Source organism: Rhinolophus sinicus, chromosome 7 (genome assembly GCF_057876585.1).
Source record: "Rhinolophus sinicus isolate RSI-liver-muscle chromosome 7, RSI-T2T, whole genome shotgun sequence".
Taxonomy (NCBI): domain Eukaryota; kingdom Metazoa; phylum Chordata; class Mammalia; order Chiroptera; family Rhinolophidae; genus Rhinolophus; species Rhinolophus sinicus.
In genome coordinates, this window is record NC_142507.1 from 38,048,249 (window position 1) to 38,336,606 (window position 288,358).

At 34.9% G+C, this 288,358-nt stretch overlaps 1 protein-coding gene across 3 annotated transcripts; it reads right to left on the bottom strand.

The window, feature by feature from the left end:
- Positions 1 to 41,256: 41,256 nt before the first annotated feature.
- On the bottom strand, positions 41,257 to 222,378 carry OLFM3 (olfactomedin 3). Of its 3 annotated transcripts, none has more exons than XM_019753730.3 (6): positions 221,872 to 222,378; positions 75,773 to 75,919; positions 69,775 to 69,930; positions 65,015 to 65,234; positions 45,269 to 45,375; positions 41,257 to 44,152 (listed from the first exon to the last, which is right to left on the bottom strand). In XM_019753730.3, the coding sequence occupies exons 1-6, from the start codon at positions 221,938 to 221,940 to the stop codon at positions 43,475 to 43,477; spliced, it is 1,377 nt and encodes a 458-aa protein (XP_019609289.1). In that variant the 5' UTR covers positions 221,941 to 222,378; the 3' UTR covers positions 41,257 to 43,474. The 3 variants fall into 3 exon arrangements, with proteins under 3 accessions (XP_019609289.1, XP_019609288.2, XP_074174787.1); XM_019753729.3 differs by lacking the exon at positions 221,872 to 222,378 and adding an exon at positions 84,835 to 84,979; XM_074318686.2 differs by lacking the exon at positions 221,872 to 222,378 and adding an exon at positions 77,324 to 77,424.
- Positions 222,379 to 288,358: the final 65,980 nt, after the last annotated feature.

Here is a 288,358-nt window from a genome sequence, read left to right on the forward strand (position 1 = left end):
TTTCTTGGGTCTGGTGCTCTTCCTACCTCTCTGGCTATTTTCTGTCTACTTTTCAAGCTCATCTTCCTCTAACTAACACAGTTCTTCTAGGCTTCATTCTAGGCTCTCTTCTCTTTTCACTAAATGTTTCCCTGGGCATCTCATTTATGTGTGTGACTTTAGTTATTACAGGTGGGCAGAAGAGTTACAAATATGAATCTCCTGTTCCTCCGCTTCTAACTTTTGCTGATGAATTTGTCCGCTTCTTTTCAATTCCAGCCCTATCATAGTTGTCCAAGGTATCATGAACTCTCACATGGATCATGCAGCTGGTTTTGGATTGTTCTCCTACACTTATTCTTGCCCACTTTCCAGTTCAAAACATGGAAGCCAGAGTAATGTTTTTGAGCTGCACATCTGATTTCTTCTCACCCAGTCCCATAAAATCACTTTTTTTAAAAAGCTTTCCATAACTGTTAGAATGAAGAACAGAATACTGAACACATTTTACACAGCCTTGCACGATACTCGTATGTCATCCGAGTACTTCGTCAGACCGTATTGGTACCAGATTTCCTCCCCTTATATTTGGAACAGCTACGCCGGCCTTAAAAAAATATTTTTTCAAGTGCAGATTTTCTCCTTCTACAGGCTATTTCTTCCATCTGGTATACTTACTTGCCTTGCCATACTTTGCCTTAGCTTAGCTAACTTCTTTCTTCAGTTCTTTATTTTTTTAAATTTATTTTCTAAATTTATTGGGGTGACAATTGTTAGTAAAATTACATAGATTTCAGTTCTTTAGAGCAGTCGTCCCTGACCTGCTTGGCCAGATCACTTGTCCCTGTTGGAAGTTCTTGAAGTACCATGTACATCTCTGTCACAACATTGACGCCTGTTGTAAACCAATAGTTATAAAAGTAGTTTCTCTCTGGGAGCTGGGAAGTTGCAGAAGAACAGGAACCTTGCTTGTTTTTTCATTCACTGGTTAACTCCAGCACCTAGCACAGTGTCTAGCACAAAGTAGACAGCAATATATACTTTTACATGAATGACTGAATTCATTGTGACCACATTTCAGATTCTATGCCTCAGTTTCTAGAAGTATGAGCTCCAAGACTCCCTTTATGTCCAAAAGCACATTAAAGAACAGAAGTGTTGAAAGAAAGTATTAAAAGGAAAACAATGTCTGGGCTAGATGTTAAGTGATACAAATTTGGGCATTGAATCTTCAGTTTAATACTTGTGCCACTTTTTAAGCAAGACTCTGCCTTAATGTCATCTTTAAAATGGAAATAATAATAATAATGATAGTAATGATGGAAATAACAAAGCTAAGCTTTATGAAGAATTTACTTTATATGCCATATGACTGATTAAATGATGTAAAAGCATCATCTCAATTCATCCTCACAATCCCTGTGAGATACAGATTAATATGAAAACAAAAACTATGGTCACTGTGCTGTGTACCTGGAACTAGTGTGGAATAATACTAAATGTCAACTATAATTAAATATATATATATATATATATATATATATATATATATATATATATATATAGTCATGGGATGTATATATAATCACGAGATGTAACATACAGCATAGAGAATATAGTCAATGGTGTGGTAATAGCTATGTATGATGTCAGAGGGGTAGTAGACTTGTTGGGATTATCACTTTGTGAGGGGTGTAAATGTCTAATCATTATGTTGTTTTGTACACTTGAAACTATAAATTAAAAAAATAAAAAAAGCAAAAGGTTGGGAGGAGCTGCATCCTAAAAAAAAAACACTATAGCATCTAACATTTATATAGTACTATGTGCTCAGCTCTCTTTTAAGTATGTTACATATATTATTTTATTCAATCTTAACAATGTTAGGAGGATCCGATGAAATAGTCATGAGAAACTCTGTGTAGAATGTACATCAGAATACAGGTGTCAGATAAATAATTATGTCTGTAAAATCTAATTACAAAGTACATTGCTATACAATATGCAAATTAGTTATGCTATTTTATGGCCAGTATTGTACTCTTTGCTTCTTTTGATTTTAGTACATAAAATTTGTTCTAAATTCTTAAAAGTTTCTTGGCCAGGACTATTTTTCTTTCATTCTCTCTTTTAGAATAATCCATTGCTACCTAATTTTCACTTGTGAGAATTTTGGCGTATTTGACATTGCATATTTAATATTCGCTACTCTTTAATGCTGCGTGGCTAAAGGAAAATAGTGTTTTACTTTCTTGTAGTGTGAGACAATTGCAGAGTTTTGACAAATTATTTTTATACACTTGATATCTATAAAATTGTATTTTAAATATGTTTGTAGATTTTAAAATCAGAGCTATTGACATATCATAAACAGGTTTGTCTTACACGTATTCTTAAAATATTTCATTAAATTAAAAATAATTCATTTCACAAAACTGACCATAAAATAGACAGATGACCTATGGTCATTTTTAGCTATTGCAGAAAATAATTGAAGTAGTGGCATCTTTTCTTAGACTACATAGAATATTACATTTACATTGAATATATTTTCCTATTATGAACTAAATAACAATCTCTATAAAACCTTATGGGAAATAAGGAGAATGGAGGAGAAGTATTAAAATGTTAAATTATTTATTACATAAAGACTGTTTTTCTATTTTTGTTTAAGTTAGAGGTATAAAATATAGAGCTTTCTTCAAGGCACAGGTTCTTTATTTACCATATTTGTGCTGGTCAATCAACCTGTTGGTGAACTCCAAATGTTTCTCCGCTGTTGTCTGTTAAAATTTATTTTCCTACTAAGTTTTTCATACTCCCAAATAGCCAGCTGCAGTAATAGTGTGTAAAATTATACTGAGTTTACTTCCCAAGTAAGGACAATCCGGGAACAGAAAGACCTAGGTTTTAGTTCAGCTGTATGCATAATTGGTCATTTATATTTTATCATGTGTAAAGCAAGGAATTTGTACTAGAATTTTTTTTATTCATTTGTTTAAACAAACAAATAATTAGTGAGTGTTATGTTGTGCGATGCACTAATCTAAATGCTGGGGAAAGACACAGTTCCTTATAAAGGTTACATTCTAGTGGAAAGATAGATGATGAGGAGGATGATGCTGATGATAATAACGACAGTCTGTTACAGAATGGCATTCTGTTATTTCCTGTCTTTTACAGAAATATTTTTCACCTTCTTGATTTGAATAGTACTTTGTGTTTACATTTATAATTTCATGTAAGTTGTGTCATAATTACTTGTTTATAAGGAGAGTTACTCTTTATGACTTTCAAAACATTGGAATCATGTTTTAGCTTTTTTTAAAATTGCAGTACTTAGTAGCTACTGGACTATTAATACATACGGTTAGGTTGGTGCAAAAGTAATTGTGGTATAAATGATTAAAATTGCAAAAACTGCAATTACTTTTGCACTAAACTAATAAATATAGTTTTCTAAGTAGATGAATGCATGGATAAATAAGTTGTTTAATGGAAGCAGGAGGGAATAAGTAAAATTCTTTGGAATGATCTCTGTTTGAGACATAATCTCTGTGTGTGGAGTCTTCATCAGTTTGTGAAGTCAAAGATACATCCCACACCTTATTCCCTTAAGAAAGTGAAATAGTGCATGCCACAGATTTTCTCCTTTCCTTAGTATTTTACTAACATTCTCAATTTTTGGTGAGCAATGAGGATATATATAAATTTTAATTTAGACAGTTTCTGAAAATAAATAAGTCCTTAGCCATAACATTTTTAAATTTCAGGTGCGTCTTAATTTTTCTCCTTATTGTAAAATAATTCATCTCTATATGCTATGTGTTTCCTCAAAATCTCACAAACCACCATTTTTCACATGGCTAAGTTACTTATTCTATTTTTACCATATTCACTGATCATAATCACTTTTTTGGCAATATGATAACTTTGAAAGACTAAAATATTGTATAACTAGGATAAATACAATTATGGGACATTCAAAAGTCTGTGCTTTAGGCGTGGGCTTGAAGAACTTGTTTGTGAACAGATATAACCAGCATTATTAATAGACATTCCCTTTATCTGGTACAATAGGAATTGAAAACTGGCAGCATGTGTCAGATTCGCTGCCATGGTGGTGGTCCCATGGCAAGAGAATGGACTGCAATAAGGAAACATCACATAAGATGCCACAAGGCCTTGCAACCCTGTCCAATGGACAGTTAGTCCTAAAATATTTCATAGGAGCTCTATTAGACATGGCCCTCTCACATACAGGAAGACTACCTCTCTCTCATTCACACAGTAGTCAATGCTGCCTAAGAGTAAATAGGTTAATATCTCAATAGCATTAAATATTGTAAGAGGAAAGCAAAAACAAAAGTAATTATGTTAGTCTTACAAGTATATCTTTCATTATTTTTAAAATAGGTATTACTCATCTGTTAAATGCATTTGGATCAATAATTATATAAGACACCTATTTTGGTATGAAACATTTTACTCCAGTTATCTTTTATGTGTATACAGATGTGTGTTTTCATATACATAAAACTTTTAATGTATATATTTGCTTCAAAGAAGTAATAGAAAGATATACAACAGCTAATACATTCCTAAATATTCAGAATTAATTAAATGTTTTCTAAAGCAGAGAAATTTAATTTGCATATTTTGTATAACCTTTCAGACTGTGATAATCATTTTATTAAAACATCTGGTAACATTAAATTCTTATAGAAAAATATAGCTACATATCTAAATATGAGTTCCTCTTCATAAAGTTTTAGCTTTTCTGTATTTACAAACTATCTTTAAAGGTAAAGGAGGATTAAAAAAATTTTCTGTGTTCTAGCATTGTTTAAATTTTGGCATGAATACCTTCCCTGAAATATAGACTTTGGTTTTATCTAAAAGTGAAATCAATAAATCACTTGGGCATTGGTAGGATCATTCTCATAGAAGTAAGTTGAAGTGTCCGATTTGAATGGCATTATCTACGAGTCATTATGGGACATTTGTGCTTTGCTGGTGCTGCAGAATGGGGTTTTATGTGAGGGATTTAGTTATATAACAAATCAAAATACTAAATGGTAAAATCTAAGGTTCATTTACAATGAACTTGGGTTTGATTCAAGTCATGAGGAATAACTTAGGGGATTTATCTAGTTGAAGGGTATGACAGCAAGAGATTCCAAGCAAAGACGGTAATCACTTGGGCAAACTTCTGGTTTTCAGACCCTTTTGGCATAGGACTTTTGTAGGCAGTTAGGATTATGGTAAATAATGGTCTATTACCCTTGCAACGCGAGCCATCAACAGCTATTCAGACATCCTGGGTCAATCAAGTGAACTGGGTATCTTTCTTAGATTATTGATTCATATTGCCAATATCAATTTACATTTATATACACATTTACTCATTCCGTTACTCTATTCCTTTTGATGTCTCCAGGTTTCCATCTTGGATTATTTTGATACTGTTGTAGTAAAGTCCCCTTTCATATTCTTTTCTGTGCAGGTCTACTGGTGACATTTCTCTCAATTTCTCTTGATTGTTTTGATACATTTGGAAATATATTTAACCTTTATATTTGAAGGACATTTCATATTTGAAGGATATATATTTACACAAATATAAGCTGGTAAATATTTCTTGGTACTTTAAAGATTTTGTTCTATTGTTTATCACTTTCCATTACTTCTGTTGGGACATCATCTGTAAAATCTATTTTTGTTCCTTTGAATAATATATCTTAAATTTTTCTGCCCTATTTTTTGATTTTCCCATTTGGTTTTATCAGTTTTCCCTGACAAGGCTATGTATGGTTTTCTTTGTTTTTATTGTACTTAAATTTTGCAGTGCTTCTTCAATATGTGGATTGCTGTCTTTCCTAAATTCTGGAAAATTCTCACCCATTATCTCTTCAAATTTGACTTCTGCTTCATTTTCATTTTGATTTTTTTTTGGGGGTCATCTAACTGCATTTATGTCCTCATTCCACATGTCTCCTATTTTTTAAATCAATTTTTAAATGTATATTTTTATTTGTATATTTTGACTCTGCTTTAAATTGTTTAAAGTCTTACTATTTCTTTTCTCATCAGATTTTCCTTTTGAGATCACTTTCTTTTTCTTAAGACAAATTTTAGAAAGACATTTAGTAATTTCTTTGATGATGAACATTTATAGTTTTGGTTGGTTGAAAAATAGTATGTTAAAATTTATGTGTATTCTTAAGATGATTGTATTTGGTGTAAAATTATAGATTGGCAATTATCTTCTCTCAGTACATCTAAAATATTATTTTACTGTTTTTTGCTTTACTTTGCTGCTGTTTGCTGAGTTTTTAAAAAATCTAATTGACATTCCTTTACATGTAATCTGTCTTTGTTTCTTTCTCTCTGGATGCTTTTTAAGGTCTTCTCTTTATCTTTTTCTTTTGCAGTTTTTAAATGATGCTTCTTGATGAAAATTATACTTCCTTGACCTGATGATTTTTATATAATTAATTCTGTAAAACCCTAAACCCTTTAAAAACATTCTATTGAAGTATAATATGCATGCAGAAAAGTGCTGTTAGGTATAGTTTGATGACTTTACAGACCACAAATATTGATTTAGCCAGCCTACAAATCAAGAAATACAATATTTATATAATTCCAGATGTTCTCTTCAGGTTCCCTTTCAGTCACTACCTATCTCCAAATATTAGCACTGTCTGGAATTCGTTCTATCATCAAAGATGAGTTTTGTCAGTTTTTGGAGTTTACATAAATGGAATTGCATAGAACATATTCTTTTGTGTCTGATTTATTTTACCCAATATTTATGAGTAGCAGTCCATTGAGAAAAGCCATTATCTTTTCAAGTATCTTGCCCTCTTTCTCATTTTCTTTTCAAAATCCAATTATATACAGGTATATGTTAGACTTTCTCATTTAGGCTTCCATATCTTTTATATTACAGCTTATTGTTTTTCTGTCCTGTATTATTAGTAATGTTTTCATATAGATCTTTCAATTCATTAACTTTTCTTTGACTACTTAAAATGTAATGTTTAATTAGAACATTTATTTTAACTATATCTTTAATTTTAGCCAAAACGTTTTTATTTCTAAATTTATTTTTCACTTATTTTAAAATATGTCTTATCTTTTTAAAAACAATTATCTCATTGCTCTGTTATTCTATTTTAGTATACTTAAATATTTAAAAATATTTTTACATTCTGAATCTTATAATTACATGAATGATGCTATAAGATGCCTAATTCTGCTATTGATTGTTTTTGCTGACTTTCACTGATGGTATTATATTTTCCTAAATTGTTTGTAGTCTTATGTGTTAATTCATATGTAGCCCGGATATTTTTCCTCTGAGAATCTAAAGAGTCCTAGGTTTTTGCTTTTATCCTGAGAAAATTTGCCTTTGTTTCTTCAGAATGCTACTACTTTAGGTTAATTTTCTCTTGGACCTTGCAGATAGTATGAATAAGAAATCCAGACTTAGATATGACTTGAAGACATTTCCAGGATTTCTTTTTTCTTTTTCTTTTTTTTCCTACCTGGATTCTACATAAAAGCTAAATTTTCCTTCTTTTCCCTCCTTTCTGACAATAATTTCCCCCCTCACCTACCGTTTTACTCAGACTATAGACCTCTGAGGTTTTTTTATCTTTATGTAAGGATCTCATTTCTAACACTTCACCTTATGTGAGACCCAGGTTTTGCCATTTGTACCATAAATGTCCTGAGATCAGTAAATCATCTCTAGCTATATTTTACTTTGTAGTAAGTATATATTCTTATTTTCAGTTCCTCCTTTATTTTGCTCCTGGGATTGCTCTTATTTTCTTTAAGAATTCACCTATGTCTTTAACATGGTGTTTGTTATACTTTATAGATCGTTTCTAAATATTTTGTGTTGAGAGTTTTTAAATATATCTATTTTACTACGTATATATCTAAATAAGAACATTTTCCATATTCTTTAGAATATTCCATTTTACTGGGTTGCTCCTCCAGTATTAACTGTATGATCTTGGGGAAATTACTAGACTTTTTGTATCTTGTTGTTTTTCATCAGTAAAATCAAGATGATAAATTTATCTATTTCTTATGATGTTTTCAGGTTCAAGTGATAGAATATATAGTGCCAGGTACATACTAAGTTGTCGGCAATTGTTAGGTATTACTACTACTATCTTACTATTGCTGTTACTGACCATTTGAAGAGATTGGTTTCCAAGTATTCAATTACTATATTGACAATAGTATTTGATAATAAATAGATAATCGTTGATAATAAGTATTGAATCTTTTCTATGCTACGCCTTTTATGAGCACTTCAATTCATACTGCCAGCTTTTCCTTGAATAGTGTTTTTTCAGAGTTTGAAGTTATCCAAAATGCCTTTTATTCCGAATTCCAACTAATTAGACTAATGGCAGACAGATTGCCATCCAGTCTTTCTTGACACATTCAGGGGTATGGAACTCAAGAGGTATATCTGATTTGTAGTTATCTCTTTCTTATAATTTACCATCAACTATCTTTCTTTGTCTGGCTTATGGAAGTGATACACACCCTAATATAATGAGCCACATATAAAGTAAAAGGATGTGATTTCTAATATTACCATTGAAGCCTGACCCATCCTTCCCTAGGAGAAGGGAGAAGAGAGCTTGGTGAAGAAAAACTAGCTAGCTGGTTCAACAGGATGTGTTGTTTCTCTTATTTATCTTTGGGCTCTTCCAGGGAGCAGTTCAGAATGGTTTCTAGATCCACTGAGACTATGCCTACAGCTCATGGGCTTATAAAAGGTCAAACAAGAAAAAAAATTACGTTCAGGAGTGTTTCTGTTGATTCATTTAAGACTCTTTTTTGATTCAATGCTGTGGAGACCAGGATTAAATATCCTTTGGGATTATGCTTATATAGTTATGGCATGTTTTATTGATTTATACTTCCCAGGCTAACCCAGTAAAACAGATGTAGTTTTAAGCCTGTTAAGTGTAGGCCAGGTATAAAATCTGATATTTTTGCTTTTTGTTGTGTTACCCTTACAGTGGCATTTTCACAATTTTATTTGAGAACATGAGAATGAGGAGTACAGATTCTATTTTATTTCTATGCTTCTGGCAGTTTAAAAACCCTCATAAACTAATCGGGGAAATTGCCTCCATGAACAATTATGAAAAAAGCTATTCAAGCTAAATGCCTTTAATTGAGGCTTCAAGAATGATGTTAATTAGTTGTAAGATACATTTATGATGAGAATTATTATAAGTGAAGAAAGAAAGACATAACAGAATTCTAGAAGCTCTAAAGAGGTAGAAAAGCACTCATATAACTATTTCTTAATTCTTTCCCTCCTTCAAAATTTTGAATGGAAAACATATAAGGAGTCTCATTGTCATCTATTACGTTTGAAATGGGTATTCTCACATGAAGCCTGGCTCTTTTAAACTACAAGCCCTCCCTTTAACCATTGCATCAGAGATGAAGCCTGCCACTTTTCCTCCAATTTCAGCACATGGAGAGAATCTAAGTTTTTCATATCAGCACTTAAAAGTTTCTATTTCCTGGTATAACATTATATAATTTTTCAAGGACTGCCAACACTGTTGGTGGTGTTAAAAATATATATATTTTTTCCTACAAGGAGCACATCTCTTGTTGTAACCATTTTCTTCTTGAGAAATCACATTGATTACCATTTACTCACAAATCATTTAATAATCTATAATTTTGGAACTGCAAACCTGTATATATAATGACCTATCTTCATATGCAAGTTCCACAAATGACATGTCTAAATTTGAACTCCTCTTTCCACAAATTCTGCTCCTCTTCTCATATTGAATGAATATTTCAAAGCTGGACACACTCCCACCAGCCTCATCTAGTGAATAATCTTCTCTGCTTTCTACCTTAAACGTAGATCTTACTCTCTCTCCATGCTGACTTACTTTCAATTTCTTCTACAGATCACGTGGCTTCATACTTCACTACTTATCACATCCTACTCCCTTTGGTTGGATTACAAGCTTTCATCTGGGCCCTTTTATGTCTACTGCTCATCCTTTTGGATTCCTAACTTCCTTAGGAAATGATGCTAATTTAAGAAGCTCTCAGTCCAGGAGGAGAGACAGGCAGATAAAATAGTTTAATATAGAGATGTTAGAAACTTTATGACAATAATCTGTGTATATGTCTCTTTACCCTTTGTATTGTAAACTTTTTGAGGTTATGGGCTGTGCCTATTTTGTTTTTGTATTTTTAAGAGTTTAGCCTAATAATAAATAGCATTGTATATTTATTGCTGAATAAGTGTTTACTGAAGGAGTGTAGTTCTCATGGCCTACAATTACAAAAATACCAGTGTTACATATAGAAGTATTGGTACTATTTCTCAGATAAGCTCTAGTCGACATCTCACTGACAAGATTCAGATTTACATGCAATCATAAATTCTGAATCAGAATCTCAGGTGTTTTCCAATATTAGCATAATTTATTACAAAAATTCCACCACAGACTGTGCTTTTGAAATGCAAAGGTACAGCAGTAGACTAAGAGAAATATGAGTTCTTAGAAGGAGTTTTGTGTGAAAGAATTATTTTCTATTTTGCTATTTGTCAAAGGATCAAGAGACCTGTTTTATTGTTCTGGCTCCTCTGTGTCCTAGCTTATACTGTATAAAATTTGCTTTGGAGCCTTAATTTTCTTATTTACAAATGTGGACGATAATATCTGCCATGATTATCTTACATAGATATGGTGAAGCTGAAGTGAACCAGTGCATATGAAAGAACTTTGAAATATATAAGTTGTGTAAGTGTAATAAAGTATTAGATTAGGCAAAAAGTATTTTGTTGTGAAGATCAAAATAGAGGAAAGTAAATATTTTAGTGTAAAAATAGATAACATTACTGAATTTATTTGATAAAATATTTCTTATTAATACTACATCAATATTAGTATTACCATTCATACTAGTTTATTTATTGAATATTTACAATGTGCTAGAACTCATGGGAATTACATCATTTATTTCTAATCACAAATCCATACAGTAAGGATGATTATAGCCATCCTCTTACAGATAAGGAAGCCGAGATTACAGATACAAAATGATAAATTTATACCATTGCCAAATTGTAGCATCCAAACTAATTTTACTCTGATTTTTAAGGTGGTCATTGTAAAGAAAAAATAAGAGCTCCAAAATGCAAGAGTATGTTCTTGCTAGTCAGTGAATTGTTTACTTTTTCTCATAACTTTTGCAAGTATTATTCTAAAATGAATAGCACATAAAATTACTTTGAGCATATTTACATCCAGCTGATTTTTTAAAAAAAGTATTTCAGTTACCTAAGAATAGCAATTGTATTCTAGGAGAGGAAGAAAAAAATGGTGTTAGAGAAAATCTGTAAGGGATGCTATACTTGTCCTCTAAGCATCCATATTCCTTTGAGGCATTTCTTTCTGTATGTTTCCTAAATTAGGATATAACATCAATTATCTACCATTACTCAAACTAGAAACATTGGGATTCTTCTTTCATCTTTCTCTTTCTCATCCCTACTTCTTGTCCTCATTCCGTTCCATCAATTATCATGTCCTGATCTTTTACTTTGTACATATTTCTTTGTTCCCTTTTCTTCCCTCAATCTCTTTTCCACCATTTTAGTTCAAGCCAAATGGTACTTTGCCTGTAATAGAGCAAACATTTCTGAATTGGTCCCATTGAATCTACTTTTTATTCCTTTTAATTCATTCTCTAACAGCTAGATTGAACTTTTTATATTGCAATTCGATCATGCTATACCTTTGCTTCAAATAGCCTATGAATTCCAATTGTTCTTTCAATAAAGTTCAAAAGCCTTAGCATAGGTTTTGAGTCTCTGTATGATCTGGTTTACCTAATCTCGTTCCACCCTGTTCTCCTCCTATGGTATGCCTTCTAGTCATACTGGCTTTCTTTCAGTTTAGCCAGTGCCCATGCTTTTTCCAGCATTGGAAACCTCTGCATAAAAATTCTTCTGCTTGAAATGCTTTGTCACCCCCATCCTGGCATTCAGTGGTACTTCTGGCTTCACTTTACATGTCACTATATGACGGAGGCATTCCTTGATCACCCCTAGATTTAGTCAGACCCTCCTATTAATTGCTCTGCCAGCATGCTGTGTTTTTTTTAAAACAACCTGTATCATAGCTTTTTATTATTGAAGGAAATATTTGTATAACACAAGTAAAATATGGACATTTTTATTCTTACAGGTGAGCAGAGTAAAAAAGAATGGATTCCCCTTGTAAGGTGAAATGGCAAAAGATCATAAATAACTGTGCTCTAAAATTTCCTGTCATACATGTTTAATATCTGTTTGAAGGCAGGATTTCTATTTTGTTCATTGCTGTGTTGTGTGACTAGCATGGTACCTGGCACAGAATGGGGGCACGGTGACTCCTTGTGAATACATGAAGTTTCTCTGTCAGTCATCTAGAACTCTAGAATTCAACCTAAAATAGAATAAAATATAATGTAGTTCTTCCTACTGAGATGAATGAAAACAACCCCTTATTAATTTCTTCTAAGAATCAAGGGCTCATTTAGGCATGCTAGCTAAATTTTTGTATTTTTTACTTTCTGTTATCCTTATCTGTTGATATTTATTATTTAATTCTATAGATAGTCTGAGATGGATATTGTTATTCTTGTTTTTACAATTGAAAAAATTAAGTATGGCAGAGCTATCCCTGTCCTTTCTCTTCCTTCATAAAAATAGAATTTTAGTTGGCACATGGCTAGAGTACATTTCTTTGACTCTCCTGCATTGATGTGTGGCTACTTCTTTCCAATGTCTTGTAAGAGAAGAAATGTGTGCCACTGCGCCTGGAACTTTTCAGAGAGTGGTGTGCGTCCTGCATCCCTGTAAGCAAGAAATAAACTCCCAGTATGTCTGAGATACCACAGTTTGGGGTCTAGTTTTTCAGCAGTTTGCTATATAACCATGGTAGACTCAGAAGAGTAAGTTACTTACTAAGGCCACTAGGTGGCAACCAGTCTCAAGGTTGTTTGGCTCAATGACCATCCATCTCTTCTAAGGACCTCTCTGCCGTGGACATAATTTGGAAATGTCTCTTTAATTTGTGCACCTGTTTAACCCTGGCGATCTATCCTAGTTCTTATGTGATTTCCCCCCATTGATTTCACTTTTTAGGTGTTAGCATGCTTTAATTATTCATTCAGTCATTTCTTCCATTAACTTTTAATGAATGCCTACACTTTTGGAGTAGATACAAAGACTAAGTTAAATAAAGTCCCTACTCTCCAGGAGCTCATAGCCTGTTGGTGGCCAGGAGGAAGGGTAAGGATTGTTAAATAAGTAATGAGAATACAAGTTAAAATGTGGTACATATAATAGAAATGTGAATACAAGGTTTAAATGCCACAAGGAAGAAGTGCCTGTCATGTTTCCAATAATATTAGCTAATGATTAATTAGCCCATATCCTGCTTAATTTATTTCCACCTGACAACTCAGTAAGGTCAGAGCACTTCTGACATCTCTATTTGGAGTATAGCAGACTTCAGCTTGAAAGAGGAGGCGGCCTCTGATGAGATTCTATCCCTTCATCTCTTTGTAACAGTCCTTATACATTGAGCTGTATAGTCTACTAATGAGATCTAAATTGTGTCATTAACAGGTAGTTTGGTTTCATTATCACCAATTCTTTCAATGTGGCACTGATAATCTTTCCAATTAGCCGAGGAAAATAGACTGTCAACCAAACGAATAACTGGGATCATGAAAATGGTTACTCAGAAATGATTGGTTTAAATAACTGTTCAAAAAAAGAAAAAAAAAGAAAAACTTTAGAGGAAATAGCAGTTCCAAGGGGCATGCATGGACATTGGTAGTTTTGAAAAATAGGTCTGAATGTTGGGTTAGTCTTTGAAAGTTCAAAAATAAAATATTTTCAGAGGTTTGATAAATTCTCTTATTCCTTAAATACTTTCATCTTACATAGGAATTCTGTACCATACTCTGTACCAGTCTGACACCTTCTCACACACATTCACTTCACATGCTCACAACACACTTTCATTTTATAATGTCTCTATCGTCAAAAGAGCATTAGTCCAGGCAAGCCAAGTTTCAAATACATTAGTTTTCATTTATTGACATAATTTTTTTAAATTAAAACTAAATTTTGTTTCATTAGAAAAATAATAGGTTTCATTTGTTTTGTTTTTTTATCAATTGCTTATGGTGCAGTTCCATTTCGTATTATTTTTCACAGGAGAGCATATCAATTTTTAATCAATAGAAATCTTTATACATTCTACTTAAAGTTAACTCCAGATATAAATATAGACATGGCCTTTGATGCATCAGGTTATAGAGGCATCTAAGGATAATGGCTCACGGAACAGCTCTTATTTCATGATTCTGACTTCAGTAAAACCAATGGTTAATCATTGCAAGTAACAGAAGTCCAGTTCTTACAATAGACTACCATTTCTCTTGCTATAAAAATGAATACCTTGTATTATTTCAGCATTTATGTATGGCAGGAAACCATTGAATAGCAAGAATAATTTATTACTTTAGCACTAGTTTTCAATTTTACTGGATGTTTTATAAATACAAAAACGAATTTTAGATTTTGATTCCTTTGCACACGGAATTTGAGAGAAACAAGTTTCTGACTTGAAATGCTCTCTTTTTTTGTTTGTTTATTTATGGTATATAAGTAGGGTGAAAAATGATGACAAATGCTATCACCCATCCCATATCATCCATTCTCCACTTTATTTTGGTTTACTTAATTCCTTAAATCTTCTTCTTCATTACAATTTTTAATGATTTTTTTATATAATTCTCATTTTCCACATGTTGTATTGCTGTTACAGGATATTATAATAATGGTGGTAAACTACATCTTATATGTCTATATGGTGTTAAATTTATTTTCTCTAGAAAGAGGAAGGTCTTCCTCATTTTAGAGGAAGGTCTTCAATACCACCTTAGACTCATTTGATACTAACTTTCTGAGAGTCAACAATTATCATTATTATTATTTTTGGAGCAGAACAGACCAAAGGGCATGGATTCCTTACCTGTATTATGTAAATACAATCCCTCTGCCTTAGCTATCTGTTTGTGCAAAGATTCTACCTGTCCTATACATCTATGCAGAGAGTTAGCGATGACTGAGAGAAAATGGAATTTAATGGTCTTAAGTGACAATTTCAAGAAGAAGTCTAAGTCAAACCAAGAGATCTGATGGGAATTCCTTCCAAGAGATACTTTAAATTGGGATTTGAAGATGTTTTAAAAGCTGAGATAAATAATTCTCCTAGGAAAAATGCACTAATAAATAAAATTACTAATTGAACTGTAATGCTAACCTTTAAAATAACACACACGATTAAATGCATATCATCAGAGTAGCTTTTCTGTCTATATGTAAGGCTTTTATATGTTTCATTCCTCTCTGTTTATTGACTTTGGTTAATATATTCTGTGGATTTACACTTGATATATTTAGGAAAGTAGAAAATAATTAACCACTACTTAGGTTACTGTCAGGAATGATGAAGTATCAGAGACCTATAGGCTTCCATGGACTGCTGGCCTCACAACATTTTAAATCTGTGGGATCTCATCAGTAATACCTCCAGTACAGCATCTTTGAGAATGAGTCTTCTTTCTACCTTAGACAGGGACACATGATGTCTTGTAAATTTAACATAGGAATAATTTCAACAAAAATGGGATTTGATTGACAGGTATCAGCTAAAAACTTGGGAAATACAAGCTATTAAACTCTAAGAAGTGAATGATTCGTAGGAAACTGCAATTTTGGAAAACCAATGGATGTGGGAAGGGAGAAAGAGAGTCTCGTTATTCTTCTGTGGAAAGTGAATTGACTAATGATATTTGTAATGATGTGTTATATACCAGGGATATACATTTGGCAAGTAGAATTCTCATAACAACCTATAAAGTAGCAACTGTTTTCAAATTTGACAGATATAGATTCCTTGTCTTGCTGGGTGAGGTTAAATAACTTCCCCAAAGTCACAATGCTGGAAATCAAACACAGGTCTGTGTAGCTCCAAACTGACACTCAGTTCAAGATTATTTCATTTAAACTTTATTTATGGTGGCCAAGACAAGGAAACAACCAAAGTGTCCTTCGATAGATGATTGGATAAAGAAGATGTGGTATATATACACAATGGAATACTATTCTGCCATAAGATGAAACAGTGCCATTTGAGACAACATGGATGGATCTTGAGATTATTATGCTAAGCCGAATAAATCAGACAGAAAAAAATCGAGAACCATATGATTTCACGGATACGTGGTATATAAAACTGAAGACAACAAAGGAACAAGACAAACAAAAAAACAAAAACACATTGACACAGACAATAGTTTAGTGGTTACCAGAGGTTAAGAGGGGAGGGGAATGGTACATGAGGGTAAAAGGAATCAAATATATGGTGAGGGAAGGAGAACTGACTCTGGGTGGTAAACACACAATATGATATATAGATGATGTATTACAGAATTGTACACCTGAAACCTATGTAACTTTGCTAACAATTGTCACCCCAATAAACTTTAATTAATTGTTTGGCAAACGAGGCAATAAATTTTAATGGGTGAAAAAGAACAGGGTTGTCACATGATGAACAGAAATCATGGGAATTAAAGGGATGTTGAAAAGGAACAACTTTTACAGTGAAGCAGGAAGGCTTCATCACTTGAGATGCTTTGAGGCTCAAAAAGAGTGAGGGCTGTTATTAAAAGAACCAAAGACACACACTTCACAGTTTCAGCTATGCCCCATTTAAAAAATGTAAAAATATTTGAATAGCTGCTTTCATTTTCTACTTAATGTTCTAATAAGGGACACACTTAAAGTGAAGTATCAAGTCATATATGAATCAGTCTCTAATTGTTTTATATATTTTGTTTAAAGTTTTTAAAGTCGTTTCCTACTCATTGCATGATTTAGCATGTCTCCTTTTTATATAATTAAAATAGATTCACTATGGAGTTCGTACAACTACGATCTTCGGCTATTAAAAAGTCATTCAGGAGAGAATAGGAAGATTTTGATGCTAAGTCATTTCTCATTTTTGAAGCCATAAAGCAAATAGTGTCCTATTTCAAGTGGGTGTGTAATAAAACTACTTCGAATATAATGACAATTTGATGTTTCAGTTCAGACCATTCCCACTCATGTCCTGAGAACTGGTTTGGGTGTGACAATAGCATTTCACATGGCACTCTCTGGTGGCTTGAACATCAGAACAATTTGCCACCAATTTGTAATTTCTTTCCTCTTGATTCTTATTGTTTAAAAGTAGAACAAATAGAGGTGGTCAGTTAGCTCAGTTGGTTAGAGCATGGTGCTAACACCAAGGTTGCCAGTTCGATCCCTGCATGAGCCACTGTGAGCTGTGCCCTCCTTAAAATAAATAAATAAATAAATAAATAAGTAAATAAATAAATAAATATAGAACAGATAACTGTGAGCTTTTATTCATGAGCTCTCAATTTACTCATATTTGGAGAGAGTATGAGCAAAAGAAATAGATGAGAAAATAAAATTTCCTGTTTATTTTCACTTAGATCAGAGAACAGCAAACTTTCTTGTGAAAGGGCAGATAGTAAATATTTTCAACTTTCCCATGATTGGTCTCTGTCACAACCTCTGGACTCTGTCATTGGGGGAAGCAGCCATAGATAAGATATAAATGAATGGGTGTAGCTATGCTTCAATAAAGTTTATTTACAAAAACAGGTGGAAGGAGCATTTGGCCTTGCCAATCCTTAACTTAGATCAACAGCCTATCTACTACAAAGATGTGTTTAATAGAAATCAGAATATTAGAAATTATAAGGAATTTTAGAGGATTTTCTGTCATTACCCATTCATTTTTAAATGAGAAAACTAAGCCTTGCAAAGAAGCGATCAATCGCCTAGAGCAGCACAGGTCACAAAAAGAGAAGGCCACACTGGTTCCTGCCTCATTCCTGCCCTGGTTGCCCAGACAGCCACAGAGGAAAACGACTTACCTGAGAGAGTGGAAGGACAGCTTTTGGTAGTCTGGAAGTACATTTTTCTGTATGTCAACAAATGGAAATATATGCTAATTGAAATGGGATATTTGGCAGGCCTTAGGGAACCCCATTTGGCTGCTACTAAGGAAGTTATCCCTAAAGAATACAAACTAAGAAAAAACTGTTCCAAAACCTGATTAACTTTTTGTGGTCTGTATAGAGCTGCCTACTCACTTATCCAATTCCCTGAGGTGGGTCTCCTCTGTGATCGTGGCTTCATTTTTGCAAAGCTCACACAGCAATCACGCTTAGACTCATCCCTTTTATTCAAGCCTGCAGCCACAACTGCTCACTCAGGCTTTGTGGTCCCGGGTGTGGAGGCAGATGCTGGAGCTCCTTTCAAGCTGAAACTTTTCATGTTTGGTGATAGATTGGAGTTAAGTGATTTTTAATGGGGAATGAGTTCTGGGAATTAAAGCGGGCGGCTGACTTTAGAACTAGACTTACTTTAGAGTAGGAGACTAAAAATGGATGCAGTTTTCTCGCAATCTGTTTTTGCAGAGTAAATGCCTTGAAAATACTAAAGGCAAACTCAATGTTTTGGACATTTGAATATGAACATAAATCAGTACATGAAGCAGAAATTCTTATAAAAGGAACAATAAACATGGCTGTCATAAAGATGATGATAATAACTATTATAGAGGAATTATTATATGACAGACACAGTTCTAAGTGTTTTAATATGCATGAAATAATTTGTTATATATTCTTGTTAACCTAAAAATAAAAAGCCCAAATGAGAGGCAACAAGTGTTTGGGATCAAAAAGAATTACAATTCTGAAAGCACAGATTGAGACAGAAACCCAAATAAGTGTCCCGATTATAGTGTGAGGGCAAGGGGATTTTATGAGAAAAGGAAGGGAATAATTACATGAATAGAAGCAAATTTCTATTGGTGCTAACAAGCTGAGTTCCTTTTTGGTTATACCTGGCTGGTTACTGATTCTATCTTCAGAGAGTTAATAAGTATTGGTCCTTGTGGTCAGGATGTCCTTTGTAAACAGTTGTTTGTAAGACGGTGTTGATTTGGCCCAGTTCAAACAGTACAAAGGTTCAAGGAATGACTGTCAGTGTCAACTTTGCACATTATGTTCTGCACAAAACCCCTCAAAGAATGCTCTATTGCATACAGAATAAATCCAAAATTCTTATAATGTAGATCAATATTGCCTCACGTACATTTTTAGTACGGTTTTTATTTCCCTGCACATACCATATGCTTTAGACATTTGGAGTACTTGCTATTTTAAAAAAGCTTTTCATTATCTCCTCTGGGCCAGACACTGCTTAGGTGCTGTGACTACAAAAGAAAAAAAAAGAAAAAAAAGTCACTTAGAAGCTACTTTTTACCTTTACTTTTGAGGAACTTACAGTCTAGATGGGGAAATAGCTCTCAGCTGTTTTCTAGACTCTGTAAACTTAACTGGAAGAAATGGAGGTTGATAAGGCCTATACTATATTGTATCCTCTAATGGTTAACTAGTTAATCAGAGCAACTATATTTATTGCACATTTTAATCCTCCTATTTAAATCTTAGAGTCCCCTTATTATTTGAATGCTTTCCCAGGTACTATTAAATAGAAGAATACGTGTTAGGAAGATATTAGCTTCTTTAAGCTTATCCACATTTAGAGAAAAGGGAAATAAGCACATATGGTGAAGCTATTCTAAATGTAGATGGAAACCAGGATTATTTACATAAAAGAAAGGAGAACTATCAGAATAAAATATGTATTACAAAACATAGATTATTGTAAAGGATCAAGAAAAATGAGGACAGAAAAAAGACTTTAATTTATCAAGAAAGCATGTTTAGTAGATTGGTAGTAATAAAAGACAAATTTCTAGTGATCACAGCGGAAGTGAGTGAATGAGCAGGGTCTCCGAAGGAGCCATTTAAGTAATTTGCATGGAATGAAATTAGCCCAGTAGTGACTTTAAGAGCAATACCATGTTTCCCCAAAAAATAAGACCTAGCCAGACTACAGCTCTAATGTGTCTTTTGGAGCAAAAATTAATATATGTATTATATTAGACTGGGTCTTATATTAATTTTTGCTCCAAAAGATGCATTAGAGCTGATGGTCTGGCTAGGTCTTATTTTAGGGACACACTTATTTTAGGGTAGAGTGTTGTGGTGTCCAGACTTTCAGAGTCTCCATCAGTTACCTGTGTTTTCCTGTTTACATTAGTGTTTCTCTATGAAACATTTATATTTTTAAAATTTCTTATTTTTGTGTCGTGAAGTTGCTATTTTCAACAGATACAGTGTATATTTTAAGGAAATGAACCCTACTGGACCTTACAAATCATTTTGAAATTTTGGTTGATGATGCAAAGCCAACCATCTTTGAGAGATATTCAAGAGCTTGAAGCAGAAAACAAAGCAGAAATGGTGGGATTGTTTTTAAAGTAACCCTGGCTCTTTTTTCAAGGTTTTATATACCAATAAATTCTTTGCACTCATTTGGGTGTTCTTACCCCTTTCTTAAAGAGCATCATAACTCTAACACTTTTTTACTTACCAAACAGAGACAACATGAAGGTTTCAAACAATACCAGGTCTCTAACTGGAACCTCTTTGCTTGGCTTGAGCACAGTCTGACTTAGGAGTATAGCTAGCATGATGGCTGACTATTTCTCATCCGTTATTCTCTCAGTTTTGTTGTGAGTAAATTAGAATTTAGCTCATAACAGTATTTTTAATAGCTGGGATGCCTTTGTGTTTCAGAATTTTGGGAGGGAGGGTTTAATGGACATGTTTGGCTATTACTGAGGAAATGTTGGATTTTGAGCTGTCTAAACAGCGGAGAAGAAAGCAGGCACTACACTTTTTGCTGCTTAGAATTCCAGAGATTTTTGTGTGACTACTTAGTAGGCATCATGAAAAGTTACTCACTGTTAGAACATAAATACAGCAGTGTCTAACTCTGGGGATTTGAGGGAGTTATAACACTTTTCTTTTTAAGTTGGGAAACTGATATAGCGTTGTCAAGGCATTATTTTTTCAAGACTAGTGTATAGCCAATGTTTTTGCTTAACTCAAAATTGTTCACTTTCTGTGTTAACAGCATCCTGATTTTTTTTTTTTTAGGGGCTCAGCTTCTCCTCATGATTACTTCATTTTGATCATGAGAGTCTGACTCTACCTTGGGCTTAATAGATGGACAATTAGAACATTGTATCATCTGGCTACAATGATTGGTTCAGGGTTGTGACTTAACCATGCTCAGACTTTTCTGGAGCTAGTCAGGAGAGAATTTTCTCCCCAATGACAGGGTTAGCAGTAAGGATGATGTAAACTTGAATCTTCTAAGGCCATCATGTGAAATCTGAGAATAAAGCCTTTAAAACACAAAGTAGAGTTTTTACAATATTATTGACTATTCCTCATACTGAATAATATTATAAAAACTATAGTGTTAGATGGGTACTAGACTCATCAGGGGGATCACTTCATAAATTATATAAATGCCTAACCATTATCTGTACACCTGAAACTAATACAAAATAATATTGAATGTCAACTATAATTTAAAAAATAATCATAGGGATATATTATACAGCATAGGGAATATAGTCAATAATATTTGAATAATTATGTACAGTATCAGATGGGTAATAGACTTATTTCGGCTATTACTTTGTGAGGTATATAAATGTCTAATCACTGTGTTGTTTTGCACACCTGAAACTAATAAAGCAAAGCAAAACAAAACAAACCCAAAACAGAGTCAAGAGATGGAGAGAGACCAAGTCTTGAAAACATCGTTTGAATCTTGGATTCAGCAACATCTGAACCTATGACCATGGATTTTTTCTTTTTAATTCTGTGAGCCAATAAGTTATCTTTTTAGGTTAACCTAGCTTGAGTTAGGTTTTACATATGTGCAACAGAGGAAGTTCAGACTGGTATACCAAGAAGGACCATTTAGAAATACAAACAGCTACCACTTTTATCACCATCATTTAATTTTAATAAAGAACATTTTCACAGAAAATGGGATGAATAAAAGACAATCCTGTAAAATAGAAATAATTTACTTTTATAAAATCTATGCCCATAATGTTCTCATTTCTTAGAAGGAGAGTATAAACCCTATCACAGGGCACCTAGGAATGGATGGCTCAATAGGACAGTAACAGAACTGAGACTCAAGAGACAAAGATTTAAGTATTACTTCTATGAGAAAGTAGTGTAGATTATCAGGGAGTTACTTAAATTGTCTGTATCTGTAGCCCTCAGTTCTTAACTGGAACAAATGATTCCTGTATAGCCCACCCCATATGCTGTTTATGAGGAGAAAAGTAACCTAGTTTGTATAATTATGTTCAAAAGTTTCAAGTCATCATAATTCACATTTATTTCTTCCTTATGATTATGATTTGAGGGCTGATGAAGTTTTAATTTAATATTTAGTGACTATGGCAAACTAAGCTCTGCCTCTGCATTCATGCAGAATCTTTCAAGATCATTAAAACATTTGTAGCAGTCACTACAATATATGGTTCCAAATTTTTGCTAACATTTTGGGTGCAATTTTATTTCAATGTTATAAAATACACATCCATTGAGTATGTTAGAGTTAAATGGAATAGTGATTTTTTTTTCAAGAATGCTCACATTGTGTGAAGAAATGAACATCTGTTTTATAGGCTAATTATGTGATGTGTAGAAAGCTTTTGTTGTTGTTCATAGCTATGTTCTGAAGGATTGGTCAACGAGCCATATCATAAACACTGTTAACATGGGATTTTGGTGCAGGAATAAATCAAGTTCTTTTCTATACTCTCAGCAGATTTTTTTTTTAAAGACAGACTGGTTTGTAAATGAATTTTATAACCAGAATAAAACAATTGACTTTAAATAGTTTCAACAGACAAAAAAGTATGATTCAGTGAAGTTCAGTGCTTTTTTTTTTACCAGGAGACTGTTCTTTTTGGTTTTGTTATTTTCAAAGTTCTGGACACTAAACTGACTTTCTGTGAATTTGGAGCCAAAGGAGAGAGATGCGGGTGTGTTTCTGTGAAAGAGAATCTGATTCATAGTGAAGGGTTTGTATCACATCCAATCACATTTGGCAGAACAAAGAGGAAAAGTAGGAAAGCAGATAAAGCAATTGCTCGGAGTGCCCTTGAGGCCATGAAGCCCCATCGTTCCCTAGTCCTGCAGGTGTCTCAATTTACATTGTCTGTTTACTGGCAGCTTGCTATTCAGATGAGTGTTTCTCTTTTCTCCTCTCAGTTTGCCTTTGAAGTTTCCTGTTACAGGGACCAGAGGTAATGGGCCATTTTGCACAATTTATAGGAAGCAAGTGAAAGCAGCAATTTCTCTTTCAGAAAGCTACTGAAATGTCACTGTCAGTGAACATGTGTTTTGCAACAAGAAGGTCATGTACTTGGCCGCGTAAACAATCTGATCAAAACCAAAGGGCCCCAGGTTTTTGGAAGGGCTACAGCTTTACTGGGGGGTATTATGATTTAGCCCAAATATGTCAGTGTTTGTTTGTTTGTTTGTTTGTTTGGCTGGCAGCTGTCATTTAGGTGTGCATGATTTTATTTTAATACTTCCCTGAGTTGAGCTGATCCACGAATTCTATGTCTGCTAAATGTCTTCCATAGCTGTGGCTGTGCTAGATGGCACAGGCTTCTGTGATTAATAGTGTGGTAAATGAAGCACACAGACCTTGGAGCCAGACTGTCTTGAGATTCAAATCCTCGTCTTTCACTGATCTGCTGTGTGACTGGGAAATTTACTGAATCTCTCTGTGCTTCAGTTTCCTTACATGTAAAATGGGGACAAAGGTTGGTTGTGAGGGTTAAATAAATCAACATAAGTGTAAATGCCTGACATATTGTAAGCACTCCATCAGTGTAAATTATTATTATTATTATTATCATTATCAGTTATGGTTAAACTTTGATACTTCACTCAATCTTTTTTTTTATTGATCTAGAAAAATTAATGATATTATCACACATGGATTCTGGGATATTTACTGACTATATATACTATGTCCATATCACTATGATAAGTGCCGTTGAAGATAATAAACCAGATTATTAGCTCTTGAATATCTATTGATGTCCTTACATCCATAGATACTTGTGACACAGAATAAACATTGGCAGCTTTTAAGAGTCTTTTGCCATTTTTAAAATTTTTTTTTATTTTGACTGAATCAGTTAAATAAGCTAGAAAACACGATGCTATACTGAAGATACTGGACAAGGCGCTGAGAGGTCAAAGAAATAAGTTGAGTCTTTTCAGGTTGACTGAAGCACATTGAACCTTAGTGTCTCATCTCTGTGCATTTACGTTTAACGTGAGAATACCACCTGGCTTCTAAGACAGTGCCTGACACATTTGTTGAATTACTATCCTTTTAATTTACAAAGGAATTTTACATATACCGTTTAATCCAGAGTTTCTCACTGTTGACTATTCTAGGCCAGATAATTCTTTGTCGTAGAGACTGGACTGTGCATGTAAGATGTTTAGCAGCATCCGTGGTTTCTATCCATTAGATCTGCCCTCCACCTCAGCTGTGATAACCAAATATGTCTCCAGACATTATAAAATGTCATTTGGGGTTGGGGGTAGGGGGAGTCAAAATTACCTTCATTTGGGAACTACTCATTCAAATTTTATCCTCAGAATTCCTGTGGGAGGGATGACCATGTCAGGTTTCCAGTTTACAGATGAAAGAACTAAATTTCAGCATTTAAGTGGTTTATGCAGTGTCCTCTGGCTAGTGACCTGTAGCTTGAATGTGAATCCTATTCCCTTCTGACTCACATGACCATGCAGTGCCATAAAGGTAAACACAATTGAAGCATGCAGAGTTTACATGGCTCAGTGGTATGCAAGGGCAGTCTGGCTGATTCAGTTGGTTTTTCTGGAGCCCAGACCACACAGCAACTCTTCAGCTATGTTTCTGTTCTCAGGGTCATTTTTGGAAAGAATAAATAATGGCCATAGTGATAATTTCTGGGGATACTCCCAAAGGGAAGATTCTGTCTCCTTGTCTTATAGGTCTACAAAGTGTCTGTCCTACTTACAGAGATGGAAAGAGTAGCTTGCTTTTCCTGGTGATGAACATAGCTGCTTGATATGGAAGGACATTCTGATTTTGTTTATATTTGTGATAGTCCAATTTCATTTCTTTTCCTTTTCCTTAGAGAACAAAATGTTTAAGAAATATTTCCTGGGGGAAAAAGGTAAGGAAAAGAGAGCCTACTGTCTAGAGTCTGGTCTAAATCATTTGTGTAGACCAGCCTGTGAAATACAATTGCTGCTGCTTCCAGGCAGTGTTATATACACAAGAGATCTAAATTCTATATAACTGTGAAAGTAAATTAGGGACTTCTCCAGAAGATGTTCCCTGAACTATAAATCTCCTTTGCAGTTTCCAATTCTATCTAAACAACTTGGCATTAAAATTCATTCACTAAGATAAGCTGTGCTAGAGCCTGTGTAAGCAATGATCACGATTAATATAAAGAGGCCAGAGTGAGAGAGAGATAAAATGGAAACAATGGAAGCAGAATAAAGAAGCTGGAGAGAGATAGAGTATACCATGAAAATAAATGCAGGAGAATGATTTATATGACGTATTGGGTTAAGAAAAGAGAGATGAGAACTCTTGACTTTAAATCAGATCTCTTTATACACAAAACAGTGAACATAAAGGCATGTAAGAGAGATTTTTAGCTAAGAAAGTAGATACTGACAAAAGAGAGTTTCACAGAGGTTTGTCATTTCCAAAGTTATTAGCATCATCAATAAAACACTCATTTATTGCATCAACAGCTAGAGGTACTTGAAACAAAGATGAGACTGATAGAGTTGAAATCAAGGCTTTACTATCAACTCACTGTGTGAGTTTTGACCATTGATTCTCACATTTTAGCCTAAATTGAAACATAGGGAAGACCTGTAAAAACACAGATTACAAGGTCTCAACCAAGAACTTCTGATTCAGTACGTCTGGGGTAAGTGTGCAAGGATTTGTCTTTATGACAAGTTCTCATATGATCCTGATGACAGGAGGCCATACTCTGTGAACCATGGGTTAGGTCATTATTGGGACCTATGTGAGTCTCATTTTCCTTAGGCTTAGAATGTGACTGAAGACTATCTACCAACATAGTATTTATGGCGAGAGTCTTTTAAAAATATAATTACAAAAATTCTTTTTGTAAAGAATCTACAAAGTCTGACAATTAAGTTTGCGAACTGATCCTAGAAAAAGTGCTACATACCTCATTGCTGAATATTACTAGTCACCTTCAAAGTACTCCCTTTGGGAAGCTATGCACTGACGCCAGACCCTAGTCCAGCCTTCAAAGCAATTTTTAGCTCTTTTTCTGGAATGGCCATCAGAGCTGTATTACCCTTGAGGTCCTGAATGTCATCATAATGTCTTCCTTTCAATATCTCCTTTATCTCAGGTAAAGAAAGAAGTCATTAGGGGCCAGATTAGGTGAGTAGGGAGGGTGTTCCAATACAGTTATTTGTTTACTGGCTAAAAACTCTCTCACAGACAGTGCCATGTGAGCTGGTGCATTGTCGTGATGCAAAAGCCATTAATCGTTGGTGAAAAGTTCAGGTTGTCTAACTTTTTCACGCAGCCTTTTCAGCACTTTCAAATAGTAAACTTGGTTAAGTGTTTGTCCAGTTGGTACAAATTCATAATGAATAATCCCTCTGAAGTCAAAAAGACTTAGCAACATCGTTGCAACAAGTTCGCGAACTTAATTGTCAGACTGTAGACCTATTCTACTGATTTGACCTGCTTTATTGGGAACATAATCTGACTATTCTAACTCACCAAAACTGTCAGTGGTAAATTCTAGTGTTCTCCTGAATGTTTTGTTTTATCAAAAAATAGACATAAATTTTATTTTTTGGAGGAAAAATATTAACTCTCATGCCTTTTAGGATGACCCTTCTCGGGCTATGCTTTCTGATAGCTTTAGACCATTAGGAAAATATGAAACACTCTTGTAAAAGACAAATTCTGGAAATAGCACTTCCACAGATCATTGATAATCCATTTTTCAACTTCTCAGAATTCCTGACCATCAAATAAGTACAACCCTTCTATATAATGTTATATTTTATACACATATACTAATTTGTAAGCCCAAATACTACAAATGACCCATGGAGACCTGTAATTTAGAAAGTAACTAACCTGAATTATAAGGATTTCTAAAAGACAAAGATATTAGTAATTAAAAAGTAGTAGTGATTTGAATATTTTATAATCCATTCCTCAATACTCTATGTATTTACATAAACAAGAAGAAACACTTCAGACATCTGGTGAAATCATATTATTATTTGCTATTTTGGAGGAATCTTCTACATGTTTAAACAAACATATTGAGTCATACGTTGTTCTAGGCACTATGCCAAATTGCTGGGGAAACACATTTAAATGAATAATTGATCCCAGTTTTTAATTAGCTTACAATATATGAAGAAGACAACTTACAAATAACTAATTATGTATAATACAATCAGAAATCTGCTGCAATGGGATTATGTATAAAATAGTATGAGAATGGATAAAAGGGAATAAAAAATAAGTATAAATGGGAAACCGTTTCTAGAAAGGCACATCTCATAAATTACCAAATAGTCTTCTAAAATTTTTTAGGCTATTCAGAACCATAAAGATTATTATCGTTGGTGGGGCTAGGCAGCAGAATTAAGAAACTGCCAGAAACTTCTAAGGGATTCTTATTTTCTACATTATTTGGTCCTAAAAAAGGATGTCTTTTCATCCACCCTTCTAAATGATTCTAAATGGTTTACTGCATTTGAAATACTGGCCATTTTTGCTGATAAGTAAAAGAAGGATTTCCTGATGCAAACTATAATTTACCATTATAATTTACCACTATTTCTTAGATACGTATACTGAAGTTCTCAGAATCTTTTAATAATAGAGACTTTTGAATCTGGATAATAATAAAAATTGAAGTTGGAGGAAAAAGAGGTTCAATGTAGTTCTTGAGATTTTAATGTCTTTGAATGTCAGAGCCAAGACTAAATTTCAGATCTTTTAATTTATAGTATGAAGGAAATTTCTGCTGTATTGTATTGCTTCTTTTTGAAAGTTGAAATGGAGCTGAGTTTTGAGTATACTCTAAGAGAAGTAGGCTTCAGAGGAGGAGTTTCCTAGGCCTGTATTTGCAGTTGTATTTGTAAATGGGTTTGGGTTAGGGAGTAAATTGTTTGAAAAGTGGAACTTGAATTAAAGGTTAGCAGTAAACCATGGAATTAGCTTCTTTTTAAGGAAGTAAAGACTTTTTTTTTTTTGAATACACATACATATATACACAAACCCATGTACATATATATGTATTTATACATATTTAAATTCTGTCCTTCCGGCTCAGGGTTATCCCTGTGTGTGTGTGGGCGGGGGGGTGGGGGTGGGGGATGGGGGTTCTTGGACATGGCAATGAGTCTTTTTCTTCTGCTTCATTGACTAACATGAAATTACTTGTTATGGACTGAATTTTGCCCCAAAGTGGTCCTAATCTGATAAGACTGGTGTCCTTATAAGAAAAGGAAGAGATCTCTCTCTTTTCCCATGTGTGCACCGAAGAAAGGCCATGTGAGAACATAGCAAGAAGGCAGCCATCTGTAAGCCAAGGAGAGAGGCCTCACCAGAAACCAACGCTTGATCTTGGACTTTCCTCCTCCAGAATTATGAAACAATGAATTTCTGTTATTTAAGCCCTCCGGTTTGTGGTATTCTATTATGGTATATCACGATGACTAATGCATTACTTAACAGTAAGAAATAGCATATCTTGATTTCATCCATTGGACCTTATTGGTCTCAACATCTATATATGAAGGACTGACAATTAAGTTTGCAAACTTGTTGCAACGATGCTGCTAACCTTTTTTAAGGGATTATTCATTATGAATTTATACCAATTGGACAAATAGTTAACCAAGTTCACTATTTGGAAGTGCTGAAAAGGCTGCATGAAAAAGTTAAACAACCTAAACTTTTCATCACCAATTCATGACTCTTGCATAACGACAATGCACCAGCTCACACAGCACTGTCTGTGAGGAAGTTTTTAGCCAGTAAACAAATATTTGTATTGGAACACCCTCCCTACTCACCTGGTCTGGCTCCAGTGACTTTCTTTACCCAAAGATAAAGGAAATATTGAAAGGAAGATATTTTGACGACATTCAGGACATCAAAGGTAATATGATGACAGCTCTGGTGGCCATTCCATAAAAAGAGTTCCAAAATTCCTTTGAAGGGTAGACTAGGTGCTGACATTGGTGCATAGCTTCCCAAGGGGAGAACTTCGAAGGTGAGTGTAGTAATTCGGCAATGAGGTATGTACCACTTTTTCTAGGATGAGTTCGCAAACTTGTTTGACCTTGTATAATGTGACTAGATAAGACTAGACATTACTTTTTTCTATGTGAAATTTTCTAAAAAAAAATATTAGTTTTTGAGAGGGCTTATAGGCCCTTTGGTTCAAAGTTTAGAAAACAATGGCAAGGAACTGCCTCTGACAAAGATGGGATGATTTTATATGGTAATTTAATATGAGGATGGACTTTTAGCCCTTGAAAATGTCTAAATATTCATCCCCTGGATAATGACTACTTCCTGGTATATTTTAACTTCATTTGCTCAATACTCTTCTTAAATCATGTACGGCACGCACTGTGACTAATGCAAACAGAGCAGCCATCAGATTCATTTCATTTAGAAAAGATTAGATAAAGATTCTGAAAATTTCCCATGAAACTTTGATGTACAATTCATTCCTTAATTAAATGCAAACAGCTTTGCTTTCTGAGATTAGACCACCTAATTATGTAAAAAGATAGAGAGAATATTTTGAAAAAGAGTGTTTGAGTAAAAAGGGAAGGGAATACACCAGGATTTGCCTCAAATGAATGCCATCCCAGAAAGTGGGATAAAAAATGAAAATTAGAAGCATTTGTGAATAGTCTGTGCTGTGGATTCCCCCAATGAGGAATTAAAATCGCTAATGCTCCACCTATAGGCAGGAGTCAAGATGAAGAGACATTGTAAAATAGTGCACATACTGAGAGATTATTGATCTAGACTATAGAGAACAATCTGCCTGAGATTTCAGGGTTTATTCTGACCTCTGCTTCTAACTCATTGGGTAACCACAAGCAAGTGAGTTAATCTTTCTGTGACTTCATTTATGCCTTTGTCAGATGGAAATAATAACACCTACTTCATTGGGAGTATTTGCGGGCTTAATTAAATTAGTGTTTTGAGCTTTTTAGATGAAAGTTGCCATAGAAATGCAGATTGCAATTATTGAAGTCATTTTTCCTTTTCCTGCATGGAACATGATGATTGAAACACATTTGAATTGGAAAATTGACTAATTGCCTTCCTCATGGCATGTGATACATGGCAGGTTTCAGATCAAGAATGTGAAGGGGACACTGAGAGTGGAGGTTAGAAAGGTAGGAGATTGTGCTTATGACAGATTCTGAGCTCTAGAGGAAAGTCTGAATGGGAGTCAGAAGTCTGACTGTAGATTTGCAACATTATAGTGCATTAGAGTGACCTATGGTCCTAGGCTTCTTGGAGCAGAAAGAGATGAGACTCGGTGACCTTAAGCTGGGAATATTGGACAATGGGGCGAGCAGACAGGGAGTACTTTCCAGGGGGCACTCAGATTACTCTGGCTTCCCTTTCACTCTTTACCATTGGACACAAGGAGTATAGGGGAGTGAAGAACTTTTTCTTATCAAGCAAGGCCCCTTTTGACCCTTGCCAATGGAGAGTAATAATGAGTATAAACTAAAATCCAGATATTTTTTGTTTGCTTTCTTTCTTTCTATTTTTTTGATAGATATGTAACATAAGCCTTGTTGTGTATTTTTTAATAGAATTGATTAATACCCCTTATAAAGGATTGTGAATTCTTGTTGCATGGTCATTCTTATGCTTAGAAAACCTGTATGCATCTCACTCAGGTGAACACCTTTTGAGGACTAGCTGGTTCATAGATGGCTTTCAATAAAAGTAAAATCATCCTGACACAGCCTGCCCATTAGTAACAGGAAACGTAGAAGGCGGTCTTTCTGCCAGGGAGGAACACTCAGCATGATTCTTCTGAGGATTAAATTCTGCAGTGTGGCCTTTTGAAGATCTGTAAGTTGCTGGAAAAATGAGACTTTACAGTTCCTCTGGATCTGAAGAGCCAAGTTATAGAAAAGAAAAATCTACAGTGCCCACAAGAATTGAAAACTAAGAATTTAAGAATTTGGGAAGTCAATAAAGTGAACATAGCATTTATATGTAAAGGGTAGCTTTTTGGAACTTAACCTTTTTTTTGGTATGCTCTTTTAATGCTATAGAACTTCTGTGTCATTTAGGGAAAACAGGACTTAACGAGGAATGGGAACATCAGCAAATGACTCAATATGCCTATTTAATCAGAATTAATGAATATGTCATAGACAGCACTGTAAGCCTGTGCCTTCTTCATTCAACTGTGTTCTGCTCCCTTAGACCATTATATCACTCTCACAAAGCATTTATTTTTCTGGGTGAAGCAGTGGGTGTAGGCAGAGCTCTGCAGGATGTTCTGAGGAGACTCCAAAGGCAAGTTACTTGTGACTGCAACAGATGTGGATGGTTTTTAGGGAAACGCTGACTTTATATTGTGAATCTCTATCTCTCTTAGGGAAAAATAAGGAATTTCCAATTGCCTGCTAGCTGTAAGAACAGAGGGCTAAACAGCCTACTATAAAAGTGGAACATTAAAGTTCTGACAAGGAAAGAAAAAATAATGAAGACATTTCAGTTCTTGTTAGAAAGCAGATTTCTCTCTCAGTAGTTCATTATTTGGTTATGGCTCCACAGACATATTTAAAGGAAGACATAGAAAATTTCACCTTAAATCCCCAAATACTTGTCTCTGTTATCTTACTTTAAAAAAAGGCTGACCACAGAAGTGCAAACAGACACAATTAATATTCCTTGCTGTTGTTAGTGTAGCATTGCTATTATTATTACTACTAGTAGTAGTAGCAGTAGTTATAGAAACTCTTATAATAAGCATACTCTTTGTTACCTCTTGACAGGTAAAAAAACTGAATTATTTGATTTGTGTTATTACAGACTCAAGATATGGAATTTATATTAACCAGCTACTTAATCATTGTTTAAAAAATTATTTAATAATTTTGTGACTATAAATATAAAAAACACCTAAAGCAATTTAAAAGCTAATGAGGATATTAAAAAAAAAAACTATATAGCATCAGATATTGAGATACATAGTCTGGAATTCTGACAGATAATTGTTGATTTTTTAAATGATTCATTCATTCATTTATTCATTCATTCATTCATTCAACAGTTATTTATTGGGAAACTGTTATATTCCAGGCACTAATTTAGGCACTGCAGATAAAAACATGAGTAAGACAACCCTGATCCCGGCCATGATGGAGCTTACTTGCTGTATGGTAGTGTATGAAAATTAGAGAAAATTAGCAGATTCAATGACATGAAATTGACTCTCGCATCTGAATCTGACCAAGAAGAATTTAACAAAGGAGTCAGTCAGTGTCTTCTTCCTGTTCTTGCGAAATTCAAAGCACACATAGTCAAGTACTATGGACTGTCAAGTTCATAGTAGTCCTTGAAGTTGCCTTTAATTAATTTCTGTGTCTCCAGTGACTGCTACCTAGTTTATATAATAGATACGCTTGGTGTTTCAGACACACCATAAATATTTGCCAAATGAAGGAATGGATTGTCTCAGCTTGGAATCAACTTGTGCACAACCTAAACTCCTTGTTTTCCTACTGAAAGCTTTATGTTATTTTCTCTCATTGCCTGGTTTGTTTTGTTCCCTTTCTCCATTCCACATTGTGATCTGTACTGGCTTCCCTTGTTTTGGTGGAACTGAAATACTAGATTTTCTAGAAGCTTTCAGTGGACATGAGTTTTAAAATCAGCCTAAAGGAAGCGCCGGGGAGGTTAAGGGCCCCAGAGAGAAGTTTCAGTATACATTAGTACCTTGGTTTTCGCACGTCTCTGTTGACGAACATTTCGGGTTACAAACGCTGTAAACCCCGAAGTAAATGCTTCGGTTTTTCGAACACGCCTTGGAAGTCAAACATGTCACGTGGCTTCCTCTGAGTGCAAGATCCTGAGGCCTAGCTGTCAGCTCTTTTCAAACATTTCAGAACTCGAATTGGTTTCCGAAACAGATTACATTCGAAAACTGAGGTACTACTGTAGTCTAAACCTGTTTATACTATAATAAATATGACAGTTTCCTTTGGGATAAATTATAGGAGGCTTTCCCTCTATTTCTCAGGACCTCTAGGAATTATATCATTCCTCCAGAGTAACATATTCAATGTGAGTTGATGCAGTGAAATGTTGATTCAAATATGGAGTCTATTTGATGAGATTTTATAACATCATTAGTTAGCTTTTGACAGATGTTGTTCTGACAAAACAGCTCACACATGTTTTGGAAAGTAATTAATTGGACTGTAAGGTGAAGAGCAAGGTTTTCTGTCTTAACAATGTGTGAACTAGTCCTTCCCTGAAAATAATTTCATCAGTATCACTATATACTTATACTGAGTCAAAAACCACGTATTCTCTTGCAAATTTCTCTGCCTCCTGCTCTTCTTTATTTTTTAATGTTGATGCTCCTTATAAAATTATTTGCACTGAGTGGGTTTTACATTGGGCCAAGAAGCATAAGTAAAGATTTGCTAATAAGAGAGGAAAAAGATATTCAAAATGTAGACATAAACTTAGAGGAAAGAAGGATTGTATTCTGCATGTTGACAAGGAAGAGAACTTTATGACTGGACTAGAAAAGTATGTTGGGTAATAATGGAAAATAAAGATGTAAATGGTAGGTGGATTCAGTCAGAGCAACCTGAAATTGATGGACTGGGAAACAAAAAGCTATGGTTTGTTAATGCACAGGGTGTATTGTAATGCTTTATCTAGACGAACCTGATAGAAAAACGTAGGTTAGATTTTGCGAGGAGAGTTGGAGACAGAGATAATCTGCCAGAAATATTTTATAGTATGTTTGGCAGATAGAAGATTGTGAGAAGATGGTGAGAAGAGGATGGCATTGGAGAGTCAGTAAGATGGAGGGAAAAATCTTTGGAAAGAAGATACAACAGATTTTTGTGTTTTAGTGAGGCTTTGGACATCAGGAATGAAGGTGATGAAAGAGTTAAATATGTCTAAAAGAGTAATGATAGTGATGAAATAGGATGGTTTGGCTCATCTAGCCAGCAACATAGGAACCTACAGTTTACCATAGAATACTATGCTAATATCATGACCCTAGGAGACTCATAGTTCAGGTTGGGAGGCAGACAAGTAAACAAATACTTGTTTTGAGTAAAAGTGCTATGATTGAAGCAAGTACAAGGTAATATAACAGCACAAAAGGGGGGCAAATAACATGGCAATGGGACTACTTAGCAAAGCTTTCCAGAAGAAGCAATATCTAAGCTCATCTTTGAAACATGGGCAAGAATTAACCAGATAAGGGAGACACTACGGATAGTGCTATAGGTATAAGAATAACCGGGGAAGAATGAGGAGTAAAACCTAAGTATTGTTGAGAATGGTGGAGGGTTGTGTATATTGTGTTAAGGAGATTAGACTTTATTCCCTAGGGAAGCCAGTATAAGAAAGATTCGTTCATTTATAGGTATGCTACCTTTACAGTGATGGAGTATTTGCATATAGAGCATCACTTAGATAATTAGAAATTCTGAACTTGGAGATATGAAATTGATTGGGAAGTCATTCAGCAATAGTTGAAGCCATTGAGAGGATGAGTTCTTAAAAGGAGAGTAAAGAGGAAAGAACCATGGAGTTTGGACTAAATTATATGAGGGGAATATCTCTAATGGGGTAATAAGTCTTACTCAAGTAATAGAGAACAATATGAAATGTTTGTCTTAGTGTTAACATAACATAGGTAATTCTCTAGAAATTACTTGAAAACTTTTGGAAACTGAATTATTAGACTTTCACTTTTACCTCTTCTTTCCCTGTGGTATATTTTTCCTTTCAATCTGAGCTATACAAGCACCTGAGTCCCAATTCATGCACAGCCTTTATTGATCTTTTAGAATAATAGATTAGGAGAAGGTTAGAGCTGAAAGGAACCTTGGGGACCATCTAGTTAAGTGGTTTTGATACTTTTTAAAAAAACAACAAAAATTCTTTTTGCCAATAAAAGCATTACATAGAAGCATTTTAAAAAGTGCTTTTATCGGAGGTGGTAGGGGAGAGCTTGTGGTTCATTTTCCCACATCAATTAAGTTCCTCTATTCCTTTGTGGTGGACTCTGAGGGACCCCTATAGAAATGTAAAACTCTAAAGGGAAGCTTTTGAAATCTACTCATCAAGCCAATGCTTTTATTTACAGAAACCAAGAAAATTTGCTAAGTATATATAGTTAGAGCTAATTTTAGAAAAGATATTCTGCCTTCTGGAAGAGTTGTTTCCACTATATGAAGAGCTGATCTTCACTAAGCTTACTTAGAAAGTGTTACGAGATGCATTTACTTAGAATCACTGACTGATAGATTAACAAATATCAGATTTCTTGTTGGTTGCACCCCTTAAAAACACAGGATAAGGAAGGAGGGTAATACTTGAGGGGGAGGAATGGCTCCTTTTCTTTTCCCTGGCATGGTAGCACATATCCCTGCGATAAAACCCTGTTTGTTCTACCAAAGAGAAAGTATATTTCTAAGAGGAGTCTTTACTTACAGGAGTAAAAAAGGAATATTAGGAACCAAAAATGTAAATGCTCTTTCCTTTTAAAAATAGGGGTTAAGGAGAGAAATAATGCAAACAACCGTGGTAGCCCTTTTAAGCTGCATTGTCCTGAAATAAAATTTTGTCATAGAATAAGTCACCCAAAAGAGAAAATTAAGCCCATTTTTATCTTCTAGATACTTTCAATATTTAGAATCTTACCTTAGTAAAAAAGTGGAAATTTATTTTAAATAAAATAAATTTAGAAAAGTTAATTTCTCATGTTGTTCGCAGAACAGAATAACATCTTCAGTGTTTTTAAATATGGGAAGGTGGCTACCTTACCTCTCTCACTCTCACACTTCTTTGGTTATTAATGTTTACTGTGGGATTATTCTATGTCAGACACTGTTCCAAGATACATGAGAGTAAGGAAAATAACTCATCACCCCAATTCTTGAGGAGTCCACTCTAACGTGGAGGAAAGAAGTAATTACACTGTGATGTGATAAGTTTGACAATACAAGATCAATACTTTGGGAACACAAAAAAGTGACTTTTTATAGGATTCAAAAATAAGGTGATATTTTAAGTGAATTCTGAATGATAAATAGGAATTTAATGAAAGCGAATAAGAGGTCAGTCTTGAACGTGAATTATGAAGGAAGGTATAACCCCACCCTTAATCTGACTTGGAAAGTGGAGGTCTTGCTTGGTCAGGGAGCTTTCCATAAAGCCATAGTTGATGGAAGTAGACCTGGGCCAAAGCAAAAGGTAAAACTGATTATATAGGAAAGGAATGAGAAGTCAGTAAATACAAGAAGCGTTCCCAAACAAGGCGCCTGATTCTGAGCATGGAGATGGAGATCAGAAGGTCCACTGAATGAGAACAGGAAACAGTGAGTGAACTAAATGAACTGGAAGATAATCACTGAGAACAAATATCTGGAGTCGATATGATTTAGATTTTTAAATGATTAGATTTTATTTATCATAGAAATATGATAGTGGGATAGGCAGGTACATTTCAAGAGCCAAAGATGTGGTAGAAACCAAAACTGCAGATGGGCTGTTATTAATGTTAGCTGAGGTAGGAAGGAAAAATAGAGCAGGGGTTCAGGTGAGAGAAAGGTAAGGATTTGGGTTTGGAACATACTGAGTGTAAGGTGCCTGTGGAATAGTTATGGAGAAATATAAACACTGAAACATACATATTCAGTTTTCTTGTTTATAAAATGGGGATGATAATGTTTGCTCTCCCTATTACATGGGCTGTTGTAAGGACTGATGTGAAAGAATAGAAATGAAATAGCCTTGAAAAATAGAAAGCAATGTAAAGTGGATAGCATTCTTTCAGTTATTTTCGTCTAGTGCACATTTTCTAAGGGAGAATGGCAAGAAAAGCTAATCATAAATTAATTATGCATTTTAACCACTTTGTCGGGCCAAACTTTACCTGAGGGGCAAGAATGTCATTTGAACATAAGAACTTATTACTTGTATAAGGATGTAGTCAACTTCTTTTTCAATGCCTACTTCATATCCCAAGAGTAGTTTCTAATGGAGTTTAATAAAGACACTGGAGAGAGAACGAAAATACTTATTTTTATTATTTGTGATTCACATTGGAGTGGAAGCTAGTGGATATCTTCTCAAATCCTTTGGGGGAAAAAAACAAAATATCACTGACAAAAATGGCCTCAGTTCTCTCCTCAGCATGACTTTTCTTTGTGTAAACATGACTGGAGTTATATTTTGTAATAAAACTTTTATTTATTTTCTGTAGCTGTAGATTACATGCATATCAACTACAGTAGTTTCTAAACCAAGGCAAATGTTATAACCTTTCTTTTTACTGTTTATGTGTTGCCACGTTAGCTAATTTCAGAAGAGGAGTTTGCAGTTAAATTTGATGAAGCACACCGCATCTGCTCAATTCCAGTCCGATTCTATTGGTGCTGCCAAAAGGCTGCTTTAGAATTATAACTGAATGTTCTCCAGATTCAAATAGATGTAGGACAGGCTTCCTAATAGAGATACTCGATCATTGAATATGTCATGAATATGCCTCAAAGACCTGATCATCGAAAAATAATTGAATTTGGCCCTCTCCAAAAATAAATCCCTTTAGAGTTTTTATAGGGAATGACTTAATCTTGAGTTCTTTTAAAGAAAATAATTACTGATAGGACTAGAATGTTGATTTCTGTCCTCTCTGAAGCAAGCTGAAATTCTTGAGGATGGGAAGACATATTGCGGGTTTTCAGTGCTCATTATAGAGGTGTTGAATACATTTGGGATTAAATTAGATTGCATTGACACAGTGGTGATCTTTTGTGTTATGGTTTTCTTTGAGAGTGTGATGAATGCTATACATCCCCTACATGAAAGAATGTACGACCACCTGTACACACTAAATTTAGCATATGTTTTCAGGGTTCAGCCATCCCCAAAAGTGTATCCTTGAGATCTTAGTTAAAAACAAAAACACACGCACAACAAACAAAAAACTAATGCAGTGGAGAAATATTAAGAACTATTTGATCCAAGGATTTATAGGAACAGGAAAGAAGAGGTCAAAATTTTATGTGGATCAGATAGTGATATTCCATTCCTTGACCGAGTTTACCATGGCAGGCTACTTCCTAGAGAGACTTCCCTTCATTATTCCCTCTTAACATCACTTCCTATCCCAACCTGCCCCTAGCAAATACTCAGTCACTCTTTATGACGTAGATTTATTTCCTTCACATCAATTAGTACAATCAGAACTTATTTTTCATTAATATTTTTGTTACAGCCTGTTCTCACTAGAATATAGGCACATGAAATTTTTACTTATCTGTTGAGAGCTATACCCCTAGCATCAAGAAATTGGCACATAGTTTAGCTCAAGGATTATATTTCAAATAAATGAATAAATAATGTGGTATTATCTAATTGGAAAGGTCATAAACTACACATGGGTAACATATGTGAATTCATGTGAAGTCAAGAATGGTATAAAGAGCTGGCTGGATATGTACTATCAACATTAGCAGTATGATAAATTTCTATAACATACTTAAATTTAAAATGGCTTTTTTTTGGTGAGCTAATTTCTTGCTCTATTTTCAAGACCCTTGTCACATAAAATATATGTTTTGGAAATTTCTGCTAACATGTAATAATATGTCCAAGTCTCAATTGGGGTAGGGAATGATATATTATGGTAATATTTTAGTTGTTTTTTTTTTTTTTTTTAAGGGTGCAAATGCCTCTGAGAAGACTGTAGCTTTGGTAGGGATGCACTTGATCATGAATTGTGTGTGTGTGTGTGTGTGTGTGTGTGTGTGTGTGTGTGGTTTACCAGCTAACTTCTTGCAACATTAAGATGGTCCCGAGAATTCTTCCATTTTCACCATATTGCTTCACATCTCTAATCAGGAATAATGTTTTAAGATGGTTATACTTTTGGAAAGTACTAGGTACTCTTGGCAATATAAAATTTTATATTCTTTTATATTATTCTCAAGTCATATTTAATAATAATTTATACTTGTCAAAGTTATTTGGCAATTGATAAACTGAGCTTCAAAGAGGATAACTGTTCTGCCCACCAGTTTGACATTTTGGACACAAGGCAGACTCCAAACAAGATTAAAATTCCTCTAAGCCTGGGAATAGTTCAAAAGGGATTAATTGTATAACATAATTTTAGGATGTGAGTCAGAAAAATCATCTTGGTAAAGTGTATTGGGGAGGATTTATTTTTGATTGGTTAAACTGTGGAGCAGTTTTCTAATTTAAGGGATTGTCATCAGCTGAATTCACTATTTCATGGAAAAATAAAATATTTTGGTGAAGTTGATTTTTCTTCCAACTTGAGTTCCTATGACATAAAAGAATGGGTATCTACAGGCAAAGTGTACTTCTATTTTTTCAAGTACAAGTTCAACAATTCAACAGAACATATTTTATTAATCTGTAGACCTTCTCTGAAGAGTCACTGATTATGACAAATTGTTAGCTAAAAGATTTATGCTGAGCTTACCTAATTTTAGAAACAGAAACCATTTCATGATCTTGATTTCAGTATGGATATAGCCTACTGAACTGAATGATAGTGCCTCTGAGCCTTTCTAGAAATGACTGTTTCTAGCTATGAGTCATGAGAGATTAAGGTTTTGTGTCATTCTATAGCATCTGAATTTTAATTAACGCTCCCTGTGTATAGTGCTAGGTAGACCACTTTATGGTTGCTCTCCTCATGGTCCACTTATCATGTGATGATGGAGAAAGTGAAGTACGCTTTGTCTGTAGATACCCATTCTTTTATGTCATAGGAACTCAAGTTGTATGTTTAGTGAAAGCTGTAATCATGCCTACTTCGTCAAGTCAGCAAGATGCCATTTTACATTCTGTTTTCAAAAGCATTCATATTTCTAGAAGGCTTGGCTTTTAGAAACTCCGCAGTGTCTACATTTTTCATATTTGCTGTAACTTGAAGGAACACTTTTAATGTTGCTATCAATTGTATTCAAATTTAGCATTTGCAGAAAAAAGTTGGTAATCCTGAGAGCTAAGGAGACCAGATAGTTTTTGTTTTGAAAATCTATTCCTTAAGGATAATAAAGTTAAAAGATTATTATATGTAAAGCTTCATTTGTAAAGCTTACCTTAATGGAAAAATAACTGTTTTTTGAGGGTTATTTTTAGTTGAACATCAATACAATTTTATATAGTTATGAGGTACGTTTTAAAAATACACGTAATTCTTCTGTTTGAAAAATTTGTACTTGTAAGCTTGGTAGTGATTTTCAGACATAGAGACCATTTTCTTATTAGTAAAAAGAGTCAAGGTAACATTTCTTCAGAGAGACTAGTATGGATTATAAATACGAAATGACTTTGAGTATGGTAATAGGAACCAGAGATTCTGAGTTTATGGTAAATCTTATCTAATCACTTGTGATGCTGCATTTAGGCATCTGTCATTATTTTCTCTTTCATCTCTACATATCGGTAATGTACTGCAATATTATCAGTTTCCTACCTCATAGGTATAAGTATAGTAGCAAGGAATGGGTGTTGTGATTCAAGTGCCACAAATACAAATTGCCAGGCAAACACAATCAGACCATGATTATATTATTATTTGAACGACCCAGAAGTGTGTTAATGATGAGGCTATTTCAGAAAATAACAATTACACATTTCACGTGAGATTAGAACTTTCTGAGCTTGGAATTCTTTACCAATTATATTATGTGGATGATTTAAAAATACTCATTTCCCTCATAAAATTTATTTATTTGAGATTAAAAAAACAGTGATTAGAGTAAGTTCTTATTTATTTCAGGCACAAAACTGATAATAATTTATTAAGAAAAATGCTTTTAAACTGTAAATGTTTAATGCAAATCACATTTTTAAACTCATGTTACCCCACTTCTAGTGACAGTAATAAAATCTGTGCTTGCTCTAGCAGCACACACACTATAAATTGGAGATGGTGATGAAAACTCACACAGAAAACAGTAAAGTGCTTTACAAGCTGCACATCTCACAAAAAAGCTGTGATAGTCCAGGTTTTGAATATACATGATACCATATTACATCCTTTTTCAAAAACAAGAAATGAAGACCCAGTTATTCATCAGAGGCCATCTACGTAAAAATGCATTCATTTCTGAAGTTGACTTTCTTTCTCCAAAGAAACTCAATATACAAACTCTTGATATTGGCTGATTATTTTTGTGGTGTGTGTACAATGACAAGTAACCCCCCTAAAGTTTTCTAATTCTCCAAAGCAGAGGAGAACTTATAGAAATATTTTCAAAGACAAGACAACATTGCAAAAGAACCCTGTAGGCAAAAGAAAAAAAAATATTTGTTAAATTTCAACAATTCCAAGATTGGGTTATTTAATCCTACGATTTTGACAGTGAGCTATTTGAGAATGAAGTTTTACTTGGGACAATTGAAATGAATTACTCTTAAGTATTAATATTTCTTTACATAATGCTTTATCTGAATTGTTATATCCTTGCTCTACAAAGGAAATTACAGTATTATGTATGTGTGAAACTAAACATTTACAACTTAAGTTATATATTGTTTATTATAGAATATATTTTTTAAATTATAAAACCAACCAATACTAGTTTCTTTAAAACTGCCTTAGGTAAGTATTTTTAATATATGGAAAGTATATCCAAACTTTATATGTGTTTGATATATATTGATTATATGTTTTCGGAGTTACTAACAAAATATTATTAAAGCTTTCTTTTTTGGTTACAGTGTTTCTGTACACACAGTGAATCAGGGTAGCAGGGGGTTGCCTTCCCGTCATGTTTCTGGATTGGTTATTTACACATTTAAACCACGCAGACAACTCCCAAGTCTTCCCATCATTTCCTGTTTCATAAATCTTGCCAATAACTCTCCAGAGTTTATAATGTGAATCTAGATGATATTAAAGAAATTTTCTTTTTAAGAGTTTTTATATGTGCTTCATGTACTTTTAGAGTCCTGACACAAGGAATTACATTATTGCAAGTTTGTGTTCAAAATATAAGTTAAAACACTAATATATTTAATTATGAACAATAAAATTTGGTTGTACAATAAATGAGTATAGTCAACTGAAATCCAATTTTTGTGACTTAGCTGCATCTTTGCAGGCCACTATAAGGGTTTCTTTCCGTGGAGTGAACAGAGTAACTTATCCGTACTGAATCCATTTAGCATTCAGTGGTAGTGGTCCAATGAACTTGGGGTAAAAGAAAGACTCTATGTAAGGGTTTGATTTTCTTTTCAGCTTATGTAAAGGGGTAAGTCGAGAAGATACTTCCTTCTTGACCACACTTGAAAATTGATCCATAATAATTACTGAGATTAAACTTCAGTGTATTTTATAAAAAAATATTACTTACTTTCACAGAAGTGAAGAGATACAATTGCACAATGGTGGTTACAATGCTAGAAATACATATTGCCAATAAAATGTTAGCAAGAGATTTAAAAATGACTGTACAGCACCGCATTGGAGAATTATAGAACAGCAAAATGATTAATATTCTTTTCCCATATTCATAAAATCCTTAAATCTTTTTTAGAAATAAATTGGGGGAAGTACTTTTATTTTTTTCCGATTCCTACCAAAATGAATCCTGATGTGGAGCTAAAGACAGTAAAAAATGACAGTTAAAAAAAAAAAGAGAGAGACATTCATGCATTTAAGCTACCATTAGTCTCTGACTTTAATATAAGGCAGATCATTAATCTTTTGCAAAACTATGACTTTAGCCACTTAAGTTCTTTTTAGTGCTTTTCATGACAAGGACATGATAGGCCTTGTAAATTTAGGAGTTAAGATGTATTTCCAACAGGTTAATTTATACAGGCTCAGCTGTTTTTTGAAACACCAACTTTATAATAGAAAATGCTTTGGAGAAATGGTGAAAAGTTTTAATAAAGAAAAGAAGGGTCCTATAGAGTTTATCACAAATGACACTGTTTAGATCAATGGAAACAAATTACATTTACTTATGTATCATCCTCAGTCTTAATGATGTGGAAAAGGGTGACATTGAACAGGACCTGGTGACCATTGTTCCAGGCATAAAGAGCTCTATCTCTGGCATTGTAGTCAAGCATGGATATGTGAAAGTATTGGTTATGAAAGGGAATGTCTATGTACTCATATGTGGAGGTTTTGGTGGAATAGGAATAATACACCTTGGCTCCAGTTAAGTGGGAGTTGGTGACATACAGTGTCCCACAGATCATGAAAGATTCCCCTGCACTTCTCTTGGGATAGCCGGTGTTCCAGCTCTTCATCACCTCCAAGGTATCTTGGTTAAGTTGACTGATGACAATATTGCCTGCATTCTGGTTAGTTGCATACACAGCCCACAGCCCGATTTCATCAGCCATTAGGTCGATGTCAGAGAATCCACCCCATGTGTAGGGGTAAACGTTGTGGAAGCCAGCATACTCCAGGCTTCGTTGGGCAAGCACTCTCCCCATATCAAAGCTGTATTTGATGATTATGTTACTCTGATACTTGTTAAAATAGAGTGAGCCATTGTAGACAACATGGTTAGTTCCTGCCCATTTGAAAGGGAGGTTGTATGTTCTTGATTCAGCCCCACTGACAAAGTCTGCAATTGATTTGTACTCACGGACAATTTTGTTGTTAGTATAACTGTCCATGTACCAGACCTGTGAAGAAGGAAAAAAAATAAATGAAGTAAGTAAATTCATACTTTTCTGAGAATTCCAAAATAAAGACAGTGAGAGTCAACACATATTAACATCACTGTTCTCAGGCTCTGGAAGCCACATTATCTTACCGCTGACCTGTTGCCATGTGATAGTACTGCGGGCTTTTGCAAAAATAATGACATGGTCTGTGTGCAAAGGAAAACAACTGAATTTACTGCCGTGAGGTTGGTTTGGTTTTTTGTGCTTTTTGTTTGTTTGTTTGTTTTGACCATTCAGTGCATACTACTGAGTGAACCAAACATGTATTAGTGCAAACACATCACTTTGTTTAGTTACCTGATAGATCAATGCTATCAATGATAACTGTGAAAATACCACCTTCTGCAAATATATTTATTCTACAACTTGCTCTGAAAAATGTATAAATGTATGGTCTATTTTTACACATTCAACTCATTTCTCCTTGATGGATGCCACAGGACCTTCTAGTAACACTTGTTCTTTGAATCAACTGATGGGTACAACTAACTTTTAATGCAACCATTTTGCTAATCAACTACTAATCTTGTTTGGATATAACCTTTGAGAATCTTAATGCATACTGAGTTCTGTAATAGAACATAAATTGAACTGTGGAAAGTTTCCAGTATATTTATTTACATAATTCAGGCATTGCTAATTTATGAAAATACTTCCCCCCTCAAAATTTCAGTGCTTTTACCTTGAAAATTAGCCTTAGCCTCGAGAGACATTTTTGCTTGTTTAGTGAATTGGTTAGCTCTTGAGGTTTTCACTTATTTAGTGTTTTGTTTTTTTTTTCACATTAAGGACCAGGTTTTAGAAGGAGTATATAGAAAAGTCTACATTTTTGTAATACCTTTTTCAAGTGTAAAACGATGAAAACCAATAAAAATTAGACTAAACTATACTGGTAATTATAGGAGATAACATTTTACTGAAATAAATTTGCCATATGTCTGTAGCTACATTAACATTATGGTGTTAATACTTTTCAAGTGGAAACTAATATCCATAAAAAAATGAATAGTTCAGTAGATAAAAAGTGTAAATAAAACATAATTCTAAGCGAAGGCATTTGTGGAAGAAACATACTCTGTTATTTTTTTCAGATGCTAAAGGATCTGTCATCCAAGCACCAAATCGGGTTCCAGATGTCTTGACTGTCATTGGGCCTGTGATTTTCATTAATTTGCCACATGCTGAAATTAGAGAAACATAAACATGTTAGGTTAACATGGCCAATGATTCCAACACACACTCATACCAAGAGCAAAGAAAGGGCTCCTAAAACAGAGCAAATTCATGGGATTCAGTTTGGGTACTGTGCTTTTAACTATAATTTGCTTTTTCAATTCTCTAAATCTAAAATATGGATTTTAAAAATAGGAAATGATTTGTACAATCTGGAATGGAATACGTGAGGAAATCCATTATCATTATACCAGTTCACCAGCAGTGTCTCTTAAGAAGTCAGAAAAATTAAACATATTGTTCATCGACCTGTTTACCTGTCCCCACCCCTCTCCTGCCCCCATGTTTTGAGTGTTTGGACAACTTTTTCAAGTCAGAAAGAATTCTGTAAGCAGATTTTCAGTTTGTATTGATGAATGAGCAGCTTCCACGAATGATATCATTTTAGAATATAACAATAAAAATTCAATCACAGTCTACCTGAAAGAGGTAGAGTTTTAAAGTATAAATGCCTTGTGTGGATAGCAGGGCCTGATAGAACAGCCATGGAGGTGCAAGGAAAAAAAGCCCCCAAAACTCAAGCCTTTGGACCTCGTAGTCACGTGCTGTGAAAGATATAGAGTATCAATCAATATAATACATATGATGAAAAATTAATGATTGTTAAAAAATTGTAAAACTTTTACAAATAAGATTTTAGGAAAGTCCTGGACTTCATAAATGTCAAAACCTAAACCAAATAGAAACCCAGGCATTTTGTGAGATTTTTAAACAGCAAAATTAAAAAGTGATTTATTATACCCATTGTGAAAGGCAGTGTGAGTGCCTATAACTGTTGACCTTTGTTCTAAACAAAATAATATTCTTTCTTATCCATTTATACCCTTTTCCCCCTTTTCTGTTCTTTTTTTATTTAACTTTTTTTGGTCCTATTCCATGTTTTTTCCATCTTCCTTTGCCTATCCTTAGAATTGATAATTTTCTAGTTCCTATTGGTTCCTGTGTGTTTGGAGGGGGAAGAACAGATCCTCAAAGCAAATCAAGGACATAACTAACTCTAGCATAGAGCTTGTTTTGGCTCATTTTTTTCTACATACGTTTCTCATTAGAATAATTTGTAACTGGCAGAATACTAAGTTGTGCAGTTAGGAAGATGATGAAAGATATAATTATATTTTGTACTATCACTTCAGTGAGTGCTATAAATTTCAATGATAACTACAAAGATTGTATATTCTCTGAATATAGAAGTGAAAGTCATATGATCTTTAATGATGACGAAACATAAATGTTTCTAAATTCACAGATGGTATGTGCATGGAAATTCAAATATATTGAAATAAGAAGACAATCTGACCCATGAAAAACATCAAAAAACAAAAATTTTCCCTAGGCATGAATAATTAATTCAACAAAATATAAAGAGCAATTTAGTCAGGTAAGATATGAAAAGTAACTCTGGCTTATGACAATGGACTAATACATGCTTTTATCTCATTTCTTTCCAAAGTTCTCATTAAAATGGTAGTAAAGAAGTAAAACATGGGATGTGGGGGATAAAAAACCCAAAGCAAAGAAAATGATATGAGTCATTAGCGGAGAAGAAACTTTAACAGATTATGTCACAGAAATGGTGGTGTGAGGAGTACTTCTTGAAATCTCCCCTGGAAGTTACAACAAATTGAACAGCAATAAGTCAACAAAGGATAACTTAAGTAACATACAAGCACATCTGAGAGATCCACGCATCGAATCACCTGAAGGTGGACAAATCTGGTGAACAGGGGAGGAGGGAAGTGCAGAAATGCTGGCTGCGGGCCACAGGATGCAGTCCATAGATCACTGCAGTCTCAGGAGAGGGAAGAATTCAGACTGTAGGCCACAACCCTGTGGCCCACAGTCCTGACTATGGGATCAGCATATAATACAGCTGAATCCAGTGTATGGGGCAGAGACCTTGGGTGAAAACTGGTTTTGCCCTTACAGCTAGGCAGAAAACAGAAAACAAAGACATGGAGCCTGGCCGACTCACCCCCCCACCCTCCCAGGGCTCTCCTATCCCACCCTCCCAGTGTTAGAAGCAGGCTCCAGAAGAAATGGTAGCAGTGTCAGATTAAAGAACAGAATATCTACAGACCTGAGAATTGGAGTAACATTCTCACAGCCATGGACGCACAGCACGTGATGAATTCCAGTGATAGGGAAAGAGCTATAGGGGCAAGAAAGCTGTGGGCGGGTAGTCGCCATTGCTCAGAGCCATAAAAACACCAGCCTCCTTTCACTGCTCACCCTGCCCCCTTCCTGGATGGATCCCTGGGGGGCAACCAGAGCTGCTGAGACACACAAGCTCTGCATTGGGCTACAGTGGCAGCAGTGGAATTACAGAAGCTCAGAACTCTGTCACCATCCATATCCTTCCACAGAGGCAGTGCTCTGAGACCCAGGTGACATGCTCACATGGAGAAGCCCACATTCTATTGTGTGAGAAACTGGAACAGTGCAAGAGAAAATAAAATGCTACAGCATGAGAGAAAATAAAAGCTTGCAGTGGGAGAGAAAAATAAAAGATTCCAGCAACACCTACTGGAAAGCAAAAGAAATGCCTCTTAATATCAACCTGCTGTAGAACCCACTCCTGTAGATGCCAAGGAAGAGATATAATGATTCATTAATTGTCATGACTAGCCAAAGTAACAAGGCAGCTCAGAAAGAAAATGAAAAGTCTCCAGAAAATGAACTTAAAAACAGGGAAATATGACTTAAATGACAGAGAATTCAAGATTGCTGTTCTGAAAAAAACTCAACAAGATGTAAGAAAACAGATAAGCAGTTTAATGAACTCAGAAACACAATCAAAGAAGAAAATTAGTATGTTGACAAAGAGATTGAAACTTTTAAAAAAGAACTACATATAAATTCTGGAGATGAAGAACTCAATAAAGAAATAAAGAATGAAATGGCCAGCTTGGGTAATAGAGCTGATCAGATGGAGGAAAGAATTAGTGATATTGAAGATAGAAATCTGCAAATGACACAGATGGAAGAAGAGAGGGACTTGAAAATTAAAAGAAATGAAAGAACTGTACAAGAACTTTCTGACTCCATTAGAAAGAGCAACATAAGAACAATGGGTGGAGAAGGAGAAGAGAAGGAGAAGGGAACAGACAGAAAATTCAAATAGTCAATGAGAACTTCCCAAACTTGTGGAAAGAACTGGATCCTCAAATCCAAGAAGCAAACAGAACACCTCATTACCTCAATCCCAACAGGTCTTCTTCAAGACACATTATATTGAAACTGTCAAAAATTAATAACAAAGAAAGAATTCTCAAGGCAGCTGGGGGGGCGGGGTAGGCAGGGGGAAGGGAAGCAGTAACTTATAGTGGAAAGTCCATTAGACTATCATCAAACTTTTCAGCAGAAACTCTACAAGCTAGGAGGGAGTGAAATCAAATAAACTATAGAAAGAGAGAAATGATGAGCCAAGAATAATATATCCAGCAAAAATATCCTTTAGATATGAAGGACAACACAGAAGCTGAGGGAACTTTCTAACACATGACCTGCATTACAGGAAATATTGAAGGAGGCTATTAAACCTGACACAAAAAAACAAAAGAATACAAAACCATGAGCAACATTACAAACAGACAGACAGAAGCAGGGAATGGCAATCCCTACACAAAATAGGGCACTATATACTTAAACAACATAAATGGCAAAGAAGATAAAAACATTAAGGGAAAAAAAAGGGAAAAGAGAAGAAAAAGATAACTTGCTAGTGCAACTCAGAAATCAAATCACAGCATAAGTTGGGATAACTTGTGACAACAAAAACATAACGGGAGAGACTAAAGGTCTGAATCTGCAAAGGGACATGGAGATACGCACAATGAAGAAAAGGACTACTATATATATGAAACTTTCTTTCACATAAATTTAATGGTAATAACTCAGAAATATCCAGAACGGAGAAATATATCATAAAAAAAGAAGAAACAGAGGGGAAAATATAGAATACTACACACTGAAATAACAGCAGCAAAAAGGCAAAGGAACAATGGAGACACCGAGATACCACAAAACAAAAGACAAAATGGATATAGAAAAGCCTCATATATCAATAACCACCCTAAATGTAAATGGACGGAACTCACCAGTAAAAAGGCACAGATTAACAGATTGAATCAAAAAACAAAACCCAACCATATGCTACCTACAAGTGATGCATCTCAGCTACAAGGGCAAATACATAATCAAAGTGAAAGGGTGGAAATTGATACTTCAAGCAAATGATATTCAAAGAAAAGTGGGTGTAGCCATGCTGATGTCAGATGAAATAGAACTCAGGATCAAAAAGGTAATAAGAGACAAAGATGGACATTTCATAATGATATAGGGGATTATACAACAAGAAGACTTAACAGTCATCAATATTTATGCCCCCAATCAGGGAGCACCAAAATATACCAAGCAACTACTAATAGAACTAAAGGGAGAAATTGACCAAAAGACAATTATACTAGGGGACCTAAATACATCATTGACAGCTATGGAATCATCATCCAAACAGAAAATAAGTAAGGAAATATCAGCCCTAAATGCCACATTAGACCAAATGGAAATAATTGACATTTATAGAGCACTTCATCCTACATCACCAGACTATACATTCTTTTCTAGTGTACATGGAACATTCTCAAGGATAGACCATATGATGGGACATAAAACCAACCTCAGCAAATTTAAGAAGATTGAAATTATACCAAGCATATTCTCTGATCACAGGCTTTGAAATTGGAAATCAACTGCAAAAAGAAAGCAGGAAAAACCACAAATATGTGACGATTAAATAATATGCTTTTAAAGAATGACTCGGTCAAAGAAGAAATAGGAGGAGAGATCAAAAGATACATAGAAACAAATGAGAATGAAAATACATACTATCAAAATTATTGTGATGCAGCAAAAGCAGTAATCAGAGGGAAATTTGTATCATTACAGGCCTAGCTCAAGAAAGAAGGAAAATCCCAGATAGACAACCTAAATACACCTTAAAGAACTAGAAAAAGAGGAAAAAATGAAACCCAAAGTCAGCAGAAGGAAGGAAGTAATAAAAACCAGAGCAGAACTAAATAAAATAGAGAACAAAAAGACAACAGAAAAAATTAATGCAACAAAGTGCTTGTTCTTTGAAAAGGTTAATAAAATCGACAACCCCTTGGCTTCACTCACTAAGATAAAAAGAGAAAAGACACAAATAAACAAAATCAGAAATGACAGAGGAGAAGTTACCAGGGATACCAAAGAAATACAGACATTTTTAAAAGAAATTAAAGAAGACACAAAGAAATGGAAAAACATTCTGTGTTCATAGGTTGGAAGAATTAACATAGTTAAAATGGCCATATTACCCAAAGCAATATACAGATTTAATGCAATCCCCATCAAAAATCCCAATAGCATTTTTTTAAAGAAATAGAACAAAAACATCATCAGATTTGTATGGAATCACACAAGTCCCTGAATAGCCAAAGCAATCCTAATAAAAAAGAATAAAGCTGGAGGTATCACACTCCCTGACTGCAGTTTGTACTACAGGTCAACAATAATCAAAACAGCATAGTATTGGCAGAAAAACATACACACAGACCAATAGAATAGATTGAGAACCCAGAAATAAACCCGCATATATATGGACAGATAATTTTTGACAAACAAGTCAAAAATATACAATGGAGAAACAGCAGCCTCTTCAATAAATGGTGCTGCAAAAATTGGAAAGCCATGTGCAAAAGAATGAACCTAGACTGCTATCTGTCACCATGTACCAAAATTAACTCAACATCAATCAAAGACCTAAACATAAGACCTGAAACAATAAACTGTATAGAATAAATCATAGGTATTAAACTTATGGACCTTCGGTTCAAAGAGGATTTTATGAATTTGACCTCAAAGGCAAGGGAAGTAATAGCTAAAATAAATGAATAGGACTATATCAAACTAAACATTTTCTGCACAGCAAAAGAAACCATCAACAAAACAAAGACACAGCAACCAACCGGACGGGAGAAGGTATTTGCAAACAATAAGGGGCTAATATCGAAAATATATAAGAAACTCATACAACTCAATGACGAAAAGATGGGCAATCCAATTAAAAAATGGGCAGAGGACCTGAACAGACACTTCTCCCATAAAGACAAACAAACGGCCAACAGATATATGAAAAAATGCTCAACTTCACTAGCTATTAGGGAAATGCAAATTAAAACCACAATGAGAAATCACCTCACACCTTTTAGAATGGCTATCATCATCAAGACAAATAATAACAAGTGTTGGAGAGGCCATGGAGGAAAAGGAACCCTCATACACTACTGGTGGGAATGCAGACTGGTGCAGCCATTATGGAAAGTAGAGTGAAGGTTCCTCAAGAAATTATGGATAGAATTACCATATGACCCAGAAATCCCTCTCCTGGGTATCTACCCAAAAAATCTGAAAACATTTGACTGTAAAGATACGAGGTCTGACAATTAAGTTCACGAATGCGTCCTAGAAAAAGTGCTACATACCTCATTGCTGAATATCACTATGGTCACCTTTGAAGCACTCCCCTTGGGAAGCTATGCACAGATGCCAGTGCCTTGTCCACCCTTCAAAGCAATTTTGGAACTCTTTTTCTGGAATAGCCATCAGAGATGTCATCTTGTTATCCCTGATGTCCTGAATTTCATCAAAATCTCTTCCTTTCAATATTTCCTTTATCTTTGGGTAAAGAAAGAAGTCACTGGGGGCCAGATCAGGTGAGTAGGGAGGGTGTTCCAATACAGTTATTTGTTTACTGCTAAAAACTGCCTCACAGACAGTGCCATGTGAGCTGGTACATTGTCATGATGCAAGAGCCATGAATTGTTGGCGAAAAGTTAAAGTTGTCTAACTTTTTCATGCAGCCTTTTCAGTAATTCCAAATAGTAAACTTGGTTAACTGTTTGTCCAATTGGTACAAATTCATAATAATCCCTCTGATGTCAAAAAAGATTAGCAACATTGTTGCAACAAATTCATGAACTCAATTGTCAGACCTTGTATATGTATTCCGATGTTCACTGCAACTTTATTTATGGTGGCCAAGACATGGAAACAACAAAGCGTCCTTTGATAGATGACTGGATAAAGAAGATGTGGTATATATACACAATGGAATACTACTGTGCCATTAGAAAAGATGAAATACTGCCATGTGCGACTACATGGATGGATCTTGAGATTATTATACTAAGTGAAATAAGTCAGACAAAAAAAGTCGAGAACTGTATGACTTCACTGATATGTGAGATATAAAACTGAAAGCAAGAAAGGAATAAGACAAACAAATAAAAAAACAAAAACTCATAGACACAGACAACAGTTTAGTGGTTACCAGAGGGTAACGGGGGATGGGCAATGGTAGAAGAACGTAAAGGGAGTGAAATATATGGTGACGGAAGGAGAACTGACTCAGGGTGGTGAGCACACAATGTGATATATAGATGATGTATTACAGATTTGTACACTTGAAACCTATGTAATTTCACTAACCATTGTCACCTCAATAAATTTAATTTAAAAAACTGACCTTTATTTGCATGTTAAAGAAATGTATAAGTACCTTTATTTACCTGCTAAATAAATTTAGAGTTTATCAGTCTAAAAAAAAAGAAAAGAGAAAGAAACTTTAATTCTCTAAAGGCAGAAGGTGAAGGAGAGTGGTAATTAAAGATATAGGATGAAATAAGATGCATCAGTATCTATGCAGAGGAGGCAGGAGTTACAGGAGGGGGCTGCTCTACCTTGAAGAAGAGACTCAGAAACATAGGTGTAAAAGATGTTGGGAGTGAGATAAGGCTCTGAAAACAGGGTCACCACTGAGAGTATGCCTGAATAGTAGTTGATCCCATTTTCAATCATAGGTGCAGAACCACAGAAGCCAGGTTTTAAAAAAACAAGTCTAAAAAAAAAGTCTACAAAACTGTGTCAAGTACCTTAAAAGATATAGGATAACTAATGTAGGCATTGGAGCTTCAGAACAAAGGCTTCTGCCTTGTGATGACATTAGTAGTCTCCTTCCGTCCTCACTATGGCATGAAGCGTCAAACCCTACTTACACTCACTATGGCATGAAGTGTCAAACCCTACTTTCATACACAGAGTTTCCAAGCACAGTTATTGTTCAAATCTTCAAAAATGAATGGATAATGAAGGGTTAGCATATATATATATATTTATTTAAAGCTGCTTACAATAAGGATGACCAAGGTAAATATGTAGAAAAACCAGACCCCCCCATAAAAGAGAGGTAACTTACAGAGCAGAAGAGATCCTTGTATGTTTAGAAAGATTTGTATATTGTAGACTGTATACTGTGAAAATAAACACAAAAGATCTACTAGACATTAAAAATATGATTACATTTTTAAAAATCAGTAGGCTGGAAAATAAGAATCATCCCCAAAATTAAAACAAAAAGACAAAAATGAAAATAAGACGACAAATATGGATACATACAGGATCAATCCAGAAGCCCTATATCTGAAGAGCAAGTTTCTAAAGGGAGAGCTGAGAGAAAAAAGAGTAGAGAAAATTATCGAAGAAATTATGCAGGAATTTCCCCAGTTTCAAAACCTAAATATTTAGATTAAAAGGGCACACCATAATGAATGAAAAAAAGATTTACTCTTAAAAATTACTGTGAAATTTTAGAAGATTAAGAATAAAGAGAAGAAATTGGAATTTTTCAGAGAAAAAGTGTGAGCCGGTTACATGCAAATGAATAAGAATTAGATTTGCATTTGTCTTTTCATCATCATCACTGGAATGTAGTAATCAGTGCCTGATTAAATATAAATATTTAGGGATAAAAAATTAGAGAAATGTAGAATAATGTTATTTTCTGACATGCAAACTTTCCAGAGTTTACCTGCAATGCATGCTTTTGTAAGAAGTTACTTGAGGATACATTGTAGCAAAATAAGCAAGTAAACCAAGACAGGGGCAGACATTAGATCAGGACAATGAGATCAGGACAGCAGTGACTCCTTGTCTCAGAACGACAGCTGCGCAGCAGTTCTTGAGAGCAGTTAGTCTGGAGTGAATAGACATCTCCAGGATGGAAGTCTCAGAAATAAGATGGATTGATCTATAAATATACTGTATGAGACCCTATGGGAAAGACTGGGTATGGTGCAGGCAATTACTGAAGTACATAAAAAGAGAATGAATTCAGTTGAACTTAAAACTCTAGTAATATCTTCCTTGGTGTGGCACAGATGTTGTGACGTTGGTCTTAAGAGAGGAAAGGAAAACATCAGTCCACCACTTAACTCCAAAGGAACAATGTAAGCAGTGTCATAATAATGTAAACTCTCATCTTTAACTGGTAGAGTCTGCCCACAAGCTAATTACAGAATACTTAACACATGTTTCATCTGCTCTGTGATTATATAAAAGACAAACTGTTTCCAACCATGATATCATACAATAGGTAAAGGTCACAGAATGTGAGAGAATTAAAAACTGGGAGAAGAGATGAAAGAAAGATGCGACTGTAACTAAGTTCATTTTTAAAAATATGGTGTGAAGAGTTTCCCTACAGTTGATGAAAAAATAATAAAGATTTAAATCTGAGGCTTGAAGTTACAAAGTTGATAAGGGTTGAACTATGAATAGTCGTAAGCATATTAGGAAGAGACAAGAAAGAAACTGGCTTTGGTTAAGTGACCTAAGTCCTCATTTTGTAGAGAAGAAAGTCAGTAAATAGTGGCCAAAACTGATTTAAAAAACAGTGGGAAAATAAGCAAATTACAGATAATATTTAACCACCTAAAATGCTAAAATTAAACGAAATGTTTAAGTTCTGGAGAGCAGGGCTAGAGGAGGAGACAGTTGCTTTTTATTCTGAGTCTTTTTATTCCAAGCATATAATTTTCTAGCCATTTGGATACAATATTTATAATTTTAAAATTTAAAATAGCTGCAAAAACTTAATATCAGCCATTCAATTTAAAAAAGCCAAAATTACATTTGTCTATTACCTATTGAAAAAATCATTTCTAGGTGTTTAGATGCCAGGCTTCCTTGCAGGGCTAGAAAGTAGGTGAAAATTGAAGATGTAAATAGTCTCCAGAAATAGAAGCTGTGAATAGTCTGCATTTTAATTTGGTTTCAGTCTTGCAAGGACTACATTGAAATTTTGTTCATGAAAGTTCCACCTCTAACTTATGGTTGATATGGCAATCTCTCTTTCTACCTTAAAAAAATTGAAATCCTTACAATGAATTATAACATTTATCAGTTACTTCATATAGATGTTAAGAAAAGCTAATAGGTGATTACATTGGTTAGTACATGTGCAAGAACTGTTCTAAAAGATATTATGTATGTGATTCAAGTAGAAATGTTGTGCATTTTATTCCAAAGTAATAAGTGATTATGACCTTGGAAAAATATGTTCCTGTTGAAGACCCACTTTCCATAGAAGGAAAAATTAGTCTAAACTTTCTTGAAAAATATCCTTTAAAGATGAATGATCTTTCATCGTCATTTGAAAAAAACAGATACATGGAATCTCACAAGTCAATTTAAATTTGTTCTGGAGATAGATCAATATAATGTCCCAAATATGAGACATAAACATAATGAAATGTTTATCCTCACAACACTTTATGCCCAGAGGAAATGACCAAATGGAAACAATCAGTAAGAAATTATGGTGACCTCAGGTTGTTTTGATACTGAGAGTGAACAGAGATTTTGTAGTTGCTGAGTTTGACTTAACATTTTAGATGCTGAAAACTACAATTAAACCTCAAAGTGAAGGATTAAACCTGCCTTTCAGCAATAGCAGCCCCTCTGTAGCCTCTGTTGCCTGAAGACTGAAGCCTAGTTTAGACAAAGTGAGAAGACACAGAGTTCATATTTTTCTCAGATGTATGCACATTTCAGATGTTGATTTGTTTTCTGGGTTTAAATGATCTTCTGGACTCAGTTTATGTAGACATTAATAAGAATGAAGTTGGATGGATTAGTTAAACCCTGCTTAAGAACTATCTTTGAGACTAGGAATCATGCCATGGACCTTATGTAATCAACATTTCCAAAAACTAACAGCACTTCAGTGGCTTGGGGTATCTTGACTTTGTGGTGTTTGGATCTAACTCAGCATTGTTGCTGAGCCTTAGATTGTTGAGACCAGGAATTGAGACAGAAATTATACCAGGGGTTAAAGGCTTCTGACACCGAAACTAAAAACGACTTTGCTTTCCTCTTGCAGCAATGGGCATTTTCTCTGGCATACGTTCAAGGTAAAATCAATAGTTACTATTTAAATATAAAATAATGAATTTAACCATCAGTAACAATCATCTACTGAGAACTTATTATGTACCAGGACTCTGATAGGTGCTGGGGTATATAAGGTGAAGAGGGAGACAAAAATAGGTCCATATGTTGTAGCTTCTCAAAATACCATTGCGTATGCTCATCCTTTCCATTTCTTTTCTTTTTTTTCTTCTTCTTTTTCTTTTTGAATCAACTGGCAAGGAATGTTAAGTAAGAAAGTTATTTCCGACTAAATCTATATAAGAAAAGGATGTCGCATTGAGTGCACTCAATATCTGTTGCTATTAAATAAAAATTACAGAAATTCAGCTGTTAGTATTATAATCTATAATAGCATCTCTTCCATTAAGATAGTCTCCTTAATAACTTGAAATTTATCTTAAGCCACATTTACCTCTACTCTTCTACAAAACATATCCACAAACTGTCAAAAAGACAGAAACAAGCAAATTCAATTAATCTTCCATGTTTAGTATTCTATAAAAAAATGAATGTGAAGGCCTAGAAAGGATAAGCTTAATGCAGTTATGTTTCTCATCAGGTATCACTGATTTGGTCCTTCATATGTATCTGAACAGTACTTACCTCTCTGTGAGAAGGATACTTATCTCTATAATCTAGTAAATCAATGTAATTTTGCAAACTTTATCTCTGTGAGAGTGCAGTGAATGGGCTTTTAAGTTAGACGGAAACCTTTCAAAATATGCATGTGAAACTATGTGTGCTCTGGTTCCAAATAAATCTATTTCATATCTAGTCTCTGGCCAAGAAGATTCTGTCATCATTTATGAACTCTGTGTTTTGCATTCTTTGGTTCTCCTACATGTATTTCTGTCTCCCTCATTTTCCTCTATGTCTGTCACCCATCAGCTACTATCTCCTGTCTGCCCAGTGACTCACAACGTGCAATGTCAGCCTTTGTCTTCCTGTTACTACCCTGGATTTGACTTCAGTCCACAACTTTTCATCCCAAAGTCATGTCCTTTGTGTAAGTAAATGTTTGTAGTATTAATCTAAGAAGCACACTTGAAGTGACTTATTAGTAATTCAAAATATTAACAATTTTAAAATAATATCTATATCTTAAATAAGTTCCTGTGTTTCTTAATCTGAAATAGTATATTGAGAATTTTGAACTACATAGCAATAAAATTGCTTGAAACCCAAAATGGATCTACGGTAATTATTTGTGGAAATGTCCTTTACTCTTCACTGAGTGACTCACCGCTAAGGTGCTTTACATACGATTCCTCCACACTGGGTTATCATGGTGGGATCTATTGGCTAAATAACCTCTTTTACTGTCTACCTTGTTTGTTGGGAGTAATTGATTCTTATTCCAGTCAATTCTACCTCAGAAAGCACACCCTCAGGTGTTAAAGAAGGGCTTTTGTATGTTGTCTTCAGATAGGGAAGTTCCATTCACTAATTCATCCAGCTAAAATGTAATGAGCATCAAGCACTGTTCTAGGTACTGGAATTACAGGTGAACAAGACATGACACCTCTGTTCTGGAAGCTTGCATTTTGATGGAAAGAGAGAGGGAATAAACAAATATGCAAACAAAGTAAATATGTCAGGTAGGAATAAATTTAATGCAGATATTTAAATAGGGCAATTCGATAAAGAGTGAATAAGGAGCTGCTTTAGATTGGGTGAGTAGGGAAGACCGCTCAGAGAGGGCGATATTTAACCTGAGGTCCAACTGACAAAGAGTCAGCCATGGACCCATACTGAAAGGAAGGACATTCAGGACAGAAAGGCAGCATTTTCACATTGTTGGAGGCATGGGTTAAGGAGTCTGACTGCCTGGATTTTGATCCTGATTCTATCACTTACTCTTTGGCAGCCTTGAACAATATTTAACCTCTCAGAGTCTCATGGGTAACCACAATAAGACTATCCATCTCACAGGGTGATTGGGAAAATTAAATAAGAAATATATGCTAAGTGTTTAGAATAGTGTTAGGTACACAGTTAAGGATTTAGCAAATGTTAGCTATTATTATTGTTCTTACAAAGGCCCTAAATCTGGATATTCTTGGTGAGTTAAGATAAATAAAAATGGACAGTGTGTCTAGAACACTCTTGGACAAGTAGAAAATGAGGTTGGAGAAGTGAACAGGATGGATAATGAAGCTTTGTAAAATCAGAGAGTATTTGGATTTTATTTTAGGTATGGTGGAAAGCTATTGTAGGTTATTAATAAGAGGAGGGGCAGTGACAGAGTGAGCTATATTTTTAAATGATCACTCTAGCTACTATGTAGAAAATTAATTGTAGAGGAGATAGCGTGTAGGCAGAGACCAGTTGAAAGGTTATCATATTGGTCCAGGTGAGAGACGATGGTAGTGGTGATGGAGATGGAGACAACTAGATGGATTTGGATTATGTTTCTTTTTGGATAACGTTGATAGATTAGATGTTAGAATGGAAAATAAGAAAGAGGAATTAAAAGAAAATCTTAAATTAGAATCTCAGATAACTTCCAGATTTTTGGCTTACTCAGCTGGACAGATTGTAGTATTATTTACTCAGATGAAATGACTGAGGAATGAATGGATTAGGGGGGAAAAGTTAAAAAATTCAATGTGGGTTATTTTAAGTTGTTCATGACTATTATACATGGCAGTGGAGATGTAGAGAAGATAGTATACAATTCTCAGTAGCAGACACCCCTTTGAAACATAGCTTTGACAGTCTTCAACACATTGATAATTGTGGAAATCAGAGGCTAAGTATTGCCTTAGAGAGGCGACACACCCAGAGAAGAGAAAGCCACAAAGAACATAACTCTGGGGCATCACAATGTTTATAGAACACAGCAAAAGAGCTCATTAAGACACTATAAATGGTATAGAAAAAATAGTGCAGTGTTAAAAAATCTAAAAGAAGAAAGCATTTTGAGAAGGATGAAGTACTGACTTGTAGGACATACCAATGTGATAGAATAAAGATAAATCTAGATAAAATAGATGGATAAAAGATAAAAATCAAAGAAATGACCATGGAATTTGGCAGCCAGAAGTCATTGGAGATCACAAAATCAAATGAGAGTGTTGAGATTAGAAGCTGGGTTGGAGTAGGTTTTGAAGAGTGTACGCTAAAGCAACAGCTAGAAGATTCTTTCAAGAAGGAAGCAGCGAGATGGGGTGGCAAAATATGGGGTTATGGGACATTTTTATTGTGCTGATCTCATTGTTTAAGAAAAGTCTGTTTGCCTTTAGGAATAATCTAGTAGAGAGGGAGAAACTGATGATGTTAAAGAGAGAATAATCAAATAAATGAACCCACGAGTGCATGGTAATTTAATCTATTTAGTATCCATGAATAACTGCCTCTTTTTTTATGTGATTTTTTTTTGTCTCTGTTCTTACTTCCACAATTTCCCAGGGAATTTCCTAGGAAATATTCTTTGTGTAGTGTATTTCATCAAGGGTAGAATGCTGAGGTGGGTGTTAGGAGATCTGGTTTCTGATCTACTAAGCCATGATATTAAGTCATCATATAATATTGGATAGTGTACTTATTCTGTGATAGTTTCCTCATCTATAAGATAGATGGTCTGAAGATGGACATTTTTGTTATTCTAAGAAAACATTGAATGGATAGGGGATCAATATACTTTTATGTGCTGATGGGGAGAAGGTGATATTTGTGGTTGTGGTAAAACAAAAACACACACTGTCAGGATGACATATATGATCATGGTCATCATCATTATCTACCCTTATTCTCAGGAAGCAAAAAACAGGAAAAGGCTCTCAATGTTAATTTCATGCCAGTAGAAGTTTCTCTTGTAAGTAGTTCTTGGATTCCTAAGCTAAAATTCATCTTGTCAAATGAAATCAGTAAAATTAAAGTTGCAGGAATTTACAAAAACTGTGGGCTTTTCTAGTTTTAATTTTATGAATCTTGTGTGAAGTAAACTCAGATTCTGATGGAGTGCAAAAATTGTAAATATAACATAAAATGATAAAAATCATTTCTATTTCTTACTCCCCCAAAACTAGCTTTTGCTCAAATAAATAATTATCTTTCTCACTTCACTCTGACTTTCTGTAAGGACAAAGGAAATCAGACAGAAAGGATAATTTTCCCAAATGCCTGGAAGACAAATGTTTCTGTAAGAGTAGATGGCAAAGAACGAAATTAAGAGTTTTGCTTCATTGATTTTCTCCTGCTATGCTCTTCTGTCTGCAGAAAGACACATGAAAATATTAGCATTTTATAATATATTGCATCTGTATATTCAGAAAATATACTGAATAGGTAGTTGAGGAATGTGACCATTTTATTTCTCTGATGCCTTTTAGACATTAAATTTTGTAAGATCAGCTACAATCCATATTTATCAATTTGTAGCTCAGGAAAAGATGTCATTTGGAATTCATCAGGAAAATCAGTTGTTTGGATCAATGAAGCATAACAAAATCTGTCTTTTGTTTATTTCTTTAATATATAATTGTACTTTGTAATGGCCCAGACTAACAGCTTCTGGTTTGAGTCCTAAGGCCATTCACATATAAGTAAATTAAATGGAGTACTAAATATGTTTATGACAGAATGTCATTCCTTTTTACTTAAGGCCATTGGAGAACTCATGTAGCAGGAAGTAGATACGATTTCATCTTTAAAGTCTGTTAAGGCTACTTAAAATAAGTTTATCTCTACCACACATTTGATAGTAATATCTATTTCTATTATTTAAACTTTTATTTGCACAGCTAATCTTACCAACTATAGTACTGAGGGAAACATGGTGAGAAGGATGAACATAATAGATGCTATACTGGATGGGGCACTAGAATGAGTTTTCAGTGGGTATTTGGTAAATGGGATCAAGAATAATATGTGTGTAAATACTATTTTCCATAATTATCACAACTTTACCCTTAATTTATTTTAAAAACTGCCTCAAATTTTTTTGAGATAAAGTTTATATTATGAATATATCTTCAAGGACAAGCCTATTTAACATCCAGACTGAAAGAAGCAGAATTATATTATGAAATCCCAAATAATTTGCCCATTTATGCTTGCCTCTATAAACATAGGGTTTATATCCTTAAAAGGCTTATTCTTTAATTGTAATCTAGGAAAATGTAGGACATAAAAAAGATAAATGATAAATCAATTTATAGTAAAATATATAATTACCCATAAATGTGCTAAAATAACTAGGGTTCCAGGGTTCCAGAAAAATGAGTCATCATCAAGTACATGGACATTAGAGAAACTGTGTATTCTCTAATGTAGATTCTATATTACAATCTAGTATTTTAGGGAGAATGGAACTGTCTTTGGTAAATGACTCATTTGAAGATCTTTTCAAATCAATTTGAGGCAGTGTTCTTGTAAATTTCCCCTATTATATTTCCAAGTTAAATCTCGTGTCTCTCCACCTCAGGCACACAGTTTGACTTTTCTGTGAATTCCACTAACACTGAGACTTTCAGTGTTTCTTTATTTGAGTGCTAAATAGAACCAAATACCAGGTGTTTTGGAATAAAATACTGTCTTGTCATTGAAGATAGAACAGATAGCAACAAAAATAAAGGTGACAAATCTTTCCCGAAAGATTTTTGGTTTTGTAAAAAATATAGGTGTTTTATATTTGACATACACTGATTTATTTCTTGAAAGCAACATAAAACATTTTAATTTAAAAATATTTGCTCTCTCAAAGACTCTGTAGACATTAATTTTTACTTATTATGTTTCAGATCTTTTATGATTGTCTAAAAAGATTCAGCTGGAACAAGAAACTGGTGGTCCTTGACCTCTCAGAGCAAGGACAACTTGTCTGTAAGGGGTTGGTAAAGATGAGAAAAAAAGGCAAATTGGCATGTTCAATGTTTGGGAGACCATGCAAGGGAGTCCAACCATGTTAAGGAACAATCAGAGAAGGTCTGCGGGAAAGTTGGTATATGGTATGTAACAAGAAAAATAGTTAGAATTTGGATAGCTGAAGTGGGAGGAAGAGTGTTCTATGAAAAGGGAGAGGCATTTCAAAGTCCAGGAGGTAAAGAAAGCATACACACAATGGAGGAACTGAAAGATTAGAATGGCTAAAGTTTAGAGAGAGTGAGAATGACAGAAAATGGCTAGAGAATTAGTGAGAATCCATGTCATCAAGACAAACCATGTAAGCCTATTTGGATTTAATTTTAAAGGAAAATCACTTAAATACAAGTGTAATATGCTTAGATTTGCATTTGGAAAAGATTACTCTAAATATTTAGTGTGGTGGAGAGGAAATTACTTCAGGTAAAGAGAGTGGTTAGGAGGCCATTGCAGTAATTCAATTGAGAGATGATGAAATGTGCTCTGGATTAGGGTGGTGGATATAAGAAGGCAGAAAAGGTGGTTTTGAGAGCTTGGTGAAGGGTGGGGGCGATGTGGTGATTGCATGTGAGCAAAGTTCAGGGAAGAATTAAAAATGACTTTCTGGATTCTTTTTACAGCAATTGGGTTCCGTTTACTGAATTAAACTTATTGAGTAAAGTTTAATGGCTACCTCAATCAGTTTAATTCAGTAAAAGACATTCCTCTCTTATTGTATGTCCCCAACAAAAGACATCATTTGTGGGAAAGAAATGTCAGTCTTTGAACTCAGAAGGACTTGGGTTTAAAGTTGTTGCCTCCAACATGTACCTTTGGCAAATTACTTTAAACTGTCTGAGCAATCTGTCTTTGATAAATTGCCGATGATAATGCCTAACTCAGAGTTCTTGCAGGGATGAGAACACATGTAGAAGAGCTGGCCTAGTGCTTGCGGAGCAGTAAGGCTGTCGACATTGCTGTAGTTATCTACATATGTGTTTGTTGTCCTCACCAAAATGCAAGCTTCTTGACAGTAGAAGGAGACTGTCTACTACTCAACTTTGTATCCTCAAATACCTGGCAAAGTGCCAGCATACACTGGTGGCCTCATTAAATACATAGTATTTGTTGAATGTGCAAATATGACTATTAGCACATAGACAATTTGTTTTCCCTTTTAAAACGAATTTGGCATAAACATGGTAAAGACAAGTTTCATTAGTTGTGACCTCAAGTTTTGAATGCTACTGATACTTGTGTTAAATGTGAAGCCTCAAAACTGTGCTAATGGAGAGATTCATCCTGTACTTCACTATATGGCACCAAACCATTACCCTAAGGTAGAAGCAAGAAGAGGCACTGGGGGATAGAGAACTGGAAAATTGGAAAGTCTGATTAGAATCTCCATTAATATCTATTGGTAATCTCAGGGGGTGTCCAAGAGCTTTAACCGTGCTTTTTTCAGTCAAATTCTCACATGCATATAATTATATTTTGCATGTCTAGGAATATGATATGATTTAATTAAGCACAGGGGACTTTATTCTATTCGGTCTCTCATAAGAGAAAACTAAGCACTTAGTAAAGAGCATTACTGTATCTGGTTCAGGCCACTGAGGTGCATTGCTGTTGAAGCATTTTTTTTCTAATTTCTATTTTCTCCAAAACATTCCCTCGTAGAAATGAACTGAACGGTGCCCTAGTAGTCTCAATGACTTGTGATTCCTTCAGCACCTTCTCTGCTATGTGGGAGTAACTTAGACCTTGCAGGCAAAGGGGCTAGTTTGTCTTTTAATATCTTAAAATTCATGTGAGGTACACTGTGACATTTTCCCTAAAAGCTAATCCACTGAAAAGGTGCCTGGAAATGCATTCATCATTGTTGCAATTTTATTTTCTTTCCCCAATCCATTTCTACTGTCTGTTAATTGGTTGTGTGTATTGAGAGGCTTTTATGAAGAGTGAAGATGTCACTGATGAATGAGCCTTCTTGCTCCTGTTACTGTATTGCTGTTACCATAATTGCCCAATGTCCCACTCTAGATCTGAGTAGCATAGCAACTATATTTTAGACCCTTTTGGAACATTGACCCCTGATACTTTTTTTTTTACATTTCCTGATAATGGTCCTGATGTTGATTAACATGTATTTTCTGAGTCCATGTATTGTGACATTTTGATGTTTTGGGCCCTTACTTATGAGCTAATAGTCGGCATGGAGTTAAAAGGGTTCACAAAGATAATTTGGTCTTATCTGTACCAATTCCCAGGAAGTGTAAATACTGAGTAAAATGTTAATCAAACTATTTTTCCATATAATTCGGCACTGTTTTCCATATCATTTGGCATTGCTGACTATTCGCAAAATATACGAATGAAGTTTTCATTGAAATTCCTTAAAAACACAACCTAGGCAAATGCAGTTGTGCTACTCACTCAGCTTTTTCATGCAGTCACGAAGTCTGCTTTCCAAGCTAAGCACCCTTTGATGCAGTTCCTCGTAATCATAGGCTCCGATTTCCTCCTGAATCCCTGTGAGGACGGCAGACAGGTTCCGGATTTCCTCCTTGAATTGGGTGATTAACTTGGCATCGGTTTTGTACTGTTCCAGCACAGGGATCAAGGGCAGGAGCTCGTCCATCTTCTCTTTCAGCTCCTGTGAAAAGCAGCCGATTTTTCCTGAGAGTCACTTAAACAGATGAAGCAGCTCTGTTCTTTTTAGTTCGATACTTAAAGGAGATTATTAAAACAGGTTCAAAATTCCTTATTGATTTTGGTTGAAATTAGGTATTTTGTGAGAATGTAAGTAGCCACATGATCATTACTAGTAAATCCACTTATCTCAGCTTTTCAATACAAGAACCCTTTCTTTAAATGGTTACAGTCTTTTCTATGAAACAAATTGATCCTTACCATAATTACAAAGGCTTCCTATGGTAGCAATGATGCCTTTAGGTGTTACCTCACTTCTTGGTAACATTTTATAATATAAAGTGAACAGTCCATTAATTAGTTAGGAAATAGAAGCAGAGTCCGTGTGCTAATGATGAATTGTTAGAAATAGGTCAGATATCCTAAGCCTGTTTATTAACATCTAGTTACTCATTTACTGATTATCTATGATTATAGGGGTACTTACAGGGAATTTTGGATCCTGGAACAGCTTTTGCCTAACAGAATTTCTCCAGTCATGGCCTCCCACCATGCTATACTTCCCTTATGCCCAGGTACCTCTCATTTTTTCAGTATCCACCTTAGCACAGCACCATTAGGTCAGTCGGCAGGCGTAAGAAGCCCTGGAAAGCTACTCCAAGCTCAAAGGAATGCATGTGGCTCTTTACCACTTGTCATTAGTAGCCACATCGTGACTCCATTTGCCTTCACCTAGATAGAGCTTGGTGCAAAAGCAATTGTGGTTTTTGCAATTATTTTTAACTTTTTAAACCGCAATTACTCTTGCACCAACTTAACAATTTAGAGCTCTTTATGTAAGGCAGAATTGCTTGCCCATTTGGTGAATTAACTCTTTCCAGGATCGAGGTGCTCATAATTTACGTAACAAAAGAGAGTTGCCCAGTTCCATAGTTGTTTGAAATTGAAATGTCGATTTTTATCTAGAGAAGAAGAAGCATATTTTGCCCCAGTATCCCTCTCTCTTAGCATCATGGGACAGAGCCACACCTGCAGTTTCACTTTCTAGACGTGTCACCTTCTCTTCTCTTCCTTTAACTTGGTGGTGGTGGTCAATGAACATATTTCCTGGGCTTGATTCAGTTGTGAGTTTATTGCCGATGATCTTGTTTATGGAAGGAGCTGTCATTGTTACGATCACTTGAGAATAATCCCTAGGTGCTGTCAGAACCATGCTGTACACTAACTAATTTAAGGAGCTGAAAATTGCATTTTAAAATTACATTGAGAAGATGTTATTACTATAAATGTATTAAAATACCAGGTGCTCCCATTGCTGCCCTGATTTATGGGCTGATGTTTCTTGTGGGGAAATTTCTACTTGCTCGTATGCTTGGAATTCTTTACTTTGTGTGTATGTCCATGTTGAGTGGGAGGGGACGGAGTCTTTATAATGAGAAAGATTCATAAATATGCCAAAAGGCAGAATTGCAGAGCTTTGCTCATTTTGGTGGCTCATTTGAAATAAACTTATTAGTTTGAGCACCTTGTGGCATCCCTAAAGGAAGGCACAATTGCTTTATTAGGATTTTAATGAGACGATTTAGTTCTGTTGGTACCGTTTGCTGCATATTATAGCAACTGTTACAATAAAGAGTTTTGCGTTTCAGTATGGGAATATTGAAAATAGAACAATACAGTGTGACAATTTTGGTGGCATTTTCCTCGTGAAGTGAAAAAAAAAAAGGTATTTGTGTATTTGGATCTTTTCCAATATTCGTAGTTTGATTATTGGCAGTCAATTTTGACACTTGTGAGAGAACAATGGAAAGTTCAACCAGTGTACCTACCAAATTCTTAAAAGGGTAAAACAGAATAGCAGAGATCTGTGTTTACCAATCCTGTCTAGAATTTCACTTTCTACTATGTTGCTCTTACAGCAAAGGTTGTAGCTAGACTATCTTGCCCAACCATAATCTTTTCATATAAGAATGAGAGGCTGAAGTGTGATGACCAGAATAAGCTTTTTATCTAAAAGAATGTAGGAGACGAAACCTTAGTGTTTTTGATAAGTTGAAAATGCTATACCAGAGGAGGAGTTTTTTTCCAATTTAAAAGTATTCTTTGATGTTAAACTTACTTTTGGGATGTTCCATTTCTTCCTCTCAAATATGGCACCTCAGCACCGAGAGCAAAATCTGACTTATCGCAGAAGGACACAGCGAATAAATAAATTCAACAAACATATATTGATCATTTAATTATTGTTCTTAAATTTAATTCAGAGAGCTCTAGTCTACGTAGAGAGCAGTGTAACGTTGATATTAGGAGGCTTAACTCAGGAGCTGGACATACATGTTCGATATATGACCCTGGACAAATTCTTCAACTTCATTGTGCATCATTTTCTTCACCTGAATAATAGGGATAAAAATGGTGCCTGCCTGATAAGATTGTTATGAGGATTAAATTAGTTACTATATAATGAATTTAAAGTACTTGGAACTAGGTGTTCAATATGTGTAATTCTTCAGAAAAATATTATCATTATTGCAATTTGGATTTTGATACATCACTTCAGTACCTACTTGGATTACATTAGGAAAATAAAAATCATTAGGTCATATGGTGCTGAAAATTAAATTTATTTATTGGTAGCCTGGCTGCTGCTATACAAGCTCACAGAATAGGCAAATTATTTCTTGTGTTTCTCTGAGCTTTGTATCCTTCTGTGTTTTTGTTTCCTGTCCTCTTCCAAGAGTTCCCATATATGCATATGTGTCATCATGTGTCCCCTGCCCTGCCAGCCCTGGCACCCTCATGCTGTCCCTTGGCATCACAGAGTTCTACATTGTCTATCGGAGCTTGGATGATTTCACTCTGCACCAGACACCCTGAGCTCCTCTCCTTCTGTCCCTCTTCCTTTCTGGAATGTTCTGTATGTACTGTAAGTGCCAGCTTACCATTTCCTGCTTAGTTGATGATCTCAGCTTCGGGCTAACGTTGCTGCTCTATAGTCTACACACTAACCCTGACCATTGAAAATTGTCATTGAAAACCTTTCCGTTTTCCTGATCTCCTCTGTGATTTAATTTTTTTGAGGGGTCGGGGTGGGCACTAGTCCAACATGGTTTTCTTGAATATTGCTGAATCTGTAACTCTTGCCCTGATCTTCTCTAAACAAAATTCAGCATAGTTAATTACTCTCCTCTTTGTGATGTTAAGTAATGTTTATGCCTCTGTTTACTATCCATTTTACTACCTGCCTGTTGTCTTTCACAGAAGAGAGATTATATATTATTTATCCAGCAGAGGGCTCAACACTGCCTTGCACATAGTAAGTGCTCAATAAATGTTGGTTAAAATTAATTTATTTGCCCCTCAGCCTTATATTCTTCTCTGTTTACTGACCCCCCCCATAAATTCTCTGTTCTTCCAGTTCACTCATTCTCTTATTTCCAATAATCTTTACATTTATTGTATTTTCTAGGCCTTGCTGTAATTTGTTCTAATTTCTTATTCTCCTGGCTTTGCTTACGTCTCTTTATCAACTTAAACCTCATGATTCATTACTTTAGCCCCATCTCTTGTCAATACCCTCAACTTTCTTACCCTCTTGTCCTTTTGGGTAAAACTTAAAAACTTGTTCAGTGCAAGACTATTTTCTGTATCTATCTACTCAGGATCCTGAGCCCCACTGAAGAAAATTACAAAACCATGAAAATTTCTGCCATTTTAAAATAAGCCATACAGAGATGCTGTTGCATGTCCCCAACTAGCTCCCTGCCCATCACAATTATGTGTGAAAAGCACTTCCAATGCTTGACCAAGAGCTTGAATTCAGACCCACCCCCTCACCATCAGCAGTGAATCTCACTTCCTAATTGACAGGGGAAAATGCGGTTATTATATTTATAAAACCATGGTGTATTTTATAAACTATGTGCTATGTCTTTGCAAAGTAGACTATTTCTTTTTAACAGTGGTTCAGATGGCATTATCAGAGTCAGATTTTATTTTAATCCATGACACTGTCATGCATAGTTAATAAAAGTCCACATAGTGTGCTTAAAAGGACCATTTGTCCATTTTCAGTGTTTCTAAATAATTGCCAACAGACAACTTAAAGTCTAAAAAAGGACTATTTGTATCAACTTATGAAACCAACTCCTTTCTACGTGTTATTAATAATGATATCATTGTCTCCTTTAATTTATTTTCTCTCTATTTCTTGTATTGGCAGGGCATAAAATCATCAGGAAACACTTTGATAAATTTAATTATTAGTTTCCCTTTAGATTTCCCTTTGATATAGGTATGGAAGTGCCTGTAAATCTATCCAGAAACTCCACCTAGCTCTAGAAGGATAAGACTCTTTTTATAGCAAGTCTTCTATGCATCCCTACCAGCTAGTGGTCAGTTTCAGTGGAGAGATGATTGACATTACCCGTTAGCCTTTAACCTTGCACATATGGGCTAGCACAGTTATTTCTAGCTGAGTGCCAGGCTGGCACTTGCACTTAGTGTCTCATTTGGATTGACAAGATTGCAGAAGTCAAACCTACTTGAAAATGCTTGGTCATTAGTGTCTTCCGATCATCTTCAATCTGCCGAAACTTGGCCTTCAGCCCTTTCATCTGGGTTTCCATTTTTAGAACGTATTGGAAATCTCTCTGAGTTCTCAAGTTTAAGACTTCAATAGACTGGGACATGTTCTGAACCTGTTAAACAGGAACATTGGCTATAAATTATTGTCTGTTGATAGGTATAAAACAGTCACTACTGAAATAACAAAATGACATTAAAAAGAACTGGAAATACCAAATCCATAATTGCATTTCCACATGACATATTTGCAGAAGGACAGTGCTTCATGAGAAACATTTAAAAAAATTCAGCAAGAGAAAATTATACCTTAGCAGGAAATAATATGGACATTCTAACATTAGAAATGACTGAATATAAATATAAATGAGAATTTAATATGTCAAAAAAATAAATTTAAAAAAATAGAATTTTTATTCCAGGGCTTTGTAAGCTTATAATGCTTCCATCTGTTAAATGTTAAAATAAGTTGTTTCTATCAGTACTAAATCTGACTTTTTCAAAATCTGGGATGTGTAGCCATTGTGGATGGCAGTGAAGTGTCCAACAGACCTAGAATGCATTCATTCATTCCAGTACAGTTACTTCAAGCTACACTGGAAGTGTTCCTAGGGATGAGCCTGGATTGATCTAATGAGTGGTGGTAGTGCTGGAACTCCTCCTTACTGGCAGAGCTGGTGCTCAGGAGACCTGGAAAATGGCAAGCATATCAAGTGTTTGGTAGACAGGCAGTAAACACATGTTAAGCTTATGGCACCATCCCAGGTTCACTGAGCCCCAGGCTATTTAGAAGTAGGAAATAGGTGACCTATAAAGCATGTAGAAAAGAGGAAAGAATGGCTGCTCTAATTGTTGGGGCCGCAAAATTCTGAAAACAAAGTGAAAGCCACTAATAGGAGAACTGTTAAATGAATTGAAAAATGGAATGTGAATAAACAGTTTTAAAGAATAAGAGAGATCTTCATACCTTTGGTACTCAAAATATTGTCTGTGGAGCAACAACTTTGGAACCCACCTGGGAGCTTGTCAGAAATGTAGAATTTTGGGCCCCTCTCCCACATCTACTGAATTAGAACCTGCATTTTATCAAGATCCCCAGTGATTCCTTTGTCTATTAAATATCGAGAAGCACTGCTCAACATGGAGGGATTTCCATGAGAAAATCAAAAACAAACATAAAAATATATAATTTGGTTTTTTTATTCTGAATCAAATTCTCTCTCTCTCTCTCTCTCTCTCTCTCTCTCTCTCTCTCAGATGCACACACAGATGCACAGAAATGCACACATGTAAAAGAAAATGGAATACATAATCAAAACATAGAGAAAGGTATGGAAGATTTAGAAAGATATATGTTAGGTTGTTAACACTAGTTTTCTGGTGGGAGGAGAGGTGTGGGTGTGAAGAGAAGTAACAAAATAAATATTGTAGAAAGAGGTCCTGGTAAACATGTGTAAACCCATCTGCATAAATGCATACATTAAATCATAGACACCAAAAAAATGGTGGTGGGATTTTGGGTGAGCTTTACTTTGTTTCATATATTTTTATATGTTATTCAATTTATTTTTAATAAACATGTATTATTTATGTAATAAATAAAAAGTTATTTCATTGAAAAGTTTTTGAGTTATAAATAAGGAAAAGATGATTTGTTTAGAGACAAATTTTTGTCATCAGGTAAAGTCACAAAGTTTAGTGGACCAGCCAGCTCTAAAGAGCCTATTGTTGGTAACATGCCTTAGAATTCGCACTTTCAAAAAAGGCAGTGAATATTTCTATGTGAAACATGAGCTAAATGTGCTTGTAAAATTTTATTTAAATTATTACAATTTTACATTAGACGATCTAGGATTTTTATGTAGATGGTCATAATATTCACCACTAAATAAAGTTTATTCTTTTCTGTTCAAAAAAAAAGGCAGTGAATTCTCCTGCCTTGGCTTGCCTCAGATCCTCTACTTTTCTTGTCAGAAAAGGTAAGGTTTTCCTGTTTCTTTTTCTACTGTTTTGGTCCATAGTCCTGCCCTTTATGAGTCCTGTCTTTTCAGAACATACAGTTACAGTCTAGCTTATATTAAAACTAATTGTTTAATGTGTGTGTTGGGTATGAGCAGAGAAGTGGCTGCCCTTCTGTGAGCTTCATGAGGTTAGAAGTTGTGTCTTATTCATATCTTCTATGTATTTCCAAGGCCTTGCACAGAACCAGTCACAAAATAATTGCTCAATAAATATCTATTGGGTAAACTTATCTTAGGCTTCCAATGGTAGTAATGGGTAATTTGTATTTTAATATTTTAAGGAAAGTTTCCTCCTCCTTTCCTTGGTTGGGCTACAGCATTACATGACTCCCAAATATTTATTAATTTACTATCACTCCTACATTCAGAAAGCTTCGTTTTTAAAAATCTTTAGTGTAGCACAAAATTACTGAGACATTGAAAGCATGGCAACTGCATCTTGGATAAATGTAATGCTTTAAAAATAATTTTCAGCTTCATTATGATCATGCATGAATAAAGAAAAGCGATTTGTGTAAAGAAGCTATACATTTGAATATGGCATCTATCTATGAAGACACCATCATGGGCATGGCTTATGTATTCCTAGGAATTCTATGTACGAAGGCAGAGTCTGTACAATTAGAAAATGAGGGGCAAGTGAGATAGTCTGGATCAAGTTAAAACAGCCTCTCTTTTATTTCGCCTCTGACTTATCCTACCAAGTTAATTTTCAACTTTATTTGTGTTGTGGGAAAATGCACTGAGAGAACTTGCTGAGTCTTGATTGTGACCTATATTGCAGAATCATGTATAATTATAAGAGCTGCATTCGGTGTAATGGCTATAGATAGAGCTATCTAAATGGAAAGGACTTGGCTCTGGGCTGCCTTTTGTTTTTGCCGCTGGCTGTACCTAGGACTGTTTAGTTTCCCACTGCTTACGGAGACCCTTGAGACTCAGTTTACTGACGACACCAGAGACTGGATCCCTGTGATCACACTGCAGGAAGAAGACCCATCTGCTGTGTTTTTTCTTTTGGCCTGCTTGTCTCTGATGTTCACACTCATTCATAATTAGTGTGGAAGCTACTTGAAAAAAAAGTCCAGCAGTTCAATATGTTTAGATAGCCTTGGGGTTAACAAAAATAAACAGATTTCTTTACTGTAGGGCTTTGCAAAATCTTTAGTATGAAACTGTGTGGTAGAAATCTTCAAGAGTGAAGTATGATGTACAGTACAGTTTTTCTTAAAATTATTTTATTGCTGAGAATGTCGCTGGCATCCTAGTCCAAACATCACACTTTAGGAAATACTGACCTAGACAATGCAAAACATCTTTAGCTGTACAGAGAACCTACTCGTTCATCTTTGATAAACACTTTTTTAAATGAACAATTTTAGTTTGGGCATACTAAGCCCTGAAATATTGTGAAACCAATTATAATTTTCCCAATATTTAGTGATATAAATACTTTGTTTGACAGACCATCACCTAAATGAGTGTGGGTACCACCAGTGGCATTCTGGATGACACTTGCATGGTGTTGAGAAAATGCAAAACTGATCTGGTATAGCTCTATAATCTACTAATTGAGCTCATTAATAGTTTTTTTTTTTTTTTTTTTTTTAACCTCAAAACCACCAGTTTCCTTTTACATAAACTTAGAAAGATAACTACTTCTGCTGTGAGGATTGAATGGAGTGGATACAAATATAATAAGTGGGAACTATTGTTACTAATGTTATTCCTATTAACAATATTCCCTTATTATATGACTAAACCAGTCCTTTGGTTAGCGGTGAATGTAATGGTCATGCCTCTGTTTGCCGTCTGTTACCTTGAATATGTGTGGAGCTATAGAGAAGTCAGCAAGGGACTAGCTCAGTCTGAATAAGGAATGCTTGTCTCAGATATCTTTTCTTTGGCTACAGCAGTAAACCAGTGCTACTTCCTTTGGGCCACTCTAAATAGTGCACACAATTTACTATTATTCTTCTGTTGGCATAACTTTACCAAATGGTAAATTTGATAAATTTAACTTGTGGTGACCTTGATTTTGTTAATAATTGTGTTGTTGTTTTTTTTGTCATTTAGGTATTGATGAATTTTTAAAGGTGTGATTTTTCTCAAATTTCTTTAATACATTAAACAAATTGCATATTGGACGGACTGGTCATATAAATTTCAATGATGGTTTATACCAGCCCCCTTCCTTGTACTTTTTTGCCTTAGTCATCCTTCACTAATTCCTGGTTTTATCATAGCTCTGGAATACATTGCCCTTTGGACCTGTTAGAGGGTATTATCTGCTTCCTGACATTGAGACTTTATCTGAATTTTATTTATTCTGATTTTTGAAGAAATGTCTGAGTCTATGTATGTATGTGTGTATGCAATGCGATACCGAAAAATGGTAACACTAAGGTTATGGTGTCTAAGAAAATGTTTCTGTCACCACAATTGACATAGAAAAAAGTATTTTTGCATAGAAGATTGGAGCAAAAAAAATGGTAATCTGAGGAGAAATATATTTTAATAGGAAAGCAAAATTGGATTAAAAGAGTAAATCTTTTTACCAATATAATTAATTTTCCTAGTAACAAAACAGTATTAAACTACATATTTGAGATTTTTTTCATAGAAATAAAGAAAATCAAGATCGAATACAATACTCAACACTAATCATAGTTCATATGTCATGTTTTCTAACAGTTAAGAGGCACATGAGCTAGAGTCATTAACTTGAATGAAATGACATTTGCTCTTGTCTGGAGGACAGATATTAAAGGAACAGGGAAGATGGGACCTTATCATAAAAAGAGAATTAAGAGAAAGCCAGTATATGATGATAGCTCTGAGGAGAGGGGGCAGAAAAAGAGACTAATCATCTTAGTATAAAAACATGAAAAAAAGTCTTTTTAAAGTCTTAGGATATCAAAAGATTTCCAAATAATGTACACAGAGGAAACTTATTTTCATATATGGTAGTAGAAGAAAGTTACTGTGGCCAGGCTTGGAATTGCATTAACTAGGACTGTCTGTTAATAAATTTGATGCTTTCATTTTTCTAGCTTCTCTTAATTTTCTGTAAAAAGTTCCCATTCAGTGCCATAGTTGTGAGGATGGCCATAGAAAGGATATTGCACAGAGTGAACTGTTGAGCAAGACGTCCTCTAAAAGCACATACTATCTAATTTATGTTATTATCCCTGATGGTATTTAAAATTCAAACATGTTGTCATCCTTGTATCAGTCTGGCCACCCCAGCCCAATGCAATAAAAGTCTCAATGAGGATAATTGAAAGAACCATTCATTGTTTTGTTTGTTTGTTTGTTTGTTTTTCTCCCTAAACTAAACATAAATAACCTTTCCTGGGTTGACTTTTATCTGTAGAAGAGAATAAATCAAGGGCATTCTGCATTTGATTGTTATGGATTCAGTTTAAGTAAATTATATGGAGAGAATGCTATTGAATGAAACTGAAGAGCTTAATGTTCAAAGGAATGACTTAGAGAATGATGATCCTTGGAATTATTCATCATCTGTCCAGATAGCTTGCATATTGCATGCCATTATTTTAACTTCTTTGCAAGGCTGATAATGGGATCCAAAAGTATGAGCTCAAGGAGCCTCGTGTGATCCTGGCAGTTAAGGCTAAATTTCTGGCATTGGAATAAAACTTCTCGCTTTTATTTTTCTGAAGGAGACACTGACTGGACATTAAGATATATGATAGAGTCAGTTGTAAGAAGTCAAGGTTGGGATAAGTGAAAAGTCATATAAATAGAATAGCGCAGGAAGCTTGAGGTACTCCTTTCAAGGAAGAGGGAGAAGTTTAAGAAGGGGGACAAAAATTGGAATGACTGTCCTCAGCATTACCTGCCTTCCTCTATTTCCTTTTCAAAGAATGGTAGATTTCAATAAAAACATGCACAGGGGACACAGGACACCTACCTTTTCCAGCAGCTGGCGAAGCTGCCTGCTCTTGGCGTCCCGGGAACACAGGTTTTGTTCCGGTGCAACCACTGTGCAAATGCATCGCCCATCAGGATCCTGTGCTGAGCTGTACACTTGCCACCCTTCTTTGGGACTAATCTGAGTCTGAGGAAACCAATGGCAGACACACAGAACACACACAAAACACATATGGCAAAGAGATTGTAAGTATGTAGCATTTTAAAAAAGCATCTATTTTGATAAAGTTTGTTAAAAAGCGAGCAGGTTACATAGGCAGTTGCACCTTTCTTATCAATTCCCAGAAGGAGAATCTTTCTGCTATTTTAGGTTCTATATCATTAACTGTTTATTAATCCTACACCACCTCCTAATGCATTTTGTTACATTCGGACATATTCATGCAATTCGAGAAGCATCTGATAACCCCTTAGATACATATGACCAATCTTTCTATACATAATCTGTTAGCTTGTCTTTTTCAACAGTAAATGGCAATTAGTAGTATATTTTTTTCTGATTATTATTCATGTGTGATATTCTGAAGCAAAGCCCTGTCCCAAAGAGCTTCCTAGGTATTGAAGGGCCAATTATTAATTGGAAAGGTATCAAATGAGAATATAGGGTAAAAATAATTAGATCTGCATTGTTTTAGAAAGGATGCCGAGGTATCAAATGAGAATATAGGGTAAAAATAATTAGATCTGCATTGTTTTGGAAAGGATGCTGAGTCCCAGAGGAGCTAGAAAGAGTATTTGGCATAATCTGCCAAATTGATCCTCCCAAATTACTTCTTTGCACTAATCACCCCACCTCCCTAGAATCCTAGCTTAAAGTGGCATTCCATTTCTACTGCACTCTACCTCCTATTATGTTTTTAGCTTTGCTTCCTGTATCTTCCTGCAGGAAACTTCTCTACAACCAAATTGATCTATGTATATCCTGAAAGCATGCCTCCTTAATGCGTATCTTTTTATGTTACTCATTTTGCTTCTCCTGCTTGGAATACCTCCTCTATAAACCTTCAGTTTACTCAGTCCTCATGGTTTCCACCTCTTCTTAAGGATTGTCCGTACTATCTATTAGGTGTTTAATGTGTATTTACCTCGTATTATAATTGTCTTTCACATGTCTTGTTTCAACAATTAGTTTCTATTCAGCTATAAGATGTATTGAATATTTCCTATCTGCCATATCAAGTAGATTTTATTAGCAACCAAGATAACTAGCCTTATTTTTTATCTAGTTATTTTTTCGGAAGAGCTATGCTTTGCGCATACCCTCTCCATTGTACAAACAGAAGTTGTTGTGGAAGGCCTGGTGCACGGCCCAGAGAATCACTTATTCCTTCCCCCAGCTCTTGAGAATATCGGCAGCGTGGCTCTCAGTTGAATTTTTCTTTGGGGATAGCCTAGACTGAAGAATGCTACCTGCTCAAGATCAGGCCCTATTCTAGGAAACAACTCAGGTCCATTTACTTGTTGATGTAAGGGTACAAAACAGGAATTATTATTATTCCCATTTCACAGAAGAGAACATTAATTAACTTGCCTGAGAACGCACAGCTTGTATGTAGCAGAGCTGTGTATGAAGCCAAGCAGTATGCTCCAGAGCAGTACTTTCCAGGAGTAATACAATGAGAGCCACGTGTATAATTAAAACATTTCTAGTTGCCATGTTTCAAAAGGAAGAAAGAAACAAGTAAAATTAATTTTAATAATGTATCTTATTTAACTCAATATACTGAAAATATTTTCATGTCAACATGTGGTCAGTATAAAAATTATACATGAGATACTTTGCATTCTATGTTCTCCCCTTTTTTGTACTAAGTCTTTGAAATTGAGTGTGCATTTTCACTTAGGGAACACCTCAATTTGGACTAGCCACATCTCAAATGCTCAATAGCCACATGTGGCCTCCTTATTGGACTGTCCAGCTCTGGAGTCCTGCTTTTAATTCTACCACTATGGCCATATCACTGTGGCGCTGAACATTCAGGTAATTGTTTTTAAAGGTCAATCACGTGGATATTGAAAAACTACCTAACAGATGTTACATAGACAAACCATGCAATTGTGTCTGAATTTGTTTTTCCTTCGGAAATATCAGATAAATCAATTGGCCTCTTTCTAGTTAATCTCTGGCTTACTTCTATAGCTGGGACCTGCAGTTCTTTAGTTTTTCTCCAGCTTTCCTTTTATGGTTTCCAGGGACGCAGCAGATAGGGAGGTGTTTCTTTTATGATCAGGGGAAGAGGGAGATGAATCTAGTCTAGAAAAGAAGGTATTTAATGAATCAGGCGGAGGGATTAGGCCAAGGAAGAGGAAAGAGAACGGATAAGGGTCAGGAGCTGTGACAGGGCTAGAAACAAGGATGTGAAGGGAGACCAGCAGAGCGTCATCTTGCAAAATGCCCAGTGTGACTGGGCTGGTCGGTTTGCTTATAGACTGGTTGGAAGCAAATTCTTAAAAAGACTAAACCAGGCTGACTTCTCTCTCCACAGATCTGCCACAGCCTGTGAGATCTTGTCTCTGGAATTCTCAGCAGAATAGACACAATCTCCTATTTATTCAGTCCCAGGCCCCAGCTTGTCACATACCATCAACTAACACACAGTTCTTTTTCTTTTCAAGGGCTTTAGCGATAATCACTAGGGGGTGATGATAGGCATTCCAACTCCAATCATGAACACATATTGAGGAAACTATAAATTATAAACTCAGGTAACTCATGAAGTTGTCACAGTCCTTGCTGTTGATCTATAATGAAAAGCAAATTATGCCAGACCTATCTTTTTAGCCTCCTTTTTCTAACTCTGTTTTTAGATAGTTCATGGAAGTCTCCCATGCCTCTTTTATTTCTGGGGCATTGGATTCATCCTCATTTCTATCTTGTTTTTCATTATCCCTGCACTCTTTCTTTCTAGGATTTATGCCTGAATGTCCAGTTAGGATAGAAAGATGTACTCTGAATTATACATTGTTAGAGTAAGATAGGATTTTTAAAATTATTGCATTATTTTTTCTGTATTAAAGAAGAAAAATGCAAAGAGATCATCTACAGAATGGAGGTAGAAACAGCTTAGCAGAGTAGTTTCAATGATATAATTAAAGGTTTAAGCTGAGTAACAGTATGGGATTAATATATCGAGACATAGGTCCTGGACTTTCAGCTAGAATGCTCCTAACATTGGACACAAATCTCAAATATGTCAGAACATTAAGGCTTGCCACTAGAATAAATTTAGCTTTTGGATAAAGAAACAGGGGCCACCCAATTATAATATTAAAATATCTTTAACAACAGTGCAAATACTGATTATTAAACCAGGCAGCATTAATTTTGATGCTCACTTGCCAAGTGTTTGGCTAACTAGCGAGGACCTTATCATGACAGGGCAAGGTGTCAGTTGCTTTCTGGAATGATAAAAGCAGGAAAGGTGAAGAGGGCTTGATGTTCCTTTAGTGTTCCCCTGAAGTGTCAGCTTAATAAAAGTAAAGACTTGAGCTTTGTTTGTCTTCCAGTTGTCTTGTAAGAATCATTGAAAAGCTCCATGACCTTCTCTACTACAGAGTTAATTTGAATGATCTCAACTATAACAAGCTACCTCTAGCAAAAAAAAATAAAAAAAGGTGGCTCAAAAGAAAAAAGCTATTACACGATATGAGTGCCTGACGGTCCTGTGGATTTTGATATAGACCTCTGTTTCAGGGTCAGTGATAAATAAAGGAAGCTTTATGAGCATCTCTAGAGCTCTCTTTTAGGGCACCCATACTAGCGTTGAAAAGAGGATCAAAATAAAACCAGCTGAGACCTCATGTGGAAGGAAATATTTAGATGGTTTTGGATACCAATGAGAAAAGACTTTCTCCCATTTTAACTTATAAGAACAATTATTCAGGTGTCAATAAAATTTGTGTAATAATAATAGCAAACATTTATGGAGCTCTAGTCATTACTATGCAGTTTACATGTGTTATTGCCTTTGAATATTACTCTCACCCTATGGACTAGGGGATGTTATTCTGCCCATTTTATAGATGAGAAAAGTGAGGCTTAGAGACACTAAGGAACTTGCTCCAAGGTCATGGAGTGGGTAATCAGAAGAGCTGGGATTCGTACTTGCACAGTCTGATTTCAGAGACCGAAAATTTAAGTACCATACTGCACCACCAGTTATGTGAAATTCTCTTATATATATGATAAAGATAACTGATAGCATTTTCTGAACTACTGTGAAGCCCAGCACTTGGACCTGGAAGGTGCATATGGTTTTCAACCATCGAAAATATTGCTAATCACAGTGATGACTGATGCAGTTCTCTTTGACTCTTTTGTGTTAATTAGAAGAACTAACTGAACAATTTAGCAGTTTTTAATATTACAAAACTCTCGAAATATTTAAGAAGCTCTAAACAGGAGAAGAGCATTATCTAAACTGTATAGAAACATGTAGCCATTGGCACCCCACAGGAATAGTTAAGAGTGAAGGCTTGGTAACAAGTGGATATTCCCGTAGAAGGCATTGCAGTCATTCATCGGGTCCCAGGTGGAAGGCCAGACAAAGGGACAGAGTTCTTATCCTTTGAAGAAAACAAAAATCAATTGACTGAACATTACTAGGTCTTACATTTTATGCCGAGTTTCTGGGCATTTCATAAAAGTACGGACTGAGGCAAAAAGGAATGAGATCTAGTTACTGAAAGTGGTGTCCAAAGCAGGGGAAAATAAAGCAGAAAAAAATCAATTTGCCTATTTGATTTAGAGTGGAGATATCTGAGTGATGAAAACCCCTTATAAATTTTCTGTCTGAGGATAGGATTGGTCTCAGAGATTGAAATGTGATTTAGCATGCTAATGGCTTTAGTTGTGGAAAGAGAAGAAATGTGAGGACAGGAATTAGAGAGATGTTGACAGACCATACTAAAAGAAGTTATGTTCTAGAGGATGTGTTAATAAAGATGTCACTACATAGCAGTTTCCTTCCTATTTTTTATGAGACTAGTTGGAACCAAAAAAAAAAAAAAAAAAAATGCATATTCCTCACTCAGGAAAACTGTGAGGCTCTAAGTAAAAACAACTATAGAAATAGGAAAATAAACAAAAACTCAAAGACATTATCCAATTTAGATTGGTTGGTCACCTCTACTTGACTCTGGAAATCACAATGAGTTAGAGTTGGGAAGGACTTAGAAGTCATAACTCGTTCTATGTCTTTCCACTCAGTGACACTTCTATACATTATTTGTTTCCACTTGAAATGAACCCTGCATGATAGGAATTTCGCTGGTCCATAGGTAGTCCCTTCCATTGGTGGAAAACTGAGGGTCTAAATCTTTTTCTCTGTAATTTTCCCCTTTTGGTCTTAGTTCTGCATCGAGTATTTAAACTTATCCATGTCACAATTCTACTCTAAAAAAGCAATTATCACATTCTCTGTGGCTCTCGAGATTTGCCATTCTGTTCTCTCATCCGTGTCCCTGTCCTTAATTTGTTTAGTTGCTCTTTCACAAAATGGACATTGCCTAAGGACTTGGGGAAGAAAAACAGTTGTACAAAACAGAGATGTCAGATATCTTCACCCAGGACTTAAAAAAAAAAAAAAAATCAGTGAGTTGAAGATAAGAAACTTATGGAGTATTGAGAGTTTGCATGAGTTTTCTGCTTGTTTTGTAGTACTGAAAACGGACTAACTTATTGAAGTAGTTATTTCAGAGGAGAAGCCAGCTAGATGTTTGAAAAACAAGCAAAACAAATCACTTATGCCCACAGGTCTCGTCGAGGCCTCTTCCCACCTCAGCGGTTGGGCCGAATGAGAACAGCTGGTGTCTGCTGAATCTCCTCTGCTCAGTTGCTCTTATCCAGGTTGTTCCTGGTAAGGAGTCCACAGCATGGGGGACTTCCTGGAAGCTCAGCCTCAAGGGGAAGTTGCTGTGCATCAGAGAGAAGAGTCAGAGGGATCCCGAGCTTTCTCAGAATGGCAGCTTTCCTTTGCAGACACCAGCTCCTCCAAAGATTGATGGGCCCAGTGATAGATTAGGACGAAAAACAAGATAGAAAGAAGACAGGTTCCAAAGAGAAGGATAAAGGAATTTGTCAAGATTCTAAGAAAAAGAAGAGGGAACTTATTACCTTAATAAGGAGCTATATTTAACTACTAACAAAAATATCCTGGAAATTTAAAAACCGCTTTCAGCTTTTGAAACAATCAAGTGTACACTGCCAATTTCAGAGACACCTGCCATAAATAGATTTAATATTAAAACCCTTTCTTCCTTTAAAACTTGTAAGGAAAGACTATGTTCATATTCATGTAAATGTGCACTTTTTGCCATCTGCACATCCTACAAACTCTCATCAAATAAATTTTAAGTCCTACTTTCTTTTTTGGTATGTACACATTGAAGGTTCATTTAATTCATACTATCTAAAGTGAGAACATAGCGTGAGAAGGTTCAGAAGGGTTGGACAGCATCACTCTACCTACTGGGAAGGGAACTGTTAACCCTTCAATCCAAGAAAAGTGCAGCCCAGGGTCATGGGAAACCCCCTGAGCAGGGCAGAGAGAACCTAGTGTGGCACCAGGGGCCAGGAGGGCAGGGACTAACAAACGTGGGTGAGAGGCTTCCCTGGTCAGGATTGTAGTCACATGACTTGCTTCCACCCTTGGCTCTGTCATTAACCAACTGGGGGAAATCTGTTTAGTCAGTTGCACATTTTGGGGCCATCTTCCCACTTGTAGCATGAGGAAGCTGAGTTAGATCAGTCACATTTCCAATCAAGGTCTTGAGAGCGCTAAGGTTTCTGTGAAGGTATCTTGACTGGGGCAAGGGGTTGATTGTGTGGAAAAAGCGGGTGCTGGAGACCCAGTAAATGCCTTCCCCCATCATTTATTATTTGTTTGACCAATGACCTTTTACATATGGGATTTCCACTTCAAGTTTCATTCAACAAATATTTATTCAATACGTATACATAAAACTCAACTTGAAAAAAAAAAAAAGGCACTCCCGCCAAAAGCAGTGTGAAAATTACTGGCCTGGATTGTTTCTAAAAGACTTTCTAGCATTAACATTTCATGAGCTTAATCTAGGAACTACAGATTCATTCATTTTTCACCATGGGAATCCTAAAGTATGAGCAATTGTCTTGAATAATTAAGGTAGAGAAATGTCATAATAGACACTGTTCTTTAGTAAGGTATGCCACTTCTGTAACGTGCAAACAAACAAACAAACAAACAAACAAACGCTTTTGTGACCTGGTTTCTCCATCTATTCCAGCAAACTTTCCTGAACTTCCTTTTTGTTTTCCTCCAAAGGAATATTTGATTGTTTTAGCATATTCATAGACCATAGCAATGCTTTATGTTTTTCAACCAACAGATCACCAATCAAAAAGTAAAAAAAATAAATTTACATTAAATTTACAAGATAGTGAGAAGCCCTAAAAGAACCATTCATCGTTTTGGAAATTTGATTCGCCTCTGTCAATGACAACAGGAAATAACCAAACCAATGTCTATATAAATACACACACATATATAACATATATGTATATATATATATATACATATATACCTATATGTGTGTATATATATATATATATATACATACATATATATATATATATATATATATATATATATATATATATATATATATATATATTAGAACCAAGCTACCACATTTGAAGTATAACTCAAGTATGAGTTTTTTAGATTGATTTTCTGAATGAGTTAATTCAACAATTAAGTTGTTGAAAACCATCAGGTACTTACTTGAACATTGAGAAAATTTGGCTCTGTATTATTAATTACTATGAATTTTTTTGTTTTGTATTTGTTTATTGATGACACATCATGTTTTCTTTATAACTACAAATCTACATCCCATCAGCCACACAAATCCTGTGGAAGGAGGGGAATCTCAATAACAGAGGCACTTAAGTTTCTTAAGTGACTCAAGGGAGGTAAAAATGTAAAAGCAGGTCAAAGTGTTCTTCACAGGTGCTCTGCAGGTACCCTAAGCACTGGGTTAACCTGACAAATTATGGACTTAATTTGATCTGACTCTACTAAGTTAATCACACATCGATTGATACATTTATTAATTATTATTAATAACTGCAAACAAGTCTTGAAAATACAGGGTTACTTTTCTTTTAGTATCTGACTTTTCCTGATCCACTAGAGTAATCCAGTGGTAAAAACAGATAAAGATAAAAAACAGCTCCAAATACCCGTTGTTTGTATACCTGTTATTTGATAGCTGGGAAATTGTTTTTCCAGGATATTCTTTCTATTTGAATTTATAAACTTCTATTTGAAAAACCAATAGTTTTCATTTTTTTTAAAAGGTTTTAGAGTATTGCTCAGTAAACCATGATTCAAACTATCATGAGAGACTTTGTTGTCATTTGGAAGGGTTAAAATGCCCTTAATTTTAGGTAAATGAAGGCTACAGGACTTAGACTTGTAATAGGAAAAGTCTTCATAAAAAATTAAACAATACAAGGAGATGATTTTTATCAAGTAAATTATTCTTTGTGTTTCTTAGCTCTCTTAAGGTCTTCTAGGCAGTCTTTAAATTGCTGAGCGTTTTTATTCATCTATATTTAAAAGATGTTGGGTTCTCTGAATGCATTGCGAGCAGTCACAGGAATTCAATTTCAAGGAAGAAACTGCTATAGTATAACTAGACTGCATAGAATATACTCTGTAAGAAAAATTGAGGGGATTTTACAGACATTAAAAGAACAAGTAAAATAATAAGGAACAAAACATATTTAAGAATCCTTCCAAACCTCAGATGAATATAGTTAAGTTAAAGCTTTTTATTCTTAAGAATTTAATGAATCTAGTTAGTTTCCTTTTACAGGTAATTTCTCAGACAATTATTTATTTTTTGGTGTAGTTTTCAAGTTTTCATAAAAAACATCCATGATTAAGTTACCACATAGAGAAGCAAAATCTCAGCCTTTACAATTTACAAAATAAAGCCCCACTGGTTTAATACATTTAACGTCCCAAGATGGCCAAACCCACCGGAGTGACTTACTAAGGTATCTGGCGTCGACAGCCTTGTGGTATTCAGTCCTACCAAGGATGGGAGAGTTTGGGACATCCAGTTTGAGATCATTGCCATGGCACTAAGCACAGCGCCAAGCTTCAGCAGTGGAGGAATCATTGCTGTGGAGCTAATGAGTTTTCATAGTGACTGATTAAGATCCTGGTGCTGGGCTGGCAGCGGGAGGCGTGACGGCAGCACGCCACATCTACAGCATAAAAAGAAATCAACTTCCCCAGCTCTAATCACCAGGAAAAGCTCACAGAACCTCTTTCCCCCACCCTCATGGGAAGTGCCCTGCCCTTCCTTTCCTCCCTTACCAGACACTTTGCTGGATCATCAAAGGAAATATCCTTGCTAGGGCTTGGTTGGTAATTAGCAGAGCAGAGGTTGGAGAGAGGGGGGAAACTTGAGCTTTTCCTGCTCCACTATAGTCAGTTACCATCAACAGAGTCCATTTCCTCTAGGGTTTCTGTGAGTACAATCAGCTGCTCTTTATCCTTCATAAAAAATACACCTTAGTATATGGAGGTCTGCCAAAGTGCACATTTCAAACACCAAACTTAATGCCTACAGATTTCTCTGGACATAGAGCATGAAAACAAAAATCTGCAAAGGATTTCCAAGATGATCAAATACTGAGAGAAAGAGATAATTTTTTTTTTTTAAAAAAAACAGTAACCTAAAATGAGCTTTGTAGCCTCTAAAAAGAAATAGTCAAAGATGAATAGCTTCTGCCTGTGGAGAACATTACCCTCGGTACCTTACATATGAATAGACAGAAAAGACAGCCTTGGAGAAAAGTTTCTGTTATGGAAACTTCTTATGTTCCCAGTTTTGCTTTTACAAATGAGTGCTTAGTAGTTGCTCAGGCATATGGCAAACTCAGTTAACCCTGCGTTCACCTTGTGAGGATTGGCAGGCTGATATGGGAACTTGGTGTCATGAGAGAAAACGTATAACTTATTAAAAAGCACAGAATTGGATTCAGGGACTCTGAGGGTCCAGTCCTGTTCTCTTGTAGTTAGTTGTGTGACTGGCCAGTGACTTAAAATTCCTTGGCTTCAGTTTTGTTTTGTTTTGTTTTCTCTGCAATATATGGGGGTTGGATGCCATGTTCCCCAAGGCCCACTCCAGCTTTAAAATTCAATGATCTGTTTATTTAGAGTTTTGTTGGCAAATGTGTGTATTGAATGTGGGGCTTATGGGTAATTTTATTATATTCTTTTTACAAATACTACAAATTGCCCACATGTATATCTCAGATCTTGAATGGAATAAATCAGAGGCCATTGTCTTCTATAATATATGTGGTTTAAAATAAAAATATAGAAAGAAGATATGAAGGGAAGTATACTCATGAAAAATACCTGAAAAGGAATCTGTTACAGAAAGGAAAAATATTGTTTTGATTCCTTAGGAGAATTCTGAATTTGTTTGTAATTGGAATTTTCAGCCATATATTTTTCTTAAACAGTTTTGGCAAGAGAAATCAAGAAATATCTTTAACAAAATTGAAAGAGATGCATATTTATAGAGGTGTGTATGTTCTTTATTCTCAAAAACAGCTTTAAACAGGGGTGAATACTGAGATACTCCTCAGTCTCCCTTGCATCTATCACCTAGGAAAGGCTATTTTTTGTTCCTTCAGAATATATCCAAAGGATTTCAGTTGACTCTTATTTTTTTAACCACAGTGTGAGAAAGCCAAATATTATTTTTGTCTTTTAAAAATCATATCATATGAGAAATCAATGATGATAAAAGAACAATAGTTTATATATTAAATTTAGCATTAAACAATAGAGTATTCATAGAAAGATCTGTGAAATTTTACATTAGTCTTACAGTGTAGTAATAATAACAACAACAACAACAACAACAAAAAGTGGATTTACAAATATAATTGTTTGAGAAATACTCCTGTAACTCTATCTAACTTGAATAAAAGAGGGGAGTATCTTTTCAAGAGCTCAATTTCCAAAATTGAAAACTCATATACATGCAATTACTGGATAATTTAAGATGCATCAAGGCAGATGGCGATTATACTTATTAATGAAACTATCAGTCAACAAAATAATAGCATCTTTAGAAGAAAATAGGATTGAATGTCAGGGAAACCACTGCTCTTATTTGCAAATCAAAATGAAAGAAATAAAAGTAAAACACAAACGGAATGCTTCTTGCAGTTTCCCAGAGATGCAAGTAACTACACTAAATACTGAAAGGGGGCGCCTGGATGGCTCAGTTGGTTAGAGCACAAGCTCTGTACAACAGGGTTGCTGGTTCGATTACCACATGGTCCAGTGAGCTGCGCCCTCCACAACTAGATTGAAGACAACAAGCTGCCACTGAGCTTCCGGAGGGGCAGCCAGGCAGCTCAGTTTGTTCGAGTGCGAGCTCTCAACAACAAGGTTGCCAGTTCAGTTCCCTCATGGGATGGTGGGCTGGATTGAAGGACAACGACTTGGAGCTGACGAGCCCTGGAGAAACACACTGTTCCCCAAAATTCCCCAATAATAATTAAAAATTAAAAAAAAGGCTGAAAGAGAACAATAGTGAACGTTTATGATTTGATGATGTTTATCAACAGCATAAAAGCTGTAATGTGTTGTTTTTAGAGCAGGTTTAAATAGGACATATTAAAATAGAAAAGCTTAAATTATAATGATTATTAGTTGTGGGAAGTAAATATAACTTCAATTAGTAAAGAGCCAAATAGTATGTGGTGCTTTCTTACTCTATTGAAGTGATTATCGTTATAATTTCCATTTTAGAAGTTGAGTTTAATTTGCAGATGTGGGAAGTGATTATTCTGTGTAGAAGTAGCAACCCATATACAGGGCAAGAAACCCAGTGGTTACAGAAGTTCCACAAGGGTAGTTTGAATGGTGATGGAGTAAGTGACAAGACATGAGGTTGGAAATAGTAACAGTGACCAGCTCCCAGTCTTCAGGGTCACCCAAAGATGTCTGCATATTATCTTTTAAGTAATTCAAGAATTTTAAGCAAAGCAGTGAAGTCCTTAATTTTATGACTCAAATGATTACTTTGGCATTTTTGTAATGCAGGCTAGACAGGTGGGGATTGCAGGAATAGCAAAACATATCAACGATAAGACGGTCACTTAAGGACATATTCTCATAGTTTTGGCAAGATATGATGAGGTCCTGGAATAAGAAACTGTCAGTGGAGTTCATGAGGATTGATTCCATAAAAATTTGAGGTAGAATTCGCTGTACTTTGTGATTGAGTAGATGTGAAAAATGAGGGAGAGGAAGTTAGTTACCTGGTGAAATTTTCAGGTTTAGGATTTGAGTGATGAATGATGTTCATCAGGATAGAAAATAAAATAGAAGTATGGCTTTAAGAAGACAGAGTTTATTGCCGCATATTGGATATGAGTTGTCTATGGTAGATTGAGTCCCTGGATGGTAATATACCCATATACGGAGTTTAGAAACGAGTTAATTTCACTAGACCGCACAACTTTAGTAAAACTAACATATCCAACATAGATGAAAAAAACTTTATTTCGGACCACAGTCTTAAAACTACCAATGATTTTATTTAGACTTTAATTCAAGATAATCTCTAGATTTAGTTACCTATACATAATTACCTACACACTTTTGTTTAGAAATAGTCAACAGAAACAACTTAAATCACTAGGAAATAGTGAAACTATTAGTAACTCTAGTAATTTCACAGAAAACGTGACCTGACTACACTTTTCTTTTACAAGCTTAGTGTGGATCAATAACTATAAAACCTACAAAGTACGTTATTGCTAATGGGATGCTAAAAGATATTGATATATTTATTCATTAGATTTCTTATGGTAGCCTGTCTTATTATTTAAGATAGTATTTAATGATAAACCTATGCAATAAATAATTAATAAGCAAACACTGATCAAAACTGACTTAGAGGTGATCTTATGTGATATTGGCATGTATTGTCTTTGGAACTTTTTTTTCCCTTGATTTGGAGCACAAAAGTTTAACATTGCTTTAATGCTCAATACACTTTCTAGTTTATTGTGCTGTGTGGTAGGTGTGTGTGGGTTTCTGGTGAACTCAGCTAAGGCAGATATGAAAAAGTCAAATACATGGAAAGACATGATAGCTACATAAAATACGGTAAAAAACTCAAAAGTTTGACTTCAAGCAAAGTGAAAAAAGAGACTGAGATTACTTGTTAAACTAAGAAGGCATTGTCTGCATGTACTGTATTGTAATTTAAAACATTTGAACTTTGGGGGTGGTTTGAGGAAGAGAAGAACATGACATAGTAGATGTAAAGACCAACTGTAGGGGGTGAAGAAATTATTGATGAAGAAGGAAAAGCAGAGAAGGAGCAGGAGGAAAGGATGAGAAAGTTAGCAATTGGGTAGAATAATGAAAGATGAATTGTGTTGATTGGCTAAAGGAATAGTTAAACCAAAGTGACCTCTAGAAAAAAACCAAGTGAACTCTTGTTAGAAAGTTAAGTAGGAAAAGCAGGAAGAGTGGTATAAACAGAGGAAGGTGGGAGACAGTGCTTGTGTTGAAATCACTTTGGGGACACTGTATACCCTCGATGGAGGAGTGATATGTAAATGGTCAGGTGAAAAAACAGCTCCATTTATGAGTCTGCATTTTTCTCATCTGTAAAATACGGGATAAATGTATCTATATGGAAGGATTATTAGAAAGCCTGAAGAATGAGAGAATATATTTGAAAGTGCCTATGGCATGTCAGATGCTCTATAAATGGCTGCCCTATCTTTGGTAAGAAGTGGCATGATTGAGGCAGGGCCAGAAAGTGTTAGATCAGCTTAAGGAACATTAGGCCCAGAAAAGGTGGTAAGTTTTGTGTCTTTGCTGGGGGTAGCTGAGTTGGGCTTAGAGTATATGCTACTTCCCAGTCACGTGGAGGAAGAGAATAATACCACTGTTCTGAGTGACACAAAGTCACTCGGGGCCTCTAGAGCTAATAGTTCAACTCAAAGTAGAGAAAAGGAACTAATGTTCTTGCTTCCTCCTTCACTAAAAAGTCAAAGCAATTACAAGGCAACTTACGTAAGGTCCCACTACCATATCTACTTACCCAACTCATCTACATATATTACCTTTTCTCCTATTGGCATGGATGAATTGTCTGTTCCTTGGTAAGGTGGATCCCTCTCCTGTGCACTAGCTTAATACCTTTCAGACATCCTGCATAAAAATTACCTGTAAAGCTTAAGACCCAGATTCCTAGTTCCCACTTTAAGATTCTGACATTAACTCTAGCATAGGGCCTAAAAACTTGCATTTCTGACAGTCTCCCAGCTGATGCTCATGCTGACATTCTTTGACCACCCTTTGAGTAGACTGCCCTAGATCGCATCCATCTCACCTCCTCAAAGACAACTCTCTTAATTCTTTCCTCTCTTTGTGACATCAGTAAATCTTCCCTCTTTAATAGGTCATCCCAACAAGATACAAACTCCCCCTGTATCTCTTATTTTAAATACAAACAAATAAACAATACTTTCTTGATCCCACTTTTTCTCCATTTATTCCTCTATTTCTCACTGTCCCTTTAGAGCATACCTTCTTGAAAGAGTTGTCTATACTCAACATCTTCAGTTTCTCTCTTCCTAATCAAGATTTTGTCCACACTTCCCCACTCCACTGATACTACTTTTATGAAGGCTACCAATGAACCCACATTGCTAAATTTAGCAGTCAGTTCTCAGTTCTCAACTTTTCCTGACCTATGAGCAGCATTCATCAAACTTTTTCTTTCTCCTCCTTGAAATAATTTTGAGTATACCACATTTACCTAGTTTTCCTCCCAACTTTCTGACCCATCTTTCTCATTCTCTTTTGTTGATTTTTTTTCCTCATCTATATGCTAATGACTCCCAAATTCATTTCTTCCTTTCCTATCAATTCAGACCTGTATATCCAATTATCTACTTGACATTCCCAGTTGGATGTTTAATAGACATCTTAAATTGAACATGTTAAAAAATGAGCTTTTGATATGCCTTCCCCATCTCCAGTAAACAAAATAAAACAAAACCCGAAAGAAATAAACAAAAAAACCATATACATGCAGTCATTTCCATAGTTTTCCCCATTTCAAATCCATGGTTCGGGCCTAAAGGTTAGGTTTCAACATTAACTTCTTCTTTTAAAAAATTTTACAACCCTATAGATTCCATAAGCAGGTATTCTGTTCTCTACTTTCAAAATATATCTGGCATTTAGCCATTTTATACCACTCCCACTACCACCATGCTGCTCCAAATTACCATCATCTCTCATTTGGTTTATTACAAAAGCCATCAGTTATTGACCAAAAGCCATTCATTCTATTTTTAACTCCCTAATTCCAGTGGTCCTGTTAAAATATGAATCTGCTTCTGTTAATTCTCTGCTTAAAACTCTTTAATAGATCCCCATCACACTCATGGGAAAAGTCAAAATATTTAGCACGAACTGGAAGGTTCTACGTAATCTGGCCTCATCTCTCCAATCTCGTTTCTTAAAGCTCTTCCCTTTATTCATTTCACTGGAGCTACTCTAGCTCCTCAGAGATGCAAGATAAACTTCCACCTCAGGTCCTTTGGATTTGCTCTTCTCTGGTGCAGTTCCAATCTCCCAAATATCTTCTCTCTTCCTTTTTGTTTTAATTCAAAGATCACTTTCTCAGAAGGTCTTTGCTGACCACATCATCTCAGATTTCTACTCTATTCATGTGATTACTTCATATTGTCTTTTGCTGCTTTACTTTTTTTCTCCTTAGAACTTATTATGAGTGATTCATCTTGTTTATTATTTGTTTTCTCCACTAGAAATAAAATTCCACAAAGGCAGGAATGTTGTCTGTTTTGTTCACTGGGGTATTCTCAATGCCAGGGAGAGTGCCTAGCCCATAGTAAATTCTCAATAAATATGTATTAAATAATGAATAAAGAAATCTGTTACTGTTTTGTTTATGCCCTGCCTCAGTTTAAGAAGGAGACAATTTTCAGTGTGAAATTATAATACAGTCTATGTTTTGCAAAACGAGCCAGTGTAATATTTGCATTTTGTGTGTGTGTTTCTGTGTGTGCATGATGGGTGTATCTATGAGTAAAGGATAGTGTAAAATATTGAAACATTAGCTTATGGTTAAGAATGCTTTGTCTTTCCAAATTTCAGAGTTAGAATGCAAGCACTTTTGGTCTAAGCCAAAGAGTACTGTCTCCAGCTCTTTTTCTAACTTTTCTTGATAAGCTTCAAGTCACTAAAACCCTAAATAACATGGAAGCAGTTTTCTCTTCTTCTTGCCTGTGGCTAACGAAGTTTGTCTCCAATAGCATAGGGGAGGTGGAAGAGACTATAGGCTACGGAAAGGATAAATTTAAATAAAATCAATTGGAGAACATAGAGATCTGAGTGTGCATTCACCCAACTCCCTTCATTTGGTCCTGGGCAATTAATTAGGACCACTCATAGCTCCTAAAATGCACTGATTTGCCATTCTTGCCTTGAGGTTTCAGGGTTATCTTAAAAGTATTCACTAATGAAGGAATGAATTTAGAGAGAAAAACATTAGCAAGGTTCTTTAAAGGAGGGATTTCTGTCTTCTCATCTCTGCCTTCATCTGTGAAGCTGACTGATGCTCTATAAGCCTGGGGGGATCCTCCAGTTGGCAGCTGTTGTTGCTGCTTCAAAGGAGAAAAATGGATGTGTGGGGGAGGAATATATTCAGGGCAAACATATTCCCCCCCCCCCCCGACTTTTTACTCAAAATTGAAGAAGTGGAAAAATATAAATTCAGGATTAGGCTAGAGGAAAGGAAGATGCAGAATGGTGTGACAGAGACCCACAGACTGTAAGACAAAAGACCTAGATTTTGTATCAGCTTAGTCACTACCTCACTGTGGGTTCTTCACCTGGGAAATGAAGATACTAAACTGAACTTGCTATACAGCCCCTTCCCTACCATAGAGTCACACTGAGGAGCTCAGCTTTTATCCCTGAAGTCACACAGACATCTTGTCACTCTGCTCTGACAACAAGACCACTGGCTGGGTGACCTGCCAGAGCCTTGGTTTTCCGTGTATAAATTGGGGTTAACAAGAGAACCCAATTCCTTAGGAATTTGTGAGGATAAAATAAACTTCAATCTATAAAGCATTTATCAGAGGACCTGGCATACAAGGAGCTCTCCATCAACTTTAGTCATCAGTATTCCAGCGGAAAGTTGTTTATGTGTTTCTTCCTCATCTTTGTGGAAGAATAGAGATAGAAATTGTTAGTGATAAAGAAGTGACGATCATCAAACTTTGGGGCGAATTACTAACATAAAGACTTATCTTTAAGAATTTTGAAAGTGCAAAATATTCTTGATTTTAATATGCTTGGTTCCTAGGAATTGACTGCTAACAGCATCCTAGAAAGGGTCTAACACATACCCATCCCACAGGCCAGCCTTGGGGATCTGCCTATTGAAGCCTGTTTTCCCTGCACTGTTCTAAGAACTTTACTTGTATGAACTGTTTAATTCTCACACAAACCCTACGAGGTTGGTATTGTTACTACTACCAATTTATAGATGAGGAACTGAGGCACTGAGAGGAGGTTAAATAAACTAGTTGAGGTCACGTAGCTAATAAATGGCAAGGACAATATTTGAACCCCAACAGCCACATTCTAAGTATCTCTTTATTATGTGCATACGCACACACACAAACAATAACAATATGATTATGGCAAATATTAAATTCAAGTTTTGTCTTTTTAAAATAATTGAAATTACTTGGGGGAAGCATTATGGTTTAGTCGTTGGTATCCTCTTGGTAAATGAATGCTTAAAGCTGAGCACAAAAATTAAAAGTACCATGTTTCTCCTTATTAAGTTTAACTTTGATTGTGACAGAGCAAAGCTCTCACCAGGAAGGTACTGACTCAGGTGAGTGTTCAGCTCTTGCTTCACTTTCATTGGAATCTATTTTCAGATTTTTCTAATTCACCCACCTCACCAGGGTAGACTGAAGTTTTAAATTATTGCCAAAAGCTTTTCTGAAAGAAATTGTTTAGGAAGAGAAATCTCAGAGAAGTTGGAAAATTGCCTGGTGATCAGAAAGAAGACTGTTTCAGTGGCAGCGTGAAAGAATAAAATTGGATCTTCAAATGTGCAATTTTCAGAAAAGTTATAAGTTGTTTCATAAAGCTTATCTCCCTCATGAAATTTGAAATGTAGGTTTCGGAGGGAGCAAAAATCTGGTGGTAGTAAAATAACCCAAAACATAAAGGTATGAAAAAAAAATTGCATTTGTAGCCTGCTTTTTAAGAAACTTCAATAAATAGCAGAAGATCTGCAGACTTAATTTGATGTAGTAGCATTAGCTATATTATTTGTCAGCATTGTCCCCTCATTAGTACATGTAGTCAAGGTTGTTTTGTGATTCGAAAGCCCTGGCAGACAAACATAGTTAAACATAAACATCTAAAGATCTGGACTTGAAACAAATCAGGCATGTTTTGCCATTGAAAGTGTCATGAGAATTATACAGCTTTATAAAAGGGAGTCAGAAAACCAGTTAAGGCCAGGTCATTAAAACAACCACCACCACATACATGAAGCTGTACAACCTTATTACCTCATTCCCTTGTCCTTTTTGTTTAATGCAGTCAAGGACTACTAACCTTATATAAACAGTTTTAGAAGGACGTAAGTAACAGCTTAGAAACAACTCCCTTGGTGAATATTCATCTAAAAGAGGTCCAATGATATATAGAATTATGAACTTGACAGTGGAAAAAAGTTTTGATAAAGGTTGTCTCTTGTTATTGAAATTAAACAATTGTTTTGCCTTAATATGTTTTGTTCTCTCTGCATTTCACAGGTTAATTATGTATTGTTTTCTGTTGTTAGAAAACCATAAGTAGAAGTATGTTATTACTCCATTATTGGCCTTTAAAGGCACTGATCTATTAAACACTTATTAAGTTTGTTCTTTGGGCCAGAAACTATAGTATACTGAAAAATGCAAGATTAATGATGGGGCCTCATCTTTTGAGTAGTTTATCAATCTGGAAATGTAACAGAATATAAACAGTTATGCACATTTAAGCTGAACAGTTCCAATCTTATACTCATAAGTGTAGAGATACAGTGGAAGAGTGAAAGAAGGGTGGTGAAATGGACAGGGAAAACTTTATTGGAAAAGGTGCTTAAGCTAGTTTTAAAAGCTCTTAAATCTCTTAATTTTTACTCAGGAAAATGGACAGTGTAATTTACTATGGGTCCTAAAATAAGACAAAATTTAAGTCATAAGGTATTTGGGTCTGTGCTTCAGAGAGCAGAGATGTATATGCTTCAGCCCTTCCTTTGTCAATAAACATCTTTTTGTCCTAGTGTTTTATATTTTTACCTCGCCTTTGAATAATAAAATAAAATCATGGCATTGCTCTAAACCAGGGGTGTCCAAACTGCGGCCCGCGGGCCAACTGTGGCCTGCGATCCATTTTTTATTGGCCCGCAGCAAATTCCAAAAATATATTTAGTTTACTTAAATAAACCAGGTGAGGCAATATGTATTTTACCTTGAGTGAGTGGCCTGGCTGTTTGTGTATTTTACCGCATATGGCCCTTGGTGAAAAACGTTGAAAAAAGTTTGGACACCCCTGCTCTCAACCATAATGTAGTGCTACTGAGTGCTAAAGAGAGTGTGACAAGGAAATGAACATTATTATGAAAACAGTGTTTTCCTTGAGCAGGAAGGGAGCCAAATAGAAATATCAGTGTTCTTGAAGGACCTTGCATTATCAAGAAAATTGTTTTCAAAATTACCTGCACATGTCAACAGGAGTAGTTTGAATTCTAATATTTGTACATAATCTGAGTCATAAAGTATATGGATAAAAATTAAGTCCAGTATAGAGGCTTCTTGTCAGGTTTCTGCAAACACTTTATAACACGAGGAATGTTGAGATATTGCCATTATTGGAAGTAGATTGTCTTTGCAATGCACTCTCCCTCTCCCTCCCCTTGTTCTCCCCCCCTCCATCCCTCCTTTTTCCTTCTCCCTTCCTTTTTTACTTCTACCCTTTCTTCTATCCTTCTTTTCTCTCTCTCCTTTCTTTCTCTCTTCTTCTCTTTCACTTTCAGCAAACATGATTGAGCCCTTTCTAGACACCCTGCACTGAAGTAGGATCAGAGTACGGTTTGCCAGCTCCCCAGGTAATTCTGATGTATTGCCTAGGTTGTATGGCTGGGATATAAGCATGGAAAATGCTAATATTTTGCACTCCAAATTTGGAAGTCTTCTGTTTTACGTCTCCACTCATTCAACACTGTTTAAAACAAAACAAAATAAACGAAAAATCCCTTTTCGAAACATACAAGTTTGCATGCTTAGGCCATAATTTACCTCTTACTGCAGTCCATAAGGTTTTCATAAGGTACTGAATTTAAAACTGGGGGCTGCTCAGAACTGCTGTTCAGTAATGGTAATATCATTCATGTGAACCTCATTAATAGCTTTTTCTTCCAATAGTGATTAATAAATATGTCAGTGATAAAAAATAAGTTTCCACTCATATTTTGCCTTTCTATAATATAAGGTCATCAATATTTTTCAATAATAATTGTACTTAGAATTATTTGAGGAGCAAGGTTTGTTTTATGGTGAATCATTTATGCATTCAGCAGGGATTTATTGATCATCCTCTGAATGCTAGACGCTAAATGCTAGTGATCAAAGATGAATAAATTCACTCTCATTCACGATCTCATATCCTGGTGGGGCACTGACAGAAACTGGAGAAATACATCGGTGAACATCATTTCAATATAATGTGATATATAGAGTGTACAAAATTCAATGTGACATAAACAGTTTATCAATAAATTCTGCTTGTGTGGGCTAGAAAAGACTTCAGGGGACAGTGGTTTTAGGAGGATTTAGTAGCATTTCTTAAGTATATCAGGAAGGAAAGGCCACTCTGCCCTGGGCTTAGCATGGGATAGCATGTGAAAATGTACCACTGAGGTGTGAGGGTTCACTTGTTCTTTAGGAAGCTCCAAGTAGCTTGGAGTGGAGCCAGTCAAGAGTGCATGATGGGGTGGAGGGAGGGAGGAAAGAGGGTTAGAGAGGTAGCAGAAACCATCAGGCACTTGGCTCTCCAAGGACATTAGATCTTACTACAACTACTCTTACTATAGCTGGTCTTCAAGAGTTGCAGGAAGGTCAGCGATAACAGACTTGTTTGTTACTACAAGAAAGACCACTCAGAAAAGATGCAATAAATACTGGGCAGAGGGGTGATGAGGAGAATGACATCTGGGAGAGCAGTTAGGGGGCTTTTTTGTGCCCGAATGAGAATTACGAGAAAGACAGAGGAAGGATAATACAGGGAATAGGCACCTTATATAGAAGAACTTCATAAATTATTAGATGTGGAGGCAAGAGAGAAAGAAGATGAGAGTGACCTCTAGAATTCACAAACTACAATATTGCAGACAAAGTGCTTGGCGTTATCTGGAACAGTGTTTCTTAAACATAAAGATGCATATGACTCACTGGGGGTCTTGTTAAAATGCAAATTTTACCTCAGAAGTTTAGGGCAGAGCTTGAGATTCTGCATTTTTAATAAGCTCTCAGGAGATGTAAGGTAGCTGGTCTACAGACCACGCTTTAAGTAGAAGGGGCCGTGAAAGCCAACTTGAAGAGTGTAGAACTAACTAAGTGAGGAGCTGGTGTGTGTGAACACATCATGTGTGATGAAGGAGGCACAACCAAGGAAGGAAGAAAAAAGTTAAATTCTTTGAGGGAATTGAGAATAAGGATTCCCAAACACACGTTTCTCACCAAGAAAGGGGTTCAGGAGTTCTCACCATCCAGAGACAATTGTTAACAGAAAACAGACATTTAGACTTCATTTGCTTTAAATGGGTCTTAAAATTTCTTAGAAGTGAAGATCTTGAAAAAAAAAAAAAGATGAACACAAATACAATAAATTGTCTTATCTTACAATTGTGAGGGTATATTTTACAGCTAAAGAGATATGTTTCTGCAAATCTCTCAAAGACTTAATTTTTTCAGGGCCTCACTTATTCCTTTTGCTATTCAAATCATTGTGTTTTGAAAAGCCCATTCCATAACTTCTCTCTTCAATTGTTAAAGGATATAAATCTGCCAGCTACTTTTTAATAATCCCTTTGCATTTGATCAGAGCAGTTCTTTCTTGACACTTCCATCAAGTTCATGGAATCATGTGTCTTTTGCATGATTTTGATTAACTCCCGTTGTATTTGCATTGAATAGTATTAGCTAGTTGCCATATCCAAGTCAGTAGCTCAAGATGGATGCTACTCTTAGGCGGTGAGGGATATTTTAATGGGATTTGAGAGGGTTCATTAAATAAGTGGCCATAGTTAGTAAATTCTTCTGAGTTTTGATGGCTGTTGCTGCCTTACACAGCTTCCCAATGGCAGGACTTGGGTAACACATACTTGGATAGCTTCACGTATAATTCAGGGTTGACTAAAGACTTAGAATAGGTGGTCATCCATGTACTGTGATTTGGGGATGGGGTAGAAAAGGAAGAGAAGGATGATGCTTTCACATGATTTACTCATTGTAGGGAAGTAGGCTATTAACTATAGCTAAGAAGTTTCATGCATTGTGTTTCAGCAGCTATAGGAATTGAAATACATTAATTTGATTGAGTTATACTCTTATTTGTCAGGGAGGGGATAATCGGGAAATACGTGGAGTTCTGGGTACCATCTGAAGTTACCAGTGTTAGAGTCTCAGTGAGGGCTCTGGGTATCCCCAAAGCCCCATGAACATACTGGGTCTTTTGCGTGTAAAAGTGAAAGTGTGAAAACTTGCTTAATGGTATTTGCATAAAAATAAATTACCCATGTGATGAGATTTGGGAGGTCAGGATACGTTGATTTTAGTCCTAATTTTTCATGTAAATTTAGCAACATGGCATACTTGGTTTCCTTTTCAGCCCCAACATTCTGTGACTCTATGTGCTTAGAATTAAGAGAATGGGTTTTGAAATCATATAGTCCTGGTTGGAATCCCAGTTCTGTCACTTACTCTGTGATTCTAAGTTCTTTTCTGAACCTTATTTTACTAATCTTTAAATTAAGGATTATGGTATCTACTAATAGAGCCCATCTGATAAAGAACCTGAAGGTCATACCTCTAGCCCAACAAAGTTATGCTTATTGTTGCCTCAAGAGAGATTGCACACAGAGGAACCATGGAGCTCTCACCAAGTAAAGGAAGAGACAGGGTTAAACATAGGACGTGGGGGAAGGATGGAGTTTAGACAATATTTAAATGGAGCAGAATTTTTATAATGCCAAAAAAGAGCAAGTCTCTAATGTAAAGGAGTTAACATCAGGACTGAGTTGAGAAATGGACTCTGGATTCTGTTTCCTTGGAAACTATAAAGTAAAGATAAATGCTGAATATTATGTTTGGAAAACCCTTATCTGAAGTTTTGCACCTAGGCTGAAAATTGAGGCTGCTGCTTAGTGTCAAAGTGACTCAGATCTTCCAGGCAAGAGTGGGCTGTTCCATTTTTACTGATCTGATTTCAAACAGCTGTTTCTGATAATCTATGATTTCAGAGAAAAAGGGTCTCGGCACTGCATCCTCCAGTAGAGTAACAAAAGCAGTATTTAGTAGTTGACCACCGAGGCTTGTCCTAATAAAATTAGATATTACATATGAAGTGCTAAGCACAGTGCTTGTCCTATAAGCAATTATTACTATTAATATTAGTAGTAGTAATAGTAGCAGTATTGCTTAGCTGTCTTTTTACAAATAAACCTCCCCATGATAAAATTGGCTGTTGAGTTAAAGTGCCCAATCTTGACTCACTAAAAGGCACAATTTAGAAAACCTAATGAGCCAATATAGGGATGGACTCCATTGTCTTGACCTTAGGAGCTGCACGCTTTGAACAGTGGTCTGGGTGCAGCACAGTCACTTATTGCCTTTGAATATAGAAATTTCCTGACCCCACTTCACCAGAAACGCTGTTCAAGGTCTTGGAGTGGAATGCGTATTTTCACTTTTCAAAAGCTCTAATTTTGACATATAGCCAACTTTCAGAAACATTTATATAAGCACACGAGTGTGAGAAAGTATTATCACAGCATATATGTTATTCCCAAATGGTTAGGAGTAAAGGTTTAGAACATCAAAGACTATGGCTTAAGGTCATGTAGTCCAGATTTCACTCAGTAGTGAGATGCACTCTGCAACGTCCCTGATGCACTGATCTTTCGGCTTGCATCCTTTCAGCATTAGTAAAATCAATGCCATGCAACAGGTGCTTTGATATTGGACATTTTCAATTGTGAATATGACCTTGTGACCACTCATACTCCATTCACTGTTCTGCTTTCTCATGTACCAGTGGAGAGGGCTACTTCTCTTTGTCACATAATGGCCCTTTAAAATATCAAGCTCCCTAAACCTTCCTTTTTACCAAGAACAATATGCCCAGATTTTCTATTATTCTTATGACATGCTCTCAGGGCTGCCACCTTCGTGGTTATTCTCATCTGGACACATTCTTGTTGGTCAATAGTACCATGCTCGGAACAATATGAAATTCTCTGAAATACTCCAGGATGGTCTGATCAGCCTAGATCAGAGAAAAATAAAAAAGCTTACTTGTAAAAATGATGATATATGTTTTCCTTTGTAGGATTCATGAAATTTATTGTAATTTAAGTAAAGTATCCTTTCTTTAAAGAATTATGGTTATAACTGACATAATGAAACCATTTTCTACTCCAGCCCAACAACTGCTATCTGTTAAAGTCAAGTCCAGTGGCAAAGAACATGTCAATTTTACACTTATGTTAACATATGTCTCAGTGATGAATCAAAATTTTCACTTCAATCCACCGGATGATTTAAGATCCATTGTATTTTTAAATCCTGTTGAGGAATCACTATGCTGAGTTTCTCAAATGGCTGTTGGCGTCTACCAAGAATTTCAGAGTCTTACATTTTGGACCTCCAAGCATCTTGCCACTTCAGAAGTGGACTCAGACTCAGTGGGGAGAACAGCTCCACCAGTGTCTCCTCTCTTCTGTTTTATGGCTTTAAACTTTTGGTTCAAATTCAACTCTCTCCCCCTTCTCCTTATCCTCCTAGCAAGCTCAAACCTTTTGGATTAGCTGATACACAATTGGTTAATTCAGGAATGATATCAATATAATGTGACTTTACATTGGTTCATACATATTTTTCCAAATCATTAATATTTTGCACCAAAAGTAACAGGCGCAAAGTATAGTAACAAAGCTGAATGCAGCAAGCTGCAGTTACACTCGTACAGTTCTTTACATGATGATATTTCATCTAATTCCACTTTTCCTGAATTGATGTGAACATACATTTTGTCTCTTTTGCTCATGGTACTCCTAGATTGTGTCTTTTCCTCTTGTTTCTATAGCTCAGCAGCCTCAGTAGACGTTTACATCCCCTTCCATCAAGTTGCTTTCAAATTTTCTTGAAAGCTAAAATCTTACATTTGTTTAAGATATTTTTTAACTGTTAGTTTGCTAACACAGTTATTATTTATGTTAATTCTCTAACCAAGTTATATAGGCTTGAGTGATCCAACATTAACTCATTATTCTACAACCCTTCTTGTTTTTAGGCATAATTTTGTAAAACATGTGTTTTTTAAAGATTAAAACTTTTGTGTATGAAAAGAAACTGTCCAGACAGTGAAAAGGCAGCCCATAAAGTGGAATAAAATGGTTGTATATTATATATCTGTAAGACCCTGTTATTCAGAATATATACAAAAAACTTTTACAACTCACCAACAAAAACACAAACAACTAAATTTTAAAAATAGACTTCAATAGACTCATCTCCAGAGAAGACATACAAATGGTCAACAAGCACCGAAAAAGATGTTAGACATCATTAGTCATGATAGAGATGCAAATTAAAACCACAGTGCGATACCCCTATATACTCACTAGAATGGCTATAATCGAGAGAAAACTGAAAATAACTAATGTTGACAATGATGTAGAGAAATTGGAACCTTTAAACATTGCTTATGCAAATGTAAAATGGTGTGGCCTCTTATATAATAGTTTGGAATTTCCACCCCACAAAAAATTTCTATGTGGTTCAACAAATCCACTCCTTGATACAACTATAGCCACCAAAATTGAAAACATGTTCAAACAAAAAGTTATACAGGAATCTTCAGAGCAGCACTGTTTACAGTAGCAAAAAGGTATAAGCACTTCAAATGTCCATCTTAATTTGTAAGGAATTGAGATTTGTTATACCAGGATTCTTTAGATTGATACATTTATAAACATATTTAATAATTTCTAGAAATATATTTCCTCATAGCACATGTTTTTTTAATGTGGCAGAAGACATGTTTACTAATTTCTCTATAATAAGCAGAAAGTTGATAAATCTGTGTTCAGTAATTAATGTTTCATTATTTTATATTATTTGGAAATGGTCTAGACATTCAATGAAGATCCATCATTTAATTAAGCTAGCAAAACTTTCAAGTTTCAAGTTGCTAAAGACAAAGAAAACCTTTTGCAGGTTTATAACAATATAAGTATTGCTAAAATGTTTTACCTAAAAACCTTTTATTTATATTTTATTAGTTAAAACTCTATGAGATTTCAAAATCAATTATTACCTGAGTTTTTGTCTTGACACATTTTTTTAACACAGAGAACATGAACTTATTTTTGTAAACTCAGTGAAAACAACTATATTTCATGTTAATAACTTAAAAAGGCATGTTTATTTATTCAAACCAAACTTATGCCAACTTTAATGACAAATATTTTACCAGATCATATGATTCTGAAAAGCATTTGGGTTAGTTTCTATTTTATGTGTTGATTTATGTAAGTGCTTAATTACTTTGCCAATCAAATGTTACAAATTAATAATACCATCCAAAGAGAGAAAACATGTTACCAATTTAGAAGTTTTTCCAATTTCAAGGATCCATGGTCTGGCTGTTGACATAGGATTTTAATAGCAACTCACAGCAGTAAACCTCTTTACAGTTTAAGCAAGGAAGCCAAAGTCCTCCACAGAGAGAGTGCAAAGGAGGCAGTACGCACCAATCCCAGAGCTCACTCCCACAGACAGTCCCAGGAAGCACAGACCTTCGTTATTCAGGCGTCAGGATGGTGTAATGCATACAGTGTCTCTAGTCTCCCACAACTGTGAGACGCCTCCTGCCACAAATCCACTAATTCGTGACCCTCTGCAGGCGCTACTGGAATGAGGTTTTTCCAGTGCTAGCAAGTAACGAAGGTTGAGATGACAAAGGCCTGTTGTGGGCTGGGGCCCCTCATAACACATTCCACTCAGAGCTGGCACAGCTGGACAGAGACACACTTGGAACCCCGTTTTATCCAACTAGCCACCAGATGTAGCCTGGTAAATGCGCCTTGCAGATGGTGGAGACCAGAGAAGATATGTTTGCTGGTTGCAAAGCCAGGCTCCTAGGACAGAGAATGAGATGGAGGGAGAAACCTCATCTGGTTTTTAGAGAGGGATCCACAGCAATGTTTGCCACCGCAGACACTGGTCTGGAGAGAACTGCTTAACTCCCAGCCTGAGGCCCGCTCGAACAGGCTTATGGGGGTGTATGCCCTACTATGTGCTTTCCCTGTGGTATTTCCTTCTTCTGACAAATGACACAAAAGACATAGACACAGAAAACAATGACCCTCTCTGGGAGGAAAGACTCAATAAAGAAAACCCACAAGTTACAAAGGCCAAGTAGCTAGCTTCATGAATATTTTTTCATGCCAATCTCTGCCAGCAGATGTCCATGATCTCTCAAAGGCAGCAGTTTCCAGAAGCTAACTGTGTCCTAGCCATTAATTTGCCTGGCTGACTGGCCAAAACTGTGGGACTTATGCCAGCTTGTGTCAGCTGCCCCAGCATCTCCTCGTTTGCTGCAGCCTCATGGGGGAGTGAGGGGTTCCAACCAGTGAGTTTATTCTGCTCTCAGCACCGACTGGAGGAGGTGGGGAATAAACTTTCCTCTACCCTCAGGGCTCTTTTGGCTGGTCTTTTTCTCCCATGGTGGTCCTGCGTCAGCACTGTGGCTGCTGAGATAAATTGACTGCCTCAGCACACTGGTGCCACCAGAAGCCCAGTGAAGCTTCTCTCAGGGTCTTCCTGAAAAGGCAGAGCAAAGTCAGTGTGTACGAGAAGCCTCGTGCAGTACGTGGTTCATGCTAGGTTATGCAAGTGTGATGCGGGGGTCATGCATGGTCATGTTGGGGGGGGGGGCGTGTCACATGGGAGTCTGTCCATACAGGGTGTAGACCAGCACTCCAGTGCCCTCTGTCCCAAGTCTGGAGTCCAAACATGATGTTTTCCTTAGAAATGTATACTTCACATTTTTATTTTAAGGTAATCAGGACTCTCCCCATAACAGGTTGCAGGACAGTGTAGGTTGAGGGGTTTAGTGGGGCTGAGGTCCTCTGAACCTCCTTCAACTCAAACATTTGGGGCCACCTCAACATCAGTAAACATGCTAATATGCCTCAGTAAATGTGAAAAATTAGTGGCTGAATAGATGACACATTTCTCTCAGGAACTGTAGGCTACCTCATACTAGCATAGACAGAAGCTGGCCCATAAAAACAATTTCTCAGGATTCCCACATTTCTGTTTCATCTTAGTGACCTCTAGCCCATTTCACTTGCTCTTGGCCATTATGATTTTGCTTGTTGGCTCTAGGTTTTGTCTTAGACCCCCAAAGTTGATCAGTATCTCTGTCCCCTCCACATATGGAATTCACTTTGCCTCTCCTCAGGTGTTTGCACCAGTGGGCTTTCTGAAGGGTTTCTTGTTTATTCTATCTTCCCTGCTCCAGTTCTAAGCATTGTGGAGCCTTCTCAGCGAGTCTGATTTTTAAGCAGTCTCCGGTTGGAACAGCCCTGTGAAGTTGATTTAGAAACCCTCTGTCATGGGAGCACATTTTTGATCCTGCGGGCCTTTCAAAGTCACTCTTAGTTTCCAGTAAGTCCTATACCTTTTCAATCTTTATATCTGCAAAAGCAGTCTATTTATTAGCACAATCCCAAAGTGGAATTCAGTCTACACTGAAGACCCCTAGGCCTTTGGTTCTTCTTTTATAGTGTTTTATAGTGTTATTTTATATTCTGGTAGATTTTCATGTATGTGATATTATTCTGCATGTGGGAGTATGTTAGTATAGAAGGTTTTAGTATAGAAGGTATATTAATATTTTCAGATCAGTGGCAGGTCATTCAGGAGTGTTTTCTGCCAGTGCACCATATAACATCTTCTTGCCCTAACGTCACTAGTAAGTATTTATCCTAGCATATCTGACAGCTCCGTAAAGTCACAGCCTGACAGATCCTGGGAGACACTGGCTGTGGTGCCATTAGTCCAGGGCTGATAATGCTCACATTGCCTCAGAGTTGGCAAGTTCAAGGACTAATAGGTCAAAACATGAAACTCCGAAACATTTAACTCTACTAGATTTGCTTTTAAAAAGAAAGTAGTTGACATTCATTATTGTTCAGCTTCAGCTTCAGGTGTACAGTGCAGTGATCAGGCATCTACATCTTCCCTGAGGTGGTCTCTCTAATGAGACAAGTGTCCATCTGTCAACTACAATTTTATATGTATATACTTATAAGAAGCGGAGTACAGCATTAGGAATAGAGACAATGGAAATGTAATGGCTGTGTGCAATGTCAGAGGGGTAGTGGGTGGGGGATGGGGGGTTATCACTGTGTGAGGGATATAAATGATAAACGTCTATTACATGGTTTTGTACACCTGAAATTAATATGAATAAATAAATAAATATCTAAATATAAAAAAATGATATAATGAAGTCATGTTAACATAAATCATACATTTTAAATAAAAAATAACTATAGTTTCTAAGACAAAATAAATTAAGTGAGAAAAGTTCCATCTTTAAAAAAAAAAAGTAAAGAATGTCCATTAAAGGCTTTAAGAATTCACATACCATTTCTAGTTGGCTGATTGTTTATTTGGTCAGAATCTTTCCCAAAGAGAAAGTTAGCCCAATGCTTTGCCATTATATGTAACCAAGTTGTTTGTGTTTCCAGATGCAGACAAAAGAGAAAACAGCAATCATATTTCATCAGCTTAAGAAATCTATCCATTTGTAGAGCACTAATGACCATTCATTTGCATATTTAAAAATCTAGCCAGATGAAATAAAATGTCCTTAATTCTCAAAAAATTGTTTCATTGGACAAATGTATTTAAGGAAACACTATTTATATGTCTGATAAATACAAATGAATATGTTAAAGTTATTTCTCCTTTAAAAATGTAATTGCTCTTTTGGTAGTAGAAGCTCAGTATTCTATTTTGTCCTAGTCAATAGAATCATTGATTGGGATTAAAATGTGCTTTTCTGTTGGTATTAAATTGAGTAAAACTTCTTTAACTATATCCTATTTCTATTTTACCAAAATTACTTTCGATATCATTGTTCAAATACTGTAATTTGCATGTTGAATCAATAAATAATAAAATTTTCAAATGCATAATGTCATCTCTTTTTAGCTTACAGTGATTAGTATCTTAATTTAAATGCTTGACTTCATAAAATCTTAAGTAGTTTGTTAATGTCACAGGATATTAGGAATGCAGTCTGCATTTTGAATTCTGGTTAATGGTAGTTTTAAAAATAGCTATAAAAGAACATGGGGAATTAAAGAACATTTAATAGTACTTAATGTAAACTAAGTAAATTATGCAAATAAACATTCATCTATTCATATTATGTTTTTATATGTGCATTCTGCATAAAACATTTTTGCAAGTTAGGTAATCATTAAAATGCAATATGTAATGATCACTTATTTATTCAAATATTTGAAGTTTTTTAATAAATGATAAACATAGCTCAGTACTGGAATATAGCTGCACTAATTTTAACTGTGTGTGAGTGAGTGTGTGTGTGTGTGTGTGTGTGTGTGTGTGATTTAAATTACTTATTTGGCTTTACTATGTGTTGTGCCTTAGAGAAAGCAAGCGAGGATATTACATTTTGATGATGTTAGAGTATGATACCGTTCTTTAAAATTGGCTCTTTGTTGACACGGTGAGTGGTGACTTACTGGCATGCGCCTCATACAGTCATGGGGACCGTCTATGACAATAACTCGAAAGCAGCACTTTTATTTACAAGATCTTACTAGCAGTTGTCGTGCCGATATTTTAGAACAGACTTTTGTGATTGGTTTATATTGGTAAACCTATATTAATAATGAACAACTAGAGACTTAGAGAGGTTAAAAACACTATCACATAGCGAAGTAGCAGAAAAAAATCAAACCTCTGATTCTTCAAATCTGGAAATTATAGTTACTGGCAATTTTAGTTTTCGTGATCATCTATGACTGAAGCATTTTTGCTATCAGAACTTCATGACTAACTTAAAAATGATAGACTGCCATTTCAATATTACACAGGTGGCAATGTTCTTAATATTCACGGAGAGTGCTGCTTAACGATTGTTACAGTCTGGCAGCCTCACGGTGCTTACAAAGGGAATCTAGACTAGAATATTATTCCCCAGTCCAGTTGTTTTCCTGTTAGGTGGTATTCTTTTCCTTGCAGAAGAGTGTGGTTCATAATTATTTGTCCCCTGTCTCTATAACTCAGTGACAGTGTGTAGTCTAGAGTGAACTGGGCCTGGATATAAATTCTGGCTCTGCGACCTAACAACAGTATCCTCTAAGGATGTTATTTACCTTACAAATACCTTAATTACCTTATCTTTATAATAGGAATAAATGCTAGTACTTAGCTGATAAAGTCATTATAAGGATAATTATAAAATGACCAGCTAAAATGCTTAGTGCAGTGTCTGAAACATATTAATATTAAACAATATTAGCTGTTACCAATATTAATATTTCCATCCTATTTTTTGGACAAATATTCCCAATTAATAACATGTAGTCAATGAATAATTGTGAAATTTTACTTGGTCAATTACAAAACAATTGCTTCACCTTTCCCACATAATATAGCTATTATCTCTTTGCGCCTAGACATTTAAAAGATCTCTGAGATATCAGTAGCTCTAGGGATGTTGCTTGTTGCCTTAAAAGTCTTCTATCATTTATCAACAACATCGTGCTCATATTTGCCCTTCATGATCTTCCCTGACACAGGGCTTCAGCTACAGTACACGGCAGTGACCTCATTTTCTCCCCCATTGACATCACTGAATAGTGAATGTGAAATTATCCATGATTCAGTTAGCTACCATGTTTCCCCAAAAATAAGACCTAGCCGGACAATCAGCTCTAACGCATCTTTTGGAGCAAAAATTAATATAAAACCGGGTCTTATATTATATTATATTATATTATATAAGACCCAGTCTCATAGTAAAATAAGACTGGGTATTATATTATATTACATTATACTATATTATATTATACCTAGTATTATTATATTATATATTATATTATACTATATTATATTATATTATATTATATTATATTATATTATAGACCCAGTCTTATATTATAGTAAAATAAGACTGGGTCTTATATTAATTTTTGCTCCAAAAGACACATTAGAGCTGATTGTCCAGCTAGGTCTTATTTTCAGGGAAAATGGTACAAACAACACAGTTGCCTCATCATACCTGTATGGGATTTACAATTTTTCATAAAGTGAATGTCATGCTTGGCTAGCTTCCCAACTGCTTATCCTCACACATCACAGTATAAGGCTTGTCCCAGTTACTAAGTTTCTGGTTCCTCTGTGCCCTTATATACTATTTTCCTTTCTCTAGAATGCTAGTGGACTTCTTACTCATAAAAATTCAACTCAAAGTTTGTTTCCTCTCCGAAGGTTATATCAACCTCTGCCGTCCAGCAAACTTAGGGGAGATGAGGGGCGTCTTTTCTTTCTCATAGTGGTTCCTAGTGGAGGTGGAGGTAGACAAGGGTCTCTTATACTACCTGGCTAGGGTGCAGTTACGTTGTTTTATAATTATTTACTTCTATATTTGTCATCTCAGCAAATTTTCAAAGGCTTTTTACTTTCTTAATCCTAAGAAAGTATAGTGCTACACACCTGATGGAAATTAAGTATGCTTTTATTTTGATACAGGATTAAATATATTTTAGGATCATATTGCTTATTTCATTGTCACTTGACAGGACACGTCAAATAGAATAAAGAAATGCATATCGTTTGTTTTAGATCCAAACAGAGAAAAAAACAGTCCAAGCATTAAAGTGTATATACTTCGTTATATAAGAAAGTTCTCAGGCCAACACTTACTTTTACTACATGCAGAATTATAATAAGGTTAGTTTGCTGATGTCCTGACTCATAGTAAATTGAATAAAAAATTTGAATGGATTTGGTTGGAATCTTCTGCAGAAAGATGCACCATTAGCAGCAAGAATTGATAGTCTTAACAGGCTATCAATAGACACCCTAAAATAGACTCCCTAAAATTAGCTGAAAAGTTTGGTGTGTTTTAATTCAACAACAAAAATCTCTATAGATATGTTGCTCAAGAATAGTAAAAACAAAATGAAACAAATGCATATTTATAGTCATTCTAAGTTGTATTAAAATGTTAAATTATAATACATTGAAAATAAAATGTACATGAATACACATTGATACACATAGAATATACATTGCAATATATATTTTGAAAATAGAATTCACATGAAAGTGATCAAAAATACATACTTAAACTGTGTGTTAGAATTTGAATAGTGAGATAGATATGTATGCATTACATAATGTGATAAATGTTGCCATAGAAGAATGAGTTATTACTGTGGAATCACAAGGGGAACTATTCACTTTGAGTTGAAGAGTTGTAGAATGCATTAGAGAGATGATAATTAAGCTGGAACTTAAAGAATGAATGGCTTTCTGGGTAGCATTTCACAGAAGTAAAATCAAAAGCTCAAAAGGAAAGCCTGGAGTGTTTGGCGGAGAAGGTGAGAAGTTGAATCATAGACAGATTAAAAAGATGAAGGTTAGAGATGATTTGGAAAATGTTGAAAAGAGATGGAAAGACTTGTAGGCCCCCTGAGGAGGTCTGAATCAACACTGTTGGCAACAGGGAGGTAGGGAAGGTTTTTTAACAAGGTAGTGTGTGATTAGATTTATTTCTTTGTTTTATTAAAAATCCAAAAGGGAGACCACATGTGAAAATTCCCTGAGCAGACAAAACCAGTTAAGCCATGTAAGCGAAACCTAAGTTAGCTTATCCTATATCACAAGAAAACTTAACTTGGGTCATTTCCTGTATATGCCAGTGAAAATCAGAAACAAAACCTAAATTGTTTTCCAAAATGTCATAAGATAATCACTTTTAAGCAGTCTTTGTCATTTGGAGAAACTCCAATGTTATAACCAATCATTAGAAAGAATAAACACCCTCTCCATTATCACTGTTTAAGCTGTCCTATAACAACATGCTCTGAGCTTCATTCCACTGTTGTTTTGCAAACTCTCAATTCATGAACTGTTTGTTTTTCTTTGCACAATAAACTCTTACTAAACACAGTCTTATTTATCTGTTTTTATTTTTTGTAGTTTCTGGGTTTTGATGGTTTGTTTTAGCCAGAGAACTCCAATGAATGAATGGAGAGTGGATTTGGTAGAGTGATACATTAGGTGGCCATGGCAAGAGGTTAGGAAAAGTTTTTCTTAAAGGCCTGAGAAGGGCTAAAGAGAGATGAAATACTAAATAAGTTAGTCCTGACTGGAGTAGAGAAAACTAATAGATTGTTGCAACTCCTCAGGATGACACCCTAACGGAAATAGGGAAATGAAAATGAGGCGTAAGTTTGGGCAGAGAGAAATGCATACAGCTTTGAATGGGCTAAGCATGAATGACATTCCAACAGGACACCAAGTAGAAATGTTTCGTAAGAAGAAGTATGAACTGGAGATTTGGAAATTTGTAGGAGCAGGAGATTCAGATTTGATCGCTATCATTCATGGCAATGGACAAGCACCACCAAGAAAAAAGTACAGAATGAAACAAAGATGTTTACAACAGAATTCTGAGATAACATCACTTTAAAGATAAGCAGAGAAAATAGGGTGAGCCACTGTTGAGAAGCAGTGTTGGGAAAGATTGGAAGAAGAAGAAGAGTGTTGTCTGATGTGCCAAGGAGAGCGTGTCATGACATCAAGTGTCACATGTTGCAGAGAAATGGAGTAGAAAAACAGTTATTCCATAGAACAGTGTAAAAGCCAATCATAACTTTGGTTTGGTCACTTCCGTAGAGCCAGTCACCTACAGGGTGTAGACTGAGGAGCAGGTGGGAGCATTAGAATGTAAACAACAATATCAAGTCCTTTTTGTGGAAGTCTGACCATGAAGAAGCTCAAGGAGGAAGTCAGATGCAGTTAAATTATATGTGTGAATATTCTTTTGATATATATAGAATTTTCCATATATATAGAAATTGTTTTCCAAAAATGGAAACCTCTGAAATCTGAGGTTTTTCAACCAAGTTTCTTATCTTGTAGTTCCGACAGCTGTAATAAGTATATGTCTACTTGAAATAAGGGCTATACTTTTCTTTAGAGGAGGATTGTTTTTAAAAATGAAAATTATGGCTTATTTTTCACCTTTTAAACATAGTAAGTGTCTACAAAAACTATGTATCTGTCCTTCCTGGAAATATCTCACTTGTTCAAGTTTAATCTTTTCCTCAGAAGTTAGACTTTCCAAGTTAAATGATGATGCATGATAATTATTCTTAATAAAACCTCAACCTGGCGTCTACAAGCCAGGCAGAATGGAATGGTGTTAAAAAATGTTGTATCTGATTATTGTATTTTAGTAATAAAGATGAACATTTTGGTACTTTTCAGAATTCAAGCCTTGTTCTATCACTTTTGCTTTTGTTTCAACTCTATTGATGATTGTCTCTAGATTCTTAATGGGTACATTGTGGGGGGAAAAAAGGAAAAGGAAAGTGTTTCCAGAAAATATGGACAATGTAGTGATTTTTAGAATCGTTTTTCTCTCGTAACGCTTACTTTAATTGCCACAGAGCCATCGGTTCCTCTGAATGAGCATAGTGGTTACATGGTCATAGGACACTTAAAAGCTGGTATCTGAAAAATTAGGCTTCAGTGAATACTGGAATTTTTTTAGATTTTCAGAAGCTAAGAGAGTTGCTAAAATAAGAGTAAGTCTGTCAAAATAGCACTATAAAATATAATTCAGTACGAATAAATGAAGTAGGACTGAGTAATATAAATACGATAATACATATATGGACAAAAGAAGAGTGCTTGGTATCCTTTTATATCTCCTGTACATGCCCCTTCGTGAATGTGTAATCATATATGGAGGTATGAGGGGAAACATCAGCCTCTAAAAAAAAAAATCCCCATAGTGGCTTACATTATATTTTTCCTGTTTTGTACATCGCAATTTATTTTGTATGGGGGAAATTGTCTTTGCTATGTCAAGTTCAGGCTTGCAAAATAGACATAGAAATACAGCTTTTATATTGAAAAGAAAAGAAAAATATAAATATTGCAATCATAGAAGTCATTTGTGGCAGTTCTATCTTTTACCACAGCAAGATATTTTAATGATAAAAGTTAAATTGGAAACTTTCCTAGCTTTTTATTTGTTTATATGTTTGAAAGGATTAATTCCTAGAGACTATTGTGTACACACACACACACACCTACACACATGTGCTCAGAAGTAACGCACAATAATTTTCCAGCCTGTTATACTCTGAAAACTAAACACAGCCCAGAAAGAAATCAGGAGTTCTATGGCACCACATGGGGCCCCTTAATTTTAAAAAATAATAATGCTAATGCCTTATATTTCCTCTTCTAGCTTTCAGAGTCCTCTCATTCGATTCTCAGAGTAACTCTATGAGGTCTGTAGAATCCTCTTATAGGAAAAGAAAGTGTTTCAGGAGGTTTCAACTTCTCCATGGCTATGAATCTTAAATTTAATTATTCTGATTCTTAATGCATTTTTCTTTCCTAGCATAAAAGAATAGTTGAGTACAGAATCTTTATAACCAAATGTCCTGGGTTCAAATTCTGTTTCCACCATTTACTAGCTTAGTCAAGTTACTAGTAGCTCTTTTTCAGTTTTCCCTAATATAGAATGGAGAAAATAATGGCACATAGGGAGCTCCTATTTGGATTAAGTGATATGATACTTGTTTAGTCTTTTGATTTTGCCAGCCCAATTCAAAACCTGTAAATATTAACTATTTTTTATTCCCAGATAATTTACATTTTATTTATTTAAAAAAATTATGATCTAATAAAGTATCTTGACTTTTGAAATGTAATATGACTTCTCCAATCTTTAGTTTTTTATTTCTTCCCTGGGATAATCACCATACTTTTGTAGTCCTCTAATTCTATTAGTTGGAAAAAAAGATTCAGAAGCGTTTTTCAATATATTTTTACTATCAATGGTTGTTTTTGAAAATGCCTTCTTTTCTCCCTGTTGACCCCATGGTTTTCAAAGACTAATTATATTTTTGCACTCTTCTACCATTAGATAGTAAATAGACACATATCAGACTCACCCAGAAGGAAGCCAGGACTGATTCCAACAAACATTTCTTAAATTTAATGCTGTCCCCACCTCTAATATGCTGTGTTATATTGACTATACAACTAACATTATCCATAGGTAGGATGGAAGGTCTGATATATCTTTGATGATTTTTGCCTGTCCTACGAGCAGCTGTTGCTATGGTTAATTTCTTGTATCATCACTATATAAAAAATTCTAATAATGAAGATGGTAACTACAGTGACAAATATTCACCAAGTGTCAAATATTAGGCACTATATTAGGAATTTTGATATATAATAAGTAATTTGATCATTGTAGAAATTAAGTGAGGCAAGTTTCATTATGATACTTTACAAGTAAGGAATTTGAGGCTCTGCAATATTAAATACTTCACCTAGGGTGACATGGTACAACTGGTAGTATTCCACCTCCAGTATTAGAACTGTTGTTCTAACTGTGTTGTGACACTGTACAAGGTAGGAATGAGAGGAGACTGAAGATTTTCCACAGATCTGACTGTAAGAAATAGGGAAAGGGATTTGGTCTTACCTTCCCAACTGTCAGCCAACCTGTAAATTTTTCCAAGCTCGTTTAAGTAATAAGCATACATTATACTGAACATTATTACAGAACTCTAAATCCCAACTTCTCTTATTCATGGATTAGAATTTCTGAGTCACAATGACTGTGTATCTCCTATGACGAACCATTTCCTTAAGCAGAATTGTTTCTGACCTCATAGTGCTTAAAATGGCTGAAATCCATTTTAAGACATTAGCTTATGAAGAAAAGTATGGAATTAAATTTAGTATTAATGAAGAAAAATGGAATGACTGTATGCACTAAGAGTTTTAAATAGATAATCTCCTCTAGACTGGGAGGAAAAGTTGGTAGTTGGTGAACAATCTGAAAAAGCAATGAAAACACATATTGTATTAGGGCAATGAAACTATTGTGTATGATACTGCAATGGTGGTTACATGTCATTATACATTTGTCAAACCCACTAATGTACAACACAAATAGTAAACTATAATGTAAACTATGAACTTTAATTAATAACATATCAATATTGGTTCATCAATTGTAACACACGTATGACACTGTACTAGTCAGCTTGGGCTGCCATAACAAAAATACCAGTAGACTGGGTATTTTAAACAAGAGAGATTCATTTTCTCCTAGTTCTGAAGGCTGAAAGTTAGAGATCAGGGTTCCAGCATGGTTGGATTCTGGTGAGAGCCCTCTTCCTGACTTGCAAATGACTGCCTTCTTGTGTCTTCACATTGCAGAGAAAGAGCTCTAATATCTCTTCCTCTTGTAAAGGGACTAGTCCAGCCAGTCATGAGGCCCCACCCCTCATGACCTCATCTAAACCTAATTATCTCCCAAAAGCCCCATCTCCAAATACTATCACATTGAGAGTTAGGGCTTGAACATATGAAATTTTAGGGGGATACAATTCAGTCCATAGTGTACATTAATGAAAGAAGTCAATAATAAGGGAAATTGTGCATGTGTGTGTTAGAGAGCGGTGTATATGGGAACACCGGACTTTTTGCTTAATTTTTCTGTAAATCTAAAACTGCTCTAAAAATAAAGTTTATTAATATAAAGTTTGAAATACATATTCTAGGAAGAGTTAAATGAGCAAATGGGAAGTACATACAAGAAGTGACCAATTAAAATCTCTATACTGAATTTTGTAAAGCAATATTATTTCAAATATTGTTTTTTTCCCCTGTCGTTAGACCATTTGCCCTCATTTTGAAGCTATAACAAGACCCCCCAAAATGTCTGCATGGAAAGGAATTGGAAAATATAAATTCTTATACCTAACTTCCAGTAATCTAGCAAAAATAGTCTTGGCAATTTTGAAATAATTACAAGGAAAAACTTCAACACTATCGTTTACATGAGTGTCAAACACTAGATTTAGTTGAATAGCAAAATGATTTAACTTTGCTTGAAAAACAATGTGCAAAACGAGGAAAGTATTTACATAAATGACCGGTTTCCCCATGCTAAAGAGAATTTATCAGAATTCTCTGGCATCAGTGTTGCTCTCCTAATTTATTTACTATACTTCAGATTAAAGGATTTCAGGAATAACACAAAGAGGTTGTAAATATTTAAAAGATGGTGCCTTACATCAGCAGTTCCTAAGGTTCTCTCTGTTTAAAATTTATTTTCCCCTTATACTTAAAATGAAGATTGGGATTGCTCATAAATATTCATTTCATGAATATCTTTCCACAATTCTCTTCCTGCAGTGGAAGCCACCTGATCTGAGCAGCCTTAGAGTTTAAAGCATATTAGAGGGAACTGGCAAATGCTAGAGGCAGGAGTGCCGTGTGTGGGATGGCTTTACATCTGCTCCCAAAGTACCTGGGCAATGAACATTCTGAGAGAAATGATGGCTGCTGGGCCACTATATAATGGTACACCTTCTGAAATGCTTTTACAATCTTGTCTAAGGGTTTCAGCATTAGCTGTAACAAATCATTGCATCACATAATTGCTTTTATATTGCCTTACGAGTGGTAGGTAGCATCCTGTAGTGGAATGGATATGGGATGGAATCACCATAACTCATTTCCATATCCAGCTCTGTCACCCTCTTAGGTGTGTGACTTGGGCTAAAATTTCAGGTTCTCAACCAATCTACACATTTAAAACATATTTGTTGGTGAATGGATCCTTCTTTGAGACATTTTCAAGAATAAATGAGCTTACATGTGAAAGTTCTTTGTGAACAATAACATAGTTTGCAAAGATTAGTTATTAAATATGCAGATAATTGAAATATTTGACTAGTAATCAATGGTATGAGCTATAGTTATTTTTAATATGTTGGTAATTTGAAGCAGTCTGGACTTGAGCCAAAATCTTGAAAATTATCAACCCTCTTGTTAATTTAAGATAAACTCAGAAGAATACCCTGTTTCCCTGAAAATAAGACCTAGCCAGAGAGTCACCTCTACGGTGTCTTTTGTAGCAAAAATTAATATAAGACCTGATTTATATTATATTATATTATATTATATTATATTATATTATATTATATTATATTAATTATATTATGTAAGACCCGGTCTTATATTATATTATAGTAAAATAAGACCAGGCCTTGTATTAATTTTTGCTCCAAAAGACGCATTAGAGCTGACTGTCCGGCTAGGTCTTATTTTCGGGGAAACACTGTAGCACCATTGGAACTCTTTAGGGAAAAACTAGGTCCCTCTGTTTTTATTCACTTTCTTCCTCAGTCCTGACAAACTTCCTGACACTGGTTATGGTATTTTGACCTCTCTTTTATAAGATGGCGATCAGTAGATCAAAATATAGAACAATGTATTTTGTTCTAGTTAAATATGTTCAGATTTTATTGATGCCATTATTACATCTTAAAAACTAATTTTTCAAAGAGCTATATTTCCAAAATCACATTAATAAATAAAACAAAAAGCATCATTAGAAGTTACTTTTGTTTATTTTAATGCCTTTGAAACAATATTGTATAATCATTTTGGAATATGAGAAGAAGGAGAGAATGATAAATGGATAAAACCTATGCTGGGCTTGTAGTTTTCAGCACTACTTCCATCATCAACCTACTTTTTTAAATTAAATGCCAAACATAAATTGTTGTATATGCAATCTATAAAACATAATCTCAATTTAAATATTTTAAGGTAAATTAGTTGGTGACATGGCATTTAAATATTTAGATTTTAATGAATTGCACATTTTTTTCAGATTTTATTTATGCAACGCATTTTTCATTAAAGCTTAGTTTTGACTTTAATGTCATTGTTTCAAAGTCTTAGGACTGCTCAGATTTCCCGAGAGTTTGCTGGATAAGTTTCTCTATTTAATAATTATGAAACTTATTTAGGACGCGTGTGGTAGGTGACATCGTTTTAGATGCAGCTTAGGGGAGGAGAGGGCCTCATGAGCATGGTAATGAAGACAGTGGGTATTTAAGCACCTTCTTCAGTGGATGTTCCAAAGAAGCCACAAATAAATACTGAGACTTTATTTCACTGCAAGACCATGAGCCTCTGGAAGTTGATAAGTCTTTGAAGAGATGCAAAGCTGGATTTTATACCTTGAGAAGAGACATAACGTAATACTACCTAGAAAGGGAAACTTAGATAACATTTTAATTAAAGCAATGATATGGAAGATTGTTTATTCCAAACTGTTGTGTCAGTGTTCATATGCTTCATTTTGGAGTGGTGGTTCATATGCAGTGATGGTACAGCATACCTGAGCTAACCTCTGCCCAGACTGTTCTGCTATGGATCTCATCAGTGTCAGAGGACGCAGATAAACAGTTACCATATGGAACCCACAAAGCACGTAGGCACACATATACATTGGCCAGCTCACTAACTTATCATACGGAGGAAATTGACCGCCAGAAGCTGATACAGTTGTACCTGCATCAAAAACAATCATGAGTAATGGTGCAATCTGTAGCATTGAGGCTCTAACACTGGCTTGAGATTGGTGGTTGCAAGTAGTGGAAATAATAGAGGTAAGATTCCAGGTTCAACCTGGGATCATGCAGGAAGCCATTACTATGAGCTACCAGCATCCCTAGTAGCAGTGTCTCTTCTGGGTCGATCTTTTGAGCAATGGCAGCAGAGTTCTAGGAAGCAAGCTCATTACGGTAGCAGAAAATTGTACTATAGAGCTTTAGAAAACAAAAGCAATCAGACTCCCTGAAAACTGATTCAGAATTAGCCTTGGCCCATATTTATTTGTGCTTTTTTTAAGATCAGTTGTAGTTCAATTAGCAGAGAGAAGTTATTCAATTTTCATTTAGATGGATCTCATTGTGGACTTTAGAATATAATCATTGTCCCAGAGAAATCATATGAGTTGCAAATACGTGTGTGTGTGTGTGTGTGTGTGTGTGTGTGTGTGTGTGTGTATACACAGGTATATGATTTAATAATATTTGTTGACTTATTTACCAGCAATAATTGTGGAAGTGCTGAGGAATTTCACCAAGGGAGAGAAATGTGAAGGAGTGATTTGGAATATGCTAAATTGCCCCTTCAGCCTTGAGGTTCTAATGTTAAAGGAGCGCTATAGACTTCTTCAGAAGATATCACTGGGTTTTGGTGGACTGTGGTACCTTTCCTTTATAGCAGAATAATGAGAATTCATTTTTGTCTAAAACATAGAATGTATGGCTTAAGGTTTGTCTATTAATCACTATATTTTCCTTTCAGTTTGTAGTTTTTATGGTATTATTTGTGTGCTATGTACTATACAACATAGTTTAGATGGTGACCTTCCGAATTTATTCTTATTTCTTCCTATTGTTGATGATATCTCTATCTTATAGAAATGAAAAATGATTCCTTAAAATAATAATATTCTTTCAATTCAACATTTCATCTGTTTTTCTATATATCAAATTATTTGATACTGTGCTCTGTATCATTTCGTGTTCCCTTTTGTTTGATATTTATTAGATTTTTATATGTCTTTCTTGGTAATGAGATGTTTAACTTTTTGATGCAATGCACTAGGTCAGATTCCAAAATCCTTTTCTCCTATCTTTTATCATGGTTGGAATATTACTAATTCACATAATACAGTGGTTTTATATAGCAGCTTAGATTTAGCAATGGATTAATTGAATGTCATTTTAATAAATTCAATTCTGAATAGAAAAGAGTCGGTCTGACAATTAAGTTCGTGAACTCATCCTAGAAAAAGTGCTACCTACCTCATTGCTGAATATCACTACGGTCACTTTTGAAGTACTCCCCTTGGGAAGCTATGCAACCATGCCAGCGCCTAGTCTACCCTTCAAAGCAATTTTGGAATTCTTTTTCGGGAATGGCCATCAGAGCTGTCATTGTATTAACCTTGATGTCCTGAATGTCATCAAAATGTCTTCCTTTCAATATTTCCGTTATCTTTAGGTAAAAAAAAGAAGTCATTGGGGGCCAGGTCAGGTGAGTAGAGAGGGTGTTATTTATTTATTGGCTAAAAACTCCCTCACAGACAGTGCCGTGTGAGCTGGTGCATTGTTGTGATCCAAGAGCCGTGAATTGTTGGCGAAAAGTTCAGGTCGTCTAACTTTTTCATGCAGCCTTTTCAGCACTTTTAAATAGTAAACTTGGTTAGCTGTTTGTCCAGTTGGTACAAATTAATAATGAATAATCCCTTTGATATCAAAAAACATAGCAACATTGTTGCAACAAGTTCGCGAACTTAATTGTCAGACCTCGTTGCTTCTATTTTATAGTCAGAATATTTTAATCTATAGAAGATTGATACAAAGGTCATTTGGTAAATTTGTTTTCTGAATTTCTTAAATATCACAGAACCAGTGGTAACATTCTCCTAAATTACATCCTTATTGTAAGGATAAATAGTATGAAGTAGATGAAAAAACTCCATTTTCAGGGATGACCTCCATTCCCTGAAATCTGGTATTAGAAAAAAAGAAATTGATACAACATTCAGACTTTTTCTGTCAGAAATCCCATGTTTTTTTCTGTACTCTTGCCTAAATACTTAACATTATGTCTAATGTTGTGATGAAAACATGTAGAGACTATTAACTATTTCTTCACTGACTGCAACTTTACTCATAAACCTCAGGAAAATTCAATCCACATAATATAGTTTCACTAGTTTTATCTCATATACAGTGCATGGAAAGTTAGATATATGAAATATATATATATATATATATATTTTAAAGATATATATATATAAAATATATATATAAAATTTACTTCCTGTAAGATATCATTGAGTGTAAGATGCAACATTAAGATTAATAGTGTTTTTGAAGAAAACTATATTAAACAAACATTGATTGTAAAATAATCCAATTTTCAGAAACATTATATCCCAAAATTTATGGATGGTAGACACCAACAATAAATAGCACAATATTATTTCTACTTAATATTTGTGCATATATATATTTCTTTTAAGAGTAGAGGAGATCTGCCAGCTCTGATATTTATGTAATCACACATTCACTCTTCATATATATTGTATTAGGGTGACCCCACAAAATACCAAGCAAACCTTCAATCAAAGCCCCTATCACGTCTGTGTGAACCCCAGACAGTACAGCCTCCTAATCCTGCAGCCACGGCCCCCTGCCTGTCAGATGGCAGTACTTTGGCCCCCACAGAGCTCTGGGAACATGAAGAACTGCTTTAGCTGTAGAGACAACACTGAAGTAGTAATTCAGCAAATCTAAGACAGCAGAACAGGTTATCACTGTTGAAATAAATTAATCTTCAGGCAGCAAATATTTCCACTTTCCACCTGGTGGCATGAGTCTTTCAGACCTTATTTAATACAGCATAATTGTAATCTAATCAAATATTTGGAGAATCTGAGAATTTGATTTAATAAAACAGCCTTTCTTCCAGTAAGTTATTAGTAATACGTTAGTTTTCATAGTGATGTAGCAAAATTATTATCTTCCTAATTGTTTTGAATGAACTGATGGCAGAACCCTGCAGACAGTTTTTGTTGGGAGAGCATATTCTACCCAACTCACAGAGTTGAGAAGGATTTAGCTAGAGATTTTAAATTTGCACATAATCCACCCCGTGAGTCAGTAATTTAGTACGTAAAATATGCAGTTCCTTCTTTTTGGGGTGAGGCAGGGCAATTTAAATCTTTTGCAGAGGTTCAAAGAGGACATTTTGAAATGGTGATTGATTTTGAAAGAAATAATAACATACTTTGCCAAGTATTCCATATAAAGAAGATAGATACAATATGACTAACATGCTAGTTTATCAGTAGATGAATATATTAAAATAAAAGCAATAAAAATAAAATGTATGCACTTGTGGACAAGAACAAAAATATTGATAATCCACTGACTACTTTAACTCATAGGAAACGCATGTTTTTGTTTTATTACTATTTGGATCAGTTTTTTGTACAGTATTCCCATTTTAAATGTATTTGGCTTTTTTTCACAAGCCTATTCAGTGCTTTTGTAGTGTGATAAATAATAAAGACCAGTATTTATATGCATTAGATCATCTACATTAATGCTAATTTCATTTTTGTAAAGCCAAGTATGGTGCTTAGCTATTAAAGAAAATAGATGTTAGTGGAAAAATTTCTGATGAGTATATGCAAAGCTGTGTACATTTGATATTCACAATTAATGTTTAAAATTTCAGGTTTGGCATAGACATTATTGATGAAATATCATGAAATGTGATATTTCACTATATATTGGTTAAGACCATATGAAATTGCCATTTCTAAAAGATATGAATGTTAAATATGGTCAATTTCATATGGTTTAACCTAATCCTTATTTCTCCCCAATTCTCAAATTTGCCATTACATGCACTGAGCATTGTAAAATTAAGCACACTTAGGAGAACGCATTTTTTTTTCTTTTTCCCTAATGTGTAACTAATTTAATCGTACAAAATTCAAAGTTCCTTATTCAAGCGTTGTATTTTCTATTATGTCCCTGCTGGACAAGAATGAGACTACCCTGAGTGAGACTCTATTACTTTTGATAATAAGTGATTCTGCAATTGATTTTTCCTACCTAAACTATGTATGTGTACCAAGCAAGAGTTGTATGAGGTCTGGCCTCAGTTCTGCACCACAATGCTGAGAGAAGACTGGGGAGGTGATAGAACTTTTTGTATTTTCCCCAAGTCTTCTAATAATAGGCTCGTGGATATGAAACCTGCAGCAGAAAACTAGACACATATATTGTTCTGTTCAAAGACTTCATCCACAGAGGCCTAACAGCTGCAACTGAACAATAAATAGACTTTAAATCGAAAGTCGTGCACTTATCTAACAGTCACCCTTTCCCAAATTTCTTTTCCAACATACAATTTTTTTAGAAAAAAAGTGGTCACTTTTTACTTAGAAAATTGAAAAATCTTGCTTGGAACTGTTTGTTTTACAGTATGTTCTTATATCTTGCTTCCTCCCTTCTTTTCCCTTTTCTCCCCTTTCCTCGCCTTCCCCCCTTCTCCTTTTTATTTTATGTCTAAGGCTATTGAAAGAAAACAAATAATTTTGCTATTCATGTTCTTTTGTAAATGGTGAAACATTTACATTCCATGCAAAGTGTAATAACTCTTTGATGTTCAAACCTTTCCTAACATCCGTGAGTTGCTCTGAGCATTATCCTGGCCTCAGTAAAGAAACCACAGGAGCTCATAGAACCCTACAAAAGAGAGTCTGTTTATAAGTGCATACCGTGTTTCCCCAAAAACAAGACCTAGCCAAACAATCCGCTCTAATACATCTTTTGGAGCAAAAATTAATATGAGATCTGGTCTTATTTTACTAAAATATTAAGACCAGGTCTTATATAATAATATAATATAATATAATATAATATAATATAATATAATATAATATAATATAATATATATAATATATAATACCAGGTCTTATATTAATTTTTGCTCCAAAAGATGCATTAGAGCTGATTGTTTGGCTAGGTCTTATTTTTGGGGCACACTGTAGTTGTCCTCCCTATTCAACATCTAATTGTTTAACAAATCAAAGGCAGTTATATTCATAATTCACTATCATTTTCACTGCTAATATTTTTGGTGAAGTATAACAAAGAAATAAGACTTGACTTTTACCAAGTAGATTGTGTGGTGGATTGTGCATGTCTCTCTGTATTCATTCATTCATTTATTCAGTCATACCTACTACTGATGAACTTCAATCCCTGAATGCTTGATCTCTCCTATAGGTGAAAGGATTTTGAAAGATCTGTGTGAACCAATTTTTGGTCACTAAGGAAGCTATCAAACTGATAAGGATGAGGACGGCCAATAAATCTCTCTTAATTTTTGCATCAAATAGTTTTAAGTTTGGTTCCCAGAGTTAATTAATAGACAATATGCCACAGAGAACCAGAAATATAATGAAGTGCTCTACTAGTAAGATGCCAAAATGGAGATGATGGCTCCATTATTATTTGATATTTTGTAAACAATCTCTTATGAAATGTTAACAATATATACTGATACCTATAAAATGGTAGGCATATAAATTTTCTGGTTTATTAAATCAGTATTGATATTTAGTCCAGGTAATTTAAACTCTTAGAATAATTTTTCAGGTAGATTGACATTCATTCATTTTATGCTGTATAAGCTCAAAGAGAATTTGTACTTTCTCAGAATGTGTCACTTAATATTTTCTATTTTAAAGAGAAATAGAGCTTATAGCATAATAAATGACTTTGATATTTTCCTCTCTGCCATACTTGAATTTTCTTTTTCAAATTCATTTTAAATGTATTTCACAGTTTAGTGACTAACAATAATACAAATTGTAACTGTATTTCAACAACTTAAAACTATTTGTTCCATAGCATTATAACTTCAAGTGTTTTTAACACAAATCACATGGGTTAAAGTGACAGCTGCCTTCTTTAACTTTGTTATTAGCATATTTGAATGTTTTCCCCAAATGGAGATGCAAATGTTGTATGTGATGTAGAAGCACCTGAGAGTTTTCTTTTATTCAGAACTCTCAGGATATAGAGGACATGACCCCAATATTGAGTTGTTTACCTTTCACAGAAACAATCAATATGAATACCAATAGATGTAAACCCTCTATTTACTTTCATGTTAGCTCAGGGTGGAGTAATTAAATAAGATGAATGGGCTCAGGGTTTTAACATGTTTATCTGGAAAACCCTTTATGGGAGTCATTATGCTTTTGCACATGCTGCTAACCTTTATTTCCAATCTCAATTAATAGGATTTATTTCTTTGCCAGTTTTGCCATGGCCTTGGACTTAAATTGCTCTACTTGCTTGTTTGCAATCTATTGTCTTGTTTCTGGAAGGCTCTGCTATAATCCTAAATCTCCAATTCAGTCGCTAGAGGTAAATTATGCATGCTGACCAAACTACTCTTTATTCAAGCTACATTTTTGACATTAGATTATGTGCTCTTCTACTCTGGTAAACTTCAGAGTTGTTTTTGTCCCCCCCCCCCCCCCCCACTTATATTAAAGTAGACCTAAATTCCATGCTGCATTCATCATTTTTCTAGAATCTTATAGTAACATCATATGTTAATGAGAACTTAAAATAATCTTTTCTTTCATCAAAGTCTGTATCCCCTTTCTGTTGGGCCCAATTCTGGACCTTTCATCCATATCAAAACACCTCCTGAAGACTGTTGAACTGTTTGGCAAAGTCCCTGGAGAAGTGGTTTACAAATTGTATGGTTCACTGTTATTAGGGTATTAAATTAACTTAATGGGTCATGAATAGGTTTTGAAATTAAAATAGAATAGAATATCAGATTTAATTTCATAATTATTACATTTGCAGTGTAGATGTAAGAACTGTGAAATTTTCACTGTGTGTATGTGTGTGCGCGTGTCCACACACTTGTGGTAAATGTATTACTTACTGTGGTTTGTGTTTGAAAAGTTTTAAAGCCTAAAGAAGGGTTTCTTAGAGTAGAGTTATCAAATGGAGCCATTTAAAAAATAAATAATGATGATGATGATGATAATGATGATATAAATTGTGGATAAAGTTGTTTATTTACATTGTCTTTTGTAATATAAAACTTGTAATAAATATAGATAAAAATTATAAATACATTTATTATTAATTTTACTCTTACAAAAGTTAAAAAGCCCAAAATATGTACAAGTAAAGTTTAAAAACTAAAACAATAAAATTTACATTGATAAAATTAAGTGGCATACGCAGCCTGACAATTATGTTCGTGAACTTGCCACTATGTGCTTACATTAGCAGCACTGTACAAACAGCTCGGTAAGGTTTCATAACCTTGGTATATCAGTGTCTCACAGCTGTGTTTGTGTCAACATATGGCGGTGTCGTGCTGAGTGGCGTTCATTATTGTTGTTGCATGTTTTTGTGTGCCATCGTGAGAATGTCTGAGCTTGAATTAGAGCAGCCTCTAGAATTAAGTACAACTTTTAAGATTATGATTAGGAATATAGTTGGTAAGATCATAAAAGGGAAAAAAAAAAAAACCTTTCCTGTTTCTAAGTCAAGGTTCTGAAATTTCTTTTGAGATAAATCATATGAACAATTAATACATTTCAATTGAGTAGTGACTCTGCTTGAAAAACTGTTGTGTGTCTAAAAGCAAACAAATTTTGTTTTACTTCTAGGTATTTATTTATTTGTTAGTTTTTGGACAGGAAAAAATTTAAAAGGACATGAGTCACCTTCCCTTAGTATTTATCCCTATTGGAAATATCCTTAATTTACAAAAAAAAAAAAAAAAAAGTTTTAGAGAAGTTATTCCATATTTTCTGTTTTATAAGTATGATTTTAAAATATTTAATATTTTGAGATACTGTCAGGTGGAATATCTCCTTTCCTTCTTTGTAAAATATTTTAATATTAAAAGCCCCATTACATTCTATCCTTAGTATGACTTTACTTGGAAAAGAACACATTTACTTCACAAGAAGAATTTTCCTGTTAGGTATAGTTTAGAAATAACTGGCCCATTCCAAGAGAAAAACATTTCTTAACTGTGTAAAATGTTTTCAGATTATGCAGGATATGGAGGAAAATAACAGAAAAGTTAAAATATATTTCCTTGGCATGTTGAAATCAACTCACTATTTCAAAATGACCCATTAAGGAAAGAACTTGATGGATAAGCATATTTCATTTGGGTAAAATTAATGGCTATTCTGTGTTCTTTGGCATTTCTGTATGCTAGACACAAACAAATGTTTTTCCATTTTGTAAAGCTTCAGGGACCACAAACAAAGAAATAAATAACACACTAAAAAATGTATGATTTTAAAATACTTCACGACATTCAAACTCTAAGTTCTAACCTAAGTTAGAGATTCTTAGACCAGGATTTTTTTTTTTATTTTTTATTGTTTTCCCTAATAGAGTTAATATGACCTGGGTCAAATAACACTTCAGAGTGCAGGATAAACTGGAACATTCAGACTAGGTTTCAGGGTTTTCCAAAAAGAATTTTTTTTCCCAGGATGTCTTGTTGGAGCCTAATTATAATAGCTACATTTTTGCAGACGATTGGTCAAATACATTGTTGAATTTAATCTTCATAAAAAACCTTCTGAGGGAGGTAATATCTCTTTTTGACAGATTAGGAAACTGAGGAAGTTTAGTAAGGGTAAGTTACTCACGCAAGGTCACATAACTAGTAAGTAGCAGACAAAGGATGTAACTGATTCCAGACACATGTAATAACAACAGCTTTACTTGTGAACTGATTAGAAGTTTTGCATTTACAGTAAGTGATTAAATGTAATTCTAAATGAGGTTCAGATCTGGCTTCTGAATGTTTTAGTGATTACATTTAATACTGAGTGATTTGGGGAACTAATTTATATCAGCAAGTATGCATTTCTAATAAAGGAAATGTGACAGAATTGGATGATAAGAGTAGAAAATCCTGAACATTTATTTAATTCATTCAACAAGCATTTTTATGGGTGCCATAGAGTATACAAAGGGAAAAGGCAGTTATATTAGGTATTTAATGCTGTGTAACAAGTACTCCAAAACCTAGTTGCATTAAACAACAACCATTGATTATCTCAGAGTTTTTGTGTGTCAGGAATTTGGATGCAGCTCAACTGGGTGCCTCTGTCTCAAGGTCTCTCACAAGGCCACACTCGAGGCTGGAGTTGTAACTATGTCTGAAGACTCAGATGGAGGAAGAGCTGCTTTTGAGCTCACTTGTGGTTGGCAAGATTCAGCTTCTCACAAGTTTTTGAATTGAAAGTGTCATTTTCTCCCTGGCTATTTGGCTTGAGGCTGCTCTCATTTTCTTTTTATGTAGGCCTATTCCTAGGGCAGCTCACAGCATGACAGAGGGAGAGAGAGAGAATAGCAAGAGAGAGAATTAGAACAGGTAGAAAAGAGGCTGGGGGAAGGAGACTGTAACCCAAGTCTCTTTGTAACCTCATATTGGAAGTATAATCCTATCATTTTTGCATATTCTGTTCCTTAGAAGGGAGTCACTAGATGCAGTGTGTATGTAAATAGACAGGGTTACATAAGGGCATGAATACTGCCTAAGGAAGGATCTTTGGGGACAATGTAGAAACTACCTACCACAGCAATTAGTATTATTAGTTGTTGGTTAACATTTGCATATGAATTAAGAGTCTTACAAATTAACATACCTTTTATCTCATGAGTTTCATCTATTTGAATCTCCCCAAAGGAAATAATCCTAGCCAAGAATAAATTTTAATTGCAAAAAATATAAAAACAACTTAATTTTCAATAAAAATGGATTGATAAATTTATTTATATATATATTCAATATGTAAATAAATAATTTAAACTTGGGAATTTATATACATGTTACTTAACATTTAATACATACTTTTTTTATTTGTTAAGCTTCCTTCCTGTGTTTGTTCTAATATTAGCTCCTTAGAGAGGACTTTTCTACCCTAGAATCTTGGGTTGTATCAAATACAAGCCCATGGACATAGACTTAAGAAATATTTACTAAAGAAACAGATGCAATGCATACACAGCATGCTATTGAAATATACAAGAAGAGTACCTAACCAGCCTGCAAGCCCATCACATATTTGATCAGGAAACTTTTCCCAGAGGAAATAATACTTGAGCAAAAACAAATTGGACGTAGAGGAAGGGAAGGTCCTGAATTGATAGTGATACCAGTCTCTACATATGTTAAATCTTGCCTACAAGCTCATGATCATGAGCTTGTGGAGAAGACATTAAGTGGGTTGTCATTGGGCTGTAGGAGACAAAGATGAAGAAGGGAGCAAATTGAATGTAAAGGCAAGGAAATGTTGGGTGTGGGAAAATCATGGGGTCAAATCTAGATAGTCAAGGGAGTGAAGCGAGGAAGGGGCTAATGATATGGAAGAAAATGGTAGTTAGTGGATTGAAAGCTCACTAAATTCAAAGACAGGTAAGAGAGTTGAATTTTGCAAATTAAGATTGAGATATAGAGCATACTTATGGTGACAAAGTCAGAGTGGGTCAAAGATGTGGATAGCTACAGTGGGTTGGGTTTGAAGGTTAATGGGATCTATTTTGAGGACATTAAAAAGTATTAACTTTATAGATTTAGTGAAAATTTAGATATTTCTTTCAGAAGTGAATGCCTATGTTTAAACAAATTATCCAACATGTTTCAAAAATAAGGTGAAATCTGATGGGTGTTCATGACATTTTTGGATCCTCCATGTCCTTTACTTCTATTTATCTTTGACCATATTCCTATACCTAAGTCCATTTCAACAATTCAATTTATTACAATTCCTCAGAGTCTATTATATGGTATGAAAGATACAAAGGTGAATACAAGGAAATCCCTTCTTTTAATACACTGATTAAAACTACTACTAGTTAAGACAGGCAAACAACGTTATACGAAGTTTTCGTTATTTTGGATATGCAAAATAACCCATTGTCACACCAGTTGGGAGAACCAGGGAAGACCTCAGGAAAATTATATTTGAGTAGTATCTTGAAGAATACATAGAATTTCATCAATCACATAGGATGAAGTGGGATTTCAGAAGAAGACAAAAACCTAAGAGACAGCAGTGGAGATAGTCAAATGTGTCAGGCACTTGGGGAAAAAAATGAACAGTCTGCATAGAGAGGTGATGCCCTTATATATGGAGTGTGGAGGAGACATACAGCTGGAAAACTAAGATAGGCAAAGAATCAGTCTACAGGAAAAAGTGTTTGGACTTACATGAATCTCTGAAGGTTTTCAAGATGGCTGATAACATGATCAGCAAAATATAAAATGGATAAGGAAGCAGATTAGAAGCAGGAAAACCAGCTAGGAGGTTATGGCAACAGTCCCACAAAGAAAAAAATAAAAGCCTAAACTAGAATAATGGAATTATGAATGGAGGATGAGGTGTAGCTATGAGAAATATATGGTGATTTTTAGACCTGATAAATATTTAGTTCTGGGGGCAATTGGAGAGAAGGACATTAAACATGATCCTTGATTTCAACTGGGACAAGAGTGGTACTTTAACAAAAATAGGAAAATCAGGGCAAAAGTAATAGGCAGAATGAGTTTGATTCTTTCTGGTTTAATTTAAAATGCTACAGGTAAGTCAAAGTGGGGAAGCATAATATGCAATTTAAATCTTGAGCTGGGAATTGAAGAGTGAGGCTATAATTAGGGATTCAGATTCAGGAATTATCTGCATAGAGAGGAGAGAGAAAAAATCAGAATGAATGAAATCAATTAGTAGAGAGCAGAGAGAGCTAAAAACAGAACACATCTTTAACAAGACAGGTTACTGTTGGAAGGTTGAAGGAGGAAGAGGAGCCACTGCTGGAGACAACCAAGGAATGTTTGGAAAGAAGAGGTGAATGATGATGTCACTATGACCTGGAAGCCAAATGGTAAGAGATTTCAAGAAAGAGGGCATGATTTGTGATTAGAGGATCAGTGGTAGTTTGGAGAGAATAATTTTAATACAATATTCACTAGACCTATTCAATAAAACAGGCCCACATTGAATTCTGGTTGCAAGGGGATAAATTTGAGGAGTAAATGGATTTTGAGAAAGTGGAGGCATCAAGATATGCTCTATTTTCATAATTTTGGCAGCAAGATATGGGGACAGATGGTGTGGAAACTTGAAATAGAGGCATCACCAAGAGGAAATGGAGAAATTGGGCATGTTTATTACCCAAAGAGGAAGGAACCATGTAGTATAGAGGAAAAAATTGAAGATGGAATGGAATAGGCAGAGGTCAAGAGTACAGGTTAAAGGCGAGATTGTGCAAGAAAGAATGTCACAGTTATCAGATATACAAAGAGAGAAGTGGAAATGCCATAAATAATTTGTATGTTAAGGAAATTTCAGTTGTTTGGTACTAACTGCAGTAATCAATAAAAAGATAATGCCTAATATTTATTTAGGGCTTACTGTTCGCCAGGAACTGAGCTTAATGGTTTACATGCACTCATTTAATCTTCCCAACAGCTCTGCAAAGTATGTGCTGTAAATACTGTCATTTTAAATGTAGAAAACTGAATCTTTAGAGAATGTAACTAATTCAAGGCTCACAGTGAGAAATAGGTCTATGAATCAAACCTAAGACTGTCTGGCTCTAAAGCCCATACCCTGGACCACCATGCTAGGTGATGGGTTGAGAATATGAGGATACAAGTGATTTCCCAGCAGCCCTGGTGACTCATTCAGGCAGCGTGACTCTGTAATGTATTAAGTCTGGTTTTGTGACTTCTTCCAGCAAAATCTGGCAGTCTTAGGACAGAGACGATACTAGAGAATTTCAAGAATTGTGAGACAAATATTGTAAAGGGACAAAAGAAAAGAAAATTCTAAAGTGAATGTTGACATATATTTGAAAAGGCTCACACTGAATTCTCATCTGGGGAGGAAAACATGAGAAGCCCAAAGAGAGTCAGTAATTGGAAGCACAGGGAATAGTCAAGGGCCTGAACTTCACAAGAAGTACAAGGACAGAGTTAATAGGTATGTGAGAATGAAAAACTGGGTTAAAAGAAGAGTTTTATTCCTTCAAAAATATCTAAGTGCCAAATAGGTGTGATAAGTTCTGTATATCCAAAGGTTAATTAGACATAGTTCTGCCTGAGAGAAAAGGTTTAATGTACTTGAAATCGAGTAGAAATGGGGGGTCACTGAAGTCACGGGGCTGAGGAACGTGAGACCAAAGATAGTGAGGGATTGTATTCTAGAAAGGTTAGACATAATATAGTTTTCTCACTTTTGCTATTTTATACTTTATGATCAGTGATGCTTAAGAACTGCGTGCTTATAACACCTGCTAAATGTCTATGAATTCTCTCATGTCCTATCAAAGAAAAACAATTTTTTGAAACTATTTTGTGAACTTGTAGTTTTATGTATTTTAATACATGCCCTTCTTTAAGGGAATTTGATATCTGAAAAACTCTTTGAAACAAAATATTGTAACATTGTAAATGAAGAAAAAGTTTTCCATGATAATTGTTATGCGACACAATAAATTATTAATATGTCTAGTTATTATTTTGAAATGATTCTGTGATTCTAATAAAAATATATTGTATTTTATTTATTAATATGCTGCTGGACATATTTACATTTTAATCCACATTTTTGGATTTCAATTCCTTTGTTATTTAGAGGACTCTGGATACAAGAACAAGACATCTCCTCAATTTCAATAAAACCAAATTTTTCAAGCTTTCCCTTTTTATACCAACTGTTATTTACTAGAGAATATGGGCAATTGTGGTGTATTTCTTTTTATTTTTATTCAGTTGTCATTATAGTTTGCCAATTTGTAGTTCTTGATATTGTATAGTCCACCATGCACACTTACTTGATGAAACTATTTAGGGTCATCAAAAAATAGATGGAAGAAATTAAAATAGTCTGGAGTGATTGAAGATGAGAGAGGATATGGTTCGGATAATTGGAACAGAGCTTAAAAATTAATCATGTTAAGCAGGAGGAAAAAAATCTTGACTTTATTTTAGGAACTAGTCAGAAGTGATTTGTGACATTTAGCAAGATGGGAGAAGAAAGGGACATTCTAATCTTCATTTCCGAAGATGTAGCTACTGGTTGCAAGATGTAGACTAAAACATGGTCCACAATTGTATAGAAAGAGTGCATGAGAATGAGTTTGTCAATTTCTAACTTTTGAATAACTGGGAATATATTGTTTATCCTTTAATATGTGGAGAAAAGCTAAATCTGTTTTAGCACTTGAATAAATGGTTAATACATACATGAAAACTGCACTACGCCAAGCTGTGAACAGAGTTGCCCAAAGCTGGTGGCCAGTAGCACAATTCAATGATGACAAATGACTCTTTCCCAAATACATTTTCATCTTGAAAGGTGCAAATTGATGGCAAACAAATCAAGGCGAGTACCTTTTTCTCTATCACTGAAAATAACTTACAATTTTGGAGATTGGCCATCCAGGAAAAAAGAAAGTGTTGACATCAATTTTCCTCCTACCTGTTTACCTCTTCTCCCCACAATCTCCCTAACCACCACCACCACCACCAATGTCAATGTCTCACATAAGTCACTGTCAGCATGTGGTGGACACAGACAAAACTCGTAGTCTGTGGACAGAAATATAACACACAAGGAGGCCTGAGGAGGTATTTGTTAAAAACTATTTTGCTTTGGTAAGACACAGATTTCTAAAAGAAGGTTTTGGTAGTGAGGTTGTGGCAACTAGAGATGGGTGTTCATGCATCACAGATATTTTGCATGTTTCAGGATTTATGTTTTTCACTGGAATGCCTTCAGTCAGCTACTCCTACTCCCTGTGTACATTCTTCCATTCTCCATGCCAGATCTCCTTGCACATTGCAACACTTTAATAACAACCATGGAGGAAAACACCTCCCTCAGTTTTTAAACAGTGAGAGTAATCTGAAGACAACCAAATATTCATTGAATTGCAGCTGACTCAAGCTAAACTTCCTGGAACATCAAAATCTCATTAAAAGCAGCCATTGAATTAGAATATCACTTAAGATGCACTCAAAGATGGGCTCAGGCCAAATGTAATTTAATACTCTGTATTTAGACTGGGTACAGGGCGGGGGAAACTGTTAACTCCCACTGGTGTTATATTGCCCGAAGGGTTATTGTACTTTAAGATCTATTTACTTCTTGGGAGAAGCCTAAAATTTGCTCTGTAAGGGTTCCTCTGCAGATTTAAGAAAGTTGTAAAGTAAGTTTCTCAGTGGGGAGTGATCATCAAGCTAAGAGCTGAAGTCCAGGGAGTAAATAAAGCCTCTGAAACTGCAATTGACTCCATCACAAGGAGGAGGCACTATAAAGATTGTGATCGCTGGCTTTCAGAATTGGGACTGACCATTAATGCCTGGAATTGCAGCTACAGTCAGTGCTTTCAAGACGGAATTGCTGGCAGCAGCCATGATCTATGAGAACATTCAACAACTGGCTAAGAGTTGCCTTTCAGGTTTAATGAATAATTCAGAGCCAGAAATTATCGTCTCTGACTTGAGCATAGGACTACAGTTCTCAGCAACAAGCGGATGATCTATTCTCATTGTATTAACTTTGTATGGACTTCTTTTCCCTTTACTATCTGGTTAAATCAATAGTAACCAGTGAGGATCAAGGGAAAACTCCTACTCCCACGTCTCTTCCATTTTCTAAGTAGAGTGGGGATAGGGCTTAATTTAGAAAGCCTTCTCCTTGAGGAGCCAGGGGAGGAATAGTTATATTTCCTCCTATAAATTGGAGGTGTTTCCATGACTGGTAAATCAGTTCCAAAGAAACCAGGGTCTAAACTCTTTTGGAGAAAGAGTTTATAGCCACAGCACCTCTTTAACACTTTGGTGTTCAATACATTTATAAAATACGTCTGATTTCTTATATCATTGTTGAGTTATTGATTGAAACAAAGATACATTTACAAATGATATGGACCTAAGTTTAATTCAGAGCCTAGCAATAGTGAGAAAATTCAGGCATCTGAATAAAACAGTAGGTTTTAATATTTCCAACTGTGCACTGCCTAGTAAATGTTCTCATATTTTATCTCATGTGTTTTATACTACCAAGGGGATCATCCTTAGAGGTAATTTATTTTAGTGCCCTATTTTAACATGTAAGAAAACTGAGGCCCAATGAAATAAAATAGTTTTCTATGATGAAAAGATAATAAATGGAAAGCTGGGTTTAGGATGTAGGGTCCTTTGATTCTAGCCTAATCATCTTTCCATAATTATAAGTGACTCCTGCCATATTTACAACAAAACAATAAAAGCATGGAGAAAAAAACCCTCATATTTTCCAGGTTCCCACAAAACTAGTGCAAGAGTGAATCTCTTATTTTAAGCAATGACAGCTTGTAGATGGAGATTACACAGTACTTTTGACAAAAGCTAAGCTATTGATATAAGAAATAGGAATTTACTTCAATGATTTAGAAATCTGAAAGCTAGACTCACTCACTTACTTTCCAATGATCTTCACCACAATCGATGACCAGACTTTGAATAGAACATACGAAGTCAGACAATTAAGTTCAGGAACGCATCCTAGAAAAAGTGCTACATACCTCATTGCTGAATATCACTATGATCACCTTTGAAGTACTCCCCTTGGGAAGCTATGCACTGATGCCAGCACCTAGTCCACCCTTCAAAGCAATTTTGGAACTCTTTTTCTGGAATGGCCATCAGAGCTCTCGTCATATTACCCTTGATGTCCTGAATGTCATCAAAATGTCTTCCTTTCAATATTTCCTTTATCTTTGGGTAAAGAAAGAAGTCATTGGGGGCCACATCAGGTGAGTAGGGAGGGTGTTCCAATACAATAATTTGTTTGCTGGCTAAGAACTCCCTCACAGACAGTGTCATGTGAGCTGGTGCATTGTCATGATGCAAGAGCCATGAATTGTTGGCGTAAAGTTCAGGTCGTCTAACTTTTTGACGCAGTCTTTTCAGCACTTCCAAATAGTAAACTTGTATGTTGGTACAAATTCATAATGAATAGTCCCTTTGATAGCAAAAAAGGTTAGCAACATTGTTGCAATAAATTCGTGAACTTAATTGTCAGACCACACACACACACACACACACACGTACATACATATATATGCCATATATACACATGAATTTACAATATGACATATGAATACATGTCTGCACACATATATATACATGTGTTATATAGCCCTATATATTAATTTTAAACAAAACTAGCACAGGTCTTTGGGACACTCATTAATTTTCTGTTCACATTTCATTTTTTTCATATTTTAAGCTCTTTATATTGAAATAAAAAGTTTCAGTTTTTTAACTGAACACTTTCTGTGACAGTGTATTAAAAATTGAGCTAAAAGGTAATGTAATCTTGATATGATTATAATAGCAATTGAAGCTTTTAGTGTTTTTTTTTTTTTAAATGTTTCCATGGGATCCAGATAAATCATAAGCTGACTGAGGTATTTAGACAATAACTTAAACATGGTGAAAGGGAACTGTCAAAGGAATTTTAAGTTTTGCATCTTTGCAAAGAATATAGTTAAAATATACCTGCCAGCCTACACACATGCCAATCACATATCAGTTACTAGATTCACTTATTAGGACTATTTATATATCCTAAATGCAAAATCATTGTAATGACAACGCATTTTCTGCCCAGATAGTATTAAATGCACACAATGGAATGCTCCTTTCCAAAGTTGCCTGCCTCTCTCCTGCTAAGTGCTTGACCTTATTTGATCTTATCTGTGCAGACAATAGAGAAAAATAACCCAGGTCACTATGACTTTGATAGTTGTTTCTGTGGTTTTAATTAGCAGAACTGCACAAGGGACTCAGCCTACCCAGCAGGGCTAGCAAAAGGAAGTCTCCAGGTGGGTTCCAAATAACACATTTATAAATATTCATTTCAAAGGTTTTTTTGTTTGTTTTTGTTTTTTACTTCACTTATCATTGACATTACTACAATGTCAAAGTTTTTTTGGAATTTGTACCATTGTCTGATCTAAGGAGAACTTCTAATGCAAAGGGGCAAAAGGCCCTGATCAATCTGGGACATTTTGTGGTTACCTAGTTTGAGCTCAGAAGGTTCTTTTTGCAAAAGGAGGGAAGTCTTTGGGATCTTTAGAAAGTTCCATTTCTCTTAAAAGAGACACTTGGAAATAATGCAAAACCAATTATAATTTTTGTGTACGTCAGATGAAATTTTGTACATACCTGTCAGCCTCCACTCACATATTGCTTTATCTATGTGGAGCCCTAAAATATGTTAATTGTGAAAAAAATGTTAGATTGAGATACAGTATTTAATATTTGCAAAATTAATCTACTTAGAAAGTATTATTCTCACCAAATATGGAGATACTCGTACACTCAAGTACCAAAATCTAACACTCAAGCACCATTTATTTTTACATTGCATTCTACACATTAAAAGTAGATTTGTCTGCATCATTTCATTTAATCATTGCACATGCCAGTGAGGGAAAATCTTTTATCCTCATTTTACAGGTGCAAAATACGTACCTTAGACAGTTTAAAATTTGATTAGGAAAATGTTAGAACACTTCAATAGCCAGAATTAAATCCTTTCTCAATGGCCTTGCTTTTCTTGATTGTTCTGTGTGCTGGCACCAGAAAAAACATCTGTAACTAAAACAGTGAAGGCAGATATTGTGAAGAACAGTCTAGACTAAATCAGTAAATAGTGGGAAAGAATAATGGTATGTGCTTAGAGTTCTTGAATAGTTTTGCACCTTTTGTTAGAAGAAGATATAAACAGAAAAACTAGCTAGCATAGGTGGTTCTTAATTGGGTGGTACTGAAATCAGATGTATTTGGGATACCTGTAGAGGTGTTTCTTGTTGACTCAATGAGGCATGACAGAACCACAGTCTGGAATAGAAGGAGGTAGTAGTGGGTTGAATGGTGGCTTCTAAAGAGATAGGTCCATGTCCCAAACCCTGGAACCTGTTGATGCTGCCTAATTTGGAAAAAGGATCTTTGTAAATGTAATTGAGGATCTTAGATGAGGTCATCCTGGATTATCCAGGTAGACCCTATAAGCCCAATGACAAGTGTCCTTATAAGAGACACACAGAAGGACACAGACATGCAGCGAAGAGGAGGTGGCATGTGACCATGGAAGCCAAGGGCCGCCTGGAACCACCAGAATGTGGAACAGACAAGTAATGGAGTGTCCCCTAGAGGCTTCAGAGGTGGTGTGGCTCTGCTGACACCCTGATTTCAGACTTTTGGCTTCCAGAACTGTGAGAAAATGCATTTCTGTTATTTTAAGCTACCAAGTTTGTGGTAATTCGTTACAGCAGCCACTAGAAACTAATATAGCAATGTATCAGACAATTTTTCTGTCTCATTTCCACTTTGCCTACCTTCTTTTTCCAGCTATCATGGTAGATTTGTTGCTTCCATTCAGCTGTACAATATATCTCTCACTCTTTGCCCTGGGGTTTCTCTGCTGCCACTTGTGGAAAGCCACTCATAATTCTGATGTTTTTAAGTGGCTAACCAGCACATAGGGCACAAGTCTTGCAGATCAAAGAACTGTCCAGATAAAAAAACAAACAAACAAACAAACAAAACCCTGGGTCCCTCAAGACATTTAAACCTCTGAAAAGACATTAACATAGGCAAAAATCCTGTAATTATTTGATCCTAGGAGAATACTATTTTTTTTTGTATAAATGGAAAATGTTTTGGCATGCTCTTAATATAAACTGAGTTTTCCAGGAATATACACACCATGTAAATTGAAGTAAGAATGTATTTGTTTAGAGAACCATGTGATTTCACTGATATGTGGTATATAAACCAAAAACAACAAAAGAACAAGACAAACAAATGAGAAACAGAAACTCATAGACACAGACAATAGTTTAGTGGTTACCAGAGGGTAACGGGGGTGGGGGGTGGGAGATGAGGGTAAGGGGGATCAAATATATGGTGATGGAAGGAGAACTGACTCTGGGTGATGAACACACAATGGGATTTATAGATGATGTAATACAGAATTGTACACCTGAAATCTATGTAATTTTACTAACAATTGTCACCCCAATAAATTTAATAAAAAAAAAAAGAATGTATTTGTTTGGTTTGTAACTTTACCAAGACTGTTTCACCATTTTTTAAATTGCCTAGTAATTATTCCAATGTATTTTATTGACAACAATATGTGATTGTCCATATCCCACATTTGATTAACCTTCATTTGTAATTTTCATGCTTATGATTATTATACATATAGGTGCAAGCACTTGGTTACCTAACTATATCATTTAATATTGAAAAACATATTATTCCACTATTATTACTTGTCATGTATATCTCAGATATATTACAGTTAGGTCATTATATTGAGTTTTTAATTTCGAGTGTCTGTAGGTTATGCTATTTTGTGTGTAGGTCGATACGTTATATTTTTCAAAGAATTTCTTTGGGGGCATTAAATTTGTTTCTAATAAAAAGTGTGTATATTGGTTTGGAAAAATGTTAAGATCTGCTAAGAAAGATAGATGTCTTTCAAGGCAGAGATGATGTCCAGGTAAAATGTAGAGTCATCCAATAAGGTTCTTTGCACCATAGAAACATAGTACTTTTGCAGGAGAACTAGACCAGGGATGATCTTGATAGATAACATTAAGATTTTGTTTTTCTTCTTATCTCTTGTCCCAAAGAAGCATCAACTCTACAATTAAATAATCCTCTTCATCGTCACTAGATTTTTATTGAGTACCTATCATGTAAAAATATATTCTGAATAGACTATAAAAAGTATAAATTCAGCCTCCTGTCCTCAAAAATTTATCAACAACATGAACTGTAAAACATATATACATAAACTAGACTTAAAATCATGGTCATTTATATCACTTCCCTGGCTTTCTTCTCTGGTTAATATTTTACAGGCCTTTTTATGTTTTTTCTTGTGAGTGTTTTCTTAGATTATGAAGTCCTGAGGGCTTGGGGCCATATTTAAATAATTCTCTTTGTACAAACCCTAAAATAGTACAATGCAGAATTAGTACTTTAAAATTCTTTTTGATGAGGGAGTGAAATTATGGCCAAAGTCCCTGACAGAAATCACTGCTGTTTCCAAATTACATAACTGCTATATTTAAAGCTTCTGAAATGGAGCAATTAGTTAAAACTAAGATTCAGTGACGCCTTTGGCAACTTAGAATTCCAGTGAGCAATTTTTTTTGAGTCACAATCCAAAAGGATGTTCCCTCTACAGAGTTATTGGCATTGTAGTTACATATTTTAAAGGAAAACAGCACAATGCAATAGCAACTCATCATGGTAATATTTTATGAATCTTGTTATTGTTTCATGTGTAGCTATGCTGTGAGTAGAGGCAATATAAATCTAGTCAGTGATTTGCTAAGGAACTCAGAGGGTTCCCTTTGAACAAAATGGAAGCAAATATCTATCGGAGCAAAGGCACAATATCCTGCAGCTTAAAATAAATAATATTATATTTGGTGAGTGGTAATAGTCGATAGGGGAAACATGTGGTAGGCTAGTAGAATGGGATTTTTAATTTAAACAAAGAAAATTAATTAAAAACAAAACAAAACAGGATAGTCAATACAAGAAAACCAACAATGAGTTCTGGAACTGTGAGTTCAGGTCTTGTGGCAAGTTGAGCGGCCTTTTTGGTAGAACAGATAAATGACTGGAGTTGTGAGGATGCATTACTTGCCCTTGGTAGGAAGAAAAAGGATTTACATTAAGGACTCTTCTAACAGGTCTACTTATTTAATTATAATACAGTGGAAGGAAAGGAAGTGAAAGTAACATGCTCTGGGTTTTTACTTTTACATTTGTTACCCAATTTTAACTTCATAACAGCCCTCCGTGATTGTCAAGAGGGCACCCAATCTTAATTGGGCACTTATTGTAAAGAGACAGTGATGAGCTATACCAGGGGTGTCCAAACTGCGGCCCACGGGCCAACTGCAGCCCGCAATCCATTTTTAATTGGCCCACAGCAAATCCCAAAAATATAATTAGTTTACTTAAATAAACCAGGTGAGGCAATACTTACTTCACCTCAAGTGAGTGGCCCGGCTGTTTGTGTATTTTACCGCATATGGCCCTTGGTAAAAAACGTTGAAAAAAGTTTGGACACCCCTGAGCTATACAGACACGGTCACTGTTTTTGAGGAGCTAACACTAAAGAAGAAAATGTAATTGCCTAATTTTTAGAGAGGAATCAATCCAGACTAAGTGAGATTAAGGAGTCAGACAAAGCCACCAGTCTGTGAATTACTGCAGGAGGATTTTAATCCGAGTCTAGAGTTTTATTTGAGTCTTCACACTACCCTAAAATGGTAAGATTTCAAATTACTTCCTTGAACACTCTCCTATATTTTGAGATAATTAACTAGATAATTTCAAGATGTTTTATTTAAAAGTTCAAGTTGTATTATTTTCGTATTCAATAAACATGTTATTAATATTGAAAAATATCACAAGTAGTGAAGCTCTTTGGCTGGAGGGAGCCATAATGAGCCATGACAGGAGGGAAAGAGGGTTTATCAAATACCTCTCTGTTCTGCCTGACATTCTCTTGGCCACTTATCTATTCTAGTTATTATTCTGGCATTGAGCTGTGCAAGTGTAACCTGACAGCATCTTTTCTCAGCTGGATCACATGACTTCTGTAGTTTCTCTGCTTTTGGGCTTCTCTACTCCTTTCTTTTAGAATGCCTATGGGAGCCCACTGAGACATTTGCACTCACGTATGTGCAAATGTGGAAGTGTAAGAAGTTTAATACTGCAAATCTAAACCAATGGGAGATCTGAGCCACAGGATAAATACTTATTCTCTATCCCTTGTGCAAGCAATTTGATGTACATTCAACATGGCTTCTCAGAGGATCTTTAGCAAGTTTAAGTCCCAATTGCCATCCATTTAATCTTTATAACAATCCTATGAAGTAAGTTTGACTATTATCAGTACTTTAAACATGATGAAACAGAAGTTAGAGATGTAAAGCAAAATGCCGAAAGTCAGTTTCTTGATGGAGAACCTGGGATTTGAACCCATAACTAACTATTATATCTGATTTCACAGTGTACACTCTTATTCCCTGAAGCAATGCAGTAGGACTGAATCTGTTAGCTAAAGGGATTTAGGGCAGAGGTTAAGAAAGCCATAAGATGCCTATAGTAAGAGAGAGCAGTGCAATTGAGGTACGTCAGAACTTGTGTTTTCCAGTTTGCTTTAATTTGAAGAAAATTCAGATGCTGCCTTTTACACACAATCACTCATCTGCCACCTTCTGTGATAATATATATTTCCTCCATTAAATATTTATTCGATCTTCAAGATCTGTTAAAATGCAAGTACCTTTTGGGAAGTCATTATAAATGAAACTCTAGAAGGAGCTAGTTGTCAACTATTTGAGAGCAATAGTTTTGAGAGTGGAATTCTTGAGAGAGTGGTACCAGGATAACAAAACACAAGGAAGGAACTGAAACTAAAAAAGTAAAGAAGCTACAAAGTCAGATTTCACTTTCATTTATATTCTTTAGGATTTGCCCTACCAATAACGATAAGGGGTATGAAATTTCAAAGCAATGATTCCATTGAAAGTGCTACATTCTCCCTCCTAACACATTATAATGCCAATCTGAAGATTAATTAGTAGGAAGGCCTCTGATTTGAACAGTCTTGAAAATGTTTAAGGAGCAAAGCAATTTCTAAAGCAGTGCTCCAAGTTTAGCTTTCTAACTTTAGTCAGGGTATAAAGAAATAATTATATAGCTGGCTTAGTCATAATTGCACCATCTTCCCTATCATGAAATGCTACAGATTATATAACTGCAGCTATTGATTTTCCACATCAGACACTTTAATCGAAAGGTTAAGAGGAAGCTGGATCAGCAAAGTTTGAGGTTACTAATTCTGCATTAAATAATTTGGGACCTAAACTCCCTCAATGGACAAGAGGCCAAGAATTTTATAAGAACAGTTTCACTTGGAAAAGGAGTCTTACTATTACCAATCAACACAAGATATTTAAAACCTGGACAGAAATGAAAGACATGAACTTTGTATATTCTGGCATTATTTGTTTATGCTGATTGTGATATAGATGACAAAAGACTCTGCAATTTTCTAGCTACATTGTTTTACATTGACATTGACATTTGGGGTACTCAGGTGGAGAAGATGATGGCGGGACAATCATATAGTAGCCATTGGCATCCAGAGGTTACAACTTCAATCTTTAATCCTAAAAATCCTATAGAAAAAAAATCAATATCCAATAGTCAACTGTCAAAAATACTGATATTGCAAGACCATTAAGTATTAGTAGAAACAATAACCATCATCCTTTAGGCTAGGAGATTATCTGAAAATTAAGCACCGAAATAAAATGATTTAAATGCTTTATGAAAAGAAATGAATTGGATAAGTACATAAATATTAAAACAAAAAGGACTAGGAAAGATAAAAGTTTAGTAAGCCAAGACACTGCTCACAGAACTCATTGTGAAACTCCAAATATGTTCCCTGCATATTGAGTTAATTAATGCTATACTTGAGGCACAAAACTGAAAAGCAAACAGATAAAACTAAATAGTTACAGTGAGACCCTCATAAAGAATTGCAATTATTTTTTTCACTATTTGCCAACTAGACTGTATGTTACCTATATAGTTTCCCTTTCAGAATAAAATGGGACATGCATACATAATTAAATAAACTAATCACACATTGTGGTGAACTGACATTAATAGTTCTCACTCACTCTGCAAGTCTGCCCAACCAACACATCCTCATGAAGCCATTCTCCATGCCTTTTCCCAAATTGGGTTTTCCATCTCTTGCTCCCATAGCATTCTGCCATACTCAATTTCTTAGGATTTACCACATCGTTTTCAAAATTGTCTATTTAATGTCAGTCTCCTCCAGTGCACTGGGCACATAATTGAAGGTAATGACCGTGTTCTATACAACTTGGTAATACACTGCTGTTCAGTATTGTTGGATGGCAGTGTCTGACATCCCACTATAATTATTAAACTGGGCTGAGTCATGAATTCAGGATTTAACTTGACCAATTTTCCTTTCCTGACTACTCAGTTTTTGAATACTATTTTGATAGAATTGGGTTAGCTAGTTTGGAGTGATATCCCAGTGACCTGTGCCACTATCTGTACTGGATATCACTCCCAGTGACCTGTGATATCATTCCCAGTGACCTGTGACCTGGGATATGATGGTAAAAATCACTCACGGGTAAGAATGTGCTGAAGTAGGATCAAATGACAGGATTTAATACTGTGTAAGTAGCTAAAGGGTGAAAACCTGCACGGGCTCCTTGCAACCTTTAATCTATTGTAGTGGCCAAAACAATCAAAGAGTTTTCAAATGTTCTGAAGCAAAAGCATTGAAGTTATATAGACATATACTCATGGAGTCCAAATATAAAAACACATTTGACAGAAAAAAGAGATTGGGAAATTTATTTCTAGAATAATCTTTAAATGTTTCAGTTTAAGGTTTGTATTATTCATTACTACGTACTCAATTAGGACATTTCTCTTTTATCTTGATTTTATTATTCACTTGGTCTACTAAAATATATATATATATATATATATATATATATATCTCAAGTAAAGTCAACAAACAACTTTAAGAGCTCCAAAAATTATACATATACCAACATTACATACTAGGTTCTTAGTACATGTTACACTGTGTGCACTCTATGAACACAATACATATTTTTGATGAATCAATAGAATGCGTTAGAATACCACATATAAAGTTGCTAAAAGAAAGTCAATTTGATTTTTAAGTGGCTAGAAATGTAAGTGAATATCAATATTTTATGTACAATTAGGCCAGTATATTATCAGGACACAGAAAATACTCAAATTTTTTTTGGTGCTCTTATTTAAACTGGGATTATTATTTTTTTAAATAACGTCTAGTTTAGATTTTTGAAATTGGCTTTGAATAAGTTTTACACTGTAATTTTCTTAGAATTTGAACTGTCCAAAAGAAAACCTCTTTAAAACAAGTAAGAGACACTGACTGATAAAGAGGGTTCTGTTATCTTTAGGTAAATTATGAAGTATTCCGTTGTAATATTGAAGCCATTTATCTTAAAATTTATGCTTATTTTTTAAAGTTTGAGTCTCTACTCTCGAAAAACTTAATGATAATGATCATAATTGTTTGATAGAGCTAAAAATACAATAACTTGCCTCTCTGAGAAGTAGCTCAAAACCCCGCCTTGAAAATAAGTTGGCAAATATTCAAAACATGGAGAAATTGATGGATGTTAAAATAAAGTAATAATCATCTTTGCAAGATAGAATCGTTTCACTTCCTATAGCTGGAAACTGCTGGACTTGAGGATAGTCCAGCTTTGGCATCCTCTCACAAATCTATTTCTATACACTTGCCAATTCATTGGGAACTTTCTACCTTGAAAATAGATCATTCTAATGTCCTCAGTAAAACAATCTATTGTTGTGTTAATGCCAGATTTATCTGTGCTATTAAAATTATTATGAGTATTAGCACAGCTATTAATAACACCACTTTGTACTTTTCAAAAGGCTTTCATCTGTATTGCCTCATTTGATTCTTTCAGCAACTCTCAGAGGTACAAAGGACGGGTTATTATCATCATCATTGTATCTGTGGGAAACTGAGTCATAAAGACTGAATTGACTTAAGCAGTTACATAACTGGAAACTGTGGTTCATAGATCAAGAATATTTCTAACTTAAAAAAATGATGGAAATATTTTTTAAACATTTGTTCTGGGCAATCAATCTTACCCCTAATAATAGTTACTGTGTGTACTGTTTACTTTGTGTCAGATACTTTGACAATACCTTATCTTTAAAAGTTCAAACACACTTTCAAAGATAGATATTGCCATCCTCCTCTTCCAAGTGAAACTTTAGAGGCCTCGAAAGGTGACATAATGGATTTTAAATTTAGGTCTTTCTGACCTCCAAGTTCAAGTCTTTCCCTCTGAGATATTACTACATTTAATTCTCACTCTAGCCCTCTGAGGTAAGAATAGTTTATTTCCCTTTTTATAATTCTGGAGATGATCTCAAAGAGTTAATATCACAGGAGAGATTGGTTGGGGAATTGGCATTTTGGTTGGCTGAATTTTCAGTATTCATGATTGTTGACAAGACTTTTGAAATATATAGTTAAATTTCCCGCTTTATTAAATATAATATATTGAGAGCAATTGGGGTTTTTGTTGACAATGGTTACCTTTCAATCCCTAAGGATTATTATAATTATCTCCAATTTGCATTATTTATACATAGATGTGAAGGGAGAGAAATTGGCTTGAATCTGTACTGTCATATTTGACTGTTGCTTTTAAAAATAAATCATTAATGTTGAAGAGTCTTTATGACAGAGACCTGGGTAATTGGTTTATTATTTTTTTAAATAAGCCAGATATTAAGCTAGATACCAAGTATACTATAGCTATATACATACTGAATATACCTATATATTGAGTGTATACTGAGTATACCTATAGGAAAGGAATCAAATGAACAAACTAGACACATAAACTAGATTTCACAATATCAGGGGCATCACAGAGTTCTGAACAAGATCAAATGAAACTTTAATACGTTTTAAGTTTAGTATGAGGAAAAATGCTTCATGGAATTAGGAACAATTCCATGAATTAGGAATTAATATTGAAGAATATATCTAAAGGAATCACAAATACAAAAGCATTTCAATAGATTTACACTCTGTTAAATATAATCATCCAATTTTATTTTTAGCTATTTATGTGTTTATGGTTTGGTAGTATAATATTCTGTTATGTTACTGAGAGAAGTTAGTATATTTCAGAGTTAAATCAAGAGTGAAGATTTCATTTATTTTTAATACTATTCCTAAATTGCAGTATCATCTGTTGTAGTGACAATATTGCAATGAAGGATTGAAATGAAACACAGCATTATTTATGAAGATGGTCACAGACTTTGTTTTGTGTAATAGGGAAGTTGTTTTCAGAAAGCACTATTTTTTTTTAAATAAATTGTTATGCTTTTGTTGGGAATCATACCAAAAATAAAAATCAAAGCAATAAACATAGTTTACAAGTCACAATCACGATTGCTGAAATTTTTAACGAAATACTCAATTACCTTATTACTTCTTCCATGATTAAAAATATACAAATTCTAGAATACAATTATGTTAAAAACTTGTGGAAATCAGATAGTGTACTTCTTCCAAAGGTCAGGAATTATAGTAGTGTTCTTCTGAGTAGGAAAAGGTCACATCATTTGTAGTTATCCAAGTTGTATTTCATTTATATTCATAAATTCATTTTTTAAAAAGAATGTTCAAGATAAATACCACATTTCATCATTCTCCCCTTTAGGAATTCCTCTGCACAGACATTTTTATAATTACTTGTCTAGTTTTGATATAATACTTAAATATTAATTAATTCTCCAAAGAATTTCAACAACATTTATTGAGCAACTGCAATAGGCAAGGTACTATAGAGATAGATATATACAAAGGAAAGAGGTGATCAAGACCAGAGCCTGACTTAAAGGAATTCAGTTTACTGAGGGATCTAGACAAGTATAGACCCCTAATAGTGTATTAGTTTTCTATTGCTACTGTAACAAATTACCACAAAATTAGTGCCTTAACGACAACAGAATTTATCTTACAGTTCTGTAGGTCTGAGGTCTGAAATAGATCTCACGGAGCTAACATTAAGGTACTACCAGGGCTGTGTTCCTTCTAGAGGCTCTTGGAAAGAAACGACTTTCCTACCTTTTCCACCTCTGCAGGCTGCCTGCTCTCCTGGGCTCCCTTCTATCTTCAAAGCCAGCAACCACCTCACTCCAACCTCTCCTTCCATCATCACATCTTCTCTGACTCTAACTCCCCTGCCTCCTTCTTTTCATTTATAAAGACCCTTGTGATTAAATCCAGCCCATCTGGATAACCCAGGATAATCTTCCCATCTCAAAGTCCTCAATCACATCTGCAAAAGCCCTTTTTCATGTGAGGTAACCTATTCAAAGATTCTGGGAATAGGATGTGGACATCTGCCTACTGCACATGGCTAAATATGGTGAATAGATTAGTACATAGATCTTACATTTTAGATGTAGACATTGACACTCAAAAATTTAGTATTTATGTTGTCTTAATGTATTCATACAGAAATATTTAAATATTAAAGAAGATTATAGGCCAATAGTTAACATACTTAACATATTCAATTAAATAGGAAAGAAATATTGCCAATCTTAGGTTTCAAAAGAAGGAAGGAAATTTGTTGATAGTGTATAGATTTACTTAATTGAACATGTGTATTTTCAGTTCGCTGTCATATGTCAACTACCTAAACTTAATCGTAATTTTATTTGCAATTCTATTATCAGAGAACAAATACAAACAGATAATGGAACTTAATTTGGTTTTAATTTAGTTCCTTCTGATAATTTGTAAAAAAAAATGCTAGATTTCAAAGATTTTAATGTATTAAATAATCTAATCATAAACCTTTAACTTTACAAAGATCTTTTGCTTCCACGTATCCCTTTACCAGCCCATTTCTCTTAAAAGTAAAACGACTTGTTTTCTGAACTTTCTGTCCCCAATTCTTCTCTTCCCTTTCTACTTTTAACCTATTCCAGTCATGTTCTGTCCCCACTACTCCACAGTACCTGTTCTAGTTAGTCACCAACGATCACCACAGTATTAAATCAGAGGCATCAAATCCAGTCTTCATTTTACCTGATCTCTCAGCAACATGATCATCACAAATGATCATTCTATTTCCCTAGAAATATTTTCTTAATTTGACACCTAGAATTCTGACTTTGTTCCTTTTCCTCCTCTCTCACTATCCTGTCCTTCTGAACCTCTTTTTTTTTTCAATTAAAGTTTATTGGGGTAACAATGATTAGTAAATGGGGTCAAATATATGATGATGGAAGGAGAACTGACTCTGGGTGGTGAACACACACTGTGATACATAGATGATGTATTACAGAATTGTACACCTGAAACCTGTGTAACTTTACTAACCATTGTCACCCCTTCTAAACATCTTTTGTTTTCCTGTTCTCAACCTCTTGACCTCTGGTGGTAGATTGTCCCAGGAATCAGGCTTTGGATTTTTACTTTTCTGTATCTCCTCTACTCATACCTACGGGTAATTACGTGAGATTATCCTGTCTCAGAGATTTAACTATTATCTACCTGCTGTCTACCCATAAAATTATATTTCCAGTCTGGATCTTTCTCCCCTGAGCTCCAAATTCATTTACCTAAACTCCCTGTTTAAAGTCTCCAGTTTCATCTCTAAACTGCATTTCTTTTCTCTGTCCCCTCCACTCACAAAAACAAAACAAAATTGCTTGCGTAATATCCCTCATCTCAGTAAATGGCAACTCTGTTCTTGTAGATGTTCAAGCCAAAAGCATTGCTATCAACCTTGACTCACATAGTTCAAATTCAACCCATCAGTAAATCCTGCTGACTCTACCTTAACTATAGTTCTAGAATATAAACACTTCTCACCACACCCATTACCACCATTTATCTTTTATTTGGATTATTCTCTTAATTTTCTAAGTGGTGTCTTTATTGGTACATTTGCTTCCCTACAGTGTATTTTCAACCAACAGAGTGATCCTTTAAAAATATAAGTCAAATAATTTAATTCATCTGTGTACAACCTTACAAAATTTTCCAACTCATTCTGAGTAAAATCCAAAGTCATTACAGTGGCCTGTAAATGCCTTCGTGCTCCGGCTCCCTGTTACCAACCTGAGCTCAACTCCTGTGACTCTTGCTTAACTTACTTGAATCTCACTAGCCTTCCTGATGTGCTAACTCACAGATTTTCAAATGCTCTCTCCTCTTCTGCATTTTCTTCCCTTAGATATCTTCATGGCTTTTTCGCTAATATATTTTTTTAAACTTTTTGTTTATTTGTGTTTTTCCAGGACCTATCAGCTCCAAGTCAAGTAGTTGTTTCAATATAATTGTGGAGGGTGCAGCTCACAGTGGCCCATGTGGGGATTGAACCGGCAACCTTGTTAAGAGCACCGCGCTCTAACCAACTGAGCTAACCGGCCACCCCTGTTCTCTAATATTTTTAAGGTCCTTTCTCACATGTCACTCTCAACATAAAGTCTTTCCTGACTATTCTATTTAAAATGATAATGTTTCCCTATTAGTCCAATATTTCCTGTTCTTCTATACTTCAATTTTCTTCACGGTAATTAACATAGTCATACACATCTATTTTTGTCATTGTCTCTCTCATTCTTGTAGAAGGTAGATTCCATGAGGTCGGGGATATTTTTCTGTTTTGTATCTCGTTTCAAGAATAGACTGACACAAGTAGGGTAGTCAGTGAATGTTTGTTAGATGGTGTAATATATCTAGTCCAAAACTTAATGTGAAATAAAATATGTTTACTACTCACTCTTCCATTTAGAATATCTATTGAACGCAAACATACAGATGTTTTTTGTGTGTTTTTTTCTGCTTGTGTTTAGCATCTGATTCCAAAGGAATTTACAGTCTGGACATTGGTAGGTAGTGATTTGCTTGTATTTTTCCAATCAAGGTTCATTTACCAGGTGAGGGAGATATGGAGTTAAATGCATTTCTGCTCCTGTCAGGGCTCTTGCATCAGCCAGTGTTAGAGCCGCCTGTGGTGCTTTAGTTAAACAGCAGAGCCCCTTAACCTGTCCCTTCCTCACTGCTGTGAGTCTGGCTATTGCTGACAGCAGCACCGTGGGTCCTGTTCCTTGGTTCTGTGTTCTCTGTGTGTATTTAATTTCTTGAGCATCCAAAAACCATTACAGATTCTTTATTTTTCTCAAAAGTGTTTTCTTCTTTGTGTTCCTGTTACTTCTGTTATCTGTATAATATTTTATTTATCAAGTTCATAATCTTCACCTTCCTATGCCCCCACTGAGAATTCTTCATTTGCCTAAATAAGAATGCCTTTACTGCTTTTCTTATTCTCATCATGACAACTTCGTATTTTAGAGGTATTCAGTGTTGAGTGGAAAGTATGAGATAATAGTTGAAGATAAAACGAAGTAAAGAAGTTGTGGTATATATACACAATGGAATACTATTTGGCAGTAAGAAAAGATGATATAGGAACATTTGTGACAACATGGATGGATCTTGAGAGAGTAATGCTGAGCGAAACAAGTCAGACAGAAAAAGCAGAGAACCATGTGATTTCACTGATATGTGGTATATAAACCAAAAACAACAAAAGAACAAGACAAACAAATGAGAAACAGAAACTCATAGACACAGACAATAGTTTAGTGGTTGCCAGAGGGTAATGGGGGCGGGGGGTGCGGGGTGGGAGATGAGGGTAAGGGGGATTGAATATATGGTGATGGAAGGAGAACTGACTCTGGGTGATGAACACACAATGGGATTTATAGATGATGTAATACAGAATTGTACACCTGAAATCTATGTAATTTTACTAACAATTGTCACCCCAATAAATTTAATTAAAAAAACAAACAAAAACAAAAACAAACAAACAAAAATAAATAAAATGTCTAATAGCCTCTTAGATTAGATATGTGATTATTAAAATATTAGATAATTGATGATCTATTTTTAGTAAGTTAAATTTTTTATAAATACCGATATTCCTTTTCTTCAGTCATTTTCTGTTGCACTGGTGGGCCCGATGATCCCTTGATTCAGAGCCAGTTTCTTATGGCAGAATGAGACTAAAGGAGTTGGATGCTTGACTCTGAGATATAAAATTTAAGTTCCAGATACAAAGGAGACATATTTGGAAGAACAGAGACTGCTGCAAGTGTCTTTGTCTCTTTCCAATGGAAAGCTTCACTGGACTGGAGAGAGAGGGACCACAATAGGAAAGTGTAGTTAAGACTGATGTCTTTGAGAAGATGCTCACGCTTGGCCCCTTGTGGGGAGGAGTGATGCTAGAATCACCAGAAAGGCCTGGCGGAGAGGGTACCGGGTTCATTTTCATTTGGGACTAGTGAGTCAACAAGCCTTCCCACCATAGTGAAGTAAACTTGTCATAAGAATAATGATAAACAACACAATGTATTGAGCATGATCAATTCATTAAAAAATTATCTCATTTATCTCTGCAACGAGTTTGTATGAATTGATGAGGAAACTGACCTTCAGAGAGTTTAAGAATATCACTTGCCTAAAATTGTTCTGCAAGAGAGGGCATGGTCTCTATAGTCAGACTGCCTGGATGTGACTCCTACCAGTTGTGTTCCTGGGGAAAGTTACTTAATGCCTCCATGCCTCATTACTTTATCTTAATGCTAATAATCACATCAGTTTTATATAGTTCTTGCTAGGACAAAATGACTGAATACATGTAAAGTGCTTGAGTCTTAATAAGTGCTTAATAAATGTTGGCTCTTAATTTGTTATGTAGCAGAGTTAGGAGTCAAACTGAGGCTCATCTGACTGTAGCTCATGCTTTGAACAACATACATACAGTTCCAGGCCGACCTTCTTATCATAAGGATTGAAGAGGAATGGATGAGTTGACCTTAAAGAACAGTGTCTTCCTGATTCTGGCTAAGCAGGGCTGGCTGAGGTTCATGAGGCTAGGTCAGGCTTTTTCGTCATGAGGATATTCCTCTGCTTGACTTTACCTCCTCCTGTCTTCGTCCTTTCTATGGGTAGTCCTGGAGCCATTTAGAACCAATTATCCCCATGCATAGATGTCAGGGATCTCATGTATTTGTCTTCTAGAGAGTAAGAGGTACTAAAATTCCTATAGTGAAAGCCCCGCCCAACCCTAAAAATGGGTTGTTTCCTGGAAAATTTTCCCCTCAGAGATACCAAATATACCTATGGATATGTAAACCATTCTTTTAAATCAAGACCTGTGAAAATGTGAAGAGTAATTTGTAAATGAAATAACAGTAGCTAACATTTTTAGAGCTTATGATTTTGGGGGCACTCTTCCAAGAAGGTGACATTCAATACCTCATTTAGTCCTCACAGAAACTCTGTAAAGTAGTTGCTATAATTTTTCCCAATTTACAGATGATAAAATTGCAATTCTGAAAGTAACTGGTCCAAACTAGTGAAGTTGTAAAACCTGACTATTATCCAGGCAGCTTGACTACAGGGCCCCAAGGCTCACCATGAACCTCAGAAGATTCTGTCCTGGCATTTTCTGGATGGCAGGTAGTCTTATGCAGCAGACAATGCCCTTTATTTCTTAGGCCTATTTCTGTAGAATGACTGACTTTCACCTGATTGCCCCAATGAATGCTAATTTTAAAATTTACACAAGGATATATTCCTTCCTGTGTGACTATTCCTTTGCTTTTGAATATTTGCTCCTGAATATAATATAAGGAGATTTGGTGGAATTTATAAATATTTTAAGAATCTCCTGTGGCCATGTCCTTTTAAATCTGTGTATTTATACTCGCAATTTAATTACTTATTTTTAACTTGTATTTATTTTTGCACTAAATTCTAGAGGAGAATTTCAGCATTCCTGAATTCTGAACAGCCTAGAAATAGGGATGTCTGAAATATACCTTAGCCTCATTTTATGAGTGGAGTAATTAAAGCATGGATAAAATCTGTTTAAAGTTTATATAATTAGCAAAGCTTGGGGGGAAAAACCTATTTAAATCTAACAAATGAACTGTATATAGTTTTTAGTTATTCACAAAAAATAAAAAAGGAAAATTGAGTTAATTATCAAAAGATCTAAGATTGTAAATGTTCTTTACTTAATTTTCTGGATCTTCTCTACCTATAATTCTCTTATTACATGCTAAAATATTTTATCTCATGATTTTCATACATACTTAAAAAAATATACGAATTTGTTCCTTTCTTTTCTCCACTCAAAGATAAAACTGTACTAATACAAATTTTGGAAAATAATGGTTGAGTTTAATTTACTGAGAATCAAAATTTCCTATTTGATATCTTTAATTTTAATACTACCTGTAAGACCTGAACATTGTCCCAAGTGCAGTAAACCAAATGTTTGGAACTGAAAATTATTTCCATGCGAACAATATTTGATAAGAATTGTTTTTATTGCACATATGGAATTTAGAAAGTCAACAAGCTTTTTAAAATTTAGACATAGAAGGACATGAATCTATCAATTTTGTATTGATTATCAAAATGTTTATCGCAAACTCTTTGCACAGTAGTGGATATCAGGTACCTATATTGACTTTTCAGTAGACACACAGGGAAACAAAAGCCTACTCTCAAAACCAAAGAGGAATTCAGAATTACTCTAGCTTTTCTTTCTACTACAAATATAAATCAAATATTTCAACATCCAATCTGTAGTAACAAAGAAATAATGAAGCAAGAGTAAAATGGAGCTTAATATGAATCTAAGCTGTGTATGGATGTTCAATATATTATTACTGAAGTTTGGGATCTGGAAAATTAACTGCATTGTTTCAGACCCCATTTCTATGATACAGTATTTTATATCCTTGCATAGTATACATGCTTTTCTTATTAAACTGAGTTGAGGTAGCTCTTCTTGTATTTAATTCCCATGATGATTTATTTTAAACTCTTGTATTTATTCAGCACTACAGTTCTGTCGATGTAGTATCTTTGATTGAATCAAAGCTCTTCAAGAACAGGAGTCAGTTAGTCCAAATTTAATGAATAATTATTTGGTTCCTGGTATAGGTCAAATAAGGTGTTCAGGAGCTGGGAATGCACAGGTGTGTAAGGTACTCAGGAAGTCTGAAGTGAATTTGTGTGCTGTGATGTGAGAAGAACTATAGTATGGCTCTGTACAGAATGCTGGGGAATGAATAAACATCTTAGGATGGAAAGTGAAGAGATGTGAAATAGAGCATGAACCCTTCCATTTTGCTTCAATGGATAAGTAGATGCATTTCTGCTGAGTAAGGGCAGTGGATAAGAAGTAAAAACTTCTTCTTGCGAAGAAGAGTTGAATAGTGGTGTATGGTTATAGGCTACAGGAGAGGGAATGGTGGGAGATAATGTTAGATAGATGGAACACACTCAGGTAGTGAAGGGCCTAAATGTTTGTTTTTATTTTTTTCTTAAATATTTGCATTTACCTTATAGGAAATGGACAGGTACTAATCTATATTAAGTAGAAGAGTTTAAAACTAAATATGACTATCTATAAGAAGCATTACCATATTCTCCACAGAAGTAAATTAGGTAACTCCCTAATTTACATATATTATATATATAATTTATATATATATAATAAATATATTTCCATATTCCATAATATGCTGTATTTAGTTCTACCATAGTACTTATCACTAAAAGTTGGTTTTTATTTTTTAGCTTTTTAATTATTTTATTTCTTAAAAACTTTATTTCTTTAGAGCAGTTTTAGGTTTAGAGCAAAATGGAGAGGAAGGTACCGAGACTTCCCATATACTCCGTGTTCTCACACATCCCCCGGTGTCAACATCCCCCCAACCAGAGTGGTCCATTTGTTACATTTGCTGAATGTATATTGACACATTATCACCCAAAGTACATAGTTCACATTGGGGTAGATTTTATGGGTTTGGACAAATGTATAATGACTATTATAATTTCACTGTACTCCATGAAAATACTCTGTGATCTGCCTGAGTTTTGGTAATCGTGTGTATACAAGGTCTGACAATTAAGTTTGCAAATTTGTTGCAACAATATTGCTAACCTTTTTTGATATCAGAGGGATTATTCATTATGAATTTGTACAAACTGAACAAACAGTTAACCAAGTTGACTATTTGGAAGTGCTGAAAAGGCTGCGTGAAAGCTAGATGACCTGAACTTTTCGCCAACAATTTATGGCTCTTGCATCACAACAATGCACCAGCTCACACGGCACTGTCTGTGAGGGAGTTTTTAGCCAGTAAACAAATAACTGTATTGGAACACCCTCCCTACTCGCCTGACCTGGCCCCCGGTGACTTCTTTACTTACCGGAAGATAAAGGAAATATTGAAAGGAAGACATTTTGGTGACATTCAGGACATGAAGGGTAATATGATGACAGCTCTAATGGCCATTCCAGAAAAAGAGTTCCAAAATTGCTTTGAAGGGTGGACTAGGTGCTGGTGTCAGTGCATAGCTTCCCAAGGGGAGTACTTCAAAGGTGATCATAGTGATATTAAGCGATGAGGTATGTAGCACTTTTTCTAGGATGAGTTCACAAACTTGATTGTCCGACCTCGTATGTCTATATACTGAGCTGTAAGCTCCTGGAGGACTCAGACAAATCTCTGTTGTACTTGGCTTAGCCCATGATGGATGCTTGGTAAATATTTAGCGAATATATTTAATCACATTCTTTAGGATAATAACTCTGACCCAAGTGTCAAGGATATAGGAAGTGAGGCAAAGAAGTGTCAAAGTCTGGATTTGAACCTGAATGATTATTTTTAAGTATAGGGTTATAAATATACTATACTCTTGCTCATAATAAATTGTTCAATATTTAAAGACTTAGGTTGGTTCAGTTGAACTATGCTATAAAAATATAATTTTCTAGCTATAAGCTTAAGCCAATTAAGCCATATGTTCAACCACATTAAACTATTTGGTCATAAACCTTCTCTATCTATGGCAATAGAGATGGTACTAAAACAGAGATGACATGTAATCTATATCTAATAGGGTAGTCTATATCACAGACAAAATCATGTTTATATAGTATCTGGTCTTAATTATCATATCTTTGAAAGTATGATTCAGTTCTCCATACCATTTCTATTCTGGCTGTCACTTTTTCATGTAAGCCTTTGATCAATCAGTGATACAAAGCAGCCTGGTATAGCAGGAAGAGCTCTGTATTAAGAGAGTTCTCCAGCAAAAGTCTCGTTTTTGCAATTAAATCACCTTGTGACTTTGGGCACGTCATCATGAACTGGGCCTAAGGCCTCTGATTTCAAGTTGTTTTTATATTTAAGTGAGATAAAATAGATGCAGTACCTAGTAGAGTAATTGGCACATTGAGGGTATTGGTCTCCCCCCAGTCACCTCGAGTTTCTTCAAAAAGGAGGATTACTTGTGACCATTTCTGATGTCTTTATGAGTCTATAAGTCTATAAAGATGGGTTTGAAAACTAGCTGTTTATACACATGGTAGTACATAAAAAGATAGAAATTGAACAGAGATTTCTAACTTTGGATTAAAAGAAAGTTAACTGTTTTTATTGCATTTTTAAAAGGAAGTGCTTTAGTTCTAGGATTACCTTCTGAAAAATGACAACAGCAATAACAGGAGAACCTGAAAAATACTGTAATCACATTTACTTATGTGTAAGTGAAGACCACAGCATTCCTTGGAATTGAAAAGCATGTGAGAGTCATACCTACCTTGAAATATTTTAAAAATTATTTAGCCTTATTTCAAAGGAAGGATGGCTTTCATTTTTCACATAAAACCACTTTCATTTTTTATAAAAATAGATAAAAGGACTGAAAATGACAGTCCTCTATAACCCTGTGCTGTAAAAGCTAGAATTGCAAGAAAAGTAAAAACTGCCTGAAATGGTTTGATATAAAATCGCATTTTCTTCTAAAATGATTTTGACTTGTCTTTCAAATTTTTTGAATGAAACAGAAAGAAACCAGCTTCCTATTAATCTAAAATGTTTTTTTTTTAAATCCTTCTTTGAAAAAAAAATCCATTCGAACATTTCTTAGCAAGATGGAGGAAGATTTATCACAGCACTGAAAGTTTTCTTTTAAGAAGCCCTGTTTGATAAAGTCAGTGCATCTTTTAAGATTTGGGGAATGATGCCCATCTGGTAAGAGGATAGTCACGTTCAAGTAGGAAAGCTCTATGTAAAATTTCCTTTCATGACTCTGCAAAGACTGTTTGACTTTTTTAAAGGCTAAATAAAGTCTTATTCCCTTTGTTTTAAATTAAATTTAATTCAGAGCCGGTGAACTTTATTAAAACGAAATATATTGAGTAACTACTGTGAGATAGTCATTATGCTAAATATTAAAGCCTGTATAATATAATACTATTTTTAAAAAAGTAATGATGTATAAACATATATAGAGAGAAATTAGAAAAAAGTGGAAAAACATACCAGACTATTGATGGTGATGATTGTGCAGAGAAGAGAATGATAAAGTTTTCATTTTATGCTATATATTTTTAATTTTGTATGAGAAAATCTTTGTCTTCGGTAATTAGCAAAAGATGTCATTAAAACTTAGTAGTAGGCCAACAACATAAGACAAGAGTGAGAGGTGAAAGAGAAGGTATAAATGCCATAAAGGCAAGCTCTGTTTTTATCTTGTTCACAGCGTTCGCCTCACAGAAAGCACTTAATAAATATTTCTTGAATGAATAAATGAAAAGATTAAAGGAAACTACCACAACTAATTTCAAGGCTGTCTTTAGAGGCCACATGAAATCTTTGCTCCTATGGGAACATTTGCATTGTTAGACTAGAATAACACATCTTTGGCTATTGCCGTGGGAAATAAACATATTCAAAATACTTACAGGTGCAAGGCTTTGGAAATATAGTCATTCAGCGGAGAGAAACAAACAAAAAGCATGTTCATTATGTTTGCTAGAATGGCTCTTTTTGCAGGATTATAGAGGTTTATTGTGCATGATTCAATGCACACTAAATTTGGCAAGATCTACAGAATGAGAGGAACAGATCCTGGCTCCTCCTTATCTCCTCGTGTCTTCCTTTTCTGGGAGAATGTTTTACTGGCAAATCTACGCAGTAACATTTGCGCAGGATGTGTGTTTCTTTTTATGTAAATTCATAAGCACTTTTCCACTTTCTGACAGAAAAAAATTGAGAAAATCCACTGAGTTTTAGAATTTCACAGTCATTTCTGGTGTTTTCTTCTGGCACAGAGATTCTAAGAGTGAGATAAGGGGTAACTTTAGATATAACGACAGAGGTAGCAGCCAATACCATGTTCTGAAGACCTATGCTACACTTGTCATTATATTTTATATTCATTTTCTAATTTAGCTCTTGTAAAAGACCCCTAGAGATAGGTATCATTGCATCCATTTTTAGATAGTAAAGTTGAGCCTTAGTTATACTAAATTTACTCGCACAAGGCTTGTATGTGGATGGCTGACCTGAGATTCTAATTCTCATAGGTCTGGATCTAAACATGATTGCTTTCATTGTTGTTTTGTTTTACATTTTAATGATAATCCATCGTTTTTATGTCTTTACTTGTCAGTTGCCCCTTCTCTGTAAAGATCACTCACACCCTGAGAAATTCTGATGGAAATTAGAGTATAATCCTGAAATGCCAAGACTTGGATGGTACTCAAACCTGTCACATACTTTCTAGGTATGATATATGGGCCTGAACTCATTAGTGATGGATTCTTAGCGGCAGCAACTGTGCAGGTAAAACTTCTTAACTAAGCAGATATTCCATCATCCTGGCACTGTAAAATGTCATGAGCACTCCCAGTGTAATCATCTTTTCGTTTCTTTGCTACATTTGGATGAGCAAAATGGGGAAGCGTTGAGAGTCATGCCAAGCCCTACCAAAAGTATAATCCAAACATGCAGGCATCTTGGGAAACCCATCCCTTGCACTCCACTGTGTTCTTGGGTCCTGATTATTTAATGCTAAAAGTACTAGCTGAATTGCAGTCTTGTTCATTTGAATGCAGAGAGTAAGTGGGCTCGGCTCTTGGTAGTTTACCTTTATTTCTGGTCTCTGCACTCTGTCAGTCTCTCATGTATCTCTACCCCTCAGGCTCAAGGAGTTTGGCACTTCACCAGCAGTCAGCTCCTGAGACAGCCTAATGAAAGTTAATGGACCTCCAATTCAGATAATTCAAATGAATTAAAAATAGCTTAGGAAACCATTCAGGGCTCTATAAAATCAAATTTAAGCTATTACATGCAAGGATCATAATAGTACAATTCAAACTTTCTGCCACACAAAATAAATAAAGTTTATTTGAAATTCATCTGGAATATCCAAAATTATCAGAAAATTGGAGAGAATAGAATTTTTTAAATTTTTTTTCTCAAAAATAAATAATGCCAATAATGCTCTCTTGCTTGGTTCTACATGTTCTAAGATTGTTTTTCAAGATTTCTTACAAATTATGAGGTACGTGTAGGAAAGATCTTCAGCAGAACAAAAACTTACGAGAAATTATTTCAGTTTCTAATAATTCTTCAAAACTATGAGACAAAATGGAATACACAAACCATGGAGAGGAAAAAGGTGATATTTGTGTAGAAACTACATAAAATTTTATGATGGATGTAAGAGAATGGGAGGGACCTTGAATTTGCTATAAAAAAAGGCATAATAATCCTGCTGAAAATCATTTCATCCTTTCCTTGTCATAGATAGAGCCACAGTTAAACCAACCCAGAGGGATTGCTGGAATCTCCTTAGAAAGTTCTATTTCTCAATTCAACAAATATTTATTAAACTAAGCATTACGAATTCAAATACAAAAATCACAAATGTGAGGTCTTGTCCTTAAGGAATCTTGAATTGAGTTCACAAATAAGGCAAGTAACTGGAATCTCATAGTGCAAGGAAGAGTGTAATAGTGGCCATAGGCAAACCATAAAATGCTCTGTGACCTTCCTGAATGGAAACTACATCATGTTGAAGTCTGCCTGGTAGAGTGAGAGGATGTAAGACTGAGGTTTAAATCTGGCTTTTCCACCTTCTAATTCTGGATCCTACGCAAATTGTTTAACCATTTGTAGCTTCAGCTTCGTGTTATATAAAATGATGGTGATAGAAGGTACTTCATCATGCAAAACTATGTACGGAGTGTTCACTGTTTGCTTGGTTGTACAGTTGTACAATGTAGAGTGTGGTTGGGGCAGAAAGTATGGTAGGTGCTCTGATAAAAAGGACTTGTAGGTTACAGTTGGGCTTTAAAGGAAAATGTGGTCAATTCCACAAAAGGGAGATCTGGAAACTCTTCATAGAAGAGGCTGCCATTACAATCCGTATTTACAGATGAGAAAATGAAAGCTTAGGTTATTTGATTAATTGTCCTAAGAGTAGGCAGTTAGTAAATGGCTGATCCAAGATCCAGTGCTTCTGCATTTTTACACACAGCAACCAATTCTGTTTTCGCTTTTAATGGGATTGCCAAAATAATGAGACCTAAAGGAAGCATTTATATCAGTGGGAATATGTGTATTACAAGATCTCAGAGGGTTTCAGACAACATGATGTTTTGTGTGTAATTACTTTTTATAATTAATGGTGAATATTACTAACTCAAATAAACCCCACGCAAAGCAAGTTTTCAACTAGTATTTGGAAATATTTAAGAGGCCTTTTTGTTTCAAGTCACTTTCAAGGAGTTTTTGTCTTATCTCCAAACCATATCAGCAAAAATGAAATCAACTCTCTCTCTATTTCAATAATAAGCTCGTCATCACCTTTACCAAACTCATATTTTTATCCCATTCTAAGGAACTGTATTCTTGTAAAGATGCACTGGCCCCTCTCCCCACCAAAAGAGTTCTTTTTTTCCTTCTATTGCTTAGGACCTTTATGCAAATCAACCCTCCCTTTGGGGAGATATTACCTTCCTGTACCTTCCTCTGTCTCTTCCCTTTCCCACTGCTTACACAGTTCTGAAGAGTATCCCTCCGTGAGCACCTCCTTCCTTGTCTCCCCCTCCCATTGCCTCCATTGTCAGTGCAATAATGGTTCATGTATTACTGCACTAGCAGTCACAAATAGAATACACAATAAAGTCAGAGTTAGAGTTCACAGACAAAGTGAGATAATGGTGCTCATAGCCACATGGAGAAGATTCCTCATTCTTAATGAGAAGTGGGAAAAGATAAAAGGCTGCTTATGCTTGCCAGAATCCACAGGTGTTTTGCCTTGTGCCCCTAATATCGCTTATGGGGAGCTCATCAAGAGCATCTCCTAATAATACTTGGCAGACCACTTGGGGTTACTGGAGTTCGGCCCGCCTCAGGAAAGCAGGCACAAGAAACTTTCTGTAGCTCTGTGGGCAGCCAGATAAACAAATTCAAAACACTTATGGCAATTTATCTTTGCCAAAAAGCAGCAGGGCAGCCTGTCACCTGGGGACAAGCTCATCTTCTTGTTCTCACATGGTCAACTAAGGGCAGTCTACAACAATGGAACAATTGTTTTTCACAGGGCATGAATGTATTAAAGTACTTGGGAGAGCTCATGGCAGAGATTATTTTACATATATGAAAAGTGCAGAATGATTTCTCTCTCCTACTGTAAAGCTTTGAAAGAAAAAAAGATATTTAATTTTTTGTGTGGAAATCCTATATTCTCTATATTGAGTGGTTGTAGTGGTTTCCGAACTGTGCATAAGAATCTCTTTTATTCATGCTTAAATTAGATTATGGTCTCACCTTCCATTCTGATGCAGTAAGGCTGTTGTGAGATTCAGGAGTATGCATTTGAAAATAGGGTCTGGAGTCACAAGACTCAGATTTGACTTCCAGCTTTGCTATCTATTAGCTGTGTGTCCCTGAACAAAACATTCAATCTCCTTGAGCTTCAATTTCTTACTTATAAATTTGGACTAATATTCACCCTTCATTTGTTCAACAATACTGTAGTATTGTTGAGCAAATCCAAGAATACTATAGTAATCATAGCTAATATTCAGTGAGTTAATAAGTGCTTACTCTATTCCAGTCAAGTTGGGAAGACTTTACATGTTATATTTCCCTACACCATCATCACAACTCTCTGAGGTTGGCACTATGATTGTACTCATTGTATAGATGAAGAAACAAACATACAGAGCTTAATTAATTCTTACAAAGTTACACAGCTAGTGAGTGGCAAGGTAGATTCCAAACCCAGGTAGTCAGACTCTAGATTTGGCACTTGTATTTATTGTATTACTGTATTGTATTTTTTTAAATGAGAAAATAGACATGACTACAGTAAGCTCTGTATAAATTATAATAACTACATAGTTTGCAGATATGGTGACCACATGTTGCTAGATTTCTTGGTTAGTCCTCATTGTAAATATTTAAATATATTGTCTGGTTACTCTGATTACATAACCCGTTATGCTAGAACTTAATGGCTTAGAACAATCACATCATCTATTATCTTTCATGGTTACTATCGGTCAGACATTGAGACAGGTTACAGGGCAGATGGACTGTTTCGACTCCATAATGCTGGGGATCTCAACTAGAAGACTCAAAGACTGGGGGATGGAATCGTCTGAAGGCACTGGTTTAGGGTAAGAGACACTCCCTTCCAATTTGGAATGGAAATAATTCAGAAATGACATAATCCAATGCCCCCAGGCACATTGTTTTCTAAATATTTTTCTGTATATAACCTATTTTATATCTTATTTTACAAAGTTCTAGTAATAGTATACTTGTATTCTAATTTTCCCATAAAACAAATAGGAATCGTGTTATGATCAGCTGTTTATATAAAGTATTATGTACAAAGTCACTTACGCTCTCTCATGTTTCTGAGTCTTTTTTCACGTTATTTACATGATATAAATACACTGCTTTTCCTCAGAGTAATTCCCACCTACCTCCCAAAATATTTCAATGTCATTGTGTCTTAGGACACATTCCCTGCGACTCACCCTCCCTCCTTCAAAGTTAAGAACATTTCCTCTGTATGCTCACCTCTGTATAAGTACTTACAAAAATGTCCACTGGATGCTTATGAATGTCCCCTACCGCTAGTCTAAATGGGAAGATTCTACCCTTTAGTCATTAATAAAATGGCTCAATTGCACTACTCAGAGGGTAGCAATTCCAGTAGCTTCTCAGAGGTTCTGCAAATTATCTAGAATGTGTAGTATTTACTCCAGTTTTCCATTAATGCTCAAATCTGAAGTTCCTTGTATTCTGCCTCCATGATTGCATCCTCCTGTCTGTGCCATATTGATCCAAACTTGGAACAGATTCATATTTCCTTCAATTACCCAAAGCGACACTAACACAAAGTTGTGTTCATTAGAGGCTTGGATGAAGGTTGCGGAGTATGCACTCCACAACACACAGAACAGGAAATAAAACTGAATTTTAGATAATTAGCTATTAGTACCTAAACTCCCATCAACTATATATTCTCCTGGGGGAGTTTCTTGTGTTTCATGTTCTTCCTCTGATTTCAGCTAACCATTATCTTATTGGGGCTTGCTCTCTAGAACCATCACTTCTTATATTCCTAATTTCTCAAACCTCTCTTTCATGCTGCTTGGATTCAGGTGACAACTCCTAAATATATGTCATTTTTCTATATTGAGAAATATCTTTCTCTTTGCTCTACATTCATTCCATGCTAAATTATTCCCTAGTCTAGGAAGCTGGCAGTGTTGGAGAAAAAAAATCCAGGTTTCTTTTGTTTAAGGAAAGTTATGGCAAACATTTTTAAACAATATTTGATATATGACAGCTATTCAAATGTGAAAAATGGGTCAATAGATGGATGGATGGATGGATGGATGAATGGGCATTTCCCCGTTTTCTATTATTTAATGGCTGCTTATTATTACAATGGATTGTTTTACCATTTTACTCAACTTAGTCACTATAATGGAAGATTTGGGTTGTTTTAATAATACTAATAATAGGTACTGTTTATTGAGTGCTCACTATATGCATACTTTAAATAAATTTATGTAGTACTTAACAACAAAACTATTATATAGATGCTATTGTTATCTCAATTTACAGATAAAGTGAAGAACAGAAGTTAAGGTCTTAGCTAGTATTGCTCAGCTAGTAAGTCATAGATGATTTGAATTTAGTAAATCTGATTCTGGACTTCATATGTATAATTTTCTATACTTATCTGCACACACTTATTTCACATACCTATTTTCATTTTGGTTATCTTCGCTCTGTTTCCTGGTGGCCCACTTTGTGACTCAGCCTTTACCTGGCCGCTAAGTGTTGACTCGACAGTTTCTAGTCCCATCAAGATCCTCAGCACAAAAGTTCCTTAATGCTATGCACATCACAGCACATGCTGCTTTTGCTAAAGAGGGAGAGACGCTTTGTCCCACTTGTGTTAAAAGTTATTGGGGCCCCTGCTGAGTTTTCTCATTCACTCAGTTTCTGATATTGCTCCCTGGGATACATTAGAGGAAACTCTTATTAGGCCCACTCTCTCAGTTTCTTACAGCTGCCTCTCTCAAGGTATTTGCAACAAGTTCCCCTGAGGCTGGAGAGAATTGGAGTGTCTCTATCAAGTACTCACCCAAATCCTCCTCCCATGCTGAGAATCAACATATAAAGCAGGATAAATCCCAGATGCCTGTGTCTCTCTGTCTAGGGTAAACTTCCCACCCACCTGGAGGGATTGTTGAGAGACTAGTACTGGAGAGAGGGGTGGTTCTTTCTATCCTTGTTTTATTCAGTTGCCCTAATTTTAGTAGTTCTTGTAAATTCTAATGCAAGGATAGGCATCATTTTATAAATCCTTGCAATACTTTAAAAATAAATGATAATTTAAAAAAAACCTTCTTTAGATAGTAAGCAATTCTAGGCTGGCACGCACACCATCCAGTACTACAGCCAGATAAAGAAAAAGACAGCAGCTTATATACTAAATCTCTTAGAATTTTTATTCCCAAGAAACTAATTTACTTATTTGTTTATTTAACTGTAGTCTCCTTTGGAACCTAAAATTGGATGAAGATATTATATTATTTAGGGAAGTAAATTGTTAAAGATAATTTATATTGGAAGAGTATTTTGAAAGATTTTTTCATTTATTTGTTCATCCAACAAATATGCTCATTGATCCTTAGTGGTCAAACATGCTGGGCCTGAAAAAATGTTTATACATAGCCCATACTCTCCAGGACTCACAATTGTACAAATAAATAAACTTGGGTATGTCTTCATGAAAGTGATGATAAGGATTTTTGGAACAGTTGACAGAGAAGATAAAACTCAGAAGGCACATGATATCTGTCCTCAAGTATTTGAAAGACTATCATGTGGATAAGGAGAGATTCAATGTGTGTTGTTGCAAAAGGTAAAATTAAAGAGAGGACTACTTGGGACCATTGTGAAGATATTAATATTTACATCAAGTAGACTTACAAAAAGGTGGGCAAAAGCATGGAGACAGTAAAAAGATCAGTGGGAGCCAGGCCATGGGGTGGGAGAGAGATAAATAGGAAGCACACAGAGAATTTTTAAGGTAGTGAATATACTGTGTGATTTTATAATGACAGCTACATGTCATTATGCATTTGTCCAAACTCATAAAATGTGCAAGAGTGAACTCCACGGTAAACTATTACCCTGTTGATTATAATGTGTTAATGAAGGTTCATCCTGGGTAAAAAATGTACCTACCATTCTGATGAGTGATTTTGATAATGGGGAATGCTTTGCATGTGTGAGGGCAAGAGGACATGAGAAATTTCTGTACTTTCCTTTCAATTTTATTGTAAATCTAAAACTGCTCTAGAAAAATAAAGTCTTTACAAAAACAAGAGAAAAGATGGGCTTCCTTATGAAGAAAGCTCCCAGTGGTGGAAGTTTTCAAACAAGGTCGTATAGAAGTATTTTGTTTTTGCTGTTGTTTTGTTTTGTTTTGGTGGGAGGTGCCACTTAAATTAATTTTAGGGTTTTTTGTGTGATCAAACTTTATAATAACCTAGGCTCTATCTATATAGTGATTATCCTTTCTATTATATATTTTCAGCTAATTCTTAAATCAGTCATAAAAAGAGCATTCATCCATAATCTATAAAAATTATGGTAAAATTAGTAAGAATCAGGCAATTGAATCAGTGAAAGTTATGTATCTGCTTTATGTTTCCATCTCAATTTGATTTAAACTTCATAAGCATCCCCTAAACTTCATATGAAATTCCCGCGGGTGTGGGAATTTCTAGCCAATAATATAGAACACTGAGACCTGGGCCAATAAAACACCAGATGAAGAACAAAAAACATAGGACTTTGGGATTTGCTTTTGTTTGTTAGGTTTTACTCATTTTTCAGAACTACAATAGAGGTGCACTCTTCTTAGGATCCATAATATGTAGATATGTCCGGCAGGAGAACATTACTATTATTATTATTATTATTATTATTAGCTCTGCACTCAGGTTCTTCTCACATTCTCCTCTTCTTGAGCTTTGAAAAATCTGCATTTTGATTTTTAAATTTTTTTCTATCTATCTATCATCTATCTATCTATCTATCTATCTATCTATCTATCTATCTATCTATCATCTATCTATATCTATCTATCTATCTATCTATCTATCTATCTATCTATCTATCTATCTACCTTTCTGTCTATCAACAGTAAATTTGTGCAACAGTAAATCTCAGTTAAGTTGGAGGCAAATGTAGATATGTTTGATGATGTACATCCCTGGACATTTCACAAATACCAGTAAGTACCCAGATGTGTATATGTATAAGTTTATGTCACCATCTATGTCTGCATCTACATCTGTATCTCTGTAGTTATAGTCATAACCACACCTATATCTAATCTATATCTAAATATGTTTCTATGGCTATCCAAGTCTAGGAAGCTGTCAATCAACAGTAGTGATCGCAACACAATGTGTGTGCTCTGAATTTGTGACAGTGAACACGCATTTGTACCCTAGGAGACAATAGATAAAACTCAAAGACTTGATTCATTAAACTCTGCAACACTGTGAGGCCCAAGGAGCCCTCTGCAGGACCACTGTAACAGAAGGAAGTGTGCTGTTTCCCATTTCACTTCACAGAAAATTGTGCAGGCAAGGTGGAGGAAACAGCAGGTTGAAAGCCCAGATCTGATGCGTTTGACAGGAGTTTGCCTCTGCAGTGGAGGTCAGCCACAGCAAGGCCAGAGTTACTGGGGGAATGGTGGCTGCAAATACCTGAGAAAGAGCCTAACCCCCTGTGTCATGGCAGGGAGAGTAAAAAGCAGTAGCATGACAATGACAAATGGTGGCCCAGGTTGTGGCTCAGCAGGGAGTGATGGGGCAGTTGGTTGTCCAGATGGAATTATTGACTGTGAGACTCTCACTGAAGTCTCCTGGAAATATGCCAGTTGGGAGAGAATTACAAAGGTAGAAACTGAAAGATCGTAGTTACATTGTTTGGGGTCAGCAAGTTCATAAGAGTTACCTCATTCATGTCCATGAATGTGGCTGGAAAGGTCAGTGTGACCTTAAGTTATGTTTTTTACCTCATTTATGCTATTATCTATTCAAAAAGTTGATGGGGTTTAGGACATGCTACCCCAAAATATAGCATCTTGGCATACTGAATATTTTAAGCTGAAGAAATGTGACAAATGGCATGTGCAGGAAAGACTTTCTGACCTGCATCTGAAGCAGGTCATAAATCCCTCATGTTTAAGGTGCTTTTCCTATACCTGGAAGAAAGGCACATCCTTGTCTCTAAAGATGGAGGGACACAGAGAGAAATCTGAAAGAACAGGTCTTGTTAAGTTTCCCCAATTTACTCCACTTATCTTATACTCTTTGTCCTGTCACTTTTCCTCCCCTACCAGGTTATAAAGGGAAGAAAAAAATCCAGAAACAATAAAAAAATTACAGTACTAGGAACATTGTAAAAACTTTAGAAAAGTATATGATATTTCAGAAATTATAGTCTACTAAGGGATAAAGAAATACCTAAGTTAAAACATAACTAGAACTGAAGCACAGCTTTGGTTCAACCACAGTGGGGCATTTGTACTAGTTGCTTCTTCAAAGCAGCTGAGTAATAGTTCCAGGCTCTTAGAAAGAGCTCTCGCAGTAGAAGACCCGAGCTCGACTCCTTTACCCTTAAAAACATACCAATAGCACTAACTTATGTGAAATAATTCATAATTTAGCACATTCATATTCATCATCTCATTTATTATTGACAATAGCCCTTTCAAGAAAATATTTTCATTCCCAATTTTGTAGACGAGGAAATCAAAGTTAAGGGAGATGAAATCACACCCTAGGTTACATGGATTTTGAACGTAGTATTTGGATTCCAGTTACCGCTGGCTAGCTAGGAGTACGAGTATGGGCTTATGCCCAGAGTGGGTCTTAATCATTTTAGGGTAACAGCATATTTGGGAAGCTGAAGAAAATGGTAAACCCTCTCCACCAGAATACTACACAGACACGCACATATACAAAATTGGAATATTCTTTCAGAATACATCTGAAACATATTCAGGGACACCTTAAATATCGAAAACCCTAGGATAACAAACTCAGACTAAGGGTTAGTGATATATTGAAGTGCTATCACAATTAGGTTTAGTAAGTAGAGAGTTTAGGTGTAAAAGTAAAACAACAAAAAGGTTTAAACCCTTCTCCACCTGTACTCCCTCCCTCACATCTTGATTAAAATCAAGAAATGTAATATTGCAATTAAAGTCTCCGATCTTGAGTTCCAGAGAGCTATTCTTAAGTGTTTCCTCCTATTGCAATTTATATATTTACTCTGGGGAAGGGGTTTTCTATACAGTCTTGTTTCCCCTCTGTGCATCCCCACGCCGCATGTTTCATCTTTCTTCCTCTAGCAGTAATCCACATGATCACTACATAGAACAGCCCGTTACAGTTCCATTATTTTATGGACCTGCTACAATTTTTCCAATTACTGCTAGACAATTGCCTGTTATAATTGGTAGCCATAGGGTGAACTGTTCTTTGATGCATGTGGTGCAATATGAGGACTCAAATTATTTTCCTCCCACAGTTAATGAATAAATTACTGGAGAGCGATCTTTGAATAATAGAACTGCATTAGAAGAAGCCACACTTCCATTCGTGCTTTGTTCTTAGAAAAACAGAGGAAAGAAAATCAAGAATGACCTTTAGTCTTTTAGCAATTAGATCATAATTTCCTCTTCGGTTAATAACAGTGGCGGCTGCAAACAACTATTTACAGTGCTGACTCTTACATAGCGCCTTAAGATGGACAAGATCTATTGATGTCTGAGCTCAGAAACATAAAGGACTGGCACAACTTTCAGCTTTTTAGCCCCAGGTCCCATAACAGGATGTTGGAGCATTGCAGTGGTGTTTGGAGGTGTCAACTCAGCTAGGCTACAGTCCCCAGTTTATCAATCAGACACGAATGGAGGTGTTGCTGTCAAACTATTTTGTAGCTGTGCTTATAATTCATAATCATTGAGTTTCAGTAAGGGAGGTTATCCCAGATAATCTGGGTGGGCCATATAGTGAGCACTCAATAAACAGTACCTATTATTAGTATTATTAAAACAACCCAAATCTTTCATTATCGTGACTAAGTTGAGTAAAATGGTAAAACAATCCATTGTAATAATAAGCAGCCATTAAATAATAGAAAACGGGGAAATGCCCCATTCATCCATCCATCCATCCATCCATTCACCCATTTTTTACATTTGAATAGCTGTCATATATCAAATATTGTTTAAAATTTTTGTGTGAAAGACTTTTTTCACACTTAAAATCAGTGTGAAAGACCTTTCTTAAAAATAGAGCTGAGGCTTGCCTCAGAGAAGAAGGAATTCTGCCTGTGTGTAGCAGCGTCAACCCGTGCTGTGAGTTTCAACCTGCCCTTTCTACAGATTTTGAAATTACCCCATGATTGTGTAAGACAATTCTTTGCAATAAATCGCTTATGTACCTCCTATTGGTTCTGCTTCTCTGGTTGAACATTGACTGACACTGGGACATACCTACAAATATCAACTGAGGTAGAGCAATGGCTTCAGGTATCTCCTTAGTCCTCAGGAAATATACAAACTCAACATAAGGAGTGATCCTGAGTTAGAGAAGAACATGAAAACTCCTTTATCATTTTCAAAACATTGAACAGGTCTGGATCAGAAAGCTGCTGTTGTAGATATACTATTTTCTATTATTCTCACTTAATTTGCAAACATTATCAGTGTTAGTTATAATATTTTCTTAAGTAAAAATAAAATATATATCTGTATATCTATATATCCTCTACCATTTACCTATATATAACATATATATATATATATATATATATATATATATATATATACATACATATATATACATATATATATGAAACATATAATACCCTTCACCATGTATCGATAGGGATCTACAGAGAATTACTGCTATTGTACATTGGTATATTTAATAATGCCATATCTGGTTAAATTAATAAAAGTCTATAATTTATTTGCAGCATATTACTACCTTAAGCTTCTGATTAAGATAAAAGTTTTCTTTCTTGCAGCATTGCTGAATAATTTATGGTACTATAACCCCAGCACAATATTTCATTGAAAGTTACATTCCTACTATTCTTATTAATAATAGAGTGGCTAAATTTCTGATGTGTCAATGTCTTTAAAGAGTCTGTGGCGATTTCTATTTTATATTTCATTATTGCACGTGAATTATATAATTGTTACCAATACCTAAAAATATAGCTCTGAGAATAAAACATATCCATTCAGGAATCAGAACATACACACAGAAATTTATACATAAAAGCTCTTAATTCTGTAAGAATTGCCTATAGTTTTATTGTATTAATAATTTAAAGAAAGAAGCAGAAATTGAAAGGAGTGGGTGATGGAGGTTGGCCAGAAGAGGTAAAGGAAAGAATCAGAGAAAAACTTAGGTGGTGTCTTCTCAGCACTGTTTAACAGAGAAGGAGCCCGATCCATTGAAAAAAAACATTTCTAACCTAGCGATGGATGAATCTAACTCTTTTTATTTTGATTCTACATGTGCATCTGCCCATCTTCCACCATTCCTCATTCTGAGTCACCTGACCTACCAGTAGTAGTACATGGGGCATATGCTGTTGATGATCACATATTAAAATATATGATTATTGATTGATCACTGTTTTCCAGTACCATGCAAAACCCATATATGCATCATCAAATGTAAAGATCACTCCACTATTAAAGTGATTATCTTAATAATATGGTATTATTATATATCACATATAATTCATAAGTTTACAATTCCAAAACAGAGATTCGTAGAAGTAAAGTTACTTGCCTACGATCATATATGTTATAGACTATCTGGTATTACATAGTGAAAAGACTCAAATACACACAATAATGCAAGTCTAGTTGTGATACAACATCTAATAGACAAATAACAATGAACCACACAGGGGAACTTCAGTTTCTGATCAAATTGAAGCCACATGGAATATATTTACTCTTTGGTATGATGTTTTAAAATTAGAGAAAATATATGAAACAATGATTTTAAAGATGTTGGAAACCAGGCAACAAAGGATAATGATCCCAAAGAGACAGGAAACAGAATGAAGACTAAAATTACCCCAGCTTTTATGTTACTACATTAAGTTATTTGATTCTCACAGCAATCCTTTGAGATAAATACTACTAATAGTATCTCAGTTTTACAGATGATGAAACTGAGGGTCAGAAAAGTTAGGTAACTTGTCCATGGTCCCAAAGCTAATAAGGACTGCAAATTGAATTCAGGCACTCCACATCCGTGTTCATTGTTCTTAATTACCAACGTTATTGTTTTCCGGTATATACAAGTCAATCAATTTTGTATTGTTATTTTGAGTATGCAGCTGTCTTCCAAAGGAGGAGGAGGAGGAGAAAGGGAAGGGGAAGAATGGTAATGATAATGATAATGATGATAATAATAATAATAATAATAACAACAACAATAATAGTACAAGATGATGCATGCAATTCCTTCTTGAAATAAATGTATGTTACAGAGAGGGAACTTGGTGAATGTGGTGAATGTAAGGATGGTAGGGAGATGTATATTTTCCTGAAAATCCCCGAGACAAAGGGACATAACTTGCATAACAAAAGCAGTCTGCAAAGTTGTTAAGCAAGTCAGTAGTGTTAGGATTTCATCTGGTGTCATACCTTTAAACAAACTGTCAAGAAAGAAAGAAAGTCAGTGAATAAATCAATAATGAAATTTCCTTTTGAAATTACTTGATTCATTCAATCTATATTTTTAGAGTAGCTATAATTTGAAAGGCAAAGTTATAAAGATTGTAAGTGCTAATCCGTTGCTCAATTAATTATATACTCTTAGTTATGATGTAGGCTCTACCTTCAAAATATTTCTAAAATCAGAACCTTTCTCAAACTTTGACTGCTATCCCTCTAGACAAATCGATTTAACACACATTTGTATTTTTTGACCCCCATCATGCTCTATTCTTTACAAACTAGAAAGACTAATCTTTTTAGAATAAAAGTTTACATCAAGTCACTCCTCTTTTGAAAGCCTCTGATGGCTGCAATTTGACTGAGAATTCGGTCTAAACTCTGCTTATTATGTTTAAGACCCTTTGTGACTTGTCCCAGTGACTTTCCTAATATCATCTCTGATTATTATCCAGACCTCTCCAGTCATGCTAGACTTCTTGGTGTTCCTTGAACACACCCACAAGATTCACCATCAAACATCTTTGTTTTTTTTTGGTCTTGGAACATGAACTGTCTTGCTTCCTTCACATTTCTGCTCAAATGTCATTTTGACAGAGTGGCCAGCCTGACCTCAGTGTATAAAATCCAGAAGAGCTGAACGCTTCACCCGGATGGATTTCTCACCTTATCACTCACTATTGTTATTCATAGTACTTAATTGTATTTCTTTTTAATTGACTACCTCTGTCTACTAGAGTGTCCTCTATAAGAATGAGGGCTTTGTCTGGTTTATTCATTGCTATTTCCCTCAGAACAGGGTCAAGCTCAGAAAAGAAACTCCGTAAATACTGATTGAATAAGTAAATTAATTTCACATCTTCCACTTACTGCAGTTTGGGCAAGTTATGTAAAAACTTTATGTTCCCTGTTTCTTTATTTGCCCAGCAAGAAGATAGAATCTACCTTGGGGGCTCTATTTTAGGCTAAATGATAGTATAAGCTATGGGGATACTTTAGCATATTCTAGTAAGTCTTGACAAATAGGTAATATTACTATGACAGTTCAGTCGGGAAATGATTGGATTAGCATAGCTTTTTACCACCTTATTTTTCCCATTCTAAGTTGCTTCAGAGTCAATTTCACTTGATAAAAATCATGACCACCACACTATATTTTGGAAGATAAATTTTGGATTAGTAATTGTGAATGCTCTATGAGAACTCACAGCTTATTTTTCACTAAATGCAGGCATTAATTCACATTTTTTTGCAAAGTATTATTTTAAATGAAACACAGTTGTTTCTTTCCTCTCTCAATATTCCAGGTGTATGTAGCTTAGACCTCATAATAAACTAGACTGACTTAATGAATCATTCATGATTAGTTTGAACTAATCATCAGAATGATCAAACGTTGGCAGAGGTTCTTGCAATGAAAGGGAATGATCTACCGTTCATATGTGCTTCAGAATTCTGGAGGTTCTCAGCTTTTTTTTTTTTTTTTCTTCCCAACACTTAGTCATTCTCTGCAGCCATTTATCTTGAATACGCCAAAAGGAAAGGTCAGCCAGATTCAAGACTTCAAAGATGCCATTTCTTTAGCAAACATGCTCTATTCTTGACAGATTTTGAAATATTCTGCATCTATAAAGGGTTCATTCAGAATAGTAAATTATGAGATATTCCAGTCTTTAAAATAAGGGCATGTTTTGAGCTGGAGTCAGCAAAATGATTCAAACTCAACTTTCTTTGTCCCAAGTAATAAAAGGATTTTCTTTGCTGAAGCAGATATCTAAATCTTATGGGGACAATAATTTTCCATTTTTCTATCCTTGTAGACAAGGCAGGTTGTAAATTGAGAGGTATTGATTGGGATTCATTGTTTTTTTGAAATAAAACTAAAATATGTAGATATTTAAATTTCTTCAAATGACCTAAGATTTGAGGTACCCAACATTTAGCTAGGTCATAATTATCTATTATATTTTTAACTTTCTCCCTAAAGCTCTTGATTATAAAACATTGTTTAAACAATACCCTGGCTGTGCTATTTACCACCATAAACAACAGCTGATCTGCCAAAGAAACACCTGTCCAGCTTACAGGGCTTAGCTCAAGGAAGACTGTCTCTCTGATTCCTTCCTTCCTCCTTTACTGGAGTGACCTGTTTACATATCTTAGCTAATTTATGGAATCCTTGAGTTATTTCATCTTTCTTGTTTTAGTTACCTAGTACTTAATACAGTTCTGTATTAGGTCTTGGTAATTTATTTCAAAGCAACATAAACATTTTTGTGAGTAGATGGTAAATATAATGACTATCCAATTCAATGCTAACTCAAAAACAATTATTGAACATCTTTATGGAATGAAATAAGAAATAAGTGTAGGAGAGCTGCTGAATCACATATATGCAGGACAAATCCTCTTTTCTCAAAAATATATGTACTCTAAAAAAATGATGAAAACACTAAACTGAGTAAAACTCTATAGGAGGGAATTATCCCTGCACTTAACATCTTTCTTTTAATTGTTGTTTAGTCACACTTTAGGTTAGGCTCTTTGGGCTGCCAGTAACAAGCTCTTCCCCAGCTATTTTTAGAAAAATGCTGCAAATGAAAGTCATAAGGACTCTGGGTATCACAGGAAACTGACTACTCTCATAATCTCTTTCATGGTCTAAAGACATGGTCCATTGTGAACGCCACTAGTTAGTGGTGGCGATTCAGCACTTGAAACCTCCCTACACTATACTGAGAGGTTCTGTTCTAGTTGAAATGCCTAGTCTAAATTGAGAGGTGCTTTAAATGTAAAATGTGCACTGGGTTTCCAAGACGTAATATTAAAAGTGAATGTGAAATTTCTCAATTTTTTTTATTAATGACATGTTGAAATGATAGAATTTTGGATACCTTGGGTTAAATAAAATATGCTAATAAAATGAATTTCACCTGTGTATTTTACTTTTGAATGTTGCTAGAAAATGTGAGTCACTAGAAAATGTGACTCACATTATCTTTCTACTGGACTCTAGAACAGAAATTGGCAAACTGTGACTTATGGGCCAAATTCAGCACTTCACCTGTTTTTGTAAATACATTTTTATTGGCATACAGCCACGTTCATTTGTTTGCATATTTTTTCATGCCTGTTTTCTTGATATAATGGCAGACTCAACTAGTTGCAAGAGACACCATGTGGCCTGCAAAGCCTAAAATCTTTACTATCTGGGCCTTTACAGAAAAAAATTTCAGATCCCTGCTTTAGACAATTGCTCTTTCATGAAATCTCTGCTTCTCCCTGTTTGTCTCTTCTGCCTCTTCTTGCTACGAATTAGTCAAACCCATTTATAATCTCTAGTCTAAATTTTATAAGAAAAAAGACTTTTTGATTTATCTAGTTTCAATTGATCCTATTTGGTCAGAATCTCTTTGGCCAGGCCTTTTCATCAAACCTACAGATCAGATACTCAGTTCAGTCCAATAAGTGGCTAAACCTGGGCAAAATCTCAGCCTAATATTTTTAACCTTCACAGACATCTGTAAGCAGGCAGAGCAGGCTGCTGGGCTCAGCAGGCCCTGTGACCCGTACGTCCAACACTTTTAGCCCTGTATTAGTTCCTGGGTAAGAAACATAAGAGAGTGACAAATATAGACACGTATAGCAGGAAACAACTAGCTCAGATTCTAGATCCTGGGGGACAGTCTGTGAGGGGAGAAGGATTGGTTTGAGCAATAAGAAAGTAGAGGAAATTGTTCAGCTTTTTGGCTTCTTTGATCTTCATGAGTTATAGTGTTGATATTTTATTTAAAATGGGGTTTATTCCTAGGACACATTCATATCTGAATATAAGCATTAAAATATATATTCGAATATAAATTTAAAATGGCCTGTGCATTAGCCATTTAAAATTTTTTTTAATGATACCGCCATTTCTTTTATAATTAAGAACTGACCAACCTGCCTACCCATTTGAATAGGATTATAGCCAAAAAGCAAATTGCTTTTCTATCTTATGTTACAGAATTAAATACATTAACTTGTCCACTTTCATTGTAAAGAGAACTTACTTCAAATTTAGATGTTGGAATGTGTAATTTCTCCTACCTGTAATTTTTGTTTTAGAAATAACATGAGTAAATGTGCAAAATTTGATAGTACAGATGGGTATATCAGGCTATTGTGAAATCAAAGTGAATTTCATTCCATTTCTAAAGACATGAAATACTGTTTCTTACTTGTAAAGAACATGCACCCTAAGGTGTTTTAATTTAGGTTTAAACTTCCCTTAATAGTTTTATAGCTTGCTCAAGAAGGGTTCTTACCTTGAGTGTCAGTAATGACTTTTGCCTAAAAGCAACAACTCTACTTGAGACATTAGATGTGTCACCTGACATGAAAATAAACTAAATGAAAAGGAAATAACAGCATTTCTGAAGTTTGTAAGAGATACTGACTTCTCAGTGAGGAAGCCCACTCTCTTTTACTTTTTTATTTCACCCTAAAAGAGGAGAAGTGATGATCTAGATTAGTTAAATTTGAACATTTTATTGGATACTGTGCTAGTAAGTGGTATCATCAGACAGCTAAGTGTATCTATTTTCAAGGTCATTTCTTAATGGAAGTTGCCCTCTCCAAGTCATATTTGGGATCAGAATACATTATGTTGTGGGGATGTGTGGCCTGTCTGCATACCAAATTCAGTTTGAATGCTGGAGGTGGGGGAGAGGTAAGGAAGGCTGAACCAATGATACAACCTGCTTAATTAAGAGCATATTTCAGTAGACCAAATATTATATAAAGAAAATTCTCCATATGGTTCATTTTGGCAAGCTAAAATTCTAAGATTGAGGTTTTAGTTTATAAGAAAAATGTTAAATTGTTTTAAGGCTGTGGAGACAGGAAGTGGTTGGATGGTAGCATTCACTGTGGCAGAAAATATTAGGCCAAACCCATGTAGGGAGTAGAAGTTCTTGAATTTATTTTTGGACATGCTAAATTTTAGGTACTTTTGACACATGTACGAGGAAATGTCAAGTACCTGTTGTAAATGATGGTTTAGAGCTGAAAGTAGGGTTAGAGAATGTAACAAATTAATTAGCTAGCTAGTTAATTAAAAATACCATTATGGCATTTGAATTAATTTATTAATAAATGGTTGATATTGATAATTTATGAAACCTTACCAGTATTGGGGTACAAACACAGCTAAAATAATTCTATCTTTTTAAGATCTCATTCAGAGCCATAGGCATATATATGCAAAATATACAGATAGTTACTTAGCCATACCATAAGTGTCATACTGGAGGTATAAACCCAGTGACATGAGGCCATATAGAAGGAAGCACATAATTCTGTTGAGTAGATGAGTTTGAAGTATAAGGATTAGAAGACATAACAGAAATTACAGAATTTTTAGCTGGATCTTCATAGAACATTGAGCTACATCATTGTTAACTGAGTAAACAGAATGAGTACATCCTTAGAGACATTAACCTTATGGCATACTGGAGGACCAGAAAGTAGGAGGAATATAGTCAGGCGAGTGATGCTTTTCCTGCATCTCTAATTGCTGGGAAGAGGGACCTTTGAAAGCACTACTCATCAAATTTACTCGTTCCGATAACCATCCATTTTGTAATTCAATCAATTCTCTCATCATAACAAAATTAGGTTGACAAACTTCTAGACTCAATTATTTCCTTTTATGCCTGCATTTATGTCTTTGTAAATATGTTGGGTTTTAGGCAGTCTGATTGTATCTGATATAAAATGCCCATTTAGTGTTTTGGGAGGCTTGTTGTAGTAATACATGATTTTCAGTAGGCAATCCATGTACTCCTGATAATATAAAAGATGTAGGTGTGCATTCAAAGAGTGTTTCCAGAGCTAATTACTGCCTGATAAGCTGCTGTTTCAGACTTTGTTACAGCTAGACACAGACTTGACATAGCTGTTGTTTCAGACTTGGAGTTTGTAAACTATATTAAAGAAAGACTTTTACTTGGTGTTTTGATTGCTCTAAAGTGAAAGATGTTTGAAGAGCACTTAGACTGAATGCTCACATAACATACTTCATCAGCGTTCCAGAGACAATGAAGATCAGAAGGGAGGGAGATTAAGAAACACCAAAAGGAGAAGTGTCTGTTCAGGTCCTCTGCCCATTTTTTAATTGGATTGTTTGGTTTTTTGTTGTTGAGTTGTATGAGCTCTTTTTTTTTTTTAAGTTAATTTCAGATGTACAAAACAACATAATGATTATATGTTTACACCTCTCACAAAGTGATAACCTCCCCAAGTCTACTACCCCTGACATCATACATAGCTATTACAACACCATTGACTATATTCTCTATGCTGTACTTTATATCCTGTAACCATATATATATATATATATATATATATATATATATATATATATATATATATAATTATAGCTGACATTCAATATTATCTTATATTTGTTTCAGGTATACAGTGCAGTTCTTTATATATTTTGGATATTAGTCCCTTATTGGAGCCGTTATTTGCAAATATCTTCTCCCATTTGGATGGTTGATGCTTTGTTTTGTTGATGGTTCCTTTTGCTGTGCAGAAGCTTTTTAGTTTGATATAGTCCCATTCATTTATTTTTGCTTCTACTTCCTTTTTACCTTTGAGGTCAAATTCATAAAATTATCTCTAAAACCAAGGTCCATAAGTTTAGTACCTGGGTTTTCTTGTATGCATTTTATTATTTCGGGTTTTATATTTAGGTCTTTGATCCAGTTTGAGTTACTTTTGGTGTATGGTGACAAATAGCAGTCTAGTTTCATTCCTTTGCATGTGGCTTTCCAATTTTCCTATCACCATTTATTGAAGAGGCTTTTTACTCTCTTGTATGTGGATGGATGTTGAGATTTCATGCTAAGCAAAATAAGTCAGATAGAAAAAGTTGAGAACCATGATTTCACCCACATGTGGGATATGAAACTGAAAGGAATAAACAAACAAACAAAAACTCAGAGACACAAACAGAAGTTTAGTGGTCACTAGAGGGAAAATGGGGAGGAATGAAGTAGGAAAGAGTAACAGAGGTCAAATATATGGTGACAGAATTGGGTGGTGAACACATAATATACAGATGTTGTATTATAGAATTGTACACTTGAAACCTACATAATTTTATTAACCAATGTCACTCCAATAAATTTAATTTAAAAATTAAAGAAACACCAAAGGGACAGTATAAAAGCTACATAGCAAACTCTGAATACAAATGAAAATCATCATCACCTTCACAGTAAACCACAGAGGAATTAATATATTTAAAATTTAAAAAAATCCAACCCAATCTTTTGTTAAAGCATAACCTAAAAATCGAATTGTTAATAATTTTATTGCCAAATATGACTCTAATAATAATATATATGACTAGCTATTGCACTGAAGAATGGCTACAGAAATTAAATAATAGTTAATAGTTAAGTTACATGTACTTTATCTCTTTTCCTTTGAAATTTAAGAAAATTATAAAAACTAGATGTTACATGAATGAGATCTCTCTGGGAAGAAGCTGAATAATTAGGAAGTGAAAGGATAACAATGTGGGTTTTTAAAAGGCTAGAGACTATTAAAATTGACAAATCACCAGTTCTAAGCATCGTATATCAAGGAATGGTAAGGAAGTGAGAATGGAAATTAGAGAAACTTTAGACAGCACTTTCTTCTTAAGTGTGTTTAATTCAGAAAATATCCCAGGGATGAGGAAAGATGGTAACATAATGCTTGCATTTAATCAACAACCAGATCAAAACGTGAGTGCACAGCAGGAATAGGGATAAGCAACTATGGAATTAAGCAGTGATTGATGTGCCTAAATGAATGAACTTTAGAGGTGCTTGCATTCAGGAGATGGCCTTGGTGGGTGAATGACTTAGATGACCTATTCTGCCTCTAATTTTTGAGCCTGCAGTAGCCCACTTGACTTCCCAGAAACACTGAAACTTTTAAAAGTATGATTGACAAAAACAGGCTTTATGCTTTATTTCATATGGACAATTTGAATTACATGTTAATTGTATCTACCGTTTTTATTAGCTTGGGATTTTTTATTGAGTTTCACATTTAAAAATCATAACAGCTTTATTATGGTGACACACTCTTTTATTTATGTAGCCTATCATAATGGATTAAACATTGCATAGTAGTTCTTACTACTCCATGAAGTGGTAGGAATGACTGGCATTATTTATTGGTCCCATTTTACTGGGAAAAATAGGCTCAGGTAGGTCTAATGGTTTTCCAAACTCAATTTACTAGTGTCAATGTAAGATTATTTTACTAATTCAGAGTCCTTTTTACAATAGTATATTATAATATTTTGAGGTCAGAAGAGCATAATTATTAGATTCATCTTAAGTTTTCATTAATACATGTAAGCTTTTTATCATCATAATTTTAGAATGTGGTTGTATTCGCTCTCTCTGAGCAGGCCATGAAGACTACATTTGGAGAAGACGTAAGAAGAATTTCTGGCTTAAAAGTATGCATATGAGAGTGGATTCCTAAAGAAAAGTGATTTTTAAAATTTTGAATAGGGCATGGATATCTTTTAATTGACTTGAAAATGCAATTTTGGATAAGATAGTTATAAAGCTTTCTACCAATAAGATAGCCCCAGGAGCTACTATGGACACCCTAAGAGCTCCATCTATTTGATGATTATAGATACATTATTTATACTGCTTTTCTTTTCAGCAATGCTACAGAAATAGATGTTTTTTTACTGTTAAATATGCTAAGAATTAGAAATATCACCCTCAACTTGATAGGTCTCAGACCTTAAAACCACATACTTCTACATCCCCAATGCATTCTTCCTTCCCTCCCCTTTTTTCTCATTTTGTTTTTTAAAGTTCTGTTGAATTTGGAGGCATAATGGTGGATGGGAAAGGACTGGCAAAAATAGGATGAATTGCTCACCATGAATTATAATAGTAATGTGTATACTTTATCAAGCACTTCTATATTCCAAGCACTGTCCTAGGTATATGAAACATTCACAGCAATCCAATGCAATGGGTCCATTAAATATCACCTTTTTTTTTTTAAATGCTGAAACAAAGGCTTAGAGAGGTTAATCGATTTATCCAGAGTTGGGGGTTTGAATCAAGATCAGTCTCCCTTGTGCTGCAATACAGAATTAGACATTTCAAAAGGTCGCACAGCCATCTGGCAGATCAATCTTGGATGAGGCTAGATGGCTGCTGAGTCAAGACCTTACAGGATGGTATTAATCTTTGTTCCTTGGATTTCAGAATCCGATCTTCAGTGTTTTAAGCTTAGAAACTCAATCTTGTTAGTGCTTAGTCTTGACTGAACTGTTGTTTGCTGATACATGTTAACCAAATCACAAGAGATTGACATATGTAATAAAAATGCAAATTTATAATTTCCCATGAGAAATATGACAAGTGGATCGGATATTTGCATGGGACTGATCAGTAATTATCAAAAGTTGCTTCAAGCAAAGGGAATCAAAGACTTAGTCATATAATTCAAATATCACCAATATCTGATACCAGTAAGTCTCTCTACAGAGGGTAACATGTACAGGTGTTTCTATTGAACATGATGCTTGGATTCTTGAAAAACCCTGTATTCTGCAAAACTGTGTACTGCAAATAACAGGGCTTATGGGGAAAATTTATGTAATTGAGTATCCAGAGCACTAAAAATAAAAATAAAAATAAGAAATAGCTGGTATATTGAGAGATTACTTGGATAACTTGGGGAGGCAGCTCACAGTAACTGGAATTTGCACCACCAGATACTATAAATGCCAAAAGCAACTGAGTGTAAACGCTGAATGGAAGGCCTGGGTAATGCAGATGGGAGGGCAACTCAGAGTCATTGTGGCTGCTCTTTAGCTGGGCAAAGCTGTAAGTGAGCCGTGCCAGGAGGCGAGAGCAAGATTGGGGGTACGTCTTACTGGGGAAGGTGATCTGAGTATAGGGGCTCATTGTCATTCTACTCTCATGATTCTAGCTCTGTATGCCCAGAAAAAAATAATTTCTAAAGCAATACATTTCTGTAGGTGTTTTCTTCTATCTCTAACTTCATTTTATTTACTAGACTGAGACATTTTAACAGAATTTATTTTTTAGCAAAGATGTTGTCTAATGTTAAAAATTATTTATGGCTCTTCTCTTTTTGACTAACAAAGAAGGGTTGACCCATGACTCAAGGAATCTACTCTTGAAGGCAATTTTTTTTTCCTTTTTCTTTTTTTACTGTATGAACAGACTTTATTGATTTCAACTGGAAGTGTAACAGGAAGGGCTATGACAGCTCTGGCTCCTGGGGTGGCTTTACCTACTCCGTCGCTGCCCTCCAAAAGTGACGGCAAAATTTAATAGATTACTAAATATGGAATCCATCTTAAACATGTAATTTACAAAAGACTTATGTTATTTGGTTTGGTTGACTTTAATTTCTCTATTTACAAATTATATGTAAAATTACGTCTAAAAATTAGCTTGTCTTTTAGGTTCTGCATTAGAAAAAAGTCATTATTAACTGCTTGAGAAGTTTACGAATTCCTAATGACACTGGTTCCTGACAGACTAAAGAACTATGTAATAAAAAGTTGTTAGTATTGTTGTTATGATTTATAATCTAGCAGTGTTTCAAAAAAGAGGGGATAAAGATTTACTGCAGACAGTGAGGGGAGATCATGCATTAGTAAAAACACATTTCTGTAATAGGCTGGAAGGTATATAATAAATATATTTTCATGACTAAAAGACATAACTTATAAAGTGATACAGGAGGGAAACGGCATAAAACTTCATACAAGAGTTCAGCTTTAGGCCTAATTTGTTAAAAAAAAAAAAAATCTAAAGAAAACGGTAGAGCAATACATACATTGAGGAGTGTGAGTAGTTCTGTGGAGACTTCAGGGTTCAACTACTTACTTCCTGTCACCTCTTCTTGGTTTCTTTTCTAACACTCTCAATAGATTAACTTTCATCTATTAATACCCTTGTCAATTTTTTTCATCTATTTTCCAAGATCATCAAATTACCCTCTTCTCCTTCTTCTCTTTCTCCTTCTCCTTCTCCTTCTTCTCCTTCTCCTTCTTCTCCTTCTCCTTCTCCTTCTTCTCTTTAGCACCATTTATGCTTTTTATGTAATAGGTATAGATGTCTTTTCTTAAGTTCAAATTTACTGTAAGTCACTTCTCATCAACTATAGCATAGACTTTTATTTTAACTTTTACAGGTCAGTGTTAGAAGGGGAAAGGGTGGCTAGAATGACAGGGATTGCAATATTTGTGGAGATTCACAATCCAATGACATAAACATATATGGAATTTTGACTAGATATTATACAACTACCCTCCCCCCCCCCTTTTTTGATTAGCAGTACCTAGCAACGCACCTTCTTTCTAGTAAGGACTTTGACAAATGATTAATTAATGTAAGTCTTGATTGGCAAAGTCAACTGTGTTTATTTTCCTTTTCAAAATACAAAAAACACCAAATAGAAGGGGAAAAAATCAACAACAATGATATTTAAAGAATAAATTGTGCTTCGTTTTTTGTTGTTGAGCATAAGTAACTGTGGTTTATGATCAAATGCAACTTTCTTCTTGACTTCTATTGATCCTCAATACTTTATTCAATAGGGGTGAACATCTCTGTCCCAGAATAAAAGCTCTAGCATGTTCCAGGGCTTTTACATTTTGACAAAAGTAACTGACAGCTCTACAGTTACTTCAGGTAATAGTCTTGAGTCAGATATTTGTATGTCCTTTGTAACAATTAAAGAACAGAAACTTCTCTGTGTCGAATATTCTTCTCTCCCCTATCTGGAGCTGGCTTCAAACTGGAAGCCAGCAACATGATTAGTAGCTCTTTTTCATCATTCCAACCTGTGTGTCTCCATCCTCATGGGCTGGTTAACTCCCTGCCAAAGTCAAAGTTTGGGAGTGATGCATGGAAAAGGAGCTGCAGATGGGGATAAGCCGGTTCTTACTTAGCTATCTTTGTGCTCAGTAGGCGAAATTTGGTAACCCTATGTGGGGATGCAGTTGATTAAAACTGACTGTCTCATTGTGTGACTTGGTAGGATCTTCACAAGTTCCCTGTTGGGCTATCTTTCAGTTCAGTTGACATTAGTGGATTTATCATGTACAAAATGGAACTCCTTTCTCTGCCCTGAACAAGCTGGTGGTACAACTTCAGATTCTTTCTGTTGAAGTCTCCTCATGCTTTTGGGCCACTATATTGGACAGTAATCAAAGGTCTCATACTATATGTGTTTCCCATTGTCACCCAGTGTGTGGAGGTTTTTCATGCATCTCTTCCTGACAAACTCTAGGAGTACAGGAAAAATTTGTTATCACTCTCCTTTGTCTGCTTCCAAAGCAGGTAGTTAGCTTTTCTCTTGTCCTCCAGATTCTTTTCAGATAGGAGGACAATACCTGTCCACAGTCAGCTTTAACTTGGTCTGATGCCAGTTTTATGTGTCTATCTGCAGAAAATCTATTTCAAACTTCTTCAAGTGGTCCTTTTGAAGTCCCCATACCAGGATTTGTGTTAGAAGGAAGCATCACATGTATCTGGAGAGGGAGACATGACTCTTTCAGAAGAAATCTCTCTATCAGTTTTGGGTTTTGTTGTCATTGTTTTTATTATTATTATTTTTATTTCTTCTCTTAGATACCTCTTACATTCTTGAGCTCTATGAGGAGTCCAAGAAATATAAGCAGGTTTCTTTTCACTCCTTTTATCAGTTTTTTAATATTCTTTTATGAGAATATATCCTTGATTTTGATGAGAGGACCAAGATATGGAAAGAGATGTTAATTCATCCCTTCTGTAAATTTGCCATATGGGGTTGGAGGTCTACCCTGTCATCTGTCTTCCTGGGTTCTTAGTTGGAACTGAGGAAAAAGAAAGGGATTAATTCTCTATCCTATTACACTTTCAACATAGTAGTTATTAAATGTGTTGTAAATATTGATTTACACATGAGTTTTTTTCCACTAAGGATTACCATGTCCTAGAGAATATGGACTCTTCCTATTCATGTTTATATTGCCAGTAACTAGCACAGAGCCTGAGGTGTATGCATATTCAAAAATAATAGTAAAAGCAAAATGTATGCTCACATTGCATGACTTTCACTTCCATTTCTATGTCTGATCATTGATTGTTTTTTTCAGCTCAGCTAACATTGAGCAACACTTTATAGAAGGGAATGCTAAATCAATCTTCAAGCAGATTGTAGGTGCTGGTGGTGGTGGTGGTGGTGGTAAATGTATGTGGAAGCATGTTTGGGAGGAGCATGGTATGCATTTTAGGCTAAGAGAACAGCAAGTGCCAAACATGGGGGTGTGAGGAAGAACAGATTGGGACCCTTGGATACCGCTAGAGTGTGTGGAAGAATGAGAAAGACAAGGGGTGACATCAGACAACAGTATGGGGGTTTTATATGCCACGTTGAAGAGTTTGCATTTTGTCTTTAGGATAATGGGGAGCTTTGGAAGATTTATAAGTGGAAAACATATTAATTGAGTATAGAATGTATTTTCATAAATTTATAAATGAAGTAGAAAATTCATTAATTGAAAGTGCAATGCGTCTTGGAAACATTCATCATTAAAGCCTCGTGTTTCTGATTTTTACATATCTAAATATGTAAAAAACTTTGAATGGACCTCCACCATTATCAAGCGCTTGTAACTTTCTGACCTTCAGTTTTAGACAAAAAAATAAAAAAGAAATGCTTGCTTAAAATACAGAAGTGTTTGCTATTTTTACCTCATAATCATGAAGGGAGGGACCTGGGAATTTTGATCTTTACTCCTTGAAAGCTGATCCTTTGCACACGCACTGATTTAATTCTGAGTAACAGGAAATAACATTCAATACAGGAATGTCCAACATATCCTTGTGCAACAGAAATGCATTTTTATTTTAAATAAGTTGGTAGAAGTCAAGGAAGGAAAATAGAAACTGGGTAAGATAAAGGCAAAACTGCAAGGAGACTAGCGTTTTGCCATTATCCCCTGTCATTTACATGAGGGGTGTGTCCTGTCATATGGGTGAATTATAAAGCAACATTTCTGAGTCAGGAAATTAGATAGTACAAGAAATGGAAATTATGTTCTGACTCAAAGGGGGAATGATCATTCAAAACCTGTTTAAACAGTGATGAGGTTAAAAAGCTGAGAAAACTGCACAGACAGTAACTCTTAGGGAGAATGCAACATTTGCCTAAGGGCCATTAAAAGGCCTCAGGAAAATACAGAAGCAGTAATTGGAATTTCCTCAGTACTCAGGAAACAGCTCTTGTTATTTGTGGCAAAAAAATATCTTCAAATCTCCCGAGTGAATGCACAATAGTACATACGTATATGCCCCGGGTCATGGAAACTACCATTTTGGGCAGAAAAAAATCAAAAGAAGGATGAAGGTTGTAGAATTAAAATGTGAGCTGCTGAACAGGGTACAGGTTTTGAAAGGAGGCAAAGAGAAGTGATATTTCTGGAGAATTAGCTATCAAATCATGTGCATTTATTATAGCCAGACTTGGCAGTACAATTGCTGGTAAAAGCATGTCAGAGGTTTCAATATAAAACTCCTATTAAAAGTGGTTATTGTGTAAAATTAGCTATCCAGATCTTTGAGCATCCCACGCCATCTGGCAGACACGTACAAGCCCAGATGTCCTGTGTCTATTATGTAGAGTTTAGAGTCACTGGGTGTCACACCGAAACCCATAAATATCTCATTCTGGGAAAAAGCTAAGATATTGTTGATAGCTTTAATTTACTCTACTTTCTCATTAGTTCGAATAGCACAGCATACTTATAATACCCACTCCACTCTAACTAAAAGTCTTCATATACTGAAGAGGCACCTACTTTTAACGTGTACCTCCCAGTCCACTCTCTGTGCTTTTCCTCCTGCAATGTGTTTGGGAGGAGGCAGCTGATCATTGGATTCCGGTTAGATTTAGTCAATGGGAGGTACTGATAGGACATCAGAAGGCAGGAGGAAGGTGAAGTCAATATTCCTCTGACTCTATCTTTACCCGAAGTTCTTGTTTATTTTGGGTGAACTTCTCCCACAGGTCTGTATCTCTGCAGTTCAGGCAACTGCTAACTCTCCTTCTCCCTCTAGGCTTGGGGTAGTAGGTGCTTGCTTCTGCTGCTAGCCCCAAGGCACTGCACCATCTCTGGTCACTTTCCCTTAACCGTCTCATACATTGGTAAATGAATCTTTCATTCAAGTTCATTGTTTGAATTTGCCATCTGTTTCTTTCTTGGACTCTGATTGATAGGTATCCAGTTACTAAAAGGTGAAAGGCTTAGCTTGTGAGGAAATATTTTCATGAGGCATACTGATCTGTGTGGGGCGAAATGTAAAAGATGACAGAAAATCAATTAATCAGAGCAAGGGAACAGAGAGTAAGCCCTTGAAACTGACAGTCAACAGTAAACATGTTTAGGTATTAGATTTATACAGTCTACAGATATAGGTGTCGATTTTAACTAAATGTTTCAATTGCTTTGGTTGTCACATAACTTATAGTCAAAGATTAAGAGAGTATGTTAATCATGTTCTGAAGGACTGCCTGTAAAGCAAGTTCCAGAAGAAATATTTGAGAGAATAGAAAAATATAGTTAGTTAAGCATAAAACAATGACAGCTTAAACAATGGCGATGGTCACAAGATAACTAATTTCTGCTTTTTGCTGTGAAGATAATGTCACGAATGCACAATTATGAGATATTTTGCAGAATCTTGGTTCTTCCACCCATGACCCCTTGTTCTCACAATATAATTTTAAGTTGCTGATGTACTTTGTCAAGCAGGAGAAGATAACTCCAGGGTCACAAGGAGAATTTATGAGTTTGTTTTACAGAAGGAATTAATGGCTTTAAGAAAGTTGTGACCATCTGATGACACCCAGAAGTCTGGTTGCACAAAATGTTATCTGTGGCAGAAGAAACGGAGACTTTACCCTCAGTTCTCTGGAACCCATCCGATACTCCTTAGCCCCCCCCCCAAAAAAAAAAAAAAAAAAATCTCCCTACTTTTGCGTTTTAAGGAGGACAGATTTGAGAGATCTTACTCTCTAGTCTTGCTTTGGTCAAATTGAATAAACATTTCTCTATCCCCAAGCACCGGTCTTGCAGCGTTTGATTTTTATCTGCTCACCTGACACAGCAACCTGAATTTGGAGAGATGGTTCAGCAACACCATGACAATATAATTTACAATTAACAAAGCATCAGGATTTATTTACTGAGATGTTGGCTTGGGGTTCTTGTATTTCCAGTTACAACAGTGACATGAGGGTTTAATTTTAGAAGGTGAGCTTCTGAAATTTGAGGGATCTATGTATATTTCAAATATTTTTCCTTTTTTTATTGTTAACTTCACTTGAATTAATACATTTCTTATATCTGATAGTTGGATGACATTCACATTTAAAAATAAATGAAATATAAATTCCCACAGGGATAATATTCTGAATATTTACTATGGAAATTAGGTCAAATATGGTTGTTCCATTAGCATTTTACCTCTGTACTTCTCTGGCTCTTCCTCCTCCTGGAGTTTCTCCAGGCTGCACTCTTTCATCCTCTGTACTACTTCTTTTGGGATCTAATACATATTCAGGACTTCAATAACTACCTATATGCAAACCACTCACTAATTTGCATTTCTTATTTATATCTCTGAGTTCTAGTACAACTGTTTACTGATGTCTACTCTTAAATGTCTTTGCTGTTTAAAATTGTAACAATTTCCCATTTCACTTTGATTCATACCCAAATACCATGGCCTCTGTGGCTGTGTTTGATTTGTTTCTACTTTCCTGTGTTAGAGTATTTGTCATCAAAGTGACAAAAAAAATGACTGAAGCAAGATAGGAGTTTATTTCTCCTTTACATAGCAATCAGAAGATCAGTTATTCATGGCTAATTACAGAAGATTTTGCTAACTGCTTACAAACAGCTTCCATCTTTTGACCGAATGTAGTAGGCTCAAGGTTATTCCTTGTTATTTGTGTCCTAGTCAATGGAAAAAGGGAAATGACAAGAGGACCAGAGAAATGCACACCATCTGTTTTAAAGACAAGGCCTGGAAGTGGGATAACTTATCAACAGAAAAAAGGAACCATAGTTACACTGATACAAGTACAAACTTCCTCCCCATCCTAGACTGTATTTCTCCGTCCTGACATGTCCTGATTAACAGGGATGATATAAGCCTAACTGTTATTCTTTTAGAGGAGTTTGGGTGGATGCTGGGTGCTGGGTGGCAGTCATTCTTCAGAGTATCCCATTCCTTCAGTTCCCAGGATCTTCTCTCTTTTCTCTTTTATTACAAATTTTTTTCATTAAAGAGTAGTTGCCTGTTGTTTTTGGATCAAGCATGCCCAAAAGGCCCTTAACCTCCCCTTTTTTTTGCGTGTTTCAAGCTTCAGGAAGCCAAGTGGCCAGTTGGTTTATTTCCTTCATTTAGCAGTAGTTTCACAATGCTTGGATTTCAACAAGGTGGCAAAACAAATGGCTTGCCGTCCTGTCTAGTTATTATGAGCCCGCATACTGGGAAAGATAACATACAACTTTGTGTGATTCCATGTATTTTAAGCACCTCCTATTCTTGTAAGTTCATACCTTCTCTATCTACATTATGTATTTGGCAACAGCTTTAAAGGTCTGTGGCATTCTTTTTACAATTACTTTACTCATATAGAGGAAAATACCACATCATAAAAAATCATGTTTCAAGAGATTTCTAAGTCAGTTGCTTGGAATTCAGAGAACATAGCTTTCATAAAAATACTGATCCAAAGGAAGCTTAGATTTTCCTATTAATACACAGAATTATATTAAATCCACAGCATAGCTAATGTATAGCAACTAACCTCAATTCTGGATCTTAGTAGTAGAGTGTCATTGAGTAAAAGAAACTTAGTGAGGTGAAAAAGGGCTTCCTCTTTTACTGTTCAGAAAAGAAAACGGTTTTAGAACCTCTTTCTCATCTTCCCGTATGTCTCCCAGGTATTCCACATACTCCTGCTGTCTTAAGGCTAGTGAATAGAAAACGCAAAAGTGCAACTAAAATTGTCTCGCTGCTGAGTTTTCCTATTCCCTTCAAATTAGCTACTCCTATATCAAATTGGGCCAACCTTTGAGCAACTTCAGTCTGATAGGAAGAATGTTATATTAAATAAACTCCGCTAATATATGAACAAAAAGCAATAGCTCTTTAACATTCTTGGAGATAACTGTAGTTTTTAAAGGATGATGACTTTATCATGAGTTTCTTGATTATTGGAATTTTAGTAAGGACAACAAGGAAGTGAAATCAAGAAGCATAGAGACCAAAAATTCAGAACGGAACACTCCTGCTTGAGATAGCGCCACTCAGCATTTCCTGCCTTTATATTGATTTTCCTGTCTTTCCTTTGAAGTTTACCCGTTCTCTGAGGTTTTCAATTGCTCTTTTGGCAATGGCAATAGTGGGTAACAGTGAGCAGGTGTTGTGTGGCAGGGCTATTTGTATTGTTATTTCATTTACCTGGATTGTAAACTAGCTAAGCCATGTCTTGTATTTCTTTTTCTCATAAGGGGCCAAGCTCAATGACCTATAGAAGGAGGTGCTCAATAAAGGTTTACAGAACAGTTAGGTCAAAGTACATAGGTTTTTTTCTTCATTTAAATGATCTGTTTCCTTCCTGCCTTATTCAGACTTCAATAACATGCAGCCAATTCTAGCATCTAGATGGAATTTTCTATTTCTAGGTCCAACAATCCGTGATGTTGTCCTTGAATATATTTTTGGATCTGCCTTCTTATTGATTTTTTCCCCTTTGGGCTTTTTTTCCCCCCCTGTACCATCACTAGAATATGTCTGTGTAGAAGTCAGGGAAGAAGGTGTCAGTCTCAGAATGGTGGTGAAAATAAATGAGTCAGACCTATGAGAAAGTACTGGGATTGGGATAAAGGAAGTGGTATTTCTAGATGGAGAATTAGATTAAAATGAGAGCTTCTTATCGCTACCAGCACATCGATGAGGGAGGTCTGGAAGATGAGTTGATGCCTGAGTTCCCTCAGGGTCTCCTCAGGGACCTCTTCAGGCTGCAAGTATGCCACTTTTATATATATATACATTTTAAGAAAGGAAAACTGTATTGAAATTGTAATATTCAACACATACCAATAACAAAAGATGACTTCTGCGGTTATAAGAGGTGCTCAAAATGGTTACCGTCAGCATTCAGACACTTCTGATTACAGTGAACTACTAAGTGTCCACTTGTATACATTTTTTGGCACCCCCGATGTGTGTGTGTGTGTGTGTGTGTGTGTGTGTGTGTGTGTGTACCGTGTTTCCCTGAAAATAAGATTTAGCTAGACAATCAGCTCTAATGAGTCTTTTGGAGCAAAAATTAATATAAGACCCACTCTTATTTTACTACAAGACCGGGTCTTTAACATAATATAATATAATACCGGATCTTATATTAATTTTTACTCCAAAAGACGCATTAGAACTGATTGTCCAGCTAGGTCTTATTTTCGGGTAAACATGGCATATATATACATATATACATATACATATACATATACATATACATATATATATATATATGTATATATATACACACACACACACACACACACACACACAGACACACACATATTTTTCCATTTTAAGATTGTTTTTGGTTTTTATTTACTTCAGGTATCACTGAAAAAATATTGGAATAAGTTGTTGGGGAGAAGTGGGGAGAAGATGAAGATAAAGTGTTTTGTCTGAACACCACTTTCTGCTAAAAAATTACTTGTTTCCTTTCTCTCTTCCATCTGTCCCTGCTTTCTTTCCTCTTCCCTCCCCCCTCACTCTCCCTTTCCTCTCTCCCTCCCTCCCGTCCTTCTTTAACAAACATTTACTGAGTAGTACTCCCTGCATCCTGTCAGGCATTCTGCTAGGCTCTGGGGATATAAATAATGAAGACAGGGCACTGATTCAAATTTGTAAGATTCTCACATTCTAGTGGGGAGACAAACACAAGCATAATTGGGAAAATTATAATAAAATTAAAGTTTTAATGATTTTTCCAAATACAACCCTCTCCCCCCAATTTTCTGCTAGAGTAAACTTCGCACAGAGCAATCAGTTAAACTGAAGCACAAATAGAAATTTTCAAGGTAGAATAACTTAGAAGAAGATATTCCCATCAGAAGGAATAGCTAATGCATGTAAATATAAGGTGGCAATCATGTTTTGAATTTTAAAGCACATTACCGCTGGGCACGCTGTGTGGGGTAGCTGAGTGATGGCAGATGAGCAATGTATAGCCAGATTATAAAGGCCTTTGTATGCATGTAAAGGTGTTTAGATTTTGTTCTGAGATAATGAAAATGTTTTGAAGATTTTTAAGTGGATTCTGAAATAATTACATTTTCAGCTGTTGTCGAAAAGACTATGCTGAGAGCCATATTGAGGATGTACTAAGAAAATACAGTATGGCAGACAAGTAGATATCAGTTGTTCTGGTCCAGGTGAGAGGAAATGAGGTCCAGAGCTGGAGCAATCACAAAAGAATTGGAGAGGAAGGGCAGATTTAAGTCATACTGATGGTGCCAGTGTCACAGGGGTTGAAGATCACTTGAACGTGGGGTTAGAAAGAGAGGCATTTAGGATAACTCCAGTATTAGGACTTAGAATGGCTCCAAGGCTTTTCTTTTCAGCTGTTTTCCGCCAAATGTGAAATGTCAGTTTATACAGAAAACAGTTGTGAAGACTTCAGAATGCTAGGATCCCATTTTCAAGTCTTTTAGCCCTACTTTTTGGTAAAATCATGTCTTTGTTAATAATTAGACAATAGCCACACCTGTTCACAAAACTTTGATGGCCACAGTGAATTCTTATAGTTTACAAAGATGCAAAAATTCCAAAATGAAGTTCCAAAAATTTGGTTGACGTAAAGCTACATTTCTGTTGAATTAGTGATTTAACTGGAGTATATGGGATTTCAATTTTGAGATCCAATCACTTTAGTGTGACCTGGAGATGTCCAAGGAGAAATTATAGTTCAAGAACTAGAGCTGTCAAAAAATCTCAATTTGATCAGATAAATTTTATTTGTGTATATTTTTATTTATTACATAGCAAGTTGTTAGGAGTATCTCAAAGAAAATAAAAGAGTATCTTTCTTTTATGTAGTTTATATGCCAGTGGTTGATATCTAATTTAGTTTTGTTTTATGGATGTTAGAGTGTGTGTATGCATGTGTGTGCATGTGTGTGTGTGTGTGTGTGTGTGTGTGTGTGTGTCCCTAAACTTGACTTTAAGATAATTTTTTAACTCACATTTTGAGTTCATAGTTCAGTAAATATGTCTTAACTTGGATTTTTTTTTTCTGCAGATCTATAACGTTGTGACATAACTAGATTTTTTTTAAGTTTATTGTTCAAATTTTTTCAAGTTCCTGACGTAATTTTACTGCTTTCATATTTCTTTGAGAAAGTAATGGTGGTATAATACCTCCTGTTCCTGGACAAATCAAGTATTTCTGTCCCATTAGAGGACAGTCCTGTGATATTACCAGGAGGATATTAAAAACCTCCAACTTTATGTCAAAAGTCGTGCCTTTTAAAGTACAGAATATCTTTATGATAATGCTGTAGGCTCTGCTACTCTTTGTGCATTTCAGTCACAAAACCAGTAACTTAGTGCATTGATATTCACATTAAAAATGTGTTCCTTTGCTACTTGATGGATACTGTTTTCCAGGGGATTATCTTTTCTGGCTGAAATTTTTATTATCTTTCATTGGCTAATTCTTGAGATTTGACTTTAGAATGTTGGTCTGAAAACATTTTAGAGTTGATTGAGTTCACCCTCTGCAATTTCAGAAGAAGTCATTGAGGTTTAGAGAGCTTAGTGAGAGTATATTTTAGCCAACATGGTTGACCCAGGGCTAGAACTTAAGTGCTCTGGAGCACAATCCAGTACTTTTGCCACTCAGAGAGCATGCTGCATGGTTCATTGAATTGGGACTGTCTGTACCACAAAAAGTGAGTTTACAGATCTAGCAGTCTGTTTCTTCAACAACCACTTATTGAGAAGCTAGTACTGTGTGCCTCCTCTGAGGCAGTTGCAAAAAGTGATGAAGAGGAATTACTGGTCTTGAGCTGTTCATGAGGGAATTTCACACATGACTCTAAAAGATAAAGATATTTAAATGTTATAGCAAAAATAAAAACAGAGTGCTATGGGCCCATGGAAGAAAAACACTATGTCTTTGCTGAGTGAAACCAGGAAGGATCAATAAATTTTGAAAGTTAGAGTGTAGAGATACTGGCCTTCTAACCAAAATAAATATCATAAAGCAAAATAATAGAGATGCCAAAAGGCACAGATGTTTCCAGATACTACATCTTTGATAGAGCTATGACAAAAAGTGTCAAGGACTAGAAAGAGATGAGTTGATTGTATGAAGGATTTTACATGGAATGCTATGTTTATTGTGAAGAAAATTTGGGACTACTGAAGATTTTGATAAGAGAAACAGTTAGAGAATCAATTTGCGTTGATTTAATATTTTTCACAGGGCTTTTGAAATCATACAGCCTAACATCTCCATCTTTACAAACAATAACTACAGTGAAGGGGTTTTTGTTCACTTTCTGCTCAGCTTCAAGTCCCAGTTTATGTCACACGTGTATGATATTTTTCTTGACACTCTGATAGTCTTTCTCACTTCTACAGCTCGCAGTTCTATCCCACTAACAAAGAATTTAGTGTCTAGAACATGATAGGTGCTCAAAAAATATTTGACAAACGTAGCAATTATAGCTCAGACATTTTCCCCCACTGCTGGGTCTATGTTTTATGCTTCTTTGCCAGTGAATAGCATTTTGCTCATTAATGGTTTGTGAAGTAAATTAGTGAATGAATGTATGATTTAATAAGTGGGTAAATGGGTCTTCTGGGGTTTTGAGTATTTCTGTACAGAGTATATTGTTTAAAATCAGCCTGCTAATAGCTAACTATTTCTAGGAGCTATAACTAGACTGTAAATATTCGGTGTTATCCCTCAGGCTCATGATTTTGGAGTTCCAGAAGTAGTATCTTAAAGGTTCAGACACTTCAGTTGAACCAGTGGTACTCTCACTTTCTTTAGTTTTGGGCATTGCAATAGTGTTTCTCCTTTCATAATTTTATCTTTATGCCACTGTGGAGATGCTATGAATTTCCTCTTATCTGGGTAGTAAGGAACCTATAACGTTCCTTCAATGTACTATTGTGTTTTGTTGGGTTCTTTGATGCAAGGTGCTGCTTTAATCTAATCCTGACGGGATTAATCATAACCCTACTGTCTCCTCATGCTTGTGCTCTGAAGCAGTCTCTTGCTAGACAATTTAAAAATACGACATTGCTTTGCTATTTATTTACCTACTGTTTGCTGGTCTGTGTGCACAACGAGATTGTAAGCCCCACGCAGCAGGGACTGTCCTACCATAGTCTTGATGTGTGTTCTCTGGAAAAAGGTGTAGGATAAATAGGAAATGACAAACAACTCTAGTTATTCTTCAGGGTCTCATATTCTCTTTTTCACAACAGAGGAAATCCAATACTAGAACTTCCTGCTCTTGTTGTTGTCTATGTGCTTGATGCCCCTGTTGATGACATCAGCAAAGCTCGTACTCAGTCCCCCTTACCATGGAATTTGTCTAGTGCGTTGATTATGACTTTAATTCAACAAATGGGAAGCCAATATGAGGTTATCAATATATGACCCATGGAGGGATGTGCTTTACAGAAGTAAAGTGAAGCATGTAGTTCTCCCTGCTCAACAGGATGCAAATCATTTCAATTATCTACATTAATTCCATATCCAGGTTTTTCCCAGGCAAATAATTGCTGTTTGGGGACAGTAGAGAGGGTATTGTCACATAACATTTAGATTAATATTTAAAGTGGCACAACACACACCTACATAGTCCCATGGCTAGAAAGTAATTATCAAGCTAAATCAGACACATGCTTTTAGTCCTTAAAATGAATTCAAGCTTATTATCTGTTCACTGATGCTTTCATCTGTTTGGAACCACAAGCAGTATCCTTTGGACATTAAAGAATTCATAGTAAAACGAGTTTTAAAGCTTTTCTGTTTTTGAAATATGTCATTTTTGCTGTAGGGAGAGGAATTCACAAAATATCTGAAATAATTTGCTTTATTTCCTAAGGGAACAGTTTTTCTGGTGGCTTTCTGATGTACAGCCAGTCTTTTTTGCCAAAATATCAATGTTTCTGGAAGATAAACATAGTCTCCTTTCAGCCAGAAAAATGTCATTTGGAACTGCAAGTAACCATTGACACAGAAAATGTAAACCACTTATTATTAATGTTTGTGGCACAACAAGTAACACAAATATTTCATAAGATATTGTTTTTTCCATTGCGATTGAAGTTATCAAAAACCGCAAAAGTAAGAGGAAGATAGCAGAATGTAGCTCATTAAACAGAGGGTATGATCTTCAGGAAAAAATACTTAGAACACAAGAAGCAGTGCAATATACAAATAGAGAGAATTGGAAAAAGAGGGAAAAACAGTATATAAAAATGACAGAAAGAGCATAAAAGAAAGCAATGTGGGAAGGAAAGTGTAAGGTGGAATGAGAAGCAAGGTTTAAGGACTTGCTATGAGTTCACAAAAGCATAGTTGTAGTTTAGTGTACATTATTAAATTCCAATGGGGCATTTTAAGCTCTTTGAAAAATTAATAAGGAAAGGACTGAAAAGAACATGAGATTGAGACAGAAGTCCCCAAAACACTAGGGCACAATACAGTTGATTTATAATTAATGATTTGTGTTTGTTTAGCCTTTTCATTAGCTTTTAAAAATAAATTTACCTAATACATGGTTAGAAAATTTCGAATTATTCTGTTTTGTGGTTAAATCCCACTTAAGGAACTCTGAGCTGGTATTATTTGCAGGAGAGTTACATGTGTCCAGGTGGACTGAAGTGACCATCTGGTCAGTGGATGGATGCCCAGGACTGGAGGGACTATTACTGATTTTCAGCTGCACCCACGCCTTTTCCATCATGTAAAAAAGCACAAATGGAGAGGGCTTACATAATTGGCAACCTAAAAAGAGACAATGACACAAATAAAAATACTAATACCAATAATTGATTAGCTATCAGGTATAGTTCGTATTAGTGTCTTTATTGATTGTCCCTGTCTTTTTTTTAAAATTAAAGTTTATTGGGGTGACAATGGTTAGTAAAGTTACATAGGTTTCAGGTGTCAGATATAGATATAACATCATCTATATTTCACATTGTGTGTTCACCACCCAGTCAGTTCTCCTTCCATCACCATGTATTTGATCCCGTTTTCCCTCATTTGCCACCCCACTCCCCCCTTACCCTCTGGTAACCACTAAACTATTGTCTGTGTATGAATTTTTGTTTCTTTGTCTTGTTACTTTGTTGTTTTCAGTTTTATATGCCACATATCAGTGAAATCATATGGTTCTCGACTTTTTCTGCCGGACTTATTTTGCTTAGCATTATAATCTCATTGTCCCTGCTTACTGTGTTCCAGATACTCCCAGAAAATATTCTCTCATATACTTCCCACAACAATCTTATGATATATGTTTCATTTTACCTGAATTTATATATAAGTAAACTGAGGCTTGTGGAAGTTAAATAATTTCTCAAAGTTCCATGGCTAAAAAGAAACTTCAGATGAAATTTAATTCTATCTCATGAGTTTTTAACCATTTTGTTATATTCCCTAAATTAAAACACACACACACACACACACACAAAAACAAGAAAACAAAAAACTTTTTTGAACACTTTATCATATGCTGGACTCCAAGATAACTTTTCCATCCTTCTCCTCTTTATTGAGCGTCTCAAAATTCTTTACACATTTATTAATAGATTTACTTGGCATGATATAAAATGTGCTTTAGCAGGAATAATACAATAATGAAATGAGAGCTATTGCAGTATACATTCCTAGATCATAGCCAATCTCATTTGACATATTGGTGTAGTTAAACAACCTTCCCTGATTTATTTGTTGTCAGGAATACTTTCAGTAAAAATTGGATAACAGTAAACTAGAAATTTTACTTTCTGGAAATCTCAATAGTAGTTATACAAACTGTGTGCATTAACAATTGTGCTAAGGTGGAATTAACACCCTTTACTAAAATGGAAAGCATCCAAAATGATTTGTAATTAAATAATATTATTTTGGGGGTTTCAATCAGGGAGGAGATTTCCTCATTCTCAATATTTTCACTGTAACAGATGGGAAAAGGTCTCAGATGATACAGTGACTGATTTTATTCTATTCCGGCATCTTTAATTAATCTTGAGTTCTTTTTAAAAGATTTTTATTAAAAATATAGCTAATATACAATACTATATTATTTTCAGGTGTACACCATAGTTATTCAACATTTATATACTAAAAGAAGTGACCACCATGATGAGTCAAACCATCTGACACTGTACCACACTATCACAATATTAATTGACTGTTATCCCTATGCTGTACATTACATCCTCATGACTTATTTGTTTTATACCTGGAAATTTGGTCCTCTTATTCCCTTCACTTCCCCCGCCTTTAAAAATTTTCAATTACAGTGGTCATTCAATATTATTTTATATTAATTTCAGGTGCATAGCATAGTGGTTAGACATTTGTATAATTTAAGAAGTGACTAGACTGATTAGTCTAGTACCCACCTGGCACTATACCTAGTTATTACCATATTATTGTCTATATTCTCTATACTTTACTTTACATCCCCATGACTATTTTGTCACTACCAATTTGTACCTAATCTCTTCACCTTTTTCACGCTGCCAAACCTCTTTCTATCTATCACCCCAATAAATCTAGTACCCACTTGATATCATACATAGTTATTACAATATTATTGACTATAATCCTTATGCTATTCCCTACATCCCCATGACTATTTTGTAACAACCAATTTCTACTTCTGAATCTCTTTCCCATTTCACCGCTGCCCCCTTTGCCTCCACACCTTCCCATGTGGCAACGATTAAAATGTTTTCTGTAGCTATAAGTTTGATTCTGTTTTGTCTGTTTATTTTGTTCTTTAGATTCCACATATAAGCAAAATCACATTGAATTTATCTCTTTCTGACACTCCACTCAGCACAATACCCTCCAGGTCCATCCATGCTGCTGCAGATCGCAAGGACCCATTCCCTTCCATGGTCGAGCAATATCCCATTGTATACATGTACCACCTTCTCTTTATCCATTCTTCCATCAAAGGTCACCGAGGCTGCCGCCACATCTTGGCCATTGTAAGCAATGCTGTAATGAACATATGGATGCACACATCCCCTCGAAGTAGCAGTTTGCGTTTCTTTGGATAAATACCCAGAAGTGGGATTACTGGGTCCTTCTGTGTCTCTTGTCTTTGTTTTAAAGTCTATTTTGTCTTGTATGAGTATTTCTACCCCAGTTTTCCACACCCCCACCCCTCATTTTCATGAATAATTTTCCTATCCCTTTACTTTCAGTCTGTGTGTGTCTTTCAATATGAAGTGAGTCTCTTGTATGCAGCTATGTAAGGGTTTTGTTTTCTTACTCATTCAGCCACCCTATATTTTTGATTGGAACATTTAATCCATTTACATTGAAAGGAATTATTGATAGATATGTAGTCATTGGCATTTTATTATTTACATTTTTTGTTTTATTTTTTCCATCTTAAAGATGCCCCTCTAACATTTTTCGTAATACTGCTTTGGTGGTAATGAACTCTTTTAGCTTTTTCTTGTCTGGGAAGCTCTTTATCTATCCTTAAATTTTAAATGATAGCCTTGCTGGGTAGAGTACTCTTGGTTGTAGGCCCTTGCTTTTCATCACTATGAATATTTCATGCTTTCTGGCCTGCAAAGTTTCTGTTGAGATATCACCTGGAAATCTTATAGGTGGAACTCCCTTATAAGTTACCAGTTGCCCTTCTCTTGCTGCTTTTAGGATTCTGTCTTTGTCTTTAACCTTTGCCATTTTAAATATGATGTGTCTTGGTGTGGGCCTGTTTGAGTTCATCTGGTTTGGGACTCTGCACTTCCTGGGTCTGTATGTCTATTTCCTTCAGTAGGTTAGGGAAGTCTCCAGTCATTATTTCTTCAAATAAGTTCTCAATCCCTTATAGTCTCTCTTCTCTTTCTGGTACCCCTATGATGTGAATGTTGTTACACTTAATGTTGTCCCAGAGGTCTCTTCAACTATCCTCATTTTTTTTTTTTTTAATTCTTTTCTCTTTTTGCTGTTCCAATTGGGTGTTCCCTGCAATTTTTCTTCTAAATCGCTGATTTGATCTTCTGCTTCATCTAATCTGCCGGTGATTTAGTACATTCTTCATTTCACTTACTGTATTTTTCACTTTTAAATGGTTCTTTTTTGTGGTTCCTATGTCTTTTTTAATACTTGCTATCTCTCTGTTGAAGTTCTCACTAAGTTCTGTGAGCAGACTTATAACCATTGTTTTGAACTTTGTAGGTTCCTTGCCTTCATTTCATTTAGTTCTTTTTCTAGAGTTTACTCCTGTTCTTTCATTTGGAACATATTTCTTTGTTTCCTCATTTTGGCAGCCTCTCTGTGTTTGTTTCTATGTATTAGGTAGATCTGCTGTGTCTCCAAGTCTTGGCCAGATGGCCTTCTGTAGTAGGTGCCCTGTGGGGCCCAGGCACAGTTGCCCTGGTCACCTGCTCTGGATGTTTCAGGAGTGTCCCTGTGTGGGTTGTGTGTGCTGTCCTGTTATAGTTGAGCCTTGATTACTCTTGGCACATCAGTGGGTGGGAGTGACCACAGATTGAATAGCTGTGGAGATTGGTTATATCCACAGCTTATGAGCTGCTATGAAGGGGGCTTACCCTACCAAGTGGGATTCACCACAGTGGGCTCTGGGGTCTGTTGAGACTTCCCTTTGTGTGTGCCACTTGTGGGGCTAATTGGGCAGTGCTGTACTGTGGTCTGAAACCAAACTCCTAGAATGTTGGTTCTGGGGCCTCTTGGGATGGGCTCTGGTGCAGGCCCATGTCATCCACTGACTGTGACTGGCTGGGGATTACCTGGTAGGAGCTACAAAGCTATTTGAATTTGATCAATGCCTGTGCTAAACCTAGATGCACATGGAGAGGTCATGCTGCCAACCAAGAACATCTGCCACCAGTACCGTGCCTGGGTCACACCACAAAAATTCAGGACACCCCAATGCCTGCTGCCACCACCCTTACGGTTCAGCTACTGATAGAGCTTAATGTGGTACGCAAGTTGGGTGAGGCAGGGTCTCAGGGAGTCACTAGCCTGGGAAGAGTTGTGTTTACCAGGTAATGTAGGTTCTGCTTTGGTGACAGTGGTGTGTTTAGAGCTATTCAGCAAAAGTCTCAGAGCACACCGAGGCCAGTTTCTGCCTGCCTGAAGCCTGCAGACTCAGATAGTTTTCCAAGAAAGAGTGTTATTTGGGTGCAGCTGGCTGCTCTCTGAGAAAGTGCCTCGGGCATTGGGGGGTTTGGGTAAGGTGGGTTCCCAGGGACAAAGCAGGGTGGAGCAGCAGAGCTCACCAGACCAATTCACATTCATATTCTTGGATCTCCACTATTTAATTTTGAGTTCTTTGAGATATTCTATTTTGCTTAAGAGTTGGACCACGGTCAAATTAAATTTAGATATGTTTGTATTTCTCTTTTCCTTGAACACTTATTATGATTCTAGATAAATACCAAATGGAGCATGACTGCAAAAAGAGCATAGAGAGTTGGTACACACTAAAATCACAGCGTCTGGGGGACCTGAACTAAACATGTGCTTAGCAAAGATGTGTTGAATTCGAAAACATCTCCCAATTAGAAGGGATTTTATAGGTCATTTATTAGTGCAATTCTATTCTACTTTATGCAAAAAAAAAAATTAAAAAAATTCAACACCAACAAGCAATATTCAACAGATCAAAGATTCTCTAAGTTAGTAAACAGAGAACATATAGAAGTGCCTCCTTCCATCCTCATTTGTTAACTTTTATGGTAAATCATTGGTTTTCATATTTTTTTCCCTTAATAGTTGTGCTCTTGACTTATACATAGCCTTTTTTGTTTGGAATAGTCTTTCTTTTTTTCTCTTTCGGTCTTTCTTTTTTTCTCTTTCTAAATATAAACACCATTTGTTGAAGAGGCTGTCTTTCCTCCATTGTATGTTTTTAGCTTCTTTGTCAAAAATTATCTGTCCATATTTATGTGGGTTTATTTCTGGGTTCTCAATTCTATTCCATTGGTCTGTGTGTCTGTTTTTCTGCCAATACCATGCTGTTTTGATTATTGTAACCCTGTAGTACAAGCTGAAGTCAGGGAGTGTGATACGTCCAGTATTGTTCTTTTTTCTTAAGATTGCTTTGGCTATTCGGGGTCTTTTGTGGTTCCAGACAAATCTGATGATTTTTTGTTCTATTTCTTTAAAAAATGCCATTGGGACTTTGATGGGAAATGGTGCAGGGAGAATTGGATAGCCACGTGCAAAATAATGAAACTGGACTGCTATCTGTCACCATGTACCAAAATTAATTCAAAATGGATCAAAGACTTAAGCATAAGACCTGACACAATAAACTGCATAGAAGAAAACATAAGTACTAAACTTATGGACCTTGGGTTCAAAGAGCATTTTATGAATTTGACTCCAAAGGCATTGGAAGTAAAAGCTAAAATAAATGAATGGGACTATATGAAACTTAAAAGCTTCTGCACAGCAAAAGAAACCATCGACAACATAAAGAGGCAACCAACTGAATGGGAGAAGATTTTTGCAAACAGTGCCTCTGATAAGGGGCTAATATTCAAAATATACAAGGAACTCATGCAGCTCAACAACAAAAAAACAAACACCCAATTGAAAAATGGGCAGAGGACCTGAAGAGACATTTCTCCAAAGAGGACATACGAATGGCAAATAGATACATGAGAAAATGCTCAACATCACTAATCATCAGAGAAATGCAAATAAAAACCACAATGAGATGTCACCTCATCCCAGTCATAATGGCTATCATCAACAAGACAAATAGTAACAAGTGTTGGAGAGGCTGTGGAGAAAAAGGAACCCTCATACACTATTGGTGGGAATGTAGACTGGTGCAGCCGCTATGGAAAGCAGTGTGGAGGTTCCTCAATAAATTATTACTAGAATTACCGCATGACCCAGCAATCCCTCTCCTGGGTATCTACCCAAAAAATCTGAACACATTTATACATAAAGACACATGTGCTCCAATGTTCATTGCAGCTTTGTTTACGGTGGCCAAGACATGGAAACAACCAAAATGTCCTTCGATAGATGAATGGATAAAGAAGTTGTGGTATATATACACAATGGAATACTATTCGGTGATAAGAAAAGATGATATAGGAACATTTGTGACAACATGGATGGATCTTGAGAGTATAATGCTAAGCGAAATAAGTCAGACAGAAAAAGCAGAGAACCATATGATTTCATTGATATGTGGTATATAAACCAAAAACAACAAAAGAACAAGACAAACAAATGAGAAACAGAAACTCATAGACCCAAACATTAGTTTAGTGGTTACCAGAGGGTAAGGGGGTTGGGGGGTGGAAGATGAGGGTAAGAGGGATCAAATATATGGTGATGGAAGGAGAACTGATTCTGGGTGATGAACACACAATGGGATTTATAGATGATGTAATACAGAATTGTACACCTGAAATCTATGTAATTTTACTAACAATTGTCACCCCAATAAATTAAAAAATAAATAAAATAAATAAATGAATAAATATAAACACTTTCACATCATTGTTTCAAAACATAATATAAAAACATTAAGCTTTATTAGCATGGTTCTAGGAGCATATGGCAGTTTTTGAAAGGAAGCTATGTCTTCTTTTCTTTCCATAAGACATACTGGGAGTCATGTAAAATTGGATAAGATAAGCTGAATGACTAATATCAGGTTACAGATTTAGCACATTAATTAAGAAATAGGACATACAGAACAAGAAATATTTTTTTGAACACCAATTTACTGAAAAATAAGCTGCCATTTATTTAGCACTTACTAAATGCCAGGTAGTGAACCTGGTGCTTCAAAATGTTATCTTATTTAAACTTTACATAAATCCAGGAGGTAGGTATTATTTTCCCTGTTATATTACTGAGAAATGTGTGATTTGGAGAGACGTAACATGCTTCAAGCAAGACAGTAATTTTTTACAATTTCTATCATGAATGTTACTTATTGCAATTTCCAGTCATTTTGACCATTTAATAATGTGACAGAGGTTAAAGATGAAGCTTTCTTTGCATAAAAACCTAAAAATGAAGAAAAGAAGCAAGGAAAAAAGGAAACAAACAGAATTTTCATAGGAAATTTAAACCACTCATGTTCATTTAATTGATAGGATAATTTGAAAGTCATCTCATCTGTTTTTACAATGAGTTTTGACAATCTGTATTAGGCAACAGTTGAAATAAAATTTGTAGGACTAACTAGCTTATTATGTGACTGGAAATAAGCCGCCTTTAAAAATCCTTTGTATTTTATGCTGTTCACTTACTTCTATAATTACTGTAATTAGTTTCGGTGGTTGAGGTTTTACCCTAGTAGTTACCAGATGAAACTTGCCCTCTTTCACACACAAACACACCATATGCACACATACCCAGGCACATGCTTTAATTTTTCCATTTTCAGATTCTTAGTTCAAAACCGTTATATTACCTTACACATTCCTTTTACTCTATTATAATATCATCCCATAGCAAGGGAAATAAGAAGAATGTCAGTCACATAGATATTTTCACCTTGCTTTAGTCACATAAAACTAAACTTAACATTTTTCTTCTTTTATGTTTGATGGATAATTAGAAAGACATCATGTAATTAAGAGCCATATGTGAGCCATGTCTCCTTTGCCATATTCTAGACAAATCTATTGCTAAATCTAACTACAAGTTTCTTTTTATTAACATATATATTGAAGTAAGATTTTATTTTGGTCTAGGGATTTATGGAAAGAAAAACAAAAGTGAACCGAATTTTCCTGTGTGTGTTTGGTGGGACTGAAACAATATGTTCACTTCGACACGGGACAATTACTCTTTGGAAGAGAAGACCCAACATCAGTCAACAATGCAACTTTCTTATGTTGCTTTAAAACATTCCTAAGGACCTTTCAGAGTAGAGCTTTAACCCAATGTGGTTAAACTATGCAATCCTATGTGCTGTCAGCTCTGCCCTTCTTTCCTTGTAATATTGCATTAACATCTAAGACTCAATGGATGAGTCTTTCCTGGAGCATGATGTGACATGTTAGATAAATCTGGCCCAGAGTGATGTGGAAGAGAGTGATACATCTTTCCACTATTATACTCTGCATTGAATATAATACTGGAAAGACTAGTTTATGGCTTTGCATATTTTTCATATCAGGAGAGATTTGGGTTGGCTAAGCTTTTTCATAGTCAGTAAAAAAAATAACTAGTTCCTGGGAAAAACTCAGACTTACATTTCAATGTACATGAAAGATTCAATATCAATTTAATGCAAGTAGCAACGTATGAGAAACCAACCATCCACATTAGTGACATTCCCTCATGTCTACTCACTTCTCTGAAAATTTCTTTCACCTTTTTACTTTTATTGAAATATTGTTCTCCCTTGAATACACAGCTGCCTCTAAAGCACTTTCAACCCCTTTGCCATATCCTGTATCATTAAGCCTGGCCGTGGAAAAGTTATCCTCTTTGCTCTTAATTCTAGTTTTCAGGATATTCATTTTTTTCTTCTCTTTTCCATCATCACTCTCAGCTGATGACCATGATTCCTAGTTCACTGAGAAGATAAAAGCGTTTATAAGAAAGCTTCCATGTGCTTGCACTCCCCTATCTAAACTACCAACAGCATTTGTACAAATATACTTTGTCTTCCCACTTGTTCCCGTGGAAGAGTTCTCTGGGTTCCTATTTAGAACCAACATCTTATAGATTATTGCAATCAGCACTATAACATGGCTTTATTTTACCCATTTTAGACATCAACAGAAATAAGCAGGTCTCATGTCATTTCCTCTACCTATACACCATTATCTTCTTTTCATCTTTTCATAACAAAACTCCTTGCAAGTCTTGTTTAAATCTGTTTGTTGCCTCTAATTGCTCCTCATCCATACTTTATTGAATCCATTAGGTTGAGGATCTTGCCACCATCATCTACTGAAACCATTTATCAATGTCATTGAGGATTTCCATTTCTAAAAACAATGATTTATTTTCAGTTTTCATATTGCTTGGCCAATATGGAGCATATGATAATTTAATGATTTAATAAGTCTTTCTCCTTTGAGACATTTTGTTCATATTACTTTCAGGACAATATATTCTCCTTCATATTTCTCCTATCTCATGGATTCCTTCTCAGTCTATATTACTGGTTTTCCCTCAGCCTTTAACCCCTAAAACAACACTAAGGCTTAAATATTTAAGGCTTAGTGTTCAGGCCACTTCTCTTGGTGATCCCCTCCAGTTTCAGGGGCTTAAATATTATACGTACTGATGTTCCCAAAATGACATATTCAGTCCAGACTTCTTCTCTGAACTCCAAATACCACCTGCCTACTCAACAACTGGACTGGATCCCTTACGGACATTTCAAACTTATGTCCAAAATCAAACTCCTGACCTCCTTTCCCAGTGTTCTTTTTTCCATATTTCAAGAGACATGTTTCCTTCTAGTTGCTCAAGTCAAAAACGTTCTACAACCAATTTCCAATTCATTGGCAAATTATGTTAGGCACCATGAAGTCCAAGTTAGTTTTTTACACCTCCTTGTCTCTACTTCCTTTACTACCAGAAGTAAATTCTTCACATGGCAGCCAAAGTATTCCTTTTAAGACATAAATCATATCATGCCACATCTATGCTCAAATCCCACTAGTATCTTCCGGTTCCATTCAGCATCCTTCAGACCACTTACAGGAGCCACATGATTGGGCCTCCTGCTAAATCACTGCTCTTATTTCCCATTAGCCTTCTTTTTGCTCATTTCACTTGTTCACTAATCTTGCCTTTTCTCAAACCTGCCATGTATGTTTTTGCTTTATTGAATTTCTTTTGTTTTTCTGGAGAGCTCTGACTAATACAACTATATTGTGTTCTGCTTATTTGTATAGGTTTAAGGTAATTGAAGTCCAGAAATATTTTTAAATCTGGTACAGGTCAAGTCTGAGACCCTTTCGGTAATCATTTTTCTACCATTTTCTTGTCAACAATAGCTCTCTTTGTTTTTCATCTGCATCAGCTTCTCCTACTTCTCATAAAATTAACAGTAAAAGAACTCAAGTCATATAAAAAAAGCTCTTTTACATCTCTGTAACTTCCTGTAGACCACTGCCTTGTAGTGGAACACCCCTTCTTCCTGTCATTGTCTAGCTACTCTGCCTTTAAGCATCACCTGCTCCAGAAAATTTCCTCTTATGCTCCAATCTGCTATAGATGTCCATTCTCTATCCCCTACTTGTTTCTTATACAAGTCTCTGTTATGGGACATATCATACAATACTACAATTATTAGTATACCTATTTGAGTTTTCCAGTAAAAAATATTAGGGGCTTTTTTTAGAGTAATAGCTACACTTTTTTAAAAAATATATTTTATCTCTAACTCCTAGTATAGAGCCAGGTATGAATATTTGTTGAAAAAATTATTACAATATGAATGCCAGTAGACTGTCACATATGATAATTATGGTCATTGAGACTCATTCATTTTGGGGCTAATTATTTTCTTCACGTTACAAATTGTCAGAAAGCTAAAAACAAATCTCAGTTATTTCAAATTAAATAAGCAAACTCAACAACACACAACATTTTTTCCTCTATTGCACATAAAAGGGGTGGATCCAAGTTATATTTTGTGGAGTGTCACTAAGCAATCATCCTGTTTGTGCCTTTATAGTGTAACCTGCATTGGTTCTCTAAACAAAATTGTTTTCATCTGAAGACATGTCAGTGCTTTCGGTGGATCAAATTTGACTGATGAAAAAGAAGGAACTGTCGTCATCATTTTACTAAATCAAAGCAGCCAATTTATTTATATTTTCACTGTAGATTAGAAATCCATATAAAGAAATTGACATCAAATGCTTTTAAAACTCCGATGCTGGCAAAGAAATGATGAGCATTTAATGCTTAGATTGAGCATGAAGTTCTATGGGCAGATTTTACCTGACAACAACAACGACTCACTTTGTATCTTAAAAATGAAAACTATGGAACACAAAAACCTATCATGTAATTCAGTTTGAGTTATGTGTAATCTAATTAGTCTTCTTTAATGTTTCATTTCTAGATCAGCTAATTCACTTTATAATTTTTAGACCTCACTGTAATTTCACAGCTATGGTCTCTCTAATCTTAATATTCACACTCATGGACTCTAGTATTATCTGGCTGTCTTACATTTTGTGTTTACATATTAATTATTATCATGTAAACTAATATATTGGTTTCCTTTTGCTGCTGTAATAAATGACCATAACCTTAGTGTTTTAAAGAAACATAAGTTTAGTGTCTTACAGTTCTGGAGGGCAGAAGTCTAAAATACTCGTAAGTCTTATGAGATTAAAATCAAAGTGTCAGCAAGGTTTTATTTCTTTCTGGAGGCTCTAGAGAATCTACTTTCTTCGCTTTCCTGCTTCTAGAGCAGCCCACATTCCTTGGCTTTTGACCCCTTCCTCCATCTTTAAAGTGCCTCTCTCCAACCTCTGCTTCTGTCATCCCTCTTTTTTTTCTGACTCCGAGCATCCAGCCTTCCTCTTTTGAGGACCTTTTAATAATAATAATAATAATAATAATAATATTTCATTACATTGAGCCTATTAGAAAATTCAGGATAATCTTCTCATTTCAAGAATCTTAATTTAATCATATCTACAAATTCCCTTTGGCCATGTAAGGCAACATATTTACAGGTTCTGGGGATTCGGATGAGACCACCTTAGGAGTGACATTTTCTGTCTACCACAGCCCATATACTTTTTTCTTACTATATTTAGCCAAATAAAGAATCATAACTCAGTACTAGAAAATACCATTGAATGCCATAACTCAATTTGAAAAGGAACTTTCTAATAATTATTTTTGAGGAGAGAGTCAAGGGGGTCAAATATATGGTGATAGAAGAATTGACTCTGGGTGCTGAACACACAATGTGATATATAGATGATGTATTACAGAATTATACACTTGAAACATGTAATTTTACTAACCATTGTTACCCCAATAAATTTTAATGAAAAAAAAAAAAAATCCAATCTTTTGAATACTGTCCAGCTTCCCAATATTAGAAACATATGGACAGGAGCTAGATAACCATCCATCAGTTAGTTATAATGGAGAATCTTTCCTTTATGCAGACTTAAAATAGATGGCCTCTCTATTTCCTGTAACTCTAAGAGTCTCTTTTAAACTATTATCGGATAAAGACAGTAGAAACACATCATTCATTGATTTATTTTTCATCAATCTTTATAAGCTACTAAAAGGGAAGTATACAAAATAAATGTTAAATATATATGTAATCTAATTAGTCTTCTTTAGCGTGCATTGGTTCCAAGCTGTAATGCTTGGGATATGAAATAAGCTTATATATATATTTTACATTTATTTTTGTGTGTCTCTGTACTGAATTACTGTATAGGACTGAATTGCTATGATTTTTCTCAATGACATCTGCAGTAAAGAAAAAGAAGCCAGTGTTTTACCTTTCATTTTAAGTATTTGAGTGTCTTTGAGCAGAAGAAAGGAGAATGAAAGAAAGATAAATTACATTTATAAGAGAGAAATGTACCCCATTTTAGGATGACCTACCCATTTAACAAAAAGAAAAAAAAAAAAAAACAGAGCATTTGGTTCACCATTCTTATTTTGTACAGAAGGAGATGGAAACTGAAAAACAAAAAACATTAGTGAGTTGCCCAAAGCCATATAACTAGATAGTTGCAGAGTTGATGTTAGGCGCCAGCTTTTCTAACTCCTAATGTAGTATTTTGTCTACAACACTATGAACTTTGCAATTTTCTAATTTTTATAGAATTAGCTCTGATTTGGTATGGTCTGTTTCTTGCTTTATTTTCGTTTTATATGTTTGATTAATATTAATTATGTTGAGTCCCTTGAGGGGTATCTTTTCCAAAAGAAATGATTACATACAACTGGACAAAATTGTAATCATGTTTCTATTGCCTCTTTGTCTGCAAGGTTAAGATGCAAGCAAATAAAGTAAAAGAAATTTAAGGATGTTTTTGTGCCTTTTCCTTCCTCCTATTTCTTCTTACTAAGAGACATTAAAGGTTAGTTGAACTAAATGAGAGACCTTGTTCTAAAAGTGAATGCCAACCATTGTAATAGATGGGTAACCAGGTCTCCGAATAATGAATGCAATATGTGTGTGTGTGTGTGTGTGTGTGTGTGTGTGTGTGTGTGTGTGTGTGTGTGTGTGGTGTTGGTAGTGGGGATAAACTTCACTTGCAAGGCTTAAATACACATTGGCAAATGTATATATCATCTGTAAAAGCTTCAATTTGTTCCTGATGTATAAAAAATTATTTATGCCCCCTCAACCCTTATTTTTCTTTTAACTACATTTGAATATGTTCACCTCCATGCTACACATACGTTCATTTATAATTTCATCACTTTTTAAAGTATTATTCCATTTTTATTTTAGGACAAATATTTAGACATGGTGTCTTTTCTTGCTTTGACTAACAGGGGGCTCACGATGCTTTGCCACCTTTGAGAGACACTATAAATAAATTATTGATTTATTCCATCCACTAGTGTCCTTACTTTCAAATATCTTATGCACAGTTTTGAGTCATTATATTACAATAGCTGCCTCTTTGGCATGACCATCATAACTCTCTATACATTTCCTCCTGCTTATCCTGAGTACTTTAAGGTATATGGCAATCAAACTAGAGTCATTCAGTTTGTCTAGCACTTGACTTGTAAAGAGTAGAATATGTCTGCAGCATGATATAAATAATAAATAAGTATAATAAAAAGTCTTTAGTGGGTCTTGAGCAGGTAATGTTTCAGTCTGTATAGTACTACAATGATAGGTACTAAGATATAGTGATCGTGCCACAGAATATATGTGGGTGTAAAAATACTCACCATTGGTACTAATTCAGATAAACAATGCCCTAAGCAGCCATAGACATAGATCATTCCCAGAAGTGATGGCGTCTTTTGTAAGGCAATATTTCACCAGTGACATTTTGGTGCCAGTGAATCAACATTTCCAATACTGATTCTCTATTTGAAGCTATCCTGACATCTGGAATTGGTCCCTCCAGTAATGCTATTTAATCATCATGGGATAATGCTTCTTAATCACTTTCAACTTTGTTGGAAAAATAAAAAGGAATGTCAATTCAATTTATGCCCTCTCTTTGAGGTTATCTAGATAGCAATAGCTGTTTATGCTGTCAAAACAATTTTATTGCTGATATTTCTTTTCAGAGACTTTTAACCTACAGAGTTAATTATGACAGTTTTGAATTTCTGATTATCTTTAGACATTACAATTCAGATAAATCTAACTCCACTATACCTATATTTGCTTTTAATCATTTAGTATTATTCAGTATGTTGGTTTTGTGCTCATGTAGTAATGTAGCACAGATATAGTGACAATACTGCTTTCTTTTTAGCTGGTACTATTATAAAGACGTATACCGTGTTTCCCCGAAAATAAGACCTAGCCGGGCTTATTTTCCTGTAAGACTGGGTCTATAATGTAATGTAATGTAATGTAATACCAGGTTCTTATATTAATTTTTGCTCCAAAAGACACATTAGAGCTGATGGCCCGGCTAGGTCTTATTTTCAGGGAAATAGCGTAGTAAGAAAATAATTTCAACAGAATATTTTAGATCCTTAAGAAAATAGCTCAGTCCCTAAAAAGAGGTAGAGAAATATATATAATATACTAATTTATCACTTAAGGCAAAGACATTTCATAAAATAAAAGTAGTCAAAACAATAAGTACACATTTTATTAATGTCCAGACTTATAAACCTATCCAAATACAATGGACACTTATACATACACCAAGGAATACGAGGATATGATAAGATTGTCACTGAGTGTCAGGAAACACAGCAAGTAATTCACAAGAGTATGAAGCTTGTAGCAACCCAGAGTGTTACCAAATGTCAAAAATAGCACTAAGGATGGTGAGAGTAGGGGCGGAATTAATCAAAAATTAAAAAAAAAACACACCATAACCTTGCAGCATTCTTCAAGATAAATGACCTGGTACAAGAGTCGTGGCCCTTGGGAACAAGGTTCTTAAAATCAGTGTTACTCCCTTTCGCCTAACATCTTGTCTAATGGGAGCATGTACCAAAAACACAGATTATATTCACGTATCATTTAACTCAGGGTTTTAAGTTTTTCAGTTGTTTCTTGACTTATGTTTTTCTTCATATAGTCATCTGTTCATTGAACAAGGGATTGTTAAGTATCTTATCTGAAAAGACACTGTGCTATTTGCTACTTAGGGAAGTTTAATGACCAAGGCACAGCCTGCACTCAGCCACAATATAATTTCTAGGGGAGACACAATGCAATAAATACCCAATTTTAAAAAAGTGGTAAGTATAATAAGAGTGACTGGAAATAGAGTATTTTGCAAATTTGGGAGAAAAAGAAATCCAGTTCAACCTGTGTTCATTGAACACCTGTTCTGTGTGAGCCACAGTGGCTGTAGATGCAAAGATACATAGAACATACTCTTTTCTTATAGGAGTTTTTCATTTATCAAGATTACCTCCTCCTGGAATGTGAGGAGTGTCATGGAAGGATATATGGAAGAAGTGACATTTGAATTACATCTTAGAATATAGGCAAAATTTTGACATATGGAAAAGAGGGAAAGAACTTTCCAGGAAGAGGCAAAAGCATGAACACAACAACATCTGTGATCCTCTTTTGGAACTCATTTTTATTCTTCTGAAGGCGTGGTATTAGAATGACAGAAGGTATAGTTTTGTGATATGTTCTTTACAACACAAAACATAAATATTCTTAGAAAACTCTATTTTTAAGTGATTCAACAACATTTTAAAGTATATATATTTTTAGCACCACTCAAATTATTGGCACTATTGATAGAGATGGTCTTATGCTGTTCCTGTATCTTGGATCCCCATCTCCCCAAAAGGGTTTTCAACTTCTTGTAGCGAGTAATAAAAATAAGTTAAACCTCACTGTGGTATGCTGTGCAAGTATTTTTGTAATAATACATTTAAGTATTAGTTATTCACGGGTAGTGTCTATTCTAGATTATTAATATATAGTTGCTCTCATCTATTTTTACTCTTCATAATATCTATGTGGGTTGAACTCTGTAAAAGAAGAACCAATTCCTAAGTTACTCAGGTGGACTTGCTGTTGGATGAACAACATCAAAAGAAATGTTATTAAGTGGCTGATTAAGGATCAGTTCTTTTCAAGTACTTTGTAGAAGTCTATATTGAGAAGACTAGGAAAATCAGCATAAACAGAAGGACTGAGAAAGCAATCCAAAAGAAAAAAGCAGGGAAATTACAAGACTGACAATTAGGTTCATGAACGTGTTGCAACAATGTTGCTAACCTTTTTTTGATATCAGAGGGATTATTCATTATGAATTTGTAGCAACTGGACAAACTGTTAATCAAGCTTACTATTTGGAAGTGCTGAAAAGGCTGCGTGAAAAAGTTAGACGACCTGAACTTTTCCCCAACAATTCATGGCTCTTGCATCATGACAATGCACCAGCTCACATGGCACTGTCTGTGAGGTAGTTTTTAGCCAGTAAATAAACTATATTGGAACACCCTCCCTACTCATCTGATCTGGCCCCCAATGACTTCTCTCTTTACCTGAAGATAAAGGAAATATTTAAAGGAAGACATTTTGATGACATTCAGGACATCAAGGGGAATATGACAACAACTCTGATGACCAATCCAGAAAAAGAATTCCAAAATTGCTTTGAAGGGTGGACTAGGTGCTGATGTCAGTGCATAGCTTCCCAAGGGGAGTACTTCGAAGGTGAGCGTAGTGATATTCAGCAATGAGGTACGTAGCACTTTTTCTAGGATGCATTTGCTAACTTTATTGTCTGACCGCTTATGTTCACAAAAGTGATCATTTCTCTTGACTGCTATGGTTCAAATGTTTGTGTATCCCACCCCTAAATTTAGGAAGTGGGGCCTTTGGGAGGTAATTAGGCCATGAGGGTGGAACTCTCATGAATGGTATTTGTGCCCTATAAAAGAGATTCCACAGAGCTCGCTAGCCCCTACCACTGTGTGAGGTCATTGTAGGAAAACACCAGCTATGAACCAGGAAGAGGACCCTCACAAAACACTTGACCATGCGGTGCCTTGATCTTGGACTTCCCAGACTCCAGAATTGTGATCATCATGAACTCCCCAGTCTGTGGTATTTGTTATAGCAGCCTGAGAGAACTAAGACAATGACCCCCTGCCCTGAACACTTTTGATTGAGTAATTTGAGAAAATCCCTTTTTAAAGCTCTGTCTTTAATATTTTTAAATCTTCGAGAGGATTTAAACTACTTTATCCCTGATATGCTTTGCAAAGAAACAAGAAGCCCATACTCTGCATGCTAGTCAAAAAAGTAGTTTTATCCATTGATAGATTCTTTGTTCAAATATATTCATCCTATCTGTGATCCGCTCTCTATGCTTAACGTAAAGGCTTTTTTCTTGGTGTGGTTTGGATCTGATATTATTGAACCAGTCTTCATGTCTTTGTACTTTTCCTAAAAAACTTGGAAGAGGTACCTTTTTGGATATAAGTATGATGTAAATTTTGAAGGTGGCATGTTGAAATTGGAGCTTTGGTCAAAATTATGGGCTGGTTCTGAAAAACCCTGCTGATAATTTTATATTACATTCACTTTCCTGAAAGCTGAGAAGAGGGAACAGCAAGATATTATGACCTTAATATACAGTACGCAACGTACTTTAGATTTGGTTAGAGGTTAAGTAGTGTTAGTGGAATATTTGCATAGAACTTTATGGTTTAAAATAGATTTTCACATATATTACATTAATATCATCAATAACTTTATAAATTCCATTGCTGTTACATCTAGTTCATAGTTAATGTAAAATGAACTTCAGAGAGATTATGTGTCTTACTGAAAAGTTGCAGAGTTAGGACTTAAAAACAGTTCTTATGAATTCATGCCCAGCTACCCCTTTTATATATCCATTAGTTTGGAATACAATTTTTAAAATTATATTTGAAAATTGTCATAATAATGTTAACGTCATAAAAAAATCCTTTAAGGTTTTATTTGATAAGTGGCATAGACTGAGTAGATGGATGACCAGTTTCAACATCATATTTTTTATTTAAAACTGGATTCTAGGTATTGAGTATTTAAATAGCTTTTTACATTACCTTAATATTTTAATGTGACTGTGAAATAATACATTAATCCAAATGCATGGACACTCCCAAAGACTCACTGTCATCTCACCTTACCTACCAAGACAATTGTCTGATTTTGTATCTCCTTTCTTAATTTCACTATTGCCAATTTTTTTTAAGTAAAAAGATGGCTAACTAATAATAATAAGTAAATCAAATGCTGAGTCTAATCTCCTCAGCTGTAGCTTTACCCAGTCTCATATTTTTTTCCTTTCCGTATTTTCTTAATACAAAAATTGAGGTTTTTCTAATAATTGCTGGTCTAAAATCCTTAAGGACTTCCGGCTTGGGGAAAGTCAGTAATGAATATGCAGGACCTTTTATAAGTAGCCCTCCCAATACTTCCTACATCTCTTCAGTACAAGAGCAATTCCTTTTATATGAAAAATAAGTTTTCACTTTACTTTTCACTGGATAATTTTTCATTGAATAAAAGACTTAGCGGCTGAAACAGGAAACATGTTGGCTTTCAGATCCACTAGATTGATAAGCAATCCTGTCAGGGGAGCATAGTTCTGATGTGTGAATGGGTAAAGCCTGAGTACATAAATCATGAATGTGGAGACAGGAGGGAAGTAGATGGTGGTGAATGAGGAAGTAGCTAAAACTTCACGATATTACCTAGGCAGGCTGAACACCAGATCTCACAAAGTTTATGATCTTGCAAACAATAGACTGCAAAAGAATTTGCTAATTTTTGATGAATGATCAAATATTATTGAAAAGAGTATCTTAGTCTGTTCAGGTGCTATAACAAAATACCCCAGACTGAGTTGCTTAGAAATAGGTATTTATTTATCACAGTTCTGGAAGGTACACCATCAAGATCAGAGTGCTAGTGTGGTGGGGTGAGGGCCCTCTTCTGCGTCACAGACTTCTCCTTTCCTCACATGGTGGAAAGGGTGAGCTATCTCTCTGGGACCACTTACATAAGGAAGGGCACTAATCCCATTCATGAGCACTCCATCCTCATGACCTAATCAACTACAAAGGCCCCATATCTTAGTACCATCACCTTGGGCATTAGGTCAACATATGACTTGTGGAGGAGGAAGTGCACAATCATGCAGATTATAGCTCAGAGTCATTGTAGAATTTAACAAAGAAGTTTTAAGAACATGTGGAGCCCTAATTTTACAGGTGAGGGCACTGAGATCACATCTTCCCCAAAGGTATATATATATACATACACAGCCTCATTTATATCCTCCTTTCTACTCGGTTCAGCCTTGCAAAGCAGAGAAATTCATGGTTCTGATTTACTGGGATTACTGTTTTATTATCATGTTCAAAATCTTCCTGTGAAAGAAAAAGAGGTTCACTCTTGTACTATCAAGGTCATTACTTGTACTATCAAGGTCATATATATATATATATACACATACAGGTAGCAAAGTGGGATGAGAAATTGAGAAATGAAGGACCCTGAATCCTGCTCTCTACTTCTCAGTCTTGCTCTGCTTTCCCTCTCAATAGAGCATCAGTGGATCATAACAACAGTAATTTTTAAAAGAGAATAGTTGCAAAATATAAGGAACAGAAATTTTTTTAAAAAATTAAGGAAGGCAATACAATTTTAACCTTTTCGAGTTGCCAAGAGAAAGAGTAGGAAAGAATATTTACTTTCTGCAAAATAAAAATTTAATTGGATCAAGGAGGGTGGGATAAAATGAGAGTAGAAAAGTCACTTGCTCTTTCAAAACATGGATGGACTGATTGAATTTTTCACTTCCTACTATATCAGGGTTTATTGGTGTGTAATTACAGGTCCTTGCCACATGTCATCGATCCATATTTTCTGTTCCAATTTAAGTTGATCCTGTTGTATAGGTGTCTCTGGTATACAGTAGACACAGGAGAAGACAGATTTTTAAGTTGAATTTTAAAGCAGATTGATACTGATATCAGTTTATTTCTCTTGCTGTATTTGCTTCCTACCAATTTCATTTAAAAGTTGTAAGAACAAGAACTTTAACTAGATTTATCGACAAAAGCCCCCTCTAGCCAATTTAGGTCTTTGATGATTTTTTTAGCAACACCAAACACAAAGACACTTACACATGGTATATTATCTTATGAAACATTTAACAATATCATTATTGAAATTCTCTTAGTTCCCATCATGTTTATATGGCTTTGAAAACAACTGTCTTATTTAAGGCAAGAGTTCTAACTGGCCTGGTTGTTTTGGACAGAAAGAACTGTTTGGTGTGAAGATTATTGCTGAATCATTGTTACAGTTTATGTCTATAGTGTAAGCAAGTACCATGGTGATAAGTTCTTTAATATATTTCTAGGTAGGAAGATAGTGAATGCTTTCTCAATCTAAGCATGCTACAGCATTTGGTAATATATTTGTTACACAAGTAACTTTAAAGTTCAATAGTCACTGCAGTGTGTGGCTATGCCCATGCCACCTCTTTTTAATGGTTACTCAAGTATCTGACTCTGTTGTAAATATTCTGTGTGAAACCTGCACAGCTTCATTTATATCCTCCTTTCTACTTGGTTCAGCCTTGCAAAGCAGAGACATTCATGGTTTGGATTTACTGGGATTACTATTTTATTATCATGTTCAAAATCTTCCTGTGAAAGAAAACGAGGTTCACTCTTATACTATCAAGGTCATTACTGAACTCAATTCCTTCATTTTAAAAGCACAGAGATGCCATCTAGCAGCCACCCTCAGGAATGTCCTGCACAGAAATACCCTGTTTTCCCGAAAATAAGACCTAGCTGGACCATCAGCTCTAATGAGTCTTTTGGAGCAAAAATTGATATAAGACCTGGTATATTATATTATATTATATTATATTATATTATATTATATTATATTATATTATATTATATTATATTATATTATATATTATTATATTATATTATATACCCCATCTTATAGTAAAATAAGACCGAGTCTTATATTAACTTTTGCTCTAAAAGATGCATTAGAGCTGATGGTCTGGCGAGGTCTTATTTTTGGAGAAACATGGTAGTACTTTATAAAACTGAGCAGTAATTGAATTCCTACAACCCTTCAGTTTTTTTTTTCAAAATGTACTTATCTAATGAATGATGATTTCTTATATTGCCTATAATTCAGATACGCCGTTACAAATGAAACTAATTAATATCTCTTAAAATAGACAAAGTGATACACCAGGAGTTCTAAATGGAACTGGAAACTTGTTAATAAGATTTTAATTAAGAAAACATAATTCTCATAATTTTCCTCAGAGAAAAATTGATAATCTGTCTATATAAAAATACAAATAATTAATCAGCAGTGAATTGCCTTCCTTTGCCAAAAGAAAATACTAATCTTGCTAATTTTCTGATACATTAAATGAGAGAAAAGTAAGTAAGAACATGCTGAAAGCAAGTTCATATTATTAATATAGAAGTTTGGGCATTTTTTTACAATTTAAAAATAAAATTGACTTTCAAGTAACTATCTTACCATAAGATGGCGATACTTAAGCACTTTATAAAATGTCATAGAAGATCTGTAAGTTTCAATCTCAGGAAAAATTATCATAAACATAAATATTATATTGTGTTCTATGACATGGAATTGGTACTATTGTTAGAAAGCCTTTTTGTTTTCAAGTAAATTGATATACAATAAGCACCTACTTAGATATAAATTTTCAATATTTGATATATGTGGCAATCCTATCATTGAAAAAAAAATCTATTCCTTTTTAAGATCTCTCCTATTTTGCCAGTTGTATCCATATATGATTATACATATGCTTACTATAAAGTGTAATAATATAGAATAGTTTTAAAAATTTATTTTAAAATCTTATGAAATATATCTGTCCTAACATATTACTATGAAAATAAAATCATCTGTTTAAAATTTCTGTACCTTTAAGTGTCATCACTTAATTATTACTATTTGTCAAAAAACTATGGCCTTATGTGGTACTATATTATTAGAATTTTAATTTAAATTTCACTAAAACCAATTTGCATTATGAAAGCTAATTTTATTATGTAAACCCTTAAGTAATTAGTGAAATAATAAATAAATTCAGAGAAAATTCCAAGTTTATAACCTAAGTGTCAATTATTTTGAGAATTGAATGGTGCCATTTGTGATTGAGGGGGCGATATAGTTTGGTGATCAATACTAGTTTGATAAAACCTTTGAAAGTAGCTTTTATTTAATTTTTGAAGCAATATTTTGTCTACCAGTCCAAAAACTTTTTGCAACATTAAAATCATTTGCTATGAACATATTAGTATTCTCCATAGTGTCATATGTGGTACAGAACAAGTTACCATCATCTGTTCTTTGCACTCAGTAATGCAGTATCTAGAAGCTGAAAAGGGAACTTTGAAAAGTTAACGTATGTCTTCCTCCCCTGAATTTCTCAGTTCAGTTGTACCAAAAAGCCAATTAAGTCAGAAGAAAAGTTTTATATTGTTGAATACCCAGAAATAAACTTGTCAATACTAGAAAAGGTCATGTTGACTAAAAATGGTTCAATTATTTGGGAGATTTATCTCAGTATTTAACAGAAGCTCTTCTTTGTTTATATATATTTAATTTGGAAAGAATAGAGTGCAAGAAGTGAAGATATTTATGCATTAAAGATATCAGACAAATCACACATGCAATTGTTAGTAAAGCTCTGTATTTCTGAATTCATTTTAAAGGATGACAAAACTCACTTTTAGTCAAGTGATTTGTTTTTGCGATAGCTCGGTAATTAGGTTTATTTAAAAGAAATGTTTTACCTAGGATATACCAAACGAGGTACCTAATGGAATATGTTTAAAAGTTTTAACCAACGTAATATGATGAAAGTGGCAGTGGAATGTGTCATTATAGATCCAGAGGCAAGAAGAAAAAAAAGATTTAAAAAACATAAAAACAAAATCAACATTTGTACCTAGATGTAAAATGCTTTAAAGCTATCACTTAGTATGTAAAATATTCCATTAATATCATTAAAATGTCTTTCACACACTGTATGAAGATTTCACAGTGACAATATCAGTACAACTACTGCTTTAAAATAAAATGATTTTATTCTCCTCAGGTCTCTCTAAAGAAAAGTACACAGAAATAATTACGATTATATATAACATGATTCTAAGTTTTCACTATATACTATATCAGGCCTAGACATGTTCAGTCAGCCACAATATTAGATTATGCTTGGTTACATCTTAATTAGTTCTATTCAATTATGAAAATAAACTTAATTTTTCTTCACCAAACAGATGATGTAAATCTTTGAAAATAACTTTACAATATTCCAAAATACAGCTTTAAATGGGTTAGTAACATGGCATCATTTTTCCTTTTGTGTCAAATTGCTCTTGACCAGTTAAATAACTAGAATATGTATTTTTAAATTGCCTCTTACTCTTTTTACGAGATGCCCTATCTCTTTTTCCAGATAATTATGATTTTCTTAGAATGCTGAAGCTTCCAATTATCTTACTTTATCATCAAGACTTTGCTCATACCTAGCTAAAAATATTTCTCCTTATTTTTCTGCTTTTTTTATAAAAAGAGCTTAGCGTTTAGTTGCCAGCACTGGATAATTTTCAGAGTTCAACAGCTATGAGACACCTCATCCTTCCTATTGCCCTCCTCATCTGATAGGATTCTCACTTCCTGTTTCTTAACACTGGTTATCAGAACTTCCTCAGTGCCCCCTAATTTCCTTAATGAAAAGAAAGAAGCAAATAAACACAAGCTTCTTTCACCAACGCCTCTCAGCCATGGCAGAGAGTGTAGCTCTGCCTCTCTGCCGTGTGTGTTACAAGCAGCATCCGAAATGTTTTTGGACACAAACTGCAGTACGTCTGCGATGGGAGTATTACTGACTATCGCAGGAAATCCCTTCTCTGCTTTCAACAAAGAAACGGTTCATTATCTCCTAATACATGTTTTCAAATTGCATTGCTTCAGCTGCTAACTCCTTTGCATTACCCGTCCGACTTCAGAAAAGCACATTAAGCACTTGATACAGAATAAGCTCAATTCCCCAGAGAGCCGCATTGCCCGCTGCCTATACACATTATATTCGCTCCTGGTCCCTCCCCCCACTCCCCCGTCTGTCCAGGACTCTACCTTGAGGAGCTATTCCTTTGGTAGTTCACCTTATCTTCCAAGCCGTAGGAATAAGCCAGGCACCACAAGATAGCTGGAAAAGCCGTCTTTCGTGCCGTTTGGGGGGCATATTTATTTGCATTTTTGGTCGGTTTGTTTCATATTGCACATTATTTCAAACAAGAGTTAAAATATTGCCCATACCTTTGAAGGATCTAATCCAGCGAGCAAAGACAGCAGCAGGAGATTGAGTAGGTTGGACGTCGCCTGCATTCTGATCTGGGTTTTTGCTCCTTCTTTACTCTCTTTTATGTAGCCACTCCACTCTCACTGCAGAGACCTTTCCCTCGTCAGTTGCACTTTCTGTCTGCCAGTCAGAGCAGAGTGGAGACAGAGGCGGTGTGGCAGGAGCTGTAGCAGTAGCGGCAGCAGCGGCAGCCGCCCTGGGGGGCGATCATTCCGCAGGCATTCTCAGAGCTGGGAGTGCGCGAGCTCCAGGGTGGGTTTGCTTGCAGTGGGTGCTGACCGAGGTGCTGAAGCTCCTCCAACCTGTGCGCCCCAATTTACGCTCTCTTCTGCGGCTTTCTAGCCAGTCCACCTCAAAAGTTTTGACCCAAGAAAAAGATAGAGTAACCGCTGAGAGAGGTGTGGAGACCTGGACAACGGATATGACATCACTACAGCTCCTGGGGGTTTGGGGGGATATTTTGCCGGGAATTTGTTAACCAAACAAGGATTACTCTCCTGCTCCAGTTCAGCATTTGCTGGCAACTTGAGCTGCAGGGACGTAAAGAGTCAGCTAGATACAAGATTATGAAACAAATAGTGCCTGGAACCTTCTGCTGTCATTGACAGAAGATTTGATATCATATTTAGTGCTTTAAACAAAGTTTTCAGTGCAAGCTATCAATGTGTATTTTCTGTCCAAGGCACAAAGTTTGTGGCTGTTATATATGCATATATGCACTGTCATTTATGAATAGTCAATTGAAATAATCTATTTGGCTAGGTATTAATGTGTGTTTATCTGTCTAGGGCTTTTGATAATCAGAAAATTATATGCATAAATAAATAAAGAGGCTTTCTCTTTGTTTTCTTATAAATTGGATATTCCATTAGTGACTCCCCACAGCTTAAATCTACCCCCCCACCCACAGTGATACCCAGAAATATAATTTATCTGTCAATTTGACTCCTGTTTATGCCTAAGGAGGAATTCAGTGATGGATGGACAGTGGGATGAGAAAAGTGATTATTCCAAGTTTCCAAATACTTCTGTTTTCTGGAGCTGAGAGAGAGAGAGAGAGAGAGAGAGAGAGAGAGAGAGAGAGAGAGAGAGAGAGAGAATAGCTGCCTCGCAAGAGTAAAGAAAGAGTACATGACAAACTAACGGTCTCATCCACCCGGCATCGTTTAACTATAATCAAGCAACATCATTTCTTTGAAGCTGGAAAACGTGTGTTCTCCATAAGATAAAAAAGTGAGAGGAGTAGGCAACCACCCTGGAAACTCCTTTTTATACAGTTATGCCTTTAATACTCTTTGAGTTTCATCTTCTGTTGATTTTTCTAGAAATGATATTTCCTGAGGATTAAAATATGTGAACTGGAGGTATAAACATTGCTTTCATATAAAAAAGAAGATAAATTGTTTGAGATATCAGACACATACTCTACCAGTCTTTTACTAAAAACTTCCTATTTTTAATACAAAAAAAATCAAATTAAGATTCAAATACTTTTGAAAATTATAATTGCCAAGGATTTGCATCATATTGCATCTATTTTTATCCTGATGTTATGTATATGTGTGCATGTGAGCATAATTACTTGAGGACTTTTTTTCCCTATGAAAATATAAATGAGAAGAAAAAATAAATTTGAAAATTCCTTTTGAAGAGGTAGATCATACATAAAAAATCGATGGCAGAATAACAGAAAGAAGGTGGAATTATTTGGGGACTGTTAGTTTAATGGTAACCCTAGCAATCATAACCATAGTTGGAAATTCTCATCAGTTCCTAGCAGAAGCAGAAAACAAGTATTTTCTTTTCAGAGAATAGATAAAACTGCAGAGTTATGTCTTATACCCTTTGGGATCACTTTCTAGAGCATATATGATGCTAACTCTTAAAAAATCTTTTTTGCATTTGTTTCTTGAACGGATTATCTATCTGTGAATGATAAATCAACTTAGAATATTTTTAATGATTCATCGCTACAAATTGTTGGAAATTTTATTGTGCACCCATTTTCAAATCATTGCACAGTTTGAAAATGATTTTGTACAGGTGTGGTAGCTGGGTGATTATAATAGTGCATTTTTATTACCTGTATGAGGTGTGACAATTAAGTCCATGAACTGGTTGCAATGATGTTGCTAACCTAAGGGATTATTCATTATGAAATTGTACCAACTGGACAAACAGTTAACCAAGTTTACTATTTGGAAGTGCTGAAAAGGCTGCGTGAAAAAGTTAGACGACCTGAACTTTTTACCAACAATTCATGGCTCTTGCATCACGACAAAGCACCAGCTCACCCAGCACTGTCTGTGAAGGAGTTTTTAGCCAGTAAACAAATAACTGCATTGGAACACCCTCCCTACTCACCTGATCTGGCCCCCAATGACTTCTTTCTTTACCTGAAAATAAAGGAAATATTGAAAGGAAAACATTTTGATGACATTCAGGACATCAAGGGTAATACAACGACAACTCTGATAGCTATTTCAGAAAAAAGAGTTCCAAAATTGCTTTGAAGAGTAGGCTAGGTGCTTGAGTCGATCAGCACTAAAGTATGTAGCACTTTTTTTAGGATGAGTTCATGAACTTAGTTGTCTGACCTTCATACTAAATACAATATAGTAGTATGATTGTTTTTACACATCATAGTACTTTTCTGTCTTCTGAGAATGTCTTCTACCATCTATTTCCATCTCACTCTCAACAGGCAGATCAGCATGCTTATTTGAGTACAGGAAGCTACCATGTTTCCCTGAAAATAAGACCTAGCCGGACAATCAGCTCCAGGTCTTATTAACATAAAACCCAGTTTTATCTTACTATAAGACTGGGTATAATATAATATAATATAATATAATATAATATAATATAATATAATATAATATAATACAATACCAGGTATTATATTAATTTTTGCTCCAAAAGATGCATTAGAGATAATTGTCCAGCTAGGTCTTATTTTTTGGGAAAGCATGGTATATTGAACAGATACACAAAAAGTAATATAAAAACATAATCGTATCAATTTTATCACCTCAAGATCAACAGCTATTCTTTCAATGACAGTATTTTTTATCTGGGATAAAATTTATTCTGATCTCATACATGGCTCACAATATTAATACTTGGACCGAAATTCCTATATGGACACATTTTCCCCTTTAACTCTCCATTTCCCTATATTACATGGCACTGATAGAGCGTTTGTAATGAGGAGTTAATAAGAAGACAAATTCTCTGAAGTCTGACAGAGAAATGTGATAGAAGGTGATAATAATACTTAAAAACACAGAAGTAAGCAATGCATGGTAATCATGTTACAATGGAAACGCATGATTTTAGCATATGTGCAACTTACTTGCCAAAGAGAAGCTTAGTGATTTGTGGAGAAGGATCAAGTTTAGTAATAAACCAAAACTCTATTGAACATGCCAGTGAAAAACAAAATCTGTAACTAAACAGCACAAATTCACCAATACCCTAAAACTCCCTCTCTCTCTTTAAAAAAAATAAACTTGCATAGTTTTTCTCAAACATAATTCTGACAGTTTTTAGTTAGTCATTTATTTTGTAGTAAAGCTCTTTTATAATACATTTCTGTACTATCAACTTGATGACATTGTAGGCCATATCATACCTTATCTGTACATAGCAATTTACACAGCATTTATCCTTGTAAGAAAAAAGTCCATGAAGCTCTTTGTAGCTTGTGTTCTACGTAAGCTATTCAAAAGAGTTCTATTGTAAAAAGGCAAAAATGTATCTACTTCTGTTTTCCCAGTCACTTCAGATTGGTTACTATAACTTCATAGTGACTGGAACTAGAACAAAATGGAAAAAAAGATAAATTTAGTAATATTGTATTTTCCAAAACATGCGTGAGAACATATTTGACATTAATGGGTCTAATTAAATTTAGCTTTCTATGCTTGCAATGGGTACAAAATTGCTTTCAAATTTATAAAGTACTACCCAAATTTTAGCCAGTAGTATCTACAGAAGCATGCATCAAAATAAGCTTATGTGGTGTACATATACAACACTTAGAACAAGAATGTAACTTTATAAATATTTATGCGCAGTATTACGATAGTAATAATGAATTATATAATGAATTCATTATATAATGAATTATATTTTAGCTGACTTTTATGTTAGTCTTTTTTTGATAAGAGACTGTATGATAAGCTTCTTTCATACATGTTATGCTGCTCCAACATTCCAAGGATGTTCCATTATGTTAAAAATGCTGTTACCGCCTTTGATTTTCATCTCTCATTTGTCATTGATGGACTTAGTTATTTTAGAAAAATAAAAAGAATTATCCAGCAGGTTATATAAACCCTGAGAAAATGTTTACCTTTTATTGTATAAACAAAGATAGTCTTTGATTCCTTTTCTAATGTCTGAGACCTGTCTGTGTACTGCCTCACTTTCATTTTTTGTCCTCTTCTCATTTGAGGTGACTTTTCTCCTTCAGTTGCTTTCAAGACATGTCCATCTAGATCCCCTACCTCTCTTAACTACCTTATCTAAAATAAACCCCAATGATTCTCTATTTATTTATTATTTTTAATTAGGTTGGTTACTTACTTCCTGTCTCCTTTATTAGAATGTATTCCCCCGGAGGATGTTTGCTGTTCTGCTCTAATCTAATTATCTAACATAGTGCTTGGCACCTCATAGTCATTTAATCAATAATGATTTAATGAATGAATGAATGAGTGAATTCCAACCCTAATTCCTTCATGCATATTTATATTCCCAAGGTTTCCTGGAGGTACTCAATTTCTTACAGGTGCCTCAAACTCAATATTTCAAACCAATATTTTTTCTCAATCATATTAGTTTGTAGCACAATGTTTTTCTCCATCCCTAAGCAAGAAACATGGAAGCCACCACTTGATTTCTTCTTCATCTTTATCCCTGCGTTCAATCCATCAACAATTCTGTTAATTTTTTCTCTATGATATCTCTAAATCTGTCTACTTCTCCACATATATCTAGATGAGAATCTCATTTTATATCCTTTGAATTATTACAATGTTTTTGTTTTTGTTTTCTCCTGGCCTTACCACCAGTTTTTCTTTTACTTCTACTTTTCAACCTACAATTTATAGCTCACACAGGACCTGAGATGGTTGGGTTGAAGACTAATTTGGCAAGGTTGTTTCTTAAAATAAAAGGCCTCAATGTCTCCCTCTCTTCTATGTGTTCAAGTGTGAACTCCTTAAAGTGGCTTATCCATGGCCTTTCATGACATGGCCCCTTGCCTTCCTCTCCAGTCTCATTTCTAACCATTGTCTCCCAATAATGTGAATCCAGTAAAATTTTAATGCTTGTAGTTCCCTTAACACCATTTTCCTTTGTCATTAATAGTTTTTCTTTTGCCTGAACAATTTTTATTCTGTCTTTAAGTTTCATTTTAAATGTTATCTCATCTAGAAATTCTTTCCTAGGCCCCCACTACCCTCCCTCAAAGTTTCTCTTCTCGTTTTTTTATTTTCAGTTTTCACAAAATCTTGCATATATTTTTATCATTATATATTTATTGTACTTGATAATTAGAATCTACTTATGTGTCTTTTTCACTTGATTATAAAGTTTCAAACAAAAACATTAACTGTCATGGTTCTGTGATAATTCTCCCTTGAGGTTTCTTATGCAGTCTCAGTCAGATGGAGACTAGAGTCATCTCACAGCTAGATTTGGCTAGATATCCAAAATGGCTCACTCACATGGCTGCAGTTGACACTGATTGTCAGTTAGCTGCTCAGGGGGAATTGCTGACTAGGTCACCTTTATGTCCTCACTCTATGTGGCTTGTTTCTTACAGCATGGCAGCTAGGTTCTGAAGAAGCAGCCCAAGAACTAGAATTCTAAAAGACCTAGGCAGAAACTGCAAGCATTCTCCAGTTGTCTAGTAAAGATTAAAATGAAATAATTCAAAATACCTAATTATTCAAAGCATCATATATATTTGGATTTGGTATATTTTTTTCTGTTTATGTATATTACAATGGAAAATAATTATAGAAGTATAGTTCAAGATGGCAGACTGAAATATATGCGTTCATTGCTTCTCCTTCTAGCAATCCTCTTAAATATAAAGAATATGAACAAATGAAGGATGCTGTATAAAGTAAGGGAAGCAGAGATATCAAAGAAAATTATGCAAGATAAGATTTAAGTAAAAAAGTGTTAGTGGTGGAAAACAGAGTAGAGAAAACTGCAACTTTCAAGAGGAAATTAGAAACATTCTATTCTTGACTGAGGGAGCTCTTCTTCCTATTGGAACTCCAGCAGTGGGTGGATACAAGGGGATTAGGTAAAGGTCTGCGTAGGGGACAGCTTCTTCCTACTGCTCTCACATATCCCTGGCCTGGGAGCAAAGGAGTCCGGTGATTACCTTCAGGAATAACACAAACAAAAAGGATCATTCTCTTAAACATCCAAGAAGCATCTTGGGAGAAATGTGGAGAGCTGGCAGAGCAATTAAAGCCTCCTCAGTTTAGTCTTTCATACTCCCCACTCCTCCCCCACACCTCAGAGCACAACTATACACATTCTCATTCCAGGTGGTTGTTACACATAAAACTCCCAGTTTTTCTATTTCCACCTTAGTTTTCAAAATGATTTTATTTTAACGGAATATTTGATATGTACAAAATGCTAAATACAATGCAGATAAATATATACAACAAATAGTAAAACAAGATAAATACACACAGTTACATAGAACATTACTGTCTGTGCTTTTTATCACTTACATCCTTACTTCTCTCTACCCTGAGGGGAATCACAATTCTGAATTTTGATTTGTTATATTTGGTTTTTCACAATTGTTTTGCTACTTTAACAGTAAAAAAATGTATCGGGGATTTTTCATAACTTTATGTAACTGACATCATATTGCACATATTGTTTTGTTTCTGCCTTCTTCACTCATAAATATTATATTTTTGAGATTCAGCCAAACTGCTGTGTGGTTCAATAATAATTCCTTTCATTTGAGTTATAGTCTTCCATTGCATGAACATGTTGTCAAGTTGCCATTTACCTGTGATAGACATGTGTATCTTTTGAAGTTTTTGTTATTAGAATACTGCTAATGAATACTTTTGTACGTGTTTCCTGGTGTATTTATGCAAGTACGAGATACATGAAATTACCGGCTCTTGTGAAATGAGTACTGTGAACCATGCAGTATAAGGTCAAAATGTACTTGATATGTGCTCCATTCATTTATTTATGTGTTAAATGAATATGTATTAAGCATATATTATGTGCCAGGCACTATTCTCAGACCTAGGAATAAATCAGTGAACAAAAGAAACAAACAAACAACAAAAAAATTCATGCCCTTGTTGGAGTTCACATTCTATTGCCCAACAGTAGTATAGAAAAGTTTCTGTTATTATGGAATTATCTATGTTTTTATTTCTTTGCCAATATGACTGGTACAAAATAGTATTGTGTGTTTTTAAAATAGTTTTAAAAGTAGCTTTATTCAGAAACAAGTAACATGCATTACATTAAACATATTTGATGTAATTTAATAAATTTAATAAATTTTGACATGAATGTATACCCATGACACCATCACTACAAATAAGGTAATGAACATATCCATTACCCCTCAGATTTTTATCATGTAACTTTGTAATCCCTTCAGGCTCCCTTTCACTTCCCTGAATTTCACATACAACCACTGATGAGCTTCGCTATACATTCATGTGCATATCCTGGTCTGTTATATAAATGGAATCATAGAATGTATAATATTTTCTGTGTGTATTCTTCTACTCGGCATAGTTATTTTGTAAGTTAAACATCATAGCCTGTTTCAAGTGTTCATTCCTTTTTATTGCTAAATAGTATGCCATTGTATAAATATACCACTTTCATTTATCCATTTACTTGTCAATGGACAACTGAGCTGTTACCAGATTGTGTCTATTTGTGTACAAGAATTAATAGCAGCTTTACTGGTAATAGGCCAAATAATTCTTTGTCGTCTGGGGCTGTCCTGTGCATTGTAAGATGTTTAGCAGCATCCCGGGCCTTAACCTCTTACATGCCACTAGCAACCTTCCAGTAGCGACAACCAAAATTGGCTTCAGATTTTGCCAAATGTCCCCTGGGAAACAAAATACTCTTGGTTGAAAACAACTGGTTTATTGGAACATGCTAAACAGACACATTTTAAAAAATAGAATAGCCAGATTTATCTTAGAAAAAATTTTGTAAGTACCAAGAGTAAGAATTTCTCTGTCATATTTTAAGACTTATTAGAAATCAGAAGAAATTAAAACATTGTGGTATTAACACAGGAATAAACAAATTGCTCAATGAAATAAAATGTAGTTCTGAGAATCAAACTCATACATACATACTAAGTTCATTTGTGACAGAAGTGGCTTTGAAGGCCAGTGGAGAAATATGAGCTTTTTGAGAAATGTAGATAAAGACAATTCATATACAGGACCCAAAAGAAAGGAATCAGATCCCTGTGATATATCATTATAAGGAGGCTAAAATTATATAAACAGTAAAATTTTATAATTTTTAGAAAACAATATATTACTGCTTAAATTATTTAGAATTACCTCTGGTTTTAATATTAATAAAAATAACTATCATTTATGAAGAACCTTTTATATGCAAGTACTTTTCATATTATCTCCAGTCTTCCAATAATATTTGAGGTAGGAATTCTTATCTTCATTTGGAAATCAAAAACCTGAGAGCCAGTAAAAAGAAGTGGTGTGCCCATAGTCACCCTGATGGCAAATGTTCTAGCAAGGGTTTGATTTCATCAAAGTTTGCTTTGGAAAATCATGTTGTTTGATAATTCACACAAGGACCATGATCTCACCAGTGTTTCTATCATTTTGAAGGTGGATTTAATTTTTACTCCTACCTTAAGAACATCAATTATCTAAACTTTGGGATTAATTCTTACTCCAACACGTACTGTATTAGAAAATATTTGCTTGGGTTATAAGCTTGGCTAAGAAACAAATTATGCTTTCCTGCTAGAACCCACATGGACACTTACTTTTCTGAGTTTCTTATCCTCTGAACAAAAGATTTCCACCTTAACTTTCTTACATGATTCTTACTCCTGCTTCTGGTTATAGTACCACTACCATTTGTGTTTTTAACTTTTTAATTTTTAAAATTTTCTTAATGTTCCTGCAGATTGTGTAGTCCACTTGCCATCTAGCCTGGTGTCTCCTAAAGCTGCTTTACCAATGCACGACTCGTACCACTCCTATTGGCAATGCTGCTTTTTATGTTCACCAATTTTAGACTCCATGCCCTCTGTAGACATGGACTTACAGATATCCACTGAATTCCAATCTATTACCTAGGTTTGCCTTGATTTTTTCCCTTGGTTTTATTCAATAGGTGTGTTCTGTCAGTGTTCTTTCTATCCCAGAGTATGCCAAGAATTAATTTCCAATACTGGTGATAGTCATACTCAAAAGAGAGGCAAGTAAGGATCCTTAGAAATAAAAATCAAATTGACCACATTTATCTCAAAACAGGTCTGCATTGGGAAGCAGAACATAAAAGTGTAAACTATATTACTTATTTATCAAAATAGTCCTCAAATTTGAAAGGTGTTCTGTCAGGTGAATAGCATGTCATTCAGTGCATCAAGAGTTGTAGTTTAAAGAGACTGCAGGCCCTTGAAAGTGAATGTATCTCATGATATTGGGCAAACTTTACCAAAACCAGTATCATTTCTAGGATCTTATGACTTGTACTCATTTGAGTTCTTAGCAGCTTTATGCTTTGTGTTGTGTGTGTGTGTGTGTGTGTGCGTGTATCTGTTTCATGGTAGAATTGAGAATCATTACATCAGTTGACCCCTGTTAATACCACATAAAATGAGCAAAGATTAAAATAAAAAGAAAATAACCTACTACATATAATACATGCTGTTGCCTTCTCTCTGTGAAACTACATTTTTACAACTCAGCATTCTGAAAATTAAGTGCTATTATAAACCTTTTTGCTCATGCCTATTAAAGTTGCCATTGATGCTGAAATTATAATGATTACTTATTGACACTGGCTAGGGTAATTGCAATGAATAGTGTTACTGTGGGCCAATTAAGCTGGAAACTCTAGATACAGTAGAGGTTAAGACTCTCAAAATGACATTAGAAATAGATATAAAATGACAATGACCAAGAAAGAAGAAATTAATTGACAAATAGAATAGCAAAGGGCGTGTTGTCATATAGACATATTCAATGTAACAAGTCACTTTATATTTGAATTCCTCCTCCATTTATGCTTATTAGTTCTGAAATGTAGTCTTCAAATAATGGCAAATAGAATATTATATGATGAGCCATATAAACATTGTACATTTTTAGTTGAGAAAGAGATATCTATTGAACTAATTGAGAAGATTGGAGATTATTAAATTGTGTCTCTATCATTTCTTTTGGAAGTATACTATTATCTAACAAATTATAACTTATATAACCTATAGCTTTAATTTGTTATTGAGCAATACAATTGACATTTTCCTGGTAACACAAAGCTGCTGATTTAGAAGTAGAGGCTGTCCACAAAAATTTTCCGAGATACTTTTTTTAACCTTAAATGATAATTAAAAATGACCCGACTTTTTTCCTCAGTTAAAAAAGCAGTAATATAGATGAGTGTTGAAAATTTAGCAAAAGTCATATCAAAACAGACAGAAACCTTAATCACCATTAAAAGATTACTACTTTTAACATGTTACTGCAATTCATATAAGTCTTGTTTCTAAGTACTTTTCACATCACACACAGATATAGGTATCCTAATTTTATACAAATAATAATAAGAGCTAATGTCGTTGACTGGTTTCTATGTCAGCCATGCTATAATCACTTTATATGCAATATTGCGTTCACTGCTTACAAAAACCAGGTGAGGTAAATCACATGATTTTCCTAATTCTACAGATAAGGAATGAGGTACAGAAAAGTTCAATAATCCACCCATCCAATATCACTGAGGTAACTACCCTGTTTCCCCAAAAATAAGACCTAGCTGGACAACCAGCTCTAATGTGTCTTTTGGAGCAAAAATTAATATAAGACCCAGTATTATATTATGTTATATTATATTATATTATATTATATTATATTATATACCCAGTCTTATAGTAAAATAAGACCCGGTATTATATTATATTATATTATATTATATTATATTATATTATGTTATGTTATGTTATGTTATGTTATGTTATGTTATGTTATGTTATGTTATGTTGTTATGGTATGTTATACTATGTTATATCATATTATACCTGGTCTTATACTATAGTAAAATAAGACCGGGTCTTATATTAATTTTTGCTCCAAAAGATGCATTAGAGCTGATTGTCCAGCTAGGTCTTATTTTCGGGGAAACATGGTAGTGGTTAATTGGAATTAGGAACAAGCTCCAGAGCCTAAGTGTGGAGCTGCCATTTAAGCTACATTATGTTATATTACCTCCTGTTTAAACAATCTTTAAAATATTTTTAAAATGTATTTTCATGTATTTGGTATAATATAATGTATTACTGTAAGTATACCACAACTTACCTAACTGTAACTTTATTATTGAATACTTAGGCTATTTTCAATTATCCACTATTACAAATAATATTTCAAAAAAAATATTGGGCATAGAGTTTTGTCAGCATTTTATATTATATTACAGGATGAATTACAAAGGCATCAAAATGCTTAGAGTTTTAAAAACATATTGCTGAATCAGTTTCCAAACATATTTTATTGATTTAGGATCCCACCAGCAAAATGTGGGATTGCTCATTTCTCAGCAGCTTTATCAGCACTTCAATGCAATTTGAAGAAAGCTAGAGATCTGTTTCTGCTTTGTGGTGAGAGGGCATGTTTTTCTTCCTTCCTTCCTTCCTTCCTTCCTTCCTTCCTTCCTTCCTTCCTTCCTTCCTTCCTTCCTTCTTTCCTTCCTTTCTTTCATTTTTTCTTTCTTTTTTTCTGTTTCATAAATCTTCAACCTCCTACAAAAAGTTTAGAAAGGAAAGGAAGTGCAAAACACTCGGTTAGGAGTACTTTCTATTTAGGGTAATGCCAACTAAATTAAAAAAAAAATTCTATACACTCTGATTTTCGGAAAAAAGAGGCTCATGTTAATTGGTACTGATCCCACAACATTCATTACTTTTTGACATATTGTGTGAGATTAGCAAGGAAAATTAGTAATTAGTGATGAAGAGTCGTGTTGCTTTATGAAGCTGACTGTGTTTTTGACACACCCATCCCTGTGGAAATGGCGACTGAATTGTGCAGAAAGATAGTAATGCTGAAAAGATTATAATGAGACAATCACAATGGGTAAATTTGCTGTTTCTTCAGTTTAGGGTGTGGTTGTCTGTAATAAACCAGGTTTGATTTTCTGCGGCTCCCAGACTAGTAGGTTCAGAAGACTGAATGATCTTGACCTCCCACTTCCCCACCTTCACCCCCCACCCTCCACCAAAGATTACTCAGAAAGTACAGAGTATGGATTGGAGGACACTAACTCTTAGCACATCCACTGGTGTTTGTAGTATCATAAAGATTTAGTATATTTTTGAAGTTGTCACAAATTTTTAAGCCGTTTTGTCTTCAACAGTTTTCTCATTTTAAAACCCTTGCAACTAACATTCTGTTTTGGAGTACAGTTGGAATAAACATAGAATCCCCAAAATAGGCAAAGGTAATGAAAATAAATTATGAAATAATATCAGTTGGAAATGGTTGCCACAAGTGGTAACCAGCCATAGCTTTTTATTGAGGATTACTCAGTGCCAATCGACAAACCAAGAACCTTATGGATATCATCTCATGTAGTCATTGTTGCAAGCTGATATATATTACATATATTATACATGTAGAAACAGAGATTCAGAATGGTGCACGAATTACACCAGGTCACATGAGTAGCAAGTGGCACAGTGAGGCTTCAAACCTAATTTAAAAAATTTTTAAAGTCTTGATATTCAAACTCCCATGAGAAAAGTCATCATTTACAAAATTATGATCTATATTTGACTTTCAAGAGCTCATTTATCTTGAAATTGCATTGGGTATGAAATAAATGTATTTTGTTATATACATTTTTGAGAGAGAGCTGAATGATGCCATGAGGTATCATAAAAGCCTAGTAGTGAACCTCCCAAAGGCTCAAAAGAGAAAGAAAAATCAATTATCTTATGTATTTTTCCTTTGTTTAAATAATTTATATGTCTTCTTTATTTTGTGTGCAACATTTTATAACTTTAGGCATTTGATTTCAAGCAGATTTCATTTTTATTGTTTTTAGAAACTCATTTTCAATCATGTTTTGCTCAACATCCATTTTGTGCACGGGAGACTTGTGGTGGTGCTAAAAGTATTGTTTATTTACATCGCTCTAAATCAATATTCAAAGGTTACATATGCTTATTTATTAATTTCTCTATTGTTTGTCTTCAAAATGACTTCTACTGAAGCTGTCATCTTTTGCTAAAAATAGCAAAACATGAGGATGTGTACGAGGTCAAACAATTAAGTTCATGCAACGAACTTAATTAACAATGTTGCTAACCTTTTTTGAAATCAGAGGGATTATTTGTTATGAATTTGTACCAACTGGACAAACAATTAACCAAGTTTACTATTTGGAAGTGCTGAAAAGGCTGCATGAAAAAATTAGACAACCTGAACTTTTCGCCAACAATTCATGGCTCTTACATCAGGACAATGCACCAGCTCACACGCCACTGTCTGTGAGGGAGTTTTTAGCCAGTAAACAAATAACTGTATTGGAACACCCTCCCTGTTCACCTGTTCTGGCCCCCAATGACTTCTTTCTTTACCGGAAGATAAAGGAAATAGTAAAAGGAAGACATTTTGATGACATTCAGGGCATCAAATGTAATAAGATGACAGCTCTGATGGCCATTCCAGAAAAAGGGTTACAAAATTGCTTTGAAGGGTGGACTAGGTGCTGGCATCGGTGCATAGCTTCCCAAGGGGAGTACTTCGAAGGTAACCATAATGATATTCAACAATGAGGTATGTAGCAGTTTTTCTAGGATGAGTTCGCAAACTTAATTGTCAGAACTCATACGTATTTTGAATTTTCTGATGACCTCTGTTGGTAGTCCCTTCTCTATTATGTCAGTTAACCATTGTATTCACTTGATCAAACAGGAAATGTCTGTCTTTTACATTTTTGTTTATTTAAATTTGAGCTAAATGTAAGTATGTATACATTGCAAAACAATGATGGAAATTAGGATTTTAACTACATACATTAGTTTTAACTACATACATTGGTTAGTACATTGGTCTAGTTCTGTATAAAGTCAAACCAGATAATTAAAAAAAACACAGAATTTACTTTTTTTGGTAATATACAACACTCACAAATTTTAGTTTGTATAAATGCTTCAGAAAATTGCCTTTATTTTCTTGAAAAGTTATATTTAAGAAGTACATTTAAAATACTAAGTACCATAAAGATACAGAAAGTTCCCACCCTTAAGGGTTCTTTCATTATTTATTTATTTATTTGTTTGTTTGTTTATTTTTTTGTTTGTTTATTTTTATATTGGGGGAGTACAATTCAATTTCAGGACTAAATACTTTAAACAATTATAAATAAAATAAATTATAAAACTTGAACATTGTAATTTCTGAAGGAATTATGTTTCATTTCTATTCCCAGATATTAGATGAAATATTTTTTTAAGATAATTGGTGGAAAGTGAGCTTATAAGAAAGGATTGATTACAAATAAAGCAATAACTGACTAAATACAAGGGGTCATTTGAAATCTGAGGACTAATCCTAACATAATGGCATATTTGAATATCTAATGCAGATGCTTGAGCTAATATCAGACTCACACTAGAATGTTTTTATTACCTACTTAATGTATGCATTCACTTACACAGCAATCATATTAGCCACAAAATGAAAGTGAGTAGCTTGTGAGTGGAAGAAGATATACCAGGATAAAAGGCACATACTTTATGATTCTACTTTTATAAAATTCTAGAAAATGGTAATCAATCTATAGTATCAGACAGCAGATCACTAGTTGCCTAGGGATGGGGTGGGGCAGGAGGGAGGCAATACCAAGAGGAGGCTTGTGAGGGTGATGGATATGTCCACTATCTTGATGGTGGCAATGGTTTCAATGGTGTATACCTATGTCAACACTTATCAAATTGTAATATTCAAACATGTGATGTTCATTGTATGTCACTAATACTTCTATAAAACTATTGAAAAGTCAGTAGCTTGGCTCTAATACTAAGTGCATTAGTAGGTATAAAATATTTACTTGAAAATAATATATGCCTCCTCAATAAGGATAAATGACTACTATAGTGGACGCTGTGGTGTGCCATGCAAATTCACCATTACAAATGAAGCATTCATTCTCCCAGTTGCTAGAAGTGTTATCCACTAACAAACCATAGTTCAGCCCATCTCAGAAGTTTCCCCAGAAGATAGAAGCTTCCTTGTCCAAGATTATAGTGACTGCAAGAGGGTAGATGGGAAACTCATATCCAGTGACTGATGGATTTAAGGCTACAAAGGTCCAACCCCTTTGCCTCACTCAGAAATACTCTAAATGGCCATCCCAACTCCACATAGGACTAGATTAGACCTCTCTTATAACTACAATACAATTTAAACTCTCTCTGCCCAGTCCTGCTCTCTTCATTCCTTCCCAGGTATTGTTCTTAAGAGTGCTCCCCAGTAAAACTTCTGCATGCAAATCTCTGTCTCAGAGTCAATGTACGACCATAACCTAATATATTCAAATTTTAAAGTGCTGAAAATAGAAGTACATATCTGAAGTTATATAAATAACACCATGAAAATTCCTACAGTATTCATAAAAATTCATTATATAAAACAACAGCCATTTTTAATTCATTGCTTATTCATCTTGTTCCTAGATTTCTGAAACAAAATACAGGTTATAAGTCTTTAAAGAAAACTCAATAAAAAGATATGGTGAACACTTGGCATGTGATAACAAAGAATCTTTTGCAGATTGTCAGCTATCAGGGACACTGTCATGCTTTGGAAGAAAAACTGTCATTACATTTTAGGATATGAGGGCACAACATTTTATCAATCTTACTAGATCCATCCACCGTGTCAAAATAATGTGAACACATGCCAATAGAAATTACATTTTACTATTGTTACTGTCAGGAACTTGGCAAAATTTGGACTCTTATTTTGTAAATTTATTAAAATTAGACATTAACATATATGGAATTAACTAGATGCTAACTTTTGGGAGGTCACTTTTCACTAAGTGAAATTGCCATGAGAATTATTGTCTTAGGATGAAGAGAGAACATTTTCCATGAAAATCTCAATTTATTTTTACTACCTAGCAATATGAAACACATGTTTTCATCCTGAGAGACAAATGAAAAAAGAGAAAAATTTCCTCTACAGGAAGTCCATCCAGGATGTTGAGTGGTAATAGATATCTGCCATCTAATGAGAGACAGGAAAACAAGGCCCATTAACTGAAACAATTCTTCCTTCCCCATCTACCCACTCTCATCTATCCTTTAGATGTTGATTTCAAAAATAATTTCATATTTATGATATCCAGAAGAATAAAGGTAAATGAAATTCACTTCTAAACTATATTCATACAGTCCAAGAGACTACTGCTGTCAGAGAATAAAAAGTGAAATGAAAACCAAGTTTCTATAGTTTTCTTAAATGTAGAAAAACAACCCATGTATGTAAAAAAGGTGGTGTAATCAGATCAGTACATTTTACTTTTTGAGTACACTTACTGAAGCTAAACTGCATTTTTCTTTTGCCTTTTTGCTTTCAAATTCCATTATCTTAATGAAAGAACATCTGTGAGCTAAGTATTTTAAGTTCTGTCCATTTGCGGTCTTTGATATAAAAATGTAGACATCAGAGGCAGAAATGTTATCATGAAAATCATTTAGAGAGCTATTTTATGGAAAACATTTCATGTTTATTGTATTTTTTAATACTCATAAAGTTTTTCCTATAAAACATTTTTGGAGAATAACGTTGATAAAGATATCACTTATGACTAAGATGTTTTGAAGGAAAAGCAATATTGAAGTGTTGTACAGATAAGGAATCTGATTTTATGGCCATTGTTGAGACTGTTAAGAGTAGTTTTCATATAAGATATGTTTCTTAGTGCCTTTATTTATAACTTCAAGAGGACACATGGTCCTGTCTAGCCAATAACAGGTTGTGTAATAATAATAATTAAATTGCTGTAATATAGTAATTGATTGTGCCTTTCATGACTGATATGTCACCAAACCCAAAGCTATCATAAGGCAGTCCATACTTAGGCTAGGAAAACCTAAATGCTCCTCTTTATGTATTTATGTAATTATTTATTTTTATTAAATTTTTTGGGGTTGACATTGGTTAGTAAAATTATATACAGAGAGTGCCAAAAAAATGTATACACATTTTAAGAAAGGAAAAAACTGTATTAAAATTGTAATAGACAATATATACTGAACAAAAGGTGAATACAAGTCGTGTTTGATCTCTGCATTTACAAGATGTGCTCAAAGTGGTTACTATCAGGGTCCAGACACTTCTGATTACGGCGAACTACTGCTTGAACAACGTTGACCAAAGTGTCCACTTATATACACTTTTTTAGCACCCCTGGTAGGTTTCAAGTGCCATTCTAACAGGTGTGAGAGGGTATCTCAATGTGGGTTTTGTTGCTTGTTTTTTGTTTCTTGGTGATTTTTTTTTTTTTTTTGCGGGGAAGGGGGATATTGGGGAACAGTGTGATTTTCCAGGGCCCATCAGCTCCAAGTCAAGTCGTCCTTCAATCTAGTTGTGGAGGGCGCAGCTCAGCTCCAAGTCCAGTCGCTGTTTTCAGTCTAGTTGCAGGGGGTGCAGCCCACCATCCCATGTGGGAATTGAATTGGCAACGTGTTTATTAAGAGCTTGCACTCTAACCAACTGAGCCATACGGCCGCCCCTCAATGTGGTTTTGATGTGCATTTCCTTAGCAACTTGTGAAGTTGAGCATTTTTTCATATATCGGTTGGCCATTTGTCTTCTTGGGAGAAGTATCTGTTCAGGTCCTCTGCCCATTTTTTAATTGGATTTTTGTTGTTGTTGTTGAGTTGTATGAGTTCTTTATATACTTAAGCTATTCGCTCCTTATTGGAGGTGTTTGCGAATATTGTCTCCCTTTCCGTTGGTTGCCTGTTTTTGTTGATGGTTTCTTTTGCTGTGCAGAAGCTTTTTAGTGTGATATAGTCCCATTCATTTATTTTTGTTTTTACTTCCCTTGCCTTTGAGGTAAAATTCATAAAATCACCTCTGAACTCAAGGTCCATAAGTTTAGTACCCATACTTTCTTCTATGCAATTTATTGTTTCAGGTCTCATGTTTAGGTCTTTGATCCATTTTGAATTAATTTTGGTACATGGTGATAAATGGGAGTCTAGTTTCATTCTTTTGCATGCAGCTTTCCAGTTTTCCCAGCACCATTTATTGAAGAGGCTTTCTTTTCTCCATTGAATGTTTTTTACTCCTTTGTGGAAAATTATCTGCGCGCGCGCGTGTGTGTGTGTGTGTGTGTGTGTTTATTTCAGGGTTCTCAATTCTGTTCCTTTGGTCTGTGTCTCTTTCTTCTGCCAATACCATGCTGTTTGGATTATTGTCGCTTTGAAGTATAAATTGAAATCAGGACGTGTGATGCCTCTAGCCTTATTCTCTTTTCTTAGGATTGCTTTGGCTATTCGTGGTCTTTTGTGGTTCCAGACAAATCTGATGATTTTTTTGTTCTATTTCTTTAAAAAATTCCATTGGGATTTTGATGGGGATGGCATTAAATCTGTATATTACTTTGGGTAACATGGCCATTTTAACTATGTTGATTCTTCCAATCCATGGACATGGACTATCTTACAATTTCTTTGCGTGTTCTTCAATTTCTTGTAATGTCTTGTAGTTTTCAGTGTCTAGGTCCTTCACATCCTGTGTTAAGTTTATTCCTAGGTATTTTATTCATGTTGTTGCAATTTCCAAAGGAATTTTTTTTATTTCTTTCTCTGAAATTTCATTGTTAGTATGTAGGAATGCAATGGATTTTTGACATTGATATTGTATCTTACAAATTAACTATATTTGTTTATTGTTTCTAATAGTTTTTTTGTGGAGTCTTTGAGGTTTTCTATATAAAAAATCATGCTATCTGCATAAAGTGTCAGTTCCCAATTTGGATGCCTTTTATTTCTTTTTCTTGCCTGATTGTTCTGACTAGGACTTCCAATACTGTGCTGAGGAACAGTGGTGAAAGGGGGCATCCCTGTTTTGTCCCTGATCATAGAGCAAAAGCCTTCAGTTTTTCACCATTAAGTATGATATTAATTGAGGTTTGTTGTGCATGGCCTTTATTATGTGGAGTTACTTTCCTTCTGTATTCATTTAATTAAGTGTTTTAATCATAAGTGAGTGTTGTAACTAGTCAAATGCTTTTTCTACAGCCATTGATATGATCATACGATTTTTGTTTATTTTCTTTATGAGGTATGTTACATAGATCTATTTGTATATATTGAACCATCTTTGTGCCCCTGGAATGAAACCCACTTGTTGTGATATATAATCTTTTTAATGTGCTGTTGTATTCGATTTGCTAGTATTTTCTTTAGAATTTTTGCATTTGTATTCATTAGAGATACTGGTCTGTAATTTTGTATTTTTGTGTTATCCTTAACCGGTTTTGGTTTTAGGGTAATGTTGGCCTCATAAAATGAATTAGGAAGTATTGCTTCTCCTTTAATTTTTTTAAAGAGTTTGAGAGATTGACGTCATCAAAATGGTGATGTGAGGTGACCCTCTGTAAAGCTCCCCTGGAATTTACAACTAATTGAACAACAATAACTCCACAAAGGACTCCCTACACAGCAGACAGGCAAGACGAAGAGGCCCACTGCTGAATTCACCTAAAGGTGGGCAAATCGTGCGAGCTGGGGAGGAGGAAAGGGAGAACTGTGGTGCAAGACACAGACCTAGCTCAGTGCTCCGAGCTCGCTGCATCCCAGAACTACCGCAGCTGTGGCAGAGGGAAGAACTCGGACTGCTAGGGCTCCGCTTATGGCCCACAGGGCTGAGGAGGCAGCATATAACATGGCTGAACCCAACGCTCATGGCAGAGACCTTGGAGAAAAGACTGAGGGAAGAAGGCTGAAAATGGTGGTTTAATCCCTCACTGCCGAGCAGAGAACAGAAGCCTTAGGCACTGAGACTAGCTGACCCTTCTCTACCCTCCAAGAGCTCGCCACGCCCCCACCTGCCCGGTGCTAGAAGCAGAACAGTAGCAGTGTCAGATCAAAGAACAAAATATTTGCAGTTTTGAGAACTGTGGACCACAGACACAGATTCGCAGCCCAACTAGTCCCGGCAAAGGGGAGGGAGCTGTGGAAGCAGGACTGGCTGTGGTGGTGGTCGCCGCCATTGCTCTGGGCCACCTCTCACAACTCACCCCGTCCCTGGCCCCACCTATCTGGGTGGATCCCTGCAGGAGTAAACAGAACTGCTGAAACATATGGGCTTTGAATCTGGTGCAGGAAGAGCTTTGGAACTTCAAAAGCTCTCCGCATACCCACTGGGGCACTGCACCATGTGACCCAGGTGAAGTATTAACAGAGAAGCCTATCTCCCAGGGAATCCCCCCATTGTGTAAGAAGCTGGAATAGTGCAGAGAAAACATAGCACTAGCGTGTGAGAGAGAAAAAAAAAGGCTGCAGTCAGAGAGAAAATAAAACATTCTACCAACAAGTACTGGAAAACAAAAGAAAGACCTCTTCCTATCAACCTGTTGCAGAAGCCACTCCTGTAGATGTCTTGGAAGAGAAATAATAAATTAATAATTGCCATGAATAACCAAGGCAACAAGACAGCTCAGAAGAAAGTGAAAAGTCTCCAGAAAAGGAACTTAAAGGTATGGAAATATGTGACTTAAATGACAGAGAATTAAAGATTGCAGTTCTGAAAAAACTCAACAAGATGCAAAAAAAAAAAAAAAAAAACAACACAGAAAGGCAGTTTAATGAACTCAGAAACACAATCAAAAAACAACATGAGAATTTTATGAAAGAGATCGAAATTTTAAAAAAGAACCAAATAGAATTTCTGGAGATTAAAAACTCAATAGAAGAAATTAAGAATGAAATAACCAGCTTGGGTAGTAGAGTTGACCAGATGGAGGAAAGAATCAGTGACATCGAAGATAGAAACCTGGAAATGACACAGATGGAAGAAGAAAGAGACTTGAGACTTAAAAGAAATGAAAGAACTCTACAAGAACTTTCTGACTCCATCAGAAAGAGCAATATAAGAATAATGGGCATACCAGAAGGAGAAGAAAGAGCGAAGGGAAGAGAGAATATATTCAAACAAATTGTTGATGAGAACTTCCCAAACTTGTGGACAGAAATGGATCCTCAAATCCAAGAAGCAAATAGAACACCTAATTACCTCAACCCCAACAGGCCTTCACCAGAGCACATTGTATTAAAGCTGTCTAAAATCAACGACAAGAAAGAATCCTCAAGGCAGCCAGGGAAAAGAAGACGGTAACCTACAAAGGAAAGCCCATTAGATTATCATCAGATTTTTCAGCAGAAACTCTACAAGCCAGGAGGGAGTGGAACCAAATATTCTAACTATTGAAAGAGAGAAATTATGAGCCAAGAATAATATATCCAGCAAAGATATCCTTTAGATATTAAGGAGGACTAAAGACCTTGCCAGACATATAGAAGCTGAGGGAATTTTCTAATACACGACCTGCACTACAAGAAATACTAAAGGAGGCTATTCGACCACCATCAACACAAACAATTTGTGGCAACCAAAACGTAAAAAGGGGGAGAGTAAAGGTCTGAACCGGAATATGGGAATGGAGAAAGCAAGCATGCTGAAGATAATGGAATACTCTAAATATCAAACGTTCTTTTACATAAACTTGAGGGTAACCACTCAAAAAAAATCCAGAACTGAAATATATACTGTAAAAGAAGAAGAAACAGAGGGAAACATCATAGAATACCACCACACAGAAATAATAGACAACAACAAAATGGCAAAGAAACAATGGAGACATAGCCTTACCAGAAAACTAAAGATAGAATGATAGGAAATCCTCACATATCAATAATCACCCTAAATGTAAATGGACTGAACTCACCAATAAAAAGGCACAGAGTAGCAGATTGGATCAAAAAACTAAACCCAACCATATGCTGTCTCCAAGAGACACATCTCAGCTACAAGGACAGGCATAGACTCAAAGTGAAAGGGCGGAAAGTGACACTCCAAGCAAATGGTACCCAGAGAAAATCAGGTGTAGCCATAATGATATCAGATGAAACAGACTTCAGGGTGAAAAAGATAACAGACAAAGATGGACATTTCATAATGGTAAAGGGGACTATACAACAAGAAGACATAACAGTCATCAATATTTATGCCCCCAATCAGGGAGCACCGAAATATACCAAGCAACTACTAACAAAACTAAAGGGATAAATTGACCAAAACACAATTATACTAGGGGACTTAAATACATCATTGACAGCTATGGATAGATCATCCAAACAGAAAATAAATAACGAAATTGCAGCCCTAAATGACACATTAGATGAAATGGACATGATTTAAGCAGTTTTAAGAGGGAAATTTATATCATTACAGACCTATCTCAAGAAACAAGAAAAATTCCAAATAAATAACCTCATGTAACACTTTAAAGAACTAGAAAAAGAAGAACAAATGAAACCCAAGGTCAGCAGAAGAAAGGAAATAACAAAAATCAGAGCAGAACTAAATGAAATAGAGAACAAAAAGACAATTGAAAAAAATAATGTGACAAAGAGCTGGTTCTTCGAAAAGATTAACAAAATTGACAAACCCTTGGCTAGACTCTCTAAGATAAAAAGAGAGAAAACACTAATAAACAAAATGAGAAATGAAAAAGGGGAAATTATCACGGACACCACAGCAATACAAAGGATCATCCAAGAATACTATGAAGGACTATATGCCACCAAATTCAATAACCTAGAAGAAAGGGACAAGTTCTTAGAAATATATAGCCTTCCAAGGCTGAACCATGAAGAACTGGAAAAGCTAAACGGACCGATCACCTGTAACGAAATTGAATCAGTCATCCAAAACCTTTCCAAAAGCAAAACTCCTGGACCAGATGGCTTCACTAGTGAATTCTATCAAAACTTCAAAGAGGATTTAATACCAATCCTGCTCAAAATCTTCCAAAAAATTGAAGAAGAGACAGTACTCCCTAACTCATTTTATGAGGCCAACGTTACCCTGATACCAAAACCTCGTAAGGACAACACAAAAAAAACTACAGACCAATATCTCTGATGAATACAGCTGCAAAAATCCTAAACAAAATTCTAGCAAATCGAATACAACAATGCATTAAAAAGACTATTCATCACGACCAAGTGGGGTTCATCCCCGGGGCACAAGGATGGTTAACATCCGCAAAGCAATGTGATACAGCACATAAACAAAATAAAGGACAAAAATCATATATCAATTGATGCAGAAAAAGCATTTGATAAGATACAACATCCATTTATGATTAAAACACTTAATAAAATAGGTATAGAAGGAAAATACCTTAACATGATAAGGGACATATATGACAAATCCTCAGCTAATCTCATAATTAATGGTGAAAAACTGAAGCCATTTGCTCTACTTTCAAGAACATGACAGGGCTGTCCCCTATCACCTCTGCTTTTCAACATAGTGTTGGAAGTCCTTGCCTGAGCAATCAGGCAAGAGAAAGAAATAAAAGGCATCCAAATTGGGAATGAAGAAGTTAAATTGTCACTCTTTGCAGATGACATGATGCTATATATACAAAACCCTAAAGACTCCACCAAAAAGCTATTAGAAACAATAAACGAATACAGTAAAGTTGCCGGCTACAAAATCAATGTACAAAAGTCCATTGCCTTCCTATATACTAACAATGAAATCTCAGAAAAAGAAATACAAAAAACAATTCCTTTTGCAATTGCAGCAAAAATAATAAAATACCTAGGAACAAACTTAACCACGGATGTGAAAGACCTATATGCTGAAAACTATAAGACATTTTTAAAAGAAATTGAAGAAGACACAAAGAAATGGAAAGACATTCCATACTCATCGATTGGAAGAATCAACATCGTTAAAATGGCCATATTACCCAAAGCAATATACGGATTTAATGCAATTCCCATCAAAATCCTAATGGCATTTTTTAAAGAAATAGAACAAAAAAGCATCAGATTTGTTTGGAACCACAAAACACCCTGAATAGCCAAAGAATCTTAAGAAAAAAGAACAATACTGGAGGTATCACACTCCCTGACTTTAGCTTGTACTACAGGGCAACAATAATCAAAACAGCATGGTATTGGCAGAAAAACAAACACATACACCAATGGAATAGAATTGAGAACCCAGAAATAAAACCACATAAATATGGACAGTTAATTTTTGACAAAGAAGCAAAAAACATACAATGGAAAAAAAACAGACTCTTCAATAAATGGTGCTGGAAGAATTGGATAGCCACATGCAAAAGAATGAAACTGGACTGCTATCTGTCACCATGTACCAAAATTAATTCAAAATGGATCGAGGACTTAAGCATAAGACCTGACACAATATACTGCATAGAAGAAAACATAGGTGCTAAACTTATGGACCTTGGGTTCAAAGAGCATTTTATGAATTTGACTCCAAAGGCAAGGGAAGTAAAAGCTAAAATAAACAAATGGGACTACATGAAACTTAAAAGCTTCTGCACAGCAAAAGAAACCATTGACAAAATAAAGAAGCAACCAGCTGAATGGGAGAAGATTTTTGCAAACAGTGCCTCTGATAAGGGGCTAGTATCCAGAATATACAAGGAACTCATGCAACTCAACAACAAAATAACAAACAATCCAATTGAAAGATGGGAAGACGACCTGAAGAGACATTTCTCCAAAGAGGACATACGAATGGCAAATAGACATATGAAAAAATGCTCAACGTCACTAATCATCAGAGAAATGCAAATAAAAACCACAATGAGATATCACCTCGCCTCAGTCAGAATGGCTATCATCAACAAGACAAATAGTAACAAGTGTTGGAGAGGCTGTGGAGAAAAAGGAAACCTTATGCACTGTTGGTGGGAATGCAGACTGGTTCAGCTGTTATGGAAGGCAGAGTGGAGGTTCCTCAAAAAATTACGAATAGAATTACCATATGACCCAGCAATCCCTCTCCTGGGTATCTACCCAAAAAATCTGAAAACATTTAGAGATAAAGACACATGTGCTCCAATGTTCATTGCAGCTTTGTTTACAGTGGCCAAGACATGGAAACAACCAAAATGTCCTTCGATAGATGAATGGATAAAGAAGTTGTGTTATATATGCACAGTGGAATACTATTCGGTGGTAAGAAAAGATGATACAGGAACATTTGTGACGACATGGATGGATCTTGAGAGTATAATGCTAAGCGAAATAAGTCAGACAGAAAAAGCAGAGAACAATGTGATTTCACTGATATGTGGTATATAAACCAAAAACAACAAAAGAACAAGATAAACAAATGAGAAACAAAAACTCATACACACAGACAATAGTTTAGTGGTTACCAAACGGTAAGGGGGGTGGGGGGTGGGAGATGAGGGTAAGGGGGATCAAATATATGGTGATCAAAGGTGAACTGACTCTGGGTGGTGAACACACAATGGGATTTATAGATGATGTAATACAGAATTGTACACCTGAAATCTATGTAATTTTACTAACAATTGTCACCCCAATAAAGTTTAAAAGAATTGACACCAAAGCAAAGGCAACAAAAGCAAACATAAATAAGTGGACTACATTTTTCTAAAAAGCTTCTGCACAGCAAAGGAAACTAGCAACAAAATAAAAAGGCATCTCATTGAATGGCAGGACTTACTTGCAAATCATATATCTGATACGGGGCTACTATACAAAATACACAAAGAAGTCATACAACTCAATAGCAAGAAAGACCCAAACAGTCTAATTTAAAAATGGACAGAAGATATGAATAGACATTTTTCCAAAGAAGATGTACAGATGACTAATAGGTACATGAAAGAAAATGCTGAACATCATTAATCATCAGGGAAATGCAAATCAAAACCACAATGTGATATCATTTCATACCTGTTAGAATACCTATTATGAAAAAGACAAGATGTTGACAAGGATCTGGAGAAAAGGGAACACTTGTGCATTGTTGGTGTGAATGTAAATTGGTGCAGCCACTATGAAAAACAGTATGGAGGTTTCTTAGAAAATTAAATATAGAAGTACTATACGAGTCAGCAATTCTACTTCTGGGAATTTATCTGAAGAAAACAAAACCACCAACTCAGAAAGATATATGCACCCCCATGTTGATTTCAGCATTATTTCTAATAGCCCAAATTTAGAAACAACCTAAGTGTTTATTGATGGATAAATGGATGGAGAAACTGTGATATATATAATGGAATATTATTCAGCCATAAAAGGAATGAAATCTTGCCATTTGCAACAACATTGATGGACCTAGAGGCTATTATGCTAAGTGAAATAAGTCAGAAAGAAAAAGACAAATACTGTATGATCTCTTATATGTGAAATCTATAAATGAATGAATAAATAAATAAATAAATAAATAAATAAATAAATAAATAAAACCACGCTCATAAATACAGAGAACAAATTGGTAGTTGCCAGAGGCATGGGGTGTGGAGGGAAGAAAAGGCTGAAGGTGGTCAAAAGGTAAAAAGAAAAAAGAAAAAAAAAAACAATAACAACAGCAACATTGACAACAACAAAGATTTAGAAAACCCCAAGCAATGAAAATAGATATTACCAATCCATGCACAAAAAGTCCTTAATTTTATTTTGTATAACTTTCTGACAAATTTTGGTAGCTGGTCCCCTAATCCATAATAAATTACGAGTAAAAAAATTACTATGCTAAAACCTAACTTTTTTTATGTTATACCAGCACCTATGAATATGTGGTCATGTGTCTTATTTTCTCCAGTCTACTTTGAGATTGAACCATATTTAAATATGGTGACATATCTCACTTTGTATAGTGAGTATAGAAGTTTATAGTATTCTGATGCCATTTCTAAAATGTTCTTTATACACAAGGCTTCTTTTCTATGTAGTGATATTTGAGGCTTTGAAAGAGAAATAGAATTGTGGTTGGGTTTTGACTGATTATAAGGCTGTAATCTAGAGAATTTAATCAGGAAGGAAAATACTCATAAATTATAAACTAGAATAGAAAGAGCATGATCAGCATGCTTTGGATATGCTTTGTTTACTATTCATTTTGGCAGAGTCGAAAGTATATCTAAAAGATTTAAAACCTCAAAACCTCAAAAACCATATGCCCAAACTTTTAATTTCTTATGACAGTTAGTGGAAAAATGAAACTTATTCCAAGTAGTCTTTCTTACCTCCAGTAGATCAGGTTTCTTCCTTTTCCTGCATTTTTTTTTCCTTAAAACACTAATGAAACTATGAGAATACAGGGCATTTTATGAATTGCTAAACTTTATTATCAACCTGAACGTTTTCTTTTTTGACTCACTCCTGAACAAGCATCCCTCTAGTTTCTCCTCTATATCTTCATCTCCAATTTTCTTTTCAGGTGTTCTTACATCTGTCTCTTTCACAGGAAATTTAAGCCAAATAATTTAGGTTAAGGATAAGATAGCAGCACCAAATCAATAATTCAGACATTCAACTAGTCATGTTTTCACCACCAATTACTTCAATAAAATAGTAATATCACAAATATTTCTTAGTATTATTTTGTATAAAACGCTGCGATAAGAATTTCTACTTTAGGCCATGATGGAATATGAAAAACTGAACTTATTCTTCCATTTACACAACTAGAAATCTAAACAAAATATATTAAATAACAGTTATCAGATATTGGACAGCAGGCAGCTCGGGATTGTGCTCAGGGAGAGAAGGGGAACAAACAAGCCTAGACTATGATTACTCCAATTTACTGCCTAAAGGTCATTTCCAGTCAGCAGTGCAGGGCTGGGGGACCTAAACAAGTCTCGCTGAGTGGTGGAGATAGAATCCACACTTAGGGAGATCAATTTGTAGAGAAGTAAGAGAGGAAGGAGTTGCTGAAAGAAAGAGGGAGACAGAGAGAGATTGTGTTGGGGAGAGAGAGTAAGCAAGTTCGGGAAATCTGTAGAAGGGTCCATTGGACTCTTGAGCTGCATGCTTCATGAGTAGACACTAACCAAGGATGGGCAAAGAACCATCAGAAAGCAGTAGGCTGAAAAATCTCCAGGGCTCTCATTAAACTGGGGAGAGTTTGTTTTGCCACCAGCCAGTGCATAAATGCTTTGTAATATCAGGGCCTCATGTAGAATGCGCAGAAGAGTATTACCCTATGCGTGGGGCAAATAGACCTGAGAATGAGATTTCTCTGGGCATAAGCTATTAAAGCTTATCATCAAAACTGAAAAAGACCAAATTGATTCCAAATAACATAAATGTGGTCAAAAAGAAAATCTAGCAATATTTAAAAGAATATAACATTGAGTCCTCAACAATGTTAAATTTGCAACATCTGACAACTGAATATTACCAGGTATGGGAAGAAGCAGCAAAATATGACCCACACACAGGATAAAAGTCAATCAGTAGAAATGGACCCAGGAATGACAAGATGATGGAAGTAGCAGACAAGAATATTAAAACATATCTGAATATGTTCCATATGTTCTGAAATGTAAAGGAACACGTGAATACAATGAGGAAAGAAATGAAAACTACATAAACAACGGCAAATGAAATTTCTAGAGATGAACAAATAAAATACCTAAAATTAAAAATACTCTGGATGGGGTTAGAACAGATTAGACATGGTAGAAAAAAAGATCAGTGAATTTGAAAACATAGCCGACACAGCAGACACGATTCAAAATCAAACACGGAGATGAAAAAGACAGAAAACAATTGGACACAAGTGAATTGTGGGACAGTGTGAATCTAAAAGCAGTCAAAGAGAAGCATTATGATAGGCACTGGGCTTCTTATAAATGCAAGATTCTGTGCTAAGCACTTCACATGTGTTATCTCATTTAGCACTTGGAGGTGGGGACTCATTTGTCTCCATTTTTATGTGAGGAAAGTATAAAAATCACAAAAAAATGACTCTAAGCAAATGTTAGTTATAAAATAGAACCTTTTATTTGTAAAACACTTTAAAATTTTCAAAGATTTTATTTTCATGTTATAAATTCAAAGCATAGTATCTCTTTTGAAGCTCAAAATAGAACTGTATGTTAAGTGGAATAATTATTATTTACCATAAAACATTAAGTATATATTTAAGGTCATATAATTAGTAGAACCAAGAATATAAATTGAATGTCCTAACTCTTTCTTATTTGCTATTCCATTTCTACAAATCCTGCTATGACAGGTCAAAAAAAGAAAACATTTTTGCCTAAGGTCAGGGAAGCCTCACAGATGAAGTGGGATAATGACCAGGTTTTAAAACACAAATCAGAATTCGATAAGCAGAAGAAAGTTTATAACACAGTGCAGCCAGAGAGAATGTCTACTCAAGGAAAGGCACCAGGAAGAAAGTCCTCCAGGTCCTTTTAAAATGCAATAAATAATTGGCTGAAACAGATTTTACAGAGGGACATATTATAAAAAGCCAGAAAAATTGGTTGAAACTAAATCACTGAAAGCTTTGAATGTCACAAAAGTTAATTTAGAAGCATAGGCATTTAAATCTCAACTATTTGAAATCTGTTTTTCTGGATATTAGGCCGCAGGAAAACCTCTAGTCAAACATGTCTCCCCCCAAAATCTCCTTGAACACCCTGAGATAATGAGATTAATTAGGAAGATTTTATTTATTTATTTATGTCTGATAGATTTTATTTATGTCTGATGATCGTATAAAAAGAAAACATACTATATTTTATAAAGTGTAAAAAAATCCAACTATTTTATCTATAAACCAGAAAGAATGGGAAAAGTGACACTGGCAGGAGAAACAAGCATGAAGAATTGAAGAGCTGAAGAAATGTGGGACCGATAATGACATTAATAGAAGCCACATCAAGACCAGTGTTTATTAGAAACTGATGGAGGCTGTAAGCAGAGACTGCTGGTAGCAGAATAGATCAAATGTTACAAAGGGACAGATATGGGAGAGATACAGTAAATAAGTAGTCACCTACATTTCATCCATTTTAAAATTCGTCATTGAACTATTAAATCAGAAATATAGATGTGCCATAGAATGTCAGATTTTTGTCATAAGAACACCATAGAAAATTGTCGCTGCCCTGGTTTCTATCCAAACTCCAACTGAGAAAGATGTTTTAGACAATTTAATATGGGTAGTCTTGCATCAATATGACCACCAGGGGGCTACATGTACCAACCATGATAACAGCTCCTAGCACAGGTCCTTTCATTGTAACTTGTACTCTCTTGGGTATTATTTCCTGTAGCAACAGCTACCCGGTTTCCCCCAAAATAAGACCTAGCCAGACAATCAGCTCTAATGTGTCTTTTGGAGCAAAAATTAAAATAAGACCCAGTATTATATTATATTATATTATATTATATTATATTATATTATATTATATTATACCCGGTCTTATAGTAAAATGAGACTGGGTCTTATATTAATTTTTGCTCCAAAAGTCGCATTAGAGCTGATTGTCTGGCTAGGTCTTATTTTTGGGGAAACATGGTAGCTGGGTGAATCTCTATTATCTTGTCCTCGTGTTTTCCTCAAGAAAACTTCCACTACCACTCAGTACTGAAGCAACAGTATTGAAGTACGTAACAGTATTAGTCAATTCTCTTTCTCTCTCCTTCTTACTTACTCCTCCACATAGGAGCGATCATAGAGTAATGAATTGGCAAAACTCTGCCATTTTTTGTTACAAATTCTTCTTTGGGGCCGGGTATGAAAGAGGAGTCCTGTTTTCTAGTCTTCAATATTTTTTCTCCTTCAGAGCAGTGTGTAGGTCTTTTTTTGCATTGTCAAACTCAATAGACTACATATGTTCCTGCATTTGTATGGTTGCCCATGTACTGTCTGGGTGGGTAAGAAAATCACACCAAAACAGTACAGGAAGATTATTCAAGACACCCGATTCCGTCTGATTCCATCTGAAGGTTATCCTCCTTAAACTCCCATTTCAGCTACATACAGTTCATTACAGCATTTGCTGTGCAAGTGTGGAAGACACTATTCTTCACATCATTCATCTAGAATCTGTTATATAAAGCTCTTTTTGAGATTGGTTTAGACTTCCATCCTGAGAAATTAAATGTTTCCATGAGCAAATTCTATCTGCTTCATTCTGTTTTATAAATAAAACAATATAACAAGTTGTGTTTCTCTTCTCATTCCCCAAAAAGCATAGATCCAAATTTGAAACTCACCACAACTATGTTGATACTGTGTTTCCCCGAAAATAAGATCTAACTGGACAATCAGCTCTAATGTGTCTTTTGGAGCAAAAATTAATATAAGACCCGGTCTTATATTATATAAGACCGGGTCTTATAGTAAAATAAGGCTGGGTATTATATTATTATATTATATTATATAATATAATATAATATTATATTATATTATATTATATTATATTATATTATTATATTATATTATATTATAGACCTGGTCTTATATTATAGTAAAATGAGACTGGGTCTTATATTAATTTTTGCTCCAAAAGACTCATTAGAACTGACAGTCCGACTAGGTCTTATTTTGGGGGAAACACGGTATGTGGTTTAGTATTGCAGTAGCCTCCTTTTCCATGGTTCTGTTTTTACATTTCTATTTTGTTTTACATTTCTATTTAATTGTTTTTCATACTTTTGCTATAACTTACCTCAAATTCTTTGTGGAAAGAGGCAGGGTGAATACAAATGTGGTTACGATTCCAGTTATATCAAGTGAGAGCCCATTCTGTGCTTGCCATTGTTCTAGCCACTGACAAATTGAAGTACAGAAAATGTTGACACTGATTTTGTAGAACTCATAATTCAATTAAGAAGGTAGGCTGGGAAAGGAATCATTATCAGGCATTATTCTAGAGTTGTGTACAAAGTTCTATTGAGGGGAATGAAAATAACTTACTGCTTTGGAAATTGGGAAAGTTTACCCAGGAATAAACACACTTTATGTGAAAAGTGTAGATGAGTAGGAATTTTATAGGTACAGAAAGTTGAGAAATGTATTTCGTAAGTGAGGTGGATTTATTTATTGAAAGTATGTTGTGAATTGAGGACAGGCATATAATTTTAAGTTTCTATATTGTAGAATGGGATAAGACAGGATTATAAACTATAGCCCACAGACCAAATTTGGCCTGCAACCTTTTAGTGTAGGGCCATAAGCTAAAAACGGTTTAAAGGTTGTTAACTAACTAATTAAATGTGACAGAGACCATATATGACCCACAGAATCTAAAATATTTATTATTTAACATTTAATATTTACAGAAAAAGTTTGCGAGCCCTGATGTAGGATATAGTTTGGTAGGGGTATAGTAGTAGTATAAAGTAAGGCCAGAGAATTTTGAAAAAGTCTCATATAATATGCTAAAGAGGTTGAACTTTAGCCAAATAAAATGGTTTGTGATATATGGTGGCTCTATAATGTGTCAGCTTGGCTAGGCTGAAATGCATGCCCCAGAATTTCCTTCTTCCTATGTTTCCAGTTAGGGTGGACCATAAGTGAGAATTCTGTGCAAGATTTGGAAGGCAGAAGTGAAGCAACAGGCATTTAACAGCTCACACATGTTGTCTCCAGTCGGTTGGCTTACCTCATTAGTGTGGGGCAACAGCGAGTCTTGTATCTGTTCCACCTTCTCTTGAATCCTCCAACTTCTCCTACTCCTGGGACAGTAGGGCGTGGAGCTACATGATGAAGGATTTTTTTGTTTCTAAATTTATGTCGAAAGTCAAAACTAAAGTATAATATATGTATATATATTACCGAGTACCAGGTATACAGAAATGTCTCCCTCTGATGATGAAAAACACAAATTTTGGATCATGTTTTCCCTTAAGAAAATTTACCACAGATTCTTGAAATGGTAAATTACCATTTCTTCATAACAATGGTCAAATATATTTTAAGTGACCTCGAATGATGGGTGCAGGCTTATAAGAAGGAGCTTTTCTTTTTTTTTTTTTTTCTTTTTTTTTTTTTAATGTGTAGTGTATAAATCAGATGCTCTTTTCAGTGGTGTTAAAGACTTAGAGAATGTTTGAGAAAGCCATTTGGAAAAAGTCAGCTTTGGCTTTTGATTCTCTAAACATATGAGCGCGCGCACACACACACACACGCGCGCACAACCATGCTTCAAAACTTAGGAATTCATGCAACTACACACCCTTCAATCAACAGTTTGAAGAGAGAAATTACAAAAAAATATATAGGTTAACATCTTTTTTAAGAAATCAAGTTCTAGTTTTCATTGTAGTTACTATGCTTTTAACCTCATGGACAAGACCATTTTCAGCTGAACCATTATGTAATGCTTCACTGGAGTGTGCAAGAATAACAATAATGAGGACACTGAATCATAGCATAAAAGCTGTATCATGTTATTTGGATTTCCTTTTAGGAAGGAAAGGAAATGTATAGTGGATGTTGTCATGCTTTCTCCTAAGCAGCTCAAGTGAGTCATTAATGAAGGATTTTTTTTTGCAATGCCAAGATTTTACTTAATATGTTACTTAATTACTTAATTTACTTCTAGTCACCGGATACCAAGTCTTTAGATTTAGATTGGTGCCTGTCCTTTCCATAGCTGGAAGTAGAATCTCCTATGAAATACTTTAGCATTTTATCTACATCTCTTTTATAGCCCATGTCAATTTAATCCTAGAATTTTAATTATTTATGTACCTGTCTTCATTTTCAACTACCAGATGCTGAAGGAAAAGGTCCTTTTGTTTTTTATATGCATATTTATATAGTACTTTGTTATGCACAGTATGTTAAAAATATTTGTTAAATACTTTTTGCTGTATAGCTCTTACATTATTATTGTAAGTTATTTTGCAACTTTCTGTTGAGTTTTATAAATTGTGTATAGCATATATAGCAAGTGTGTATTAAATTAAAAGACTTGAAAATTTCCAAATTTTACCTAGTTACAACAGTCTATGTATATTGTCCTATTTTATTTTTTTGCCCTATTTTAATATAATTAATCATTTCCTTTTTCACAAGTATAAATGAGGCTAAGTAACAATATTGTAGATTTAGACTCAAAATTCTATCAACGGCTTTCAACATGCATTAGAGTTGTTTTTACCTTAACAAATATCTAATAGCACAGGATATGTTTTAGTATACTAAAACATTTGCTTACGTTTAAATGACTCAGTGGATGAAATCTGCAAATCAATTACTAATCATTGAGATGCAAATTTTTTATAAAATGCACTAATCAAAGTGCCCTTTCTACTCTTAAGAGAGTTCACTTTTAAGGTGGCATTATTTCACCAAATTTGATATCAGCCATTATTTTATTTTCATATTTACATTCTTGTGTTACTACCCATTTAATCCTTGGAATTCTTCAGGTTACTGAGAACTAATACCCAAGTAAAGGCATTTACCTTTCTTTTTTTTTTTTTTTTTTTTTTAATCTCTACACATTCTCACTGTGGTGAAGGTATGCAATTTTTCCTATAATTCTTCATTCTTAAGGTTGTCAATCTAACAATCTAAGGTTAGAGTTCCTTTGGAGGTTAGTGGGAGCTCTGAATCTAGATGAATTTCATGAGAAAAGACAGACAGTACAACCTCCACAGATCTATTTTTCAGACAGTGGAATTGATGCTTTCCTACCCTCCTGCCAAACCAATAAATTTAGTGTTGATACTCCCAAAGTAGTTCTCTTTTCCTTCAAGATGATTGTTCATTAAGATGTCATGTTTCATTAAAGAATAACATTTGTTGCTTAAAGTATGAAGTATGAGGCATTCTCTTCTTCTGTTGATGGCTAATATGACTTGACAACTACACAACTTCTCTAGGGCTCCAATAGCCATGGAGCTGCTCACTGGTTTGAACAATTTGGGTTGTGAAGATGGTGATTTAACTCACAATTCTTAGAGTTTCATGCTTCAATTTCCATAACTTCAAAATAATTGTAAGTCCTTCCTACCACAGTTGAAGTCGCTTAATGCATACTTCACAATTCACATCTTCCCAAATCCTGCAGTTAAGGAAGTGGGATGTAAGAGACTCTAATTCAATGCTATGAGACCCAGAATAGTCACTTTTGTGACATTTCCAGCAATGATCTTTGAAAAAGAATTGTAATGTAAGAGAGAAAAGCATCTGGCTTGGAGACAAGTAAACATATTTTCAAGTGCCAGCTCTTCCCTTTATCCCTTAGCCTTGGACAGTCCACCTAACTTCTCTTGAACCTGTTTCCTCATTGAGAAAATGGTGGTAATAATACTAATTGTTCAGGGAGTCAATTAAGCATAATAAATATAATACATGTTCTTTCCCATTTCAGTCCTTTGGATTGTTTGAGTCTGTCATCTTAGACCCAGCATAAAATCTGCCAGCAAATCATCTTGGGTCTGCCTTTCAAATATATCCATTATTTGATTACTTCTTACTGTCTCCACTACTACCATCTTTGTCCAAGACATTTCTTCTCTCACCAGATTACTATGATAACCTCGATATATTTTCCTGCTTCAGCTCTTTCCTCATAGTCTGTTCTCCAGACAGCAAACAAAACCAGTTTTGAAAAACTTAAGTCAGGATATGTCACTTCTCCTCTCAAAATCCTCCCAAAGCTTCCTGTCTCACTTAGACACAAATTTCTTGTAATGTACTTCAAAGCCCAACATGATTTGGCGACATTTTCCCTCTCTGACCTTCCCTGATCATTCTGTTTAAAATTGGCTCACCCTTCTTTGATCTCTTTCTCCCCTTCCTGCCTTGTTTTTGTTCCATAGCATTTATCACAGTCTACCAAACGGTAGATTTTATTTTGTTTATTTTTCACCTTTCCTTCTGTCAACCACTATTGTGTGCCATTTCAGATTTGTTCAACTATTTTACTTTTTTCACCCCACTCCTTATTTCTACTACCTGGATTATACTCCCCAATAAATTAAATACATTTACACTTCCATATTAGGCTTTGTTTTGTTGGGAAACTCAGGCTAAAACAGTGATACCCAGAGTTACCTAGAAAGCTGAAATTTTGTGGGTGATCACTAATCAGTCATATAACAGTAAGAAATTTGCTGGTGTTAAGTAGAGTGCTGAAAAACTCTGGAATGCACACCAGCTTCACAATTCTTATAATTATCCTTTTAATGGATTGGGAGAAAGGGAAAATAGAAGGAAAAACTTACGCTACATTGTGTCTCTCATACTTGGGATGTATAGAGGAAATAAATATTACAAAGATTATGGACAGATTGACACTGGGATCATTGAAAAAAGAAAATTATAGGCTAAATTATATAACCATCAACTGAAGAGGAGCATGTCTGTATGGCAATTTCAGGAGAGCTTCATCTCTTATAGTCACAAGACAGACTACTGAAAATCAGGCCAGGATCTAAGTGTAAAGATGAATCCATAGCCTTAACAATGTATTTTCTATTCTGCTTCTTCTTGTTCAAGACCTTGACACAAAGAGTCAGATTCTCAGAATAGAGTGAGGACATTTTGGTGGATGATTCTATGGAACTTCAACCACTAAATTTCACTCAACTTTCTGTGTTGAAAAAGTCCCTGCTCCTTTTCAAAGGAGAGAAATCTTCCCTTTCCTAGAGAGCCCTTAAATACCTCACCTGAAGCAGTGCTTTGCAAAGATGATGGTTGAACTCCTCAACCTTCACCCCTGCCACCCCTCACTCTAAGCCAAACACCCAAACCATATTTTAGCACAGTGGTGTGGAAATACAGTCTGTGCTCCAGATTAAAATGATTGCACATCAAATAAATTGTAGGACCTGGCTATTATGTATCTGCAGGAGAGGGAGAAATGCATGGGAGTGATTTTTAATGTGTCAGGCCAAGAATGTAGGGCAGAACATCAGCCTCTATTGGGGATAAATTTTTGAGTTGGTGGCACTCACCCGTGTTAGGATTTGTTGGTCTGGTGTGGACATCCGGAGCTGGTCTTAACAATGGAGGAATAGCTCTTTCAAGCTTGATTACAGCTTTGCGTAAACAAAGATACTGAAACAACCACTCGTACATAGTGTTCTATCTCCGAACGCTAGACTATGTAGGTCCAGGAACCAAGAGATGAAGTGTTCCCAGTGATCAGTCCCAATGATCTCTACTTTCTGTTTCCTCCTCGTTAGGTTCTGTTAGATTCAAACTCCTGATTCCTTGTGTTGGAAAGGATGCTTCTGCTTAGGGAGACACTATTTGCTCCATAGAATATTAACACTATTACCTGTTTATTTCAGTCTTTCTAGTCCAGCAGACCAGCAAGCAAAGAAAGGAGTGACTACTGTCAGGAGTGATTGACACTACTCAGGACAGCATGAAATAAACTTATGAATTGTTTATTCTAGAATTTTTTCTTAATATTTTCAGACTGTGGTTAACAATGAGTAACTGCAACTGTAGAAAGAAAAAACTATTTTTTCTACTATTTTATATATCTGACATATAAAGTAATATATGTTATAAATATTTTTTTCTTGTAGATTACATGTAGTCACTTCATTACCTAACTAGGATGTGGCACAGAGAATTCAAAGCAGTTTTATATTAGTAAAAGCTAATCTTAAAAGAAAATGTCCTTACATAAATAAGACAATCCATTAGAAAGAATATATACATATCTGTATCTATATATTTAGATAGAGAAATTTTGATCACTATTTAATAGCATATAACTAAAATTATACTTATGTATATATAATTATATATGGTATATATGTATATAATTATATATGTATGAGGTATATATAATTTTATCTTAAGTATTGATCAAAATAATACTAATCAAGGCAAAAAATAAGAAACTTTATGATAGCTATTAATAATACATTGTTTTAGCACTATATAATTTGTGAAGTGTGCTCATAAATATTATCCCATTTTATCTCCATAACAACTAAGAATTTTATGTTACTAATAAGGAATCAAAGGGAATGACACAAGAGTATGCAATAAGTTATTGACTTGGAGACCCCTTGAAATAGGCCAAATATATTTTTTTCCACTCATTAGATAATGATAATATTTTGGCATGCCTCTAAGTTTATATAATGTTTTCAAAATGCATTCTCTCATTTGATCTTACAATATAGTCCTAGCAGACATATAAAATGAACTACATTTTGTAAATTAAAGAAATATAACTTCAGAGATAATTGACTTGAACAGTGTCAATTGGGAAAAGACTAACAGCTGAATAGAACAATATTTTTTAACTTTCAAAGCTTGTAAATTTTCTCTCTACCACATTAGTCAATTGTTCACATATACACATAAATTTAGTTATTATAGTCGTATATTCTTCTCAACATCATTAGAATTGACTAGGCCAATTGAGCAGAGACATTTATATGCACATGGCAAATTTACTAAAATATACTTTATTCTAATAATATAGACAAATATTTCTCTTCAGGATTATCATACTTTCAATCTTATAAAGTATTCATTTTCATCTTTTTATTATGAAAAGATTGTAAACATACACAGAAGTTGAAGTGAACATAATTTTGATTTTATAGTTAACATTTTTTACCATAACCCGTTTATTGTATATCTGTCCATCTTGCCATTTCTCTATTAATCTATCAGTGCATCTTCCTCAGCAGTTATAATTGTATTTTAATTTTTTTTCTGTATAATTCTAATATTTGTGTCATCTGGTGTTGGTCTCTATTGCATTGATTATTTTCTTAAGAAATAATCATATTTTCTTGTTTCTTTCTATGATATGTAATTTTAAAAGTCGTCTTGGACATTGTGAATTCTATGTTACAGAAAATTAGAATTAAGTTGGGTTCTGCCAAAGAGTAATTTTAAAAGCAACATTTTACTTTAATAAACAAAACTATGTTCTTTCACTTAGTTGTCAGCTTGAAGTCTGTCCTGCACATGTGTGGTTCAAAGGTTAATCAGACATTTGGCTATTACCGTAATTTGAAAATCCCTCTTCTGGCATCTTTTCAAGGATTTTCATCTTCCCTTTCTAGTGCTGCCTTGACACTGTCCTCTAATTCTGCTAGCCACTATGACCTTCTCATTTCTGCCAGGATTTTAGCCAACCCACATGGTTTAGACTGGAGTGCTTACCATTTGGCTAAATGTGGTAAAAATATGAAATTGTCGAGCTCTATTTTCTTTATCCCTATCTCTGCTTCTCTTCAGTTCTGCCAAATCTAGTTCACCCTCTAGTGCATTCAGGTAGGTGTTGTGTTTTTGTTTTTTTTCCCTAAATATTTTGTCCAGATTTAATAGTTATTATCTGCTGCATGGTTGTGTTTCTAGGAGTTATTTGTGTCCATACTAAAAAGAAGAACTCCCATGGTCACTTTTTTTTTCTAACATTTTTTAAATTAGTTTCAGGTGCACAAAACAATGTAATTGTTAGACATTTATCATTTATATCCCTCATACAGTGAAAACCCTCCTCCCCCCACCCACTACCCCTCTGACATCGCACATAGCCATTCCATTTCCACTGTCTCTATTCCTAATGCTGTACACCTCTTCATATATACATACATATATATATATATATATATATATATATATATATATATATATATATATATATATTTGTCTTGTATATATACATATATAATTGTAGTTGACATTCATTATTGTTCAGCTTCAGCTTCAGGCATCTATATCATCCCTGAGGTGGTCTCCCTGATAAGACAAGTGTCCATCGGATACCCTACAAAATCTTTACAACATTATTCATTACGTTCTCAAAATTGACTTTCATATCCCCGTGGCAATCTTGTGGTTACTGACTGTGATTTCTAATGCCCTCACCTTCCCCCTTATCACCACCCCACCCCCATCTAGCAACACTCAGTTTTTCCTCTATGTCTCTGAGACTGTTTCTGATTAGTTCATTCATTTATTCTTTTCTTTAGATTCCACATATAAGTGAGATCATATGGTGTTTGTTTTTTCCTGTCTGACTTATTTCACTTAACATAATGTTCTCTAGGTCCATCCATATTATTGCAAATGGTAAAATTTCATGCTTCTTTATGGCTGCGTAATACTCCATTGTATAAATGTTCCACAATTTCTTAGTCTAGGCATCTACCGATGGGCATTTTGGTTGTTTCCACATCTTGGCTATTGTGCATAGTGCTGCAGTAACCATAGGGGTGCATAAATTTTTTTGAATTAGAGTTTTGGATTTCTCCGGATAGATACCTAGGAGTGGAATTGCTGGGTCATAAGGTAGTTCTATTTTTAATTTTTTGAGGAACATCCATACTGTTTTCCATAGTGGCAACATCCATACTGTTTTCCATTGTTTTCCACCAATCTGCAATCCCACCAGCAGTGCACAAGGGTTCCCTTTTCTCCACATCCTCACCAGCACTTGTTGTTTGTTGACTTATTGATGATAGCCATGTTGACTGGGGTGAGGTGATATCTCATTGTGGTTTTTATTTGCATTTCTCTAATGATTAGTGAGGTTGAGCATTTTTTCATATGTCTGTTTGCCATCTGTATGTCCTCTTTAGAAAAATGTCTCTTCATGTCCTCCGCCCATTTTTTAACTAGGTTGTTTGGTTTTTTTTGGAGTTGATTTGAGTGAGTTTTTATAAATTTGGGATATTAACCCCTTATGGGATATATCATTGGCAAATATCTTCTCCCATTCAGTAGGATCCCTTTTTGTTTTATTAATGGTTTCCTTTGCTGTGAAAAATCTTTTTAGTTTGATGTAATCCCACATGTTTATTTTTTCTCTTACTTCCCTTGCCTGTGAGGATATATCAGTAAAAACCTTGCTCCAGGTAATGTCTGCAAAGTTTCTTCCTATATTTTCTTCTAGGAATTTTATAGTTTCAGAACTTACATTTAAGTTTTTAATTCATTTTGAATTTATTCTTGTATATGGTGTAAGGAAGTGGTCCAGCTTCATTTTTTGCATGTGTCTGTCCAGGTTTCCCAGCACCATTTATTGAATAGACTGTCTTTATCCCACTGTAAATTCTTGCTTCCAATGTCATAGATTAAATGACCATATAGACATGGATTTATTTCTGGACTCTCTATTCTGTTCCATTGATCTATGTGTCTGTTTTTATGCCAGTACCATGCTGTTTTGATTACTGTAGCCTTGTAGTATATTTTGATATCACGTATTGTTATACCTCCCACTTTGTTCTTATTTCTCAAGATTGCTGAGGCTATCCAGGGTCTTTTATGGTTCCATATAAATTTTAGGATTATATGTTAGATTTCTGTGAAAAATATCCTTGGTAGTTTGATAGGAATTGTGTTGAATCTGTATATTGCCTTAGGCAGTATGGACATTTTAACTATATTAATTCTTCCTATCCATGAGCACGGTATATATTTCCATCTATTTGCATCCTCTTTAATTTCTCTCTTTAGTGTCTTATAATTTTCTGAGTACAGATTTTTTACTTCTTTGGTTAAATTTATTCCCAGGTATTTTATAGTCTTTGAAGCAATTGTAAATAGGATTTTTTTCTTAATTTTTCCTTCTGATATTTTATTATTGGTATATACAAATGCAACTGATTTCTGAATATTAACTTTGTATCCTGCTACTTTACTAAATTCATTTATCAGTTCTAATACATTTTTGGTGGAGTCTTTAGGGTTTTCTATATATAGTATCATGTCTTCTGCATATAATGACAATTTTACTTCCTCCTTACCAATTTGGATGCCTTTTATTTCCTTTTCTTGTCTGATTGCTGTGGCTAGAACTTCCAGCACTATGTTGAATAGAAGTGGAGAAAGTGGACAACATTGCCTTGTTCCTGATCTTAAGGGGAATGGTTTTAGTTTTTCCCCATTGAGTATGATGTTAGCTGTGGGTTTATCATATATGGCTTTTATTATGTTCAGATATGGTCCCTCTCTTCCCACTTTCTTAAGAGTTTTTATCGTAAATGGCTGCTGGATTTTGTCAAATGCTTTTTCTGCATCTGTTGATATGATCATATGATTTTTATTTTTCAGTTTGCTAATGTGGTGTATCACATTAATTGATTTGCAGATGTTGAACCACCCTTGCATACCAGGAATGAATCCCACTTGATCATGGTGTATGATCTTTTTAATGCATTGCTGAATTCTGTTTGCTAATATTTTGTTGAGGATTTTTGCATCTATGTTCGTTAGAGATATTGGCCTGTAGTTATCTTTTTATGTAGTATCTTTGTCTGATTTTGGGATCAGTGTAGTGGACTCGTAAAAAGTGTTTGGGAGCCTTCTCTTCATCTTGATTTTTTAGAAGAGCTTGAGGAGAATAGGTGATAATTCTTTTTTGAATGTTTTGTAAAATTCACCTGTTAAACCATCTGGTCAAGGGCTTTTGTTTGTTGGGAGATTGTTGATTACTGATTCAATTTCCCTGGTGGTAATCAGTCTATTCAGATTTTCTGTTTCTTCTTGAGTTAGACTTGGAAGGTTGTATGCCTCCAGAAAATTGTCCATTTCTTCCAGATTGTCAAATTTGTTGGCATATAGTTGCTCATAGTAATTTCTTAATTTTTTTTTTTTTTTTTTTTTTTTTTTTTTTTTTTTTTTTTTTTTTTTTTTATGAGTCTGGCTAAAGGTTTGTCCATTTTGTTTATCTTCTCTAAAAACCAAGTCTTGGATTCATTGATCTTTTGTATTGTTTTTCTGGTTTCTATTTCATTTATTTCCACTCTGATCTTTATTATCTCCTTCCTTGTACTCCCTTTGGGCTTATTTTGCTGTTCTTTTTCCAGATCCCTTAAGTGTGACGATAAACTGTTAATTAGTGATTTTTCCTATTTCTTTAAGTAGGCCTACAATGCTATGAATTTTCCTTCTAGGACTGCTTTTGCTGCATCCCATAGATTTCTGGTCATCATGTTTTCATTTTCGTTTGTCTTGAGATATCTTTTGATTTCTTCCTTGATCTCCTGGTTGACCCATTCATTATTTACTGACATGTTATTCAGCCTCCATGAATTTGTGTGTCTTCCAGTTTTTTTCCTGTAGTTGATTTCTAATTTCATAGCACTGTGGTCAGAGAAGACAACTGGTATGATTTCAATTTTCTTAAATTTATCAAGACTTGTTTTGTGACCTAACGTGGTCAATCTTGGAAAATGTTCCATGTGTGCTTAAGAAGAATGTGTATTTTGCAGCTTTGGGGTGAAATGCTCTGAAAATATCAGTTAAATCCAACTTGTCCAATGTGTCATTTAAGGCCGTTGTTTCCATATTGATTTTCTGTCTGGAAGGCCTGTCCCTTGTTGTCAGAGGTGTGTTGAAGTCCCCTACTATGATAGTGTTACTGTTGATCTCTGTCTTTATGTCAGTCAATATCTGTTTTATATATTTAGGTGCTCCTATGTTGGGTACATAGATGTTTACTAGGGTTATGTCCTCTTGTTGAATCGATCCTTTATTATTATATAGTGCCCATCTTTGTCTTTTAATATATTCTTCATTTTAAAGTCTATTTTGTCAAACATAAATATTGCAACTCCAGCTTTTTTCTCATTTCCATTTGTGTGAAATATTTTACTCCAACCCTTCACTTTCAGCCTGTGTGTGTCTTTCCATCAGAGGTGAGTCTCTTGCATACAGCATATACAAGGGTCTTGCTTTCTTATCCACTCAGCCACCCTGTGTCTTCTGATTGGAGCATTTAATCAATTTACATTTAAAGTGATTATTGATAGGTACATAGTGAATGCCTTTTTTTTTTTTAAATTGTAGTTAGATTGTTTTCATCTTTCTTCGGTTTACAGAAGCCCTTTTAATATTTCCTGCAATGCTGGCTTGGTGTTAATAAATTCCTTTAGCTTATTCTTTTCTGGGAAGCTCTTTATCTCTTCTTTTAAATGATAGCCTTGCTGGATAAAGCAATCTAGGTTGTAGGCCTTTGTTTTCCCATCACTTTGAGTACCTCCTGCCACTCCCTCCTGGCCTTCAATGTTTCTGCAGAAAAGTCATTTGATAGTCTTATGGGAGTTCCCTTGTATGTAACCCGCTGTCTTTCTCTTGCTGCTTTTAGAATTCTGTCTTTGTCTTTAACCTTTACCATTTTAACTAAATGTGTCTTGGTGTGTACCTGTTTGTGTTTATCCTGATTGAAACTCTCTGCACTTCCTGGGCTTGTATGTTGGTTTCCTTCCTTCAGGTTAGGAAAGTTTTCAGACATTATTACTTCAAATATGTTCTCGATCCCTTGCTTCCTCTCTTCGCCTTATGGTATTCCTATGATGCACATGTTGTTGCCCTTGATGTTATCCCAGAGGTCTCTTAAACCATTTTCGTTGTTTTTTATTCTTTTTTATTTTTGTTGTTCCATTTGGGTGATCTCTGCTAATTTGTCTTCTAAGTCACTGGTTCGATCCTCTGCCTTTAGCCTGCTGGTAATTCCTTCAAGTGTGTTCTTTATTTCAGTTATTGTATTCTTTAGTTCTAACTGGTTGTTCATTATAATTTCTCTATCCTTCTTTATGTCGTCACTAAGCTCATTAAACATTCTCATCATCAGTGTTCTGAACTCTGTCTCTGATAGGTTGGTTATCTCTATTTCATTTGATTCCAATTCTGGAGGTTTCTTCTGTTCTTTTATTTGGGACATGTTTCTTTGTTTCCCCATCCTGGATGACTCTCTGTGTTTGCTTCAACGTATTAGGTAGATCCCCTACATTCTTGGTTTTTGCTGGGTTATTTTATGTAGTATGTGTCCTTTATATTTGACTTGCACCACTTCCTTCTCCTGTACGTGTGCTCCAAAGGTGAATCTTGTGTTATGTATATCGTCCTGTTAAAGTTGAGCTTTAATTGGTTTTGGCTTGTCAGTAGGTGGGATTGACTCCTGGGCTGACTAGTTGTGAGACTTAGCTCTGCCCACAGTGGATGATCTGCTACGTGAGGGTTGACTGCTCAAATGAGGCTTGGCCCCTATGTGCTCTTGTGCCTGTAGAGAATTCCTTCTGGGTGTGTCACTTGTAGGTCAAACCTGGTAATACTCTGGTTTGGTCTGTAGTTGGCCTCTGGGTGTGTTGAATTTTGTGCCTCTTGGCCATGGTCACCTTTTAACTCATTACATTTCTGTGATTCAAAATCCTTTAGTTTTTATGAGATTTGTAATAACATATATGAGGTGTGCTCTAAATCTATGATGAATGCTGCTGCTGATTGCCATCCAACAGAAAGGCAGGGATCTTCCATATGGGAAATGGCGTGTTGAACCTTAGTAATAATGAGTGACAAGTTTCAATTTGTTCAGTGCAGTCAGTTGGGTGTGAGCTACGGTTGAGAGAAGCTGTGTTTTAAAGTGTGCTGTAAATCATCCTCCATCATGACAATGCTCTGTGTCACACGTCACTTCTGGCAATTTCTGTCAAATAAAAATATTCAGCTGTGTTGTCATCCATCTTATTCACTGGATCTGGCACCGTGTGACTTTTGGCTCTTTAAAATATCCATCGTGTAAACATCTTTTTCTAGAAAAATGCATCTCTGCCTCTTACAATAAATGTCATCAGGGAAATAAGGTTTGAGCCTTAGAAGTATGCTTAAAGGACACTTTCCAGGGAATAGGGGGTGCCTCGAGTGGGATATGCCTACAAAAAAAAAAGTCAAAATGACCATGAAAAGTAAATGTTTTGAATTGATTCAGGACATCAAGGCAGCCACGACAGCACAACTGAAGACACTCATGAAAGAAGACTTTTTAGAACTGCTTCAGAAAGTGGCAAGAATGATGGGAGTATTTTGAGGGGGAATAATGGCAATGTGTCTTTTCATGTAATAATTTTTTTTAATTTAAGCATTCACCATATTTTTTGATCACACCTCATATTAAAGATCTGTTTGTCATGTAGCTTATTACAGATAACATTTTTAACTGTTTATATTCCCACTTAAGCTGGATCTCCTCTAATACAACAAATTTGGCCCAAATTTGTGATAATTCAAATGTACAGTCAAGAGGTATTCTAAAATTTTATCTGCGGTCCATGGGAAATGCCAATTAAAGTATTCATAGAAGCACAGGCAAAAGAAAACTTACATATTCCCTTGTGAAAGTAAACAATTGGATGGAGTGAGAGTTTAAGAAAGATCATTGAGTGGATGGCTATAGTGATATGAGAAAACAAGATTTTCAACTTTAACTGAGTGGCTAATTTTTACCTATATTACACTCTTTCTTGATAAAATAATGACATTAACTTTTTAAAAAGTCATGAAATCTTTACTCATAATGGTCATTTAAAGCATAGTCAATTAGGTCAAAGAGATCATTTATCGGTTTGTTCAGATAACCTTGCTTATTGCCATGAAAACCACTGATATTGTGGTTCTTATTTTGGTTATAACCTTCTCTCCCACATTCAAAACACAACTAAACTGTAGAACAAAAGGAGTGAATGGTTAGACTGTCTCTATTCTCCATCCTTTATGCTAATATTTCCTAGCCAGAATAAGCTACTTTGACATTTTTCTCTAAGTGAAGCAACTTACTAAATTATACAGAGTGTATTTTAATCATTTCAGTGCACACTTATTTATTGTCCTTCATAGTACTTTGTTTACATAATAGAAGTCCAATATTTTAACATAAAATATTTGAGGAATTATAAAACAATGAAAAATGCCTGTGTTGGCACATCAGGTGAAAACATTTATAGAGATTCTGTTCGTGAACAGAAATAAACTTTGCAGTAGAGCCTCTCAGAAATGTGTCCCAGTGGCTATTTAAAAACTAGTTCACAGATATGTTTTCTGTTGATTACAGATCTCGGGCACAGGTTTATTTCAGCATATTCCAAATAGCAAAACTTATACTACAGAAAACAATTTTTATCCTGTCACCAGTTTCCTAATTAGATGTCAGTTTCTTCTTGAGATCTCATGTCTGATCAACAAAGACCCAAATAAATTACAGTTGGAAATGCCCATCAGAGTAAGCATGTTTGTTTCAGTCCTATGGGTGACTAGCGTGGCACAAAGCATGACTCTTACGCTAAAAATCCAAGTGACATGGACCTTCTGAAAAAAAAATTACATATGAGAACCTATATGAGAACAATGATTTGCATATTCACATTTTAATGAAAACAGCACTGTAGTTTGTTATTAACATCTCATGGAATGTTACCATCCATGTATGACTATATTATCATTTGGGAAAAAGTGTGAACTATTTGCCAAGATTCTCTTCCTTTAAGATATGATTTGCCTTCTGACCTTGGAAATAGAAGTACCTTTAGATTTTGTTCATGCTTTGCACATAAAAATATTATGGCAAGAAAATTTTGTGAATTAATGACTTTTGACCCTTTTCCACATTTACATAAGTTTTAGGCTCAATTTTATTAAAAAATTGCCCATCTTATATGAAAGAAGGTATATATCTAAAATTTCTCAAACACCTTCAATTTTTGGAAGGCATTTTTAGCCAATGAATTTTTATGAAACACCTAAAATGTACACAGGCATGGAAAGATATTTCTACTGGTATTGAGAGAATTTCTGGATGAAGAAAATAAAATAATGATTTTTATATAAATATGCTTTTATATAAAGATAAAGATGCTTATTTTTGTATCAAACACAAACTTATTTCCTTGAATAGCTTAAAATCTAAAAATATTCTCCTAAATATATAGCAACCTCGTGTGTAAACTAGAAACAGTCTGACTATAGAAAATATATTTCTTTTACCTTTTAAACATTATGATTAAAGTATTAAAAAATAGTACTTGTGTCCATTATTCATTTCTTGTGTATAATAATTAACCACTTGGAAAAGAGCATATTTTCCTCTTAAGTTCTCTGTTATTAACATCTGAGACAATACAGAAAATGTATTTCTATTTTGGTTAAAAGAAACAGAGGCAAGGAACTCAGAAGCTAGGTCATGCTGTGTTGATGTCAGGCAATGTCAGATGTCTGAATTAATATATATTCTATTTGGAAGCAATGTGAGTATAACAGTACATAATAATAGATCTCTCTACTTTTATATTTCATAGTTGATGTGGAATTTGCTGCAAACCATAGTAATTCTGTAGAGAAGGCGTTGTGCTCTTAAATCATATAAAATTTTTATTGCTTGTCTGGGCTAATATTTCTTTTGCTCTCAAAACACTATCAGATTAAAAACAAGAAAAGAACTCTGCCACCATTGAAACTGAACATGGTGTCTACTAAAGGCTATAATCTTCCCTATTCCAGTAAAATTCCTTATGTAACTGTAATTGACAGAAGTGAAATATGCAAAGAAAATCATTAAAAGGAAGTATCTTTCAGAACTGTAATTAAATAGATTGGTTGTAAGGAATAAATTAACAGCAAAGAAAATTAAAATCAGTATAATATAGGGGAGACACAACAGAATGCAAACCATGTAATCAAAAAGATAAATACTCTTGACCCATCTGTTATATTAATAAATAAGTATTTTTTTGTAGTGATTTGCCCTTGGGACATTTCAACGCAGTGGAGAGTGACTAGCTTCCTTGGTCCCATTCTAACATAGAAAGAGATTGAAGAAAACTGTGTTTTTAAGGAACATACCTATGCCAGTTTCCTTATTGGAGATTGGCTGCAGAAATCACAGCACAGGAGCTCTGAGTTATTATAAATGATTCCTTTAGACCGGAAACTGGTTTATCTTCTTTTAAAAATACTTTTATTAAAGTACAACTAATACACAATATTATATTAGTTTCAGGTGTACATCATAGCTATTCAACAGTGCCCACCTAGCTCTATAGTGTTATTACTACATTATTGATTTTATTCCCTATGCTGAAGAAGTGATCACCATGATAAGGCCAGCAACCGTCTGACACTGTACCAAGCTATCACAATGGTATTGATCTTTATCCTCCCTTTTAAAATTTTCAATTAGAGTTGACATTCAATATTATTTTATATTAATTTCAAGTGTATAGCATAGTGGTTAGACATTTATATAATTTAGAAAGTGATCCCCCTAGCTAGTACCACCTGGCATTATACATAGTTATTACCATATTATTGATTATATTCCCTCTACTTTTTATCCTAATGTTAGAAACTGGTTTATCTTTGCTGTCCCAACCTTCATTCTTTATTCAGCAACCTTCTTGAATGCCTAACTTACACAAAGGGTAGAGATAAGAGCAGAAAACAATGTCTTAAAGACATTTCTACACCAGCACACTTTTCTACAACCTCGCTCAAGGGGTTTGTTTTGTACATAAAGCATTCTGTTTTAGATTAATGATCTATCCAGTCTTATATTTTATTTTTTGCAATAAACCCAACATATTCTTCATGGAAATATTTATTGATTTTTTTTTCCCCTCATCGTCTCAACATTAGAAGTGGTACCTGTCAAGTTTCTAACCTTGGTTATTGCTGGGACTACAGTCTATGAATTGGTCTAACACCAACACTGCCCTTGTGTAATGCAATGAATCCAGACAATAGTATTAATTTTATTATTTTAGGAAGTTATTTTATTAAAATATATCAACAATCATATGACAAGTGTTTGTCTTGTCTCCCAATAAAATTGTCATAAAGGACTTACATTGTACACTCTTACACTGTCATAGACATTTCTGGGATATTGAATTTTGGAATTGATTTACAAGTTCACGTTGCCCTTTCCTTTCTATATAATAAATTAAATACAACTTCATGTAACAAAGGTATATTATAACTATCTCTGGCATGTTATTTATATTAAAGACATGTCATCGCAAAATGTATAAAGCTATTTGGGTATTTACTGTTTATCTCTTTACTGAAGTTCTTTAGTTTTAAAATATTATGGAGATGACCTCAGGAGAGTTCTTTTCACTCTCTTTAAACACATTCAATGAAATATTCATATGACCCATATAGGATACCTAAGAGGAATGCTCAGGAATACTGCATTTCAGCATCATTAAAAATCCTTTTCTCACTAATTTAATTTTCTTTTGTAAAAACGTTCCCACTACTGCTAAAGTAATCGACCTTGCAGATTTATGAGCTATTTTTATGTGAGTATTGTCTTAAAAGATAAAGCATCTTGATCAATTGCCAGGTAACTCTTCCAATCTCCTTTCAACACCCGTTAATCCAGCACATTATTTTTAATTAAGTAATCATATTACCATGAATCTCTCTTTATTGTGAAATGAGAACAATGTCTGATATTTTCTAAATGGACAGATATGAGAACATATATAGGTAGGAGATACTGCAGGAACTGCTTCTATCAATTAAAAAAATACAAAGGAAGATTGGGCTAATCTCTTATTTTAGAAGCAAAACCACTAATTTCTAAAGAGGTTCCACATCATGGTCCTTTACTAATGACTACAAATGTAATTCCATTGGGCTCAACCCAAGCAGAAACTTTTCAAAGAATTCTGTTAGAAGTTTAGCTTCAGAGAGAAGGAATAAGGTATACTGTCTAATTTCAATTGGTATGTTATTACTCTCTGGTTAAAAAGCAATGCAGATTAAACTAAATCAAACACAAAATTATTGGCTTGATGATTTGTGATCAATATGATAATTTGTGCTACTATGAAATTACCACAGAAAAATTATAGAATAAGAAAGTAGAATAAAGGACTAGGGTTCCTAAAGCGGAAAAATGTTCTACATTAAGTTCTGAAGAAAAAAAAAGAAAAGGCAATTGTGTTTTGTTCATTGTTCAAAGAACAGCAATCCCCGTTCTTTGAGAAAATGAGGGTAATAATAACAGAATGGAAGAGAAAAAAATGAAAATGCCATCAATTTATCAACAAAACTCTAAAGTTTGCAATTGTCTTAGGCACTAAGAGATTTATCAGTGTAAAAAAATTATCCACATCTTGAAATTAAGGCAAAAACGGTAGACAGCATGCATCACTACCGTATGGGGGGAAAGGCTATATAAAGATTATCTGGTGAAAGTACTAAATTAATTTCTTTGTTACTATTGATCAGAAGTCCCATATATAGTGGGGTTATCTATTTTTGTCCAGTAGAGATGCAAATAATTTCTGCCCAGTATTACAGATAACTCCAAGTGTTTATGACCTGTTGTACATTAAACAGTTTTATATGTAACTCAGAAATCTTATCCTAACATTTCCCTTTTATATTGCCATGAACACTCTGCCTGCTTAACTGCTTTGAACCAGTAACATCTTCTTTGTTCCTTCATTAATTAACGAGTTAAATCATATCTAAGCGACTAAGAGGAAAACAGAAAAGTAAAAGTATTTTTCTTATCAAACGGAGAATATTCTAGTAAGAATATTGATGTACCCAATATAATATCTCATGAAACATCGTCTTCCAAACCTAGACAGGTTCCATATGGCTCATTTGACAAACAAAGGAAAAAAACCAAAATGAATAAAAAAAAATCAAAGTTTAATTCAAGAAATTTCAACTAAAAATACTGCAAGTTTTTGATATTTCTCATCTTTTCTCCTTGACGAGTTGTTTACGTTCTAAGAATGATTTTAGTAAGCATTAATGTATTTATAAAAGGACACATCTCCAGGAAAAGAATGTTTAGAATCCAAAACAATTCAAGGAACTAATTCACTGTACTAAAGAGTATTTGAACATGAGCTAAATGTCAATATATATGGTGGATTATCTTTTTGGTGTATGAATGAAGGGGATGTACATTGATTTAATAGCAAGAACTTTAAAACCACATTTTATGATACATTGAAATTAATAACTTTACAAATGAGTATGGTGATTTTTCTAGCATTATCAAATTTACTTGGTTTCAAATATCTGCTGTATTCTAAGGGGGGATATTTTGGGTGTAGAAAACATGATTTGAAAATATCACTCCTAAAGGCCACAAGTAAAATAATGTTTATAATAACAAAAGATACAAAAATATTTTTGAAATCACATTTTTTAAAGGAAAAATACAGGTAATTTAATTTTCTAAGCATGCTGTATTATTCCAAAGAGGAGATTCTGGAACACCCTTGCTAAAATTGCTTTCAATCAAACCAAAAGTGACGGAAGCCCTAATCATTGGAGCGTCACTTGACTATTTCATTAAAATTCTTTTTTTTTTTTTTTTTTCAATTAAGGGTACATCTGGAAAAGAATATGGGCAGTATAATTGTTGTTCTGACCATTTGTAACATTGAATGGAGCAGAGATTTGAAAATAACCTTAATGTTTTCAGACAAAAAGAATAAAAGATAAATTATATTTGAAAGAAGAGTAAAAAGAACATGTTGAGATTGAAGTTCCTTAAGTGAAAGAAAATGCCTTTTAGGAACGTTGTTATTTTTTGTGTAGTATCTCTGTGGTGAAAGACTATTCTTCAAAGTTCAGATCAAGTGCTATTTCCTAATGATTTCTATGATTTCTTCCCCTCAAGAGCAGAAGGAAGAAATAGATCATGGATATTCCTATACTAAAGTGCTTTCAGCAGTTAAAAATTAATATGCTGGGACATGAATGAGCATGAGTAATGTATAAAATCATAAAGTTAGTTAAATAAGGCAGGTTGCACATTTAATCATCATGGAAATCTTATTATCACCATTTTACAGATGAGACCATTGAGACACAGAATAAGTGATTTTTCTAAGGTTATTCCAGCTTTTTAGTGGTGGAATACTAAAACACAGACAAAAAATATAGGAACATATTTTTATTATCTTTTGCAGAATATGTTATATTGGAGTCAGGGAAGGATTTCTTTAAAAATATAAATGCACAAAAGGAGAAATGAAAAGACAAAGATTTGAAAGCTGTGCAGTCTTCCTAATAATCAATGAGAAACATATTAAAGTAGTGAGACAGTATTTTTCAGTCATCCGATTTGCAGAAATTAAGTCTCATTACCTCTGATGCTGGCTTGCAAGTGGGGACAGGAGCTCCAATGCAGTGCTTGAATGAGAACTAGCACAACCACCTTAGAAATTAATTGACCACATCTAGCAAAATGGAAGCTTACATATTCTGTGACACAGAAACTCTGTTTAATGATAAGAGAGAAATTCTTGCATATATGGCCAAGATCATAAGTAAAATCAGGTAACTTCTACCACTCTTTGTCCCTGAGTAGAAAAAAATAGAGACAAGTAAATGTCCCTCTGTCGGGAAAACAGATAAGTAACCTATGATTTAACCATTCAGTTCAACTAGATATTCAACTGCATAATCAACTTCAATGCAGAAGTTTAAATAAAATTCATCCACAGTGTCAATATAAAGCATTACAAAAATATAGTATTAAAAATCAACTTTTAAATGTTTATATACAACATTATATAATTGATTAAAAATTGTAATATGATATAAAAGTTTAAAAATTGCACTGATCAAAGCTTTGAGTACAAAGTTTAATAATGGTAACAAAAAGTCATCATCAATTGGTTGATATTTAAAATCATGAGATGGACTTATTCATCTAGCAAATATTTGTAGTTGTAGAGGGAAAAGGTTTAAAAGAGGAAGCACTATGGTAGTAAGAAAAGCAGAAAAGTTTAGTATCTCAGAAGTCAAATGAAGGAAATATTACCAACAGGAGGCAGTGATTATGATTAATTTATTCAAATGATACTGAGAAGATGAATAATTGAATATTAGATTGTATAATGTGGAGGTTATTGGTGACATTGAGTAGAGCAGAAAGGCATATAAAGTTTGGATTGAAAGTGGAAAGTGTGTCTGGGAAACTCCTTTGTAATTTCTCCCTCTCAGAGAACAACCCTCATAACTTTAGACTAGAAAAAGTCGGTCAGTCCCCTTTGATTTTTCCTTTATAGATTTTTCTGTGGATTCTCAGGAGAAATTTTCTGCTGTTGTCTCGAATGCTAGCATTCTATCTAGATGCCTTCTCTAGAGGATCTTTCACTTTTTAAAGATATGATTTGTGGGGTTGTTAGCTTGAGGGGTGGGGGGATACTCCTCTCAGCAGCCATTTGGCATCCTTCTCAGGGCTTCTTTACAAGCACAGTTCTTATGATCACAGTTCTTGCCTTCCTTACACTAACACCCTCATGGCCCCCTGGCACTTAGATTTATTGACTCCAAGTTTGGGTTATTTCTGGAACTGCTCTTACCTTTGTAGCATTTTTCTTTTATGGGTATTTTAGGCTCCAGGTTTCTCTGAATTTGTTCCTTTAGAAAGTCCATCCATTCTGTTTACTAAAATGAATTTCACTGAGGCCATCCTTTCTTGCTAGTTTGTATTGTTACTATTGATTTTATTTATGACATTTTGAGGAATTTTGTTAGAGGTGAGAAAAATACCAAATTCTCCTTTAAAAATAGTTTTTAAAATAAGCATGGTGTTTACAAAATCATGACTTATAAAAATATATACAACACAATTATTTTAAGTGATATATAGATTACACTTGAAGCTTTAATCCTAATCAAAAGCAATGTAAGAGAAATAGAAGAATTCACTTGAACTGAAAAAATATGTATACTGATGCCAAACCATAGATTTTATTTAGATTGTTATTGAGAACTCATGGGCTCTGAATAGAATTATTGCATTGGATATGAGAAGCAATATTATAATGTGCAATTCTGATTATACAAATTATAGTTAACATTGATGATGAATAAAAAGGGAACTTTTTATTAGCTCCCTAAATGGGCCAATTTTAAGGCACATGTCCAAAAGACGTGCCACAAAGTGTGAGAAAAATGTTTGATAGCTAAGAATTGTTTCAAATATTTTATAATAATGTCTATTATTCATGTGGGAAGTCAACAAAACAAAGACATACTTGTTTTAGTATACGTAAATACTAAATATGTAAAAGAGGGTTTAAAAACTCTATGCTTAAGTAAAAATAAAACAGAAAAATGGCTTGTGGTAAAATCTGTAATATTAATATAAAATGGTAACAATGCTTTATATGAAGCATTATAAACATTTTCCAATTCTGACAACACTTTGAGATGTCTCATATTGTTATTCTCATTTTTATAGAGGAGAGAGCTAAAGCATAGAGCAATGTCAAACAGGTGGCAGAAATAAGATTTAAAGCAATGAGGTCTGGCTCCAGAGTCCACACTCTTCTTTCAGAGGATATAGGAAGATATTTTATATAATTTTTTCTTTTATATTTCTAAGCAACAGGATTCAACTTAAAAATAGAAAAAATAGAGAGTAATTAATGCTTAATCAAGTGATAAAGAGTAGGAGAAAGAATAGTCATGTACAATTAGTTTATATGTTAAAACACAGATGAATCATATGCCTGAGAACTGAAAGAGCTTTTCAGTGTTACCATGGAACCATCAGTGTTTATCTTTGAGAAACTATGAAAAAAATGAAACAGTTGTTGTGAGACTAGAGATAAGTCAATGTCCCTCCTCTTTTAAAGAAGAAACAACAAAATCAAAACTGTATGAAAGCAGTGTGGAGGTTCCTCAAAAAATTAAGAACAGAATTACCATATGACCCAGCAATCCCTCTCCTGGGTATCCACCCAAAAAAATCTGAAAACATTTATCTGTACTGATATATGTGCTCCAATGTTCATTGCAGCTTTATTTACGGTGGCCAAGACATGGAAACAACCAAAGTGTCCTTTGATAGATGATTGGATAAAGATGATGTGGTATATATACACAATGGAATACTATTCTGCCATAAGAAAACATGAAATAGTGCCATTTGCAATAACATGGATAGATCTTGAGATGATTATGCTAAGCAAAGTAAGTCAGACAGAAAAAGCTGAGAACCATATGATTTCACTGATATGTGGTATATAAAACTGAAAGCAACAAAGGAACAAGACAAACAAAGAAACAAAAACTCATAGACAATAGTTTAGAGGTTACCGGGGGTAAGGGGGTAGGGAGTAATAGATGAAGGTAAAAGGGATCAAGTACCTTGGTGATGGAAGGAGAATTGATTCTGAATAGTGAGCACACAATGTGATATATAGATGATGTATTACAGAATTTTACACCTGAAACCTGTGTAACTTTACTAACAATTGTCATCCAATGAACTTTAGTAAAACAAACAAAAACAAACAAACAAAAAACCCAAAAATCCTATAAAATAAGGGAATGAGAGAAACCTTTGACCAAAATCTAGGCTTGTTATGGAAACTTTCAGCACTTAAGAAAAAACATAGCATACATGAGGTGTCACTATACATTTACACACACTTACACACACACACACACACACACACACACACATTTAAAAAAAAAGCCAATCAAAGAAAATTATTTTAATATCATTTATTTTGCATTTAATACTATTGATAGGTGGACCAGAAGAGCATGTTATGTCATTAGTTATATATCTTGAATTTCATAAATTATTTAACTAAAGACTTATGGTTATCTTTCTGGTCATGGTAAAAAAGTTATTACTCATATTGAGAGTTATTTAATATATTTGCAGTTGATCAAACATAACCAAAATATATGATGGGTGAATAAGGGAAGTTTGTAGTGAGCTTTCACTTTTCAGCATTTTTACAATATCTCTGAGGAAAAAGATTCCCATGTTTGCTTAATTTGCATTTGACTTTTTTTTTTATCAAGAATCAGTGCTTTTAGGGAAGTGTGTATAAAGAAGATGGGGAGAGGAGTCCATATTCAACCCTATTCATGACAAATATCTGTCCTCCTTAATGGTTTGGGATGGAGGAGGGAATGCCCCTACTTAAGGATTCATACTATGGGGGATTCAGCGGTATGCAGTGTGAGGAAATGTAGGCCGGCAAGCAAAGCTTATCACCCAGGGAATCCGGTGACCATTATGGTGGAGTCCAGATACAGGGGACATGTCACAGAAGGTAGTTTTCTAGTAGTCAGGTAGAAATCTAATTTCAGTGGTGGAAAATTAGGAGTGGGTGGTATTATGATGAAAATAAAGATGGCAGGTGTTCTTTAAGAAGTTTGTCAGCAGGTAGTAAGATCTTAGCTCCTGGATCAGTTTCTTGTACCAAGGATGCTTTCTCCATCAGTCTAATTTGTCATAGATGTAACACTGTTTTCTCCTTTCTAGAGTAAAAACAACCCATTTTTCCTCTCTAGGTTTCTGGCTTCCCAACTATAAAGTCAAATACTTTTTCTTAGTAGTAACTTCCTTTCTTAAAATCCCAGAAAATTAGAACATAAGCTGGTCCTCCTTTCTAATATTTTATTGCTAATTATTATTATCCTGGCTGTAACACACTAAGTGCATGACCTCAGACAAGGGAAAAGGTAAATCAATGAATTTGCTATAGTTTCAACTGTGCCCTAAGTAGATCTTGTAAATATATGCCTACTGAACGAAATCATGGAATTAGTCATTACCTTAGTCATTTTTAATCCTCCTAAAAAGCATAAACAAATCTTGGCATTTCTTTAGATGTTTTTACCAGGTGAAATCAGTTCCTTTCTTGTAGCTATTCTAGATATAATTAAGATAAAATGCTTAAAGAATACAGGAGATTGTGCTCTTTGTGTTTTATATCAGCCTCACTTACTTTTTTCATTTTTAAAAACTCAAATAAGGGATTCACATTTTTGGTACATGCAGAGTGTTTTCATTTAGTTAAGTATGGTATTTTGTGCCACATTTCTCTATAATAATTACATATTTCTGCTTAAAATTTTAGATGCTTCTTTTATTTCAGTTCTCAGTTAATATAAAGATGCTTAGTGGGTGGCTAAAAAAAACCACATCATTAAGTAAACCAAAAAAATTTGAATCAACTCAACAATCGGAGACCATTTCCTACTGCTCTGTATTTCAAGATTTACAGACATACAGACACATCCATATGTACGTATGTGACTGTGTATGCATTAACAGAAATACACATATACGTGTGTGATGTCACCAGTGTGCGTGTGTGTGTGTATATATATATATACACACATTCAAGCTGATGCTGTTCATCATTGTTAAGTACCATGACTAATCCAATTGATAATATACGTAGAGAACCAATCCAACTGATAATGCATAAAAATTTTACCACAAAATTGATTTAATCACCAAATGGTTTCTTTTATTAATCCTGACATATTTTGTCACAATTCTTTCATTGTCTCAAGCACAAAATGGAAGGAAATGTGACTATAGAAACTGGATGTATTAAGTAACACAAGGTTATAATAATTAGCTTTTCATTAGCCATCCAAGAATTTATTGAATGTCTACATGGACCAAAATGCATAAGGTATCTCTCAAATAATTGAAGAAAATAATTAAATACAAATTCCAAATTTACTTAAATCATATGGAAGATGCAACATTATTTCTTTAAAAATCTCTATAGTAAGGGTGCTGAGATATCAAGTAAAAGGATGGACGTACACTTGGAGTTTATCCATAAATGTGTGCACACATTTGGAAAACATCTGTCTTGCCTGTAGCACTGGGGAAAACATTGGAAGTATCTTCTCTACAGCACGTGAAATTTGTAAGAGAGCTTCATAGTGGGTTAAGAAGAAAGTGGTAGAGTTCAATTGTTAAGTAACAATCAGACAAAAATTCATAAATGAATGAAACAAAAATCAGGCACATTTTTATTTAATTGGATTCTTCTGGATTTATATTTCAGTGAAGAATTCTAGCTTCAATAACATCTTTAGCCACCAAATCTCTTTATTTATAAGAAAACCAAACTGCCATTGATTTGATTATTTACCCTGTTCTCCTCCATTTATTGTTTGAATTGATATTTATAGGCATAGCAAGGAAGAAAAATAAGAATTATGAAACAGCTGTTTTGTGCCAGGCATTGTGCTAAGCACTTCATTTATGTTGTGTCATTATATTTTTAATGCAATACTATCAACATCATTAAACATCATTAAGAGTAAAGACTTAAGTTACTAGTGGGGTTACAAGTAGCTATAAAACTCAGTGTCAACCATCAAGAGGCCTATAATATAGTTGGACCAGGAGAATATTGACATTAAACCACAAACAATACAAATTGGTATATGCGAAGTGCTATTATAAAAAGAGTTATCAAGAAAACGACAACAATGATACGAATTTAAGGTCATAAATGTTTACCAAAGTCAGGGAAGGATTCAAGGATCCACTTTTAATGGTTCCCTTGAGAGCAATAATAAATTCTCAGCTTCAAACCTGCCTCATATTGCTCCACATTTTCTGGACATGCTTCCAAATGCTTAAACAAAATGATTTTCCTCTTCAGGCTTTACCACACTTTTCAAACCTCCATTCAATTACCTTGTGTCTTAGGCCCAGTAAAAGTGACTCGCAGAATAGAGAGATCACCTACAATGAATTACTCGTTTCTTCTAGTCTAAAACTTGTAGAGTTCATAGTGTCCCTTCTTGCTCTTGATTTCTAGCTTGGCCATGTGATTTGCTTTGGCTATTGTGCTGCTAAGACGTGATGTGAGCAGAAGCTTGAAATGTGCTAAGATCTTTGGATTTACCTGTTGAATTCCTGACTTTTGCCATGAGGCACACTTGCCTTGATCAGCCACTGACCCAAAGAGGCTGATAGATAAGGCAGACTTGGACCTAGAGGCATTTTGGAGCCAATGCCATCTGTGCACAGCCTATATCAGCTGAAGCCCAGCTTATCCATAGATGCAAGAGCCAGAAATACATGCTTATTGTTGCATGCTACTAAAATCTCCAGGTAGTCTGTTAGTGCATTGTTATTATGGCAATACCTTACTGAAGCAGCCCCTCCCTGTTTTAAAATTATTATGAACACAATTTTTTGTTCTATTTCATCTACATGAAATATACTGATGGTGAGTTAATGCATGTTATATACACCCATTCAAATCATTCTCTTGAGTGTTAAATAAAAGTATCTAAATGTCTAATAATTATAACATATCTTGTTTTCAAACTTAACCAGTTAAAAATTGATCCAATTATTTCTTTTCCCACCACTCTCACAAATCCATCTTCTTTACAATTTCCTCTTCCAGCTGATATCATTTCACCTATTGCCCAAACTAGAACCATGGAGACATCACTAACTCGTTTCTTCCTCCATATGACTCCATACAATTATTCACCAAGAGCTTTGATTCTGTGTCCTACACATCTCTTTAATCTTCCTCCTTTGTTGTCTCTAATTTATTGTAGACTCTTATTATATAGCTTCTATCTTCTTTGCCTCCTGGCACACTCTGTGTGACCCCCCCCCCCAATCATTTCTCTTTATTACTTCTTATAATGTTCTGAAAACCTAAGGCTGATCATCTCATTGTAACTGAAATACCCTCAGTGACCCCACCCCAAGTCATGTTCAGTGGGCTCAGCAAGGCTAAGGCACATTAGCATGGCAAGCTAGTCGTACATAGTAGGTAACCAAGCTTAACTTTGCGGCTTCATCTTCTGTTATTCTTCCTTTCTTGAATTATTTGATCCAGCCATCAAGAAACTGCTTATGCCACTTGAAGTATCTGTGCTTTTCTAATCTCTTTAAGCTTTTACATATACTCTGCCTATACATGCTTCTTAATAATTTGCTTTTTAGTCTTAATAATTTGCTTTGATCTACTCAAAAATCAATTTTCCAAAATTATCTTATCAAAATTCCTTCTCTAGGAAGATTTCACTCAGCAAATCCTTTCTCACTTCTACTATCTTTCTTGTAAAGTCAAGATAGGGATCTTTCTATGTGTTTCCCTATCTCACTTATCTTGTTATTACCTCCTTTATTCTAGTTATTCTATTATATTCTTATATTGTTACTTTGCTTTAGTATCGTAGCGCCCAGAGTTCCCTTTTACTCTAATTCCCCTAGTACCCACCATAATGATCAGCATATAGTTGGTGCCATGAATGAATATAAAAAAAAAGAAAGAAAAAGATTAGTAATATATAAAAAAAAGTTGTCAGATTCTTCTCTTAATTTTTTTAAGTGGTGGTTGTTCACATATGTTTCACCTTCAGATTCTCCTTACATTGCCAGTATATTGGAAAAGAAAATGTAATTCTTTTTGACAGATTTTACCATTCTGCTTAAATGTAGTATGTAATGTTTAGTAAAATTAATTTTGCCTCTGACAAACATGGAATTGATGTAATAATATTAACAATCCAGGGATAGAAAGGGAAATCATACTTGTGGCGTGTTGGTTATATATCACATGGTTTCACAGCAGAGGCAAATTTTACTTTATCTTTTCCGAGTTTTTGTTTGTTTGTTTTTTGACTTCACCTGAAAATTAAATTGACATAAAATAGCTCAACAAGAGAAAAGCATACAAATTTATTTAATACAAGTTTTATGTGACCTGGGAAACTTTATAAGAAATGAAGACCTAAAGAAATGAAAACAAGCTTGCTCTTATATTAGGTTGAACAAAGAGAGGCAATGTGGTAAAGTAACTAAACTACCGTGTTTCCCAAAAAATAAGATCTAGCTGGACAATCAGCTCTAATGCATCTTTTGGAGCAAAAATTAACATAAGACCCATCCTTATTTTACTATAAGACCTGATATAATATAATATAATAATATAATATAATATAATATAATATAATATAATATAATATAATATAATATAATATAATATAATTAATATAATATAATACCAGGAGACTGGGTCTTATATAATATAAGACCAGGTCTTATATTTGTTTTTTCTCCAAAAGACACATAAGGGCTGATTGTCCAGCTAGATCTTATTTTCAGGGAAACACAATATGTGGGGAGGCTAAAGGAAGATATAAATTATTTAAAAAGGTCTATTTGTATAGAATTCTCACTTTCTCAACTTCTCTTCATTGATGATGAGAATGTTACTTTTCTTTCTGGTATAAAGCAGGCATCTTTCACATGGGAATTTCATCTACAGCTTTTAAGAAAAAGAAGAAAGGTCAGAGTCTTTTTCTTGTATTTACTATTTTTTAAGTGCCTTTATGTCAAAATTGTCATGCCACAGTGCCAGTTTTGAGGTGGCATGCTTGCCTGTGTTAAGTATGCATAATACTTAAATAATGTAGGATAGTGCCAAAGTCCAAATTTAATATAAATAATTGTTCAATATAATAGACTAGAATTATCAAGTAAAAAATAAAGAGAATTCTAAGAAAACATAGGGATACCAGATATAAAGAGCAGTCACTACCCGTTGGGCTTACATAGAACACCCACTGAAAAACGAGGGGTGAAGTCAGACTTTTTGGTGAGAGTTCTGCTCACTGAATAGCAGGAAAATTGCTCTGGTGGCACATGCTGCAAATTTGCCCTTGACGGTGCTGGGAAAAGCTATTCGCGGGGAGCTGTCTTGCTGGAGACACTGCTCTAGGAAACTGAGGGCTGCCATGGGAGGCCGCTGGATGCTGCTGGCCACCAAGTGTGCAGGAGCCCAGTGCTAGCGAAGGTGTGTGCACCACAGAAGCTGACCACGCAGGAGCTACACATGCTGCAGGAACCAGTCCAGAGGCACCGCAGAGCCAGTAAGCAAAATCTTTCCTCCTGCAATATCTCCCCCCACTCTCTCCTGAAAGGCACAGGGAAATTATTGAAAACACCCAGTTCCATTTTCCTAGAACAAGCAATTAAGAGTGAATTTAGATGTGTGAGGCAATAGATTGAGAACTAGCACAGGAGGTATGTATTACCATCTACTTTTTAAAGGTGGCAGTGAGTCTTATAAAAGCTCTCAGCGCATACATCGTTGGAATTAAGAAAAGATTATGGTAGGGAGGGAGAGATACATGTTGGATAAATGACATACAGGATATTTGTTTTGAGATGTCTGGAGTGATTCTCCAACTGGGAAATGCAGTACCTTCAACATAAAAGATTGATTTGTTTCTCAATAAGAATAGCCCTCATATACATATATCACCTTACCTTAAGCTCGAAAACCTCAAATTATTACTATTTCCTTTGATTAATAAGTATTGTCAGAAATGTGTAATATTAACTCTTTTAAATTAAATTCATTCGTTCAACAAAAATTACCCGGTGATGATTATCTGACATGTTATTCTATAATAGTGTCTATGATTTTATTTTTGACAATATTTGATAAAACTAGAATTAAAACTATAAATATTGCCTTTTCAACTTGAATTCTAATTCTCAAACTCAATTTAACTTTTAATATTAGATATCATTTTGTTTTCTGAGTGACAAAACACAAAACAAAAGCAAGCAAAAAGAAATTCTCCCATTTATCAGGACAGCATCTGGTTTTTAGAAAGTGAGGGTTGAAACTACTTTGAGATTGAATGATGCATGATTAAAGTTTTACTTTTAAATTTCTGATAGTTTGTTTCTGCTTTGGGAATATGAACATGTTTAGACTAAATGAAGTAGGTCTTTATAGAACAACGTCAAGAATGCCACAAAATACAATGAATCCGAGTACAGCAATGGTCTAAATTGGTTTAAAAGGAAATGATACCTATGGCCAATATAAATTCCTTTATCTTAACGAGGAAAGTATTGAAGAGTACATTTTTTTTCCCCACAAATAACTTATATTTGCATAATAGATTAGAATTCAAATTTCTTTGAAATACTTTTTTTCCCCCATGAGCAGCATAAAATTATTTTATCTTTTTTTTTTTAAATCTCTAGCTATTTGGTCTCCTTTCTTAGAGGCTGCATTATTTACTCAACAAAATAACTGTGCTTGCTGTGCTTGCACATTTTAAAATAGAGAGACTAGTAACAAATGTTCCATTAAGTCAATCTTCTTGTCCCTTGTCAAACTGTGAATAAGGTCACTATAGTTCATCTCGTTGAGCTAGAATTATCATTTGAATGTATCATTTTCAAAAGCAATAAAAGATTTTCTGTATTTTTTCCTATTCCTGGAACTTGTCAGTTTCGGGTCATATCATTTTAGAAAGTAAAACTTTTGATAACTGCAAGAATCTGCATAGTTACCCGAGCCCGTGGCATTTGGTGTGATGTATCATTTATACTACAGTACTTAAATTCCATATAAAAGGCATCGAGGAATTGTAGCTACTCTGAAAGTAGCCTTTTCTAGAAATTAAATGACTTTGAAGTATCAACATTTATAATAGAAGGTAGCCTTTAACATTAAGGATCATCTGAATTAATCTATCATTTATATGATTGCAGGAATAGAATCTAATTTGTGAAACTTCACTAGGATACTTACATGTATCTTAAACATTGGAATTTATAACTTTGCATCAACCTTTAAGAAAAGTAGTTTCCTAAGAAGCTATATATTTCATCTATATTGTGGTTCTACAATATTTATCAAATGTGCTTTTGAACTTCTCTTACATTTTAAAAGCTTTCTCTGTATCCTTTTTCCTTATTTTCACTGACTTCCCAGATAGTCAGTAAAATATTAAATTTTTTGTTAAGAATGGTATGCCAATAGAATGTTCAAATATGCTTGCTCCAGCGTCCAAAAAAAAATTCCCTTTCGATTTGTAGGGTTTAAATTATTTCTATTCATAACATATTAAATTGAATAATTAAAATAGTTGTAATACTTAATGCATCATCACACTATTCTGTATAATACCACCTTTGTCAAAGCAATTTCCGTAAAAGTTCTATAAGCATATGTCTTTTTTAAATTTCTAACACAAGAAAGCTGTTTGTGTGGGTGCTTTTATTAATTATATGTGTTCCCTAGCATTTGGCACAGTATCTGCCCTCAAAATAAATTATCTTACAGCAGTTATGTCACAGTCACTATCCACTGCCCAAATTATCCAGGATGTTGCCCAGAACCGGGAGTGATGATAATAACAATATAAAATCCATTTATGTAGCCCCTGTGATAACTGAAAGCCCATGCTCTTAAACTCATACTCTTCATTTAACAACAAAAAATCTATTTAGTGATTGTGAACAATTAATTTTTTGTTCAATTCATAACAGAACAAAGTAAGCACATACAACTGAAGGAGGAGAGTGAGAACTGCGGTTTAGGATTTTAGCACTTTAAAGGCATGAAGTATTTTAAAGATTATCTCACCGAAAACCCTCACTTTACTGTTAAGGAAATTTAGGCCTATGTTGGAGAGTATTCCCAGGAAGCAGGCTTTCAGACGGAGATTTGCATCTGCTTACCGAGGAGTGCTCTAGAGAAGAAACCTGTGCATGAATAAAGGAAGCAGGATTGAGCCAAGAGAAGTTGGGCTGAGATGCAATTATAGACAGAGAGCTAAGCAGTCCCAAGGGGCGGGAGCTCCAGAATTGGGAAGTTGCGCAGAGGTTGTTCCAAATTGAGATAAGGGGACAATGCTTTGTACCTCTGAAAAACCAGTCACTGGAACCAGAAAAGGAGCCTATTCTTGTTCAGGAAGCTCCCTCCTGCAGAGTTCCATTCCCAGATTGAGTCTGGGCTAATGAACCCTTAGCAGTCAGCACTCCTGGCGTCTAGGAGAATGAGTGCCCATCTGAAGCAGGGGCTTTCTGTGGAGCCTCCCAGTTCCACCCGTTAATGATATGGGACAGCCCAGGAGGCTACATTCCCTCAGAACTTTTCCTAACATAATGTCCGCACAGAGGACATGAATGACATCTAAGTAGAGGCTCTCTGCATCTGCGTTGCTTAGCTCCTTCCTAACCCTTTAAGGATAGAAGCAAAAATGGAGAGGGCCCTGTTTTTAAGAAGTACCATTGCTCATCTGACACCCTACAAAATCTTTGCAAGATTAATGATTATATTCCCCAAACTGTCTTTCATATCCCTGTGGCAATATCGTGGCTACTAATTAGTACTTTATAATCCCTTTACCTTCTCCACATATAATTATAAATTGCCTTCTCCACCTATAGTGGAGTACAGTACAGGGAATAGAGTCAATGGTATTATAACAGCTATATATGATGTCAGAGGGATAGTAGATTGGGGGAGGGTGGTTATGACTTTGGGAGGAGTATAAATGTCTAACTACTGCATTGTTTGGTACACCTGAAACTAATAACACTAATTAATTAATTAATTAATTAATTAATTAATTAATTAAAAGAAGTACCATTGCCATAGAATAATGAAGGCGAGTGTTAACCACAATATTGCCATGCCTAAAGGAACATGATATTCTGACAGGTGGAAATATATTCACTGTAACACCATGAGTTCCCCTGTTCATCTTTTGAGAAGATAGTAATCACTCTGGA

What these genes read in the sequence shown, in the direction of transcription:
- OLFM3 (XM_019753729.3), bottom strand. Translation starts at nt 84,963, where the DNA reads ATGATTCCTCCACTGCTGAAGCTTGGCGCTGTGCTTAGTGCCATGGCA. An exon ending in TGTCGACGCCAGATACCTTA is followed by an intron (nt 75,920 to 84,834) that starts GTAAGTCACTCC and finishes TGGTTTCCTCAG; the next exon opens with ACTCAGATTAGTCCCAAAGA. An exon ending in CATCTGAAAAAAATAACAGA is followed by an intron (nt 44,153 to 45,268) that starts GTATGTTTCTTC and finishes CCTTCTTCACAG; the next exon opens with GTCTGGTACATGGACAGTTA.